The sequence below is a fragment of the Arabidopsis lyrata genome (genome assembly GCF_000004255.2).
Source record: "Arabidopsis lyrata subsp. lyrata unplaced genomic scaffold ARALYscaffold_5, whole genome shotgun sequence".
Lineage (NCBI taxonomy): Eukaryota > Viridiplantae > Streptophyta > Magnoliopsida > Brassicales > Brassicaceae > Arabidopsis > Arabidopsis lyrata.
Window position 1 is genome coordinate 2,470,925 of NW_003302551.1, and position 274,198 is coordinate 2,745,122.

General features: G+C 34.7%; 50 protein-coding genes, 5 long non-coding RNA genes and 1 pseudogene across 74 annotated transcripts in view; 30 read left to right on the forward strand and 26 right to left on the reverse strand.

Moving 5' to 3' along the window:
- Positions 1-5,093: 5,093 nt before the first annotated feature.
- On the forward strand, positions 5,094-7,785 carry LOC9311350 (annotated as a pseudogene).
- Positions 7,786-11,772: 3,987 nt separating this feature from the next.
- LOC9312999 (beta-myrcene/(E)-beta-ocimene synthase 2, chloroplastic) lies at positions 11,773-12,352 on the forward strand. Its single transcript, XM_002875237.2, has 2 exons — positions 11,773-11,910; positions 12,038-12,352. Exons 1-2 carry the CDS (start codon positions 11,773-11,775, stop codon positions 12,350-12,352), a joined length of 453 nt encoding a protein of 150 aa, XP_002875283.2.
- Positions 12,353-14,234: 1,882 nt separating this feature from the next.
- LOC110228076 lies at positions 14,235-14,632 on the reverse strand. Its single transcript, XR_002331680.1, has 2 exons — positions 14,481-14,632; positions 14,235-14,383 (listed from the first exon to the last, which is right to left on the reverse strand). It is a non-coding gene; the product is annotated as an uncharacterized LOC110228076 (long non-coding RNA).
- A 1,231-nt stretch (positions 14,633-15,863) lies between these two features.
- LOC9311352 lies at positions 15,864-17,891 on the reverse strand. Of its 2 annotated transcripts, none has more exons than XM_002876885.2 (5): positions 17,471-17,891; positions 16,850-16,943; positions 16,724-16,761; positions 16,498-16,633; positions 15,864-16,399 (listed from the first exon to the last, which is right to left on the reverse strand). In XM_002876885.2, the coding sequence occupies exons 1-5, from the start codon at positions 17,792-17,794 to the stop codon at positions 15,981-15,983; spliced, it is 1,011 nt and encodes a 336-aa protein (XP_002876931.1). In that variant the 5' UTR covers positions 17,795-17,891; the 3' UTR covers positions 15,864-15,980. The 2 variants fall into 2 exon arrangements, with proteins under 2 accessions (XP_002876931.1, XP_020882216.1); XM_021026557.1 differs by having other exon boundaries at positions 16,724-16,770; positions 17,471-17,834.
- A 3,328-nt stretch (positions 17,892-21,219) lies between these two features.
- On the forward strand, positions 21,220-25,621 carry LOC9313000 (1,8-cineole synthase 1, chloroplastic). 2 transcript variants are annotated; one of them, XM_002875238.2, is made up of 7 exons: positions 21,232-21,513; positions 21,623-21,899; positions 21,993-22,371; positions 22,476-22,694; positions 24,271-24,409; positions 24,483-24,734; positions 24,909-25,621. In XM_002875238.2, the coding sequence occupies exons 1-7, from the start codon at positions 21,307-21,309 to the stop codon at positions 25,215-25,217; spliced, it is 1,782 nt and encodes a 593-aa protein (XP_002875284.1). In that variant the 5' UTR covers positions 21,232-21,306; the 3' UTR covers positions 25,218-25,621. The 2 variants fall into 2 exon arrangements, with proteins under 2 accessions (XP_020879981.1, XP_002875284.1); XM_021024322.1 differs by lacking the exon at positions 24,909-25,621 and having other exon boundaries at positions 21,220-21,513; positions 24,490-24,610.
- Positions 25,622-26,086: 465 nt separating this feature from the next.
- On the reverse strand, positions 26,087-33,115 carry LOC9311354 (serine/threonine-protein kinase prpf4B). 10 transcript variants are annotated; one of them, XR_002331728.1, is made up of 18 exons: positions 32,638-32,731; positions 32,403-32,470; positions 32,159-32,278; positions 31,314-32,060; positions 31,032-31,219; positions 30,574-30,779; positions 30,356-30,424; positions 30,092-30,167; positions 29,838-29,994; positions 29,437-29,728; positions 29,248-29,362; positions 29,002-29,165; positions 28,743-28,817; positions 28,258-28,655; positions 27,965-28,029; positions 27,612-27,657; positions 27,479-27,507; positions 26,087-26,651 (listed from the first exon to the last, which is right to left on the reverse strand). XR_002331728.1 is itself a non-coding variant. In XM_021024320.1 (12 exons), exons 1-12 carry the CDS (start codon positions 32,989-32,991, stop codon positions 28,467-28,469), a joined length of 2,850 nt encoding a protein of 949 aa, XP_020879979.1. In that variant the 5' UTR covers positions 32,992-33,115; the 3' UTR covers positions 28,101-28,466. The 10 variants fall into 10 exon arrangements, 1 of the variants encoding a protein (XP_020879979.1); XR_002331729.1 differs by lacking the exon at positions 32,638-32,731 and having other exon boundaries at positions 32,173-32,278; positions 32,403-32,551; XR_002331727.1 differs by lacking the exon at positions 32,638-32,731 and having other exon boundaries at positions 32,403-32,551.
- Positions 33,116-38,291: 5,176 nt separating this feature from the next.
- LOC9313001 lies at positions 38,292-39,464 on the reverse strand. The gene is given in 4 exon segments (XM_021026771.1): positions 38,292-38,828; positions 38,831-38,886; positions 38,889-39,160; positions 39,162-39,464. Coding segments are annotated over 4 exon segments (786 nt in total). The 5' UTR covers positions 39,359-39,464; the 3' UTR covers positions 38,292-38,567.
- Positions 39,465-50,460: 10,996 nt separating this feature from the next.
- On the reverse strand, positions 50,461-51,854 carry LOC9311355. Of its 2 annotated transcripts, none has more exons than XM_021026055.1 (3): positions 51,801-51,854; positions 51,621-51,705; positions 50,461-51,011 (listed from the first exon to the last, which is right to left on the reverse strand). In XM_021026055.1, exons 1-3 carry the CDS (start codon positions 51,810-51,812, stop codon positions 50,767-50,769), a joined length of 342 nt encoding a protein of 113 aa, XP_020881714.1. In that variant the 5' UTR covers positions 51,813-51,854; the 3' UTR covers positions 50,461-50,766. The 2 variants fall into 2 exon arrangements, with proteins under 2 accessions (XP_020881714.1, XP_002876934.1); XM_002876888.2 differs by having other exon boundaries at positions 50,461-51,014.
- Positions 51,855-51,985: 131 nt separating this feature from the next.
- LOC9313003 (dihydrolipoyllysine-residue acetyltransferase component 4 of pyruvate dehydrogenase complex, chloroplastic) lies at positions 51,986-54,357 on the forward strand. The gene is made up of 6 exons (XM_002875241.2): positions 51,986-53,085; positions 53,176-53,367; positions 53,484-53,571; positions 53,662-53,732; positions 53,818-53,901; positions 54,048-54,357. The coding sequence occupies exons 1-6, from the start codon at positions 52,177-52,179 to the stop codon at positions 54,150-54,152; spliced, it is 1,449 nt and encodes a 482-aa protein (XP_002875287.1). The 5' UTR covers positions 51,986-52,176; the 3' UTR covers positions 54,153-54,357.
- A 278-nt stretch (positions 54,358-54,635) lies between these two features.
- Positions 54,636-55,582, reverse strand: LOC9311356. The gene has a single exon (XM_002876889.2). It carries the CDS (start codon positions 55,495-55,497, stop codon positions 54,976-54,978), a length of 522 nt encoding a protein of 173 aa, XP_002876935.1. The 5' UTR covers positions 55,498-55,582; the 3' UTR covers positions 54,636-54,975.
- A 13,022-nt stretch (positions 55,583-68,604) lies between these two features.
- On the reverse strand, positions 68,605-69,230 carry LOC9313004 (protein NIM1-INTERACTING 2). The gene has a single exon (XM_002876890.2). The coding sequence runs from the start codon at positions 69,088-69,090 to the stop codon at positions 68,737-68,739; it is 354 nt and encodes a 117-aa protein (XP_002876936.1). The 5' UTR covers positions 69,091-69,230; the 3' UTR covers positions 68,605-68,736.
- Positions 69,231-85,633: 16,403 nt separating this feature from the next.
- Positions 85,634-87,722, forward strand: LOC9311357 (ethylene-responsive transcription factor ERF119). Its single transcript, XM_002875243.2, has 2 exons — positions 85,634-86,008; positions 86,109-87,722. The coding sequence occupies exon 2, from the start codon at positions 86,261-86,263 to the stop codon at positions 87,278-87,280; it is 1,020 nt and encodes a 339-aa protein (XP_002875289.1). The 5' UTR covers positions 85,634-86,008; positions 86,109-86,260; the 3' UTR covers positions 87,281-87,722.
- A 6,012-nt stretch (positions 87,723-93,734) lies between these two features.
- Positions 93,735-95,108, reverse strand: LOC110228260 (the record flags this gene model as incomplete). Its single annotated transcript, XM_021025035.1, has 1 exon — positions 93,735-95,108. A coding segment is annotated over one exon (672 nt), but the record flags the coding sequence as incomplete, so codon positions are not given.
- A 3,987-nt stretch (positions 95,109-99,095) lies between these two features.
- LOC9313006 (homocysteine S-methyltransferase 1) lies at positions 99,096-101,439 on the forward strand. The gene is made up of 7 exons (XM_021026831.1): positions 99,096-99,423; positions 99,621-99,677; positions 99,893-100,098; positions 100,206-100,335; positions 100,420-100,623; positions 100,710-100,781; positions 101,060-101,439. The coding sequence occupies exons 1-7, from the start codon at positions 99,253-99,255 to the stop codon at positions 101,198-101,200; spliced, it is 981 nt and encodes a 326-aa protein (XP_020882490.1). The 5' UTR covers positions 99,096-99,252; the 3' UTR covers positions 101,201-101,439.
- Positions 101,440-105,010: 3,571 nt separating this feature from the next.
- LOC9311359 (CLAVATA3/ESR (CLE)-related protein 27) lies at positions 105,011-105,812 on the reverse strand. Its single transcript, XM_002876892.2, has one exon. It carries the CDS (start codon positions 105,508-105,510, stop codon positions 105,238-105,240), a length of 273 nt encoding a protein of 90 aa, XP_002876938.1. The 5' UTR covers positions 105,511-105,812; the 3' UTR covers positions 105,011-105,237.
- Positions 105,813-109,338: 3,526 nt separating this feature from the next.
- Positions 109,339-111,252, forward strand: LOC9313007. 2 transcript variants are annotated; one of them, XM_021024730.1, is made up of 3 exons: positions 109,339-109,487; positions 109,886-110,966; positions 110,997-111,252. In XM_021024730.1, exons 2-3 carry the CDS (start codon positions 109,950-109,952, stop codon positions 111,081-111,083), a joined length of 1,104 nt encoding a protein of 367 aa, XP_020880389.1. In that variant the 5' UTR covers positions 109,339-109,487; positions 109,886-109,949; the 3' UTR covers positions 111,084-111,252. The 2 variants fall into 2 exon arrangements, with proteins under 2 accessions (XP_020880389.1, XP_002875291.1); XM_002875245.2 differs by having other exon boundaries at positions 109,340-109,487; positions 109,886-111,252.
- On the reverse strand, positions 111,183-112,716 carry LOC9311360 (50S ribosomal protein L15, chloroplastic). Its single transcript, XM_021024731.1, has 4 exons — positions 112,577-112,716; positions 112,141-112,501; positions 111,684-111,835; positions 111,183-111,583 (listed from the first exon to the last, which is right to left on the reverse strand). The coding sequence occupies exons 1-4, from the start codon at positions 112,658-112,660 to the stop codon at positions 111,353-111,355; spliced, it is 828 nt and encodes a 275-aa protein (XP_020880390.1). The 5' UTR covers positions 112,661-112,716; the 3' UTR covers positions 111,183-111,352.
- A 380-nt stretch (positions 112,717-113,096) lies between these two features.
- Positions 113,097-114,390, reverse strand: LOC9313008. Its single transcript, XM_002876894.2, has 4 exons — positions 113,967-114,390; positions 113,777-113,868; positions 113,568-113,686; positions 113,097-113,458 (listed from the first exon to the last, which is right to left on the reverse strand). Exons 1-4 carry the CDS (start codon positions 114,163-114,165, stop codon positions 113,398-113,400), a joined length of 471 nt encoding a protein of 156 aa, XP_002876940.1. The 5' UTR covers positions 114,166-114,390; the 3' UTR covers positions 113,097-113,397.
- A 1,081-nt stretch (positions 114,391-115,471) lies between these two features.
- On the forward strand, positions 115,472-116,928 carry LOC9313009 (DNA-directed RNA polymerase I subunit RPA12). Its single transcript, XM_002875246.2, has 6 exons — positions 115,472-115,577; positions 115,866-115,991; positions 116,068-116,108; positions 116,370-116,438; positions 116,521-116,577; positions 116,667-116,928. Exons 2-6 carry the CDS (start codon positions 115,874-115,876, stop codon positions 116,739-116,741), a joined length of 360 nt encoding a protein of 119 aa, XP_002875292.1. The 5' UTR covers positions 115,472-115,577; positions 115,866-115,873; the 3' UTR covers positions 116,742-116,928.
- Positions 116,929-117,035: 107 nt separating this feature from the next.
- Positions 117,036-118,263, forward strand: LOC9311361 (TLC domain-containing protein At5g14285). Its single transcript, XM_002875247.2, has one exon. The coding sequence runs from the start codon at positions 117,217-117,219 to the stop codon at positions 117,967-117,969; it is 753 nt and encodes a 250-aa protein (XP_002875293.1). The 5' UTR covers positions 117,036-117,216; the 3' UTR covers positions 117,970-118,263.
- Positions 118,264-118,696: 433 nt separating this feature from the next.
- On the forward strand, positions 118,697-121,136 carry LOC110228687. Of its 2 annotated transcripts, XR_002332155.1 has the most exons (4): positions 118,697-118,988; positions 119,064-119,136; positions 119,228-119,278; positions 119,971-121,136. It is a non-coding gene; the product is annotated as an uncharacterized LOC110228687 (long non-coding RNA). The 2 variants fall into 2 exon arrangements; XR_002332154.1 differs by lacking the exon at positions 118,697-118,988 and having other exon boundaries at positions 119,022-119,136.
- Positions 121,137-121,687: 551 nt separating this feature from the next.
- Positions 121,688-124,131, forward strand: LOC110228685. The gene is made up of 3 exons (XR_002332152.1): positions 121,688-123,012; positions 123,432-123,496; positions 123,695-124,131. It is a non-coding gene; the product is annotated as an uncharacterized LOC110228685 (long non-coding RNA).
- A 1,275-nt stretch (positions 124,132-125,406) lies between these two features.
- LOC110228686 lies at positions 125,407-128,325 on the forward strand. Its single transcript, XR_002332153.1, has 2 exons — positions 125,407-125,594; positions 125,720-128,325. It is a non-coding gene; the product is annotated as an uncharacterized LOC110228686 (long non-coding RNA).
- Positions 128,326-132,478: 4,153 nt separating this feature from the next.
- LOC9311363 (putative pentatricopeptide repeat-containing protein At3g25970) lies at positions 132,479-134,908 on the reverse strand. Its single transcript, XM_021023965.1, has one exon. The coding sequence runs from the start codon at positions 134,865-134,867 to the stop codon at positions 132,747-132,749; it is 2,121 nt and encodes a 706-aa protein (XP_020879624.1). The 5' UTR covers positions 134,868-134,908; the 3' UTR covers positions 132,479-132,746.
- A 3,812-nt stretch (positions 134,909-138,720) lies between these two features.
- On the forward strand, positions 138,721-140,209 carry LOC9313010 (mitotic spindle checkpoint protein MAD2). The gene is made up of 7 exons (XM_002875249.2): positions 138,721-138,951; positions 139,041-139,056; positions 139,145-139,275; positions 139,364-139,484; positions 139,557-139,660; positions 139,750-139,871; positions 139,953-140,209. The coding sequence occupies exons 1-7, from the start codon at positions 138,876-138,878 to the stop codon at positions 140,010-140,012; spliced, it is 630 nt and encodes a 209-aa protein (XP_002875295.1). The 5' UTR covers positions 138,721-138,875; the 3' UTR covers positions 140,013-140,209.
- Positions 140,210-140,256: 47 nt separating this feature from the next.
- On the reverse strand, positions 140,257-142,430 carry LOC9311364 (trihelix transcription factor GT-4). 2 transcript variants are annotated; one of them, XM_021024408.1, is made up of 5 exons: positions 141,805-142,430; positions 141,488-141,526; positions 141,080-141,208; positions 140,740-140,964; positions 140,257-140,665 (listed from the first exon to the last, which is right to left on the reverse strand). In XM_021024408.1, exons 1-5 carry the CDS (start codon positions 142,412-142,414, stop codon positions 140,463-140,465), a joined length of 1,206 nt encoding a protein of 401 aa, XP_020880067.1. In that variant the 5' UTR covers positions 142,415-142,430; the 3' UTR covers positions 140,257-140,462. The 2 variants fall into 2 exon arrangements, with proteins under 2 accessions (XP_020880067.1, XP_020880066.1); XM_021024407.1 differs by having other exon boundaries at positions 140,740-140,967.
- A 74-nt stretch (positions 142,431-142,504) lies between these two features.
- On the reverse strand, positions 142,505-145,777 carry LOC9313011 (F-box protein SKIP14). Its single transcript, XM_021024406.1, has 3 exons — positions 144,104-145,777; positions 142,770-143,978; positions 142,505-142,690 (listed from the first exon to the last, which is right to left on the reverse strand). Exons 1-2 carry the CDS (start codon positions 144,977-144,979, stop codon positions 143,499-143,501), a joined length of 1,356 nt encoding a protein of 451 aa, XP_020880065.1. The 5' UTR covers positions 144,980-145,777; the 3' UTR covers positions 142,505-142,690; positions 142,770-143,498.
- A 2,282-nt stretch (positions 145,778-148,059) lies between these two features.
- On the forward strand, positions 148,060-149,463 carry LOC9313012 (F-box protein At3g26010). Its single transcript, XM_002875250.2, has one exon. It carries the CDS (start codon positions 148,063-148,065, stop codon positions 149,368-149,370), a length of 1,308 nt encoding a protein of 435 aa, XP_002875296.2. The 5' UTR covers positions 148,060-148,062; the 3' UTR covers positions 149,371-149,463.
- Positions 149,464-155,789: 6,326 nt separating this feature from the next.
- Positions 155,790-158,859, forward strand: LOC9313013 (serine/threonine protein phosphatase 2A 59 kDa regulatory subunit B' eta isoform). Its single transcript, XM_002875251.2, has 4 exons — positions 155,790-155,942; positions 156,111-156,251; positions 156,324-157,659; positions 158,218-158,859. Exons 3-4 carry the CDS (start codon positions 156,412-156,414, stop codon positions 158,521-158,523), a joined length of 1,554 nt encoding a protein of 517 aa, XP_002875297.1. The 5' UTR covers positions 155,790-155,942; positions 156,111-156,251; positions 156,324-156,411; the 3' UTR covers positions 158,524-158,859.
- A 99-nt stretch (positions 158,860-158,958) lies between these two features.
- LOC9311366 (serine/threonine protein phosphatase 2A 55 kDa regulatory subunit B' delta isoform) lies at positions 158,959-161,477 on the forward strand. The gene is made up of 2 exons (XM_021024187.1): positions 158,959-160,816; positions 160,902-161,477. The coding sequence occupies exons 1-2, from the start codon at positions 159,701-159,703 to the stop codon at positions 161,220-161,222; spliced, it is 1,437 nt and encodes a 478-aa protein (XP_020879846.1). The 5' UTR covers positions 158,959-159,700; the 3' UTR covers positions 161,223-161,477.
- Positions 161,478-161,570: 93 nt separating this feature from the next.
- On the forward strand, positions 161,571-163,224 carry LOC9311367 (vinorine synthase). The gene has a single exon (XM_002875253.2). The coding sequence runs from the start codon at positions 161,669-161,671 to the stop codon at positions 163,034-163,036; it is 1,368 nt and encodes a 455-aa protein (XP_002875299.2). The 5' UTR covers positions 161,571-161,668; the 3' UTR covers positions 163,037-163,224.
- Positions 163,225-163,659: 435 nt separating this feature from the next.
- LOC9311368 (protein WVD2-like 7) lies at positions 163,660-166,392 on the forward strand. The gene is made up of 8 exons (XM_021024628.1): positions 163,660-163,869; positions 163,996-164,388; positions 164,468-165,004; positions 165,079-165,140; positions 165,219-165,290; positions 165,441-165,543; positions 165,643-165,780; positions 165,870-166,392. The coding sequence occupies exons 1-8, from the start codon at positions 163,795-163,797 to the stop codon at positions 166,086-166,088; spliced, it is 1,599 nt and encodes a 532-aa protein (XP_020880287.1). The 5' UTR covers positions 163,660-163,794; the 3' UTR covers positions 166,089-166,392.
- An 81-nt stretch (positions 166,393-166,473) lies between these two features.
- Positions 166,474-168,124, forward strand: LOC9311369 (peroxiredoxin Q, chloroplastic). Of its 2 annotated transcripts, none has more exons than XM_021024632.1 (4): positions 166,474-166,855; positions 167,293-167,430; positions 167,520-167,609; positions 167,700-168,124. In XM_021024632.1, exons 1-4 carry the CDS (start codon positions 166,652-166,654, stop codon positions 167,916-167,918), a joined length of 651 nt encoding a protein of 216 aa, XP_020880291.1. In that variant the 5' UTR covers positions 166,474-166,651; the 3' UTR covers positions 167,919-168,124. The 2 variants fall into 2 exon arrangements, with proteins under 2 accessions (XP_020880291.1, XP_020880290.1); XM_021024631.1 differs by having other exon boundaries at positions 166,574-166,855; positions 167,290-167,430.
- A 581-nt stretch (positions 168,125-168,705) lies between these two features.
- On the forward strand, positions 168,706-170,411 carry LOC9311370 (probable plastid-lipid-associated protein 4, chloroplastic). Its single transcript, XM_021024629.1, has 6 exons — positions 168,706-169,221; positions 169,313-169,426; positions 169,520-169,615; positions 169,782-169,856; positions 169,963-170,030; positions 170,105-170,411. The coding sequence occupies exons 1-6, from the start codon at positions 168,919-168,921 to the stop codon at positions 170,175-170,177; spliced, it is 729 nt and encodes a 242-aa protein (XP_020880288.1). The 5' UTR covers positions 168,706-168,918; the 3' UTR covers positions 170,178-170,411.
- A 245-nt stretch (positions 170,412-170,656) lies between these two features.
- On the forward strand, positions 170,657-172,487 carry LOC9311371 (probable plastid-lipid-associated protein 5, chloroplastic). Its single transcript, XM_021024630.1, has 6 exons — positions 170,657-171,274; positions 171,390-171,503; positions 171,588-171,683; positions 171,979-172,053; positions 172,157-172,224; positions 172,314-172,487. The coding sequence occupies exons 1-6, from the start codon at positions 170,981-170,983 to the stop codon at positions 172,384-172,386; spliced, it is 720 nt and encodes a 239-aa protein (XP_020880289.1). The 5' UTR covers positions 170,657-170,980; the 3' UTR covers positions 172,387-172,487.
- A 364-nt stretch (positions 172,488-172,851) lies between these two features.
- LOC9311372 (leucine-rich repeat receptor protein kinase EMS1) lies at positions 172,852-174,598 on the forward strand. Its single transcript, XM_002875258.2, has one exon. It carries the CDS (start codon positions 173,180-173,182, stop codon positions 174,449-174,451), a length of 1,272 nt encoding a protein of 423 aa, XP_002875304.2. The 5' UTR covers positions 172,852-173,179; the 3' UTR covers positions 174,452-174,598.
- A 39-nt stretch (positions 174,599-174,637) lies between these two features.
- Positions 174,638-176,522, forward strand: LOC9311373. Its single transcript, XM_021024976.1, has 8 exons — positions 174,638-174,862; positions 174,953-175,002; positions 175,079-175,345; positions 175,419-175,479; positions 175,575-175,699; positions 175,779-175,841; positions 175,920-176,044; positions 176,197-176,522. Exons 1-8 carry the CDS (start codon positions 174,796-174,798, stop codon positions 176,336-176,338), a joined length of 900 nt encoding a protein of 299 aa, XP_020880635.1. The 5' UTR covers positions 174,638-174,795; the 3' UTR covers positions 176,339-176,522.
- A 134-nt stretch (positions 176,523-176,656) lies between these two features.
- Positions 176,657-179,727, forward strand: LOC9311374 (regulator of G-protein signaling 1). Its single transcript, XM_021024975.1, has 10 exons — positions 176,657-177,037; positions 177,477-177,597; positions 177,682-177,745; positions 177,843-177,927; positions 178,049-178,122; positions 178,214-178,494; positions 178,578-178,816; positions 178,894-179,018; positions 179,107-179,228; positions 179,327-179,727. The coding sequence occupies exons 1-10, from the start codon at positions 176,958-176,960 to the stop codon at positions 179,513-179,515; spliced, it is 1,380 nt and encodes a 459-aa protein (XP_020880634.1). The 5' UTR covers positions 176,657-176,957; the 3' UTR covers positions 179,516-179,727.
- A 4,107-nt stretch (positions 179,728-183,834) lies between these two features.
- LOC9311375 lies at positions 183,835-185,909 on the reverse strand. 2 transcript variants are annotated; one of them, XR_002332025.1, is made up of 4 exons: positions 185,822-185,909; positions 185,665-185,723; positions 185,084-185,547; positions 183,835-184,527 (listed from the first exon to the last, which is right to left on the reverse strand). It is a non-coding gene; the product is annotated as an uncharacterized LOC9311375 (long non-coding RNA). The 2 variants fall into 2 exon arrangements; XR_002332024.1 differs by having other exon boundaries at positions 185,665-185,909.
- Positions 185,910-187,293: 1,384 nt separating this feature from the next.
- LOC9313014 (ultraviolet-B receptor UVR8) lies at positions 187,294-190,772 on the forward strand. Of its 2 annotated transcripts, none has more exons than XM_021025318.1 (7): positions 187,294-187,655; positions 188,133-188,193; positions 188,280-188,518; positions 188,607-188,956; positions 189,038-189,439; positions 189,640-190,024; positions 190,281-190,772. In XM_021025318.1, exons 3-7 carry the CDS (start codon positions 188,297-188,299, stop codon positions 190,521-190,523), a joined length of 1,602 nt encoding a protein of 533 aa, XP_020880977.1. In that variant the 5' UTR covers positions 187,294-187,655; positions 188,133-188,193; positions 188,280-188,296; the 3' UTR covers positions 190,524-190,772. The 2 variants fall into 2 exon arrangements, with proteins under 2 accessions (XP_020880977.1, XP_020880978.1); XM_021025319.1 differs by having other exon boundaries at positions 188,142-188,193.
- Positions 190,773-191,138: 366 nt separating this feature from the next.
- On the forward strand, positions 191,139-191,763 carry LOC9311376 (anther-specific protein BCP1). Its single transcript, XM_021026773.1, has one exon. The coding sequence runs from the start codon at positions 191,221-191,223 to the stop codon at positions 191,605-191,607; it is 387 nt and encodes a 128-aa protein (XP_020882432.1). The 5' UTR covers positions 191,139-191,220; the 3' UTR covers positions 191,608-191,763.
- Positions 191,764-191,840: 77 nt separating this feature from the next.
- LOC9311377 (D-cysteine desulfhydrase 2, mitochondrial) lies at positions 191,841-194,146 on the forward strand. The gene is given in 8 exon segments (XM_021026772.1): positions 191,841-192,043; positions 192,203-192,508; positions 192,591-192,633; positions 192,704-192,923; positions 192,925-193,016; positions 193,129-193,258; positions 193,368-193,538; positions 193,668-194,146. Coding segments are annotated over 8 exon segments (1,263 nt in total). The 5' UTR covers positions 191,841-191,968; the 3' UTR covers positions 193,894-194,146.
- A 1,554-nt stretch (positions 194,147-195,700) lies between these two features.
- LOC9311378 (protein terminal ear1 homolog) lies at positions 195,701-199,246 on the forward strand. Its single transcript, XM_002875264.2, has 5 exons — positions 195,701-196,629; positions 196,859-197,399; positions 197,771-197,908; positions 197,996-198,137; positions 198,354-199,246. Exons 1-5 carry the CDS (start codon positions 195,939-195,941, stop codon positions 198,651-198,653), a joined length of 1,812 nt encoding a protein of 603 aa, XP_002875310.1. The 5' UTR covers positions 195,701-195,938; the 3' UTR covers positions 198,654-199,246.
- A 2,021-nt stretch (positions 199,247-201,267) lies between these two features.
- Positions 201,268-203,062, forward strand: LOC9313015 (cytochrome P450 86B1). The gene has a single exon (XM_002875265.2). It carries the CDS (start codon positions 201,426-201,428, stop codon positions 203,034-203,036), a length of 1,611 nt encoding a protein of 536 aa, XP_002875311.1. The 5' UTR covers positions 201,268-201,425; the 3' UTR covers positions 203,037-203,062.
- A 153-nt stretch (positions 203,063-203,215) lies between these two features.
- Positions 203,216-205,466, reverse strand: LOC9311380. Its single transcript, XM_021026335.1, has 4 exons — positions 204,923-205,466; positions 204,478-204,804; positions 203,794-204,232; positions 203,216-203,707 (listed from the first exon to the last, which is right to left on the reverse strand). The coding sequence occupies exons 1-4, from the start codon at positions 205,337-205,339 to the stop codon at positions 203,223-203,225; spliced, it is 1,668 nt and encodes a 555-aa protein (XP_020881994.1). The 5' UTR covers positions 205,340-205,466; the 3' UTR covers positions 203,216-203,222.
- A 71-nt stretch (positions 205,467-205,537) lies between these two features.
- On the reverse strand, positions 205,538-209,820 carry LOC9313016 (endoglucanase). Of its 2 annotated transcripts, none has more exons than XM_002876902.2 (4): positions 209,283-209,820; positions 208,479-208,726; positions 206,678-207,195; positions 205,538-206,082 (listed from the first exon to the last, which is right to left on the reverse strand). In XM_002876902.2, exons 1-4 carry the CDS (start codon positions 209,694-209,696, stop codon positions 205,655-205,657), a joined length of 1,608 nt encoding a protein of 535 aa, XP_002876948.2. In that variant the 5' UTR covers positions 209,697-209,820; the 3' UTR covers positions 205,538-205,654. The 2 variants fall into 2 exon arrangements, with proteins under 2 accessions (XP_002876948.2, XP_020881995.1); XM_021026336.1 differs by having other exon boundaries at positions 208,479-208,723; positions 209,283-209,818.
- A 1,366-nt stretch (positions 209,821-211,186) lies between these two features.
- LOC9313017 (cytochrome P450 71B16) lies at positions 211,187-213,042 on the reverse strand. The gene is made up of 2 exons (XM_002876903.2): positions 212,023-213,042; positions 211,187-211,946 (listed from the first exon to the last, which is right to left on the reverse strand). The coding sequence occupies exons 1-2, from the start codon at positions 212,917-212,919 to the stop codon at positions 211,335-211,337; spliced, it is 1,509 nt and encodes a 502-aa protein (XP_002876949.1). The 5' UTR covers positions 212,920-213,042; the 3' UTR covers positions 211,187-211,334.
- Positions 213,043-214,328: 1,286 nt separating this feature from the next.
- Positions 214,329-216,214, reverse strand: LOC9313018 (cytochrome P450 71B17). The gene is made up of 2 exons (XM_002876904.2): positions 215,216-216,214; positions 214,329-215,107 (listed from the first exon to the last, which is right to left on the reverse strand). Exons 1-2 carry the CDS (start codon positions 216,155-216,157, stop codon positions 214,496-214,498), a joined length of 1,554 nt encoding a protein of 517 aa, XP_002876950.2. The 5' UTR covers positions 216,158-216,214; the 3' UTR covers positions 214,329-214,495.
- A 4,408-nt stretch (positions 216,215-220,622) lies between these two features.
- On the reverse strand, positions 220,623-222,571 carry LOC9313019 (cytochrome P450 71B17). Its single transcript, XM_021025568.1, has 2 exons — positions 221,538-222,571; positions 220,623-221,394 (listed from the first exon to the last, which is right to left on the reverse strand). Exons 1-2 carry the CDS (start codon positions 222,435-222,437, stop codon positions 220,783-220,785), a joined length of 1,512 nt encoding a protein of 503 aa, XP_020881227.1. The 5' UTR covers positions 222,438-222,571; the 3' UTR covers positions 220,623-220,782.
- A 9,198-nt stretch (positions 222,572-231,769) lies between these two features.
- LOC9313020 (cytochrome P450 71B19) lies at positions 231,770-233,588 on the reverse strand. The gene is made up of 2 exons (XM_002876906.2): positions 232,584-233,588; positions 231,770-232,504 (listed from the first exon to the last, which is right to left on the reverse strand). The coding sequence occupies exons 1-2, from the start codon at positions 233,478-233,480 to the stop codon at positions 231,893-231,895; spliced, it is 1,509 nt and encodes a 502-aa protein (XP_002876952.1). The 5' UTR covers positions 233,481-233,588; the 3' UTR covers positions 231,770-231,892.
- A 16,283-nt stretch (positions 233,589-249,871) lies between these two features.
- On the reverse strand, positions 249,872-252,151 carry LOC9313021 (cytochrome P450 71B21). The gene is made up of 2 exons (XM_002876907.2): positions 250,896-252,151; positions 249,872-250,799 (listed from the first exon to the last, which is right to left on the reverse strand). Exons 1-2 carry the CDS (start codon positions 251,781-251,783, stop codon positions 250,188-250,190), a joined length of 1,500 nt encoding a protein of 499 aa, XP_002876953.1. The 5' UTR covers positions 251,784-252,151; the 3' UTR covers positions 249,872-250,187.
- Positions 252,152-257,536: 5,385 nt separating this feature from the next.
- LOC9313022 (cytochrome P450 71B22) lies at positions 257,537-259,409 on the forward strand. Its single transcript, XM_002875266.2, has 2 exons — positions 257,537-258,506; positions 258,634-259,409. The coding sequence occupies exons 1-2, from the start codon at positions 257,619-257,621 to the stop codon at positions 259,246-259,248; spliced, it is 1,503 nt and encodes a 500-aa protein (XP_002875312.1). The 5' UTR covers positions 257,537-257,618; the 3' UTR covers positions 259,249-259,409.
- A 5,184-nt stretch (positions 259,410-264,593) lies between these two features.
- Positions 264,594-266,801, reverse strand: LOC9311381 (cytochrome P450 71B23). The gene is made up of 2 exons (XM_002876908.2): positions 265,868-266,801; positions 264,594-265,415 (listed from the first exon to the last, which is right to left on the reverse strand). Exons 1-2 carry the CDS (start codon positions 266,759-266,761, stop codon positions 264,804-264,806), a joined length of 1,506 nt encoding a protein of 501 aa, XP_002876954.1. The 5' UTR covers positions 266,762-266,801; the 3' UTR covers positions 264,594-264,803.
- A 2,791-nt stretch (positions 266,802-269,592) lies between these two features.
- LOC9313023 (cytochrome P450 71B3) lies at positions 269,593-271,698 on the reverse strand. Its single transcript, XM_021024385.1, has 2 exons — positions 270,662-271,698; positions 269,593-270,421 (listed from the first exon to the last, which is right to left on the reverse strand). The coding sequence occupies exons 1-2, from the start codon at positions 271,670-271,672 to the stop codon at positions 269,813-269,815; spliced, it is 1,620 nt and encodes a 539-aa protein (XP_020880044.1). The 5' UTR covers positions 271,673-271,698; the 3' UTR covers positions 269,593-269,812.
- A 122-nt stretch (positions 271,699-271,820) lies between these two features.
- Positions 271,821-273,723, reverse strand: LOC110228133 (cytochrome P450 71B24). Its single transcript, XM_021024386.1, has 2 exons — positions 272,753-273,723; positions 271,821-272,627 (listed from the first exon to the last, which is right to left on the reverse strand). The coding sequence occupies exons 1-2, from the start codon at positions 273,638-273,640 to the stop codon at positions 272,019-272,021; spliced, it is 1,497 nt and encodes a 498-aa protein (XP_020880045.1). The 5' UTR covers positions 273,641-273,723; the 3' UTR covers positions 271,821-272,018.
- A 129-nt stretch (positions 273,724-273,852) lies between these two features.
- Positions 273,853-274,198, reverse strand: part of LOC9313024 (cytochrome P450 71B4) — a 1,909-nt gene continuing 1,563 nt past the window's right edge. The window contains exon 2 of the mRNA XM_002876910.2: positions 273,853-274,198. This exon is cut by the window's right edge and continues 422 nt beyond it. Coding sequence (XP_002876956.2) covers positions 274,012-274,198 — 187 coding nt within the window. The 3' untranslated portion in view covers positions 273,853-274,011.

Below are 274,198 nucleotides of genomic sequence, written 5' to 3' on the forward strand. Positions count from 1 at the left end.
GTTAGTTCATGTGGATTTAGGCACGAGACAAAATTTCATGGATGAATTAGCCAAAGCAACTTAGTTTGGGGAGGAATATGCCGTTTTCCCTATACTCGTATCTATCACTTTTTTTTTTTTTTTATCTTCGTGATGATTGTGAGTTAGATTATTTATTCTTAGACCTTGAATGGTTGGTAAGTATGGTGCGGACCGGATTAAAGTCGGACTAATCCGCACTAAATTTACTATTCAACAAATCGGACTAGTATGTAACATTCCGGACTAATAAACTCCATACTAGAATGCATTTCAAAGAAAACTCCATACCGTGGCAATTCTATTATTTTTTGGTTTACTCCTTACAAGCTCCATACCAATTCCATACCCAGGGCCGGCCCTCATGGGCTTTAAGCGCCAAATATTATAAAGATTTTAAGGGCATCATCAAGTTTAATAAAGTTTCTTTGGTGTAGTGGTTTTTTGTTTTTGCTTTTTAGTTTCATGTGATAGGTTCAAACCACAGTCACGTTTAGAGGAAATGCTTTTTTTTTTTCCTATTTTATTTAATCCAAGATATTCTGTTTTATCTGAATTTCTTTATATTATACTCCCTCCGTTCCTAAAAGTTTGATGTTCTAGTGTTTTAGGTTTGTTCTAGTGTTTTAGGTTTGTTCCACAAATATTGATTTTCTACATTTTTTCTTTATTTTTAATTAATTGATATTAATAAATCGTAGATTTCAAAACGTAATGATTAACTGTTTTAGATTACTATTGGTTCATAGTTTATTAAAAAATGTTTAATAAAAATAAATAATTAATCAATGATTGTTTCTTAAAATATGTGAAATCTCTAGAAAATCAATCTTCTAGGAACAGAGGGAGTATTAACTAATATAAAATTATATAATTAAAAAATATTGCAATTGAACTAATTAACAAAAACAAAACCCAATTTTCTTTGACGGTTCCTCTTCTTCGTTCTTCCAATTTTCGCCGGAAGACATAAAGAGAACACCATTGATCTCCCCTTCTGTCCTCTGCCGAAACACCATCAATCACCACCGGAGTCTCCCCAAGTATGTTTTTTTTTTCTTCTATTCTTCTATAGAGAACACCATTGATCTCCCCTTCTTTTGACAAGTTATGTATTGATGTTTCTGTACGATTTGTTTTAAAACAAATGAACTTTTTGATGATCTTTTGCATAGTTATAATTATATTTTTATTGGAAGAGAGTCTTAGTTGGGATTAAGGGGCACCATTTTTCTGGTGTGCTTTAGGCGTCGTACGTCTACGGGCCGGCCCTGTCCATACCAATAATAAAAATGAGACCAAAGTGTGTTTTTTTAACTAGTTGGATCCGAGTACTTTCTTCTCATTGGTTAAACTTGTGTTTCTTTGTACTTTTCAAAAACATTTATATTTAACAATTGTAAAAACTCACAAAAACAATCATTTATTCCAAAAAACAAAAAAAGAGAGAAGAGAGAACTCTCTTTAGATCTTCGAAAGTGACTCTTTTTTTTTGCTTTGAATCAACCATTTGTTTCATCTCAAATTCATAAGTAAATTCATTTCCTCATCTCAAACTTTTATTGTTTAGTTTATAGTAGATATTTGAGAATTATTGAAATATTTTTTGAAGTTGTGAATATTATGTGGTAGATTCGGGGTATCCTAATAAGCAAGGCTTCCTAGCTCCTTACAGGTCAACTCGGAATCGAGTTGTGAGATACCACTTATCACAGTTCAACAATGGTCCTCCGCCAACGAATAAAGAGGAGTTATTTAATAGGTCTCATGCATCTTTACGTTCCATTATAGAACGGAATTTTGGAGTATGGAAGAAGAAATGGAGGATTCTTTGAGATGATCCTAGATATGGTTTGTCGAGAGACAAGATAGACAATATATGGCAAATATTCGGGAAAGTATTGCCAATATTTTTGATTTATAATCTATATATACATTTTTGAATGACTTTTAGCAAATAAATCCTGGAGTTGGACCTTATTTACGGATGAATGCCATTGGCATTAATTATTTAAATTTGAAAAATATTACTTAAAGATATTACCAATACGATTTCGAGAATCATAAATTCATATCTTCCTTAATTTTCTGAGTCATTAATGTGATAATCTTTAGGAAATATTTCTCTGTAAAAAAAAAAATCCACATTAATGAAGGCATTAAAATCGACACTAACAATTAAATTATTTAGATGTTCAATTATTTTAAGATTCTTATATCTTACTCCCTCCGTATTTGAATAAATGTCGTTCTACCATTTTTTCTGTGTTTTTAATTAGTTGTCATTTTAACAACTTTTGCATAAAATTTCCTAAATTACCTCCAATTAATTGATCATAATTAATCAGTCTAAATTACCAAAACTACAGATACCAAAAATATAATTGTAAATAATCGTTTCTCATAAGGTTAGTTTTGTAATTCTGTGCCTTTTCTTAATTCACCCAAAAACAGTTGAAACGACATTTTTTCAAATACAGAGGGAGTATTTGATATATTTTTTTTAATATCTCATTCTTTAATTACTGCGTTTAGAATTTATTGGTTGTTACCTATTTTTTGGTGAAATTTATTGGTTGTTACTTAATAAGTAATTATGGTGCGTTTATTTTAGTTAATATCTAATTTAAAGGATTTGTTTTCTTTTATTATTAATAAATGAATAACATGTATAGAAATAAAAGATTTTTTTTGCGACTCCATAATAAAAATATTAAACTCTTATTTTCTACATTTCTTACACATAATATCCTCTTATTCAATAACAAAAAATATATATTACATATTTTTAAAAATATTTATAATATTTAAATTATATAAAAAATTTGTAATATTAATATTATTTCAACTCTATACAAATTTAATATATATGTATATATATCTTATGGGAACCATTTAAAAGAAATTTTTAAATTGACTTGAATTATATAGCTTTTAAATAAAAGTATTATTAAAAAGAAAAATAACTAAATAATGTTTAATTTCACGGGACGGGTAATATGATGGGACGGGTTTGGCTTGATATTTATAAAAGATCGTATACCACGGGTGAAATCCTAAAATTAACAATCAAAATAATCTATCAAACAAATTACATTTTGATTTTTTTAAGAAAATATAGCCCCGCGGTGTACCGCGGGTTAAAATCTAGTTTTAAAAAATATTTTGTAGTGTTTATTATAAAGACATGTTCTTAATTATTATTAAAAAATTGTTAAAATTTGTTTTGGTTTTTTGTAAACATTTTTGCATACTATGGTACACTTTTAATTTGAGGGAAAAGACTTGCTGGTGAAGGACCTATTCGAGAAGGATTCTTTGGAGTGGGATCAAGATAAAGTCAAGGCTATCTTTCCCAACTGTGCAAAGGAAATTTTTTCAATCAAGCCTAGTAGATTGGAGCTCCGGATAGACAAATCTTGCTGGCTTCGACTGATGGAAAGTACACTACCAAGTCTGGCTATGCCATTGCTAGGGAAACTAATTGTGAGTTGAAGAAGGCCAAGGAGCCTGGAGTCTGCAACTGGATTGATGAGGTTTGGGGAATTAAGGCCTCCCCAAAGGTTAAACTTTTCTTGTGGAAGACACTTGTTGGGGCTATCCCCACGGGTTTGCAACTGGTTTCAAGAGGAATGGAGTTGGACCCGCTGTGTTTGTGATGCAAAGAGCCGGAATCAATTTGTCATATGATTTTCAACTGCACATTTGCAAAACAAGTCTGGAATTTGGCTCCTCTGGTGAGTTTGGAGGATGTGCCAATTTTCACAGAAGTTCATAAAGGTTTAAGCTGGCTCAGGGAGAAAAAGACTTTGCCACCCACAAGTCTCACTAAAGGACCCCTTTATCCTTGGATTTTTTGGAATATTTGGCTGGCCAGGAACCAGAAAACTTTCAGCAATAGGAGTTTTTCTGCTGAAGAAACGTTACTCAAGGCCATTATCGATGCGAGAGAATGGTAGGAGGCTCAGGTTTCTATCGTCCCCAGCAAGAAATCAAGTCGATGTCCGGTTCAGGCATTTTGCTCTAACATTCCTTGCAGTGCATCAGTGACTTCAGATGCAGCTTGGAATCAGATCTCTAATATCGCAGGGTTAAGTTTGATTCGCAGAAACTGAGCCTTCCTCAAAGACACTCAGCAGTTTGTGAGTTTGTGTCTTCCCCTTTAATGGCGGAATGTTTAGCCATCCGCTCAGCTTTATCTTCTGCTTTGGACTTGGGGATTCAGTTCCTATCCCTTAAAACTGACTGTCAAGTCCTGGCTAAAGCTATCTCCTCCAAGAGAACTGTGGTTGAAGTGCATGGAGTTATCTCGGATATCTTCTTTTGTATTTCTCAACTTAAGGGTTTTACTTGTAGTTTTATCCTGCGGGCCGCCAATGTCGAAGTCGATACTCTGGCTAAGGCAGCGTTAGCTTCCTATCTTGTAATCTTTTAACTTTGAATGAATGAAATCATTGCGTTGATCAAAAAAATAAAAAAAAGATATATATATATATATATATATATATATGTATTAGCAGTAATTTTCTTTTCTTTTGTCAATCATTTTTTTTGTTCAACTATTTTTTTGTCATTCATCTTAGTTCTCTAAATTTCTACGATTGTATTATTAAAAATTTTACTTCATTTGAAAACAAACAATTATTGTACTACTGAATAAAAGACGCAAACGCTTACAATTTATAGAAGATCTTAATCTTCAAACATCATGATAAGGATATATACGTTTACAGTATACTACCTGCAATGATATGTTCTAGTGTCACCATTCATATTCAATTTTTTAATATTACATTTGTTGACAAAATATTCTTTAATTAGCTGTTTATCCTTTATGTATTTAAGTAGCAGTTTACAGAAAACAGCTAAATTTAATTTGTAGTTTAATTTCTATTAGAGGAAAGTTTCCGTTGCTATAACATAGAAGAAGAAGAAAATATTTTCCACAAAAACTCGAATTAAGTATGTCTGATTGGTAGTAACAACAGAAATTTAATAAAAGACAAAAAATAATTATTTTATTTTCTACGTAAAAACATAAAAATTTATTTTTCTTAATTCTCTCAACACGTGACGGAAAAAAGAGAAAAAAATTCTAATGCAAATAGTGCAAATACATTGTAAATAAACTTTTCTTCCAATTTTTATTTTTCTTTTCTTTCTATTTTCTTCTCTCTCTTTTTCCTCCTTTTTCTTCTATTTTCTTGCTTATATTTAGTAGAAGATTGAGCCACGAAGAAGCTCAATCTTCTACTAAATCTATGGCTATTTTTTACCAAAATACTCTTACCCAGTATTTTCATATTCGACGTCCTCACCGTTTCTTATGCAAGTCCATGACCAAAACGACGCCGGATGCTAGTTCTGCTGACCTCCGTCGACGCTCCAGCAACTATCAACCTTCACGGTAGGACCATTGTTATCTTCTCTCAATAGAGAATAAATATGCGGTAATATCTTTATCATTTTTATACAATATTGTTGCACCTAATTTTTCACTTTTATTTATGAGTTCTTTTATTAACAAGTTGTTACTACATGCATGTTTAACATATGTATATACAGAGTGAAAAAGAAGTAATAACTAGAGATGTGTTGAAGAAAAAAGTGAAGATGATGCTTGATGTTGTAAAGAAGAGCCGTCTCGAGCAATTAGAGCTCATGGATGATCTGCAAAAACTTTTTTCATATCATTTTGAGCTACAAATAAATGATGACATATTTTCATCTTAAAAATGGAAGAAATGTCAGGAAATGTGACAAGGAAGAAGATTTACATGCAACTGCACTCGAATTTTGACTTCTTACACAACATGGTTTTGATGTCTCAGAAAGTTAGTATGATATAATGAAAATTAAAAAAAAAATGTATATATATATATATATATATATTGTTGGTGTCGGATCCCGTAACGGATCCGGCCCGTAATGTTAATGGACCTAGGGAACAAAAATGGGCCGCCGAATTCATTAAGAGCCCGACCGATAGGCCCATTTTGTTTGAATTCCACTCAGCGTAACGGAGAAATCTCGCGAAGTAAAGAGGAAGCAGTCATTGCGGAACTCATTGATGAAGGAAGATTCGAAACGGACGCAGTAATGAGGACGTGATTTACGGCAAGATTTATGACTTCGAGCCTCGGTTATGTAACTAAAAAATCAATACATACACTTTCTACAAATTCTTTGTTGTTCTTGCTTTTGATATTCGAATTGTCGAGACTAGAGATCCGAGTATATATATATATATATATATATATATATATATATAATTTTGTTGTATGTCAATCTCATATATTAACTAAAACGACCGTTTATTTCAGATATATTTGACGTGAATACGTGATCATCGACCAAACAGAAAGTAATACGTTCAAGAGCAATGATATAAAAGGAATCATTTCTTTGTATGAAGCGTCGTTTCTCCCCATGAAATTGGATACTAAATTGCATAAAGTCGTCAGACTTTTTGCAACAGAACAAATAAGAAAATTTGTTGATGATGAAAGTAACAACATTGAGGAACGAGAGAAGGCGATTCACGCATTAGAAATGCCGTACCATTGGAGAATGAGAAGGCTAGAGAAGAGATGCTACATAGATGCATACGAGAAGAAACAAGACATGAATCTTGTCTTGATCGAGTTCGCCAAAATTGATTTCAATATCATACAAGCTGCTCATCAAGAAGATCTCATTGCATGTCCAATAACAATTTTAACTCTTTATTAACTCCCCAATATAAAATACTAAGGATAGTTTCTTTGTTGAATCCATGATGAGGGAAATCTCGAGTATATCCCTTAATTCTTCCCCATGCTTCATGAAAACTTTCATAGACTCCTTCCTTAAACCCCATTATGTCATTTCTCATTTGGACCCTTTTTTGCTTAGAGTAGAACTTGAGAAGGAAAATCTTTTTACAATCATCCCAAGTATTGACCAAATGAGATGGTAATGCTCTCTCCCATTGGCTTGCTTTTTTTCCAAGAGAAAATGGAAACAAAATGAGCTTGATACTATCTTCGGACACGCTTCTAATCCTAAACGTGCTAAACAACCTCTCAAACCAGTCCAAATGATCATAAGGATTCTCCATAGCTAGCCCCAAGAACTTAGAATTTTGAATCAATCTAATCAAACTTGCCAAGATTTCATAAGCATTGACTTCTATTAGAGGTGGGCGGATTCCATATCTTGATTCATAATGAAGAGCATCAAAGCTTCCTATTGTGGGTGTGTTCTCTCGAGCATGAGTCGTATTTGATATCAATTCTTGAGGTTGTGGAGCTTGAATAATGTTTGTATAATTGTCCACATCCATCACCTTATATGATCTTGTCTTCCCATTTTTCTTTTTTTGATTTGAGTACCTTTGAAAGCATAAGAGAATCAAGGAAGTCAAATTAGTAACAATAAACAAAAGAAAATTTATCATCTCAACTAGATGTGTGAATATAATCATATGCGCGGAAATTAAATGGCTTAGTCTCAAGCAAAAATGAAATCTTAATGGCTAATAGCTATTGCTCCCCGGCAACTACGCCAAATTGATGTAGTGTTTTTATCCAATTAAATATCGAACCTCAAGGAGCAATGAATCAACACACTAGGAATACACACATTCACTTAATCTAAGCTAATAAATATGGTTTTGGTTTTTCTAAATTTGACTAACAATGCAATTTAAACTAAACAATGCAAAACAAGACAAAATAAATCAATATGCAAAAGACTAATAAAATTCAAAAATCAAACAAGCGAGAAATAGGCAAAGCGGTTCAAGTTTATAAATAGAAAGTGAGTCTTCGGGTTTAGATTATTGATTCGGGTGATTAATTATCAATTCAAGATGCTCTATCAATCTAACAATGCTAATCCTTTAGTCTTAGAACACTAATGTAAACTAGTCCACTTCCATGGTACCAACTCTACACTAATCAAGCAATTAACTTCAATTTTCATTGGCAATCACAAGACTAATATGCATTAATTTCAAGTCTAACTAACCACCTAGCACCCTAAGCATCAATTTCCATTGGCTAGGAATGCTAAGCACTCACTAAGTTCTTTTGGGAATTTCATCGCGGGCATGAAACTTCCTATAATCTAGACTAGCTTAATCAAAACTAATCTACCACTAAGAACACCTAGAGAGTAAGGATCAATAAAGATTAAGTCCTAAACATCTTGAATCAATCAACAACCACCCTAATCTACTAAACCCAAAATCTCAAAAGAGACTACTCACTAATCCTTGTGAAAACACAAAGATCCATGTTGTTTCTTTGCATGATCTTAATGACAAAAGTAAATTAAGAAGAAATCTCAAAATAAACAAGACTAGATTGCATAAAAATATTTAAGATTCATACAAAATCTCAAAGGAGAAAAGAGAAATTCAAAACAAGCATGAGATTTTCTAAGACTAGGTTAATAGTATTTATAGAATAAGGATAAAGTGTACAAGCTGAATAAGGCACTTTACGGGCTTAGACAAGCACCACGGGCATGGAACACTAAGCTAAACAAAATACTTAAGGAGTTAAGCTTTGTAAAATGCTCAAAGGAACCTTCCTTGTACCAAAAACAAGAGAACGAGCATACTCTTGTTGTGGCTGTTTATGTTGACGATTTACTTGTCACAGGTTCTAGCTTAGATCAAATTGTTGAGTTCAAGAAAGGAATGGCCTCAAAATTTGAAATGAGTGATCTTGGTCTGTTAACCTACTATCTTGGCATTGAAGTGTTTCAACATGATAAGGGAATCATCATGAAACAGGGAAGATATGCAGGAAAAATACTTGAAGAAGCCAAGATGAGAGACTGTAATGCGGTTCACATACCAATGGATTCTGGGTTAAAACTTTCAAAAGCAGAGAACGATAAGAGTATCGATGAGAAGGAGTTTAGGAGGAACATTGGATGTCTCAGATATTTGCTCCACACGCGACCAGACCTCTCTTTTAGAGTTGGTGTATTGAGTAGGTACTTGCAAGATCCAAAGGAGTCTCACGGAGCAGCGTTAAAACAAATTCTGAGATACTTGCGTGGTACTCCTTCTTATGGTCTATCATTTACTCGGGGTGCTAAGAAAGTATTGATAGGATACAGTGACAGTAGCCACAACGTGGACAAAGACGATGGTAAAAGCACCACTGGTCACATTTTTTACCTTGGAGATTGTCCTATTACTTGGTGCACTAAGAAGCAAGACACGGTAGCTCTGTCCTCTTGTGAGGCAGAGTTTATGGCTACGACTGAGGCTGCTAAACAGGCTATTTGGCTTCAAGATCTTCTGGGAGAAGTTATCGGGGATCCAATAGAACGAGTGATGCTTCGGATCAATAACAAATCTGCAATTGCCCAATTGCCAAGAACCCGGTGTTCCATGGACGTAGCAAACACATACATAAGAGATATCATTTTATTCGGGAGTGCGTTGAGAATGAGCTAGTGGATGTAGAGCATGTCCCGGGAGAAGAACAAAAGGCCGATATTCTAACCAAGGCACTAGGAAGGATCACGTTCATGGAGATGAGAGAACTTGTTGGGATTCAAGATGTGTCAAAGTGTGATCTCAAACTTAAGGGGGTGAATGTTGGTTTAAGTTTGAGTACGATTAATATTCGGTTTAGTATGGTTTACAAAAGAGATAAAGTCTTATGTGTTTTAGGAGTTATCTAGAATACAATGCTAATCCAAGTGGGATTAGGTCTTAGAGATTTCTTATATAAGAGGTACCAAAGTTTGTGGTATACCCTTATGAGTTGAGAGATTTAGATTGTGAATGCTTAAGGTTTTGAGTTAGTTTCCTCAAGCAATAAAGAAGAGAGTTCTTTATAATTCATAATCTTGTTCTTATAATTTTGTGCTTTGATTCAATATAATAATAATAAAAAAAAGAAGAGAGTTCTTTATAATTCTTTATAATTCATACCTCCATACGCACGTAGCCACCTTTCCGCATATCGAAGAGTCCTCGTAGTGCGGCTTCCTCTTCAATCTCCACGGCACCCACAATCTTTAAAGAAGATAATAACAAAAGTTAGTGTTTGGTTAAGAAACCATTAATATAACTTAAAAAAGAAACAAGTTTCTATATTAACCTCACTAGTCTCAAACAAACAATCTTCCTTTTCTAGTAAGTAGTTGAACATTTGGGAAAATTCTTCACCATATGTTCTCTTAACCGCTGCTTTCATCTAAAACCAACTAAAAAAATCTCATTTTCAGTTTCAGAGAAATTTCAGGAAATGAAAAAAATATGAAACAGACCTCATGGTAACGTGGTACGCTGATAATGGATTCGAAATCTGCAAACGTAATAACGAGATAAATTATAAAGGAAGTTTCAATCCAAGAAATGCTGGTAGAGATGAATGAGATTTAATATCAATGCAAACGTACCAACTCTGTATGAACCGTCCATTTCGATAACAAATGCTGGTAGAGATGAAGAAGAAGAAGAAGAACTGGAACTCAATTTGCCAAGGCATTCTACAACTATCTCTTGTAGAAGAGGGTGACCATCTTCTGTCTTTACCTCTTTAGAAAAGGAACCAACTGACATTCGGCCTGACAAGAATACATTGTTTCAAATATTAAAACACTATGATCAATCAAGCACACCAGAAACAATGAAAACTTCAAATAATTTTGTTGATATTAAGATACTGTACAGAAATGAGTTAGGAAATTGGTTATCACCTGACTGGCCTTTCTCCACCTTCTCCTCCGCAGATTTTACATTTAACATTGCCCTCAAGACAGCGACACATTCTTCACCCTTGTTCTTTTTCACAATGTCCAGACATGCCTTAAAAGGAGAAACATGTAATTAGAAAATTTTCGTAATAGTTGAGTCAGTAAATAAATCTGGAAAACAATCTCAAAGAGAATTGTGAGTAACTAACCTTATGTCTAAGGCGGCTGATGAACTCCTCGAAATTAGGACGCCAAGTTATTAATTTGCTCGGATCAGAGGCATCCACATCAGGTTTACGCTGAAACAAATTTCAATTCAAAGAGGATCATCAAAGAAAAGAAAAAAGATATTCAGTGCTACATCATTGATGGGGAATGTATGAGAATACTGATACCTTCCTCTTAGCGATGTTGCTATCAGTATTTGCAAAAGCTGTAAGTGGAAACCTTATATCTTCAGCTGGAGCTGTCTGAAGAACTTTCTTCTTTAACACTATCAGATTATCAAAAAACTACACAATTCCAAGAGACTGTTTATTAATACTGAAAAGAATAAGCAATCAAACTGAGAGTCATGTCGATGCAATTGGAAGGTATGCGAAGTTGATAACCAATAATCTGATATATCCGATAATGAATAGAGCTGTTAGTTTACTGATAGATATACGGTAAAACAGAAAGGCCTTATCAATTACCAATGGATATGTAGCGCCTCTTCTCCTTGGAAGATCTCTGCCAAAACTAGGGTCAAGAGAAGGAGAGCGCTCAACAAAATGTGCAGCAACCAATTTCTTCAGGGATTCTTTGACAGAAAAATATACTGAATGCTAAAACTAGGGATAGTATCAGAATAGTATGAAACTTACAACTTTTGCTCGTTGAAGTTTTAACATTCGGTATATTTTTCTGTACAGCTTTTGCTCGTTGTACAAAATGCTTGGATTTCAATTTCTGCTCCAACAAAGTTAATATTATCCCTTGTCCTTTCCAATGTGGGATAATATTATCCCTAATAAAAATGCTTGGATTTCAATTTCTGCTCCAACAATGTTAATCCACTGTTACTGTGCTTTATCTGACCAAATCTCAGTTCAAATTTTGGAGTCTTTGGTCCAAAAACGACAAGACGTCGTCCGATGCTCTGCCACTGTGCTCCGTCTAGCTAATGACCTTGCAACTTCGCCGGTAAATGTTCTTTATTTTAACTCCTATTTATGTGTTTTAAATCGCGTATGAGTATTTATAAGAATGGTAATCTTAACTCACAAATGAAACAAACGTGAAGCAATTCATATATGACTTGACAATGTAGGATGAATTGGCGAGAGGAGACGCTCTCAAATCGGTCCAGTGTTACATGCATGAGACCGGAGTTTCGGAGGAAGAGGCACGCGCACATGTGCAGCAGATGATAAGTCTCACTTGGGACGAGATGAACTATGAAGCACGAACGGCGGCACGCAGTTCTTCCTTACTTTCTCGACGTTTTGTGGAAACTGCAATGAACTTGGCACGCATGTCGCAATGCATGTATCAACATGGCGATGGTCATGGCTGTCCTGACAAAGCCAAGATCGTTGATCGTGTCCAAACCTTGCTCGTTGATCCAATCCCATTAGGCCATTAGATTAAAATTACACTATAATAATTTTTAATAGTAACAAAACAAGTTGTTGTATTATATTGTGTGGGATGTTGGATTACGAAACTGATTTGAAATAAAAGTATCGATTTTCAAAATTAAGACTTTTGTAATGTTAACAATTAATTTTATAAACTTAATCATGCATGTAACATTGAACATGGTTACATTCTATTAAACCAATGAATTATCTATATATACATTTTTGAATACAATTATGAAATAAATCCTGGCTTTCACTACTATTTACAATGGAATGCCACTGGATTTAATTCTTAAGATTTGGAAAATTAAATAAAAGATATGAAAAAAAGATTTTGGCTCCAAAGATCTTGCTTAAATATGATGTTTCCTTTTTTTGTTAACGATTTTAAAGCAAGTTTTGTTATATTTCTGTTTGTTTTCTTAATTAGTTAATTTACACTAATTGTATTTGATTAATTTTTTTTTTGGTCGTAACTATGATTCATAATCAACACTAAACTTAGATTTTTAGTTGGTTTTGATTATAACTATAGTAAGCAACATCTATATATTATTACTTTATTATAATAAAAACATTACAACTATATGTTTTTTAAAGCAAACTTATAAATTGACTCGAATTGTATATGTTTTTAAATAAAAATATTATTAAAAAGAAATATAACAAAATGATGTTTAATTTCATGGGACGGGTTATATGGAGGGACGGGTTTGGGTCGATATTAATACGGGACGGTATACTACGGGTGAAATCCTAGGATTAACAATCAAATACAGTTATATAATCTTAAACACTAAATAAAATAAATAATATTAACAAAAAAATACAACTTAAAATTTAAAAATTATTGTTATAAAAAATCGACCCGAAGTATCGCGGGGTAATATATATAATATATACATATGTAAGTATATTTAACCAAACAAAACAATAGGTTATATCTATAGATAATTTTCAAACTTTTGTTTAAAGTATAGCCCCGCGGTGTACCGCGGGTTATAGTATCATTTATATTTACAAACTAGATTTTAACCCGCGGTACACCGCGGGTCGACTTTTTAACTAAAAAGTTTTAAATTTTAAGTTGTAATTATTTTGTTAATATTATTTGTTTTGTTTAGTGTTTAAGATTATATATTGAATTTTGATTATTATTTCTAGGATTTTAACCCGTGGTATATCTTCCGGTATTATTATCGATCTAAACCCGTCTCACCATATAACCCTGTCCCGTGAAATTAAACATCATTTTTTTTAATAACACATTTGTTTAGAAAACATATAATTCGAGTCAATTTAAAAGTTTGCTTTTAAGTGGTTCCATAGTATAAATATTTATAATTTTTATAGTGTTCAAATATTATTAATATTATAAACTTTTTATGGAATTAAATATTATAGATACTTTAAATATTATTAATTTATACTTCTTATAAGGTTAAAATATTTATAATATTTGAAACCTTATAAATAATAATAATCTAAAGCAATATATTATTCTTTAGACATAAATAATCTTTATATATTTGGTAATAATTTTTTGGGGGTTAATCTAATTTATAAATAAACATTATTTATTGCCAAAATGAGTTTGGTTTAAAATAAGTAATATAGCCAAATGAGTTTGTCAAATAACGAATAGTAACCATAATTTAACTAATCTACATTAAAATAAATATATTTAGAAAATGATTTACTCAAAAAATTGATAAATATAGATTAATCTATAAAGGTTATTTTATCACATGATTTTTTCATTTGATGGTAAACCACTAAATATTTTTTAGTAAACAAACCAAAGAAAATTTTCAAATCAATACTAAGAGCATCTCCAAATCAATATTAAGAAGCTATAATGGATTATGGTTAACCCTGCAAATATTTTCACACTCAAACATGAACCAATATACCAAAACAATAAAAATCAGAATCATTTCCTCATTTGTCCAAACACAAAAACATGTAGATTAAGGTAACGTAGAAGGACCAGTTTCCGAATACACTGGGAAGCTCCTCAATTCAACGTGAGGCTATCAAACATAAAGCCATAGAAAAATGAAAGTGAGTGATTTATCAAAAAAAAAAAAGAGATGTAAGTGATTCAAATCAAAGAAGAATAGGAAGAACCTTAGTCCAAGACATGTAGAAAATGAAGCAAATGATTTGCAGAGCTGAGGGACGGCGAGAGTGGAACCATGCACATTGATTTGATGACTAAATAACCTCACTTATATATAGAGAATAAGTAGTCCATTGATTTAGGTCTTGTTATGATACAATATTAACAAAACAAAAAAGATTTGATGAGTAATTGTTATCTTTAAGTTATATATTTACGTAATTATTTTCCTAAAAAGTCTACAACAGTTATTAGGTTCTGTAATTGTTTTAGGAAATTATTTATTTTGCAATACATTTGTCGTTAGAAAGTTTTTAAAATAAAAGGAAATTATTGTTTTTATTTATTATTGCAATTAATGATGGATCTTTAATTATGAGAAATCATACCAAATATATTTGAAGATTACAGTAAATCACGGAATAGTTATTATCGAGATTTTTAAAGTAATTAGTTGGAGGAGATTTGAGGAACGATCTTTAGAATAATATCTTTAATTAATTTTTTCAAATCTTAAGAATTAACTCCAATGGCATTGTTTGTAAATACATTCCAACTCCAGGATTTATTTGCTAAAAGTCATCCAAAAATGTATATATAGATTATAGCGGGCTTCTAATGAGTTTTAGCCCACAACATTAACTATACGCCTGTTCGGTCAAAGTATCTTGTATGGTTTATTTATCAAGGGTTTTAAAATATAAATACAAACCTAAAGCAAAAAACTTGACTACCAGATCTGGAAAAGAAATACGGAGCTTGAGCGACAAGTCTATTTCATGTTGGAAAGTCTCGAAGAGAGTAACGAGATTTGAAAATTTCGTGAATTCATAGAACTTAGAGAAGCTATAATAGGCATTTCCAAATTTTATCAAGAGAGCTGCTATAAGGATTTAGCGTGCAAAGCGGCCGAGAGATGTTCCAGATGAAGAGACGGCTTTAAAGCGTGCTAAAGAAATGGTCACTGATTGCAGTAATTATATGGGATGATTGTCCTCTTACTGGCGGCTCTCTGTAGATGCCTCAAGTTAAGTTACAAACACGATTGTTGATGTCTTGAAGGATCACAAAGAACGTGCAACTGATGTAGTGTTTTCTCATGTGGATGATGACTGTCTAGCAGTCTGCTTCTGATGATGGAACTGCAAAATTGTGGAAAAGTGATGGAACACTCTTACAAACTTTTGAAGGTGACTTGGATCGTCTTGCACGTGTTGTGTTCCATCTATCAGGGAAATATCTTAGAACAACAAGCTTTGGAAAACCATGGTGATTGTTTTTGCTATATTCATTTCTTGCCATTTACCAAACTAACGCGAATATATATAGTTGACAACAAATTTTATAGAGTTTTCTCATTATCCATTCGTGAAATATAAATTCAACCGTGGGAAAAACATTATTAATACAAATTATAGAATTTTCTAAAAATGACAATTAAAATTTCCATAATATAATTACATTTGATAAGAGTACAACGACAATATGTGTGTATACCAATTAACTAATTAAATTGATTCATTTTCGAGATTGATAAACAAAAGATATGCAAGTAAACCAAAAACAGGAACAAACCTAAGATACCTCACCAATTCAATCTTGGTCTTCTTCACATTTTGCAGGTTCTCTCCAATCAACCATGGCTGAAAGATTGTGTACAGACATATATCCCATATAAACGCGTAAGCCAGTCTCTCCGATCCCAAATAACCAACGAGATACTGCCATCTGTCCATGATTCCACCAAAATCTCCATCAGGTCGACCGTAGAGAGACCACAATATTGATATCAGACACACCGTAGCTCCGGTCAGACCAACTATTGGGGCACCTTTGGTCATCGATTCGCCAAGTTGAGACCTTTTGCTCGGTTTATCATCTGGGTCAGCATCATTGAGCCGTAAAGCCATGTATGGGATTAGAAACGCTGTTTGCAACATGAGATAAACAGAACCAATAATCTAGTTTAGAGGGTTGCTTTTTAGAGAAACTGAGCTTACTAAATAAAAATTAAGTTGTATATACTGTTTGTGAGGAACATCATGAGACCCCATAAGACGTCAAGAGAACTTTTGTATCGGTCTCTCTTCCGGTCTGTGTATAGCAACGGAGCAAACATGAGTGTCCAAGCTATCACAAAGTTGAATAATCCTTCAGCCATCTGTTTGCAAATTTGAAAACATTTGTCAGCAGGATTTGACAAATAATTTCACTAATGAACAAAAACCATATCAATCTTAATGGTACATACCGGGTGAAGAACAGGAGCTTGTAAGAACTGAATACCAGCTGTTCTGTCACAAAGTCCATGAGCAAGAAACTTTCATCAAAGATCATACAGGTAAACGAAATCGATATATCTTAAAGCTGAACATACCGGCGTTTGTAAGAGGCAAGACAAAGAAGAAATTCAAAGAAAGTCCCAAAAGAGAATTCACTGTCTCTGAACTAATTGCCCAAACTGGATCTCCCTGTTGATCAAAGAGACTATTTTCTAATTAATAAACCATACAAAATGTATAATCTAAGATAATGCTTGAAGATAACAACAAACTCATTCGATTCTCGAAACATTCAAGGAGAGAAACTGAAAAAGTTATCATTCCTAAAATCATCCAACATCCAAATTACTTTCAAGATTCACCAATTTGAATTCTACATAAACCTTCCAAAAACATTCACATAATCCGTTGGCAAGTAGCTCAAGATAAATTAGTAACCACATAGATCTCCGCATGCACCACCATATTTCCTGAAACCGGGGTGTTACACTATGACTATGATTTCAGACTATAAGCTAGATATAACAGCAAACTTATTCGATTCTCAAAACATTCAAGCAGAGAAATTGAAATGGCTCTCAATTCCTAAAATTATCCAAATCACTTTCAAGATTCATCATCAATGTGATGATTCTACATAAACCTTAGCAAAATTTACACATACAACTATGGCTAAATTTCAGGAACTATGAATCTGAAGGTAATCAATCACTCACAGGAGCGTAAGGGAGAAGAAAGAGCCATAGTATATACACAGCTTCACTACTCCATAGAAGATACCGAACGATTCTCCGTACAGAATCATCATCAACCTCAACCGTCGCCGTCTCCAGTTTCCGGCGAGCACAGCATAAGAAGGAACTGTCTCGTGTTCGTAATTTGAAACGAGCCATTGTTGTCTGCCATGGATTGCAGCAGCGATCGACGGTCGAGATTTCTCTACTCCGACGAAAATGGCGGCGAATTTGCGGCGATTTGGTTTGGAAATTGAGAAGACGGTTGTGGAGATATGTCACCGTCGGTGAGGTTATCAGAATCATCGTCGTCCCTTCGCTGACATTATCCACACAGTTAAATCGGAGAAATTTGATTTTTTTATATATAAGAGACTCGCCAAAACGGCAGCGTATGAGGTTTTCTAAGAACTTATAGCAACGACGTCGTTTAACCGACAGAAATTAAATTTTTATAGTGGGCTTTTTAACAGGCCTTTGGCCCACGATCCTGATTTTAGATTTTAAAAAATAAGGACAAAAACTAAAAAAGTAAAACTTTTTTTGATAACCTAGTGTCCAGACCACACTGTGATCCGACTAGCCCACTGGGCCTAAGCTCGCGTGCATGAGATTTTTAAGCCTCTACTTAAGAACCCCTGGAACTAGTGGTCTGGGACGCTGCGCCCCGCAGGTAAATTACACAGTGGCCGGGACTCGAAGCCGGGTGGTAAAGTAAAACTTGTTGTCACTCAACACCAAATTATTATTTTATACAAAAGGCCAGGTTTTACAACATATAATATTTCAAGATCCTCCAAATTTCTTTTAAAATTTATCAATGTGATTCAACATGATCCCAAAGTCCCTTACTATAGTGACTAGAAAAGATTCAACAAAATATAGCTCTATGAGACTATGGCTATGGCCACTGTTTGATAGTATTATAATGGGTTTTGTGCAAAAAAAAATCCTCAAAGTTACCATTTTTTGCAACTTAACCCTCTATCTCCGAAAAATGCAGAACAATTCTATGAAGTCTAAAATAATAGGCAATATAGCCCTTATGTATATATTTGAAACGTTTTCACGATCATATACACTTGATTTTTAAAATTATAAAGATAGAATTGCACTCGTCGTCTTGAGGGCTTCGATTTGATATATTATTAATCACAATTTTAAAAACTTGAAAATAACGAAAAAGGGTTAGATTGTCTATTATTTTGGACTTCATAGGATTATTCTGCATTTTTTAGAGGTGGAGGGTAAACTTGCAAAAATTGGAGACTTCGAGGGTTTTTTTGCACAAAACCCATGATTTAAACCCTAAGGATTTTAATAGAGAAACATGGCTATATTGTGATTTAAAAAAACATGGCAATATAACACTATTTTTCACTCATTTTTGTTTCATAAACAATTTTTGAATGATCATTGGCAGTCTGGCACCAATCAATGAAGAAATATGGTTCGAAACATGCAAAAATCTTGCAATATAAAATAATTTTTTTACTATAAAATTTTGCATGTTATTTGTCTCGAACCATTTGTTTCATATTGTTACATTTTTTATGTGTCAAAATATCCATATATCGAAGAATACATCACCAAGTGAAAGTTTTTAATAAAAAAAAAACTGAATATAATACTTCTCCAAGCTTCGAATAATTAACATTTATTTTGATACGACTAACTCTACCTAAAAGGGCCATGTTTGTTTGCCAACATAACAACGAGGATCACGAGATACACAAAACATTTAGAATTTGGAGAAGATAGATTTTGTTTAGATTTCACTTTTTATGTGAATGACTATTCTACCTGAAGGGGCCATTAATTGTTTTGTTGGCTAACATAATAACGTCACCAAATGTAACATGAGAATCACGAGGTGCACAAATCATTTTGGCTTTGGATAAAAATAAGTGTGTGTAATAGGAGGTGATCAAATAATTTCCACCTATTAATTGGAAAATAAGTTTTTCCAAGAGTTATTTGACATAAGTCAAAATATATGTGCAATGAATGAATCAATGAATAGCGATAGGTCTTTTTGGGTTTATCAACATCTTTTTAATGCGACCGAGTGACTCTTACCTAAAGGGGCCACGTTTTGTTCGCTAACGTAGTAACATGAGACCCAACATGACACAATAATTGACACGATATCTAAAGAGAAAATTTTAAAAATGTATTCATTTTATTTTGCTGGAAAAAAATCATAAGAAGATATAGTTTTCTTTTGTCATTCATCTAGGATTCATCTTATTTCTCCAAATTTCTACGATTGTATATTATTATTAGACAGTTTACATCAATTGAAAACAAACAATATAATGATTGTACTTTTTTTTGTTTGTTTGTAGAATATTGATTGTACTATTGAATAAAAGACGCAGACGCTTACAATTTATTTGATTGTTTTTTTTTTTTTTTTTTCGTATATGCACTTACAATTTATAGAAAATCTTAATCTTAAAACACTTAGGAGGGGTTATTGGTTCATAGATTTATATGGAATTAGAAATCTAAACAAAAATCATTTGTTATTCAATCATTGATTTTAAAATCCTAATTAAATTCATGTGTTATTGGTTCTATGATTTATAAATACTAGTTAAAATTTTATGTTATTCGTTTAGTCATTTGTTTTTGGATTTGAGAATCCAAATTATGTTTTAAATGGAATTGAATGGAATTGAAAGAGAAAAATAGAAGGATTCAAATCTATGGGTAAACACATGTTATTTCAAAATCCATATATCTTGATTTCATAATTAATAGAAATTTTCAAATTCTATATGGATTTACAAATTAACAAACTAATAACACCCCCTTAGAATATCGGGGATATGCCTTTAATCAAGTGGTTAAGTCTACTTGACTCCGCCTTCTCCACCGGAGTTCGACTCCAGTAAGTCGCGTTACCCCGCGTAGTAGGGATTGGCTATGGATCGGGCTTTGTCAATCCAAAGATGTAAAAAAAAAAAAAACACTTAAAATATCATGATAAGGATTCGTATACTACGGTGTGACGTGTGTGCTAGTGTCACCATTCATATTCAAATCTTGTATATTATATGTTGTTGACAAAATAGTTTAAGAGATATATACACAATAACAATAACATTGCATAATGTTGAAACTCCAATCACGGCGATTCCATGTTGGTTACTATAAATATCTTAAATTATACTACTTAAACCAAAACATTTATATTTTCAAAATTAGGTAGGCCTACGGCTTATGTCTTGTATGAGTTGTATCAAAATATATTATTTGTGTGACTCTAATCACTGCGCTTAATCATGTTGATAATGATCACTAAAAACATTTTAACTGATACTAAAACCAAAACATTTATATTATTATTTTGTGATTCAAATCTAAATTTATGTTTAGAAATAATTTAAATTTATACATTGTTATGTATACAATCCACGCTTTATAATAATTTGTCATGGTTTTTGAGTTTTAAATGTTTAGGTTTAACTAAAGATCATAATTTGTAGTCTACTGGTTTATAATAATTCTATTTGATGTGACATAACTTTGAATTCTAATCCAAATCCACAAACTGCATGTTTGTTGACCAAAAAGAAAATACAGTTTACAAAAACAGCTAAATTAATCGTGGTTTCTCTTAATGGAAAGTTTCCGTCATATAGGAAAAAAATACTTTTTGTCTTTTTGACAATTGATTATTTTCATAAATGATATAAAAGGAAAAAAAATCTAATACAAATATATGGTAAGAAAACTTTTCTCTTCTTGTCTATATAAACGTATCCGGTGCATAGATTCAGCCACGAAGAAGAGAATCATCTACTAAATCAATGGCTACTTTTCGTATAGGTTCAGCTCTTATTTACCAAAATATCACCCACCATATTCGTCTTCGACGTCCTCACCGTTTCGTATGCAAGTCCATGACCAAAACGACGCCGGATTCTACTTCTGCTGACCTCCGTCGACGCTCCGGCAACTATCAACCTTCACCATGGGACCATTGTTATCTCCTCTCCATCGAGAATAAATATGCGGTACTATCTTCATCATTTTTTATTGTTACACCTAATTTTCACTTTTATTTATAAGTTCTTTTATTAACAAGTTATTACTACATGCATGTTTAAACATATGAATGTACAGAGTGAAAAAGAAGTAATAACTAGAGATGTGTTGAAAAAAAAAGTGAGGATGATGCTTGATGTTGAGAAGAAGAGCCGTCTCGAGCAATTAGAGCTCATCGATGATTTGCAAAAACTTGGGGTTTCGTATCATTTTGAGCTACAAATAAATGATACTTTGACAGATTTTCATCTAAAAAATGGAAGAAATGTCTGGAAATGTGACAAGGAAGAAGATTTACATGCAACCGCACTCGAATTTCGACTTCTTAGACAACATGGTTTTGATGTCTCAGAAAGTTAGTAAAATATAATGAAATTACAGTTTCTTTATATCAAATTTTGATGTATATTCAATATCATATATTAACTAAAACGACCGTTTATTTCAGATATATTTGATGTGATCATAGACAAGATAGAAAGTAATACGTTCAAGAGCAACGGTATAAAAGGTATCATTTCTTTGTACGAAGCGTCATTTCTCTCCACGAAATCGGATACTAAATTGCACAAAGTCATCAGACCTTTTGCAACAGAGCAAATAAGAAAATTTGTTGATGATGAAACTAACAACATTGAGGAACGCGAAAAGGCGATTCATGCGTTAGAAATGCCGTACCATTGGAGAATGAGAAGGCTAGAGATGAGATGGTGCATAGATTCATACAAGAAGAAACAAGACATGAATCTTGTCTTGATCGAGTTCGCCAAAATTGATTTCAATATCGTACAAGCTGCTCATCAAGAAGATCTCAAATACGTTTCAAGGTAATACTATATAACGATAAAAGAAATATATATACTGGTTTTTCATTGTTATTTATCGCAAATATTTTCCATCTAATCCTCTCTCGTTAATGGTATATATGAAGCTGGTGGAAGGATACAAGTTTGGCTAACCAACTTCCCTTTGTAAGAGATAGAATAGTCGAGAACTATTTTTGGACCGTTGGATTAATATACGAACCACAATTTGGATATATCCGACGGATCATGACTATAGTTAATGCACTTGTTACAACCATTGACGACATCTACGATATCTATGGCACTATTGAAGAACTAGAACTCTTCACTTCCATGGTTGAAAAGTAAGAAATCTTCTACTTTTTTTTGGTCAATTAATTGGTTATATTGCAGCACTACCATGGTCTAGTGGTAGACCATTGGCGCATATATCTTCTACTTAAGGAAAAAAGATAGTCAGCTACACGAAGTATAACAGAATACATGGCTACACATGCCAAGTTTAAAAATGTACAACCAACTACACGAACTAAATGTATTGCATGCCCACATATACCAACTATATGAAGACATGTAGTCAACATCACAAACATTTTATTCCGGTACACTAATCATCAAAATCCGACATTGACCATCGTTGACCGGTATTGACCAACAAAAATATTCAAAAATATATATTTTTATTTATTTTAAATATTTTTAAATAGAATTATTCTATAGAATCGGTTATGGTGTTGTATAATAATTAAAAAAAAACACATTCTATATTTTTAAAATATATATATTTTGTATGATAATTATAATTAGTTAATTTTTTCAATTTCAAAACTAAACTAAAAGCGAAATAAATAAAATTCTATTACAATTGATTGAGTATATGACTCTTTAGTCTAAATTTTGCATGGTAAAAAAATATAAAGTTTTTTGCTAAAATCAAAATCATAATACATAAAAAAGATATATAGAAATTTTATATACTCTTTAGTCTAAATTTAATATATTTTTAAATTTTTGTAATTAAAATTATTAAAACGAATTCTCGTAATAACGCGTAAACAACAAAAAAATTCGCAAAATTTCTTTTTAATATAAAGAAAATAGAAAATCTAACGATATTGATTTTAGCGAAAGCATTTGTAAAATAAGAAGTTAATGTTTTTTATTGACAATGTACAAATAAGTAATTCGCTTAATTATTTTTATTTCACTTTTATTTTAGTTTTTAAATTGAAAAACTAATTAATTATAATAATCAATATATTAAATATATATACAAAATATCTTTATGTTTAATTTAATATGTATTAGTTTTGTTTTTTAAAATTAAGTAAATAAAAATAATTTTTTGCATATTTTTGCTGGTCAATGCCGATCAACGATGGTCAACGCCGGATTTCGACGATTGGTGTACCGGAATAAGATGTTCGTGATGTTGACTACATGTCGTCATATAGTTGGTATATGTGGGCATGCAATACATTTAGTTCGTGTAGTTGGTTATACATTTCTAAACTTGGCATGGGTAGCCATGTATTCCGTTATACTTCGTGTAGCTGAATATCTTTTTTCCTCTACTTAAACTTCTTAATTTTCTTGGTATATTATTTATAAAATAATAATTGAACATATCATCAAATAAAATTTTGCTTTTCATATTGTCGCGGTTGTTAATGTAAATATTCTTGAATTCCACCTTTCTATTATATCTTAAGTTTTTCTTATATTACAAATTATAGAAGCACTTATATTTTTTTTGCTAAAAATATAAATATTTTCTAAAAATGAAAAAAAGTTAGGATTACATGAAGTAAAAGCCCATGATGATAATAAATTATAAGAATTTTGATCACATATTTTCAAGATTCGTTTTAATGTATTAACAATAGTATTATCTAAAAAAATTTGTATATATATTTGCAGTTGGGATGTAAATCGTCTGGGTGAGCTTCCCGAGTATATGAGGTTGTGTTTTCTGATTTTATACAATGAAATCAATGGCATTGGGTGTCATGTCCTCAAATGTAAAAAGATTGACGTCATCCCTTTCCTCAAGAAATCGGTAAGTTTCTTTTTTCTTGAAATTATTTTAAATATATTATTGTTTAAATATTGTTTTTTGTTTTTCAAACTAGTGGGCAGATTTATGTAGAACATATCTAGTGGAAGCAAAGTGGTACAAAAGAGGATACAAACCAAGCTTGGAAGAATACATGCAAAATGCTTGGATTTCAATTTCTGCTCCAACAGTATTGATCCACTTTTACTGCGTTTTCTCTGACCAAATCTCGATTCAAAGCTTGGATACCTTGTCCCAACACCGACAAAAGATTGTCCGATGCTCCGCCACTGTCCTTCGTCTAGCTAACGACCTTGGAACTTCGCCGGTAAATAACTTCTCTTCAAACTTTTAGTTATGTGCTTTGAATCGCATGTGGATATAAGTTAGAAGATTAAAGGATATGCATGATAATTCATTAACGAAAACAATGTTATAAACAAAAATATTGATTCATGACAAAATATATGAGTAATTGAGTGAATGTTTTTTTTAAATGTAGGATGAATTGGCGAGAGGAGACGTTGTAAAATCGGTCCAATGTTACATGCATGAGACCGGAGCTTCAGAGGAAAAGGCACGTGAGCATGTGCAGCAGATGATTAGTGACACGTGGGACGACATGAACTTCGAAACAAAAACGGCATGCAATTCTTCGTTGCTTTCTAGAGGTTTTGTGGAAGCTGCAATGAACTTAGCACGAATGTCGCAATGCATGTATCAATATGGCGATGGTCATGGATTTCCCGACAAAGCCAAGACTGTTGGTCGTGTCCGATCCTTACTCGTTGATTCAATCCCATTAGATTGATTATATACTATATTTGATGTGATCATCAACAAAATAGAAAGTCATACATTCAAGAGTGAAGATATAAAAAGTATCATTTCTTTGTATGAAGCATCGTATCTCTCCAACAAATCGGATACTAAATTGCATAAAGTCATCAAACCTTTTCCAACAGAACAAATCAGAAAATTTGCTGGAGAGATACGATGGTTCATACATTAGAAATGCCGTACCACTGGGGAACGAGAAGGCTAGAGACGAGATGGTACGTAGATGCATATGAGAAGAACCATGACATGAATCTTGTCTTAATCTAACTCGCTAAAATTGAGATCAATACCGTACAAACTGCTCATTAAGAAGATCTCAAATATGTTTCAAGGTGATATAAAGTCATGTAAGCAATTTATAGAGCTGGTTTTGCATATATTACACTCTTTCTAACCCACTCCCTTTTAAAGATATGAAGCTGGTGGAAGGAAACATGTTTGGGTAATCAACTTTCCTTTGAAAGAGATAGAATAGTCGAAAATAATTTTGGAATGTTGGGATAATATATGAACCACAATTTGGATATGTCCGACGGATCATGACATCTACAATGTTTATGGCACTCTCGAAGAACTTGAGTTCTTCACTGCCATGGTTGAAAACTTGAAATGTAAGGACTCTACCACATGGTATATTACAAAAATATCGAATCAACAAATCGTATTGCAGTTGGGATGTAAATCGTCTTGATAAGCTTCTCGAGTACATGAGGTTGTGTTTCCTTATTTTGTAGAATGAAACCAATGGCATTGGTTGTGATGTCCTCAAATATAAAAATATTGACGTCATCCCTTTTCTCAAGAAATCAGTAAGTGCAATTTATTATCGATGTGTAGATAGATTATGGTTTTCATTTTCTTTATGTTATTTTTCAACTTAGTGGGAAGATTTATGTAGAACATATCTAGTAGAAGTAAGGTGGTACAAAAGAGGATACAAGCCAAACTTGAAGAATACATGCAAAATGCTTGGATTTCAATTTCTGCCCCGACAATGTTAATTCACATTCACTGTGCTTTCTCTGACGAAATCTCAATTCAAGTCTTGGGGGTCATTATCCCAACACCGGCAACAAGTAGTCCTGTCCGATGCTCTGCCACCATCCTCCATCTAGACCTTGGAACTTCGACGGTAAATAATCAATCTTCTAAGTTCTAGTTGTGAGTTATAAAATCGATTTGAATAATCAATCATGTAAGTTATATAGTTCTGTGAGTGTTTTGATTAGGATGAATTGGCGAGAGGAGATGTTCTCAAATCGGTCCAATGTTACATGCATGAGACCGGAGCATCCCAGGAAGAGGCACGTGAGTAGGTGCAGCAGATGATCAGTGCCACATGGGACGACATGCGGCATGCAATGCTTGGTTGCTTTCTAGAGGTTTTATGGAAGCTGCAACGAACCTGGCACGCATGTCGCAATGCATGTATCAACATGTTGATGGTCAAGGGTGTCCCAACAAAGCCATTTATAGTAACAACACAACCTCTATAATATTTTGTGATATACACATTTATAGTAACAACACAAGTTTATAATATTTTGTGATATGTTGGATTACCAAACTGGTTCGAACCAAAAAAGATCATTCAGAAAACAACTATCGATGTCCAAACTTAAGCAACCATTGACTTGCATCTTATAACTTTAGACTGCAATATAAATCTATACAATTTTTACTTCTATTTTAAGGATTCATCTAGGTTGACCTAATTTTAATATTCTCATGCAAGTGTTACTGCCAATACAATGAATCAACTACTGGCAGTGACCAAAGCTTTGAATCAAGTCGGCACATAGCAACAATAACAACAACAAACAAACAAAAATCCTGCAACGACTTTTTCCCCTACAATGAGATATACCTATCAACAGACACTAAATCCACACACAACAAAACTAATCAGAAGATATATGAAGCTACTTATATCACAAGTTACATCACAAAAGTTAGTTTTCTTCCAATATAAAATCATTAAACCTACAAAAGATACTTCCAAAGTCTAGTTTGACAGAACTTTTATGTTCCTAAAGGGAAAAAGTCAATAGTGAATATATGTGCAGTAAAATATGCTCGCAAATCCTTTGAGGGAAGTTATCTAAGGGACTATTTAGTCTAACCTTGGCACCCAAAAGAAAACTTAACGGAAACCTAATGACTTCTACCGCGCTATAAACAAAAAGGAACATCCACATCAACACAGATTGGCCATAAAGCTAAAGTACTTACCAAACTTGCAGGAGGAGAGAGGAAAGACCCTAAAATAGATAAAAATCATAATCAGTGAAACAAATTGGAAGGGGATAGATAAACATTAAAAAAAAAGGAGGCCTAACAAGGAGAAGTGATTTAATCTCAATACCTTAGCATGTTTTTTCTTGTGCATCTCTCTCCCCTCCAAGCAAAACCTCCGGAATCACAGTAATACCATTTATCAGATACTATAGAAACACAAAAACACTAGAAAAAGAAGTGGAAATTATAGAAGAAAATATGTGAATGAATGACTAAAAGGATAACTAACTAAGAAAAAAGTAACCATCACAAAAGAAACTGCATATGCCCTAACACAAATAAGAACCAAGGAAAACCTCTAAACCTACTAAAGCATCACAATTTCATCCGCTTTTAAAACAATAGACAAATACAGATGCAAAAGGTTCACTAAAATTCTCGTTTTGCTTTCACATAACTCCCAATAAACAACCATTGTACCTTCTCCTGTGTGCCTTTAAAGCATTGAAAGATGTTAGGAGTGTCTCTAAGCATTGGTAGATGTCCTGGAGAAAAACAACATCAGGCCCTTGAGAGACCAGAAGAGATAATAAAGCATCTTAATATCCACAAATGATATTCACAGAACTTCCATAGAATTGAAAAATGATTCAGAAGGGCCATCTCCTTATTAAGATGTAAAGTTTCCAAACATAGACTTCTACAAGGAGTAAAGTCGCAAATGATTACACAGCAGTATAAAGAAAGAAAGCGCCATTAGCGAGTTGTCTTACAATAGAGAACCAGTAAAGTCCCCTGAGAATCGTCGGTAATGAGAACTCCACCCATGTCGACATTTTAACCAAAGCTCTCTCAGGCAGCAGAAGGAAGGTAGAGAAAATTCAAAGATTAGATCCTTAAATTGTAATTAAGATGTGTAATGTACAGATATCTAGGACAACAGCATTTCCTGATATAACAGAGAGAAAATGGCAATGTGGTTTCACTTGCCAGTGATGAATGGGTGAGCTAATGCCTGTGACACAGTCAGTCTCCTCTCAGGATCAAGAATGAACATTTTGTCCAAGAGATCCCTGAAATGAGCTAACATCTTGGGATCCTCACCAGGGTAACCTTTAATGATTGAACCAAAATCTTTCGGCTTTACGTTTACGATCATTCTTTTTATCAGCTGAAAAGGAAAAGTAACTAACTTACTCACCCTCAATTGGTTTTCAAACTGCAAAGTGCCCGAGAAATATAAGGACTAGGTTTTTACCTTTCCACTAACGGTGTCTTCCTCTGTAGCATAAAAGTTCAAGTCATGATCAAAGTGCTGATCAATAAATGCTCCCTGTTAAACCAAATAAAACAATCATTAGAACGTGCCTTAAAATCTGCTTCTCTTAAACATACAACTAGATCTTCACCATACATATGGATTGTTATTTTTCCCTAACGAAAGTTATCATTTGGAAAGACATTTTGATACTGATCAAAACCAGGTATCACAACACCCAATCTACTTTAATGCTTACCTTGCGAAGCATCTTTTTAGGGAAGGGACCTTTCAGTTCCATATGAAGGCGTAACATATCATTGTTTGTGGCGCCAGGGAAAAGAACTTTTCCACTATAAAGCTCATACAGACAGCAGCCAACAGACCATATATCCAACGGATGGTCATAGGTGAGACCCAAAACTGCAATGGAAAGAATAGAGTTTCAGTCACATATTCTTCACCAATGAAAAGTCCTCTTCACAATCCAAAATATGATACTTACTAATTTCAGGGGATCTGTAAAAGCGACTAACAAGATACGGTGTAACTTCGTTTTTGCCAGCAAACATTGCATTACCGAAGTCACAAAGCTTTAACACATTTTTCCCTTCATTGACCTGGACAGTCAAAGACCAGCTGTTAGAAAGCTAGCGAATCAAGTAGGAGAAAACCAATGAAAAGTATGACTGACCAGCATGTTGTCAGGTTTTATATCGCAGTGAAGAACCCCACAATTCTTCAGATGTTTAAGGGCAATGAATAGCTGCTTTGAATAAGCCCTAACAGCAGAGAGTTGGAGACCAATGTTGCGACCAAACTTCTTCAAGACCTCACGAAGATTCAAATGGAGTGACTCAAACACCAAGCAAAGGTGATTACGGTACTTAAAGCTTGAAAGAAAACGAACACAGTGGCGCCTGTCCTCTCGGTCAGCACCAGCCAGCTTCTTCAATATTTGAACCTCAATCTTACCAGCTTTATGCCTAAACAAAATGTGATACAGTAATCAGCCACAAAGGCATAGAGATGATAAATTAGATATCGCATAAGAATTCGAAAAATTAGTTGGGGCCTAGAGAATGCACCACCTACATCGTCTCATTGTTACGGATAATTTTTATTGCCACCTCTTCAGGTTCAGCTGGTCCAGCTTTCAAGTCTTTCGCACGAACCACAGTAGAGAAGACACCTTTTCCATGAGTAGCAATGACTTCATATCTACCATCAAGTAACTCGCCAAACTGATAGCCTAAAAAGGAGAAGAGACTCTATCTTTAACACAAAAAAATAAAACGTAAAAATGCTTTCACCTTTCACGATTGAAAAGTAGAGAGAAACACACTTACTGTAATAACCCTCTGCATCATCCCAATTATCATGAAGCCCGCTCCTCACCATGGGAACACCATCACCTTTCCCTCCCTAAAAGAAGTAGGTTTAATACAATGAGAAAATAAAATATTAAAAATCCTCACACAGCAAACAAAGATTTTCCTCAAACACTAATGACAAAGGGTTTCATGATGATCAAAATAGTACATCAGAAGGTTAGTAAACAGTACAAATACGACACAATCAGACGATATGAAGTAGTTAAGTTAAATAAATACCACTTTCCGAATACCAGCTGGGGACTCTCCAAAGATATCATCATGAAACATGTCAGCTGATCTTTCACTCTGGACAAATAAAATTATATAAGAATATAAGATTATCATCACGTATATATATATATACCGATAGGATAAACATAAAACCAAGAATTACTCACAACCACACATGACCACCAATACCAAAGAAACAATCAAGGTTTCTTTTGCTAACGCACCTTCGGGCTACCTTCACCAAGCCCTGCTGGAGCTTGATTCTTCTCTGAGTCTGAAATTCCAAGCATAGTAGGTGGCCCACCGACTATTAATGATGCCTTGGCAGCGTCAGTATCAAAGTCCAAGTTAGTTTTGGCCTGACCAACATTAGCTGCTATGACAACTGCAGGAGAAGTCGACACTGGAGCACCAGTTTCTTGAACAACATCTGCCACAAAAAACAGAAGAATCACTGGGAATGCCTCGATGCTAAAAATCTCAAAACAAGTTTTGACAAGTGAAAGTATTGTATGGAGAAAGACATTGTCTGTGAGAAACCAGTGAAATTAAAAGAAAACAAGTGGCAGCTTTTTTGTTAAAAAGCCATTGACATATACCACGAGTAAAAAGGTGAAAACCTCATATTTGAAGAAATCAGAGTCGTGAAGTATGGTGATCGCAATAAAGACTGAACGAGTACCTTTCCCATTCTCCTGAGTTAAAAGTTCATTTTGCTGCTCGGGCTTCTTCTTATGTTTCTCCAGTATGGCTTCCATTCGCTTCCTGCTCTCCTCCTTGATTCTATTTAGTACTTCTTCTTCTTCTTCTTCAGGAGATTTCCATGTAAGTCCTTCGTCATTATCATCTTGGCCATCCTCATTTCGGGACCTGATAGCAAAATAGTTAAGAGCCAAACAAGATACCCAAAAGATTTCTGATAAACAGCAAAATATTCACAAGGATGAGGTTACTGAAAGATTACCTTTCATCATTGCCCCACTTTTCTTCTGACTTATCACCCTTAGAATTATGGGCCTTCAAAGAATTTGGCTTACTCATTTCTACGTCATCTACCGCATCATATCTTGAGTGTCTAGACTGTTTGTGCCTCATTTCACCGTAGTCCACATCACTACTTCTGTACTTCTCCCTATCATTCTGGGTTTCTCTTCCTCGCTCCCAATCTTTTTCACCCTCCCTTTCTTTTTCTCTCTTCCTCTCTCTGCTGTTATACCTGGTTCTATCTCTACTCCTACCTCTTTCATTGTCTCTATCGCGTAAATAATCTCCTTCCCTCTCCTTTCTCCTATCCCTATCAGTGCTGCGCCCTCGTTCCTTCTCTTTTCGTCTTTCACGGTCAACCTCTATCTCCCTTCTCTTCTCTCGTTCTCTTTCCCTCCTCCGATCACTATCTCTCTCTCTCCGCTTACTTCCTTCTGAATCCCTATCTCTTATGCTTCCCTCCCTGTCCATATCTCTCTCCTTACTTCTATCTCTTTCCAAGACATCTCGGCTATATTGCCTGTCATTTTCCTCATATCGCCCACGTCGATGATATCTTTCCTCAGTCCTACCTGAGTCAACTCTGTCATGATGATGATCCCTACTAGAATCACGATGTCTTCCTCTGTCCGAATACTCATCCTCCGCAACAATCCTTGATCTTGACATTTCTCTCTCCCGATCATGTGACTTAGATCTACTCCGAGCACGGACTTCATTAGACTGCCTGCTATTTGACGGAGACCGGTTACTAGTCTTACGCTTCTCTTCAGAGCTTTCCGAAGAAAACGAACTCTTGCCATTATCATAACTTATCTTACTAACCCTCTCTGAAGTACCTCTAGCATCTTTATCCCACCTCTTATCTTCCCTTTCAGATTCACGAGTTAGAACACCATTAGAACTCTCCTCTTCTCCTTGACGCCCTTTTTCCCCAAATGGAGGCTACAAGCATCGCAAAAAGATCTTCAGAACACTTATCAGAAGAGAAATATATGAGACTGAAAACGCAATAATATACATTAAAAGAAAAAAAGGAAAAGAACATCTACACAAAACCAGTTCTTACAAATCAAGGGAAAGCCATCAGTCTCCATTGAACGCCTAGTGCAAGTGCTTTCTTACATATCAGGTTATCTAAAGAAAACTCTCAAAGACCAAAGCTTTATCATTAATTCAGCTTCATAGAGAGGCATTCATGCTCTTTGGATATGAAAAATCAATCAAACCCAAATCCACCCCTCTGATCCCACAATCCAAACTGAATTTATAAGAAACGATGTAAGAGAAAGATTAGAACAGACCAGATTATTATCGGATTTGATTTCGCCAAACTCGCCGTCGGAATCTGCCGTCTTCATCAAAACATCGCCAATCGCATCTTCTTCTAAAATCTCCCCTTCCTCCACATCCTCCTCACAGCCGTTACTAACACCAATTGGAGCCGCCGGAGTAACATCAATCATCTCTGTCTCATCGCCGGCGGATGGAATTTCATCGTCGCGCTTCTTATCTCGGTGATGGCGATGCCTGTGGTGATGATGATGCTTGTGATGACGGTGCTTGTGCCGTTTCGATGATTTCTCGGTCTCGTCGGACGAGGAAGATGAACGGTGATGCTTGCGGTGATGAGATTCGATTTGCTTATCGTTCGCCATCAGAGAGGATCGTCGAAGTCGAAATCGAAATTAGGGTTAAGGGCTCAAGAAATTTTGGTTAGGAATCACGACTAGACTTGCTTCTAACATCTTTATAAATTTTTTTTATAAAAGGTATTTTATGTAAATAAGACACACGTGGCATATGTGTATTTTTTATTTAAGGCAACAAAATTGAATTATCCTAGAAAAAAAAATAGAGGTTGATCAAATTATTTCTTTCATATAAATACTGATTCTAACATAAGTAATTAAAAAAAAAATTACATATATAGATAAAATTTTTTTTTTTTTTTTTTCGTCAAAATAGAAATTATATTAACTGATTAATGTCATTACAAGTTTGATTTAAAAGCCACATCGGCTGGAAAACAGAATCAGCATAATAAGATGAAGAAATACATCCAAATTTGGCCAGAACATGAGCAGCTTGATTACCCTCTCTCCCCACATATTTAAATTGAACACAAGAGAATTTTGAAGCCCAATAACGTATATCATCTAGGAGATTGCTTAAAGAACTGTGTTTGATATTTCTGTTGATAATATTGATAAGTATTTCACAATCTCCTTCAAAAACGACGTTTGTAAAACCCCGACTCCATGTTTGTTGTAACGCAGCTAGAAGAGCCTTTGTTTCCGCTTCCAAAGGAGTGGCCGCATGATCCAGAAGTAAAGAACCCCAAACTTTTGGTAATCCTTGGTAATCTCTGATGATCCATCCACCTATTGCCTGTAGATTATGAATATGGAAACCTGCATCAAAATTGCATTTAACATAGTGTTGGATAGGTGCTGTCCACTTTTTCGTATCATGACTGGGTTGCCGTTGTGTTGTTGACAAAAATCTTTGTTGTCTAGTAGCCTCAACCCATTCTTTAGTTTCCGCCTGCGCTTGTAAAACTGTTTTTGAAACACTCTCTCGAAACTTGTTGAAAATTATATTGTTCCTCGATTTCCATATTCGCCAAAGTAGCCAGAAAGGTAGAAGTTTTTGAACATCTGTCAAGGAGTTGTTCTGTATGAGATTTAGAATATTGGAGATGTTTTCCTCCACATCTTCAGACACCCCGTGAAGCCTATAAAATTCTGTATTCGATAATCTCCACATCACCATCGAGGAGGGGCACGTAAAAAGAGCATGATTTATAGACTCATTGCTTCTCCAACACCGTGAACAGATAGGATCTATATTCATTCCTCTTGACGTTAAACGTTCTGTTGTAGCGAGAGCCCGAGAAAGTAATCTCCAAAGAAAATGCTTTATCTTAGGCATTATTGGAAGGTTCCATACTCTGTTTTTTAACTCAATCGACCCATGAGGCCGGCCAGGCTGCGTATTAATAACTTCACTTGGATCATGAGTTAGGAACCAATATCCCGAGCGAACGGTGTACTCACCAGAGGAATTATAGTTCCAAATGATTGTATCTGGTTTCTTAACTCTTGAGAGATACGAGTTATAAATGAGCGAGTAGTCGGTAGGATTCACCAATGCCATTATTTTTGTTTCATTCCAAGTTCGACTATTTCCATTGCAATGAATTAGGTTATCCAATGTCAGCTCCACATTTTCTGGTTCTGTGATTAGAGGTCTTGGTGGGTGAGCATCAACAAAATTATCTACTCCAATTTGGATGGTTTTACCGTCTCCTGGTATATACCGAGTTCCTTTTTTCAAAAGTGCAATGCCAACTAGAAGCGAAGACCAACCGTAAGACTGTTGTCTTCTAGCTTTGGCTTTCAAAATCGACTCCCCCTTAAAATAACGTGCCGTCATCAGTCGAGCAAAAAGCGAATGCGGGTGTTGAATGATTCTCCAAGCTTGTTTTGCAAGCAAAGCATCGTTAAACTTCGATAAATCTCGAAAACCAAGACCTCCTTCTTTCTTGGAATATTGTAATTTTTTCCAGGCTATCCAAGGTATCCCACGTTTATTTGAAGATTTTTCCCACCAGAAATTCATGAGGAGAGTTTCAATCTCCGAAATAATTCCTTGGGGTAATTTAAAGCAGGACATTGCGTATACCGGCATAGCTAAAGCAACAGATTTTATCATTATCTCCTTTCCAGCTGGTGATAAAAATTTTGCACTCCAATTGGATGTTCTTTTTTTGACACGTTCGATAATATATTTAAACATTTCCTTCTTCTTGCGACCAAATTGTTCCGGGAGTCCAAGATATTTTCCCCCTCCCCCTTGATTCGGGATACCTAACACTGTCTTAAGACGATGTTGTGTAGAACCAAACACCCGTGATCCAAATGTTATCATTGACTTTTGAGCATTGATTTTCTGACCGGAATAGTATTCGTAAACATCAAAAGCTTCTTTTAAAGCTTTACAATTTTTGACATTTGCTTGACAAAAAATAAACAATCGTCCGCAAACTGTAAATGGGTAATTGGAGGAGCTCCATTTCCCACACGAACTCCTCTTATTTCACCATCTGAAGCTTTTGATTTGATGAGATGACTTAATATATCTCCGCATAAGATAAAGAGATATGGGGACAAAGGGTCACCTTGTCGAATGCCTCGGGTGGGTTTGATATGTCCAAAGGGTGTACCGTTGATCAACACTGAAAACCGGACAGATTTAACCGCAGCCATTACCCAACCTATCCATGTATCACAAAAACCAAAAAGTCGCATTGTTGTTTCTAAAAACTCCCATTCGACTCGATCATAAGCTTTGCTGACATCAGTTTTCACAGCCATATACGTTTGTGATACCCTCTTTCTAACTTTAAGGGAATGCATAATCTCATGGGCTATCATAACGTTATCATTAATAATTCGTCCTGGGATGAATGCAGCCTGAGCCTCCGAGACAATAGAATCTAGGTGAGATTTTAATCGGCTAACCATACATTTAGAAATAACTTTGTATAACACATTACACAACGCTATTGGTCGATAATCCGAGAAAGTTGAAGGATTTTCAATCTTCGGAAGTAGACAAAGGTTTGTATGATTAATGTGCGGCTTCATAGTAGATGTTGTAAAAAAGTTTTTAACCTCTTTTATGACATCCTGTCCAACAATATGCCAACACTGTTTGTAGAACCGCGCCGTTAAGCCATCCGGCCCCGGAGCTTTATCGTCACCTATTTGGCAAATGGCGTCATAAATTTCATTGTCGCCGAACTCTCTTGTCAAATCTGTGTTAATAGTCGGAGTAACAGTTGGTCGAAAATCCGCAAAATCTATTGGAGAGACTTGGATGCCATTCGTTGTGTAAATATCGTTAAAGAAAGCTTGAGCGTGAACGCCAACATCATTATTTCCATAGTGTACTCTGCCTTTGTCATCAAGGATCGAAATGATTCTGTTTTGAGAGAATCTATTTTTTGCACAAGCATGGAAATAGCTTGTGTTACGATCTCCTTCCTTCATCCATTGATTTCTACTTTTCTGTTTCCAATACTTCTCCTCATCATCATACGCTCTAGCTAAAGCTTCTTGAATTTGTGGAATTTGTTGTCTCTCTGCTCTCACTGTACTCTCCATTGATCTGTTTAGCCGAGTTTGCAAAGTACGGATTCGCACTTCGGCGTTCAGATTTGATCTATGTTTCAAGCTAGCCATTGCTTTGCGACATGACCGAATACGTTCCGTAATAGCCACCGTTTGCAAATTAGTCCTAATGTTCCATCCTTCTTTTACCACTTGTTTGAACTCAGGAATGTCCACAAGCCTCTTATCAAAACGAAAAGGTCTATGACGATAAGCTGTCGAGTCATTGATGTGAACAACAATCGGTTTATGATCAGAACCTGTAAAGTCCAAGAACTCTGTTTCTGCATTTGGGAAGCTAGCAGCCATGGCCGAATTAATAAAGACTCTGTCCAAACAACACTTCACAGTGTGAGAATGCCTTTCTCCCACCCACGAGAATCTATCTCCTCTTGATCTCATATCCACTAAATCACAATTTGCAACCATATTCCGGAAATCTCGAAAAGTCCATTCATCTCTCAATGGGCCTCCAAGTTTTTCAGAATTTGATAGAATCTCATTGAAATCCCCGATTAGCATCCATTCTTCATCTCGATTTTCTGAAATTCTTTCAAGTTTTTCCCAAAGAATATAACGTTCGCTTTGAACCGGATGGCCATACACACAAGACAAGTGGAAGCTCTTATTATTATATGTTACATGAGCATCAATGAGTCTTTCATCCCGAGAAATCAAGGATAAAGAAACACTGTTTTTCCACATCAAAGCTAAGCCACCACTCCTTCCACAGGGGGGCTGAGTTATTACATTAGGATATCCTAAATCACACGCTAATTTATATAGTACATCACACGGGTTCAGAGTTTCAACTAGGAATAAAATATCAAACTTAAACAAACGACACAACTGAAATAGACGGGACTGCGTAATAGTGGCGCCGATGCCTTGGCAATTCCATGAAGCTGTCCTCATATTGGATCCCTTGGGGGTACCGGGCCCCCCGCGCCTCCGTCTATTCCATCATGTCGTGAGCATGAACCCGCAGATTCAGTTCTTCTCTCCTTCTTACAGAAATGACTCAGGACCGCCATTTCATCCGCAGCTTCGTCACGCTGGTACCTTGCCTCAAACTGAACCCGTTTCCTCTTCATAAACACAAACTGTTGTTGAGCATTGTCACTTGAAGCCTCCAGGAAATCCTTTTGCTCTGCGTGTAGCCCATCACTTCGGCTAAATTTGGCATGAAGATAGCGAAGTCTCTCAGCAGTGAGTTCCGTGTCTTCAAAAGCACTAGGGAGTGATGAAACATCATTGCTTACAGATTCGTTAAAACCAACCGAAGGGACAGAGGCTTGGAGTCCAGGAATGAGAGTAACAGGATCAACAGTTTGTAGAGTCTCCGTATCCGACATGTTTCTGTCACTTTCATCACCATGGTGATCATCATTGTTGTCATCCCCGTCGCTGTCTTCTATCGGGTCTTCATCTTCAAATGACAAAGTGCATTCTTTGGCATCATGCTTCAGCGATCCACACTTGGTACAGATAAAATTTTATATAGTTTTTATGAAACTTTTTTTAAATATTGGTATGAAAAAACAATTTTGAGATTAAAGTCCATATTACTAGAGCTACATTTGATATGCCATATTTAAAATCTTGAAACTCCTACATACAAATCAGGAATGACATATATATTTTTTGGTATGGTAGAAATCAGAAAGACATTGATATACTATTTTTTCAATAAAATAATTTTATTTTGTATTCTATAATAAATTTATTTCAAAATCTTTTAAAAAATTGAGTTTGGCCCCTTTTGTCATGTGTTAGCCTAATGGGATCATAGACCAAATTTAGCAAATAACAAATGACGAGTCATAGACAAGATTTAGACTTCAGAGTTCGTTTTGCCAAGAGTCATAATCTAAAATGAAAGTTTTAGCAAATAACAAAAATTATGAATCTTTATTCTATCGCCAAACATTATGTATAGAATGGATCATTGTTGGACACAAATACACAATCGTTGCACCACATTATCACTAACAGAATCCGCATCAAGCTTTAGAATGGATTTCTCATGACACGCCAATATTTATTTTACATTAGTTTTATTGTTCTTCGATTTCTTCTTCGGTATCACCTTCGATTTCTTCTTCGGAATCATCTTCGAGTTCTTCTTCGGTTTCATCTTCAAGCTCTTTTTCGGGTTCAGCTTCGAATTCTTTTCCATCCCACACGCCATCTTTCATCGCACATTTTAAATGAAAGGCAATACTTGGACAACGTGGGCATGTAAAAGCTCCATGGGAGCAACTAATCTTTTGGCGGCAGATTCCACATTTCCAATTTCCGGGACCAAGACGAGAAGTCGAGAAGTGCGAGAAATGCGATGATCATTGCGATTGATGCTTATAATTCGTGGTAGGTTATACAATCGTTGTGGAACATTAAATTACATTCAAGACATACGTAAGGATTACGCTTACCTTCTATACCACATGCATTACAAGTAAATGTGACCACTCTCGCCAAAAGAGTAAGCATATGCATATGGTTTTTTGGGTAATAAATACTTGATGGTGGTGGATCTTTAAGACATTTTAGATCCATATTGATGTTGTATATCAAACAATGAAAAAAATCATCAAGAAGATAATCTCTACAAAAATGACAATGGTCACCTCCATAGCCCAATGCCTCGTGTGTAGATCTTGAGAGAATGTTTGCAAGGAGATGGATGCAGAAGTGAGCGCTTGATGCATTCCTTATGACCCCAAAAGTAGCACTTGTGGCAGAAATAGCCGAAACCACCTTTCTTTTTGCACAAAATGCAACTAAACTTGTCCAATTTCTCATATGATAAAGGATGATCGTGAAAGGGAAACTTCTTTTCAGTCATGGTGAGTATGTGGGGATCGGGTGAATCTAAAAAACATAAACTTCGATCCAAAAAAAAAAAACTTGAATATTTCTCATGTGAGCTAGGCACCTCTTCGTAATGTTTTTTATAAGAGATATTTGGCATTTTAGTACGTTTTTCAAACTTTATTGGAGAACTGATACGTTCACTATTCACAATTATCAAAATCCTCACCTTTCACTGTGCTACACTATTTGGCAGACTTTCACACCCTCACCAACCCATATTATTTACGATCATGCCATTACAATTAGATATTATTTGTTTCCTTTTAAATTTATTTTCTTTACTTTCTTCGCCGATCCCACTTCGTCTCTTATCATCTCTTCCTCAAACCCTCCTTTTCAATGTTTGTTTGGATAACCAAAGATTTGCAATTCTGGGCTCATAAATTAATTTTTATCTCTCTCATACACACTTGTTTTTCATTATGATTCTTTTCTTGTATCAAAGCTTTAAAGAGCAAATCAAACAAAGGCTATGAAGATGTAAAAGACTCTCTCTTTTATTAGTATGGAAACTAACTCAAAACCATACATTCATAACCCTAAACACACAAAGCTCTCATATCTCCTAATGTCATAACTTGACTTCTATTTATAGGAGAATACAATTCCTAACCCTAATAGAAATTACAACATATTAGATATATTAGATAACTCCTAATACAATCTAATCTTTATCTCAAAATATCTAAAACTCTCCTTTTAAAACTAGAGACTTTTATCTCAAGTTATCTTCACAATCTTCAAGCTTATACAACAATCTCCCCTTTAAGCTTGAAGTTTATTTTCTTCACATCTTGAACTCCTATGAGATCTCTCATCTCTTTAAATCTGATTCTTCCGAGGGCTTTCGTGAGTATGTCTGCTTTCTGAATTTCTCCGGGAACATGCTCTACTTCAACCAAATCATTTTGAATGCACTCCCGAATGAAATGATACCTTTTGTGGATGTGTTTGCTACGGCCATGAAACACTGGGTTCCTAGTTAGAGCTATTGCTGACTTATTGTCAATAAGAATCAAAACCTTTTCATTATACTTCTCTGTAACTTCTTGTAAGAGTTCTTGGAGCCAAATAGCTTGTCTAGCAGCTTCAGTAGCAGCCATAAATTCAGCTTCACATGATGAAAGTGCAACAGTTTCTTGTTTTTGTGAACACCATGTAATGGGACAGTCATTAAGATAGAAAATGTGACCAGTAGTGCTTCTGCCATCATCTTCATCTACATTATGACTGCTGTCACTAAATCCTATTAGTTCTGTCTTGTTTCCTCTGTTAAAGCAAAGTCCATAAGATTGAGTTCCCTGTAAGTATCTGAGAACTTGTTTCAGAGCGGCTCCATGAGACTCTTTTGGCTCGTGCATGTACCTGCTTAAAACTCCAACGCAATAAGATAGGTCTGGTCTTGTATGGAGTAAATATCTAAGACATCCAATACTTCTTCTATATTCTTTCTCATCAATTCTCTTTTCTTCTGGAGCTTTACTTAACTTCAGATTTGCACACATTGGTACCTGTACTGCATTACATTCTCCAAAACCAGTTTCTTCAAGAATTTTCTTTGCATACCTTTCTTGATTCAGTAGAATACCATTCTCAGTTTGAGTAACTTCAATTCCAAGATAATAGGTGAGCTTTCCTAGATCACTCATTTCAAATTTTCCTGCCATTCCCTTCTTGAACTCTAGTATCATCTCTAAGTTGGATCCTGTGACAAGTAAGTCATCAACATAGACTGCTATAACAAGAAGCTCTTCTTGTTCCCTTTTCTGATAAATGGATGGCTCTTTTGAACATTTAACAAAACCCAATTCTATGAGAATTGTATTCAGTTTTGTGTTCCAGGCTCTAGGAGCTTGTTTAAGACCATATAGTGCTTTGTTCAATTTGTACACCTTGTTCTGACTTCCTTCTACTACAAAACCTTCTGGTTGTGTGACGTAGACTACCTCTTTCAATTCTCCATGAAGAAATGCCGTTTTCACATCAAGATGATGTACTTCCCAGCCGTAGGAAGCAGCTAGAGCAACAATGAAACGAATGGTTTCAAGACGTGCTACAGGTGCGAAGACTTCATCAAAGTCAATGCCATGTCTCTGTACATATCCCTTAGCTACTAGTCTTGCTTTATACTTATTTATGCTTCCATCAGCGTTTCTCTTGATCTTAAAAACCCATTTTAGGCCTATTGGCTTTGCATCTATAGGAAGATCTACTAGATCCCATGTTCTGTTTTTTTTTATAGAGGTGATCTCTTCTATACATGCATCTATCCATTCTTTAGATTCTTTTGCTTCACTGTAATCCCATGGCTCTTCATTAATAACCAGTAGCAGTCTTTCGCTTTCATACTCTGCTAATAAGACATAGTCTTCTAGATAGCCTGGTTTCTTTGTTTCTCTTCCTGACCTTCTGAGAGTTGGTCCTGGTTGTTGTTGTTCTCTTGCTTCATCATCTTCAGAGTTTCCAATAGTTGAGATATGTTCTTCTTCTGGTTCATTATTCTTATCAACTTCATCATTCTCTGTTTCTGTTTCAGTAGTATTTTCTCTTATGCCATTGTTCCCAAATTCTCCAAAGCTTATCTCAAAGTTTGTATCCTTCTCAACATTATTCCACTTCCAGCTTATTTCCTCATCGAATATAACATCTCTGCTTACTATTATCTTTTGCTTTGTTGGATCAAACAATCGATACGCTTTTGATCCTGGCTCAGTTCCTAAATGCACTAGCATTCTTGATCGATCATCAAGCTTCTTCAGATGAGCCGGTTCTGTTTTTGCATAGCCTATACAGCCAAAGACTCGTATATGTTCTATATTTGGTTTTTTTCCTTTGAATGCTTCGTAGGGAGTCTGGTGTATCAGTGTTCTTGTTGATACTCTGTTTATGATGTATGTTGCATGTCTGACTGCTTCCCCCCACAAGTAATTTGGGACATTCATGTGTTTTAGAATACTTCTGGTCATTCCCATTAATGTTCTGTTTCTTCTCTCGACGACCCCGTTTTGTTGGGGAGAATATGGTGCAGTTAGGTGTCTTTGTATACCAGAGTCATTACAAAATGCTTGAAATTCAGCCGAAAGAAATTCACCACCTCTGTCAGTTCGAAATGTTTTGATAGTGGTCTTGGTTTCTTGTTCAACAGATGCTTTAAAACTTTTGAATTTTCTGAAGGCTTCACCTTTTTCTCTCAGTAGAAGTGTCCACATGTATCGTGAGTAATCATCAATTAAAACAAAGATGTATCGATTCTTTGATGGTGTAGGAGGTGTGATAGGTCCACAGAGATCCCCATGAATGAGATCCAAAGCACTTTCTGCTCTGAAAGAAGTTGTTTTGGGAAAAGATTTTCTTGTTTGCTTTCCAAGTAGACAAGAGGAACATATTTCTTTCTCTACTTTGATTTGTGGGATCCCAAAGACAAGTTCTTTCTCCACCATTGTTTTTAAGGTCTCTGTTCCAATATGTCCTAGCCTGGCATGCCACTTGCATTTTGATATTCCAATTTGTAGGCTCTTATTGTCTTCAACTTCTAAACTTACCTTGTAGAGTCGATTTCTAGACCTTAGTGCTTTAACCAAAAGCTTGCCATCTTTGTCATAAAGAGTGAGATTATCGCCTTTCATTCTGACATCACAGCCTGACTCAGTGGCTTGGCCTAAACTCACAATGTTACTTCTTAAGTCTGGGATGTAATAGACATCATGTAGAATTCTTCTTTCTCCATTCTTTGCAACGAACATTATTGAGCCCTTTCCTTTGATATCGACTCGAGAATCATCACCAAATCTGACTTTGCCAGTAACTGATTCATCAAGTTTAGAAAAATAAGCTAGTATACCTGTCATATGGTTGCTGGCACCATTATCTAAGTACCAAATGTTCTCATTGTCTGAACTGGTTTCAAACTTATTTGGTACACAGTTTTTTTCATTCAAATACACAACCTCATGCATCATTAGAGCATCAGCTACTTGTGTGTCACCATTCTTTGAAGCATTGGCTTCTTGTGTTTCTTGAAGTTTAAGCAGTCTGTCAGGGCAATCTGATGCATAGTGACCTAGCTTATCACATCTGTAACATGTTATTTTGCTTATATCTCTGTTCTGTTGGTAACCATTGTTTTGAGGATAACCAGAACGACCTCTTCCTCTTCCTCGTCTGCCGCCTTGTCCTCTTCCTCTGTTTGTGTACCATGGTTGTGTCTCAGAACTGACATACATTAGTTTTCCTTGATCTTCTTGATTATCTTCTTCATCGCAGATTCTTTCCTCATACGCTTTTATCCTTCCAACTATATCTTCAAACGTAGTGTTGTTTAAATCAAGAACTTGTTCAAGTGCGGCTATTATATGTATGTACCTTTTCCTAGGTAATCCGTTTAGAAACTTCTTTACAAGCTTAGGTTCTTCGATGTTATGTCCAAGAGATTCAGATTTTGTAGATAGTTCTGAGATTCTACCAGCAAAGTCATCAATCTTCTCACTTTCTTTCATCTTTATTCTCTCAAACTCACCCATTAGGGTTTGTAATCTTGCATCTTTAACCCTATCAGCTCCTAGATTCCTAGATTTAATTGCATCCCATATCTTCTTTGCAGTGTTTAGTTTCCCGACTTGCAATGTTAATGCTTCAGGGATAGATTGCAGAAGAAGAGCGCTAGCCATGTTGTTCTTGTCAACATCCTCTGATCCAGGTTCTATAGCCTCCCAAACTTTATGAACTTTGAGTGCCATAGTCATGCGTATAGTCCAAAACGTATAGTTTGTAGGACTTAACATCGGACACTTAATAGAAGAGGAACCTCCTCCTTCTTTGGTAATCGCGGGAATCAAGTCTCCCATGTTTCTTTATGGATCACCTTCTCGTGATCGTTCTCTGTTATCAACTCTGTTTTCTCGTGATCGAGATCGCAGGCTCTGATACCAATTCTTGTATCAAAGCTTTAAAGAGCAAATCAAACAAAGGCTATGAAGATGTAAAAGACTCTCTCTTTTATTAGTATGGAAACTAACTCAAAACCATACATTCATAACCCTAAACACACAAAGCTCTCATATCTCCTAATGTCATAACTTGACTTCTATTTATAGGAGAATACAATTCCTAACCCTAATAGAAATTACAACATATTAGATATATTAGATAACTCCTAATACAATCTAATCTTTATCTCAAAATATCTAAAACTCTCCTTTTAAAACTAGAGACTTTTATCTCAAGTTATCTTCACAATCTTCAAGCTTATACAACATCTTTTACGCAATTTTCTTTGTTATCCAAAACTCACTTCGCCTTCTACATCGACGAAGCAAACAGCCACAAAGAAAGAAGAGGCTCCATGGGTCTGAATTCTAAGAACGGAGGTCAAAAATCAGATGATGGATTCGTGGAATTGAAACCTAAAGCGCTTTATCTCGAATCCCAAAAAAAACCATTTAGAAGGAGAAAAGAGAGATCGAGAAGAGCTTGTAAAAGAAAACCAGTTTCATTTAGTTTTAATCCCACTTTAAGCTATGGTGATGTTCAGAACCTTTTCTCTCTGATGAATATGTATCGGAAGATTTTCTGAGCGGATTTTGAATTTCCGCCGTGGTTTTCGCCTGAATCGAGGCGGTTGATTTCTAAACTCCCCGTCGTAGATCCAGATCGACGGATCTTGATTCCGGCGATTATGAGAACGACTTGGCTTCAGAAAAACTTCACTCCGCCGTTAGCTTTCAAAATCGACGAACCGATTTGTTCTCAGAGCAACAACAACAACGAAGAAGAAGACGACGTAGATTGGGAAAATCAAACAGAGCCGATTTCGCCAAAATTCTTCAACGCTTTCGAATTCATCTCCTCGATGTCTTCCGGATTCGATCTCTCGAGCTTGTTCGAGAGTAAGAGGAAAGTGAAATCGGTGTTCACGTCAAAATCGTTGGCGACGGAGGTAATGGAGAGGATCGAAACGGTTACGAAAGAGATGAACATGAAAGTGAAGAGAACGAAGGATTTTAAAGTGAAGATGGAAGGGAAAACGGAAGGGAGAAAAGGACGGCTGTCGATGACGGCGGAAGTGTTTGAAGTAGCGCCAGAGATACTTTGGAGTACTATAGGTTATACGAAGAAGAAGTCCGGCCGGCGTTAAACGACATCGTTTGGTCATGGCACGGTGATAATAATAATAATACGTCTTCCAAGGATTGTTGAATCAGGAGTGTTTGGTTCTGAGTTAACCGGTTTTCGGTTAACGTTATATAAGAACTGTTACATTGAACCTAACTTTTCTTTGGTTTAATAAAATTTTGGTTTTACCCCTAATTGAACCTAAATGTGTTGTTTTTAGGTAGAAATTAATTAAAAACTTGGGTTTAAATTAAATTAATCAACAATTAAGGGTAGGTTAAGTTGAAACCGAAAATAACTATGACCGGGGTTGTGGTTTAGAAGACCGCCACGTATAGTGTCTCAGAGACTTCGAAAAGATCCACCATTCCTGCTTGTTGTTACGAAATCAAATCATTGAGTTTTGAAGTTAAAAGAGTTCGTGGAGAGGACAAACTCGCAACAAATTAATTTATTTATCCGACGAATTTTCATTAATTTTCCTCTCCATGTCCAACATTGAATTGTATGTAGTTGGAGATAATCGTAAGATACGAATAAAGAAGTGATTGATGGGATGAAGATAATGCTAATCTGAATTTCTGCATAAATGAGTATGTTTATACATATTCAGTCTATCAAAATTACCCACTCATACCAAATGTTTCCTATCTTATTTTGTAATTTTGTTAGAAGCATAATATTGTAATAGCCTAAAGAAAATAATATCGACTACATCATTCTACAAAATTCGAAGAAACCCAACCGTGTAAGAATTAATGGCGTAGAAGTTATACTAAGTGAAAGAAAAATCCCCTAAAAAGTTAAAATGAATACAAACAAAAACAAGAATTAAAGGATAAGAAGAGAAATGAGGTTCACCAGTAAACTCAATCAACTGAATACTAATAAACTCCGATACATCGGAAGTTTATCAACAGAAAAAGAGAGAGAATGAAGAAGCTATAACAAACTTTATTCAACGTAAAACTCTGTTTACAAAAACTTGACTCACTAATCTCAACGTCATTCAACAGTGATCCCAATCGTGTCTGTGGTCCAACCAACTGTACAGTGGTCTATATCTATATCTATATATGTATCTGTACAGTGGTCTATATATGTATCTGTACAATGATCTATATCTGTATATGTACAGTGGTATTTTGTACAATGGTCTATATATGTACAGTGGTCTATATCTATACAGTGGTCTATATCTGTACAGTGGTTTATATCTATATCTGTACAGTGGTCTTCTGTACAGTGGTTTTCTGTACAGTGGTCTTCTGTACAGTGGTCTATATCTATCTGTACAGTGGTTTTCTGTACATTGGCTATATCTGTACAGTGGTCTATATCTATATCTATATTTGTATCTGTACAGTGGTCTATATCTGTATCTGTACAGTGGTCTTTTGTACAATGGTCTATATCTGTACAGTGGTCTTCTGTACAGTGGTCTATATCTGTACAGTGGTCTTCTGTACAGTAGTCTTCCGTACAGTGGTCTTCTGTACAGTGGTCTATATCTGTACAGTGGTGTCTATATCTATATCTGTACAGTGGTCTTCTGTACAGTGGTTTTCTGTACAGTGGTCTTCTGTACAGTGGTCTTCTGTACAGTGGTCTATATCTATCTGTACAGTGGTCTATATCTATATTTGTATATGTACAGTGGTCTATATTTGTATCTGTACAGTGGTCTTTTGTACAATGGTCTATATCTGTACAGTGGTCTTCTGTACATTGGTCTATATCTGTACAATGATTTATATATGTATATATATTATTTGTATAGTGGTGTGTAATATAAATTTTAAAAATTATTAAACAAAATGCATATCAAATGATAGAGAAAAAAACGTAGATTTTTATTTATATGATCAATTTTAGAAAAATTAAATTTACGAACGAGCATTTTAATAATCAAACTTTGAGGGAATGAAATGTAATAAAGAAAGAAAAAGAAATTTATAAAAAAACATGACCCACTAAAAAAATCCCTACACGTCTATCTCTCTCTCTCACCAAGTCCTTACTTGTAATTTTTATTCTTTGCCCTCTACCCCACTTTCTCTTCTATCTCACAAGTTTTCTATTTCACAAACAGTAAAAACTGACTATTTTACTAATTGTGAATAGTAACCGTACTACTTCTACAATTATGTTTCAGAAACGTACTACTTTCCCAACAAACCCTTTTTATAACTAGTCGTAGACTCGTAGGCATTTTTGTTGTTCATTTGTGTTGTTGAAGTCTTTCCCTCCATAAGAAAATGAGTATAATTGGGCTATTATTTTAGTTATGGTAACCAACTCAGTTTTAGAATTTCATAAAGCTAAGATTTCAGTAATGATTTATCATTCTAAAAGTTTTGATAAGAATATTCCGCTCTCCAAATGTTCTAAACAATAGTTTGGGCTTCGGTTTTCCTAATTATCAACCAAAATTTTAATGCATTGAATATATCAACTTTATCCTATACTATTATTTGGGGAGTACACTTTATTAGATACCCTTAACTAACCTTCTCTTTTGTAAGAATTTACTTAATAATGCCATTACAAAAATCTTCTTTTAGAACAAATTTCATTCAATTTATTAAGGATAAACAAGTAAAATAGTAATTTATGTCATTTAATTAATTTAATTAAATTATAAAACAAAAATCTGTTATTAATTTTTTTTAAATGACCAATCAAAATGAACATATAAGATTTGATATCTAACTTACCATATTAATTTGTTATTAATCATTAAACTTCACCTCTCATCTTAATATGATTATATTAATATGAAACAAATAAATAATCATATCATCTACATAATAAAAAAAGTAATTTTTTTTTCTGCATATGCCAAGTAATTTATAATAGGTAGCGGGTTAAATATAATATATTATACGATGAAATGAGTTTTGATCCTTATAACTATTTGAATAGTTATATTTAATTTCATATAATTTGTTTTTTGAAATTCATAATTTTATAAACTACAAAAAAAATTTAAAGATTTTAATTTGAAATATTTAAAAATAATGTAGAACATTTAAATATGGTTTGACACCTCTAAATATTTGAAAATTTGATTCCGCAAGCAATTTTAGAATTAACGAATAATAGATTATGCACACAATATTTTAAAATGAAATATTGAGATTCTAAAATAAAAATATAGACTCCACGCACGGGTTGATTTTGGTATTATTATATACTAAATATATGTTTATAACATATTCGATTATGCGAATAATTGGTAAATTCCGTAATTATAAATCTCAAACAAATTCTGTAATTAGATTAGCTCAAACAAATCTCTATTTCAACAACCAAAGAATTATAAATTGAAAAATAATTTTCTAAATTAATTCAAAATAATAGCTAATTTTCTTAATTAATTCAAAATAATCTATGTTTTATATGCGATTCATTTATGATATTTTAATTTTTGATCTAACTGAACATATGCAATCCTATTTTGTGGTTGTTAACATAAATTAACTCATTGTTCTAAAAATATTACTTTTTAAAAAATAAAATTATTTTCCGTTTTCATATCTTTAAAAAAAATTATCCATAATTGAGTATTATAGAAAAAATTCTATATTTATTCTAATATTGTATATAGGGACTGACAAAAAAATTAATATTTTTTCACTTACTATTATAATATATTAAAACTTAGTTTTAATATATATTTTATATAAATTTTGTAATAAATAAAATTTAACCCGTACTTTAGTACGGGTGATGATCTAGTATATATATATATATGTATATGTAAGGGCATATGCAAGGGTGCATCTTTGAAGATTGATCTTAAGGGAGAAAAAATATTAAAATATTATAAGAGCTTTAATTAAGATCTTTTGTAAAGTAATTGATTATTGGTAGAACATGTTTAGATCATATAAATTAATAATTTAATAATCAAAACATTTAAAGTATATTAAATTAAAAAATTAGTTTTAAAATTGAAAACATAAAAAAGTAAACTTATATTAACATTGATTTGAAAATAAAAAGAAACACAAAATACAATTCCAAATAATTATAAAAAAAAAAACATCTATACTAGTATAATCGCAGCACTTTTTCTGACGGGTGGGTAAAAAAACTTTCGGGTATATCGGATATCCGACCCATTTTAAAAATTCCTTCACAAAAAATTTGTTGGGTCGGGTTATATTTAACCCAACTCATACACCGGATATTCCATATTTAATAATTTAGATTTTTAGAAGATTTGATTAAGATTTATAATTATGATTCTCCTATCATCTTTGTTTGATTTGTTTTTAACTGTTTTGAATCATCATATAATACATAAAGTAAACAAAAAATCAATTTTTTTTCTGCATATACTGTGATTCGAAATTTTTAAAACGGACATATATTATCCAATTGACGAAAATGTGTGTTCAACGTTCTACATCGATTAAAATATTTAGACAATGATTCAGAATCATATCATAAATAAGAACATTAATAAAATAAATGAGTTTTTTGGCGGGATGGGTTTGGCGGGACGGGTTTTTGAATCAACAATAATAAAAAAATTAAAATATCATTAATCCGCCGCTTCAATACGGATTTAATCCTTTTTTTTTTAATACAAATCACAAGACGGGTTAAGAAATTACGGAACGGGTTATATTTCGGAAATGATTTATATGGCGGACGAATTTGAATCAATATTTATATACCGCTTTAATACGGGTTAAATCCTCAGTTTATTAATAATTATCTCGTGGACTCGTGGTATACCATTACTTAATAACAATTGTAAACTATAATATAAATAAATATGTTATAAGGAGATACAATTTACAAAATATTTTTATACTAAATTTAAAATTAAATCATCCCGCGGTGTACCGCGGGTTAAAATCTAGTTAAAGATATAAATGAAAAACAAAAAAAACAATCAAACATATTAATTAAAGGTTACAAACATTTTATTTAATTAATACAAAGTTTAAAAAACTTAAATATTTGAAAGATTTTCGTTATCACAAATCGCAACGAATCAGACCATGCCACGTCGCCACAAGATCAGCCCAAAAACAGTTCTAGCCCAAGAACATGAGAAGTGTTCTAAACCCACTTTTTACAAAGTTTATTATTATTAAACTCTAAGATCAGGCCTGAAGATGGGCCGTTAAACATGGTCTAAGGCGAACGTGTTGGTAGTAATATATACAATTTGTTTCTTTTAACTTTTTATGCAAATATTTATGCATTTGAGAATAAAAAGAAAGAACAAACGAATTAGAGATATCTAATCTAACACAACAATGGTGTGGTCATGTGATCAGATTGTTGAGAATATTCATATGGCTGTTCATATGGTGGCTCTGGCTCATACTCGTGTCCTTCTTCTCCTCCATGGCCATTGGCGAGATCTTCAACTTCGAGAATCTCAACCCTCCGTTTCATCTTCTTTTGCAGTTTTACTGCAACATCCGATGGTCTAAACCGTCCGCAAAGGATCACTTGACGTTCTTTTTTGTTGATCATGTGTGTGTCAACTTCTTCATAAATAGTACCCAAAACATATATTAGTATTAATTTTCAATAATTGCACTATATAATGTTTATGACATGTAAAAATAAACAAAAATGTATGTATTAACATTGAAAATTAAGGGATATGATTCTTTTACGATAAAATTGCGACAATATATCAACAAGTAATGTGATATATATATGCGCTTCTCTTTTTAGATTTATTGTTGGATATCTAAATTTCGCTGAAACCTTCAACTAATTTGTGGTGACAAGGTCACATTCGTAAATAATTTTCTATAAATCCACCACTAGTAAACCTACATAAAATGGTGCATATAGTAAAATCGATAAAATCATAACAAGAATACCAATTTAACCCTATATAGCCAAGAAAAATGTATCCATACGAAAAATTGAACTACTTACCAAAAAAACCGAAAAATGAACTTTCAAAAATTTACAGTCTTTATTTTTTTGTTAAATATTCTTAATTCAATTTAGCAAGAAGATAAAATTTTCAGGTTTTCCAATCCAATATATTCCCCTTGAACATTAAATCTTATTTTTCATAACATCCTTCTTGCTCATTTTATTCCACATATTATTCTATATAACCAAAATATACCAACCTTTCATATTGATGATAATCCTCCTTGCTTTTCTACAACAAGCATTGCAATCCAAGTTAATCCGCATCACAACACAATATTGCTTCTGCATTTCATCACCATATAACCCCAAAAAAAAAACCAAAATTTATCACAAATCCATATAAATTATTCTTCTAACAAAAGGAAAAAAAAACAAACCTTTTCCGACATGAGACGAAAGAACAATGTTTTATGATATGATTTTGGTTCTTGAGAAAATAATAATCACACTTATAAATTGAGATTTTGGAATCTGATTCTCAAACTTAGGTAGAGCAGAGAAGATATATAAGAAAACTGGTTTTGTTATGTTACCTATTATCCATTGAGAAGCATCTAATTTTCTTTGTTTCTAGATGGTTTAACCTAAACCGGAGATTCACATAAATGAACCCGGTTTAATTAAATATCCGGTTATTAAATTGGTAACTGATACAAATGTTGGTGAAGACGCTCAACGAACTTCGACCTCGTCTTCTCCGTCCACTTCACTCTCTCTAAAATCTCTCTCAGATCTCTCTCTGATTCATCAACAATGGCGGTTTCTTCATCTTCGTTTCTATCGACAACTTCACTCACCAATTCCAAATCCAACATTTCCTTCGCTTCCTCAATATCCCCTTCCCTCCGCAGCGTCGTTTTCCGTTCCTCGATTCCGGCGACTTCTCACCGTCGTTCAATGACGGTCCGATCAAAGATTCGTGAAATCTTCATGCCGGCGTTATCATCAACCATGACGGAGGGTAAAATCGTGTCCTGGATCAAAACGGAAGGCGAGAAACTCGCGAAGGGAGAGAGTGTTGTGGTTGTTGAATCTGATAAAGCAGATATGGATGTTGAAACGTTTTACGATGGTTATCTTGCTGCGATTGTCGTAGGAGAAGGTGAAACAGCTCCGGTTGGTACTGCGATTGGATTGTTAGCTGAGACTGAAGCTGAGATCGAAGAAGCTAAGACTAAAGCCGCTTCGAAATCTTCTTCTTCTGTGGTTGAAGCTGTTGTTCCATCTCCTCCTCCGGTTACTTCTTCTCCTGCTCCGGCGATCGCTCAACCGGCTCCGGTGACGGCGGTAGCAGATGGTCCGAGGAAGACCGTAGCGACGCCTTATGCTAAGAAGCTTGCTAAACAGCATAAGGTTGATATTGGATCCATTGCTGGAACTGGACCGTTTGGTAGGATTACGGCGTCTGACGTGGAGACGGCGGCTGGAATTGCTCCGTCTAAATCCTCCGTGGCACAACCGCCTCCTCCTCCTACTCCGGTGGCGGCTAAAGCTACTACCACCACCACTAATTTGCCTCCACTATTACCTGATTCAAGCATTGTTCCTTTCACAGCAATGCAATCTGCAGTATCTAAGAACATGATTGAGAGTCTCTCTGTTCCTACATTCCGTGTTGGTTATCCTGTGAACACTGATGCTCTTGATGCACTTTACGAGAAGGTGAAATTGAATTGAATGAAACATATACACACAGTTGTTCTGATGTTGTATTGTATGAAGCTAATGGTATATCTCTGCTTTTGTTTACAGGTGAAGCCAAAGGGTGTAACAATGACAGCTCTATTGGCTAAAGCTGCAGGGATGGCTTTGGCTCAGCATCCTGTGGTGAACGCTAGCTGCAAAGATGGGAAGAGTTTTAGTTACAATGCTAACATTAACATTGCAGTGGCGGTTGCTATTAATGGCGGCTTGATTACGCCTGTTCTACAAGATGCAGATAAGGTAAGCAAATGCAATGAAGTTGTACAAAGTAGCTAGCTTGTGGTTGAATTAACACACACTTAGTATTTGGCTGGGTTCTGTAACTGAATGTTTGAGTCATGCTGGTTGGTTTATAGTTGGATTTGTACTTGTTATCTCAAAAATGGAAAGAGCTGGTGGGGAAAGCTAGAAGCAAGCAACTTCAACCCCATGAATACAACTCTGGTACTCTCCTTTAATAAATTGTTTAGATGATGTCTGCTACACATGTTTCAGGATTGTTATTAAAGATTGTGATATATGTATGGAATGCAGGAACTTTCACTTTATCGAATCTCGGTATGTTTGGAGTGGATAGATTTGATGCTATTCTTCCGCCAGGACAGGTATATGAAAGGAACTTGAATTGCCTCTTCTATGATTAGTGATTACAAGCAATTTACTTGATCTTTGTTGTACTCAAATCTCTAGGGTGCTATTATGGCTGTTGGTGCGTCAAAGCCAACCGTAGTTGCTGATAAGGATGGATTCTTCAGTGTAAAAAACACAATGCTGGTAAGTTTGATTTTAACTTCACACACTTACGAAACTTCCTGATGGGTTTGGTGAATCACTTCGACTTAGAAAGTCGAAAATACGATTAGCTATAGCTTTTGGTTATGGCTAACAATAACATTGTGGCTTTGTTGTTATGTTGGCAGGTGAATGTGACTGCAGATCATCGCATTGTGTATGGAGCTGACTTGGCTGCTTTTCTTCAAACCTTTGCAAAGATCATTGAGAATCCAGATAGTTTGACCTTATAAGACAGCCAAGCGAACACGAAAAGACGAAAACGCCAAATTTCCTGAGCCGATTTTTCTCAAGTAAATTTTTTAATCTTCATTGTTCTTGGTTCTTGTTCTTTCTTCACTTGTGTTGTGTTTGTATTTTTGTTTTCAAGAATCATCATTTTGGGTTTTACACAAATAATTTCCTTACCACCGGCCTTAAGAAAAGAGAGTTACTAGACACGGCCCATTATCTGATGGCATATCTGTAATGGGCCTTTTGGTCTATTTAGTCCAAATGTTAAGAATTCATAAGTCAATGCCTTAAAGATGGTGCCCCGTCAATCTCTCAGAGTATAACGAACTTCATTTGGATTAAAGATTAGACATATAATCAATTAGGGCCAAAATCCAATTCTTGAAAAGAAGGTTCTTTTCCAAATATAAGTGAAAGTTTATTGTATATTTGGCAAAATAATAAATTAGCAATAATAACTTTTCATAAATAATGGATTGCAATAGTGAAAGTATAGAACTTTTTATTTTGTGAATAATGATTTCAGATTCTGTTTAATTATTCTGATCCATAATAATATTAGACTTTAACAATAACACAAAAGCTAACCAAAGGAAAAAGACGACTAAAGATCAACAGTTCCTGAAAAAAAAAAAATTCTTATAAACTAATCTAAGCCATTTACCCCTACTAAAAAACATTTGATTTTTCTAAACCCATAGTAACTTAACAAAATATATAGATCCTAAAAGGCTAAAACCTATTACAATAAAAGAAAAAAAAAATGAGGCAAAACGTCACCATTTCGTTCCCCGCTTTTTTAAAAATGCCCCGGCATATTGTTTACTCCGCCGGTAAAAACTCCGGCCGCCATGAAAACAAATCACCAGAATCTAAACACACATCGGAATATTCGAAAAGCCCATCATCACCCAGATCGCAAGATCCGAAATCCGTAACATGATCCTCAAACACACACAACTCTCCAACCTCTGATGAATCCGACGACGCTCGTACCAATTCCGTCACCGTCTCCTCCGTTTCCTCACAAGACGGAGGAATATTCAGCGGTAGAGGCGGCGGTGGAGGTAAACCAAGCTCGTCGTCAGAAGCTTCGAAAAGATACCCAAGATCCGGCTGAGTTTCACCGTCACCGGAGCCTTTCGCCGTCGTGTTCGATAACTCATCCTCGAAACTCTTCATCACCGAGTCAAGATCTTGAATCACTGGGTCAAACCCCGAGTCATCGAACAAATCGTCTCTCAACCGCTTCACGTCCGGCGAGTCGAAGCCTAACTCGTCTCTGACTCGTTTCTTACCGACCGAGTCAGTCCGAGTTAGCCTCTCCTCCAATAAATCCACCATAGCTTAACCAATACGGTTTATTTCTTTGGTTTTAGATGGTATGGTTTTGAGGAGTGGCAATATTGTAATTAAGTGTGAGATAAGGGTACATAATCGGAAGAAGGGAAACACGAGATTTTATAGTGGAGACACAACATATAAAAAAAGTCGGTAAAGAGAAAGAAAGCGCGTGAATTCAGACGCAGACATTGGCGCGTGGAATAACGAATCGTCTGGGCGTCACGGATCTCTCACCTTTTTTATTTTTCTGATTGTTATTTTTATTTCTTAAACCTTTTGGTTTAGATGACAAAAAAAAAAAAAAACCTTTTGGTTTAATATTTTGAAAACGTCGTTTTCTAATCTCTGAACGTTATTAATTGGTTTAAAGTCCGGTACGTACGTTGCAAGACACATGCTCGGTCAGTTAGTTTTTTTTTTGTGTTCATCAAAAGTTACATAATTTCTGAATATATTCTTTTTTTTTAGATATTTATTAATTTAACAATACAAAATGGTTTTAACCAAAAAAATTCCCAAATGGTTTAGATATCAACAACAGATCGTTGGATTACAGAAACGGAAATAACCATTCTGACTAAGGATGAACTGAAAAATGATTCCAGAAATTAGACGGGTTAGAGATATTAAACCAGAAGTTTTTTATAATATATTAACAAACGAGCATCACGGATGAAATTTTAATTTTTAAATATTTATTTAAAGTTGGATTATTGTTTGTTTTATAGTACAATTTTAATAATTATTTACATAATACATTGACATATAATATTTTTTAAATATAATTTTATTTTGTTATATGAGAAAATATTAGGGGTGGGCATACGGTTTTTCGGTTTGGTACCGGTTTTTTTGTTTTGTAAAAATTAAAATCATATAAAAACCATATGTAATTCGATTTAGTTATGTTTTTTGGTTAAAAATAAAACGTATGTATTTGATATATGCTAGTAGTAAGTGAAAAAAATTGCGTATATAATAAACATATTTTGGTATATAATAATATAAGATCTAACCCGTGCGTAGAGTTTATATTTTTATTTTAGAATCCCAATGAAAAAAATTATGTGTACAATCCATCATTCATTATTTTCATATATGCTTATAAAATCAAATTTTAAAATATTTAGATGTGTCAAACCTTTATTTAACTCATCTCATCATATAATCCTAACATGCTTTCGGTTATAAAGATCATAACTTTTTTTTTATCATATAATACATTACATTTAACCCGCTGCTTGCTATAAATATTTTAAATATTTATGCTTTGAAAAATCGAATTAGAGTATTTATAACTTTTATCTTTTGATTTATTAAATATTTATGATATTCTTTAAAATATTAAATTAAACTATTTTAAAATATATCCAAATTAAAATATTTTTAAAATTTTATTGTAGAATATAAAATTATGAATTTCAAATAAAGAATTGTATGAACTTAAATATAAATATTCAAATAGTTATAAGGATCATAACTCATTCCATCATATAATACATTATATTTAACCCGCCGTCTATTATAAATATTTTTTAAATATATATGTTTTAATAAAACCAAATTAGAGTATTTATAATTTTTAATATTTGGATTTATTAAGTATTGATTATATTTGTTTTTAAATATCAAGTAATATTATTTTTAAAATATGGGAAATTGTTAAAAATGCCCTTTTTGGTGTACCCCTTTTCAAAAATGCCCCTTTTAGATGTCCATTTTCAAAAATGTCCTTTTTAAATCTGAAATTTTTATAAAGTTTTATTAGGTTTATAAGGTACTTATGGATTGTAACTACTACTTGAAGACTCGATCCAAGTATTTATAAGGTTTTATAAGGTGTTTTTAAAGGTTTTACAAGTTATTTTAAAGGATTTTTAAGGTTTTTTAAAGGTTTTACAAGATATTTTAAAGGTTTTTAAAGGTATTTAAAATGCATTTATAAGGTATTTATAAAGTATTTATAAGATTTTAGATACATAGAAATGTAGTTTGTGTATGTTTTAATAATATTACATACATATTTGGGTAAATCTTATATTTTAAGAGCATTTTTTTATAAGGTTTTAAAAAAGGGGTATTTTTGAAAAGTGGCAATGAAAAAGTGGTATTTTTGCAAAAGCCGCGTTTTTTAAATTTTTTTATTATTATATGGATAATATGATTATTTATTTGTTTCACAATAATTGAATCATATAAAGATGAGAGGTGAAATATAATGATTAATAACAAATTAATAAGAGTTAGATATCAAATCTTATATATTCATTTTGATTGGTCATTTTAAAAATAATATTACTAATGTATTTTCGTTTTTATAATTAAAGTAAATTAATTAAATTGCATAAATTTAGTATTTGACTTGTTTATTCTTAACGAGATGAATTAATTTACACTTTGAAATTTTATGTCTAATGGCATTCTTATGTAATATCTTATAAAAAATAAAGTTATTATTTTTAATTTAGTTCCCAAATAATAGTATAGGATTACACCATTAAAATCATTTCATCAAGCACCTCTTTGTTTTATTTTAAACCAAACCATACCAAAAAATGTCAAAAAAAAGAAAGAAAGTACAAGACGTTATATTGTTAACATATTATAAAGTATAAAAGAAATAATAAATAAAATATATCAAAGAAAATATCAATTTTCAAATTTGGGACGAAAGAAACATACTTTCGAAATATCATCTACATCTTATATTTTAGTTCGACTTTTGATAAAATGATAAAGTTTCGTTGACCAGGCTATTTCAGATAATTGTTAAGTTTCAGTTAACGAGACAATCACATGATTAACTTTTTGTTAGAAGTTTCCGTTGAATCAAAATGACGTCGTTTTGGAATCGTTTCATAAGAAAATAAGATAAACTCATTAAGTTGGTGACTTCTACGAAGATGGCTGAGTGTTGTGTGATGCGATGGGTAATGGGAGAAGAGTTAGTATTTCAAAAGCTCGGACATATGATCATCAGACCGCTTCTAGGGCATTTTCTAGAACCATAGGTCCGCTGCTTGTATTTGTTGGACTCTTCGGACTCAAGACCTCTGTCTCTTACTCGTGGGACTCCTACAAAGATGATTTGGCAGCTGCGGAATTGAATGTCAAGCTTCTTATGAGAAGAAGACTTCCTAGTTTTTTCTTTGATTGTTTTTGTTTGTACTTTGGACTTTTAGATATTATTGGAGATCAATTTTGTTTTTTTTTCTAAAAGAAAAAAAAAAACTTAACTACTTTATCAAAAAGTGAAACTAAATTTTAGAATTTAAATGATATTTCGAAAATTTATTATTTTTGTTTTAAATTTGAAAATTAACATTTTTTCTATTTTTTCATTTAAATAATAAAAAACGTTAAATGATATTTCGAAATTTTATTATTTTGTTCTAAATTTGAAAATTAACATTTTTAATATTTTTCAATGAAAAATATAAAAAAAATGTTACCATATTATAAATCTTGAGAATGAGTGAACACAAAAAAGCGTGTACAAATTTTGAGAATGAGTGAAATTGTGAAAACAAAGAACATGTAGAATTTGTACAACACATCACGTGAGTACATAAAGCAAAATCAAGTACACAAACTTCCCACCATAAATTACGCCGGCCCACCATTCTTAAGTATCATTGCCATTTGCCAAATCTATTCGATTAGAGAACAAATGTTATTTCGCTTAAAGACATAGTATTTAATAATTCGACAGCGATAAAGGTTTTTAATTAGTAAGAGCATCATGTTAATTTTACATTTTAAACACACAACTTAAACTTATCACCCGATCCTCTCCATAGATAATATCATATGTTAATTTACATGTCATACGATAATATCAAACTGTTTTATGTGAGAACCATGGATGGAGAAGCTATGTACATGTAAGTATGTAACAATCAACAAAACAAATCTCACGAAGATTATTAATGAGATTGGGACCATGTGTGAAGCACCATGGATATAAGCTTTGTAGTTTATACAATTCTGACTTTATTTAAATCTTACCGTAATTTCTGTATATATCTATCAATTTGTGGATTGCACGAAAATATGTAATTAAAAGATAAATTTGTGTGATTTCTTTTTAATGTTTACAATATAAAATGAAGATCTAAAATTGAAAAAAAAAAAGAGATTGTTGAAAAAAGGCTTAAAGGCATGTAATTGAAGTATCAGAAGTTCGAATAATAATGGGTATTGAATGGAGATTTTTACAGAAATGGGAAAACAAACAAAATAACAAAAAATAGTGGTATTATTCTGATGGACCGAATTTTATAATGTTTCTAATTAAAGAATTGATAGGCGATTCTGGTGCGCATCGCTTTCACGTCTTCTCGTCTTCAATTAGCACCACGACGCTTAAAGTTGTAGGTAAATCCCATTTAAAACTAAAACATTATTCTAAAAATTTAGTTTAAACTTTAAATTATTTACTGTAGATTTGTATAACATAATTTTAACGATACAATCAAAAACTCTAGAGAGTAATCTCATTAAAATTCTTTAACTAAATGATTTAGCTTAACTTAACCAATATTTTCCAAACAAATAGCAATTTTGTTCGTTCTTTTTTTTTGTTCTTTTTGCTTCATTTTCGAACTCGTTTTCTCTTCTTTGATTGTTAAATATTTTTACATATCCTGGTTCGAAAGATATTATTATTTTTTAACAAAAAAATGAGAGATTATTATTTTCATATTTTCGATAATGAAATCCCAGCCGACAGCGTGAGGGTTTGCTGTGGAGATTGTACATGGACATGTGTAGAGAACATGACACGTGTGAACACTTTTCATCATCACATCTCAGCCGTCGATTATGTTTCGCCAATTGAAGTCTTCGTCGCAGTAGTCGTTCGATCAAAATAACGAATGGGTTAATTAATAATAGTGGTTCTGTGGTTGCTACATAAACTCAGATTATTAATATGGGACTTCGACAGAAATGAGTATTACATAATATCAGAACACCTTAATAATAATGACGGTCAAAGTTAATCATCTCAAATTATAATCCCTTTTAAAAGCTACTCAATTCAGTTATTAGATTCTGAAAGGCATACGTCGGTAGGTCGATGAAGAAATTAAAATGATAAATGGTTATAGGAATTGGTCATAAAACAAAAAGATCAACAAATTGTTTGTAGTGGATCAATCATGTAACCAAAAAGACACTGAAAACATATAGATTCTCTAAATAAATATAAAGATTTGTAAGGTTATATATATATATATATTCGGAAAACCGATTATGGATCTGTTATACATTATGGCGATGTTAGGGAAACGAATAAGATCATAGTATCATACACATTTAGTAACTCGGGTTTTCTTTAGCTTGTGAGCTCTATGTCGGTACTTAATAACTCTTGCATGTTTGTTGTGTACATGACTTTGATTTGATTATTAGGATCCAAACAAATATTTTTACTTATATAAAAAAATCTAAACGATCATTATTTAGTACTTTGTTTTACAAAAAAATATCATCATAGAGTTTTATTTTTTTCATAAAGAATGTTATTCTATATTTTCAATGTAATTTTTACACTAAACTTTCTTATTTACCCTTAACCCAAATATATTTTTATTAAATTTAAATTATTAATCACTTATTAAATAGAGATATAAATATATAATACAAGATTTTATTAATTTTTTTGAAATATGCTGAAATGATATTATTTGTAAAACGGAAAGATTAAATAAAAATTTCTATTTTGATCAACAAAACGCTCATTATTGAATCTATTTATTTACTATTTAATGGCTATATATCATCAATTGGCAATCAAAGTTTAAACGTCCGTACACGTCACGTGAATCCGACATTACTAGATCATCGGTGGTTCGGTTTATAGTCGCTTTGTGAATTGTGGGTGCAACTAACATAATTTTACTTTTCTTTTTATCTTAATCTCAAACTTTCAGAAAGAAAACCTAACCGGAAATAGAACCGTACAATTTTATATATCAAGGAATTAACTTAGACTAGATTTTAACCCGCGGTACACCGCGAGGCTATATTTTCTTAAAAAAATCAAAATGTAATTTGTTTGATAGATTATTTTGATTGTTAATTTTAGGATTTCACCCGTGGCATACTATCTTTTATAAATATCAACCCAAATCCGTCCCATCATATTACCCGTCCCGTGAAATTAAACATCATTTAGTTATTTTTCTTTTTAATAATACTTTTATTTAAAAGCTATATAATTCAAGTCAATTTAAAAATTTCTTTTAAATGGTTCCCATAAGATATATATACATATATATTAAATTTGTATAGAGTTGAAATAATATTAATATTACAAACTTTTTATATAATTTAAATATTATAAATATTTTTAAAAATATGCAATATATATTTTTTGTTATTGAATAAGAGGATATTATGTGTAAGAAATGTAGAAAATAAGAGTTTAATATTTTTATTATGGAGTCGCAAGAAAAATCTTTTATTTCTATACATGTTATTCGTTTATTAATAATAAAAGAAAACAAATCCTTTAAATTAGATATTAACTAAAATAAACGCACCATAATTACTTATTAAGTAACAACCAATAAATTTCACCAAAAAATAGGTAACAACCAATAAATTCTAAACGCAGTAATTAAAGAATGAGATATTAAAAAAAATATCAAATAAGATATAAGAATCTTAAAATAATTGAATATCTAAATAATTTAATTGTTAGTGTCGATTTTAATGCCTTCATTAATGTGGATTTTTTTTTTTACAGAGAAATATTTCCTAAAGATTATCACATTAATGACTCAGAAAGTTAAGGAAGATATGAATTTATGATTCTCGAAATCGTGTTGGTAATATCTTTAATTAATATTTTTCAAATTTAAATAATTAATGCCAATGGCATTCATCCGTAAATACATTCCAACTCCAGGATTTATTTGCTAAAAGTCATCCAAAAATGTATATATAGATTGTTAGCATGCTCGACTTTGTTTTGCGTCGTTTTCACATCTCTTATTATTTCAACATATTTCCAATTTTTTTTTTTTTTGATTAAAATATTTCCAAATTAATTTAACAGAAAAAAACATATTTGCAATTTTGCAAATGATTAGTCGATAATACTTTCAAAACATAATTTGTTTCTGTCGTATGTTATTATTACATCATTATTAAATATTTTAAATTTTATTATATTGCTTATTATTATAGATAAATACTAGAAATATACGATCATGATGATTAAATTTATAAACGATTTTATGAATGACAATTCTCTCTGCAACCGATCTCAATCTGGAAGAAAATATTAAACGGACAAGATTTAGATATCGCAATCTTAAAAGTTAAAAATGTGTCAAGCTCAGATGGCTATAAGAAAGAAATTTCTTAATTACTAAATTTTATAAAAATTGCCCAAGTGTAGTTGATTGATTAGGATCTAAAGTCTAAACTTGTACCAAAAACGACTTTAGCACCCAGCAAAGAAAAAAGGTTGAATAATTCATTAATATATTTAAATTCTATTTGTTTTTATATTTAAATTCATCAGCCAAAGATAAAAATAATTAATTGTTATCAGGAAGGAATTATTTTTTCGAATTTGTATGCTCATGTATAACACGTCATTTAGGTGGCCAATATGGACGGTCCATGTGTAATCCAGACAAAAATTGTTCGGGTTGTAATTCTTTGTTTTGGTATATCGTTTTGTTAGGAAGCAACCGAAACAATCGTTTTCGAGCAAAATAATTTGCAAAACTATGAAAGACTTTCGAAAAGAGAAAACATGATGATATAAGTAAATATATAATCAACTATTTTATTGATTCTGATACCGATTACTTAATTTTGAACAGTAATTACTTTCTTACAGAAATGATATTACTACTTGGAAACTTTCATATAGTTGTCGACTGTTGATATCAAAACATAAATAGGAAAAGACTATAAAGATATGTTTCAAATATTAAAACTGATTTTTAAAAAAACATGGTGTCAAATCTCACTAACCCATTTAATCCAACATCAAAAGTACAAAGAAAAAGAACTATAGATTTTCTATCAATGTGAATAATTTGGATTTTAAAAAAAAAAAAAAAAAACTGAAAATTAGATATGTGATCTTAAGTGAAGATACATCATTATTTTAAAAGACATAGAATAATGTCAATTTTACTCTATTTACCAACACAAATTAAAATTAAAATAACATTCAATAGTGTCTTTTAAATAAAAATTCATTTTACAGCATAATTAAGTATAACAAAATAGCATTTTTTTCATATTCCTTCAACATAACACATATTATATTAAAATTTTCGTACTATGGGCCTATGGCATATGCGAAAAAAAATAGATGTTCTAAATTAAGCAGTTTTTTCAACAAGAAAAAAACTTTACCCTGCGTAAGATTTTTCATGTATTTTGTGATAATTAAGAAACGGACGTATTTTCCGCGAGATGCTCTGCTTCCAAAGTAGAAAAACAAATTGTATCAAATTTGGAAAAGCGAAGAACAAATGCGTAAGAGAATAGAGATGGTGGCCCATTTCTATCTTTCTCCATCAGAAAATCCTAAAAGATAACATATTAATTCATTTTTTCTCTCATTTTACATATATACATATCTCGATTAAGATTAGGTTTCCTCTTTATGTCATGTTTGGTTCATTCCAAACACATTAAACGCTTTAAAAGATTAACTCTTATAGTGTATGTATTAGTTTGAGTAATAAACCCGAATTCTTACAATTGAAAACATGTGATTCTACGTCTTGCTTGACTAGCAAAATAAGTCTTCAACTACTAACTATTGTGAATGATTAGACTTTCAACTTTTTTCATTGTTTGTGTTAGAAAGATATAGAAGATTTGAGAATATATGTATATAAAACAAAAGGAAAAAATGTTAATTTGCTTTAATCATATCATATCGTGTTAGTAATTCTATATCTTATCATCCACTTTTGACTTATTCAATTAACTTTTAAGTTTCATAGCAAAGATAGGAAGGAAAACGAGATAGCAAGTCATATTAAAATGGTTGGTTGTGATTCACACTTGCACAATAACTCATTTCCCTCTTGTGCCAAATTTCTGTCTAATTTCGTCTGCCAGTCTGCCTACAAGGTCCACAACTTTAATATAATTACGCATTATTAGTATTTTTTGAATGTCAAAGAAGATCTACGCAGTAAGTACTAAGTAGGCGATCTTCTAGAGGACTAGAATAAATAGTGGGAATTTAGACGATTTATAGCGCTTTAAGCAGTTTTGAAATAAAATAATATATATTTTATATATTAATATAACATAATAAAATAATATAATAGAAATCATCAAATTTTTAAAAATAAATTTAAAGTTTGTATTTAAAAATATATCAAAAATTCAAAATACAGAAGCAAGAAATATGAATATTGAAAACACGATTTAAAAAAGAAAAGTTTAAAACGTTAGACACATGTGATGTGAATCCATCTACCTCGCCCAAATCACCGATTAGTTTGCTCCAAATCTTTTAAATTAAACTAATTTTAGTAATATCTAAGCGATTTAGGGGTGTCTAACGTCTAGACAGCCGTCCAAACCGCTTTTTAACACTAGTATTTTTGTAATTATTTACATATATATATATATATATCAGTAAAGACGTTATTGGAGAATATTATGATGACTCAACTTGAAATCAGCAAATATGGATGGTGTGTGTGATGTATAAGCAATTTGGTTTTGATAGCGTTTTTGAAGAATATAATGCTCAAAAAAATGCTCAAACATGTTGATATCAACGAACTAAAATGGAGTAATTTTAATAACTCATTATATGAAAGAGAAACACGGAAAAAACTCTTAAATGAATTTTCAGTTTTATGACTGAAATTTGGAGGTCACTGATAATTTATACATAATATGAAATAATATAAAAGATTAATATTATAGGTCGTAATAAATTAAATAGATTTAATTACTTGAAAAGAGTTTTCAATAATGTGATTTGTTTTTTCGACGTAAAGGGTATAAATGTTTTATTTTCTTATAACATATGACAATAATTAGTATTAAAATATACTTCATCTGTTTCAAAATATTAAAATAATTTGTTTAAGGTAAATGCACACATATTAAAATAATTTATTTTTATTTTAAAAACATCATTTATAATTTAGTTAAAACAAATTCAACCAATCATAAAAAGTCTGCAACAATTAAATAGTCACAAGTTGTCAAATACATTTAATTAAATTTACCTTGAAACTTGTAAAACATCTTGTAATATGAAACAAAATCTATATTATTAATTGGGAAGGATTATATAAAAAATAACCTTACAATGTGTACAAAATTACAAGAGAATGCCATTACAATTTTCTGATTCTACTACTTAAAATAAAAGATCTGCGAGGGGTATAATGGGACAAACATAATCAAACAGAGACGCGGATCTTGGATCATGAAGTCGGATCTCGGGTCTTTATCACCTTTTTGGAAGGAGGAATAGCAGCCCGATTTGTTTGATGAATGATCCTATTGGGCTTACGAAGAATAGGCCCGATCGGGTATACAATATTTATAGAAAATAATAATCAGATTCAATACATTTATTAAAAATAACCATAACAAGCAAATCTATTATGAGGATTACAATCTCTCTACTCCTATATTTCTATAACAACCTATATGACAAAATCCGTTTATTGAAATAGCCATTTTAGATTAAATAGCTTCAAAAAACATTTCATAACAACTAAAACTATAAATGCGAATTATAATGAAAAAAATCACGGAATAATATATGCAAACTCAATCCCGCATATTCACCTAATCAACTGATAACTAATCGTTCGAGATTATATCTCCTTGATTTAGTTTATATTTAAAGTGATAAAATCTTTTCAAATCCACATTAATCAATAAATTCAACTCAAAAAATCATTATCGTATTACAAAAAATCGAATAAAATCAATCATATACCTTAAATATTCTAATAGATTTAATCCTCTTCCCCCGTAATTTTCTGAACCCTAGAAAAATTATAGACGACTTTCATAACTATAAATATAGGGTTTAGAATTCAGAAAAACTCACCTTTCCATTGTTTAAACTGTTCTCTTCATAAAGTAGAAAATACATAATTTTTTATTTAATATATATCTTTTACATATAACACCATTAAGTAAAATGAATTCAACTAATTAGAAAATACATTTTAAATATCATTAGTCAAAAAAAATTAAATACATTTAATTTTTGCATAGAAAGTTGAAAACATCACTTAAAATGACACAAAAAATTTCTCTAAAACATACGAAAAGAATATATATTACTCCCTCTGTTTCAAAATATAGGATGTTTGCGATTTTTTATTTTGTTTCAAAATATATGATGTTTTGCAACTTTCTATGCAATTTTAATATATTTGATATTTTATGACTGTTTGTATTCTGCAGTCTATTTTCTAATTGGTTAAATTTTTTAAATCAACTCTTAAATGATAGTTTTGAAATAGAAAATAAATTTTCTTAAAATATGTGTTTTTAACCCAAATAGCCATAGGGGGGTGTATTGGACTTGGTATTTTAGAGGATTTTAGGTGAATTTTAAAATCACTTGTTATTCAACTGGTGATTTTTAAAAAATTTCTCAAATCCTTTGTTATTGAACTTGGAATTTATGTAAAATCACTTAAAATAGTTCATAATCTCTTGTTATTCAATCAACAATTTGTAAAACTCATATCAAATCTACTGTTATTGAAAAAATCACATCTTTTTTAGAATAGGCTACTGAAAGTGATTTTAGAGAGTTTTTTTTACCTTTTTAGTTGAAAAATATGACTGGAAAAATCACACCCTTAGAGGTGGAACTTTGAATGATTTTAAAAAAAAATGTGTCGAGAAACAATTGCAGAGATATTGTAATTACCTCCATCTCTGCAAGTTACCTCAATTAACAAAGATATTGCAACATCACTTCACCAAAGATCTACAGATTCACAATTTTACTTCCTCCATTGAATTTTTTTGCGTTGCGTCACTCCCTAACATCCTCTCCAATTGCTATATGCCAAAATCCTTCGTTTCGTTTGATTTCTCTTGAAATCTCAGTCAATTTCGAAATCCCCAATCCTTCTGGAGTTCGGATGCCGCTGAAATCTTCGTCATTGGTCCATGATATATTTTGTCGATGATGTTGCCCTTCTCCTCTAGCCCAAATTGTTTCATTCCGAAATTTGCCTCTTCGTGATGTGGATCAACATCCACCCTTCTTTTTACGTTTCGTATTATGTCCATAATCAATATTTTGTGACTGCAACTAGCTATATATGTCATTAGCAAAACAATCATCACCAACCCACGTAGATAGTGAACCCCACAACTCAAAATCCATAGAAAAAATTTCAAAATCACAACCTCAAATTAAAGAAAAAAAGATGACACTTGTTGAATCTGTATCATGGAGCCTTGTAGTACTCTTCTATGCTTGTTGAACTCGTCGTTGTGAGAATGGGAGCTGTGAAATCCAAATTTTCTTCTTTTTTTGGTTAAAAGTATCCTAAAATCACAAGTTTTTAATGATGAAATCTCACCAAATCACCAATCATTTTTTCTTTATTTCTATATAAAAACTCTTAATAAATAACCAAATCTCCTAAAAATTCACTCAAAGCTCTCAAAATTCTAAAATAATCAAATTCTACCAAATCTCCTAAAATATCAAATCGAATACACCCCCCCTATATTTTGAAAAAGAGGGAGTAGTAGTTAGTCAATTTCTCTATATATATTATAACCTTAGTAGTGATTATTTGTTTAAGTGTTAATGAGTGCTTCTCCACTAGGCCCAACATCTCATTAGGCTATTTTTCTTAAGGCCCACTAGCTCAGCAAAAAATGAAAAAAATCTCTTGAAAGCATTTTTGAGACCAAATTACCAAACATCTTGAAGATAATAAAAAAAATAATTTTATATACACATAATTGATTATTATTACTTCTTTTTTTTTATTTAATATAATTCCTTTTTGTGTTAAGTGTTAACCCATAAATATTTGTATTAATTTCAAATAATTGAGACTGGATTCATCGTTATATGACTAATCATTTTACACGACGTAATTCATTGTACCTATAAAATTGTAGAATTTGAAATTGGATTACATTATAATACTTTTCTTTTACTCCATTTTAAAATTTTATTTTAGTTAAAAAAAAATAGATTATTGTAAGAAGGAGAAAAACTTGAAAGGACTACAACGACAAACTAACGCAGTCTGGTTCCGGTTTACAATTCAGATCCAAACCCAAACCCTGTAACCCGACCCGATTAATCCCATCGAGTTCTCCGTCTCGAACGCCGTTACTATCCAACGAATTTCTCAACCCAAGATTCTGAGTCCGTTTCCTCTTCTTTGACGGTAACTCTCGTTCAACAACACCGCCGTTAACTTTCGCTACCGTTCTTGTCGCCACGTGTACTCTCCGTAATATCTTGAAAAACTCATCCACCTCTTCCTCCGTTACCGTCCGAACAACTTCCGTCGACGGTTTCTCTATGTTTCCGTTATCTTCTTCCCGGCGTTCCTCTCTCTTCACCGAACTCATGTTAGCCAAAAGAAAATTTAACGGCGTCGTTTAGCGTGGACAAGAAAATTAATATTTGCGGAATTATTTTGCTACCTTATAATGAAACTCTTATAGCCGTCGGTGTGGATTTTGGACGGTCGATATTGTCAACCACTAAATGAATGGACGGTGGAGATTGATGATGATGACATCATCATGGGATGTTTTAAAGCGTAAGTGTCATGACGTCACTCTTTAATTGACTTTTGGAATAAAAGGAAGTCATGTGGAAAAAATTGGTATCGGCTATATTTTTATATAGAGAGATCTATATACTTTATTATTTAACAAAGACCAAGAACTTAGGCCAAAAACAAATAAATTAGGAAGACTAAGACATTTTGAGACAACATAAAAATTAGGAAGACTAACGTGGGGAAGATTTTTCTTGCGATTTTTATTTCCTAGTTTATTTATTTATTTATATCCACTATCATTTTAAAATAATACGTGGATTTGTCATGATTTTTCGAATAATATAAGCATTAAGCACTAATTGATATTGGTGTTTTTAACTAAAATAAAACATAGACCTCACATAAGTCTACATATGGGCCTAAAGGCCTTTTTAGTTAACCATACATTATAATTGGGCCTTTATATGTTAACAACGTCGAATCAATTGTAGGGTCGATCGTAAGGCGGCTAAGCTGTTTCCAACTTTCCAACTTCCGACAACAGCTTCCACTTGTGGATCCTTCGCTCTCTAGACTTCTGTTTTTTTTTCAACTCTCTGTTTTGTCTGACGTGTCCACTTACTAATAATTTTTGAAATGACTCTGCATATTTAGGCTATGATTGGTAACCAATTTTAAAGCTGTACAGGTTTGTACAGCTTTGACAGTTACCAATCACAAAAACTTTATGAAAAGCGGTACACTATAAAAAAAAAAAACTGATTTTTGGACAAAAACAAAAGTAAATTAAAACGGTTACGGTTAAATACGGTTACGATTACGATTAAATACGGTTATAACGGTTACGGTTAAATACGGTTATAACGGTTACGGTTAAATACGGTTACGGTTATAACGGTTACGGATAATTACGGTTATAGTTATTTGATGACTACAATACGGTTAATATCGGAGGCGAAATCTTACGAGTTACCTAACTTATTATAATACTTTTCATAAAATCAAAAAGTATGTTACGAACCAAATTTTCTTCATTTCGAGCAAAATAACAGTATAACATATTTGTTTGAGAAAAGACCATTTTTTTTAACGTAGATTTTTTCATATGCGGTATCATTTACTTTTTTGAAAATCTTAATCTGAATATTCGATAATTTTTTTTGCATTATGTGGAGTTACAATTATATTTTTAAAGTTTTAACTATGCGGTTAACCATATGGTTAAATAACGGTTTTCATATGTTTACCGTTAATTAACGGTTACGGTTAATATATTTTTTAACTGTAACTAATTATTTTTTACGGTTACGGTTTTTAACCGTTTTATACGGTTACGGTTGAGAAACGGTCCGGTTACGGTACAACATATGGTTACGGTTAGCTTTTGGTCATACCTAGTAAGCATGACCAAAAGCTAACCATAACCGTATTTTGGATCGTAACTGGACCGTTTTTCAACCGAAAAACTAGATTAGTTACGGTTAAAAAAAATATACTAACCGTAACCGTTAATATACCGGAAACATATCAAAACCGTTATTTAAAAGAACGATTAGCCGCACGGTTAACCGTATTATTAACCGCATAATTAAACTTTATAAAATATAATTGTAACTATGTATAATGCAAAAAAAAAAAGTCTCGAATGTTCTGATAAAGATTTCCGAAAAAGTAAATAATACAGCCTATGAAAAAATCTCATTAGAAATAATGGTTTTTTCTCAAACAATTATTTTGGAATGTTATATTGCTCAAAATAAAGAAAATTTATTTATTATAGGACTAGTAAATTTATATTATTATTCTAACAATAAAATATTGTTCATTCTATATAATCTTATTTTTCATATGTAATTATATACTAAAGTACATTTCTATATAATTTTTTCTTTCTTTCTAAATTCTTAATATTATTTATTATGTGTACCGTTATGATGTTTCCAATCAGAATAAATTTTTAAAATTTGTTCTGCGTTATTTTTTTGTACAGCTTTCGTGTTTTATTCTTTTGTACAGCTTTGTACTATTCCCTAACAACTAACAGCTTCAGCTAACCGCTCCAGCTAATAGCTTGTTACCAATCAAACCCTTAAATTAGTATAGAAATTGCTTGATGGTTGTCTTCGATGGCTGAATTATTTATGAATGTATTAGTCCACATGGTGAAATGTCTACGTTTTAAACACCACGTGACACTGATAATCCGACACCTGTATCTGTGGATGCGATGATCCTTTTACTTTTCTTCCCACTGAATTAGAGATTTTTATATAAGAAATGTAACAAAATATTGCGAATTTGATCTAATAGTGTTTCTATACTACAAATTTCTTATTTAAAAAGTTTATTTAATATATTGTTAATTTGTCTAATTTTTGTCACGACCGTTTTTTCTTTACGAATAGTCTTTGACGTATACACTCTTCTAAATTTGTTGACATTTTGTTGTTTCTATACTTTAGAAAAGTATACATACAGTGTCTTTACTTTATTACTAGATTATGACCCGCACGTATGTGCAGGATTTTATATTTTAAAAAAATTTCTAACAAATTTTAATTTAATATAAATTATTTTGTTGTTTCTATGATATATATTTTAGTGTATTAAGTCTGGTTCTACACATACGTGCAGAGATATTATTATAAAAATTGTTATATAGATTTTAAGAATATAAAATATTTTGTTGTGTTAGTGAACTTCATAATAGTATAAATATTATAAAGTTAGAGTAATGAACGAAATTCAGTTGCGTTAGTACGTAGTTATATTTTAAGATCCGGACCTACACGTACATGCGAAATTATATTTAAGATCAAATTAAGTTATAATTTAGTTGCAAAAGTTAAATGATGTTACGTTTTTATTTTCTAACTAATCAAAATATTTCTAAAATTTTGATTACATGCGTTAAATAGGATATAGATTCAGTTTTAGTTTGGTTATTTCATGTATATTAGCTAGGTGTAACTATTTTGGAACAGGGAACCTATCTCGTCCTGTATTTGTCATAAATTCTTTGTCCCATAACCCGTCTCATATACGTGAAATAAAAATATAACGGTCCCGTATCCGTCATAAATAGAATATGTGTAACTGAAAATGTACGTACAAGGTTGTGTGTAAACAAATTTATTTTATATAGTGCTCATAACCCGAACTCATACCAGTGGGGTATTTAATTTGATTTTTAATTTATGTTCCCCTCCCATCTCGTCTCGTAATTCATATTCTCATTTTGTTCCATTAAAATCATGTTCCAAATTCTTGTTTGCTTACCGTTAAACACCATACAATACATATTGTGAGTTTTGCTGATTAATATGTATGTTGTTAAAGTTACAAATATATTTTAACAAATTTATTAGTTTTTCTTTCCCTAGCTAAATTGATTTGATTTTGGACTAAAAATAAAAATTTGAGATACATCTCAAAAAGGGATATGCTATTGCTGCATAATTTTATTTGAATGAAAAATATATAATTAGTTTACATTATTTCCAAAACTGTATGCAATATATTAGGGATTTATTTAAGGAATATATGGTTGAGAAAGAAAAAATAAAACGCAAATATTTCGAAATTAATATGTATAATCAATTGTTTAGATATTTCTGAAACTTGTTCTAAACGAAGGCCATAATTATAATTACTTTAAATTTATTATTATTTGAGTTTATTTCATAGTAAATATAAATATTTGTTAATATCTAATATCGTTTTTAGAAATTGTGAAATAAAATTTCGTTTTATATTTCAAAATTTGTGAAAATATTATCACAAAACTGAATCTTAAAATATTTGTATTTAATTTTCTTACGAAATTTCAAATTCAATCTTAAAATCCTCCATTGATAAATTTTTTAAAAGATAGTGTTTTTAATTTTGAATTAAAATGATATTATTTTTATTTTTGATATAGAATAATCTATTATTGTTGGTTTAGATAAAATCTTAGTTGGATATCAAATCTTAGTTTTTCAATTATCATTGGTAAACAATTTTTTAAAAATTAATTTCAAATTTTCGTCCATAATTAATAAGAGAGAGAAAGTTAGTTTATTTTTTTGGAAATTAATAATTATTTAAAAGAATTTTATTTTTTATTTAAATATATTAATTTTGTGATTATTATTGTACTTTTAATGAATTTATTTGAAAACACTAAAAATCAATGGCATCTTATGTAATATTTTACCATTCATAAGGTTGTTTAATATCTAGTGATTCCCAATTAATAGTATAGATTGCTTAAAAACTTTTTTGTCTACTGTCGTCGAAAAATGTCATCAAATTAATTTGTTGCCTTCATTACATATAAAACTTTTTAAAACAAGAAATATCTACATTATTAGCAAGAGAGAAGTGCTATATATGTCATCAATAGTGTTTTTATAAATGATGTTTTATGTCCCTGTTATAGTAGACCCCCTTACATAGGATAACGTTTTTTTGTATGTTATGGTAGAGTATTCTACCATAGCATTAGTTAATTAAACGCTTTGATATGGGCAGTGCCGGCTCAGATGGGTGGGCGGGCGGTGCGACGGCCAGGGTTTCAATCCCGTAGTCCAATAATTAAGGGACCCATTTTTTAAAATATTTTTCTAAAAATATTAAAAAATTAGATTATAACATAAAAATAAAATTTAGAAAGGTCTATAAAATTTTTTATTTATTGTTTTTAGTATTAGTAATTAATATTTTTAACAAAAATAGCACAGAAAATTTTTTTACAGCAAAAAAACATTAAAAAAAAATTTCTAAAAGTCCAAATTTTTTTTTTGCCCTAGGACCCATAAAAATGTTGAGCCGGCAATGGATATGGGTCATTGTATATGTATAGTGTTTAATTTGGTGGAGAAAATGCTTTTCTTACTTCTGTAAATGCAATCACATGCATTCACGCGTGCGTTTACTGTTTTCTTTTTTCTTCTCGCTTTTTTTTTTCCTACTAAATTGTTGCAGGAAAAAAGTTTAGTTATCCAACATTCCAACTCTTTGAGAATGGCAATCTTGAAAATAAACAGGGGAGTAGGTCTGGACCAATGTGGCAATCGCTAGCGATAAGCAACAAAGGCTGTGGAATAAACAAAATTTGGAAATCACGAGTTCTTAACATTTTATGGAATTGAAAGAAAAATACACTTTCAATATATTTTTGGTATTCCAGTAAAAAAAATGCTTTAAATTTTTAATGGAATCAATCGTAATGAACCTTAACCTAACAAAAAAAATCATAAAATTTGAAGTTGATATATAAATTTCAATTTAGAGATCTTAACTTTTAGGATTAATTCGGAAGCGACCTGTATTAATTTGTTTTAAACCTATTAAGACCGAAACCAAATAGAATCGAGTAAAACACGTTAGATCTTTTTTTTTTGTATTCTTAAGGTTAACCACATATACATCCGTGGTAGGCCTGGGCAAAATACCCGGAACCGAATACCCGAACCAAAAAACCCGAAAAAATATCCGAACCAATTTTTAAAAATACCCGAATGGATTCTAGATCCCTACCCGAAAAAAACCCGAACCGAACCCGAACCGAATCCAATACCCATGGGTACCCAAATACAAATATATACCTAAAAATATTAATTATATTTATACTTATAATATCCGAAATACCTAAAACTAAAATCATAAATCCGAATATACTAGGTATTTTTGAGTAATTCGGATACATTTGGATATATTTGGTTAAAAAATAACTAATGATGTAGTTTTTTTTTTGGTAATTTTAGTATTTGTAGATATTTTTGGTTATATTTGGGCAAAGAGTAATCAATGTAGTTTTGAGAAATCGGGTATTTCGGTTAGATTTGGGTATATACGAGTAAAAAAACCCGAACCCGACCCGAACCCAAAAATATTTCGGGTATTTTTGGTTAATTTCAGGTATTTTACTTTTTTATTAAAATACCCGAACCGAACCGAACCCGAACCGAATTTTTAGAATACCCGAATGGGTCTCGACCTCCTACCCGAATAGACCCGATACCCGAAAAAAAAGAACCGAACCCGAACGGGTACCCGAATGCCCAGGCCTAATATTCTGTGGTGTAACTAGATCTCAAATAATGGATGAGCTCAACTTCTAAAATACAAGCTTAAATGGATCGGTTCAAATCAGATAGAACTTAAAACAATTTGCAAGTTATTAGAGTGATCTAGTTCATGTTATATCACTGAATTTTGTAACCCCTATAAAAGATGAGTAACCTAACTTAACCCCTGATCTAGTTGACCCAAAAAAAGGACCATTGACTTAATGAAATGTTTGAGTGTTGAAGAAAAAAATCGAGTTATTCAAAAGAGTTTTGTGTTGTGAATTATTCTCATTGTATTTATTTATATCCACTAAAGATGGGAAGAAGACTTGTGAATTATGATGAAAAGTCCCTCGGTTGGTAGCAACTAGCAAATGTGGGCATGTAACAATCCTCCACGTTCGAAATTGTTCTTCTTTAGCACAATCAAGACACTGAAAAGTAAACTACCTCTAATTTAATTAATTAACCTCCCAAATTCTCATGTTAATTAGTGGAACTGAATTATACCCCTCGATATTTTTGTAAGATATTTTTGTTGAATGCAAAAAATATAAAAATCTATAATTGATTTTAAAAATTCTTTTGAATTTTTTCTTAAGAGTCAATTTGGGAAAATGAGTTAGATAATACAAGTACACATCACATCAAATAATATGAATAATAAATAATTCACTAAAACATCTTATCGCAAAAAACAATGAGGGAGTAAGTTAATTATTATTTTTTTGTCGGCCAAATTATCCACTAGATAAAACCATAGTACATAACTGTTTTGACAAAGATTTTGAGACAAGATACAGTATAATGCAATTTTTGAATTCGGGCGTTCTTGGCAAGTGCATCCGCTGTGAAATTCAGTTGGCGCCCTATATATCTGAAGTGGTACGATTCCTTTGCCATAGCAAGTATACTAGATTATGTATCCGCGCGTTGCACAGGATTTTGATTTTTTTTTATCAATGCGAATCTTTAAATTATTTGAATTTTAAAAGATTTTACTTTACTTATTTTCATAATCTTTCCATAGTAATAAATATTTTTCACACTTTTCACTACAATTTTTCTAGTTATCTTCTATGATTGACTCGTCGTCTCCTGACATCTACACTCTTTTCACCTTATATTGACTCACATATAATATATTTGACTATGAATTAGTTTTCAAGATATATCGTAAATATTTTTTCATTCATATCTTTCAACATTAAATTTTTTTTATAAGTTGCATGATTTTTTTATTAAAGTGAATATTAAAAAATCTCGGGAGATATTTATCATAAAGTGTCTTTCACCATGTTTGGTGCATGTAAAATTGATTTATAGACAAAAAAATCTTATATATAGACTAATTCCTATTCACAAACATCGTATTTCAACATCAAATTTCGCACTTTATCTTGACCGTTTGAAAAAATAAAATAAAAAATTCATACATATATAATTTGACGTATATTATGATTCTATATAGTATTCTTAATGTTCATTTTCGTAAAATTTGTAACTTACAAACTCATATAAATCATTCTAATTTTAAAATACAATTTTTTAATCCTTAATTTTTACTTCTAATTAAAAACTCTTCAATATACCATTACTATTCTAATTTCCAAATAGCATTCGCAAATATTATTATTACACAGTTTTTTATTAGATTGGATTATTTTATTTTTATTTGTGATGCTTAGGATAGTTTTTGTTTTATTTCAAATCACCTTAACTTTTTTTATCTATGTTAAAATTTCATAAACACTGATTAATACGTAGTTTTTCTTTTTTTTAGGTATTCATTTGATTTTTTAAAAAACCCACCACTTTTTAATTTAGAAAACACTGATAATATTGAATTTTTTTAAAATGTAACTATTTATATTATATTATAATTATAAATAATAATATGTACTCAATTCTTCTTATTTTTAATCAATATTATGAATTGATACTTTAACATTAAAAATATATTTTTAATTTTAAATGTGTATTTTTCAGAAATGAATTACTTTTTATTTTCAGTAAAAACCTTTAAATTTAGTATATTTTTAATTCTTATTTTTCTTTATTCTACTAAATAATTGTAACTCTTAAAAATAATTGTTTTATCATTTAAATATAGAAAAATTGTTAAAAATACTCATTTTTCAATACCCCTTTTCAAAAATGCCCCTATTGAGAGTTCATTTTTAGGTCTGCCCTCTTTTAATTTTTAATGACCATTTTACCTTTATTTGAAACAAAATTAGATCCACAAAATACAAAATCTTTTTTGGCGGGAAAAGTGATCCCGCAATTTTCCCGCCAAAACACTTGTAAAAACCTTTAAAATACCTTGTAAAATTTTCTCGTAAAAATTTTTCCCGCCAAAAACTTTTTTTTGCGAAAAAAGTGATTCCTCAATTTTTTTGGCGGGAAAAATTTACAAGGTATTTTAAAGGTTTTACGGAGTATTTACAAGTGTTTTGTAAGGTTTTACAATGTATTTTAAAAGGTTTTACAAGGTACTTATAAGGTTTTATAAGGTATTTATAACTTGTAAAACCTTATAAAAAAACTTGTAAAACCTTATAACTTGTAAAACCTTATAAAATAGCTTGTAAAATCTTATAATATCTTATAAATACTTGAAAAAAATTTACGGGAAAATTTTACAAGGTATTTTAAAGGTTTTTACAAGTGTTTTGGCGGGAAAAATTGCGGGATCACTTTTCCCGCCAAAAAATATTTTGTATTTTGTGGACCTAATTTTGTTATATTTCCTTATATATTTGTGATATCTTTTATTAAAAAAAGAGTAATTTAGTCATTTTGTACATAAAAATAGGTATTTTTAAAAATGGACAGCCAAAGGGGGCATTTTTGAAAAGGGGTATTGAAAAATGAGCATTTTTGTGAGTCTCCCTTAAATATATATTTTCTTTTGATGGGGAGTCTCCCTTAAATATATGATAAGTTCTTTTTTCATATCTCTAGTCATTTAGGAATATTTACTAATTATATGTTAAGATACAATTATCTAATTTTATATTTATCCAATCTCTATTCAAAATTTTCATATTTATGTTATAACATCTTATCCCAAAAATCATTGAGGGAGTAGCTAATAGTCACTCTCTTTGTTCTTTATAAAATTAAAAAATGAATAGATATTTTTGTCCAAAAAAAAAATGAATTGATATGTTATCGTAGTTTAATAATATTTTTAATTCACAGAGCCAAAATACCCACAGTGAATATATTTAATAAAAATAGGGTTTATGATTCCTCACCGTCCGCTTTTGGTCGCTTTCTCAATCTTCTCATTCTCTCTCTCCCATGGCAGCTTTTAAAGACTCACAAGGCCTATCCTACGGTTCTTCTAAGCCCTATCCAAGCCCATTTACCTTTTTATGCGTGGGCCTGGACTCGGTTTCGGAAAATTGAACCGAATTTAACCTGCTCCTCGGTTGGGAAGTACGTATAAAAATCCTGATTTCTCATCGAAGAATAAAAAAGTGTGGTACGTATAAAAAAGTGTGGCCAAGGGAAAATTGTTGTTACAGTATCGCGATTTCTCATCCGCTGCTAACAAGGGTTTGTCCCAAAATCGAAGCTTCTCCTCCGGTAGTAACGGCAAGGGTAAATCATTTTCGTCGATTCTAATTTTTTTTTTAGCTTCTCTGGTTTTTTTTTGGTTTCTTCGAATCGGAACAGAATATATTGTTATCTGATATGATATCTTAGGAAATGTGAACCGTATTGTAGATATTTATGGGATTCATTTTTGGCAAGTTGCGGTATATTCATTCGATTGTTGATATTTATGGGAATTTCTTGCTGTATATTCTTGCTGATGTTTATGGTAATTTATTTTTGGATATTCGATTGCTGATTATTGTTGATATTTATGGGAATCTATTTTGGATATTCGATTGGTGAGATTTATGGGAATTTATTTTTGGATATTCTATTGCTGATGTTATTGTTTTTTTTTATTTATTGATTCTAGGTCACAATGCCAATGTCGGGGTAAGAAAATTCATTGAAATTGGTTTTGAATAACATTTCCTATTGTGTTTTGAATGAAATCAATGAAATTCATCTCTAAATATTTTGGGATTCTGCCAATGAGGCCACAGACAACCAATTATACGCGTATTTCATCGAGGCATCTGCTTTCCGGATTGAGCGTCGTCTGAAGAACTGGAACCCTTCCTCTAAGAAGGTGGAGAAGCTCATCAAGTTAGTGTCTGCTACAAAGAGGGCCGAGTGCCGTGTGATGCGTTGGGCAATGGGAGAAGAGTCAGTCTTCTTAAAAGCCCGGGACTATGATCAGCAGTCCGCCTCTAGGGCGTTTTCAAGAACCATAGGTCTGCTGCTCGTTTTTCTTGGATTCTGGGAACTAAAGAGGACTGCCTCTTACGCGTGGGACTCCTACAAGGAGGATTTCGCTGTTGTGGAGTTGAATGCAAAGCTTCTGATTATTAGCAAAGAGTCAGCTGCAAAGATGAAAGACTCAGTCAAAAGCCAAGGAGTTTACAGATGAAATCAAGACGACTCTTGAAGACTTGAACAAGAAGATTCTTCTCATCGCTGAGAAGAATGAGAAGAATGAAAAGAAGACTCCCTAGTTTTTTCTTTGATTGTTTTTTGTTGTTTTTTGGACCTTTGGATATTATTTGGAACTATTTTTGCTCATTCCCATTATCTTTGACCATCGAAAAGGTCAAAAGGAAAAGAAAAAAAAAATCAATACGTTGAAAGTTACCAAACGACGTCGTGTTTTAATCGCTACGTAGCGCGAGTTTTTAACTTTGTGAGATAAAATAGTTCGGACAATTAGCTTAATTCAATAGGCCTGGAAGCCCATTAGTATAGAAGAATTGATCCGTCAATATTCAGATAAATTGATTGAAACTTTGACTGCAAAAGTAAATATAGAAACCCTAGTTCACAAATTCGGAAAACGAAGATCCAATTCGACCAAGAAGATGATTCGGAATGCTGTTGCCAAGGGAAAGTTGTTGTTACAGTATCGTGATTTCTCATCCGCTACTAACAAGGGTTTGTCCCAAAATCGAAGCTTCTCCTCCGGTAGTAACGGCAAGGGTAAATCATTTTCGTCGATTCTGATTTTTTTTTAGCTTCTCTGGTTTTTTTTTTTGTTTCTTTGAATCGGAACGAAATATACTGTTATATGATATGATATCTTAGGAAATGTGAACCGTATTGTAGATACTAGATTTTGTACCTGCGCGTTTGATTTAAAAATCCCTTCTATTAATATAAAATTTTCAGTATAAAATATAGTATTTCGTAAAATTTAAAAGATAAATATTTGAGCATAAATATAATAAGTGATATACAACATATATAATGTCGACGATATTGTTTTCTTGACAAATTAATAGTTTGATATATATCATATTGTAACAAAGATCACTTAAAAAATTCGCGAAAAGAATAAAAGGTATCGACCACAATCTAATGACCCATTTATCTTATCTCTAAAAGAGTTTATTTCTTCTTCATATTCCATGAAGACATTTTTTTAAAAAAGTTTTGAAGTTAATTATCGATTGTTGACCTAATTGTAGATATTATTTATGATTAAATGTTGATACGAACATAACATCATTCCCTATAAAATGCGAATATACCGAGTTTCATGAACATTATTTAGTGTAAATGTACATATATAGTACCATGTTGGTAGAACAGCTTTAGCGAACTTGTTTTACCCATTGAAGCAAGTTGAGCGCGCCATAAGATAATTATCGCCTAAGTCATCAATTGTGTCTATCTTATCTCACTTTGCATGATTACATGACTAAACGGTTAAGCCCAAGTTTGAATCTAATAATCTGTTTAATAATTTATGTCATTTATTTCTCTAAAAACTCATTCATTTCACACAATTAATGATCTCAAACATTTTACCTTAGTCATGTGTATTATCTTTCTAAGTCTTAGAAATTTATTTTCAAATACTTTTAACTACAAATTATCTCGTCATCTTCTATGATAAACTCATTGCCTGTTGACATCTAATTTCTTTTCACATTCTATTGACTCACATATAATATATATTGGACAGTGAATTAATTTTCAAGACATATCATAACTATTTTCTTCTTAATTCCTATCTTTCAATACTCAATTTTTTTGGGTTAAAAGCATTTCATTTAATTGATGAAATACCAAACTTGTTTTTCTTTTTTATCATGTTATAAAGTTATAGTTCAACTTGCGAATATGCTACACAAATTACATATCATATTTTTTCTAACAGCTTAATTACATATCATTTTTTGTATATTTTGTTGTAAAACTCATGAATAATATGATCATTGATTATTTATTTTTTAAAGATGGATGATAATGTTTTAAAATTTTCAAGATTTGTTTTTATAATTTCACAAGATAAAATGTGATTTTTGCAATATCTTCGGCTTAAATTATCAATTTTACGTTGAATTTAATAATTTTTATTTTTCTTTATGTAATAAATAAAAATATATAGAATATTGTTCTTAGAAACTAATGTTACTTTAAATTTAATGTTCTTGTTTAAAATCTTACATATGGAATTGCATATATTTAGTTTTATACTTCTTTTCACTATGCATTTAAATTACTTTCATTCTAAAACTCATTATCACATTCAAAAATTTGAAGTATGATTATTTTTAAGTTTTATCTAATAAAAGTTAAATTATATTATTACTACTAATAAAATTTGAATATTATTATATTTATTATATTAACATTTCATTTATTTTACATAATTCTTTTTTTATTTATTTACTTTTTTTTATTAATTATAAGTCAAATAAATATGTAGTAAATGAATGTTTTAAATTTATTTTAATGCTATAATAAATTATGTTGTTTAGGTGGATGCTTAGGTGGATATGATAGATGGAGAGAAGACTCTCCTATTATATATATAGATTTATGGGATTCATTTTTGGCAAGTTGCGGTATATTCATTCGATTGTTGATATTTATGGGAATTTCTTACTGGATATTCTTGCTGATATTTATGGTAATTTATTTTTGGATATTTGATTGCTGATTATTGTTGATATTTATGGGAATATATTTTTTGATGTTCGATTGGTGAGATTTATGGGAATTTATTTTTGGATATTCTATTTCTGATGTTATTGTTTTTTTATTTATTGATTCCAGGTCACAATGTCAATGTCGAGGTAAGGAAATTCATTGAAATTGGTTTTGAATAACATTTCCTATTGTGTTTTGAATGAATTCAATGAAATTCATCTCTAAATATTTCAGGATGCTGCCAATGAGGCCACAGACAACCAATTGTACGCGTATATCATCGAGGCATCTGTTTTTCGGATTGAGCGTCGTCTGAAGAAGTGGAACCCTTCCTCTAAAAAGGTGGAGAAGCTCATCAAGTTGGTGGCGGCTACAAAGAGGGCCGATTGCTATGTGATGCGATGGGCAATGGGAGAAGAGTCAGTGTTTTCAAAAGCCCGGGCCAATGATCAGCAGACCGCCTCTAGGGCATTTTCCAGAACCTTAGGTCCCTTGCTCGTTTTTGTTGGATTCTGGGGACTCAAGAGGACTGCCTCTTACGCGTGGGACTCAACATTAGTCTCAGTTTCAATATGATTCGACACATTATCATCTACCCATTGCCTTATCAAACCACACACTTGGCGATGTAGCAACTTCCACTGATCATCTGTCTTATCTTCAAGTTTCCTCTCCTCAAAGACAGGAACATGAAATTCCTTCACAAAAAGCAAATCTTCCATCTTGCATTTCCATAGATGATAATTAGACCCATTCAAGCTTATCATTCTGCGCATATTTTCTATCGCTCACAAAAGCAACCAATAACCCAAAGTTATTAAACCAGTGCTCTGATACCACTTTGTTGGGGAAACGACGCACAATAGCGCAACGGAATAAAGTTTCACCCGCACTTATGTATGTGAAGAAAATATAATAAACTTGCAGCAAAACTTAAAAACGTAAAGTAAATGAGACACCAAATTATACGTGGAAAACCCCCTCAATGTGAGGAGTAAAAAACCACGGGACCGTAGTCCACTCAAAATTCCACTATCACCAATGTATTTGAGTACAACCACGTCCACCAGAGAATAAAGCTACAGAGAGCAATCTCCAACAATAAGAAAGAGAACACAAAAGCCTAGAAATATGCAGTCTCAAACAACCCTATATTTCAGCTCAAACCGAGAAGAACTCACCGTTGGATCTCCACCTCTAACCTCTAAAATGGATCGGTTCAAATCATATTGAACTTAAAACAATTTGCAAGCTATTAGAGTGATCTAGTTAATGTTATATTACTGAATATGTAACCCCTGTAAAAGATGAGTAACCTAACTTAACCCCTGACTTAGTTGACCCAAAAAAATAGGACAATTGACTTAATGAAATGTTTGAGTGTTGAAAAAAAAAATCGAGTTATTCAAAAGAGTTTTGTGTTGTGAATTATTCTCATTGTATTTATTTATATCCACTAAAGATGGGAAGAAGACTTGTGAATTATGATGAAAAGTCCCTCGGTTGGTAGCAACTAGCAAATGTGGGGATGTAACAATCCTCCACGGCTCCACGTTCGAAATTGTTCTTCTTTAGCACAATCAAGACACTGAAAAAAGTAAACTACCTCTAATTTAATTAATTAACCTCTCCAATTCTCATGTTAATTAGTGGAGTTGACTTATACCCCTCGATCTTTTTGTAAGATATTTTGGTTGAATGCAAAAAATATAAAAATCTATAATTGATTTTAAAAGATCTTTTTGTAAGATATTATTGTTGAATGCAAAAAATATAAAAATCTATAATTGATTTAAAAAATTGTTTTGAATTTTTTCTTAAGAGTCAATTTGGGAAAATGAGTTAAATGGTACTACAAGTATACATCACATCAAATAATATGAATAATAAATAATTCACTAAAACATCTTATCGCAAAAACAATGAGGGAGTAGTTAGGGCCTGACTGGTTTAAACGCAGTGGACGCGGTTGCGTCTGCGGGAGTTTGCGGAAGCGGGCAGTTGCGGTTTCAAGCGTTATGATGCATTTTGAACGACTGGTTAAGCGGTTGAAAATTGGTGCGTTTGCGGGAGTTTTATGACTGGTTAACCAGCGGATGCGACAACGGTTAAATCGAAAATGATCAAAAGAAATATAATAGATAATTATATAATAAAGTATAAAAACACCAAATATTTATATTATTATGATAAAATACAAAAAAATTTATATACAATTAATAATAATAAAATATATAAAATTACTACATAATTATTCAAAATAATATATTTCATAGTTAAGTGCTTATTACTTCATGCATTTGGTTCATAAAAAAACAGCATCAAGTAATATAACAAATTACAAAAAAAAAAAATATGACAAACTAAAAAAATAGATGTTTTGAATTCTTAGATCCTCTAGATTAATAATTTTATTACAATACTTAGTTTGTATTTTGTCATTCTTGAATTTTTGTAAATAGAAAAAATTAGGGTTTTGAGAATTAACGTTAATATATATAGGGTTTGATAATTTTTTTTTTTTTAATTTATTTGTTATTTATGTATTTTTTAATATATGTATAGGATTTGAATAATAAAAAAAATAATAATTTGCCAACCGCTACCGCCCGCAACCGCAAACGCTTGCGGGAAGGAGCTTTTGAATTCGGCGGTTCGGAGCGGTCTAGAGCGGTTCAGAGCGGTATAAAACGTTTTTTATGATTGGTTTTAAACGCTAGTAACCGCAACCGCCCGCAAACGCTGCGTTTGCGGGTGGTAGCGGGAGAACCAATCAAGCCCTTAATAGTCACTCTCTTTGTTCTTTTTCAAATTAAAAAACGAATAGATATGTTATTTTTATTTCATAGAGCCAAATACCCACAGTGGCACAGTGCAATAGCAGTAACAAGTAATTGTCATGTATTATAATTAAAAAAAAAAATTGGACACAAAGTACATTATTCTTTTCTCAAACTAAATATATTTACCATATGTCCATCATATAATTCCAAATTTGGAGTAGTATGTTTTGTTACCATATTGTAAAAACAGTTACACCAATCCGAACCCATATGAATTAAAACTGTCCAGCAAAAAAAAAACAAAAAGATAAAAACTAATAAAACAAAGAATTTAATTTCCCATATACGTTTTTTCTTATTTTAATGCTTTTATTAAATTTTTATTGAGATCTGTGTTTGAACAATCATTTTTTTTAGATTTTTAACATCTTTTTAAATTCCTCGGTCTCTTAAATTTCTCATTTACCAGTTACATAACTTTTTATTTTTCCGACATAAATTAAAGTTTTGTCTTTGGTATAGAGAGCCAGAAAAAATCTTGGCCATAGATTTGTCATCTGTTTTCGATTCGTTTTGATTCTTACTTTATCTTCTTCTTCTTCTTCTTTTTGAATCTTTTATCTTCTCACTCTTCTTTTTCACTTTTGGGAAGCTCGAAGAGCTGAGGAGTGAGAGAGAGAAGGATCTTTGAAGTCGCCGGGATTGTTGAACCGGAGCTCCGACTATTCTCTCTCTTCTACTTTTCTTCCTTCTTCGTCTTCGTCTTCTTCTTAATCGCTTTATGCTCTGTTTCTCTGGTTCATCAAGCTTCATCTACTGGCTCTCTCACATATTGATTTCTCACAATTTCATCTATTTCCATGCGTTTAAGGCCTAAAAGGTAACTGGGTCTGATAAAGTTTGTTCCTTTTTAAGATTTTCATAGTTTCTCTGTTCGAATCTGAAGTGGGTTGGTGTGTTTTTGCTGGTTATTGAAACAGGACTTGTTCTAGTGTCAACAATTTTGGAGGACTTTTCTTGTTCTTGAGAGAGTTCATTTGTTGATTTGAAGCTTTTTCTGGGAATTTTGAGAGAAGTTCTTTAGGGTTTTAGGGGGTTTGGTTTGAATTTCGCACATCAAGTGTTCGATAAAATGGCTGAACGAAAGAAGCGCTCTTCTATTCAAACCAATAAACCCCACAAAAAACCCATGAAGAAGAAAACTTTTCAGCTAAATCACCTCCCAGGTTTATCTGAAGATTTGAAGACTATGAGAAAACTCCGTTTCGTTGTGAATGATCCTTACGCTACTGACTATTCATCAAGCGAAGAAGATGAAAGGGTTCAGAGAAGGAAACGTTATGTCTGTGAGATTGATCTTCCTTTCGCTCAAGGCGCTACTCAAGCAGAATCTGAAAGCTCAGTTTGTCAGGAGAGTAGTAATAATGGTGGAAGCAAATCCAAAATCTCAGCTTGTAGCAAAAAGGTTTTTAGCAGCAAAGTGTCGCCGGTCGTTGGACGTTCTTCTAGTGTCTCGAAGCCTGTTGGTGTTAGGCAGAGGAAATGGGGTAAATGGGCTGCTGAGATTAGACATCCAATCACTAAAACTAGAACTTGGTTGGGTACTTACGAGACGCTTGAACAAGCAGCTAATGCTTATGCTGCTAAGAAGCTTGAGTTTGATGCTTTGGCTGCAGCCACTTCTGCTGCTTCCTCTGTTTTGTCAGATTCAAATGAGTCTGGTTCTATGATCTCAGCTTCAGGGTCTAATGTTGAAGCTGTGTCAAGCATTGATCTTGACAAGATGCTAGTTGATTCGACCCTTGATCCGCAAGCTGGTGAATCGAAGAAAGCGACTTTTGATTTCGACTTTGCAGATCTACAGATTCCTGACTTGGGTTGCTTCATTGATGAGTCATTAATCCCAAATGCGTGTGAGCTTGATTTTCTCTTAACAGAAGAGAACAACAACCAAATGTTGGATGATTACTGCGGCATAGATGATCTGGACATCATTGGTCTTGAATGTGACGGTCCAAGCGAACTTCCAGACTATGATTTCTCAGACGTGGAGATCGATCTTGGTCTCATTGGAACCACCATTGAAAAGTACGCTTTCGTTGATCATATCGCAACAGCCGCTACCACTCCTCTTAATATCGCGTGCCCATAAGTTTTGCAGCTAGGTGTTATTATTAGCTATAGGAGCAACGTAAAAAAGCTCTTTCGGTTTTGTCTAAAGTTATTACAGTACAGCAGAGGCAGTTAATCTCAGGGGAAGCAATAACCCTAAAGATAGAAGCAGATGCAGTTTTGTGTGTTGGTGTTACTAAAGAAAGTTTTGTTGACATAATGGTTTTGATGTTGTGGAGAAGATAGAGAGGTGAGATCGAAATTGTAAACCTCAGGTGGGGTTTTCTGAAGGCAATTGTTTCTCATTTAGGTGTTTATTCTAAATGAGGATTGTCTTTGAAAAGCCCTTTAGATGTTTTCGATTTCGTAAGCTTTCTCTCAATCTTTGTAAGTTTTGCCTGTTGAGTTATTGATATATATGTGAGACCTAGTTTATTTGTTTTGTGCTACAAACATAATGGTTTCTTCTTCTGCTCTTTTAAGTACCAATGTTTGATTTCGGTTTCATTCGGTTTGATTCCAAGTTGAAATCCGATATAGTTTGGCTCAAAAAATAGAGGACAGGTATGATGATCAAGGTATCGATGTTCAATGTAGATTTTAGTTGGGAAAATGTTTATCAGCTACACGAACGAGACGTCATCACATCGTCACACATGCAGACTTTAAAAATGTTTCGTTAGCTACACGAATTATTGTTATCACATACGGACATCCCCGAACTAACATAAGTCATGTTGCAAACACCATAACCATCTAATTCCAGTGTACCGGTTACCGGAATCCGGCGTTGACCACATTGACCGACATTGACCAAAAATATTTTTTAAAATATTTTTTTTTTCTTTTTATTTATTTTTGATAAAAAAAAATAAATTTAAAAAAAATAAATTATTAAGTAATTTTAAGTAATAACAAAATATAGCAAAAATAAATATACCATTAAAAAATTATACAACAAAATTTTTCTATATATTTTTGTAATATAACTAAATATACCGAAAAAATAGACCATAATTTTTTTCTTGTGCTATATTTTGTAATATAATTTGTGTAATATGAATTTATAAATTTTTTGTAATATAACTAAATATACAAAAAAATAGACCATAATTTTTTTCTTGTGCTATATTTTTTTCATGTGCTATATTTTGTTACAAAATATACCTTTTCCTTTTGGCAATCATTTTCTTATAAATTCAAATGTTGGTTTTATTTTTAAAAACAAAATATATCTTTTTCTTTTGAAAAAATATATGACCTTTGATATATATATATAAACACCACAAATCAAAGCATATATTATGGTGTTTATATATTAAAGAGAAATAATAGAAAAAATGAATTTATATACTTTTATTTTGTTAATATAGCAAAATATACATTTTCCTTTTGGCAATCATTTTTTTACCACAAAAAAATATTTTTTTCTTCTCGGTTGTTTGAATATTATTTTGTGGTAAAAAAAGAAAAAAAAATATTTTTTGGTCAATGCCGGTCAACGTGGTCAACGCCAGATTCCGGCAACCAGTACACTGGAATTAGATGGTTATGGTGTTTGCAACATGACTTATGTTAGTTCGGGGATGTCCTTATGTGCAAGCAAAAGGTTGGATTGCTATCTGAGACAAGTTTAAAGTCGGCATGTGTGAACGATGTGATGAAGTCTCGTTCGTGTAGCTGATAAATATTTTTCCATTTTAGTTGGCCTGTTACTCGGCTAGATTTTTCGGTTTGGATCGTAAAGAGCTCTGTTTGTTTGTATTGAACACCTCAAGATCGGGCCATGGATATATTAAAGCAAAGTAAATATTGTGAAAATTTATTTGGGAATGCACTGGTTTTTGATCAAATTATCATTGACATTTCAACCTCAAAAAAGGAGGATTTAAAATGAAGTGGTCTAAGAGAAAGTGAAACCTTGTGTTAGGGTTTAGGCTTATCCTCTTTTGAATTATATCAGTAAAGTTTTCTTAAAAAGTTCTACATGTTTTATGGTCCAAAATGTGAACAAAAATAATGCAAGATAGAGAGGTTAATGGGTTTGGTTGATGATAAGTTGATAACAGTAGCACCAATTATTGCCGCTCTAATTGCGTTGGTTCTTAAACCATTTATCTATTGATCTACTTTTCTTAAAGCAACCTTTGCGTATATTACAAGTCTTGCCAAAATTTTCAACTATCTTTAATATAAAAAGTATATAGTTGAACTTTTGTTTTTTTTTTTTTAAATATAAAGAGTATAAATAAAAATTAGGTTTATTTACATCAAGCAATCAATTACATAGTTAGTCTAGACTGTAGCTGCATTTGGATTTTATTAGTTCGTTTTATTGAATAGAATAATGGATATACATTGAACGTGCGTATTCCAAATTTTTATTTTCTTTCGACAAATTAAAATGAATTCCTAAGATGTTTTTTTGGTGTTTTTTTGTTAATTTAGTTCTTAAGATGTTGACAGAATATAAAATGAATTCTTAAGATTAATTGTGAGAAAGTCGAGCGAATAAAAGACACTTCTACTTTTCTTTGGAGATTTGAGATTTGACATGCATGAAGTCGATGTATAATTTGGTTTTATTAAGTGGCTATTTTCAATTGTCATTATCATTCGATGGAAAATTTTATCAAAACGTGGAAGTTAGTGATTTCGAATGATTTGAAATAAAAATTAGGTTTATTTACATCAAGCAATCAATTACATAGTTATTCTAGATTAGCTCATTTGGTAGTATATAACATCTTATCAATATTGAGAGATGGTCTGGTCAATATATCAATAAAATCAATTGCACCTTAAAAAAAAATATGATCCAAGATGTTGAAAGAAAAAATTGATTCTGAGATAATAGGAATAACAACAGGCTTTGTATGTTACTAAAAGCCCAAAGCACGTAACACGGAAAGCCCAAATTACAAATTAATTTTTTTTGTTGGGCTAGTGAGACCATTACGCTAACATAACATTGTTTAGGACAATAATTTTTTTTCTACACTATTTTGCCAAAGTCATCATGGTCAAGGCCAACAAATCTACGGCCTAAATTGTAAGAATCAAAGCTTACAATTGGAGTCATATCATCGATTACAAGACTGTTGTTATTGAGTAGTTAAAACATGGTGGATATAGGTTAGTGAGAAAATATTGATTGCTTGACATATGAAAGTGAAAATTATCAAAATGATACTATGGCCTTGAATGTTTACTAGTTTTTAAGTGGATTTTGGTTTTTGGTTTTTTGCTATAAATATAAAAATTAAAAAATCAAAAATGAAACATAATCACGTTGAAAAAAGAAGTTTTCCACAAAACCCTCAAAATTATGGTTTTAAGTTTCTCTTTGAAATTTAGAGAAACCAATCAAAAACTATTTTTCCTAAATTTTAGGGAATCTAATTTTTAAAATTCTTGAATGGTAAAAAATTAGATTTTTCCATAAACAAAAACCAAAAACCACTTAAAAACTAGTAACCATTCAAGGCCTATATATATCTAAGTTTTAAAATATGTCGAAACTCATTTTATTATAGTTAGATTCTTTTAAAAAAGTATGAACCATAAGTATGAGATCTAGTTAATAACAAATTTATATGACAAAAAAGATTATATTGTAAGAAAGTAATTATTCATTCAGTAATTTCTGGTTAAAAATGTGGAGAAGGATCGGATGAGTTTTTAGTTTGTGAGTTCAGTAACACTTTGAGCTAATTAATACTATTAGTTAATTTCAGATTAGTTCAGGGATTGCTTATGTTTTAACCTCAACAACCACAACGAACGAGAACGACCAAGCCCTTCTTCCGCTGTTTAGGAAACGATGATTGTTGGTATACGTTTGGAGTCGCCAACAGGGGAAATTCTTGAGCAATCATTCCGACTAGCATTTCCAGCTTCCAATAACGAAGCAGAATATGAAGCATTGATCGCTGGTTTACGCCTCACTCACGGGATCGGCGTCAAAAAAATCCAAGCTTATTGTGACTCGCAACTTGTTGCCAATCAATTCAGTGGCGACTATGAAGCTAAAAATGACCGGATGGACGCCTACCTCAAAGTCGTCCGAGAGATGTCCCGCAACTTTGAACTCTTTGAACTCAATAAGATTCCACGAAGTGACAATGCGCCCGCCGATGCGCTAGCTGTACTTGCATCCACGTCTGATCCCGACCTTCATCGCATCATCCCTGTCGAACGCATCGATCAGCCTAGCATCGATCTACCTATTGCAGCATCCGTACCGCCCGCACCAGCCATCGGTCCTAACGTGCATCCAATCGTCTACTTGCTCAACAAACCGACAGCTTCAACTCGTTCCGCCAGCACTCAACTTGTCCTACCAAACAATGTATCTGCAATCACTCCACAAGCCGACCCGGTTGACTCCGATTGGCAAACAGAAATCCGCAACTATATTGCCGATGGTATCGTGCCAGCTGACAAATGGGCAGCTCGACGTCTACGAGCGCGCAGCGCACAATACACACTCCTTGACGGTAATCTTTGTCGTTGGACCGCTGCTGGAGTGCTCCTCTCCTGCATCTCCGGTGATGAGACCCTCCAAGTCATGCGTGAGATCCATGAAGGCGCCGGCGGTAATCATTCCGGCGGTCGAGCATTAGCACTTCGAATCCGTAAACATGGCCACTATTGGCCTACCATGATTTCGGACTGCGAGAGGTTTGTTGCTCGTTGCGAAAGATGCCAGCGTCACGCCCCCATTATTCATGCACCAACAGAACTCTTACGAACTGCTACACCGCCATATCCGTTCATGCGCTGGGCAATGGACATCGTCGGACCCCTTCCTGCATCCCGCCAAAAGAAATATCTCCTGATCATGACGGATTATTTCACTAAATGGGTTGAGGCAGAATCATATGCTCGTATTCAGTCAAAGGAAGTTCAAAATTTCGTTTGGAAGCATATCATTTGCCGCCACGGACTACCATATGAGATCGTTACCGACAACGGTACTCTGTTCACCTCATTACAGTTCGAAGGTTTTTGCGCAAAATGGCGTATCCGTATAAGTAAGTCCACACCCCGTTATCCCCAAGGAAATGGCCAGGCTGAGGCAACAAACAAGACCATCATTGATGGACTCAAGAAGCGTCTCGAGGAGAAAAAAGGTGTTTGGGCCGACGAACTTGATGGTGTGTTGTGGTCCCACCGTACCTCTCCACGCCGAGGAACCGGCCAGACACCTTTTTCGCTTGCTTATGGGCTGGAGGCCATGGCGCCATCTGAAGTCGGCCTTTCTACAATCAGACGATCCATGCTCGTCCGGAATCCTTCACTCAACGACAAGATGCTCCTCGATAACCTCGACACCTTCGAAGAACAGCGCGACCAAGCTCTCCTTCGCATCCAGAACTACCAGCAGGCCGCAGCGAAATTTTACAACAAAAAGGTGAAATCTCGATACTTTGCCGAAGGCGATCTCGTACTCCGCAAGGTTTTCGAAAACACGGTCGAAGTAAATGCTGGAAAGTTAGGCGCTCATTGGGAAGGTCCATACTTCGTCTCCAAAGTCGTCAGACCCGGCGTCTACGAACTCTTAACGATGGACGGCACCCCGATCCCTCGCTCTTGGAATTCCGCGAACCTCAAGCGCTACTACTACTAGCGCCTCCCTCGCGCTAAAAAAAAAAAAAAAAAAAAAAACGAACTACGGTTGGCTTGATCCCTTCAAACGGGTACGTAGGCAGCCCTTCCTGAGCACAGCTAAAAAAAAAAAAAAAAAAAAAAAAAAAACGAACTACGGTTGGCTTGATCCCTTCAAACGGATACGTAGGCAGCCCTTCCTGGGCACAGCTATAACAAAAAAAAAAAAACCGTTTCGACGATTGACCAGCTCCCACATCGTCAAATTACATGTATAAATCAACGACAACATACTTACCACGAACGAGCTCTTTCGAACGAGTCCGCCTCGACGATTGACCAGCTCCCACATCGTCTCCCTGGCCAGGAGTTCGATTTAAACGCGTTCCACATGGATGCAGTGGCGAAATAATCCACATCCTTACTTCGGTAAGGACTAAAAGCCGAGCCAGTCTCGCATTAGCTAGCAGGCGGCCGAATCATATTAAGCCAAGCTCCGGCTTGCACGTTCTTGCCGACCTCATAGCACCCACATGATAAGCCGGACACCAGAACCGCACCTATATGGTACGACTAGTCCGCCTAGTCTACTTTCTACTAAGCTCATCGTTCCGGCTCAAACGTATACAGGATAAGTCAAGAGACGTCTTGCCCCACAATACGTTTCGAAACTAAGCTTAAAACGCCAAGGATACCTCGCACAAAAATCAGCCGAGAATAACCTTGCATCAAAAATGACAAAGGCACAAAAAGCTTCTCTCAGCACGTAAAAGTCAAGCGACTAGACGGGATAAGCCGAGCTGCAGATCGCACCTAGTCCACAATTACAATGAGTACAACATAAATAACAAGCAAAGCCAAGAATAAATTGAAAACGTCATCAATAAAAAGAAGCTGCCGCAACCGCGAAACAACCATAGTACATTTAAAAATCCGCAATACAACAAAACCCAACACGGGGCCAACCGTACATAATGCCGATCCGAAAAGCTACAACAAGCTAAAAAGCCGGACAAAATCTACGAATACTGAAAGAAGAAATAGCGAATATCAAATCCTCATACTCAAAGAGATCACCAAGGCACCAGCAACCTAAGCACCATCTCCCTCCACTCCAGCCTCGGTCACCTCCACCGGTGCATCATCCGCCAACTCCGGAAAAGGAGCAAGATCATCATCGCAAAGATCGGTAATCGTTAGCGATTCAACCATCGCACGCCATTTATGCTTATCAGCTTTAAGTGCCGCCATCTTCTCATCCGGAACTGCCAAGCCGTCGGCGATAAATTTCTTTAGGCACTTCCGAGTACCCGTAGCTTGGCACTGCATGAACAGAGGATCTTGCGCGGCTCGACAATCAAGGATGTGCTTCCTTAACCTCTCAATTCGGGCAGTGTACTTGGTAATCTTTTCCTTAGCCCGGTTTCGTTCATAACGAACAGCAGAAGTACGCGAGTCCCTTAGCCTAGTCTCCTCGGCAGTAGCCTTCTTAAGCTGTGCCGTAAGCCTTTCGACCTGCTCCTCGAGATTTCCGACCTTTCCTTTTTCCGAGTTCAACGCACGCAACCGATTTTGCGCAGAAAAACCTAAGGTCTTGTTCTCCGCTTTAAGGGCGACCGTTTCCTGTTCAAGATCCTTCGCTCGGCGATCGTAAAAATCGACAAGAGCGTTTCCGGCACTGATCGACTGAGAACAACAAAAAAATCATTCGAAGAACTCAAAAAATAGAAAGAAGAGAAATGATAAAGACCTGTCCAAATGGAAATCCAACGAACCTGAATCTGCTTGCAAGCCCAAGTCTGATAAAGATTCATCCCCAGGAGAGAATCAACGGGAGGAAACTCGTGAGGAGATCCGTACACCTTGCTTGCGAAGTCACCACAAGAACTCCTGCTAACCGGAAATGGTTCGTTTTTCTTCTCATAGTTGAACGAGAAGGAATAGTCAACTCCCCGGACCTCTTGAGCAGAACTCCCCCGTTCTCGTACGATACCAGAAGACTCCCGCGAATGGCCTCCATGAGAAACCTTCCTACGTAAGGAAACATCAACATCGGGGGGAACACGAAAGGTGGCCTCGTTAGTCGAACCTGACACCTTCTTCTTCCCGGAACGAGCAGCAGAGACCCTAGCCGCCCTGTCCTCGCTAACAGCTCGACGGCCAGGAACGACCGCAGTTCTCCCCGAAACATCAGGACCTACGTCTTGCTGCGGCTCAGCCACCAGCTGCGGCTGCACAACTCCTTGCTCCGACTCTTCATCGATCTGGATAGTCTCGGTCTCGCTCGGCACTATACCACTCACCCCGAATGAGTCAGAATAATTCGGAAATCGACAGCTCGCTTTCCCCATCTCCAAACGTGACGGTGAACCTGCAAAACACTTTCGTATAAGAGAACGAATGCGAAATAATCAAACAAACGAACTAGCAAAGGAACGTACGAATACAAGACGACTTGATAACTCCTGGCCAAAACAAGGATCCTCTCGTCCAAATCGCACGTAGACCCACAGATATATCGTTGCGAGCTTTACGTGGTCGAGGATCGTGCGCTGCAAACAGAAAACAAAATACGATCAAAAACCATGCAAGCATTCACTTCATGTAGTCGTATCCAAATAAAGTCTACCGGGAAACAAGTTCCACTCGGTAGCAAGAGAAGAGCTAGATGCCGGAGCCGAAATCTCAGACACTTGCACGTAGAAATAATATCACCGCCAGTCGACAACCTTACTTTTCACCCCATGAACTATCTTGTGACTCGACCTGGCGTTCACTTGACAAAGACCCGGGTTATCTGCCATAACAGAGAAAGTAGTAGCTTCTTCGAAAAGATCGGTATCGACTTCTACACCACAGTCGTTCCCTAACATCATCAAGCCAACTGCATTGCGAACCGAACCAAGAGAAAGCTGAGAAAAAGCGATCCCCCGTCGAAAACAATATTGCACGAGAAAATCTGGGAGAGGAAAGCGAAGTTGGCCGTCAGTGAAGTAATCCTCGTATACGCATATATATCCTTTGGGAGGATTCCAAGGACGCCGATGCGGTTTCGGCACCATAATCGCCAAATCCTCGGGAAAAATTCCCTGCTCGAATAAATCGGTTAACCTCTCTACAGTGCATAACGATTTCCCGCCATCACGCGCAACAGGAACCGACGTCGATCCGATGCCAAGCGTAGCTTATTTTGGACAACAAAGCCCCAAAACAACCGACCTCTTCCAAACATCTCCAATAGGGTTCGCGGTAACTTTGCATTCCATAACTTCGTCGCCTCCGTATTCACCGCTCTTTCTCGACTTATCGAATCTACGATGCTCTTCAAGTTGGCTCAGAGTTTTTCCGATGCCACAGTTGGTAACCACGGGAACCATTCCCAATAAAGTGTCAATCTCTCCCAAGTCTCCGTCATCAACTTCACCGGAATACTCCGCCAAATCGCGACCACCAAAGTCCTCAATTGACAAGCCAAACTCATCATTCCCCCCATAGTGAACTCCTTGGTTCGCTACGTCACCGTTCATACCTAACCATTCGCGATTCATCGTCAAACCAAAACAAGTCGCGGGTTACAACGAACGATCCACACAATTTCCCTCCTCTTCAAACCGGTTCACGCTAAAACCACCGCCGTAATGACCAAACCCAAGCTTGTTCTCCGAACGGACCGCCTCTTGGTCTCCTTTACTTGCACAAACAAACCACCGTTCTCCACGTCGCAAGCCGCCGAACCAAGTTTCTTGCCGAACCAACCTTCCCGCCGAACCAAGCTCCTCACCGGTTCAACTTCGCGCCGAACCAAACTCTTCGCCGAACCAAACCTTCCCGCCGAACCAAGCTCCTCACCGGTTCAACTTCGCGCCGAACCAAACCTTTCACCACATCTCCTTCTCCACCGAACCACAACCACACAAAAAAAAGAGAGAAAGCAAAAGAGATAAGGAAGAAAGAGAAAGAAAGTTTACCTTTTGGAAAAGTGAAGAGATGAAAGTGGTAAAAGAGTAAAAGGAGGGGACATATATATAGAGAAAAGTGTCAGTACCACGCGCGTTTACCGAAGTAAAAAATCCACAGTACAAATCACCGGAACGAGCTTCGCGCTCCTCGAAAAACGTGCCCACAGCACAAATCACCGAAACGAGCTCCGCGCTCCTCGAAAAACGTGCCCACGGCACAAATCGTCGGAACGAGCTCCGCGCTCCTCGAAAAACGTTCCCACGGCACAAATCACCGGAAAAAGCCATGCGCCCCTGTTTAAGCCAAATCAACATATATCCAATTCAGAAGACACGTTCACCAGATTCAAGAAAACTCTCGTCTGCTGGACTAGGGGGGGGGCTTATTGTTGGATATGGGCTTCACCCACAAAATGCCATTTGGCCCAAACAGAGACCCAACTATTTATCGGGCCTGTTGTCTCTCCAATTCAGCCCATCAAGTTTGGAGGGTAAAATGGTAATTTACTGAGGGAACAGAAGAGACCTTAGGTCACAATGATTAACCTATAAATAATACACTATTGGTAACAAGAAGACCCAGTGGTTAATATCCAGAGGATTAGAGAATTATTCACAGCGTATACTTTCGTTCGTAGTTCTCTTCGTAAACTTTCGTTCGTTAGTCATAGTTCTTTGCGTATACGTTCATTGGTTGTTCGTAGCTCATCGTCTGTATGTTCGTCATTTCTCCCTGTAACTAACCGATCTCGTTCGTCGTTAATAAAGAAGTTACTTCGTTCTCTCCGAAAATCCTATAGTTATTCGTTGTTACAACCTCGGTACAAACAATGATGTTAACTTGTAGTAAATATTTTACGAATGGTTGAACAAACCTAAGCTACTTGGATTCAATGTGTCAATTTTTTACTGCAAAATTCAAAAATGTGTCAGGGTTCGTCAAATATGTAAATGATATAAAAAGATTAAAGAGAAAAATATGGTTGATATTTTAAAAATTTCTGTTCACTCAACTTTTCTCTTTAAGCAAACCGTTGCACAAGTTGTAAAACCGTTTATTTTTTCTTTTGAATATAATTTAACATTAGATTCAAAAAAAAAAAAAATATGGTTGATATTAAAATGTTGCAATAACGGTGAAGCCATGCCACATATGCTTTGCTTCAAAGTCAAGGCACAAGAAATGTGCATCGTTGACCCACCAAACAATACCATGCCGGAGACTTGTAGTTTTTCAACATTCAAAGATCCAATAGAGAAATTGCTCCCAATATTTAAACAAAAAGAAGACAAAGATCCCAAATAAAATTAATTGAGAAATATAAACGACTCACAATTCTTGTAAAAAACAATATTGTAAGCGTTCAAAAAAGGAGAATGTGAAAGACTCTATTTCGATAATTAGTATATTATAAACTGTATAAACAAAATAATATGTTTCTCTTACAAATACTTTAAGAATGAACATTGATACTTTGGCAATGACTTTAAGATATACCTTTCACATGACTGATCGTATATAGTAGCTTTGAAAACAACTAAGAACAACTTTTTTGCACATGTTAATGTTATCTGTTTCTATTAAATTCTATAATAAATAAAATTGTTTTCTTCATGCCTGCATTTACGGCTACATCTTTGCCACACCTGTTAACAATTCTTGGTCGATAAAAATAATATTTAGAGATCCTTTTCATATTTTGTAACCAACGTATAAACATATGTAATCGAACATAAGAAAATCCCATTTCTTCATATAAATTCCCATATACTATATCAAATTACTAATCTATGTTAAACTCGTTTATCGAGTTGATCTTAATTTAGCTAATAGACAAAACAAAACCGTAGGAATTTACGTTAGTGAATTACAAGTAAACGTATTGTGACAAATAGAAACTCTCAAAAAGCAACAAACAATAAAAGTGTGAGCAGTTTGTAATTCTTATGTATATAATTTGATATTTTAATTTAGTACTTAAATTTGGTAGGTAAATTGATCAAAATTAAGTTGATGTACGCATGTATAATGTGTTTAATTTCTATGAACATTTTTAAGAAAATTCCATTTCATATGTTTGACGGTGGAAAATATATGAAAAACGGGAAATAATTTATTTATTTTCGTCGGCAAAGTTGAAATTAGGAATAATATTATTTTTACAGATTAGAGAAACGCGTCAACACAAAAGATTATATTCCGAAGAAAATAAATAATTTAATTTAATACCTGTAGTGGGCCTAAGCCAAGCCCATTATCCAAACATATAAGTGTAGAGGGAAACATGAAGCATCCGTTGTGGTTTCGATAGGGAAGAAAAAAAAAACACAAAAGCGGCGTTGATTTTTTTCGATTTTCCGACAAGAAAAAAAAATTCAAAATTTCTCGTGAGAAGATTTGGTCTGAATCTATCTTTCGAGAGGTTTTGAGTTAATTTTCAAAATGGGTTTGGAGAAAAAATCTGCATTGTTGGAAGATTTGATAAAGAAATGCGGCGGTTGTGCGGTGGTCGACGGTGGTTTCGCTACCCAGCTTGAGAATCACGGCGCCGCCATTAATGATCCTTTGTGGAGTGCTGTTTCTCTCATCAAAAATCCTGAACTCATCAAAAGGGTTTGTGAAATTTTTGATTTTTTCCTCATTTCTGGTTTTTGATTTTATCCCTAAATTTGAAAATTACCATCTTTAGGGTTTGTTATGATTATCTTAAGCTATGAATTTGGAGATTGATATATTGGTGAAATCACAGATCTCTGGGTTTTTATTTTTGTATAATAATGGATAGAGTTTGATGAAATATATTTGTTTAGGTTCACATGGAATATTTGGAAGCTGGTGCAGACATTGTGGTTACTTCATCTTATCAGGTAAATTCTGAAGCAACCCAATATTTTATTTGATTTGTTCATTCTCTTTCGTGTTTAACAATCTATCTAAGTTCAAGGTTTTGTAATTTCTGGTGATTAAAAGATTAAGACGACAGAAAGATTTGTAGGGTCAGAACTTAGAAAGATACTTTACGTCAAGATTGAAGAAGTCTTTTTTGGTTATTGTAAAGATTACAAAGCTTGTTTTTTTTCAGGCTACTATCCCGGGGTTTCTTTCGAGAGGTTTAGCGATAGAAGAGAGCGAGTCTTTGCTACAAAAGAGTGTACAATTAGCTGTTGAAGCTCGTGATAGATTCTGGGACAAAGTGAGCAAAGTTTCAGGACATAGCTATAACAGAGCTCTTGTAGCTGCATCTATTGGAAGCTATGGAGCTTATCTTGCTGATGGCTCTGAATACAGGTGCCTTTTTAAGAATTAATCGATTCACATTACATTTATTTTGGTTTTGAATAGATTCAAGATTCTCTCGATGAGGAACTTATAGTTGTTCGATGTTCTTCTTGCAGTGGAAACTATGGTGAGAACGTAAGTTTGGATAAACTAAAAGACTTTCATAGGAGAAGACTTCAAGTCTTAGTGGAAGCTGGTCCTGATCTTCTTGCTTTTGAAACCATACCAAATAAACTCGAGGCTCAGGTTCGCTTTTGCCCGCCTATTATTGCTTCTTACAAAAATGTTGTTATCAGTCTTTTTTAATTTTGTAAGTCTTCAAATTTTCAGGCGTGCGTTGAGCTTTTGGAAGAAGAGAAAGTGCAGATCCCAGCATGGATCTGTTTTACATCGGTAGATGGTGAGAAAGCTCCATCAGGAGAGAGCTTTGAGGAATGCCTCGAAGCTCTTAACAAAAGCAACAATATATATGCGGTTGGTATAAACTGCGCTCCTCCTCAATTCATCGAAAATCTGATTTGCAAATTCGCTAAGGTAAGTAGTAGTTTAAACTTCTTTTAGATTGTATCACAAACCTACATCAAAAGTCTTACTTTCTGTGTCACTTTCTTTCTTTTCAGCTGACCAAGAAGGCAATCGTTGTTTACCCAAATAGCGGAGAGGTTTGGGATGGAAAGGCGAAACAATGGCTGGTATGTTGTTTTCTCGCTTATTTTTATCTAATTTCGGAAATAAATGTATCCGTAGAAGAAAAATGATCGCACCAGTCTCATAAGTCAATCATAGTAGCTATGGAACTGCATCAGTGACGATTTGCAGTCAAACCTGGACCGAGCAATTCAATATTCAGAATCTAGAATGAATGAATATAAAAGTTACAGTCTTGTTGAATTATGATCTATAAGTCTGATTTTACTGCATTAAGGTTGAAGAAATGAATCTCTTCTGATTTTTGGGTGATATTTGGCAGCCATCACAATGCTTTGGTGATGATGAATTTGAGATGTTTGCAACGAAATGGCGTGACCTTGGAGCTAAACTCATAGGAGGATGTTGCAGGACTACACCTTCCACCATTAAAGCTATCTCCAAAGATTTGAAAAGAAGATGATTTTTCTTCTGGGAGAAGAAGATTGAATCTTCTTTCAACTTGTTAACTAGCTTTACCATTGTTAGGGCTACATTTATCTGTGTTCTGTTGTTTTCTTGTTGTTCACGTTTCCTTTGTTGTCTGATATGTATCCGCAAACTAGGCCTTGGGCTTTTTCAATGTAATGGCCCAGAAAGTGTTTTCTTTATAAAAAATTACCCGATTTAAATCTTTAATACCCAGCAGAATAATTTATTGAATATAGTTTCAAAACATTTAAATTGTTTACTGTTGGTTTAAATTTTGTATATAGGTACAGTTGATAGGAAATGTGTTCTAGTGTCCCATTTATGTTGTAAATATTTTTGTTTCACATAATTAGAGTTACTATTAGAAAAAAAATCAGAAACATAATTCCTTTTCTTTTTTGTCGAAAAATTCCTTAAATATTGTATGTAGATAGTTTCTTTGATGAAGTTCATCATATTTATTGTTCTCTAAGGGTTTTATGGCTTATAAACAATAAACATTGTATCTATTCTTTTATTTATTATTACCAAAAAGAAAGAAAAAAGATCTTCTGATCCACCAAAATTCTAGACTTTCATAAAATAAATTATGTGGGTACCAAACGATTCATGTTTGTTGTACATCAAGATTTAAAAGCAAAAAAACAAACAGACAAACAAATTATTAACCGTACATCATGTGAAAACAAAAGATCTTAACGTTTTAGGTAAGACAAATACAATACTTACATAAAATGTCGAGATATCGACCGACTTTATACCCTTTGTTAGTAGTTCAAGGAAATAATATTGTAGTCGTACATTAGCCAATGTGTTAATAAACAAGTAATTAAACCATATATTTTGTCTCGTATATGTATAAGGTTACACGTTACAGTGTCATCTTATTATTATTTTTAAGGTCAATTAATTTAAACGGATATATAAAAAATTAAACCTAAAAAACTTAGATCATCATACAAAATATTGTGGCTGACACCATATTATGAATACCAAAAAACATAAGTTAATAGCTAGTATTATCTTTATTGTCAAAACGTAATTTTTGCACATTTGGATAATACATTGTTTTGCAAATCTGTTTATTAATTATTTTTTCTTGATCATTCATAGCACATATAAAAATAATTAAAAAATAATTTTTTTTTAAATATATGTGAAGAAACTCTAAACACCAAAATTATTAGGAACCGAGAAAATAATATTTACTAATTTAATTCAAAAAGAAAACATCTACTAATCTAGTGAAAATAATAAAAAAGAGATATTCAAAGAGATTCTAAAATCCAAACAGAAAGGAACAAAGAGAAGACACGAAAACCCCTTCGGCGCATATTACGTGGCGCTTCACACATTGGTTACTACTCTGTCTCTCATAAAACACCCAAATTCGAGACCTCTTTTTCCTAAACTCTTATTCTACAAACTTTTTTTTTATTTAGCTTCAAATTTTTTATATATAAATGCTTGACTTCGTAATTGATTACTAGAATACAATCAAGTGGCAATAAGATGGAAGAATTTCGAAAACTGCAAGTCCTAGATAACAAAATGAATCCATAGAACTTGTTTTGACCCATGTTTTAAGGAAACGGTAGGAACTTATTACTAGAAAATTATGTATTTTTAATTTCTAAAACCATTATAAACACTTTCACTAAAAAATTGTACATTAGAAAGGACCATAAGAATACTAGTATTTGTTTTTGGAATGCATCATATATCAGTTCTAAAACGTTAAAAACAAAAAATCTTTCATTATTCTTTGACTGTTTCTACATTTTTTTATTACTCTTGGATTTCAATTTAAACATATTTACAATACTCTTTCTATTTCAAATTAAATGTTGTTTTGTATCCTAAATTTTAATTTAAAATACGTATCGTTCCATATTTTCTAATCCAGATTCTGATAAAATTACATTTTATTCTTATTAAATGTTACTAGTAATAAAGGTTAACACAAATATTTAGTTTTTTTTAATATATATGTCAAAACTTTAAACGACACTTATATATAAACAGAAAAATAAATTTTATGTATATAAATAATATTCTTTCGACTTGGTTCTTCGGACCTTAATTTCATCTAACTACAAAGTTATTGATAAAAAAAAGTATTACTCCCTCCGTTTCATAAAGAGAGTCGTTTTAAAGTTTTATTTTTGTTTCACAAAGAGAGTCGTTTTAGGTTTTCAATACAAAATTTAATGATTTTTATGTTTTATGACTATTAGTATTCTGCATATTGTCTTACTATTGGGCAGATTATGTTTAGGTATATAGTTAATGATGTTTTTGTTTAAAAAACAAAAAATTTAATGTTTTCTTAATCTGTGTGCAAAACTCTAAAATGACACACTTTGTAAAACAGAGTATTATTTTCAATCAAATTTCGTACTAAGCTTTTAGTAGGTCACGTTGATTTCAGTTTTACTTATTCCCATGCATGAAGCTTTTAATTTGGTCATTGCAATCGATTACAAGTTGTCTCCGTTTGATTTTATTAAAGAATTGGTACAATGGAGTTAGTATTATATTTTAAGTATACAAGAATAATTCCAAAACGCTACCGTCCATAACATTTCTTTTATTTAATCATTTCGTGATTGTTTAAAAAAAATCTCAGATGTCTCGTGTTCACTAAACTTTTCACTAGTCCGCAAATCCCAATGGTTATTAAACCTTCTTTAATAGTATTTGCCATAATATACCTAAGCTAATCAAACCCTTTCACAAAAGAAATATCCTAAGTTAATCATCAATTTATCGATCGAAGCTTATCTGTGAACTGTGATCGCTAGAGAAATGTATGCAATGAAATTGATTTTGATCTTTACGAATAGAAGATTCAATGCCATGATGATTAATTTAACACGTAAAGCTTTGTATTTCTCTTTATCCGGTTTACAAAGTATCATCATATATATACAAATATGCTCATGTTTATTACACCAAATTATATATTTGGTCGAGAAGTAAACTAAAATTTTGGTTTCAAAATTTACACTGGAATTATCGAACAGCATTTTAACAAAACAGAAAAAACTCTAAAACCTAAAACATTTGTATTCGTTTAGAAAGTTTATAAACCGGTCTCCTTATTAATTAGACAAATTTGACTCTAGAGCCTTAGGTTGTGGAAATAGGAAAAGCTTTTGGATTTGTCAGTGGCAAAAGCAAACACACTTTTATGACTCATATAGTCATATAAATACTTACGGTCAACACTCAACACCACTATTCCTACTAGAAAGTCAAATAATCCGACGGTGGTTAAAAACTCCCACCATGCACAATTTTTCATTTTGCTCTTCAAATTTTATAGCCGTGGTTTTAGTTTTGATTGTTGTTACAAATAATTGCATCAGTAACCTATTTTTTTGAAGTTAAATTCCCTGGGCCATGCAATAGAATATTTAACTTGAGTATATGATCTATGAATATTAAATATATATAATCTCCCGGTTTGGTGAAAATAAAAGAATGTACAAAAACATATTAAATCACACAAACATTCTATTGACCAAAAGTAAAACCATCTCTCTATATATCCATGTATATATTTCTATGAACATTAATCTATGAGTGTATAATTTGGAACATAGTTTCAATCAATGATATTTATATACTTTTAATTTGATTCGCTGCTAATGAATGTGTTATATCATCAGAAATGACAAGTTACCAAGAAGAAATGATCAGGATTTTTATTTTAAAACCAGGACTCTGTCGTCTAATAAACAACAATTATTAGGGGTGATACTCGTCATCTTATGCAGATATCAAAATGCAGAAAAGCAATTATAAAATTATATAAACTATAACATTTCCTAGGAAAAGGATTATATATGAAAAGGTTATAGATCAGTGATTAAAATATCCAAAATACCCTCGTTTTTCCCTTATATTATCGAGAAAAACGTAGGTATTTTGGGTAAAATACACTAGTTGATTGATCATTAACATAAACAAGAGAAGAAAATATAAATAAAAATGAAAAATAAAAACATCAAGAAACTGCTTCTACTAGTTGTGCAGGGGATCTGGACAACTTGGTACTATTCTCTTACTCTCACTGATCCCTTTTCCGACAAAAGAATCCACCGGTGGAAATTTCCCGGCGCCGAAGTACTTCTTCACTAGATCTTCTTGTCTCTTAACCGGAGCCGGAGTTACTGGAAATACCCGAATTGCCCCTACCCGTGAATATACACAGAAGAGTTGGAGTAGAGGAGAAAGCAAGATCACCATTAGAAGAGTAGTAGTCAAAGAGCTTCTCCATTCTCGAGCATGAGTCATATCCCAAACCTAAACCCTAACCATAAAGTCGTCTTCTTGATTAAACCCTAATCATCGATTCTGTATGTCTTCTCTTCTCTGGGTTAGATCTACCTCCTATGACTATTTCTGAAGTTGAGAGAGAGAGGTAAAGAGAGAGAGAGAGATTGAAGTTTTGTTTTGTGAGAAGAAGAGTGGCTTTCATGCAAATTTTGAATGGCCCACGTGAATGGTTATATATAAATACAAGACAAGATCTGAGAATTGATTAATTTCGATTTTTTTTTGTTCGTTTCATTACTAGTACATTATTTCACATATCTAATTATGATAAATAGTGGTATAGTACTATTATTGGTCCATAGTTTTGGTGTTCAATTGTGTACATACAGTATTATTTAAGCTGTACTAGCATTATTTAAAATAGTTTTGTCTCTTATTATGGAATTGTCAAGAATTACATATATTGATTTATAATTTATATATAGATTTTTTAGATCTACGGAAAACATAACTTTTAAGAAATCAATAAATGCATCACCCACCAACGTACTCACCCATATTTGGTATGAATTTCAATTTGTTGTCGTTTTTGAGTTGCTTTATACATAGATGTAGAATAGGTTTACTTTAGAACATTGATGTAATAATTAAGTGCATAACTTATATATATATATATATCACACGAAACTGTGAATTTAATGGGTTTCAATGTGGATCACTGGATCTTATGTTAAAGAAAAAACGTCACCATTCCTTCTTTGAAAAAAATAAAATAGTGTCATGCATCATTCTTGACATACATGACTTAAACAGTTAAGGCCGGTAAGTGGCTATGGATAGAGAATATATTTTAAAATTGATAAACATTTGTGTGAATGGAATTTTTACATGAGATTTCTGCTATTCAACTACATACATACTAGGTGTTACAAAGATTAAAATATCCAACAAAGAAAACTATAGTATTTTATAATGTAAGCGTCTTGTATATATCTTGAGAAAATGTGAAGATAGTAGTGTGACGTGAGCAAATAGTGATTACGTTTGGTTTTGTCCCAATACAACACAAAAATGGTTCGTTTGGATGTTTGAGATGAGTTTGGAAAAAGGGTGTCGTTTCATTAACTGCACTTTGCCGTTTTGTGTTTGTTTGTTCTCTTTAATTTCGTCTCTTCTTCTTGCTTTCTTTCGCATCTTCCTCTTCGTGTCAGAATTATGCAAGATCCCATCATCATTATTATTATGTGACTCCAAAATCTCTTTTTTTTTTGTAATCCTTCAGATATAAGGAATTATATAATTATGGATATCATAAGAAATCTGTGATTAAAGACATATATGTTTGACAATGATTATTAATAATCTATGCGAATGAAGAAAAAACAGAATGAAATAATTCCTATTATATATGTTGGATTAGTCGATAATTTGGCAAATTGGTTGTCCGAAGATAAAAAATGATACTTACTTTCAAAAAAGAATATTATTTCAAAACAACACTTAATTTAAAATAAGATAGAATATTATTTTTATTCACTGTTAATATGCTAGCTATTACTTTTTTCCATGTTAATATTCTCTTCAGATTAAGTCTTTTCGTCTATAAATTTGTGTATATATATATATATATATAAATAAATCCTCAGTTTCATTTTTATTATACTAGTGAAAGAAACTCTCTTTTTATTTTATAGGGATGTGTCGTGTGTGTATAAATATATTTGGTTTAATTAATTGATAAATAATAAATAAATTGGTACAAAATCTCAAAAAGTCCCACATCGGAAAACGTGAAGCAAAACAAGTTATTTATATATGGAGAGAGAGGTAACAATGTTCGCTGAGCTCAGTAACGAGAGCTTGTGACTCAAGTGAGGGCAAATATGTAGTTGGGACTTTGGTTCGGTACAAGGGGTCGGGTTCAGGCTGGGTTTTCACTGACTCGCCCAATCCAAGCCAGGAGCTGTGCTACGTGGTTTGAGCGAAGGTTCGGATCTCGTGGCTCTTAAAGTGGAGGGTATTGCGTGAGGCTGGTTTCACAGAGCAGCGAATACCTCCCGCTTCCGGCAGTGTATGGTTAACGAGTCGGATCCGCTTGGGCCCAATATGATTTCATGGGCCGATCTCAATTGGACCAATTATTTTTAAAATTTTCATTTTATATTAAAAACCAATTTTTTCCTTTACGATCCTCCAAATTTCCAATAACAATTGTAGGTGAAACTCAACAAATCAAAAGACTCAACAATTGCTTCACTAATAAAAACTTCATAATTCAATTCCAAACATAAAGAAGTCTTAATTTTATATGTAGAACTGGTGGATTGTGGAACAAACTAACCAAGAGGATATGAAGTAGATAATGGATCAAGATCGGTCAATGATTCATTCGAGAGAAGGAAAAAGAAAGATCCAACTCTATAACAAGTAGCAACATCAAAGTTCTTAAATGTAATACTTAGTTTTGAATATTGGATCTTGAATAGTTTTTCCCTGCCATGAAGAAATGAAAAAGCTTGAAACCTCATCGCATTCACTCATGGATTACATATAAACAGTGTTCAAGAAAGCGCTAGGCGCTAAGCGAGCGGTGACCCAGTGCCTAGCGCCTAGAACGCCTAATCGGGGCCTAGACGATTTTTTATGCGGTTTAGACGTTTATAACATAAAACATTATCAATATGATATTATATATAAAAGTTATATAAAATATCTATATAAAACTAAAAATTATGACATTATAAATAAAAATTAGATAAAATATTTATTTATATTTATATTAAACAATATATGAATATTTATAACTATATATATAAATAAAACTCTAATTGAAATTGAAAAAATACATTAAACAAGATCTATGTAATTTTAGGCGGTCAAGGCGGTTATCTAGGCGTCGGATGAGAGCCTAGCGCCTAGTCGACCGCCTAGACCGCTTTTTAGAACACTGCATATAAATTGATTTATATTAGGACTATGAAATAAGCATAACAAGTTTCAAGATAAATCCAAGAATATCAAATTACCATTTCTCAATAAATCCCTTCGCTTCCCCCATTTTTTCGATTGAGAGAGATGAGCAGAGAAATGAGTGAGACAGAGAGACTCTGCCTTTTACTTGGATTGTAGGCTTCCACCTAAAAACCAAACCAAAACATAACAAACCAAAACCACAATTATCAAATTTGAATTCGAACCGAATTTTGATATACCAAAAAAACCAAATTATTTTAAGTGACTTTGAATATTCTACAATCAAAGGGAATCAACCAAATTTGAAATAAATTAATATTTTTTTTAAAAAAAAGATATAGAAAAATATATTTTTAATTACTAAACAATAATATTTTCTATTTACTTAATAAATATTTAAAACTATTTTGGTAAGATTTCTATTTTAAATGCTACTTCTCAAATTTCTATAAATATTTAATGTATTTTTTTCAAAATTCTCCAAATAGTATTTGTATACATCATTTTTCTTTCAGCAACATTGTGACAATTATTTAATCTACTAAAAAGTTTTAATTTAAATAATTTGTATGAATTATGAACTAATATCACTACTTTTTTCAAAATAAATAATACAAGCCTAATAAATTCAAGATTCATAAAAAAATAGTCAAAATTTAACTTTAAAATCAGAAGAAAATAAAAACACAAGACGTAATTCATTATTAGAAAGAAACATGTAGATAAAATGTCGACACGAAACTTTGTAACGTTATATAATAATATCTCTAGCTGTTTCATTGTCTTTTCTTCAAATCCTTTTCTAATTTCATTTTTTCCTTAACAAAATTAATTATTGATTTCCTAAATTATTTATATATCTTGCAAAAAAAAAATTAGTAAAGTAAAGTAGCCGCCTCATCCTCGTCGTCTCTCTCACCTCGTTAGCTCTCTCGATGAGGAGCCCGATTTAGGGTTTCCTCCATTGATTATATCAGTTCACCATCAACCATCGCCACCAAAGCTCTCTCAAGAATCTTTCGGTGATCACATCTTCTTTTTCTTACTCTCTCTTCATTTCGAGTTTTAGGGTTTTCTCCAACATTGGCGTTTATGATTCTCACTTCTTTCGGTTGTATGAATCTGTATTGATCTGGGTTTTTCTTTAATCGAACTATTAGATGATTCGATTTGATAAAGTTTTAAACTTTCGTTTGCTTAGGATCTCTTGACTAGACTTTTCGTGCTTCTATTCTCAACCCGATTATGCTATGAACTCCGTTTTTTTGTGCGATTGCGGATTTGTATATATGACTATGAAACTGTGTATATAGATCTATAAAGTTCTTCCTTCAGGCATGTCAAATCTCTGGATTGTTGTTATTAGCAAATGCAAATTTCAGTTTGATGTTGCTTATGAGAAGGTTACTTATTATTGCAGGTTTAGGTCACTTTGTTTGGATTATAACAAGGGAAGTTAGATAGATTGTTGTTAGATCTAGAACATGCCGAAAGAGAGGAAAGACCGGTCGGTATCTCTTGATAAGTATAGACGATCGCCACTGTGTTGTGAGTCTAGCTGTGGTTTGAAGCCGAGTGAGAAACAAGTTAAGGAATGGGAAGAGGCTCGTTGTCCTGTTTGTATGGAACATCCTCACAATGGGATTCTTCTCATTTGTTCTTCTTATGAAAACGGTTGTCGACCTTACATGTGCGATACTAGCCATCGGCATTCTAACTGTTTTGATCAGTTCCGCAAAGCTTCTAAAGAGAAACCGTCTTTGTCTTTACTTCATGAGGAAGAGGAAAGTAATGAACCAACTGAGATGGAAGATGTAGCTTCTGACTCAACTGCTGTAAATCTAAGAGGAGAAGCTGCATCTGAGTCAACAGATGTGAGTTTAAGAGAAGGTGAGAGAGGAGAAGAAGAAGAAGAAGGTGAGAGAGGAGAAGAAGAAGTAGTAGAAGAAGAAGGAATTGTAGCAACAGAGGAAGACCAAGAAAAAAACAAACCGCCGAAGCTTACTTGCCCGTTATGCCGTGGACATATAAAAGAATGGGTAGTTGTTGAAGCAGCTCGATATTTCATGAACTCAAAACATAGAAGCTGTTCGTCCGAGACTTGTGATTTCAGCGGAACCTATTCCGATTTGAGAAAGCACGCAAGGCTTCTGCATCCAGGAGTTAGGCCATCAGAAGCAGATCCAGAGAGACAGAGAAGCTGGAGGAGGCTAGAAAGGCAGAGAGATTTAGGGGATTTAATTAGCACACTCAATTCTTCTTTTGGAGGAGAAGAAAGAAGTAACGACGATGGGATTCTATTTGATGGTAGCTTGCTTACAGTGATCTTTCTCATCCGCGTGTTTAGACCAGAGTCGAGTGGCTCAAGGAGTAGTAGTAGTAGCTGGTCTGGTGCATCTAGAGCTAGGTCACAGATAGGTGGGAGAAGAAGGCCACATAGACCTCCAGGGCTTTGGGGAGAGAGCTATGAAGGTAATACAGGAACATCATCTAGAGATGAGGAGAATAATAATCAATCTTCTGATGAACAAGAGTCTGGAACTCGGAGACGACGTCGTTCTAGGAGAAGAGCTATCATTGATGATGACGATGATGATGATGAAGAAGAAGAACAGTGATCCTACAATTTGGTCTTTGGAGTTTATGTAAAGAATATGGGGGAAACTTAGTAGTAATAACCCCACTTCTGAAACCCTATTCTGTAAAATTGGAGATTGAAAAAAAAAGTTTCTACTATTGAGAGACAAAATGTTCAATTATTCATACCGTTTTACAATTTTTTTTTAATAACGACTCTTTTAAATAAGAAAATGTATAATCATCTCTCGACCATACAAAAAGGAGTAAACGGAATTTGAAATTAAAAAGAGCTAGAAAGTAAAGTAATTTAAGCAGAAGCTGCTGGCTCTGAAGTTGCTTCTGCTGCTGCAGCTCTCTTCTTGGCAAAGTATTCATCTGCTCGTGCTTGGTTCTTTGCAACCGATGGCTTCACCCATTTCTTTCTTCCGGGCAACACAGTGAGTGTACATCCTGAAGCTTCAAGCTTCTCTTTTGCTTGTGTTGAGAAGGCGCGAGCTTTGAAGGTGAGCTTCATGCTTAGTTCTCCGGTACCCAGAATCTGAAATCCAAGACCAATCAAAGCGTTTAAATAGAGAAAAAGATGAATACATGATTGAAAAAAGTAGGATCGAAAGAAGCAATACAGTTTGGAAACTAACCTTTAAAGGGAGTTTCCTTTCCCTCCCTGAAGGATTGATCAAACCCTTTTGCTTCAATGTCTCCAATGACACTTCATCGCCCTCCTGAAACCCAGCTGTTTCGATGTCTTTGAGATTAACCGGTAAGTATTTGGGTAATCCTGAACGCATACCTGTTTAAAGAACACAGCAACGCAATGAATGCATCAGAAAAGTAAAGAGGGTATGGATCCATGAAATATCTCTATTCACTAACTACAATCTTGATCCTTAATTCTCAATTCTTGCCTTGAAGCACTAAGACTCTCTTAACATTGCCACATAAAGAATCTATGGAACAAATCTGCCCTAACTAAATAAACTGAAAGAAGCATCACCAAATTTAAACAGAGCATTTTGGATGAGACATTTCATCGAACACTTAGCCTACACAAAACTTCGATGATTCAGATTATATCAAACAAAAGAAACTTTTTACCTCCGGCGATTCCTCTAAGTTTGGGAAGACGACGATAAAGAGCAGTTTGACCTCCTTCAAAGCCTCTCATAATCCCAGGACCCGATCTTGATTTCTGACCTCTCATACCAAAACCACAACTTGCTCCTTGTCCTGCAGATATACCTCTACCTTTTCTCTTCTGCCTCTTTCTAGAACCTGGTTGTGGTCCAAGATTATCCAAACGGAATCTCTCCGGAGCTACAACTTCCGACGTCGCCGCTGCTTGACTAACCACAACAAGTGGTCTCGCAGATTGTTGTTGCTTTCTCGTTTTAAGCTTTTGGTTGAGTTTTAGAGACAGAATCTGACTTGGGTTTGCTCCCAAAACGCTTACATTTCCCTGTAGACATTTCAAATTCAGATTTAGTAGCGAGTGTGTGTTTAAATTGACATTCGTAGAAGAATGAGAGATTACCTTGAATGAAGTAGAAGGAAAGTGGAGACGGTAACAACGGTGGGAGGTGAGAGGATTTGATGAGATTGAGAGTGGAGTAGCCATGGTCACAGGGAACAACAGATGAAAAAAGCTTCAAGGATAAGGATAGAGAGAGAGAACTTTTCTTGAGAAACTTAAGAGCTAAACGACACCGTTTTAAAAGCATAAACACTCAATTGTTTATTGGGCCTTTTCGTTTAGGCCCTTTAGTCTTGTGGAGAATTTCAATTTGAATTACTTGGTCCGAGTTTTGGATATTAAAAAAGAGTCGTTTTACTCGTTCGTATATTTGCTTTTTTTATGTTTAAACATAAGAGATTACAAACAACATATGGTATTGGGATGGTTGAGGATCCGAATCTTAAGACGTAAATTTGCAGATGTTTTTAGTTCGATTTTACTTTAGACAAAGTCGTTATACATGTAGCCACTTGAACTCTGCAAGTCATGCGGACGTTAGCGGAGATCGTGGAGATCGAAAATTGTCTTTTCTAAATCGTTTTATAAAGTTCTCTCTGTTTTCAAATCGGGATTTCGCGGTCCTACATAAATTAGTCGGGGTGATCCGGACACCGATGCCAATAAAAGAAAAGATAAGAAATTATTACTTACACTAACTTTATATATACATAAACATGAAAGTTTTATTTACACATAACACATAATTATAAGTTCAACTACAACCCCAAATCATAATAATCATTACACAATCTCAACCACAGAGAAAACTATATATATATATATTAGCATTTTGTTACTTCCTCTTTAATCTTATATATTAGCATTTTGTTACTTCCTCTTTAATCTTTGCTTAGTGTTTTCGTCACGACAAGAAGAGAACAATCTGTATTACGTGTACACCTGCATTTTATTAAAAGATGTTCATTATCACAACTTTTTCGTACACTCATTAATTGAATAAAAAATAATTTGAAATATTCATATGATTTGAACTCATGATTTTTCTTACTTTTTGAGATTTTGAGTTTGTTGATCGTTCGTAACTATTAAATGGATATTTTGATCTTGAATTATCTTGCGGATTAGATCTTTAGGATCTCCAACATCTGTAAACGTCTCTGCTTTAATCTGTTTTCGACATGATTATGAGACTAAATATTAAAACAAATAGTTGTTATGAAAATAACTTATTATTAAATGATTTAGTCAAGAGATTACCCCATGATTTAAACATATCTCCTTGGCTTTCTCTAATATACCCAAAGCAATTTTCATATTCTTTTCTTGAGCCAATCTTATGAGTTCTGAATCTGCAAAACACACAAGAACATAAATAAAACCTAATGAATTTTCAACAATATAGATTTTTTTTGAAATTTTTTAAGAATTAATCGAGAAAACGACTTACTAGGTGAAAATGGATAGAAAATTTGAGCAAAACCGACTGATGAAGAAAGTACGGTAGGAGGAGTGAAGGAATTTTGTGGCTGTGTTGCAAAGAGAAAAACTTTGGAGCTCTCAATGGTATCTTTCTGGTTTTCAAGGGCCCAAATGAGTAAATCATAACTTGAATTACTCTCGTCAATAATCACCATAACATTCTTCATCTTCTCTATTGTTTCTTCTTCTACGTTATTCTTCAAGCTTGTGCTAAAACCTCTTGTCAATGTCCAACTTTATAGTATATTTGGAAATGGATTAACATGTCAAAGAAAGAGATATAAAAATAAAAATCGTAGGTGATTGGGTAATTGAAAGGCATGGTTTAACGACTTCCTTCTTCATTCTCCTCATTTACATACTAAAATATAATTATACATACAAATAACAGAAATACCCTAAAATAAATACCACACTATTAAATTTTATTCCAAAAATATCATTAGTAGTTTATTTTTCCAATAATACAACACTACATATAATATAATATTAAGGGGATATTGTTGGTATGTGATTTAAAAAGAGTTTTAGTGACTTAAAATGATATGTAGAATATGTTGTTATTCAATCAAAATTTTTAAAACATTTGTTAAAATTTGGTGTTATTAGTTTAAGGTTTGTAAAAAAGTAATCTAAAATCTTCATAAATCTGGATATTGGATTCATACTTTAATAAAGTCAATAAAAGATTTGTATTATTCAATTAAAACAAAATAATCTATGATTGTTAATGAATTAAATTATTATGTTATTAGTTTAATTATGACTTTCTACACTTTTCTTCATAAAATAAAGTCGTGAAAAATATCATCAAAATAAAGAGATTGTTGGGAAATTTTTACAAGATTATGAATAACTAATCAACAAGATTATAGAAAACTCTCTAACAATAGTTTAGAATCTTTCATTTGTTTACTTCATATGATTTTATTAAAGTCATCAAAATTTCTTGTAAATTAAGAACCAATAACACTTTCTAAACTTGGGTGTAGTGTGTGCCACAATAGTATTGGAAACTCGTTATAGCCTCAAATTCAATCCCACAATTTGCAAATTCTATGAATGTGTCAGTTCGGTTTTGGTTCAGATGCTTAACTCGTGATGAATTTGTAGAAAACTTGTTACGGAAAAATTCAAAAGACTAATCAGAGGCTTATTCAAATCCGGATAGAGACAATGCTAAGTCTAAAAAATTAGCATTATATTAAAAAATAAAAAAACAATCGAATAATATGATTTCATTCTACAACAGATCACCAATTCTCAATTGAAATATTCCATTAAAATGGTCTTAGTGGACGGTGTTTGGTAATTGCCGGATACACGCCATTGATGACATAAAACATTATTCTCTTTGTCGGAGATTTTTAATCAAATCAAATATTATTAGAGAGTTGGTAAAAGAAAAAGACACAATTAGCTTAACGGGCTAAAAAAAGTTTAGTTAATGGGCCTAAAGGACACTTATCAAGCCCATTATAACCTCTGCATCTTCTTCTACCTCTGAATCCAAAACCCTAGCGACTTTTTGTTTCTCTCTCGAGACGCTCTGCTAAAGCTTCTTCGATTGTGATCTAAGGTACTCGATTATTCTCTTTTTTCCATTGTAGTTCTCATATAGAGCCGTATGAGTTTTGGGTTTAAACGGATTTAATAAAGTCTCGAACTTTCGATTCTGAGTTTGATTTTGAAGTTATAGTATGACTCTTAAAGTTTTAGATGAAAATAATGGAGAAATTGAGTTTAAAGATGGTTACTTTAACTCATCTGATGAGCAAGTATTAGTTTGTTGTTGTATGATGCATTAAAGTCTCTTAATCTTCTTTTACCAATTGAGACATTATTGTAAAGAAGAGTTATGTTATAGGTTTTATAATGGAGAAATCTCGAGAAAGTGGTTTCTTGTTCTGTAACTGGTGTGGGACGATGCTTGTCTTGAAATCAACTAAGTATGCAGAGTGTCCATTATGTAAAACAACGCGAAATGCAAAAGGTATCAGAATCTAAACAGTTTTGTTTCTTGGTTGGTTCAATCTTATTGTTGTGCTTTTATCGTCATTGTTTTACAGAGATTATCAACAAGGACATAGCTTACACAGTTACTGCTGAGGTATGTTTTTGCTGCATCATACATATAATCAATCGTATTTGGTTTCGGTTTCATGGATAAGCGAAAGATCTCTCTGCTCTTGATTTGTGTTTGTCCATTGTTGTTAGTCTTATGAACACAGTGTAAAAATACCAGATCCTTGCTATGTAATTAGTTTCAGACCTGAAAATGGAGACTGTTTTTGTTATTCTTGCAAGAATATTTCATCATGATCAATTCCGAGTTAGTATATATAACTCATGATCATTGCTTTTTTTGTAGGATATCAGAAGAGAACTAGGAATATCATTGTTTGGTGAAAAAACGCAGGAAGAGGCTGAGCTACCAAAGGTTAGTAATAACAAAACAGATTTTTACGCGTTTTTCCTCAGTCCATGACCTGTGATTTTGATGATACTTGTTGTCTTTGCAGATCAAAAAGGCGTGCGAGAAATGCCAGCACCCGGAGCTTGTATACACGACCAGACAGGTATAATTCTCAACCTTTATGATTGTGTGGTTTCAAGTTCTTGGCTTCTTGTTTCAATTTCAAAGTATTATGTTTCATTGGATTTGCAGACGAGATCAGCTGACGAAGGACAGACAACATATTACACTTGCCCCAATTGTGCTCATAGATTCACAGAAGGTTGATGTTATAATGATCTCCAGCATGTGATTCGGATTCACCAAGCATACCAGTTTTGTTCTTACATTCGATGTTGCAAATTCAATGATTCAGTGCCATCATTAGAACCTTATGTATATGTCACCAACTCAAAATTTTCAATGTCATCATCAGAAATAGCTGCAACTGTAATACAAGTTTTCTTTAATTTTACTTATTTTAAGTAGTGAAATAGATATAATAAAATATTAAAATCCTTTATATACGAAAAGAATATCCAAAGAAGCACCAGAGGTCCAGAGCATAACTTGTATAAGCACGCTCACTAAATTTACACAGACACGTCAAAAACTAATCTTAATCCAACGGCTACAAAGCCTACGATGATTTGTTGACCATCTTAAATGCACCGTACATTACATACACCTAACCACACCAAATCATTTCCACCGCTCAGTTTAAAAACAGAACCTGTTTAGGAGCAAGTTTCGAAACAGAACCATGGAAACGGCGTTGAGTCCTTCTTCTTCTCCGGCGACTCTTCCGTCGTTCCTCCTCCTCTTCCTCTTCGTATACATCGTCGGATATTTCCTTATCTTCCGTTCATGGAAATCATCATCACACTTAGGCGCTAGCTGCTTAATGTCACTCTTCCACGGCACTCCCGCCGTTATAATGGCTTCTCACGCGCTACTCACAACTACACGCGCCTCCGTACCCTCATTCGCTTCTCCCAACACTGCCGTGGAATCAACCGTACTCGATTTCAGCATGGCTTATTTCACCGTTGATCTCCTCCATTACCTAATCTTCCTCCCTAACGACTTCATCTTCATCCTCCACCACATTGCGACGCTATACGTTTTCGCTACGTGTCGATTCTCTGTCGGTCACGGAGCTCACGCGCTTCTCATTCTCTTGATCCTCGCGGAGGCGACGAGCGCGTGTCAGAACGTGTGGACGATCGCCGGGTATAGAAAACACGACGTCGTTTTAGCGAAGAGAGTGAGAGAGGTTTTGTCTCCGCCGTTTTACTTGTTTTACACTGTGGTTCGTGGTTTGGCTGGTCCGGTGGCTTTGTATGATATGGCGGCGTTTTACGGTAGTGGTGCGGCGGAGGGAGTTATTCCACGGTGGGCTTGGTTATCGTGGCTTGTTGTGATTGGTTTTGCTATTTTTGTTAGTGTTTTGTGGGTTTTACGTAATTGGGTTGATTGGTTTAGAGAGAAAAACTTTAGCAAGAAATATAAGTGAACTGATTAATATTTTTCCTTTTCGAACAAAAGGAGAAAATTGTTTGATTGATATAAATGTAGATTTTTAGCAAAGTTCATATAAATTTATTTGATTGTATTTGTATAATGTACTATTAACAATATTGTACTTTTATGTGAATCTAAATCTTATTGTTATTCACTTCTTTGTATCGTTTTTTTTTTTTTACCAAACTGTATATGTGAATCTTATGTAAACATAAATGAAATTACTTTTTCTTTTAGAGAAGGAGAAAATTATTTGATTTATAGAAGTATAGAATTAAATATAATTTATATAAAAAGTATATAAATAAATAGGAGTGTTCATAAAATTTATGGATCTAAATCTTGTATTGTTATTTGTATTGTAAAGTTTTTTTTTAATCAATTTGCATATGTGTATCTATAAATAAATAACAATATTTGAGAAGTGTTTTTGCTGACGTGTCGGACTCTCGGCTCTTGTTGAACCCTTGATTTTGCGTAATTAATTATTCCACTGGAAATTATGTAACTTTACCATAATATTTATTCGTAGATTATAAAAATAAAGTAGATATAAGGTTATTTACTTTTTTCTTAATGGCGATAATACCATATATCACCGTTGACCATATCTCTTTAAGAATATTTACATATAGATTTAGAGAACAAAGGAAATATTACAATTAAATCATTATGATAATGGCGAATCTATTTAGAATATACAATTTATCATATTGATAATGCCGACTTGGTCTATTTAGAATAGAAATTTCCTTTTTCTGGATTTCTAGATATTTTTAAATCTTTAAAATTGTTAAAAGCCCTATATTCTCCACTGCCTCTCAGCTCCTATAAATACCTTGATAGGGGTTTTCGTCCCAACTCATATTAATCTATAGCGTTTTAAACTGTTACAATAGTTTTATATGAGTTTTAATGGTTTTTATTTATGATCGTAGGTGGATGCATGTAAGCTACGTTATGAACCGATCGATGCATGAAAATTTGGATCCTATTTCGACAGATATATTGGTGATCTTATAGATTTATATATAATGATTTTTTTTTTGTTATAGGAATTTTAATAGTTTTTATTTATGATCGTAGGTGGATGCATGGAAGCTACGTTGTGAACCGATCGATGCATGAAAATTTGGATCCTATTTCGGCCGATAAATTGGTGATCTTATAGATTTATATATACTGATTTATTTATTTTTGTTATATCAATCTATAATTTATGTTATGGTTTCACTGTTTTCGCCACACAGATTTAATTGGCGACGTGAAACGATGCATAATAATTTGGAATATGTCAACAAGTGAGTTTCTATCTTTTATTTACCATTTTCTTTTTGCTATGAATATGTGATTTACGTTAGGATTTCAATGTTTTCCTCTAATTACTGAGGATATGTAATCAATTCGATCGAGTACATCTTTCTAAACAGGTAAAGCATACATCGATTATTATTTTTTAATAGTTTTGGGGTATTATTTTGTGTTATTTGTTTAATATAATAGTGTCGTAAATTTGTTTTTTTGTATTTAGGTTTCTCTTAATTAATCAAGAGATGAATTCATCAGAGAATTATGGATATTTGTATCTCAGATATTTACTTTTTTTAATACAAAAAAGGTTAAACGATTTTTGGCTTTTTTAATAGATTTTTTTTTTGTATGAATAATAGTTTATTTTTCTTTAATCTTATTTAGTATGTCGTATAAGAAAGAGAAATATTACAAATAATTATTCTTTTTATTTGATTAGATAACAACAATGTAAATTTAACTAAAAGGATATTTGCTTCCTTTTTTTCTAGATATTTTCGTAAGAAATGATTTGTCACCTAATTTTAATCTATATCTCTCTTTTTTTTCTTCTTATTTTAGTTGTTTAATACGTTTTAATTTTGTTTTGGATATCAATGTTTTATTTATTATTCATATCGATTTCTTACTTTCAAATTTATCATGATTGTTTCATACATATTAATGGTGTTTTCCCTTGCAGGTTGGATGTGTGGAACAACTACGTGACTTGACGCATGCAAATTTGGATCCAATTTAAACTGATCGAGAATTAATTAGTTTCTATCTTTTATGTCCCGATTTTCTGTTTTTGTTATGAATCCACCTTTTCGTCCCCAATTAGGTGTGGAATTTGAAAGTTTGCTTCGGACGGAAGCATTTTTGCTATCCATTGGGGAAAAGGGTTGGGTTTAGTTCTGTTCTACCTATAATCTATTAGTTTGATCAATTTATGCTTTTTTGTATGCTGCACCAATCTTTTAGTATCAAAATATTAAACAAGCTAGGGTTTATCTCTACACCTTTCATCTAATTCTAATCTTTGACAATTTTGTGCTTTTTTTGTTTGCTGCACCAATCTTTTAGTTTCAAAATATTAAACAAGCTAGGGTTTATCTCTACCCCTTTCACTAATTCTAATCTATTTTTCATTTTTTAATCTTTCGTTTTCAGAATCGGGGGATCTAAATTTTTTTTTATATATATATTTTACCACCATGAGTTCCTTGATCCAAATCATTGATGAAAAGGAAGGGGACGTTTATCTTTTTTAGATGAGGGCAAACGGTAGAAGAAGAGTGGTAGTTTAGAAAAGAGAAAAGAAAGCTTATAGGTTATCCACTATATAACAATGATTTATTATTATGTTAATAATTTTTTATTGGGGTTTATATCTTAATTTTAGTAACTCTCTTTCTCTTGAAACTCTTTATTGACATTAGATTTTCTGCTCATTCACTCATTAGTAGATGTAGAATTCTTCTCATAATACGATGAAGAAAGCATATACAAAATGGATGGAAGTAATTGGTGAAGGAAGCTAAAGGATTCGTATGCTCAGTCTATTACACGCACCAGATATATAGAGATGTGTTGCATGAGCTGGCTATGGCTAAGTAGATGTAGTTTTGAATCCCATTCAATGAAAAAAAAAAGCTAGGGTTAATTATTTTTTTTATTTTTTTTTGTCATCAGCTAGGGTTAATTATATCATATGATTCATGAACGTGTGATCTCTTTTAACCTTAATGTATTTGTTTTATGATTTAGTGGGGTTTTTTTTTTGTTGGTTATTTTATGTGATTAACATGTAATCTCCACGTAAATAATTCATTATTATTCATGTGATCAATCCTGCGGGCACAACAACTTTTTTACCTAAATATAGATGTAATTTAAATTACAAAAAAATCAGCGTTTATCATTTTTTTTTTTTTTTGATAACCCAGTATCCAGACCACACAGTGATCTGACTAGCCCACTGGGCCTAAGCCCACGTCACAGAGATTTTTAAGCCTCCACTTAAGGGCCCCCTGATAAACTGGTGGTCTGGGGCGCCTGAGCAAGTCCGCATGTAAATTCCCAGGTGGCCACAGGAGTGAGAGAGCGAAACTGCGTCTGGGGAGGATCGATCCCTGGCCTAGACCAACAGGGCGTTTATCATTTCTTTCTTTTCGAGAACAATGATCCGCCAGTAATTAACTCGGAGATAATCTCGACGTTTTGAACTTTTGGGTTCTCTTTTCTTGGAAAAGGCTAGGTTCGAATCATCAAAAAATCGTGGCAGTAATGATTTTTTTTCTTTTGTTTGTTTGTTTGTCTTCGTAGAGAGGGAACGATTCTTGGTGTGATCTCTTGCGTACGTACTTATAACACCATGCTATAATTTTTTAAAAATATGATTACATTGATGGTGATGGTGATTCGATGGCTGGTAAAGTGTATTCAAAGTTTAATCTTTTGCCGGGTAGGATTGCCAAGATGATCTGTCCAAATTTGATTATCTCCTCACTTCAAGTTTTTTCTTTTCCTCCAACGTAAGTTAGAAATAATAGTAAATTGTGATGTTATGGTTTTATGAAGTACGGTCGAAAATTTAAATAACATATAGAATGTCGATCAAAATTTTTATTGATATTATGCCTACATATGTGTTCACAATTTCATGTCAAGTTGTATGAACCAAATTAAGAGGGGTTTTGATTACAAATCCAACATGCAATGATTCTGTGGTAAATCTTGCGAGCACTAAAGATATTTTTTTGCGGGCACTAAAGATATTGTTTGCGGGCTCTATAGATATTTTTTTACCCACAAATAGATGTAATTGTGTTCGTTGGTTGAATATTAAAATTTTATTTTGAGATTTGTTTTAATACAAGGATAAAGATTATATGATTTGGATGATTTTAAATTTTAATGTATTTTTGTTATGTTTTTAGTTACAATGGAAATTGATGTGGTATTTTATATTTGAAGTCATTTTTCAAATGTACTTCCTAAATATAATATTTAGGACAAACCCGTCACATGTTTTCACCCGCCTTCCATATTAACAAATTTGAATACATTATATGGGAATTATAGAGAATGACGTTGACAGTTCTGATAAGCGTTTATGCATCTATATAAATATTTAATTATAAATTCGGATTAAAAATTAAACATGTCCTTAGTAAACACAACAAATATGTATTGAAATAAAGTTATATATTTTGCAAAAAAAATATTTGGATTGGATAAAGGGTATGGTAAGTACGTTGCTATTTGTTATTCTTTTTTAAAGCTTTAAAATCGTTTAGTCTTTGGAATGAAGAAGACTAAATATAGAGAAGAGAGTACTCATCAGAAGTAATTAAAGAGTAAATAATAGAGGTTAAAAATTGAAATCTTCATTGTTAAGAGAGTAGAGTGGAAATATAAATCGAGTAAAAGACAGAAGAGAGATCCAAGTTCATGGAATGCGTAGTTAGGGTTTGAATCTATTGAGTGGGGGTTTGACCTAATGAGGGGAGTATTCTATCCAGGATTGAATTTGTTTCAGTTTAATATACCTTCTCTAGGTTTCACTTTCAAATCATAACTAACTCCATTTTTTTTGCTTTCTATTTTTTTTTTTTTGCATTTTATTTTATTTGGCTTTACACATATTAATTCATGGTGTTTATGTATGGTTATAGGTTACGGATGCAACGTCGTTAAACAATTACAGGACAATTAAATTGCTGATTCAATCGAACATATGGTGAGTTATTCACTTTAGTACTTTCATGTTTAATATTTAAATTATGCTTGGATGTATTGAGAAATCTATAAGCTTTCCCATAATATTTTGCGAGCAGCTTAGATTTCATATTCTTCACTAAAAAAAAAAGAAGCTTTGATTTTGTATTTACCATATTCTTCACTAAAAAAAAAAGAAGCTTTGATTTTGTATTTACATAATTTGATATCAGTTTGATTATTGGTTCCATCATGATGCAAATTACGGCCTCTCAACAACCCTAATAGACTATAATCGTTGGGAAGTCTTCTTTTTTCTCTTGCTTCTCTCTGATTATCTTTCACCAGGAGTCTCAGTTATTATTATTTCTTTGTATTGATGCGACCAGAAGTTTTATCTCTTTTTTTAAATACTGATCTCTTTATGGATTTTTCATTTAGGTATGAACATGGTTCGTTTCACGGGGTGTTTCGGTGTCTTGCCTTGAATCAAGGCGTGTAAAAACGTAAAGCTTGTTTTTATCTATCTTTTTTTTTTTATTGTCACGTCTTTATCCATCTATGTAATGTTTAATCATCAATTATTATATTAAACTTCAATAAAGGCAACAACATCCTGGTTGGTTTGTTTTATCTGATTAGTGTACCAAATTCAATTAGAACTATATCAGATCTAAGAAATTATTGATTATTTATACATGCAGGTTATGTGTGATCCTTATACACCAGCTGGTGTTCCAATTCCAACCAATAAGAGGCACAACGCTGCTAAAATTTTCAGACACCCATCGTTGCCTCCGAGGGGCCTTGGTATGCTCATCTTCTTCTTTTTTAGCTATACATATTATTTTCGTTACTATAAATTCTAATAGTGTTATTTTTTTTAAACGATTGTATGTTTTGGATGAATGAAAGCAACCACGATGCATGAAGAAGATTTAGGTGATGTTTCAATTAATCTTTTATCTTTAATTTATCGATTTTCTAATTTTACAAAAATGTTCTCACCGAGTAGAATATACTTTTGAGTTTTGAGTTAAATCTTTCACAGTCTGTTGTGGATTAGCAACGTTTCAAGCCATATTAACTATTGTGTTGTGGCAGTTCGAAAGATTCATATAAATTGGACTATTGCTACAAAGAAAACAGAATCACAGGTTCAATTCTATCAAAAGAGATAAAGCCTCTTATCTCTACTGTCTTTGAGGGTAAAGATGCTAATGTCATCGCCCACAGAGCACGAAATTGCGGAAAAACACATCCCATACATGTATTGAAAGCAATCCCATTAAGGTATTGATTATCAGACATGATACTATAGATGAAAAATGCTAATTATTGTATCGCATGGTTTGTAGGGAAATGATAGGGAGCTTGGTTTAACCGTTCTTACAATGTCTGAGATGATATCCATGGCTGAGGAAAGAGGAGACTCAGTTTCTGTATCAGTTTACGAGGTTTCTCAAGAAACCGTGTATGACCTTTTAGACCAAGAGAAGCGAGTGGTTGCTGTACTGGAAGGTGCACAAGGGAAAATTCAACTAAAGGGACTTCCTCAGGCAAGTCATTTAGTGTTCTTGATCATTAATATTTCAATGTTTCTGCTTTCAGGTACCTGTGAAGTCACTCTCATAATTCCATAAAGGTGTGATGATACATGTTACCACTGGCAACGCCAATCCAGGCTCCCTTGGGAGGATGAACTTTCTTGATATGGCAGGTTGAGTATTTTAATATCACATTTTAATTGTCTTTTCTTTGTGATGATCTTATGTCAGCATGTGATTGGTGTTGTCTTTCTCTGATATGATATGAGGATTCTGATAGAAGCAGTTAAAAGACTAATTACTATTTACTAAGGTTTCAATTTAACCAAGGTTTATTATGAGGGTAAACCATAGTTGGTTTAGCTTTTCTTGTTTGGTCTATGTCTATATATAATGTCTGAGAGAGTTGTGAGTGTCTTTTATCGAGTAATTGGAGAAATCTTAGGGGGAGTGGGAGGAGCTCCATTGTCAAATTCCTCGAGTCCTTGTAATTCTCGTCTTGATATTCTATGAAATACCCTTTTCTATAAACTACTCCTATCAGATTCCAGGAAACAAAACAGTGCTCTAGCTCCTCTAGAGATTGCCAGAGTTAATAAGTTGATATATGCTTTACAGAATGTCATGTATGCTCTCAACGGAAATGAATCCCATGTGCCATATCGGGAGAGCAAACTCACTCGAATGCTGAAAGATTGTTTAAAAGGATACAACAGACGTTGCTGATCACATGATTGGTATACTTTTCTTGCTGTTGAGTTCGTTTTAAGTTTATGATTCACTGAATGTAACTGCAGGCGATGCTAACCCTTTTGTTTTTTTTTAGCCTCGGGAATATAGCCAAAACTCCTTTTACATGTTAAACCGAGCCATGACTAATCCTACTAAGAAGAAGATCTACGGTCTTGAAAGATCTATTTCATTATGCTCTGCCGCTCAAAGGAGACAGACACCTTTGACTGTGTCTGCTACTTCTAGAAAACAGACAGTGCTAAGGGGAAATGTGACAGAGAGAAAAGACTAAAATCAACACTGCTGCTTCTGCAATTAAAGCAAGGTAAATCTTTCAGAAACAACTTTGTATCAACTCTAAGCCTCAATATCCATGATATACCTGCATCTGCTCCGTTGTTCAGTTTTAGAACATCAAATAATGATGATTTTTTTTCTCAATGTTTGAAGGAAACTGTTCCGGGAAGCAAACGATTCGGTGAAATGTAAAAATAGCATGTTGGAAAATTTAATTAATACGTCATGAAGTAGAACAATCTAGATTCTTCCTTTACAAAGAGGTAAAACAGAGGGTATAGAAACAGAGACTTAGAGACCAAGAGTCTTAATTAAGGAGAATTAATAAAAAGCATGTTCGAGAATTTAATTAAGACATGTCATGATACGGAAGAAGCCATGTTCCTTCTTCCTTTAAGATGTAAAGGCTTTTGGTTTAAGCTTAGCCTTAAAAGAGAGGAAAAACAGAGTATATGGAAACGGAGACTAAACCAAAATTGAAACTTTGTTCCTTGGTTTCGAAATAAAAGCTAATTATATGAAAATATAAGCATACCCGTCTTTGAATTAGGAAGGTGCAATAACGAAATCGATTTGATATTTCTGATTGATGAGAGAAAGGATAAAAATTGGAAAGTATTTATTTGAAAAAACTTTTTTTTCTGTGGCATGGTGTTTAAGGAGAAAATAAGGAAACAGAGATTTCATGAAGAAATAAAATAGAGCAAGTAACGAACAAGAAGGGACGAGGAAAATTAAAGCGACGACATTAGTGAGTTCAAACTATAAACAATTATATTACTTAAAATTTATATATACAATTAAACTAATTTATGTATATTATAATAATATATTTTGAGAGACTTTGAGAGAACCTCTCACTGCACATGCTCTCAATACTGCTTTCTATAGGCACGAGCTGTCGTTCAAGAGGTTCACTTTCTTCCATTCAATCATACTGATAAGAGAAAATCTCTAACTAAGAGCATGATTATCCATAGTGTCTTAGAAATAAATCTTAGGAATATTTAAGTAATATATTTGTAAAATATGGTTCTTAACTATTTTTTTGTTGCTTACCTAAGAAACCCTCTTAGCAATAATGGTTTAGTTGGGATTTAATTTTAATCATTTATTGCTAAGATCCAACTTAAGAAAACTTTAAGAACCTGCCTTTAATCATGGTCTAAGATGCATAGTGCACATGAGCAAGTAAATTGTTGATTGCCATTTAACTTCTATTTCTAAAAATATTGGTGTAGATTCATATCAGCTAATATTGCCGATGATTCAAATCCAAAATCTTGAACACAATAAAGCAAAGATTAAGTGGAGAGTTAATACTGTGATAGACAATTTTGCTGAATTATTATATATCTTAGTTTTTTTAGGTTTTCATTGGTAGCCTTAATGAAAACTCGGGCAATTATTTTGAGACGGTCCTAATAAAAAAAGTCTAATTGTTCCATTAAAGGAGAATGATTTTTTTATTTGAGTCATTAACAGTATTTACTTTGTGTAATAGTTGTGAGATATGATTTAGTCGGTTTACCCGGTACAATCAGACTTTCGACATAGCAAACGAAACCTCTTAACAATAGTTGTTGAGTTAGCTGCAAATTCATCAAAATATTTCATAGAGAACCAACATTTGGACTTGATATACGAGCTGCTACACTAGAAGAGCAATGGTTTGAACAATTTGCGAGATAATGAATGTTGTTCTTTAGGATAAAGTGTGTGTCTTTTTTTGTAAAGGGATTTGGAGGTACTTGAAAATAATTTTTTTGGTTCTCTGGTCAATTTTGTACGCCACTCTTTGATCTAGAGGTATATATGATAGTCCTTAGCATTGCATCTAGCTGTATTGCTTCATTGTTGTTGTTGTTACTCGGGGACTAACAGTACATTCGAGGTTTGGTATACCACTTAACCCTAATCAATCCACTACTTACTTGATAAAGACATATTCTCATCATGTATATTTGATTAGATTAGCTAGGCTCGTAATATGGGACAAAACCCCGAAGATGAGCAAGAAATGCTTTGAAAGATTTTATCGTAGCATGCGTGTCATATCTGCACCCTTCGGTGCTCCCTTGTAAAATCAGAGTATATGAGTATAGATACTTAATAGGTTTAAGTGTTCTTCGATCTTGGACGATACATTCCAACTTATACTGGTCGATACAGAGGTTATACAAATTTTTGGTTTTTCTAATAAAATAAATTGTTTGGTGAAAGATTGCTATACCTTTAACAATTTTATTTTGTTTGTTTGGGTCACGACATACATACTATAATTGATAAAGAGTATTATCGTCGCCGTGGATTCAGGTTTTTCCAAGGACGATGGATACATGGCCGGCCCTATAGACATCAACAAGAAACTTTTGCTGTAGCCCAAATTTTGTTTCTGAAATTCTTCAACAAAAATTATTTACGAAACGGCCCTAATTTTATTTATTTTACGATAATTGGCCCTAAATTTTAAAACCTTTCAAAATAACCAAAAACTTTTTTTTGAGTATTTGGCCCTTCAAATCTCAGGGCAGGCCCTGGATGGATAACACTTAGAGATTTTGATTCATGTTATCGGTTCGCTTAGTCCTACTTTTTATGATTTTAAAATTCATTGGAATTTATCAATCTTTGTTTCACATATACCTTCCTTGGGTGCGAATGATTACTGCGCATTCGCATCTTTTAGGAAAATTGATACTTAGTTTTGAGTATGTTTATTTCCCTGGTCCCATAATATCTTTTGTTTGGATATTTTATTGTTTGCATTGTTATGGTTTGATCTATTAATTTAAATAATTATATTTAATTGGTTGGGTCGTGAGTGTTAGCAATATTGAAGACGGAAAACCAATAATAAAGTGTGGGATCAAGTTTATGTGGAATTAGAAGATGAATTGTAAGTTATTAATTTAATCAAAATTAGATTTGTTATAGTTTAATTTGGGTAGTATGCTAAAAACTTAATTTTATAATAAATTTACGTCTATAATGTCGACTATGGTGGATACTGTTGTAAATTTTTGAGAGAATGGAGTAAACAATGCGATAATATCACCATATTTATCATGAGATTCACTAGAATAGAAGTCACTCGAGGTATTCGAATATTGTTATTTTTCATGTATATATAATTTCTGAATATTTATTAGTCGATCACGTTTCTATGATATTGTTTCTGATGGTTTTGGCTACTATTGTTTGCAATGGCAACCGAATGATGCTAAACAATATGTGTGCTGAAAGTTGCAGGAATGCGGAGTTGTTTTGTGTTAAGGATCACAGAAATTTTTATTAGTTACTAAGCTTAAAAAAAAAAAAAAAAAAGCTTATCTATTTTTTTTGTTTCCATTTTTCCGAATTGTTTTTTTTTTCCTAAACATGTAAATATGATCTAAAATGAAGTTTGAGGCTTTACAAAAGATAAATAATTACACAAAAGCAACCTTGGCAAAAAAAAAGATAAAAACAAGAGTACAATAGAGTAAAGAAAGATTTGGAAATAGATAAAGAATCCAAATAAGCATAAGCTTTGTTCTTCTCGAAGTGATGATGTTTCGTAGCTCCACTCCACCATCTTGAAAATGATTTGAGCAGCAAGCCGCAAGGAGTTATGGAGAATGTTATTACGCTGTCGCCAGAACTTATAGACCACCACTTGAGATGCTACTTTTCTAAGCAAAGAAGGCACATGACTGGAAGAGCGTCAGGTCCAAGAAAATAGCTCAATCCAAGAGCAAAACAACCTTTGTTGCGGAAAAAGCCTAGAGAAAACTAAATTCCACACCTGGAAAGAGCTCACAGAGGAGCAGAAGGTGATCATGAGACTCCGTTAGGCAATTATTTAAGTGACTCTGGAGAGGAAGAGCGTTAGGACAAAGAAAGTAACTCAGCCTAAGAGCAAAACAACTTTTGTCGAGAACAAAGCCTAGAGAAAACTAAATTCCACACCTGGGAAGAGCTCGCAGAGGAGCATGAGGTGATACCGAGACTCTGTTGCAAAAGTGTAAAGACAACACTCATCAAATTGAATTTGTTCCCAAGAAGCCAGTCTTTGATGAGTGGGCAATTCTTAAAAAGTGTAAGGAGAAGAAGAGCGTTGGGTCCAATAAAGTAGCTCAGCCCAAGAGTATAACAACCTTTGTTGAGGATAAGGCCTAGAGAAAATCAAATTTCCCATCTCAGAAAAGCTTACAGAGGAGCAGGATGTGATCCTGAGACTCCGTAGCAAAAGTGCATAGACAACACTCATCGGATTGAATTTTTCCCTAAGAAACCAGTCTTTAGCGACTGGAGAGGACGATTGGAGATTTATTTAAGTGTCTCAACAGAAGAAGAGCGTTAGGTGCCAGAAAGTAGCTCAACCCAAGAGCAAAACCACCTTTGTGGAGGATAAATCCTAGAGAAAACCAAATTCCACACCTTGAAAAAGCTCAGAGAGGAACACGAGGTGATCCCCAGACTCCGTTGCAAAAGTGCAAATACAACACTTGCCCCCAAGAAGCCAGTCTTTGATGAGTGGGCAATTATTTAAGTGACTCTCGACGGTTCAAGAAAGTAGCTCAGGCTAAGAGCAAAACAACCTTTGTCGAGGACAAAGCCTAGAGAAAACTAAATTACACACCTGTGAAGAGCTCACAGAGAAGCAGGAGGTGATCTCGAGACTCTGTTGCAAAAGAACAAAGACAACACTCATTAGATTGAATTTAGCTCCAAGAAGCCAGTCTTTTACGAGTCGACAATTGCTTAAAAGTGTAAGGAGAGGAAGAGCGTTGGGTCCAATAAAGTAGCTCAGCCCAAGAGTAAAACAACCTTTGTTAAGGATATGGCCTAGAGAAAATCAAATTTCCCACCTCGGAAGAGCTCACAGAGGAGCATGAGGTGATCCTGAGACTCCGTTGCAAAAGTGCGTAGACAACACTCCTCGAATTGAATTTGTCCCCAGGAAACCAGTCTTTAACGACTGGAGAGGACGATTGAAGCAAGATTTATTTAAGTGTCTCAACAGAAAAAGAGCGTCAAGTGCCAAAAAGTAGCTCAACCCAAGAGCAAAACAACCTTTGTGGAGGATAAATCCTAGAGAAAACCAAATTCCACACCTTGAAAAAGCTCACAGAGGAACACGAGGTGATCCCGAGAGTCCGTTGTAAAAGTGAAAATACAGCACTTGGCCCCAAGAAGCCAGTCTTTGATGAGTGGGCAATTATTTAAGTGACTCTCGACGGTCCAAGAAAGTAGCTCAGGCCAAGAGCAAAACAACCTTTGTCGAGGAAAAAACCTATAGAAAACTAAATTTCACACCTGGGAAGAGCTCACAGAGGAGCAGGAAGTGATCTCGGGGCTCCGTTACAAAAGTACAAAGACAACACTCATCGGATTGAATTTGTCCCCAAGAAGTCAGTCTTTTACGAGTCGGCAATTATTTAAGTGACTCTAGAGAGAAAGAGTGCCGGGTCCAAGAAAGTAGCTTAGTCCAGGAGCACAACAACCTTTGTCGAGGATAAAGCCTAGAGAAAACCCTAGAGCTGGCTACAATATTTTACGAATTTGTTGTTTACCAAATTTTTATAGGATATACGATAAAATTGATTTTTTGGATGTTTAGATGTTTATTGTGTTGTTGTGAAAGCTGGAAACATCACGACACCCATTTATGTTGCTGAAAGAGATGAAGCTCCTAATCATTGTCACATTATTAAATTCGAAATCAAGAACTATTGGTACCTTCGAAATTTCTGTTGTTTGTAGTTGTGAGCGTCTCCGGTATCGACTATCGTGGTTTTATGTCAATAAATTTCTCACTGAGTGGAGGCAATGTATTGATGACATTACCATATGTATATTCAGATTTGCAAGAACTGAAATGAGTGAAAGTATTTTGTTTTGGTTTTGTTATTTAACATGTAATGTTGGGGTTTGAGACATTGAAACTATATTCCTTTGATAATTAAAGTACACGAAGAGGTACTGCTTCATACAAGTGTTCGCAGATTCTATTCAATCATTCTTGTCATGATGCGAGATATCTTTTCCAACAAGAAGAAAGGACAAATGTCACACATCCAATTTTGATCTTTTGATTATCTTTGGTTGTTGATGAGCAAACCAAGACTACTAAATTTATACTTTCTGGTTCTAATGATTTTAGTTTTCCGTTTTGCATTTTATTATATTCAGAGGATAATAATCACTATTTTCTCGCAATAATATATATCAAACGTTATGGCGTTTTACCATAATTCTATATTAATGTCGTTATAAAAATTATACTCTTGACAAAATTTAATCAATAATTGTCTAAAACTTATAATCCTAAATGACTAATTCGGGTTTTAATCAACATACAACCCCGCGCCGGGCGCGGGGACCTCCCCTAGTCTTATGTAAAATTGTTCTTGTCAACAATACTTGAATGTTTTAACTTTTAAACCTCCCTTTTTTTCAGCCCTTGAAATTTTTTTGAGCCACTAATATTTTTTATATAAGAAAAGTCAACATCCTTTAATTTATGATTTGTCAAAAAAGTTGCCTAACTTAACTCATGGTATAAGTAAACACTTTTAGAAATGTTCACGCCACATTTGGTCCTCATGGGATAGCTTGGATGACTCACACACTTGTTTATCTCCAACAAATTATATTAAATGTTTAATTAAAATGAATTTTTATTTTTTTTCCAAACCAAGTCTTATCTCTAATGAAGGAAGGGACTTCCATTTTCGATTACACCGTGAGATAAACTGATTCGTCAAAAAATTATAATTCAAATACAGATTGATAACAAAACTAAACTTATATAATAGTCAACTCTGACCTTTTAGTTGCGCAAAAACCAACTAGCAGTGACTTAAACCAAGAACTGAAGCTTGATCAAACCAATTATCACAATCAAACCACTTTATTTCCTGAGTCTGACCCAAATCCTTCAATCATCAAATAGATCTCTTCACAAAGTTTTACAACATTAGTCTTTCAAAACCACAAGTAAAAATAGATCAAACACAAAGTTTCAAGCAATAAGTTAAACAAAATAGATCGAACATAAAGCTTTGACACAAAGAAGAAAATCATTATATCTCTCCATCACTAAGGGCCTTCTTCTCCAGTCTCTCGATCTCTCTATTACTATTATTGGTTTTAAATGAAAGAAACTGTAAGTGATTTAAACCAAGAATTATCGTCAAAAAACAAAATTTACACCAATAAGTGAAGCTTGATCAAACCCATTATCAGAATCAAGCCACTGCATTTCCTGAGTCAAGTCTTCAATCATCAAATAAATCTCTTTCGAAAGAGAATGAGATCGGTCTTCAGCATTAAAGGCATTAACTTGATTTCTAATCTCAATCCAGCTCCAACCTGGAACTTTCTTTACACCTCTCTCTTTCATCATCTTCTTCACATTTGCTTTCTCTTCCCATTTCTTTAGATCACTATACATATGAGACAACGAAACATAGGCAAAATGATCTTCTGGTTCGATCTCTAGCAAATGGTTAGCCACTTGAGTAGCCATCTCTATCTCTCCACAAGCCCTGCAAACTCCAAGGAAAGTTTTCAACACCATTGGATCAGGATTCAATGGCATTGATTCGATTAACTCTTTCACTTTGTTCACAAGCCCTGCTCTGCCTAAGAGATCAACTGCAGCTGCATAATGTTCCATTCGAGGTTGGATTTTGTAAACCGGTTCCATCGAGTTAAGTAACTCAAGCCCCTCTTGTATCAAACCCGTGTGGCTACAAGCTGTTAGAATTGCAGTGAAGGTTACGTGGTCTAGTTTCACGTTTTGGTTACACATTTGAGAGAAGAGATCAAGAGAGACTTGGCCTGAACCGTGTTGAGCGTAGCCTAGAATCATCGCGTTCCAGGCTATTGTATTGTGTTTGGAAGAAATCTGCTCGAAGCATTTTCGCGCGTTCTCAATTACTCCACATTTTGAGTACATCAAGATCAGAGAACTGGTTACAAACTCGTTTGATTCGAAGCTTGATTTAGTGGCAAGAGCGTGAGTCTGCTGACCTAACTGGAGTGTTGCTAGGTCCGAGCATGATCTGAGAACTGCAGAGAAGGCGTAATCGTCGACTTCTATGTTTGAAGATCTTAAGTAGCGAAAGAACTTTACTGCATCCTCGCTGAGACCATTTTGGGAGAACCCTGTCATAATCGAATTCCAAGAGACAAGATCCTTAGGTTTTAAGGATTCAAATAGAGACAGAGCATCTTTCATGACGCCTGTAGGAAACTGAATATACATAGAGATCAATGCATTTGAAACAGAAGTAACTTGCTCCAATCCCTTCTTTATCACCAAACCATGCAAAGACTTTCCAAAACTCTGATGTTCTTCGCCAGAGCAAGCACTTACGATGCCGGTGTAAGTATAAATGTCAGTTTCGATCCAATTCCTATGCATTTCAGTAAATAGTTCAAAAGCAGATTCCTTTTGCTCGTGTTTAGATAAACCTGCGATCATCGAATTCCACGAAATCAAGTCTTTTGAGCCACCCAAGCCATCAAAAACTCTCTTCGCATCGGATACTAAACCACAATTTGCGTAAGAGCTGATCATCGCATTGCATATAGTAATCTCATGTTCAAGCCCGAGTTTCAAAACCTTAGCATGAACTTGCTTCAACAAGTTACAAAACATCGGATCATCAAGCAAAGTAAGAAGTGGAGCAAAAGTGCCATCGTCCATAGTCACAGCAGCTTTCATCTCCATCAAACCCAACAACCAAAAAGCAGTCTTGGTATCTCGCACTTGCACAAATCCAGCAATCAAAGCATTCCATGAAACAGAGTTAGGCTCTAAAATCTCCATAAAAGCCCCAAAAGCATCTTCAACTCTTTCACATTTCGCGTACATATCAACAAGCGAACTTCCAACATACACATTACACTCATAACCTCCCTTTACAACCAAACCATGTACTTGCTCCCCAAGATCGAACCTTTTCGCAGAAGCAATCCCTTTCAATAACCTACTAAAACTATACCCATCAACATAACATCCACATCTCTTCATATCTGTAAACAAACACCATGAATTCTCCAATTTCCCACAGCTTGTGTATCCAGAAATCATCGTGTTCCAAGACACGGAATCTCTCTGAGGCATTTCATCGAACAACTTATGTGCATAACCCAAGAAGCCAAATTTTATATAAGAATCCAAAATTCGATTGGATACGTAAGTATCGGAGACGGAACCATATTTGATGGCGTAACAGTGAGTGACGGAAAGCTTTTGGAAAGTGTTTAAAGAGCTCTCTAGTAGAGAGGTTAACAAAGCTTTCATTCATCTGTTTCTCTGTGTTCATGTAAAGTCAACGAACAAGTCAAAAAGAACCTCTCTCTTTTCTCAACATCAAAGATATTTTATTACTATTTTTATGTAAATAAAATATTCTAAATATGTATTTTTGTCAAATAATCAGTTTATTTTAAATTTATATATTTCCGAATTTACATAGTAATGGATAATCAAGTGGCTAGTTTGTGGTAATTTTATGTGTTAATAACCTTAAGTGGATTAATTATAGGTTTATTCAGTAAATAGAAATACATTTTGAAGCTTGAGTTATTTGTAAAATGGTATTTGTTTCCTCTTTTTTTTTTTTTGGTTTTAGTGTTAAGATTTCATTCCATGGAGAAAATTACAAGCTAAGCTACATAGTACAAAATTAACCCATTATCACAAGAACAAAAGACAGAATAGAGAAATTACAACGGATAAAAAATGAGAAAATTAGAAATAAATGATATCTACTTAAAAATTTGTCTATATATCTTTTTTTTTGTAGATTGGTCAAATAGGTTTTTTAAAAATAAAAACCCAACTTTACCCTCATTTTCTCTCAAAATTAATAAAAAATTGATTTCAAAAATAAAACTTCCTGATTTATTTACAAAAGTTAAATAAAAATCTAAAGAATCAAACCTTCCACTTGAGAAAGAGTCTCTCAATGACCTATACCTAATTAACTATTTTTTTTTTTCTGTCGTAGATGAACATGTCGGGATAAAAAAAAAAACCCTACCCCACCGCCGTATCTCTGCCGACTGCGTGTTATCCGGCATCGTTGGTCCTCCGGTGTTCATCTGGGCGACGATTGAAGATTGAATCAATAGGTTCGTTGCTCTACTCTTTTTTTGTGATTGAATTATGTCTTTTTCTTATCTCAAGTCACAATTTTCTGTTACTCGTTTAGAGATTTGCGTTCATATAAACACAAATTGAATTTGAGACTTGTAAATCGATGTGAATCTTTTTGTTTTCTCGATTTAGTTGCAAGTCACAATTTCAATTTGCATGTAGAGTTGTTAATATCTTTGAATTCGTGTAACTCGATTAGAGGTTTCAATTTTGTGAGTTTTAAAATTCCAAATTTCAATTGTGTAGATTGAATAAGTCTTTCGCTCTTTGATTCATGTGAATGTATATGTGTTTGGGTTCGAATTCATTGATTTAGACAGAGTTTTATGACTGAAATCATGTCATCTTCTTATAAAACTAGAAGTGAATATTTTTGTTCTCTTATTGATCTGTTTAGTTCGCTATTTGTATGTGTGTGTGTCATGAGTAGCTCAAGTACGTGTCTTGTTTATTTTTTTAGTTATAGGTATTGTCTCTTGTAAATCTTCTTCAGCTAAGTCAATTGTAAATCTTTTTCAGCTAAAGAAATCCACATATCGTCAATGAAAATATCTTTTATCTCTTAATTCATGTTTAAATCTTTATTCAAGTTTGTTTCTGCATGTTGAAAACAATCTAGGAAGCACGAGTAATTAGTTACTTTAATTTAACATACAATTTTTTTGTTTGCTAACTGCAACTATGCACTATAATTAGTCATAACTCTGAATGGTTTTATTTAGATATGTTTGCTTTTTATGTGCAGTCACTGCTAAGGAGTTTCACAAGCGCCTTTTCGTACATGGTAAAGATCCTATCTTAATTGAGCGAATGAAGAACTATCAACCTACATCAATCGTCGGATATCCTTGAAATTGATTGAGATTAATTAGCATTATGGTTTTTTTTTTTATCATCAAAACAGATTACGTACTAACTAGTCTTGTGACATGTAGTTTGTATGACCTTTGTTTTTTTTTTCTTATTATTTAGGCGTTTTATGAATTTAACTTCGTAACGACGTTGCAGAAATAACTCCATTAAACAATATAAATCTACACTAGATCAAAGATGATCAAATACTGAAAAATATATATAAAAAAAATAAGGTACTAAGATGCCGGCAATCCACACAGTGCCGGCGTTTGGGGTGTGCAAGTGGAGCAATTGTACCGGGTCCAATTTTTTTGGGTAAATTTAAGGGCCCAATTTTTTTTTTTTCGTATAGAAAAAAATGTAATTTTTAAAACTTTAAGATATATTTATTATAAAAAGCTTAAATATTTTATTTAGTATGAAAGTGGTTAATTTTTAAGTTTTTTTTTAACATGAAAAAGGCCCAATTTTTTTTTTTTTGTATGAAAATAGGCCAAATTTTAAGATTTGTACCGGGACTCAAAATTAATTGAGCCGGCCCTGAATCCACAGTTACACTTCTTCAGAACTACAGAAGATCTACTCACATTTGAAGTACCCGTGACCAAATCCATCTACGCAAAATCAATAAATCCTGATTGAGACATTTTATCGAACAACTTATGTGCGTCCGTTGAATCGTCTTTTAAAACCAAAATAAACACACAAATATTTACAATTACATGCATTTAATAGATCTATTTTTGGAATAATAAGGGATCAAACTTTGATTAAACCTGATGCAACCTCCCCAATTTGCTTGAATCGTCACAAGTAATCACTGTTTTCAAACCGTTGTGCCAAACGAGTCTTTACTTTTCTCTATTAGTACTTGTCTTCCTTATTTTTAGAATCTCCGGCTTATGTTAGTATTTGTTTGTTAGTAAGTTTCTTGGTTCATGTATAATTTGATGCGTAGACAACGACTTCTACATCTTGTAGATTGTAATCTAAATAATAAATATTCATTTAAAACGTAATCTCGAAAATATATATTGTTTCCTTTTTTGAAGATTTACTTTCTATGTTTAGAGTATTATAAAAATTTCAGAAAACGAAATCTACAATATCGTAGAATTTACATTCTAAACGAAGATTACAATTTCTAACGATGGCAGAAGATGTAGAAATTAGTAGAACGGCTATTCTAAAATATTTAGAACATAGAGCAAAGCGTAGAATGCATATTCTAAATATTTTAGATATAAGATTTTCGGACTTCTAAAATTTTCAGAACAGAAATCTAGTCTAAAATATGTAGAACATGTACAAAAATGCAGAATACACACTCTGAGTTACGTAGAATTCTAGAAAACGTGTTCTAACAAAATTAGACGAAACTTCATCTATCAAAAATTCAACTTTTTTTTAGCCAAATCTAAAAATTTTCACTTCAAATCACCCCTACTCTTGTATATCTACCTGTTTTTCTAATAATATTTTTTTTTTAAATATTTAAAATAGGGTGTAGGGGTAGTTTCGTCCAAAATGACAATTTCACCAAAAAGGTATATATGGACAAATTTTTAAGTAGATATCCTTTATTTCCAATTTTCCCAAAAAAAATACTAAAATAAAGAAATTACAACAGATTTCATTTCTTTTTGCATCGGTGTTATTTCTTGCCTCGGTTTGTAGCTCCCAATCATGCGTATCACGACCTGATTGCAGTCATTTGAAAAATTCTTGTTTGAGTCAAACTAGATTTCGTTGATTATCTTTCTCTCAAAATTCTTTAGTTTCCTACTTAGACCTGACTGAATTTTCTGAGTTTCGTTTTCGTTTCCCGTGACTTTCACCAAAAATCCCTAAAAAGGCTAAAGAGTTCACAATACATACAAAAAAAAACAATCAAAGATTCAAATGAATGAAAACTGAACTTAAAACAACTCTAAAATACGATATAAAAAAAAATCATTAGCTGTCTATATACATTTTAGATAGAAATTGAAATCCAAAATTGGTCATTGCCGAAATAAAAATATAAATTTTCTTAGCCATTTTCAAATTTCTTTCCATTTTTTTTTAATACATTTATAATTTGAGTGGGATTTGATTAACATATCACAAACTAGCCGTTGTAAGCGCATTTCCGAGGAAGACTAGCCGTTACGCTCTCATTCCCCTTTTCTTTTTTATTCTTCTCTCAATTTTATTTTTTTCCTTTACAAAATCATCAAAACCCTAAGCGTCGAATTCAATTTGCTTCCACAGAACAATAGATTTTCAAAATCACAGATCCAAATCGCTTCTTCAATGGCGTCCAAAACAGTGGCTGCTAAAGATATCATCACTTTACACGGATCTGCTGCCATCGTCAGCGAATTCTTCTGTGCGTATTTTCAATCTCTCACACTCAAATTTCGTGTAATTTCACATTCATTCTCTTCGATTTGATGCTTTTTCTTCTTCTTCTTCCAGGTTACGCAGCGAACAGGTTAGAATTGAATCGGTATTTCAAATTCAGTTTCTGGAAATCTCCGATTAGATTGGATATTGACTCGTTTTGTTGTTTTGAAATATAGTATCTTGTATAATCGAGCAGTTTATCCAGAGGAAAGTTTTGTGAAAGTGAAGAAATATGGACTTCCGATGTTGCTTATTGAAGATGAATCCGTCAAATCTTTCATGTCTAATCTCACTTCTCAGATCTCCGGTAATGTATTTTTTTTTTAAAGAACAGAACAATAGAGATAGGTTTGAGATATGATTCTTTTGTGACTGATTTTGTTTTTGGTCTAAAGAATGGCTTGAAGCTGGGAAGTTGCAGAGAGTAGTGTTAGTGATAATGAGCAAAGCTACTGGTGAAGTTTTGGAGAGGTGGAATTTTCGGATTGAGACTGATAATGAAGTTGTTGACAAAGGGTCAGTCTTTTTTTTTTTTGAAAATTGTTGAATGTGATGTTCTTGTTTTCATCATCTTTATGGAACTTTCAGTGTGTCGAGGGAGAAAAGTGATAAGGAGATCATGAGGGAGATTCAAGCTATTATGAGACAGGTTGCTTCAAGCGTTACTTACTTGCCTTGTCTTGATGAAACATGTAAGTACCAAATCATAGCAACTTTGAGTTACCATTTCAACACTAGTTTGGGTTTATTTGGATTTTCATTTTTTATTGTGTTTGTTTAGGTGTGTTTGATGTATTGGCGTATACGGACACGGATGTGGCTGTTCCATTCACCTGGATCGAAAGCGACCCCAAGTTGATTGCTAATCCACAGATGGTTAAGTTACACGGGTTTGATACCAAGGTAAGGAGGAGGAAGAAACTTGAAACCTCTATTCCGATCACTTTGAAATGTCTTAAGTGTATTGGTTTTCATTCTCTGCAGATTCACAAAGTCGACACGCTCGTCTCATACAAGAACGACGAGTGGGATGAAGAAGAGTAACAGAAGTCGGGACACGTATGCAATGCTCTTTGTTCAGCTTTCGTTTATGTCTTTGGGAGTTCTTAATGTTCTAAAGGCACGTGAATCCTTTATTCACCCCTATGCTTTTTTCTGTTTTGTTCTTTCTGAATTGTATGAGAATTCTGTACCTGTGTTGTGTTGTGTTTCGTTCAAAAGTTATCAGCTTTTCCAATGTCCCTGTCCCTTGCATTGAACAATCTTGGGTGAAAAAGAGATTTCTAAAAAGCCAATCAAATTTCTCTGATTCACAATGGAATGTCAAAAGAGGTGCATATTTACAGTGACCGATGAAAATAAAGGTTTTTGGATAAAAAAAAAGATCTCTAAAAAGCCAAACAAAAATCTCTCTGATTCACAAAGATGGAATGTGTATTTACAGTGACTGATGAAAAATAAAGGTTTCTTCTAGCCTTTTGTAGACCCATTTTCTCATCTCATTCCTCGGTATAAGACACCGGATTGAAGATCGTCCATATTGTCTATGTTCCGAAACGCGTCAATCTCTCTCAGACATGTCCATCCTCGTCGAGCCAAGAAATCTCGGTAATCTTCTTCGGTGTAGAATATCTTCTCCTCTTGATGGACCGGTAACGGATCAGATTCATCATAGTGGCACACTCTAACGGCTATCCCTGAATTCAATTGGATATTGAGAAACCTCTAACCAGAGAGTATTCAATGAATAGCAGAGAAAGAGTGAATTTACCTTCATCAACACGGAGTGTATAGTTCCCTAAAGGCATGTCTCGGTCAAGAGAGCGAATAACCTGTTCTTCATCTTCTAGCCAAAAAGCTCGTCTTGTTCTTAATCTAAACGCGGATCTGATAGCTTCCTTGATTGCTTCAGCAGTACCATCAATCCCAAATCTTCTTGTATAATCTCCAAATTTCACTGTTATGATCCTCCCAACAAATGGCTGACCATCACCCCCTGCTTCAAACATGAAACCGAGAATTAGTTGTCATATAAGTTCAAAAGCTTGATGAAAAACAAAAACGCTTGCAATCGAAGAGGCTAAGTTATATAAGCTTTTCTGGTTACTTACCATTTCCAGCGGTGTCTCTCCAACTCCAAGGAGGAACTCCATTTGCCGTGACGGGATCAGCAGCAATGGGGAGGGGAAGACCATCATGATCAAGCTGCGTTTCAAGATTTAGCGTTGGCCTGCCATTAGCTGCACACAGATACAACTCATATAAAGACTACACAACTTCCACAAATCAAACAAAATGTCCAAGACAAAATCGGCTTCACATTATCACTAACATTCTATAATTTGGTATTGAGTTCACTTTTATTTCACTGAATAATAAAGCAATCATAAGTGCACAATTGTTTACCCAAAGCTAGGACCGATACAACCATTTCTCTCAAAGTAATTCCCCAACTAAAAAGGAATTCAACACCACCATTTATATATACACACAAGATTCAAGAAATGTGAGATCAATACCTTCAACAGATGTAAATGGAATACCAGTATCTTCAAAACCTACAAGAAGATAAAAAAATAAAGATCAATTTTAGAAGAAAACCCAAATTTACTATAAAAAGTCAATATAGTTTAACAACCAAATCAACAACTTTATAATTAGCCATTAATGGTCAAAATCCTCTTAACTAGGTTTAGCACTAAAAGAGGAACAACACTAAAGATCAGTCTTTTTCTTCACAATCCAAATCCAAATCTAAACCAACACCCATTAACAAATATTATCAAAACCTGCAAAAAATCCATCAGAAACCCCAAAATCAAGCAAAAGACTCTACCTTTATCAGTAAATTGCATAAAGGAATCAACTTTAGCAGAAGATGGTGGAGTAGTAGTAGAAGGACTCTTATACAAGGCCACTTTCTTGTTTCTTTCTGTAAAAATGTCTTCAATCTCTTTGTAATAAGACATCTTCGTTGATCCTCCACTTGTTGCTTTATCATCATCTTGATACTTAGCTTTCTTAAACTCTTTCAATATGTTCCTCCACTTGTCCGTACACATAGTTGGTGATCGATCAAACCCTTTCTCTCTCATTTTGCTCGAAATCTGTTCCCAAAGATGTTTGTTAGATTTAGATGTGTTGAAAAGATTGTCCATTTCTCTCCGTAACGAGATTAAGCATCGAGTCTCGTCTTGTGCCCATGTCTCTGCTCGTTTCTTTGGTGCTTTGATGATCTCATGATCCTCTCCTCCACTGCTATCTCCGAGGATGATCTGATGATGTTGTTGTTGTTGTATCGGTAGATCTCCGTTTGATGATGTAACATCGATCATCATGTTCATGTCCCGTGAAGGATTGTTATCGGAAACAAACATGTTTTCTCCGAGGAACAAGGAGAGATAGAAGAAGATGTCAAAGAAAACAACACTTTTTTCTTTTACCATATACGCGTGGAATCAACGCGCTGCTATAAGAGCGCGTCCCTTTGATATTTAGTCAAAGCTTATTATCTTAAATTGTTTGAATATAATAAGACAGACAACATGGATCAAGAACAATCCAAGGTTACAAACTTTAAATCCAAAGAGTAATCTTCATGATAATTATAACAATAACAATGTGTCCAACAAAGATGGAAATGGAGCAAGTTTTTATTATTTTTAAAAAGTTTCTAGAGATAGTTGAAGATCATCTCCATTGAGCAAAGGTATATCACCAACCTGAAAAACCAGTCCTGGATTCAGTATTTAAGAAACGTCTAACCAAAGATTAATGATCTATGAATAGAGGCAAATTTACCTTCACCGAAATGGAGTTTATGATCTCGAGTAAGAAACTAGACAACCAAATGATTATCTAGTTTCTTGTCCTAAATGATGGTATCCTTTAGTGGCTTCACAAGTGTATACCATCATCAAATACAAACACTTCTTGTGTAGTCTCCGAATCCAAATTCCATTTACCACACTCAATAAACAGACCTATCCTTCATCATCCTTCATTGACATTGAGTTTATGATCTCGGTCAAGAAAGGAGGCCAACAAATTTCTTCATCTTTTCGATCAAATGATCATCTGCTTCTCAACCTATATGCAACCCTGATGGCTTCAGCAGTGTACCACCAATGCCCAAACTCTTCTTACTATACGTAGTCTCTGAATCCAAACTCAAACCACTAAAACAGCCGACAAATCCCATCACTTGCTGTCAAACATACTACTCAGCCTCTTTCTTGGGTTTTCCTTTTGCACAATTCACAACATCATCTGTTTCTCAAACAGCTTCAACAGTACCATTACTAGTCCTCCCCCACCAAACTACCCTGCTTCTTTCTTGGATATTTCTATTCCTTATTCTTCTTTTTTTTTTTTTGTCTTTTCTTTGTCAAACCAAATAAGTAATACTAATATGTATACATATGACAACTACACCCACGGGAAGATATAGTTCCCACAAACTAAAGCCTAACCATGGAGACTGAACCATTCAATCATATAGAAAAGAAAGGCTCAGATGGAATTTTATACCTAGAGAGTTAACTTAGGGGCCGGCTTCGAACAAACAGCACACAAAAACTCTAGACAAAACGTTTCTTCGTATTCGCTGTCATTGATGCACCGACCACAGTGATAACACCTCTGTATGCAAAGAGAACAAGCACGGCATTCCTCAGAACCTTTCTTTTTCCCTTTACAATCTTCTGCTGGACAGTCATACACAAGCCTAGAATTTTGACACTTTGGGCACATCTCAATATCTAGCGCCCGGTCATCATCACAGGACACACATGCATCTCCTCTATGGTAAAAACGCGGCTTCTGAATAGTCTGCTCGACTTTATTGTCTATGTTCAACAAGTCAAACAATTCATCGTAATGATCTTTAGTAACTCCAAAGAGGCCACCAATTTCTAAATGCTTCACTTGAAGCTTTCCCGCATACTTCAGATCCCTCAAGATGCTCAAAATACCATCAATAGTGATCCTTGTGCATCCAGGCACACCAAGCTGCCAACCACAGAACAACATTAGATTTAAATAAAATCCCACAAATCAATTCAACCACGAAGCACATCTATAACAGCTTATTAGTAATCCAGATAAACTTGAGTAAATAAAGGAAAAAAGCTCACCTTGACTACTTGTGGGTTGCGCTCCAACACCCGCTTAAGACAATCATCAGTAATTCTACAGCAATCTACGAGCCTCAAACACTGCATAGTACCCTGAGCCCTCTCAGTTAAATGCAGCAGAGCCTCTTCCGTAATCTTCTCATTCAACGGTTGACAAATGTGGATATGCTTCCACAATAACGAGTCATTACAAACAGTAGTATGCAGAGACTTGCAAACCATACTAACTGAAAGAAGATCCTTCACTCCCAAGTGATAAAGACAAAAACCAAACGCTGGATGAATATTTGAATCCTCTCCTCCATTACTGCAGCGATCACTACTTCCTACAACTCCACCATTCCTCGCATCCTCGAGGCTCAATACCTCATCAACACTACTAGCAGATATGAAAGCACCGTGACAAGATCCATCACCATCAAATGCTCCTCCAAACACATTATTGTCCTCACTACTCTCCGGGAATTTACATGCGGAAAACAAAGACCCATCAAATGCCCCACCAAACCCATACAACGACTCCGATCCATTACTGTACCCACTACTCTGAAACTGCATTGCATTGTTCCAAATGAAACTCAATCCAGCAAAGAGCTGCTGATGGTTTCCATCACCAATCCAAATGTCATCACTTCTTCTTCCATATTGGTTATTATAATCCAAATCCTCAAGCCATCCAGTAATGGCCGTGAAAGTATTGTTGATATCCATACCAAACGGATCAGATGGCAAAACATCAAGTATGTCAACAGAAGAAGAATCTCCATTACTCTTCCTTCCATTATCAAAACTTGAACACCAATTCCCATTGGCTATCTTCATTGGTTCCTCAGATAGATGAGAAGCAAAGGGTCTATGTGAAAAATTTAAAGCCATTTCTATTAAATCTCTATATACACTTTAAACCTAAAAAAAATCCCTCTTTTGTACACAATCCCTGAAAAAAAACTCAAAACCCCCCTAAGAAGATAGATCAGATCCGAAAAAAACTAAAGGTTATTTTTTTTGGGTTATCGAAAGGCGATAGATCTATGGACAGAAAAAAAGGAAACTCTTGATTTCAGATGGCAACAAAAAAATACTAGGCACCAGAAATTTTCAGAGCTTCCTTGGAACCCTAAAAAACCTAGAGAAAAGAAATTCGAAATTGAGACGTATTAACAACCAAATTGGGTAACACAAAAAGAATGAATTGAATAAAACTGATTTTTTCCCTTTTTTTTTTGTTTTCTGTTTACTCTTCTTCTTCCTCAAAACAAAACTAGGGTTTTCAGAAATTTCGAAACCTAATCCTAAACATTATCAAGAAGAAGAAAGAAAGATATGAATTTTGAATCTGTGGGATTGAATTGAAGAAATTGAATCAAAGACACCTCTGTTATTTCCTCACCCACGAAGAAGAACAACAACGCGATCAACGGGAAAACCAAACCGAACCCTCGCCGTGAAACTAAACAAGATCTCCTTTTTTGAGGGAAATCTTCAGACTTTCGAATTGGGAATCAAACAATTCTCACTTGGGATTCAAAGAAGAGAGAAAGATGGAGAAAGAGAGAGAGAGAGAACAGGTTGGTGAATTTCGTCGACCGAGTCAAGAGAGAAAATGATGGAAAGGACGAGAAAATTGTGCGAAAAATCTCAACTTTTTTTTTATTTTTATTTTAGGGGTTGAGATTTTACGTGGGAGAGAAATAAATATAAAACTGGAGACAAAATAAATTTAAAAACTTAAATACAATAAAATGGAATGAGATAAGATTAGGGTAACGGTGAAATTGTCAAAGTCTTTGGAATAATGGACACGTGTCATTTGTTTAGTTCTTTGTCATTCTTTCCATATGCCAACAAACTAGGGATATCTTATTTTCTTGTTCGTTTTTTTAAATCTATTATCCAATAAGAGATATTTGAGTTTTTTTTTTTTTTTTGTCGGCCATTTAGATTCATTGATATAGCCCAAATGGGCAAATTACAGAAAGTCCAGTATACAGAAGATTACAGCGAAAATAAAGCTTAGGTCCTAACTAAATCTTAATTAAAGAAAATAAAATATTGAAGCACAAAAGATTTAGAAATTGACACGTGTGGGATATGTGATCTTCTCGAAGCTACGCGTCAAGCCGTGGAGTAGCATCGTCAACGTCGCCGGACATCGCTGGATCGCCGATTAGTCACCGCCGATCAGCTCTGAAGCGATGAGAATCCTCTTGCTTTCTGCCGATCTCAATTCCTAGCCAAACGTCAAGAAATCTCCGGATCGAATGAGAAAAAATAGCTTCAAATTCATTCGAGCATCACTATCTTCGGGGAAGCTCCATCACTAGCCACACCCAACTTGATGTGGTCAGATCTTTGCTCTTTCTTCTTTGAGCAAAAGGAATTGATGAAGATATTACTCCTCGAAAAGATTGGAAGGATCGGAGAGAATTTTGAAGAAAAGCGGAGATAATAACGGGCTTAGAGAAAAGATATCAAATCTCGCTAGTGCGAGAAGCAAAACCCGGACAGAGCCGGTACTGAGAATTCCGACAAAAGCCGGAAATTATTTAGTTCGTTCAAAAAACGAAAATATGTACAATTCCGGTGAAGTCCGAAATCAAAACCGAAAGAAGACTTCTCCACTCTGAAAGATTTAAGATGGATAAGAGAAGAGAAGCTTTTTAGAATTTCCGGTTAATAATTCCGGTACACCGGAAATCGCCTTCTCTCTGAGAGAGAAAGCTCCCATTCTTTTTATTTTATTCTCTCTATTTGAGTTAATTATATTAGGATGATATTCAACTACTTATATATAAAATACAACCAATTACGATAAACAATGTATACAAATAATAATTTTACGCTGCAATTTTTTTTATAATATTCGGATTTCCAACGGACAGTTTTACATATACGATATTTTCAAGATAGTTTTAAGCTAAAATAAAATATTTTCTAACTATAGTTAAATCTTTTATTGTTAATAAAATGAATATTTTAATACTCTTTTAGTTTGTTGATTTAAAATAGAATTTATTTTGATGTATGTTTATGTAAAAAATCATTATTAAAAAAAAAAAACAGAAAATAGTAATCTAGTGGCAAATCAATGGTTTTATTTTAGGTTTATTATTTTGACCAAATTTTCTTTTAAATATTGCCATGACTTTGGGACATATTAATTTGGTAGATTTGTATACCTAGAAAGTGGAACAAGTAATGTTTTGATTTTAAAACCACGAAGATTCACAATAAAAGAATATAAATAGATGTGTTATAGCAATAAAGATAGATATATCTTGTAGATAGATGAGCTTTATTAAAAAAAAAAAAATCTTGTAGATAGATATCTTAAATAATAAATATGATCCATTAAACCAACCAATGAAGGCTATTTAAAATGTTGCATCTAATCAAAGCACAAATCAGGTAAGAAATGTGTTCTTAGTTAATGGCAACCAATTACATAAAATTATGTTTAATAGTGAAAAAAGAAAAGAAAAGGAATGTGTTAACTAGTTAAGTTTTTTTTTTTGATAAACCCTATCGGCTATCCGGTCGGCCCCGGTAGAAACGCACCAAGGTACTACATAGTGGACTAGTTAACTAGTTAAGTTCTTAACGTAAAGTTTGATATATATCGTTTTTTAGTAAGGATACTTCGTAGAAGAAGATAAACTTCGAACATAATAAAAAGATGAACTTCCAAGATTCTTCTCCTCTTTGTGACATATTCCAGAAATAAAAATAATAATTAATCAAGGAACACAACAGAAACGATTAATTTTTTATAAGATATTTATTGGGTCAATAGTTTATAGAATAATAGAAGTCGTATTACAAAGTGTTTAAATAATACAAGAATCATACATACGTCACATGAGAAAATGTGAAACAATTGTTTTGTTTTCGAAAAAGTTAGAAAAATTGTCATATTGGGCCTGTAAAGCCCATAAGGTCTTGAAAAGAGAAGTGGGACAATGACTGTCGTCGTCGTCTTTCTCATCGTTCTCCAGAAACTAGAAACCCTAATTTCAAATTCGAAAATGGCGACACAAAATCAAACCATACATCTCACAGAGGCGATATGGACGGAGATTATAGCGAGGTTACCATTGAGAATCATCGCTAGATTCAAACTGGTAAGCAAAACATGGAAATCAACAATCGAATCAGTCTACTTCCGCCGTCTCTTTGTGTCTGTGCACCGAAAATCCTCAACCTCGTGGTCGCTAATGTGGTACGGATTAAAAGATCTCATAGGTTTCCATGGATGCGAGACATGGGGTCTTCCAAAGTCTCTATCTTTTTATATCCCATCGTCTCTTTACATTGTTGCGGCGTCTTCCCATGGATTGGTTATGATTTCAGAGTATGATCATGCTTGCTGCTTTGTGGGCAATCCAGTTTTACAACAATGGATCCAAATCCCTCCAGCTCCAGGTTATTCTTCTGTGTTAGGTTTGGTGACTCGCGTGGACGACTATGGCTTTGTTTTGGGCTTCAAAGTGGTTAGGTTAGCTGAAATGCGACCGACGAATAATGATGTCTCCGGTACTTTGAGTGTGTTTTTGTATTCCTCTGAGACTGGGATTTGGACTTCTAAGATAATTCACTGCCCTTGTCGAATCACCAACACTGCTTCTTTGACTTTGGATGGTTCAATTTACTTTAACCATCTTAGTGAACCTGGAGTACTCGTAGCTTATGATTTCTATTCTGAATCCTCCGATCAATTTCGGGTTATACCTCTCCCAGATCATCCGAATCACGGCTTCAATCACAACTTCAAAGGTGCTTTGACTACGTCCCACGGAATTTTCATGTATATCAGAACATTAGCTCAATCCTCGTCTAATGTTTTCAAGGCTTGGAGGTTGAACAATGATTTATCCTGGCAACTTTTGTGGAATATCGCCCTCCCGCTACTTATCGGTGATTATCTACCTATGGCAATGCATCCATTTGATAGTGACACAGTCTATCTATGGAGTCAAGATAATCGTCATGTGGTATCATGTAACTTGCGGACTCAGAAGAATAGAATCCTCGGAGCTGAAGATAATGATGATGATCATCTAGATTGTTTCTTCAACCAGCCTATTTGTGAGGAGTGTATGGATGAGATATGCAGGTATAAAGTTTCTGTCAGGTTATTACAATTGGTGCTCCCACGGTGGATGGAATCGGCGCTTTGTCCTCCCCAAGTTGAGATGATAGATACATCTTCATTACATTCTTACGTTAAGTCAATGCAAGAGACAAGAAGAAGGAATTGGAACCAATGATTTCATTTTGGTTTTCTGGTTTTCTTTCTCATCTCTTACGTTAAGTCAATGCAAGAGACAAGAAGAAGTAATTGGAATCAATGATTTTTTTTTTTTTTTGCTAATCAAACACCATATATTAATTCACGGAATAAGACTCTCTTCTAGAGAGAGCCAATCAGGTACCGTCGAACTTACATGGGAAAAACAGAACCCGCGATTTCTTGCACATTTCGCAAGATAATCGGCGGAGGTATTACCACTACGAGGGATATGCTTAAGACTGAAAGTAGTAAAACGATCCCTGTAATAAGCAAAGTCTGTTAACTCTGTAAAAAATGTAGGCCACTCTTCAGGAGCACAAGTCATAGCCAATAGGTCAGAACAATCCGTCTGAATGATGATACTTGTCATTGGGATCGCCAATAAACACTTCATCGTCCATAAAAGAGTACCCAGTTCAGCATGTAGGGGAGAAAGACTTCTACGCGAGCCTTTCAAGCCCAAGTGTAGCAGTCGTCCTCCCTGATAGACAAGCCACCCGTGCCCACTCCTAGTCTCCGTCCCGATCCAAGATCCATCAATGGAGCATACCGGTCTATCCTCTGGAGATGGTGACTCATGCGTACTAAGAATCAACTCGGCCCGAGGGTCTTCTCGCTGATTTGCTCGTCTCCACGCGCCTTCCTCTTGTGTTGCAAGATCTAGCGTTTCCTGAGGTGGTACGCTCAAATTATCAAAAATCTTTCGATTGCGCGCCTTCCAAATATACCACATAATCCATGGGAATACTCTTAGACTCTCTTCATCCGCACCCGCCTCTTTACCCCGCCAATACAGATAATCTAAGTTATTGTAGAGTGACGTCGAGGGAAACAGTGCTGGGGGAGATGGGATATTGGAGAGAGCCCAGACTTGTCTAGCAGGAGGACATTCAAATATCAGATGATTGATTGATTCTTCTTCTGCACCACATCTTGAACATCCTTTATCTCTACCAATATGGCGATAAAATAGGCGTTGGCTCAAAGCCAAACAACCAGTCACACATTGCCACACGAAATGCTTTAATTTTCGCGTAGTTTTTAATTTCCAAGCTTGCGCCTTTAGTGTCGTAACACTAGGTCTCTGAGAAGGGTGGTCGCAAACAGGGCGAGAAAGATTTCTCGCGACCTCGTATCCAGATTTGACGGTGTAATTACCAGACTTTGTCATTGTCCAACAATAACCATCATTCCAGACAATACGGCTCGGTTTAATCCCTAATATTAGGGTAATTTCCTCCGGGGGAAACAATTCCCGGAGACGATCCATCTTCCACTGTTTAGACCCAAAGTCAATCAAGGTATTAACGAAAACCAAAGGGTCTCTCTCCACCGATAATCCCTTAGGTGGGCGTGCCGGAGTATCTAGTATCCAGGGGTCTGTCCAAATGCAGGTACCGAAGCCCGAGCCAATGGTCTTGCGGATTCCATATTTAAGAACGTCCTTGGCGGCCAACATGCTTCTCCATCCATACGACGGTCGATTGGAAACAGTGATCTCTAGCGGACTAGAATACCGAAAGTAACGTCCTTTAAGAACCCTACTAAGGAGAGAATCTGGAAATCGTAATAATCTCCACAATTGCTTCGCCAAGAGTGCGAGATTAAAATCTTCCAAGGACCTAAATCCTAGCCCTCCTTCAGATAGTTGGGTACAGATTTGGTCCCAAGCTATCCAGTGTATTCCTCGACTATCTACTTTATTACTCCACCAAAAGTTGGCAATTGCACTGGTAAGTTTGGAACATATTGCTTTTGGCAGTAGGAAGCACGACATTACATATGTCGGAAGAGCTTGTGCTTGTGATTTAATTAGGACTTCTTTTCCGCCTTTAGATAGGAATTTTGACGACCACGAGTTGACTCTAGTTTGTAATCTGTCTCGCACAAACGCGAAGACCTGAGCTTTTGATCCATGTATTTTTTCAGGAAGGCCTAAATATGTTCCCATCCCGCCTTCTCGTGAAATCCCAAGAATCGATTTGATTTCTTGCCGTACGGGGGGTGGGACCTCGTTACCAAACATAATGGAGGATTTATTCAGATTAACCTCTTGTCCAGATGCCGCGCCATAAGAGCGGATAATGTCAATAACTTCTTTACTCTGGTCGGCATTGGCCTGATAGAAAAATAAGCTATCGTCAGCAAACAGAAGATGTGAGACACGAGGGCTCGCATGAGAGATTCGAAGCCCCTGTATTTTGCCTTCCCTTTCCGCCTTCCGAATCTGAGCGATAAGAGCTTCCGTACACAAGATAAATAGGTACGGAGAAATTGGGTCTCCTTGACGAATTCCTCGCGATGGTCGAATCCGACCTTTTGGGTCGCCATTAATCAAAATCCGATATGAAACTGAGGTAATGCATTGCATTATCCAGTCTATCCACTGAATGTTGAATCCCATCTTTTCCATCAAAGCTCGGAGAAACCCCCATTCCACCCTATCATAGGCCTTACTCATATCCGTTTTTAGGGCCATAAACTTCTTCCGATTTACCGGATTGGAACGAAGAGCATGGAAGTTTTCTTGCGCGATCAAGATATTATCTGTGATTAATCTCCCTGCAACGAATGCAGATTGCGTCTCGGATATTAAATCCGGAAGAAATCTCTTTAGTCGTAGGCTTAGGATTTTCGAAATGACCTTATAACTTACATTACATAAGCTAATAGGACGAAAACCTGACATTTCTCGCGGTCTTTCCCCTTTAGGGATAAAACAAATATTGGTCTCATTCAGCTTCCCGTCAAAAATTCCGGAGCTAAAGAAATTCTTCACCATAATGGTGAGATCGCCTTTTATGATTTCCCAAAACCGCTGGAAAAAAAGAGCAGTCATCCCATCCGGACCTGGGGCTTTAGTCGGCTTCAAAGAGAATAAAGCTCTCTTGACTTCTTCTTCAGTGACTTCTTTGACTAAGAACTCATTCATAGCTGGGGTGACCGATGGTGAGATGTCTCTAAGAGCGGATACTGGGTCCACCGGGTTCGATGAAGTAAATAGGTTTTCAAAATAATCTACCGCGACTCTTTCAATGCCATCTTCATTATCCACCCACGTCCCATTATCATCTAGAATGCCTAAAATCTTGTTCTTCGCCCTTCATTGTTTTGTCAAAGCGTGAAAATATTTTGTGTTTTTATCACCAAGCGCTAGCCAGTTTTGGCGACTCTTTTGGTACCAAAATATTTCCTCCTCTGTATAAGCATCGCCCAATTGCTTTTTGAGCTCCCGAAGTTCATCCAAAGATGCGTTATCATCCGCATAATTTTCCTCAATTTTATCATGGAGTTCCTTGATAAGTATCTCAGAATTAGTTTGTGTTGATTTCTTCCAGATGGAGATAACCCGTTTACAGTTCTGGATTTTTTTCATTATGGGTCGGTCTACCCGACCACCAGCTCCGTTCCACCCTTCCAACACTGCTTCGTTGAGCCCGGGTTTTCCAATCCATCTTTTGTCAAACAAGAATTTTCTCGAGATTTTTCTCGGACTTGATTGTATAAATGCAAGGAGTGGTCTATGATCCGACCCCCACATCTTTAAGTACTCCACATTAGTGTGGGAAAAAATATTATGCCATTCTTCATTTCCCATGGCTCTGTCTAACCGACATCTAATCTTACCATTTGACCGTTGTCCAATCCAGGAGAATTGATTTCCCTGAAAAGGAAAATCAATAAGTCCACACATATGGATCATAGCCCGGAATGGTAGGAAGGAGGCTTCAGAACGTTTTTTTCCTCCTCTTTTCTCATGGTTTCCTGTTATCTCATTAAAATCTCCAATAATAAACCATGCCTCGGATCTAGATATACCAATTCGAGTCAATCTCTCCCACACGTACTCGCGATTTGGGACAACAGGATCACCATAGATAAAAGTCATAAAAACTCGATTACCGTTAATGATAGTTTCGATGTCAATCAATCGATCATCTAACAACAAAAACTTAACCGGATATTCCTTAGAATAAAATAAAGCTAAGCCTCCACTAGTACCATCAGGTTCAACAGTTTGGAGATTGTCAAATCCTAGATCAACTTGCAAAGTTTGCAGATACATTTTGTCATTCTTGGTCTCTGATAAGAACATGAAATCTGGAGAATACATACGACACAACTCTACCAGTCGACGAGAAGTCTCTTTCGCTTTCGCCCCTTGACAATTCCACGCTAAGGTCCTCATATATTAGTTCCGGAGGGAGAATGAAACCCCACCGTACTAATGTTGAATCGAACGATCTTGAGTGTGAAGAATAGATACTCCTCGTTACAAGAAAGGAAAACTGAATTTCGAAAGATTTTCATATTTGGCGAAATCCAATTGTTGTTTTGACATTTATGTGTCAATGATCGCTCATAATAAGAGGATATTGATGTGCACCATAGCTCCAACAAAATTATGCATAACACACAAGATAATTGTATGAGTAAACATTCCCTAAAGGAAGATTGTTGAAATAAACTCTCTTTAAAAGAGGAAGGTAGTCCAATTAGACTCATGAAGTTGGGTTTTGAAAACAAGAAATGGTTTCCATAATCCCACGAAACATATCTTGCAACATAGGCCCACCAAGAAGATTCTGCAACAGAGGCCAATGAAGCAGATTCATCATCAGAGGCCCAACAAGCTTCCAATCTGAGTGGTGGTGATGGAGCTTGAAGTCGTCGGATGTTTGGTTTGGTAGATATGCCGGCGAAGACATTGGAGAAGATGAGCAAAGCCCATGAATGGATTAGGGTTAAACAGATTGGGGCACAATACGGGCATATTGGGACGACGGCGATAAGGACATCGGGGAACGTCTCTGCGCCGGCAAAGCTTATCCCGGCAGCAGGAAAAGAGCAATTCAGGCGAGTCACTAGAAGCCTAGTAGAGGTGGAGGAAAATCTGGTAATCTCTAGGTCAAAGGTGATGGAGGTACGGACATAAACATAGATAGTGGTGAAGATTGATGAGCAAAATATCTCCAAAACGGAGTAGTTCATCATCGAGTTCAGATCTGGTAATAGCGAAAGGGGATGGAGGCGCTTTAGCTGCTCCGACCTAACGGGGACTTCTGAGAGAGTAATTGATATCATTGGAGACTTTAATCGCCTAGATTTCTTCACATATGTGAGAATGGATAACTGAACAATTCGCCGGAAACAACAAGGCCATCGGTGATGACTTTGCTTTGTCGAGGTTGGGGACATCCGGAGAAACCCAAAAGAATGGAGAAAGAACGAGAATGTTTCAGATCTGGATTTTAAAAGAGAGAAGCCACCTGAGGATGAAAATGAGAGCCAAGGAAAACACACATGAGCACCTCCAAGCTCATATTCGCCTAACATACTTAGCAAGAAGCTAGATCCGGTTCGTTTCCATGTCTGAAAAAAGGTACAGTGGTAGGACGGTGATGTGGCGGTGGTGAGAACGGCAAAGGGATATTGTGAGCTGTGTAGAAGCATCAGATCTGGAAGAACAGTGGTGACCCACTTCGTTTCTCAAGTGAGAACGTCTACGAAAATGAAGAACACTTAGCATAGAGCTAGAATCTTAATTGGAATCAATGATTTCATTTTGGTTTTTCTGTTTTTTTCTTTTCTTGTCTTTTGGTACTATCTATATAATGGAAGACAACCATATCCATATCAACCAATATTTGCTTCTTCTTATTTATCTTTCAGTTCAATGACATGTTACCATTTCATCTTTCTAACTTGTTACACAAATTGTCACTTCCTTTGAACAAAAGTTCTTTCAATTGATGTTTCATTCCAGCCGCGCGTAGCTTCTTAAAGATAGGTTCTTCGATAGCTTCACTTCTGAGAACATAACCTTGAGGAGTAAATCGAAGCGTTATCTGTTTGTTCGATGTGATTCAACAAATGAAACACTTAATAAAAGGAGACTTGATGGAACATGAATCAAGAGCTTGTAATGGAGCTGCACTTAAACCTTGAAGTTGAAGCAAGTAGAAGAAAGAAAAACCAAAAGGGATTTTGAAACCAATCTAACGGGTTGGTTTCCCGCATGTTAGTCTTAGTTTCAAGTACCATATAGCAGCAACTAGATATAGCTTAATTGATGTTATAACTGGTTGTAGACCAAATCTAGTTTATGTCATTAGCATTTAGCTTAAGCAAGCTAAACGACGTCGTACGTTGCGTATTCCCATTATTGAAATGTGTTAGTTAGTGCCCGCTTCAAAAATTCGTAATCACAAACACAAGTAAGACTTGGTAGCCTCTTACACAAAATTAATAGTACTATTTTAAAACAAAGAAATCAATAAAAAATATAAAAGCAAAAAAGTTTGATCGATGAAACGAATACCGTTGGATCAAACCATCGAATTATAAAAACTAGATCACGAGAATAATAAAAAGAAAAAAAGAAAAAAGCAGAAAATTCATAAAAGAAAGAAAAATTCATACTTCCAAAGGAAAGGAAAAAATCTCAAGTCAACAAACAACAACGAAGGTCTGAAGAACTTTGAATGTTGTTATCATAATCATCATAATAATCATAATCATCATCATCATCGTTGTTTTCGTGTCTGGGTAATTTCTCCTGTTGACCTTCTAATTCTGTCATCTCCGATTATTGATTTTCTTTTGTACCGAAGCCCTTTTGTCTCTTGTCTGAAATCAATCTGAAAAAAAGGTTCTGTTTTTTGGGAAATGTGAAGCTTTTTGTTCTCTGATTGTTTCATTTTCCGATTGTTTCAGAAGAACTGGAATCGCCGAAAGTTGGGATTTTTTTGGTTAGATTGTATAAAAAGGGCGTGATTAAGGAAGAAGCAGAAGATAAAAAGGGGATTTTTTGGTTGTTGTAATCTGGGAAAGTTTGGGACTTTCTATCGATCTCAGGTTTGTGATTTGATTATGTTTTTAGATATATTAGGCTGATCTAGGATTTGATGGATTTTGCTTTTTTCTCAGATGGTGAAAAGACCAAGTCTCAGTTTGAAAACTTGATGGATTTTGTTCTTCTAGGAACTTGAATTCTGGTGTTGAGAATAAGAAAACTATGTGGAAACAGATTCTAAGTAAGCTTCCCAACAAAAAGTCTTCTAAGCACGAACATCGTGGACGTGAACACGGTGGTCATTCTTCTTCATCTTCTCATACTTCTGGTGCCTCTACTTCGAAAAACAGTGATAATGGTACCGGGAAATCAGGGAATTCGCATGCTAAGAACGCTTCAGCAGGTGGAAAATCCGCTGCTTCTGACTCGGGTTATAAAGATGGGAATCTAAAGAGTAGTGGGAGCAACAGCAACAACAGCAACAACAGCAACAACAACGGAGTCTTTACTCCTTATGAAGCATTGCCGAGTTTTAAAGATGTTCCAAACACGGAAAAGCAAAACTTGTTCATAAAAAAGTTGAACTTGTGCCGTGTAGTGTTTGATTTCACAGATCCTACGAAGAATATCAAGGAAAAAGAGATTAAGAGGCAGACATTACTGGAGCTTGTGGACTATGTGAATTCTCCTAATGGAAAGTTTAGCGAAGTGGGTATCCAAGAAGTCATTCGAATGGTCTCTGCTAACATATTTAGAACGCTAAATCCTCAACCACGGGAAAATAAAGTTATTGATGCCTTAGACCTGGAGGAGGAAGAACCTTCCATGGATCTTGCATGGCCTCACTTGCAGCTTGTGTATGAGCTTTTCTTGAGGTTTGTTGCTTCGCCTGAAACTGACACCAAGTTGGCGAAGAGATATATAGATCAATCTTTTGTCTTGCGGTTACTCGATTTATTTGATTCCGAGGATCCTAGAGAAAGAGATTGTCTGAAAACCATTCTCCATCGGATCTATGGTAAATTTATGGTACACCGACCTTTCATCAGGAAATCCATAAACAACATCTTCTATAGGTTTGTTTTCGAAACAGAGAAACATAACGGGATTGCTGAGTTTCTTGAAATCTTGGGTAGTATCATCAATGGATTTGCTCTTCCCTTGAAAGACGAGCACAAAGTGTTTCTTGTCCGAGTTTTGATACCTCTCCACAAACCAAAATGTTTGCAAATGTATCAGCAACAATTGTCTTATTGTATCACACAGTTTGTGGAAAAGGATTGCAAACTTGCTGATACAGTTATAAGAGGATTGTTGAAATATTGGCCAGTGACAAATAGTTCCAAAGAAGTCATGTTTCTGAATGAGTTGGAGGAAGTACTCGAAGCAACTCAGCCACCAGAATTCCAACGGTGCATGGTACCACTGTTTCGCCAAATAGCCCGATGTTTGAACAGTCTGCATTTTCAGGTACCTGTCATTCTCCATTCTTTCTGAAATAATAGCACCTCACATTTGTTTCTAAACTGGCAAATGTCCCGGTGCTTTGATGTTTTCTGAAAACTGCTCTGTTACTGTTAGTGTTGGGTTTGACATTATCTAGGCCATATCGTGTTGACATACTTTAACTGTATTAGTGTTTCGCCTGTGTATATATGTTACATTACCAGCTTATGAGAAGTCGTTATAGCCTACCAGTTATATCAAATGAGCAAATTGAAGAGTTGATTTTTGCGGTATGCAGGGTATCAATGTTTAGGACTGTTGTATTCAGCTCTAGATGATACTTAAGGCAATTTCTAAGCAACATTGATATATTAAGGATATTGTTCAGTAGAAAGTTACAAAAAAGGAAAAAAGTATCGCATTGAAAGGTATCTGTTTTGGCTAAACAGTGACTGCATATGATCTTTTAGAGGGAAACGTTTGTTCATGTCATATAACTCTAGTAGGTTCAGGATCTAGTGCATTGTGACTAAAGCTTAAATCTTTGATTCAGTCTATTAAACGTATCTGTTGGGTTATCAGGTTGCAGAGAGAGCTTTATTCTTATGGAATAACAATCACATTGAGAATCTGATAATGCAGAACCGTAAAGTCATTCTTCCAATTATATTCCCTGCATTGGAGAGAAATGCACAGAAACATTGGAACCAAGCTGTTCATAGCTTGACACTAAACGTGCGAAAGATATTTCATGACCTTGACCCTGAGTTGTTCAAAGAATGCCTTGCTAAGTTCAAGGAAGATGAATCAAATGCAGCTGAAACCGAAGCAAAACGTGAAGCCACTTGGAAACGATTGGAAGAACTCGGTGTGCGAAAGGCTTCATAAAGTTAGAGCTATAGACAAGAGGGAAAGAGAGCTTCTGTGTCTTCTATCGGAATTGGCATGTTCTTCAGATACATACTTGAGAAGAGAAAAGTTTCATATTGGTCTCTTCGTTTGTACGAAAGGAAACTCAAAGATGTAAGATTGTTCCCGTTTTGATTTCCATTATTTTTATTTCTTGTTAATGGGTTATTTTTGCTACATTGTATGATGATCTCTTGTTCCACTTTCTTGAGACTTGTCTGATTCATTTCATCTTCTGCTTTGATGATACCTGCAAAAATTGCAGCTATATGATTTGCCTCTCTAAAGAATCAGTTTGTTGGTTGTTTGTATTAAATGTGCTTCCTTTTGGATTTTCATTTGTATAATTTCTTCCAAATCAGGAAAAAAATCGAATCTTTATTAAGAAAAAAACCACTTTTTTGTTACGAACTCAAGAGAGAAATCTTAGACCAAACCAAATTGTTGGTTTCAGTTTTTTGAGTTTGTGGGTTCGGTTACGAACTCCACAAGTCTAGGAGGAACTCTCAAAAGATCTTCATTGAGAGATTGGTTTAGTGGTTGGATTTGAAATTTTTTTTTGTTGATCCATTGGTTATGACTTGAACTGAAAACACTGTCGAGATGTTTTCTCTTGTCCTGGTCAGTGAAAATTTTCTCTGGTCTTAGGGTCTTCTCTCAGTCACCATCCTCTCTTTCTCTCTCTTTACTCTCTAATCTTTATCCATTCTCTCTCTTCTCTCTAATCTGTATTGCCAACGAAGCAATAGCTATGAAAAGCTAAACCCTTTCTTCTTCTTCTTCTTCTTCTTCTTCTTCAATTGTTTAGATCACTTGGGTCAAACCCAAGTCTTCTTCTTTCTATGATTCATCAATCTAGATCTTCCTATCTGGGTCCAGAAACGATTCACGCGCTTCGTTCATGATATAAAGTTACTACCTTTTTCTTGCTTCTGGGTCATGGTTCTGTCTGCTTTTCGTCTTTTGCTTTTGTCTGGATGATTCATTAATCTCTGAGATCTAGTATGTTCACAAGAGTTGTTCTTATGCGTGGTGAGATGATCTTAGGAGTAGTTCAGCATCTTTCTTCAATTCGGATTTTGAGTTTCTGAGATCTGTTTTTTTTGCTTAAAGAATCCGATCTGAGTTTGAGGAAGTTGACCAATATAGATCGAAGATGTTTAAGCAGATACTTGGGAAGCTTCCTAAGAAAACTTCTGCTAAGTTTTGGGATAATGGTGAATCCCAAACTCCAGATAACAACAATCAAGGAGGTGATGAAGTTTTAAGCCAGAGATCATCGTCAAATGGAGATACTTTGGATTGTGTTTCTTTTGATGTATTGCCAAGGTTGAGAGATGTTTCCATCTCTGAGAAGCAAGAACTGTTTCTTAAGAAGCTTAGACTATGTTGTGTTGTGTTTGATTTCGTCGCCGAGCCTCAACAGAACTTCAAGGAGAAAGAGATCAAAAGGCAGACGCTTCTTGAAGTTGTGGATTATGTTATCTCTTCAGGGAATGGGAAGTTCCCTGAATCAGTTATTCAAGAAGCTACGAAGATGATTTCGGCGAATCTCTTTAGTGATCCTCATCGACAATGGAAGAACAAAACTTCAGAAGCATTGGATTTGGAAGAAGAAGAAGGATCTTTGAATCCTTCTTGGCCTCACTTGCAGATTGTTTATGAGTTCCTTCTAAGAATCGTTGCGTCTCCCAACACTGACCCCAAGATATCCAAGAAATACATCGATCATACATTCGTTCTCAAGCTATTGGATTTGTTTGATTCTGAAGATCCGAGGGAAAGAGAGTATCTGAAAACGATACTTCACCGGATCTACGGGAGGTTTATGGTTCATCGCCCGTTCATCAGGAAAACTATGAACAACATCTTGTATGATTTTATATTCGAGACCGGGAAACACTCAGGAATCGCCGAGTTTCTTGAAGTGTTAGGATCCATCATCAATGGATTTGCTTTACCACTCAAGGAAGAACACAAGCTCTTCCTTACTCGTGTCTTGATTCCTCTACACAAACTGAAATGCTTACCAAATTACCATCAGCAGCTTTCTTATTGCGTTATACAGTTCGTTGAGAAAGATTGTAAGCTTGCGGATACCGTAATTAGAGGGATGTTGAAGTACTGGCCTGTTACTAATAGCTCTAAAGAAATAATGTTCTTGAATGAACTGGAGGAGATATTAGAAGCAACTCAATTAACAGAGTTTGAACGGTGTATGATTCCGCTCTCTCGCCAAATTGCTCAGTGCTTAAGCAGTTCTCACTTTCAGGTAAAGTTAAGAGTTTATTTGGTACACTTACCTGATTGTTAGATTCTTGAATTGTTCATAAAAAATCAACTGCTTGTGTGATTAGGTAGCAGAACGGGCATTATACTTATGGAACAACGATCATGTCACTAATTTGGTGAGACAGAACAGTAGAATCATTTTACCGATAGTGTTTCCCGCTTTGGAGAAAAATGGTAGCAGCCATTGGAATCAGGCTGTGAAGAATTTGACCGAGAATGTTCTCAAGGTTTTGTCGGATACAAATCCAGATTTATTCGAAGAATGTTTGCGCAAGTTCCAAGAAGATCAGCAAAAAGCAGAAGATACTAAAAAGAAGAATGGAGAAACCTGGAAACAGCTAGAGGAGATTGTTGCTTCAAAGGGACACACATCAATGGCGAAGTAAGAGTTTTTCTGCACTTTACGCGATGCAACAAGAATCGGTTTATTGTTTTGTTTTCTTTACGCCTGAAAGGTATATACATTTACTTTGCTTTGATTGCTTCAAGTCTCTGGTTTCGACTTCAAGACTAGTTTAATTCAGTTAAACAGTGTGAGATTTTAGCCAAATGTTGTTGTCCTCTTTCAGTTCTTGATTTGTCTGTATACTTCGTTCATGTAAACATCTTGTTATGAAAACACAAATTTTCTATTGTTTGAAGTCACTTAGTTTATAGGTGAAAGAGATGGCTCTAATATTAAAATTTGATTCTGGAATAATGGTTTTGTCATTTAGTATACAGAGGATCTATTGGCATTTTCCTGCAAGAATATTTGGGTTTTGTCTGTTAAAAGGTTCTGTTACTCCAGGTATATTCTTCTAACCAAGAAACCGAAGAAAAGCTCTCTGCGATGACTCTTGGTCGGTTTTTTGTCAGGAGGTTTCATCAGATGAGAGTTGATGTTATCTCCAGAGATATCATCAAACCGTCATCTCCAACTCCAAACCACTTAAAGAAGTTTCAACTCTCTCTTTTAGAACAGCTCGGTCCAACGATCTTTGGTCCTATGGTTTTCTTCTATTCAGGTAACAACAGAATCAAACCAGCTGAGCAATTGCAGAAGCTGAAGAAGTCGTTATCTGAAACTTTAACCCATTTCTACCCTCTCGCTGGACGGCTCAAAGGCAACATAAGTATCGATTGTAATGACTCCGGCGCTGATTTCCTCGAAGCAGAAGTCAATTCCCCGCTTTCGAGTCTCCTACAAGAGCCTTCTTCGGACAGCTTGCAACAACTGATTCCTACATCAGTTGATTCCATAGAGACAAGAACCAGACTGTTTCTTGCTCAAGCTAGTTTCTTTGAATGTGGAAGCATGGCTATAGGAGTTTGTATCTCTCATAAACTCGCTGACGCAACTTCTATCGGTTTATTCATGAAGAGCTGGGCTGCAATCTCGTCCCAAGGATCAATCAAAACCGTTGGGTTTCCAGTGTTTGACACGGCCAAGATCTTCCCACCTGGAAACTTCTCTGAGACTTCCCCTGCACCAGTGGTTGAGCCAGAGATCATGATGAATCAGACTCTTTCGAAGAGATTTGTATTCGATTCTTCGAGCATTCAAGCCCTGCAAGCAAAAGCTTCAAGCTTTGAAGTGAATCAACCTACAAGAGTCGAAGCTGTTTCAGCTCTTATATGGAAAACTGCAATGAAAGCTACAAGAACAGTTTCAGGAACATCGAAACCGTCGATTCTGGCTAACTCCGCGAGTCTACGCTCACGCGTCTCTCCACCATTCACAAAGAACTCAATCGGGAATCTAGTGAGCTACTTTGCAGCAAAAGCAGAGGAAGGAACAAACCAAACAAAGCTTCAAACTTTGGTTTCGAAAATACGAAAAGCGAAACAGTGGTTTCGCGATAACCATATACCAAAGCTTGTAGGAAACCCAAATGCTACAGAGATCATTTGTAGCTACCAGAAAGAAGCAGGAGATATGATTGCAAGTGGAGATTTCGATTTCTACATCTTCTCGAGTGCTTGTCGGTTCGGTTTATACGATACCGATTTCGGTTGGGGAAAACCGGTTTGGGTCGGGATTCCTACGGTTAGACAGAAGAACATCGTGACGCTTCTCGACACGAAAGAAGCTGGTGGAATCGAAGCTTGGGTGAATCTATATGAACAAGAGATGAATCTTTTTGAACAAGATAGAGAATTGCTCCAATTTGCTTCTCTGAATCCTAGTGTGATCCAACCTTTTCTCCATGTTCTTTGATTCTAAGTCCGGTTTAATGAGCTAAACCGGATATATTTGTTGAAATTGGTTCGATTTTGACTAGCCGTTAGGAGGCCACTAAAAACGTTAAAATTCAAATAACGGGCAAAATTTGGTGATGTAATAAATAGTCCTGAAGAATCACTTTTTTTATGATATATAATAATAAATTCAGAAGTCATTTTAAAGCAATTTCATGTTAAAATTAAAAACAAGTTTTTGTCATATTTTTTTCATAAAGACACTTTCAAAACTTTTATTACTTTCTACAATTATTAATTTAGCACTAAAAATAAAGTTAAACTTGAACCACACTCTCAGAACTTAATACTAAAAGTTAAATATTAGTGTTTATTATTAAGTAATAGACAACAAGAATTACCAAAATGATAATTGATAGCTAATAAAAATCATCCACATGAAAAGGCTAAATATAGTTCAAAATAAAATAAAATAAACATTCTATAAAATGTGAAACATAATATATTTTCATTATTTTATTTCTTGTTTAGCACTTGTAAACACTAGTGTATATAATAATTATATTATTCCAAATTTAGATAAAACGTTTTCTATAAATGACGTAATAAAATAAGGAAGTGGCCGTTGGGGAAATTTAAATCATATGCTTAGAGTTCGGACCTACTTTCAGATTTGCAGCCGAAGAAGCTTTAAGATTTTTTAGTTTTCAGTTTCTCAGCGAAACCACCAGATTTGGGGATAAAATTAGGGTTTTTGGATCTCCAGAACAAAAAAGAATGGGAGAATCAATTTGCTTTGTGAGATCTTTCTCGCAAGCTGCAGAGTTTTCATCGCATCAAATCAACAACGAGGTTAGTGCTTCAGATTTGTGAATCTACTTCGATTTCGTGGATTCAAGATACAATCTTGGATTTAGGGTTTTGATTCTAGAAATTGATTTCGTGTAGAGTGTTGAGATTTGAGATTTGGTTTTGCAGGTGGTTCCTAATCGTGTGCTTACGGAATCGGTATCGTTTGGTAGATTTGCGAATGAAACACTAGCGTGGGAGAGATGGTCAGCTTTTACTCAGAATCGTTACTTGGAAGAGGTTGAGAGGTTTACTAAACCTGGTTCTGTGGCTCAGAAGAAAGCTTTCTTTGAAGCTCATTTCAAGAACAGAGCTTCCGGGAGAGTAACGGAGCCGAAAAAGATCGAAGAAGTTGAAACCGGTGATGAGATTGTATGTGAGATACCAAAGGATATTCTCGTTGATTCAGAAGTAACACTAGTGGTGTCTAACGGTGAGGTGGATGAAACAACTGATGTGAAAACTGGTGAAGTGGAGAACTTGAAGTCAGTGGTTGTTCTTGAAGACAATGGTCTTGATGAGGTAATGCATCAAATTCATTTTTTGTTAGATTGGAATTTGATGTTTTGTTCTATTCTCTCAACGTCCATGGTGTTTTCAGGAGAATTCTACTTCTTTGAGCAAAGAAAGACCTCCTAGTTCTTCTGAATCGAAGGTCTCAAGTTCAAAACTGGAACCTTCCGTTGTTATAGAACTGGATCATTCACTTAACAACACTAGAAAAGAGTCATCCTTGAGTAGTACAAGGTCACTTAGTGTATCGAAGAACCGAAGTAGATCACCTCCTGAATCCGTTCAAATGTCAATCAGCTGTGCTCCTTCTGGTAGTACCGACAAAAAAATTGTCAGGATGCCCCAAAACGGTGCTAAGAGTGCAGTGAAAGCAGACAAGAAGAAGAGATCATGTCCAAGTTCAGTTCACATGTCACTCAATTTTGCTTCTTCTGCTCGTCATACGACCAAAGCAGCCTCGAAAACCTTGGTAAGAAACTCCACTACACAGGAAACAACTTCATCAAATGCTAGAAACAAAGTTTTCCCAAAGACAAACGAACCAACGGGAGCTTCAAAAAGCCGCAAGAGACCATTGTCTCAAACATCCAAAGAAGGTTCTAAAGCTGCAAAATGTTCAACCAGTGTAATTCTCTTCTCAAGTTTCTCTCATTGCGTATATCGCATATTTGCTGAGACTGACTCTTACATATATTGCAGGCCTCTGCTGTCACGATACCCGAACTTCCTCCTCTCAGTAAGCAGCTATCAGAAAACAAAAGGTTACTGATCCAACCATCTTCAATACAATTTATCGCTTTAGGCTATTACTTACTAACTTGGCTTCTTCTTATATACAGGAAAAACATAACTGTAGGGAGATTAATTTCATGCAGAATACCCAACAATGTGCAAAAACAACCCCCTGTCGGGTAAGCGGTTTAAGTAACAACCTCTTAGAGAAACACTTACTATCTTATGTTACTTACTGCAATGGCCTGAGTCGGTTAATTGAAAGTGTTTGTGTTAGTTCCCTGATTTATGCCGAATTAACGAGATTTTTTTGTCTAATGCATTTGCAGCTGTGAAAATCTTTCAACTCATAGCAGAAGCAAAGCAAAGTCTTTGACTGTATCTTCTCCCTTCATCTTCAGAAGTGATGAAAGAGCAGAGAAGAGGAAAGAGGTAGAACTAAAGAATACCCCCTTAATTTATCTTTCAGATCAGAGGACTTATAGAGCCATAGTTAATGAAGTGTTGTGGCTGTGTCTTCTTGTCTGTTAGTTCTTCAAGAAGGTAGAAGAAAAGAACAAGAAAGAGGAAACTGGAAAAGATAAATTTTCTTGCGGCTTCAAGGCAAATCAAAACACTCACTTAGCATCTGAAGAACACAAGAAGAACCCACAAGTTGGTGGTTTTCAGGTATAGTAAAGATCTAACTATCAGACTGTAACTTCTCACAAATTTGGGTATTGAATCTTGATGTATGATGACATCATAATCATGTGCAGGTACCACCGATAACCATGACTTCACCAAGATTCCGCAGGAACCAAACTCCAGGAAAAAAGAACATAAAAACTCCCCATAAAGCTTCCTCAATGAAGATCATAAACACCAAAAAAGTAGTCATGGAGAAACAAAAAAGCAGCAAGATTCATCCCTCCTCCAAACCACAGACACCAAAAAAAACTCAAGAAAATATGTCTCCTAATATTCTACAGAACTAAGGTACATACATCAGAGACAAACCCGATCAATCATTCCTCTTCTTCAAACCTCTAGTTCATCGTAAAGATTCGGCTTTTCGCGTTGAAGCTTCCGAAAGTTTTGTCCTTTCAGCTCGTAATCTCATCTCAAGCTTATGGTATAGGTAACTAGCCCTTAATTGAACCACAAGCTTTTAAGGAGCTGTGTAGAATAGATAGAACTCTCAAGTCTTCATACAACTATGTACTCAATAGTTCTGTTGTCTCAATCTTGTATCATTTGTCTACATAGAGATATGAAATAAAGAACACATTTCAAGGTCTAGTTTTCAATTCTAATGGTGCTTTTTCATTGTTTTCTTTCTTGATTTAGTATATAGACAGAGGAAGAAATACAAGAAACATTTGTTTTAAAACGACATCGTAATGTGTGATGTTGTGTTGTTGTGGTGTGGGCCTCTCATTTCAGAGGTGAGAGAAAAAATCTTATCTCTGTGGACTGTGATTGTGTGATGTTGTTTCCCTATCTTCATCTTCTTCTACTCCATGCTCTAACCACGTCCTTGTAGAGGAAAAGAAAAAAAATGGCTGCTTCATCTTCCTCTTTCACTCTCTGTAATCACACCACACTTCACACTCTCCCTCAGAGAAAGACCCTTGTCACCAAAACCCATTTTTCTGTTCCCACAAAATCATCAGAATCTAATTTCTTTGGCTCCAGACTCACTCACTCGTCGTATCTCTCCCCAGTCTCTTCCTCTTCTCTCAAAAGCTTAATCTTTGCCAAGGTACATTTCACGAATCTTGCATTGATAGATTGTTTGCTACAATTGGGTAACAACTAGTTCTGGGAATTAGCTTCTTTGTTAGACCAATGTTGTTTGGACAATTTTAGTTGTGTTCCTAGACAACTTCTGTAGTAATCTCTGCCAACTTTTTCTTATATGTTTTTGCCTTCGATCCCAAGATATACATGGAAAAATTGAGTATTTTGGGTCTGAATTTGAATGTTATGATGATAGATTCATGAATGTGTTAGTGCAGAACCAAAGACAAAATCAAAGAAAATTGCAATCAGTGTTTGTTTTAGAGACCATAAACTTTCACATACCTCAAAGAAAATGCTAGAATGCTCTTGAAATATTCAATCCTCTATTAGATTATCTCTGAACTCTCTTTAACCTTCTTTGAATTGTTCTTTTTTGTGATGCTTTGTGGGCAGCAGGTTAACAAGGGTCAGGCTGCACCAGACTTCACACTCAAGGATCAGAACGGAAAGCCGGTGAGCCTCAAGAAGTATAAAGGGAAGCCTGTTGTTCTCTACTTCTACCCTGCAGATGAAAGCCCTGGCTGCACCAAACAGGTCTTTCATTTTTACTCTCTTCTCTTTTCTGCATTCATCGCGCGTATTTAGTGTTGTTAAACGTAAATGGTTTTATTTTTATACGACAGGCTTGTGCTTTCAGAGACTCTTATGAGAAATTCAAGAAAGCCGGTGCAGAGGTCATTGGGATTAGTGGTGATGACTCTGCTTCTCACAAGGTACACACATCATAAGCTGATTTCTGAATAAAAAACCGATGTTGTTTTACGGGTTTTAAAGAGGGTTTGGGACTTCAAACATTGTTGCAGGCGTTTGCAAGCAAATACAAGCTGCCGTATACATTGTTAAGCGACGAAGGGAATAAGGTGAGAAAAGATTGGGGAGTACCAGGAGACTTGTTTGGGGCATTGCCAGGGAGACAAACTTACGTCCTTGACAAAAACGGTGTTGTTCAGCTCATCTACAACAACCAGTTCCAGCCTGAGAAACACATTGACGAGACCTTGAAGTTTCTTAAAGCTGCTTGATCATTCTCTCTTTCTCTTTCTTCGTCCTTAATGCATGTCTCATGTCTGGCTCCATGACCTTCCCATACTGTTTCTGTTGATTATGAATTTTCAATAATACCATGCTATACTAATGAGAAGTGAGTTGGCTTTGGTCTGGTAAAAAGATCACAACGGGATAAGTATTGAAGAGTGGTTAAAATGTTGGTCAGAGTTGGATTGGCAAAGAATGTTGTTTCATTTATATGGCTTGAATGTTTGCTCACTTCAAAATCTTGCTCACCATTGACGTTGAAGAAAGAAGCTTTTGAAAGAAAAAATGAAGACAAGAAAGAGGCAAAAGCTTTGAAGACAACTAATTCGGTAAACAAAGAATCTCAACCTTGTGAATGTTGAGATCATCTTTTTTACGGAACATCATTAACAGTTTATCTTCTTGAACCTCTATATCATCGTAAAGATTGGGCTTTTCACGTTGAAGATTTCGAAAGTTTTGCTCTCTCAGCTTGTTATCTCATCAAGCTTATGATATAGGTAACTCGAGCCCTTGATTAGAATTGTAAAACACAAAGCTTTCTTGATTTTAACTATAGAGATTGGAACTCACGTCTCAACCTTGTATCATTTGTATATACATTGGAACTATGTAAAACATCAAAACAATTCGGCCTCTAATATTTGAAATTTAAAACGGTTATTTCTTCTCATTGTGTTTCTTTCTTGATTTGAGTATAGACAGGAATAAAGGTAGATCCTTTGGATTATATGAAGAATATGGCAAACCTCTGATTTTTTCACATTTGTATCAAACGACGACGTAATGAGTCAGAAACACCGAGGGCCTCTCGTTTCATGAGAGAGAGAAAAAAAATCTTATCTTTGTGACAGCGGTGGTGGTGTGTGATGTTGTCAGCCATGGCAAAGACAGAGCAACAACGATCTCTCTCTTTTCCCTTCTTCTGTGTCTGTCTTTAAATAGAGTCTCTTTGAAACGAAGCAGCTTTGTCCTGTTTTGATATCCATGGCTTTACCTTCGTGCTTAAAGACTGGAGTTTTAATGTCTCCGGCCACTGGAATTAATTTTTCCGGCAGTCTTATGAAGTTGGACAGTGGCTTTGCCGTTCCGACAAAGTTACAGAGTAATCGAAAAGGTGATCGAGAAAGATTGAGAATCCAAGCTGTCTTCAGTTTCCCTCCTGCGTTTCTGACAAGAAACGGTCGAGCTGAGAAGCAGAAACAGCTCAAACAAGAACTTCTTGAAGCCATTGAGCCTCTTGAACGCGGTGCTATGGCCTCGCCTGATGACCAGCTTCGGATTGATCAGGTTCTTGATTTCTCTTCCTTTAGGAACCATTAGGGTCTAGAGAATGTGATTGAGAGACAAGTCTGAGTGACTTTTGTTTGTATGGAGACAGTTAGCGCGTAAGGTGGAAGCAGTTAATCCCACCAAGGAGCCTTTGAAATCTGATTTGATCAATGGGAAATGGGAGCTTATTTATACAACCTCTGCTTCGATTTTGCAGGCAAAGGTTAGGGCTTGTGTTGTTATTGTTGTGTCTAAGTTTGCTTTTTTTTCTTGGCTTGTTGTGTCATTCTCTTTTATCTCTTAAACAATGCAACAGAAACCAAGGTTCTTAAGATCAATTACCAACTACCAATCTATCAATGTGGATACATTGAAGGTGCAAAACATGGAGACTTGGCCTTTCTATAACTCGGTAATGTTTCATTGTGGCTTGACTTGGCTCTTAACAAAGGATAAAGACCAAACTTTTTATCATCAATATAGCTCTTTGGCGAGTCTTTCCTATGTATAAGTAATATTCCTTTAGCTGAGTTTGTAAAAGGAGTCTCATATATTAGCAAACTACAATCTTTTCATAGGTAACTGGAGACATAAAACCCCTCAATTCGAAGAAGGTTGCTGTGAAACTCCAAGTGTTTAAAATTCTCGGCTTTGTAAGTACACTAAAACTCTTACTGCTATACGTGTGTGTGTCGATAAGAGAACCTTACTGATTCAGACACCATATGCTTCATTTACTGATTGGTGTGTGCTGTGCAGATTCCTGTAAAAGCACCTGATAGTGCACGCGGTGAACTAGAGATTACCTATGTGGATGAGGAACTACGGTCAGTAGTGAATGCACGTTTTCATTTCTATCGAACAAACCTTAAAACCTTAAAACAATGTTTATGTTTTGCAGGTTATCAAGGGGTGACAAAGGCAACTTGTTTATATTGAAGATGTTCGATCCCACTTATCGAATCCCTCTCTGATCTGTCGAACGAAAATGGTCCGAGCCATCCATCATACATGCCTGATACCCGCTTGTTCTGTCTCTCTTCATCATGTATGTAATCTAACATAAAAATAATTAATAAGAGGGAATAAAAAGAGACGAGCTTTTTTCATTGTTTCAACTTGTTCAAATCAAAGATTCTGAATCTTGATTTGGTTGAATTGTGCTTACTTGATCAGTTGGCTCCAATCCTAAACTATATGATACTGAATCAGTACAATCACCTTGAAGTTCCTCAAAGCTGCTTATATAGTTATATCATTCTCTCTTTCATGCATGTCTCATGTCTGTCTCCATGACCTTCCTATATTGTTTCTGTTGATTATGAATTTTCAATAACACTAAGTTAAACCAATTAGATGTGAATTGGTTATGGTCTGGTACAAAGATCTCAACCGGATAAGGATTGAAAATTGGTTAAAGTGATGGTCAGAGTTGGTTGGTTCTGTTGAACCAGGAAGAAAGGTAGAGCCTTTGGACAATTTGAAGAATCTGGCAAAGCTCTGCTTTTCCACATTCGTTTCAAACGCCGCCGCCGCCGTTATGAGTCAGAAACAACGAGGGCCTCTCGTTTAGAAGAAGAGAGAGAAAAACATCTTATCTTTGTGACTTTCGGTGGTGTGTGTGATGTTGTTGTCAGCCATGGCGAAGAAAGATCAACGATCTCTCTCTTTTTCCTTCTTATGTGTCTATCTTCGGACTTCGAACAGAGTCTCTCTGAAACGAAGCAGCGACTCTTGAAACTCCATTGGAAAAACTTTTTGTCCTGTTTTGATATTCATGGCTTTACCTTGGTACTTAAAGACTGGAGTTTTAATGTCTCCTCCGGCCGCCGGATTTAGTCTTCCAGGCAGTCTTATGAAGTTGGACAGTGGCTTTGCCGTTCCGAAAAAGTTACAGAATATTCGTAAAGGTGATCGGGAAAGATTGAGAATCCAAGCTGTTTTCAGCTTTCCTCCAAGAAACGGTCAAGCCGAGAAGCGGAAACAGCTCAAACAGGAACTTCTTGAAGCCATTGAGCCTCTTGAACGTGGTGCCACTGCCACGCCTGATGATCAGCTTCGGATTGATCAGGTTCTTGATTTCTCTTCCTGTGGGAACCATTCTTGAGAACAGTTTTGGAAAACTAGGGTCTAGAGAATGTGACTGAGAGACTAATCTTAGTGATTGTTGTTTTGAGTCGTGACAGTTAGCACGTAAAGTGGAAGCAGTAAACCCAACCAATGAGCCTCTCAAGTCTGATTTAATCAATGGGAAATGGGAGCTCATTTATACAACATCTGCTGCGATTTTGCAAGCAAAGGTTAGAACTTGTGTTGTTGTTGTGTATATCTTTTTTCTTTTGCCTTGTTGTGTCATTTTCTCTGTCTCTTTGACAATGTAACAGAAACCAAGGTTCTTAAGATCAATAACAAACTACCAATGTATCAATATGGATACACTAAAGGTGCAAAGAATGGAGACTTGGCCTTTCTATAACTCGGTAATGTTTCAAACCGCTGAATCCTCTTTTTGTACCATTTTCACAAGTAGGTTTGCATTGTGTTAGACCATATACAAAGCTCATTTTTCTGTGATGTGGAAACCTATTGATTGCTATAAAATGTTCAAAATGTACAAAAGTTTGTGACTTTGTCACATATATGTATGATCACGTTCCATTGTGGCAGACTAGGCAAGAACAAAGGACTATATGTATAATACCAAAAGTAATATTCCTTTGGCAGAGTTTGTAAAATGAGACTCATATATTATAGCAAACTACAATGTTTTCCTAGGTAACTGGAGATTTGACACCCCTCAATTCGAAGAAGGTTGCTGTGAAACTCCAAGTGTTTAAAATTCTCGGTTTTGTAAGTATACCAAAAGTCTTGCTGCTATAAGAGAACCTCTACAGTAGAAGCTCTACTTATACACCTTATATGCTTCTTTTGCTGATTAGTGTTTGTTGTGTAGATTCCTGTAAAAGCACCTGATAGCGCCCGCGGTGAACTAGAGATTACTTATGTGGACGAGGAACTACGGTCAGTAGTGATTTGAATGATAGTTTTCACTCCTATGGAAGTGACAACCAAAAACGTTTGAATCTTAAAACAATGTTCTTTTTTTACAGGATATCAAGGGGCAAAGGCAACTTGTTGTTTATATTGAAGATGTTCGATCCCACTTATCGAATCCCTCTCTGATCGAAAAAATGGCTCCGAGCCATCGTACATACCTTATACTCTTCATATGTAATCTAACATAAAATCTAATAAGAGAGAATAAAAAGACAAGCTTTTATAAACGTTTCAACTTGTTCTGATCGACATTGCACAATATCAGATAAAATGCTCAAAAATTGAGGAAGCTCAAGGCGATACTCCAGTAGTCCAGTTTCAAAGGGACTCCATTGATGTTGTTTGTTGCTTGCTGCTTCTTGAGATAATAATACAGACAATTTAGATCATCCTTTTCAAAGTTTTGTGACACTAGCATTTGCATCTAACTGGTTTGGTTTTAACTCACCAACCTTGCTCGCTATTAATAACTTTTTTTTTATGTTAATAACCAAGACTTTAATTTTGATTTTGACAACTTTTGGTATTATGTCACCTAATTAGAATTCACTAGTTGTTCTGCTTTAGAATCTTAACAGAATCTAAAACTCTTGAATAAGACTTGAATACAAATGTGCAAGTTAAGTAATTCACCTTTGGAATCTTAACAAAATCTAAAACTCAAGCATACCTCTGAGTTATGGTAGATGGTGACATGGTGTGTAGGGTCAACCACACCTCACTGTACTGATGATGTCTGATGGACCCTCTCTCACACACACATGCACATAATTTTACATAATCTTAATACATACAATCTCTGTATATAATAATAAATTCTTCTGTCTTCAAAGTTTCAGAACAAGGTTCCTATCTCTCATTCAACGGTCATTAACTCATTATTCACTCCAACCCCGCTCCTCTTCTTCTTCTTCCAAACATGTCTCAGAAGCCAAAGCATATGTCTTTAGTTATGGCTTCACTTGTAACTCTTTATCTTTTGGCCACTTTATTATCTTCAGCAGAGTCCAAGACTTACTGGGGTGATGTGACAGCTCTCAAAGAGTTGAAAAACTCAGTAGATGCCAAATCGATGCGTCCAGGCTCTTGTCTGAGTACCTGGGACTTCTCCGTCGATCCCTGCGACAGTGTCTTCAGCGACACATTCACTTGCGGGCTCCGCTGCGTATCGGGTCGGGTCACGGAGCTTAGTTTTGACCAGGCCGGTTACTCCGGCTCCCTCTCCTCCTTCTCCTTCAACCTCCCTTATCTCCACACCCTCGATCTCTCCGGCAACTACTTCTCCGGTCCACTCCCCGACTCGCTCTCCAATCTCACTCATCTCACCCGCCTCGCCCTCTCCGCAAACTCCTTCTCAGGATCCATACCCGATTCTCTCGGGTCGTTGTCGCTTCTCGAGGAGCTCCTCCTCGACGGAAACCGTCTCGACGGCTCTGTTCCGGTGAGTTTCAACGGTCTTTCCAACCTAAAACGGCTAGAGATCCAGGTCAACAACATCTCCGGCGAGTTCCCCGATCTGAACTCACTCAAAAACCTGTATTTCCTCGACGCTAGCGATAACCGCATCTCGGGTCGGATCCCGTCATCGTTACCGGAATCTCTAGTCCAAATCTCCATGCGAAACAACCTCATCCATGGAACCATCCCTCAAAGCTTCAAACTTTTCAACTCTCTCCAAGTGATTGATCTTACCCACAACAAACTCAGCGGCTCAATCCCATCCTTCATCTTCACTCATCAGTCTCTACAGCAGCTAACACTGTCCTTCAATGGCTTCACCTCTTTAGATTCACCGTACTATTCCCCCTTGAGTCTCCCCAGCGAGCTCATATCCATCGATCTCAGCAACAACCGGATCCAAGGCGTGTTACCTCTGTTCTTGGGTTTATTACCAAAGCTCTCAGCTTTGTCCTTGGAGAACAACAACTTCTTTGGTATGATTCCGACCCAATATGTTTGGAAAACCGTATCGTCCGGATCCGAGTTCGCCGGGTTTCAGAGACTCTTACTAGGCGGGAATTTCTTATTCGGTGTCGTACCGGGTCCTTTGATGGCCCTCAAGCCTGGCTCAACGAACTTGCAGCTCGCCGGAAACTGCTTCTCGTGGTGTCCGGCGACTTTGTTCTTCTGCCAAGGGCAAGAGCAGAGATCTCCTACGGAATGCAGAAAGTTTAGCCGTCTTATTCCATGATCTTCTCGTTTCTTGTTTTATTACATTCTCTTTATCTTTTTTTGTTTCCGCTTTCCATTATGGTTGATCCACATCGATATATGGGGCAGAGAAATCAAGAACAAAATCTAATGAGAGGGAAAAAGATAAGAGATGAGCTTTTGTTAATATTTCAACTTGTTCTGATCTGATCGACAGTGAAAGCTCAGAACTTTGAATTGGCAAGAGAAATCAGAAAAGGACTCACCATGTCCCTCTGTTTATTCTAGATCACAATAAAAAAATTTGTTTTTTTTTCCATCTTTCTTGGTGTGTGTTCAAACGACGCCGTCCGAAGCTGGTGCGACACAGACCTCTCGTTTCGGATGGGTTTCATCGCTCTGCAATCTTGGAGCAGAGGAGCTTCAACTTCTCTTCACCTCCTTCGTCCAGGTAGGTAAGTTCGGTTCCTAAGTCCGTATAATCATATTATGTGTATTCGATAATAACTCTTTTTTGGTTGAATTGTGCTTACTTGATCAGTTGGCTCCAATCCTAAGCTATATGATGCTCCACTAGTACAAGCAGTTACTGTAAGATTCTGCCTCTTCTTGGTCCGAATAAAATCTACTAACAGATATGATCTAATTGTCTGATTATTATATTCAGGGTTTTAAGTTTGATGTAAGAGCCTCTTCGAGTCGTAAATCACTTAAGAAACTCAGAAGAGAGTCTCAACAAGGTAAAGACATAACCACAAGAAATGTTACAGAAGAAGAAGTTTCTTCTCCAAGATTTGAAGAAGCTCAAGTTGATACTCTAACTTCAAAGGATTCTACTGGTGCTGTTGTTGTTGCTGCTCCTCGAGACAAAGTGCTTCAGGCGTGTACTGTAACTTCTGGTTTAATGGCTGCACTAGGTCTGATCATCAGAAAGGTGAATCCTTTTGAAAGTTTTGGTTTTGTTTATTCTATCATTTGCATCTTACTGATTTGGTTTCTACTCGCAGGCGTCTCATGTTGCTTCGACTGAAGGATTACCAGTTCCTGACTGCTCGATAGTTGTACCATGTAACATCTCTAAAAATCTGATTATGTGGTGTACTAATCGTTTGAGAGAATCATTAAACAAAACTGGATTTTGTATTGTCTGATCTTTCTTGCAGTTGGGTTTGAAACTTGGCATCTCGGTTTAATTGCTGGAATCGTTGTGTTTATATCATCAAGTAGGTTCTTGCTACTGAAATCTTGGCCAGATTTTGCTGATTCTAGTGAAGCAGCAAACCGACAGGTCAAAACATTACACATTACATAGATTTATACGATTCTCTAAACTCCACTTATCAGCCTTTGGTGTTCACTACTTGCAGATTCTTACTTCTCTCGAACCTCTAGATTACCTTGTTGTTGCTATGTTACCTGGAATAAGTGAGGTAACAATTAACAATCACAATAAACACACAGAAAGTGTTTCCTTTAAAAATTTTGGTTCACTGGTTTGTATCACACAGGAAATGCTCTTTAGAGGTGCATTAATGCCTTTGCTCGGAACCAATTGGAACGGTATTGTAGCGGTTGGACTCATTTTCGGTTTACTTCATCTTGGGAGTGGAAGAAAGTATTCTTTTGCAGTTTGGTAAGCCATTTTTACTGAACATTATGGTACCTCAATGATGATGAGAATCACCATGATCATTTCTCTCATTGCATTCACATGTTCTTGCATTTCTTTATCGCATTTCCGGGATTTACCTATTAAGTTCTGTTGCTGTTTCTTGAAATTTTCAGGGCGTCGATTGTCGGTATAATCTACGGTTATGCAGCTGTTTTGTCGTCAAGTCTTCTTGTTCCGATGGCCTCGCACGCGCTCAACAATTTGGTGGGAGGTCTGTTGTGGCGACATAGTTCCAAGATCAAGTCAATGGAGTGAAACAAACAAAATTTACAAAGGGGCTGAATTGAAAAGTATACAATTTAAATGGGTGATTTTGTCAAATATCTATAGTAGAGGGTGGTTATTGTAATTTTTAAGGTTAATCTACCAACGTCTGACACAAAGGACAAAGTGAAAATTGGATCTCTCACAATTAATGAAGTGAAAAGTGAAAAACAAATCATAAAATTTCTTGTTTTATTTCTTAAATGAAAGTACTGTTCCATGAAAATTATCAATTATAATTGGTTTAATTAAGTTTTTTTTAATTACTGTTAATGTTATGTATTACTAAACATTTTTAATGAATTAATTGAAGAATAATGTTACTGGAAAAAGAAGTGTTTTTTTTTTTTTCTGGTCAAAAAAGTCAGACGAGAACAGAGAAACGTGAACAATGGAGAGACAGAGACGTCTCTTCTCTTCTGCGAAGTGTGAATTTTTTAAAGTTTCTATTTTTCTAAATTCCAAAATCGATAAATCAAGTTTCTTTCTTTTATTGAAATTTGCACACTTTACCTTGACATTAAAGCAACAAGCTTTGGAACAAACAAAAAATCTCAAAAACCCAGAAATCGAGTGGGAGAAGAGAGAGAGCTGATATGCTACAATAGAAATGGCGAGTGGATGTGCTATACATGGTGGTTGTCCCAGCGATTACGTCGCCGTCGCAATTTCAGTAATCTGCTTCTTCGTGTATGTGTTCCTTCTTCTTCTATTTGAGCTCGTTTCATCACTTAAAAATCCCATTTTTTCTCTAAGTTGTGAAGATCTGGATTTTTCATTTACTGGGTTTGCTTGTTGACTCTTGACTTGAGTCGTCCTCGACGAAAAAATCTCGAATTTTGGGGTTTTGAATGTTCGTACGATGTCTCTCTTTGCTGTTTAATTCTTTGTCTTGTAGGTGTTTGATGTTATGCCACAAAGGATCTGTCTTTTGTTTCGTTTCAGTTTCTTTTGCTGAGAATTTAGATGTTTTCATATTCTTGATAGCAAGATTCATATACTTATGTCCAAAATCAATCAATGAACTTAGATTTGAAATTCAAAAGCTTGATTTGAGTGAATTAACTTCCAAGTAGCTCAATTTCTCTACTAGTTGATTCTATCTGATGGATTTCACTTTGTTTATTAGGCTTTTATCGCGCTCGGTCTTACCTTGTTTGATTCACAAGGCTCCTCGTACTAACAGTAGCAGTTTCTGGATCCCTGTTATTCAAGTTATCGCCAGCTTCAACCTTCTGTTCTCAATTATGGTTAAGACTACTTCCATTGCTCTTAAGAATCACTTCATTTGTTGAGTTTCTACACTAATATTTCCTTAATGTTTAATTTTTCAGATGTCAGTTAATTTACTTCGATTCAGGACGAAACATTGGTGGCGATATTGCTATCTTTGGGCAGGTTTGTTTGGAAACCATGATTACTCATCTTCGTAAACAAATCGATAGTTAGATCAATAAGTCTTGTATAATTTAATCAATGTAATGTTTGGTTTCAGTGTGGATTGAAGGACCACTTGGATTTGGTTTGCTGATGGGCTGCCGTATAACTCAGGCATTTCAACTATACTTCATATTTGTCAAGTAAGGTTCAATTTTGATCAAAATGTTTTCAATTATCGGGGATATTGGATTCCCAATTCTGTCTCTATTGATATAATTGTGTTTCATGCTGTTTGGTTGCTATATATTCTTTGCAATGTAGGAAACGTCTACCACCCATAAAATCATACATTTTCCTCCCCCTTGTTTTGTTGCCATGGATCTTCGGAGCTGCAAGTAAGAATTGTTCTGAACTTTGTATGTACGGAGCAGTTCTTGGTTTCTCTTGTTTTGGATAATAACTCAAAGCTTTTGAATTTGCATTCAGTTATCCACGCAACAAAGCCTCTCAATGATAAATGCCACATGCGTCTTCAATGGACTTTCCCAGTTGCAGGCCTTCATGCTCTCTATGTCCTTGCTTTAATTGCATTCACAAGAGCAGTTCGACATGTAGAGTTTCGTTTTGATGAGCTTAGAGATCTCTGGAAAGGAATTCTCGTCTCAGCCACTTCAATCATTATATGGGTAACAGCGTTTGTGTTGAATGAGATTCATGAAGAGATCTCCTGGCTTCAGGTTGCTTCAAGATTTGTGCTTCTAGTCACGGTATGAAGCTAATACCAGGACTGTTCTTTATATTTGTAGTTGGAAAACCTTTTAACAGACTACTGAGTTGATTCTTCTTTCAGGGTGGGATTCTCGTCGTTGTCTTCTTTTCCATCTCGAGTAATCAACCTCTTCTTTCACAAATCAGCTTGAAGAAAAGAGAACACTTTGAGTTTCAAAGAATGGGTCAAGCTCTAGGCATTCCCGATAGCGGCTTATTATTCCGAAAGGAGGAATATCGACCTGTTGATCCAAACGAACCACTCGATAAGCTTCTTCTCAATAAAAGATTTCGCCAATCGTTTATGGAATTTGCTGATAGGTACTCTATTTGACGACTGACCTCATTTTTATCCCGGTTTCGCCATTTATTTAAAGTGAATCGTTATATGATGTTAGCTGCTATGCTGGAGAAACATTGCATTTTTTTGAAGAAGTGTATGAACATGGAAAAATCCCGGTAGATGATTCGATAAGAAGAATCTACATGGCTCGACATATCATGGAGAAGTTCATTGTCTCAGGTTTATTATTTACCCATCTTCTTTCTTCGTCGTAAACCCGTCTCAGGTGTTCTCTCTATAAATCTAACTAGTAATTCCTTAAATGCAGGAGCGGAAATGGAAGTAAACTTATCTCATAAAACCCGACAAGAGATCTTAACCACTCAAGATCTAACTCACTCTGATCTATTCAAGAACGCATTAAACGAAGTGATGCAATTGATCAAGATGGTAAAATAACATGTCTCTTTCACTCTCTTACGCCTTCAAGAAGCTTAATTCTCTTGATTCTCATTTTCTATGCGCTCATTTTTGTAATGAATTTGAAGAACTTGGTGAGAGATTACTGGACATCAATATACTTCATCAAGTTCAAAGAAGAAGAAAGCTGCGACGAGGCAATGCAAAAGGAAGGATGGAGTTTTTCGTCTCCAAGACTGAGTTCAGTTCAAGGCTCTGATGATCCTTTCTATCAAGAACATATGTCAAAGAGTTCCAGATGCAGTAGTCCCGGTTAAGGAGTCTAAACCGGTACTAGACCAGAACGAAAAACCAATGTTCATAGCAATCCAATCCATATAATCTTCTTCACATTTCTTGTACATGTCCTCTTCTTACTCTTTTTATTATACCAAACTGTAAGAGAAAGTGTATGGTTCGGATTTGTATACAGGAAGATAAAAACTATGGAACCATACTAATTAATTTCTGGGAAATTTTTTTACGTACATTACAACCTCTATAAATTAATACGCGATAAACTAATTTTTTATAAATTAATAAAAAATTTAGGTCTCGAATTGGGATCATTGTAAAAAATAACATAAATCGATAAAATAATAAAATAATAACTTTTTTGAAAATCATACGTAAACATGATCTCAATTCTCATCAATAACATAAATTAATAATTTTATAAACTTATAAATATATATGTATATATATATATATATTATATGTAAAAGTATTTAGTGAAATATGACTCTAGTGTTGTTTATTTTTCTTGAATTTGTATTAATTCTTGGTTAAGTTCATTTCTAATATTTTTACTACATAGATATAAGTTTGTGTTGTTTTCTAAACTTAATACTCCCTCCGTTTCAGTTTAGTTGTCGTTTTAAGATTTAAATTTTGTTTCATAATAGTTGTCGTTTTAGGTTTTCAATGCAAATGTTTGGTGAAAATCCAGTTTTATCCCTACAGTTTTAATGTTTTGGCCAATGAAATTTTTTATAAAATATATTAATAAAGTGTAAAACAGAAAATTTAATGCTTTCTTAATTTGTGTGAAAAAACCTTAAACGACAACTAAAACGAAACGGAGGGAGTACTCCTTTTGTTTCACTAAGAGTGTCATTGTAAAATTTTATTTTTGTTTCACAAAGAGTGTCATTCTACAATTTCAATGTTATTTTTACACTAAATTTTCTAATTTACCCCTTGAGTCAAAGCTACTTTCCACTGACTTTAAATCATTAGTTACTTATTAAATAAAGGCATATATGTATAATACAATGTTTTTTTAATTTGTGTGAAATGTGTCAAAATGACACTCTTTGGTGAAAAGGAGAGAGTAATTAATTTTCTATTTTATAATGAAAAAAACTACTTTTGAGATTAAAAAAAAATGTCAATCTCGTGAGCAAGTGAAGTTGGCGCATAAGTTGTACCTGGGACCGACGGTCCATAATTGGTACGATCGATCGGTCCACCTTCAAATGAGATTTTAAAGTTTTAAGAACGACGCATAATATGATCCATGTTTAATTATCTGATTTATGCTTTCATGAATCCTTGAGATTTTCATGTGTCCAATGTTTTTTTTATCTCCTTATTGCTTTTTTTTTTCTTTTACTTAATTTATTGAAAACAATAAAACTTTCATTTTGTATTAGCACTTTTACAAAATTTGTAATGTTTTTTTTTTGGTTTTTGTGGATTCGATCCTAATTAAAGTGTTACACTATATTACCCCTAAAGTTTTTAATGATGCGTTAATCACTATATTTTATAATAATTAGTAGAATATTTTAAAATATCACCAAAATAAACTATATATTAAATATTAGTGTACTTTTTAGAGTAAATATAATAAATGTCTTAATATATCTTTAAAAATTAATTTGAAGTATTTTATGTGATAAGAATATTAAATTTTGTTTTTAATTTTTGTAAAATAGTTATTTTAATACTTTTAGCTATTTTTGTTGGTTTTGTATATCTACGGATATTATCTAAATATTTCAACATTTCGGATAATTTGATCCGGTGGAGATAAAATAGAACCATTTTCTACTACACAATGGAAAGTTGAAAGAAAAAGAAAACAAATTATATGTGTAGGTAAAGAGTCTTGTCAGAGAATGAAAAAAAAAGGTTTAAATTAATGTTTCATTATTAATTTATTATGGTGAATCTGTCCCAAATATTAGTGGTTCTCATCTCACAATATATAAAGATTAATTCCCAAAGAAGATTTTTAACATTAAAACCCTTGTTTAAAAAATGGCTAGACGTTAGTCGGGCGTTCGGTATGGATCTAGCGATTAATTGAAAAATCAGATTGAAATTGGGGATTAATTGAGGATTAGTTTTAGGGTTATTTTAATATTTTTAAAACATATTAATCTAATGTTTTTTTTCATAATTGCAGAAAACACATAAAATTGTCTTTTTGAGATAAATTTTATGATTTTTATTAAAGTTTGAACATAAGTTATTATAAAACATCACAAACTCTCAATTTAAATGATTGAATAACAAAAATAAAAAGGTTTTTTATACTTGGAATCTAAAAATAATCCGGATATATAAAATTAGGCGGAGAGTTATCGGATTAGGCGGAAAGTAATCGGATTAGGCGGAGAATAATCGGAAAACTGATTTCTTTAGGGGATTAGTCATTAATCGAGACAGATAGAATAGACCTAGTGATTAAGCGGAGAGTAATTGGACTAAACGGAGATTTTTAGAACAGGGATTAAAACCAAAATAAATAAATAAATTTTGCTGAAAGGTTTGGTCAAATATATATGGCAATTATTGGGTGTTGTCGCTTGCAACTCCTGATGATGTTGTTCCCAAGATAGTTTATAAAATTGAAGAGAAACTTTATCATTTTATCTTTCACCTAATTATATAATTTCAATATATTTTTTTTTTGGTTTTTATCATGTGGGAAATTCTCTAAATAAAAATTACATATGTTTTATGTTCCAAAACTATCATACATTTAAATTTTCGAAAATGCTACAAACTTCTATAAAAAAAAAAAGAGGTTTCCACCCAAAATTTTTCTTAGATCATGTGATTTATCTGGAAGGTCCGTAACTCAAAGGTTTTTGAGAACAAGGACACCCATCCTGCCGACACGTTTTAGCTTGCCTCGAATGAAGCAGAATCTTTTCGAGTAGCACGAGCACGCGAAACGATCGCAATCCCCAAGTATCCCATCGTTCCACAAAGCCAGTCCCAGCCGACTCTCGAGTTCGCCAGGTAGATGGGTCTTGGGTGGATATTTTCACTCTAAGTGGTATTGGTTGGATTGTTAGAGCAGATCAAAATATGATTCATTTGGGTTTAAAGAGCTTTCGTAAATATTTATCCCCGCTTCTCGCAGAGTTTGAGTCTCTCCTTTGAGCAATGAGATCTCTTATTTCACTTTCTATATTTGACGTTGCTTTTGAGACATATTGCATAGAGTTAACTCAGGGTTTAGACACTCCCGATGAGTGGCCTGCTTTTTCGTCAGAGTTAGAAGATTTTAGTTCTTTGAAATTATTTTTTCCCTTTTAGTTTATCTTTTATTCCACGTTGTAACAATACCGTACTGACTGCCTTGCAAAGAATGCACGAACACGTAGTGCTATCTTTTCCCATATAAGCTCTGTAACTCCATATTGATTTTCTTCAGAAGAAAACCGTTCAATTTTAACTTGAATGAATGAACTATTGTTGCTGTAAACAAAAATTAAAAAAAAAGGTTTTAGAGAGTTCGCAAATAGCCCTTAAAATGTTTATTTCCTTTAATTTTCTGTTTTGATTATTATTTCTACTTGAGAAAATACCAAAATGTCATTAGCAAAACTATATATATATATATATGTATATATATATATATATATGTATATACTATAGATATATACCACAATGCACGTTTAATATTCTTGTAGATAAAGCCACCACTTCCACTTTATATTAGCCAGGTTGGTATTGCTTCTAAGCATAAAGAATAAGTTTATAAGGTTACCGTAGAATGAGCTGGACAGTTTATTTTTCACCCTCATACCAAAAGATAACTTTAACACAAAACTAACATCTTCCACTCTCATGTTTCGATTAGTTGCGGTGATTAAGGCGGACAAATCTGTTTGCGGTTTAAACCACTTTTTTATTATCATTCATAAACTATAATATGGAATAGTATAAATTATAAAAATTATACCAAATCAACAACAAACGTATGATGGACCGTTTTACGTAGAAATAAACATAATCTGCGACGATTTATTGTCCGTTTTGAAAAATATTACTTCCTTTGTCCCAATATATAAGATATTTTAGACTTTTTTATTTGTTCCATTATATAAGATTGTCTCTAACTTCAATGCATAATTTATATTAGTTTAATAGTTTTTAATTATTTTAATTATGCAATATCTTCTTCTATAGGTTGAATTTTCATAAATGAAAAAACATTTATTATTTCTTAATTTCTGTGTTTTTACTCCAAACATCTAATCTACTTAACATTTTTGAAGTACAAATTTGCTCAAAGCCAATCGGGTCGGGTTTTTTAAAAGATTTTGACCCGATTAGATTTTTGGATCCGACTCACTGGCCAATCAAAACTCTCGGATTCTTTTAAATGCGACTTTCCAAAAAAAAAATCAACTAATTCGACTAAATATCCTCTTAATTACATTCCTAATCTAACAAATCCTAACAATGGAATCTCTTCCACAAATTTTGACTATTATTATGTATAATCTATTTTGGTAAGATTTTTTCTACAATAATTACAACATTAATTATACGATTATAACAACTAAACATGGAATCCTAACAATATACTTTAATTTCTGACGATTTGTTTATCTCATTGTATCCCATTTATATGCTAAATATATTCTACAAATCTATTCAGTTTCCTAATAAAATTGAACAATATAATGTCTACATTCAATATACACAACATCAATTGGAAATGTCTAATAAATCAAACTATTTGTTCTTAATTTTGACGAATTATCTATAAAGCATATTCTATATATTATTGAATCAAAGATTTGTAAAGATATTCTATACTTTCTCAACACGAATTTCTTAAATTCTCTAACCTAAACGCCAAGAGACTATGACATCTATAAATATGTTTTCGCTAACAGAGAATTACACATCAGCACAAAGTTTACCTTTTAACACGATAAGATAAGCATTTCCAGAAATCAATGGTTGCTTCATTTTCCAATCTCAGAGATTTGACATTTGAGACCTTACAAAGCCGCATGGTGCGTCCAAGTTTAAGAACCTGCATTCATGGACAATATACTGTCAAAAAAAGGGAGACACTTGATATGGTCTAGACTGATGAGAAAGTAAGTTTCCATGTACTAAGATTTGATTCTAAACCTTTTTCTTATCAACTAACTTGATATGTTGCATGTCTTAGGAAGCAAAGTATTTTCTGGTCGAATCTAAGAATATAGAGGTAAGAGTTCGTATATCCTACTCTTTCAAACATTCTAAATGGTTCTTAATAAGTAGGAAATCTTAACTTGATGACCAGCTTTAATGCTGGTAGAAAAATATTTTTATCTACCACGTTTAATAGTTTCCACTTTCCAGTGGATGAAAATCTTTACATTCCAGAGGTGGAAGAATTCAAAACAATGTAAGCATCTGCACTAGAGGTTTGACTTATTTGTATCTCCAATTAAACTAATTTAGTTTGTCTCTTGATTCTAATTTGCAGGCTCCAAAGCAAAAAACTATCAAGAAGACTGATTGAAAAAAAAGAAATCAAAGAGAGAAGATCAAAAACGGTAGTAAAACCGTAGATAAAACGAAAAAATCGATAAAGAAACCTTTTAGGAATGATTGATGATGATACGAGAAGCCATTTTTGTGCAATCGGAGCTGCTTTAGCCAATCCCAATTCGCAACTGCAAATGAAAACAAAAATGGTAGGAATTTCGTTAGGGTTTTTCTCCTTCCTTTTCCTTAGATTTCTTCTTGTCGAAGAGTGGACTGTTTTGTTTGTAACATTGTTGATATGGCTTGCATTGAACCCAAGTTAGGTCACTTCCCGTGTCAGCGATGGCAAGGACTTTCGACGGAGGAGTACCGATTGAGATACTCATCAAGTATTCGCCGCCATTTGAAATCAACCCGGATTGGAGGTCGGTTTTGGTATTGAAACGGCGAGAGCGTGAGATTGAGCGGAGGAAAGTAGCGTTGAGACCGTCGGAGACGGTGTGGTGAGGGTTGTAAAGTGGAGAATGAGGAGAGTCACGGTGGATTAGCTCAACGGTTAGGTTTTCCCTGTTAGCTGAAGAAGTTGAAGCGAAGAAGATGGTTTTTGATTATGGAATTGTCGAATTATCCTCAATTCAATTTTGAAACAGTAAATCTGTGGATGTAAGATATAATCCGATCTAGAACTCACCAATCGTTGAAGAAAAACAGAAAATCGCAGTGTACAAGTGAAGGATCACTTCGAAGAAGCTGGGATTCAATGATGAACACGACCGAGAGAAAGAGTCAAAGAGACGAAGATAATTTGTTTGATTGATTATGTTTTTAGAATTGACAAAATGCCTTACATGTACCAGATTGTGTCGTCTCAACATATTGTACCAACACCATTTTATACTGCCGGTTAAATCGCCTCCAACGAACTCTCCGCCACCGTCAAAGATAGCGTCTTCCTCCATCTCTCTCTCGGAAATAACCATTAAAAAACAAGGGTCATGACGATTGCCAAACGCATCGTTTAGTATTTGTTGGGCTACGCTTTGTGATTTACATGGGCCACTTCCCACTTTCCCATTTCTATTGTAAATACTAAATACAAGATTTGCATATTAAAAATCCTATATATTCATTTCTATGGTAAATGCAAATCGAAAAACCCTATATATTCACTTCAACTGACATTCCAACTTCAATAAGGTTTTTTATTTATTTTTAATTATTTAAAAATTATAATTAAAATGTGGCATAATATTATTATTTAAATATTTATATATATAGTTATAATTTTATAATATGTTTTAATATCGGTGGTATATTAATTTTACGGGTTGGTCCAAAAATACATACTAATTTAAATATATATATATATATATATATATATATATATATATATATATATATATATATATATATATATATATATATTATGGAAACCATTTGAAAGCAAACTTTTAAATTGAGTCGAATTATATGTCTTTTAAATAAAAATATTATTAAAAAAATAACAAAATGATGTTTAATTTCACAGGACGGGATTATATGGTGAGACGGGTTTGGGTCGATATTAATAGGAGACAATATACCACGGGTGAAATCTTAGAAATAATAAATCAAAATACAATTATACAATCTTAAACACAAAACAAAACAAGTACAATTTAAAATTTTTATTTTTTAGTTACAGCATATGTAATCCGCGGTGTACAATAAAAAATATTCTATATAACAAATTTATCAGTTTATAAATAGATAAAAAAATCATATAATTAACCTGCGGTGTACCGCGGGTCATATCCTAGTAAAATGGGATAGAAAGAGTATGTTTTAGTCCGCTTTACCCACATCATTCATTCAAACTTTCAAAGCTACACTATATCAAAAAAAACTTCAACATAAAATGAGCTAATATTTTCAATCTTATATATTTTAATCTTAATAAGCTCATTCTCTCTGGTTTTAATTCTACTTACGGTCACGGATTTTCGCTATAACGTAACCTTACCATCTAGACATGAATACTCAAACTGGAATGAATTTAACAAATTTTACTCCTATTTTCAGAGAAAATAATAATAAACATGAAAAAGTATGGGGATGTCATCATAGTGGATAACTATGTCAGGACTCATGAGTAATAATCAATTTTTTTTTCTCAACTTAATAAACTATAAAAGATCCGTTGGATGGATAGATAACTTGTTCTACCACTCAAACCAAGTTTTGGATGCACACGTCTACATACACATGCATACATGCTTGAATCATCATGATATTATACTCCATTACAATCAAAACATATATGTGACATATCACATATACATACACATCCACATCCACAAACTATCAGAATTTAAGTCCGCATAAAGAGACACCGCAACTTTCTTTCTTCTTCATTCACTTCTCTCAACGCCAAATTTGCAGACTTTCCCAGGACGAAAACTAAAAAAGATCCTTTTTTTTTCTTAACAGTCAATTCTCTAACAAAACATTCTCCCATCATTCTTTCCATCTTCTATGCTCTGATCAGAAAACAGAACACAAGACAAAGAAACTCACTTTAGCTTTGTCTTTAAATTCTGATGTTCGAATTATTGTTGTTGATGATGAATCTGATGATGAATTGATGATGATGATTGTTTGATGCAGATGGGTTTTAAGAATTTTCAACCTTTTTCTTAAAAAGTAATCATTTTTATCCATTTTTCAAGTTTCTGTTGAATTCTGTGATTTTGTCTCTGATTGTGAATCTGGGTAATGATCAAACTGTGATATTAGTTAACATTTTCCCAAAATTGATTGATCTCTCTGATGGGTTTGTTTGGTCAATCTGAATTGATTTCTGGGTTTCTTGTTCTGATCATGGTTTGGTCAAAACTTTGAGTTTCCGTGTGCAGAGGAGAAGGAGAAGTCCTTTGCGTGTGACAAACAGTTTTCTTATTATCTTCCGTATCAGATCCAATCTTTCTTTAAGATTCCTTTTTTCACCTTTGTGTCCTTTATAGAATAATCATTGTTGATTCCTACTCTTCTCTTCCAAGTTTTCTTCTTTCATTCTTGGTTGATTTGATTTGATTGATTCACAGATTCTTTCTTTGTTCTTGATTTGTTAAAAAGGTTTCAACTTTTCTGGTTATTGATTATGATTTGGATCCTTACTAGTTTCTGTAGATCAAAAAGCTTAAAACTTGTTCAGAAATACTAGAGACAACAGAATTTGCAGGTAACTTTATGGGGATCTTGTTCTGTGTGTTTTCTCATCTTTCAGGCAAATCAGAGTGTGACTTTGTCTTAATTTGTGATTTGTAGATAATCTTGTGTTTATAATGGATGCTACAACTAGTGGAACTCCGGGATTACAGTATCTTAACTTACCGGAGCAACCGGTTCCGACTGCTTCTCCTCCTGTGTCACCATTTCAGAGGCCAAAACGACATTGCTTTGGTGACTCAACTCCTGGAGAGTTTCCTTTAGCAGCTAATCCGTCCATTGTCCTTCATGTTCTCACTGAATGTAGATTGGATCCTCGTGACCTCGCTAATCTCGAGGTTTTGTTTCGAAAAATGTCGGAAATGTGTACTGATATTTCGAGGATTGATTGTTCTGCTGATTTGATTGTTGTTGTTGTTGTTGTAGGCAACATGCTCGTTCTTTAGCCAGCCAGCAAACTTTGCCCCGGACATTAATCTATCACTATCGGAGCTCGCTGCTCTCGACATGTGTAATAAAAGGGTGATTTTCAAGCCGATGAATGAAGAAGAACGTCAAGAGATGAAACGTAGATGCGGTGGATCGTGGAAATTGGTCCTTCGGTTTTTGCTGGCTGGTGAAGCGTGTTGTCGAAGAGAGAAATCTCAAGCAGTTGCTGGTCCTGGTCATAGTATCGCAGTCACATCAAAAGGCGAAGTTTATACTTTCGGATATAATAACTCTGGACAGCTAGGACATGGTCATACTGAGGAACAAGCTCGAATTCAACCTGTTAGGTCATTTTCATCATCATCAAGATCTGAACAGAGAAGAAAATATATGCTCTTGGGTTGATGGAGTGTTATCGTGCTGTGCAGATCATTGCAGGGAATTCGAATCATCCAAGCAGCTGCTGGTGCTGCTCGGACAATGCTAATAAGCGATGACGGAAAAGTTTATGCGTGCGGAAAAGAATCATTTGGGGAAGCTGAATACGGAGGGCAAGGGACTCAACCAGTTACAACTCCTCAGCTTGTAACATCTTTAAAGAACATATTTGTTGTGCAAGCGGCTATCGGAAATTACTTTACCGCTGTGCTCTCCCGAGAAGGAAAGGTTTATACATTCTCGTGGGGCAACGACGGTAGACTAGGACACCAAACCGAGGCTGCGGATGTTGAGCCCCGTCCTTTGTTAGGCCCACTCGAGAATGTACCCGTTGTGCAGATTGCTGCTGGTTATTGCTACCTTCTTGCCTTAGCTTGTCAACCAAATGGAATGTGAGTTCCTTTTTAACACTTTCGACGGGTTCAACAATATTATAGGTTACAACAAATGTAGTCATATTTGTATGGTTAAATTCTTTTGACAAAAATAATTTGGATCCTAAATTTTTTGCTATGTTTCTATGGGTCATGTGCAATAGCACATTATGTAAATGCCCAACACCGGCACTGATGCGGTAGCATGCTTATTTTAGGTCTGTTTACTCGGTTGGTTGCGGTTTGGGAGGCAAACTTGGTCATGGGTCAAGAACGGATGAGAAGTATCCTCGGGTTATCGAGCAGTTTAAGATATTGAATCTTCAACCTAGGGTAGTTGCAGCGGGTGCTTGGCATGCTGCGGTGGTAGGTCAGGACGGAAGAGTGTGCACTTGGGGTTGGGGAAGATACGGATGTTTAGGGCACGGTAACGAGGAGTGTGAATCAGTCCCTAAGGTTGTAGAAGGGCTAAACCATGTCAAGGCGGTTCATGTCGCAACAGGCGATTACACTACTTTTGTGGTCTCAGACGATGGTGATGTTTATTCGTTTGGTTGCGGCGAATCCGCTAGCCTCGGTCACCATCCCTCCTTTGATGAACAGGTTAGCGATTGACTATGGCCTCTATTGTTTCTTTTGCTTACGTTATATGTTATAAACTTATAATGTGTTTTTTTTTGTCAAATATCCACAGATTTTAGCGTTTTAATCATACATTTGATATAAAAACAAAAAATGTTGTGTTTAAAAGAATGTGAGAAACGTATTTTAGCTTATAAATACAAACGCAAATGAAAACTCGAATCCTTTATGTCATTTGAGTCGTATGTTTGGTTTGATTTTGGTCCTTTTTTTGCAGGGTAATCGACATGCAAACGTGCTAAGTCCAGCGGTAGTAACATCGCTGAAACAAGCGAACGAGCGGGTGGTTCAGATTAGTCTAACGAACTCTATATATTGGAACGCTCATACGTTTGCGCTCACGGAATCGGGGAAGCTATATGCGTTTGGTGCAGGCGATCAGGGTCAGCTTGGAGCAGAGCTTGATAGGAACCGAAAAGAAAGGTGTGTACCGGAAAAAGTGGATATCGATCTCAGCTAGTGAACTTAGTGGTCTAGTTGGCAAGAACTGCGATTGACATCAAGCAAAAAAAACGCAAGAAAAATTGCGTTTGCTATTTATGTTCATAAGACTTGGAAGCTTGTACATAAAGTTAAGGAACTTGTCTTTAACATTTCATTGTATAGGTTTTAGATTATTCTAATTGTTCATTGTTCAAGTTTTAGGTTATGTTGTTAATAATTGTCAAATAATTTCATTAAATCAATTAATTGTCAGATTCAATTTCTATTTCATTTGTATAAGAAGCCTAAAAGGCTAAAACCCCAAAAAAATCCCAAAATATCTTTTTTTTTTTTCTTCTGATTTGGTTTGAGATCACTAAAAGTACCTTCTTTTTTTTTTCCATTATTGTTTGGTTTACATTAGAGTACTAAATTTTGATTTCAGAAAAATCTAAAGAATCCTATGTATCAAATTGTTTTTGCTATATTTGATAGGATTACAAGAAGCTTAATTAGGAGTAGAAGATATATGTAACTTGCATATTTCCTCAGCCGTTAATATTTTTGGCAAAACCTCAAATTGCGTTACGTTATCTTTGGACTTTGATCAAACAACTATATAAGCAAAGAGTCTCATTACACAATTCAAGAAAATAATAAATAAAGGAAAATACCCATAAAACATTTTTAAAAAAAAGTTTTTTGGGCATTACTAATAAAATAAATTTAAAATAATGGCGCGTCTTCACGTAGCTCTCCTCCTCCTCTTCATCGCTATCTCCGCCGTGATTGTATCACCTGCTGATAATGATAAACCACCGTCAACCACCACCGCCTCAGCTCCCACCGCTACAACTCCGACCGATGGCATTGGAGGTGATGTAGTAGAAGGTCCAGCTGATGACAATGCTATTGGAACAACTGACAACGACGATGCAGCTGTTACTCCAGATGATGCTGCCGGAGATGATGAAGTGGCAGTCGCCGGACCTATTGGAAGCGATTCTTCGTACGCTAACTATCCGCCACCTCAACAAGAAGCTTCCGGAAGCGGTGCCACCGTAGCTTTTGGCTTTGTCTCTGTTGTTGGTGCAATGGCTGGATCGCTCTTCTTTTTCTAGAGCTGTGATCGGCGCGTAAAAATAATATTTTGTAATGAATGTTTGAAATATTTTCTTGTAGATGTATAAAGTATTTTGACTATCCCTTCTTCGATGTAACATCGATTAAATTGGGATGATACATCTTTTACATGATTACAAGATGATTTTTTTTTTTTTGTGCATCTATAAATTTACAAAATAGCACCCTCAAATAGCCCACAAGAGATGGGCCGTACTTTTTCACAGGCCTAGCCCACCAACGTGTGAGTTAGCGCGTGTCATTCACGAGCATAAAACCTGCGAACCAGACGCGCGTGGATGCATTTCTCCATATCTTCTCGTTCGTTAGCCGATAGAAGAATTTTGCGGAGAAGCGTCAATGAAAGTCCAACGGTCAACTTTTTTCGCGGTGACCGGAAAATCGAATCTTCATCACTTTCACTCTTCTTCTCAGGTTCTCTATACTCTTCTCTGCGTCGTCAAAATAAATTAAAAATCGTTCCTTTTGTCACTTCTACGAATAACCCATTTGCAATTTCAGAAAAAAAATCTGAACTTTTTTTCTGATTTCATTGCGTTTTCACTTGATTCATTGTGTCTTAATCGATTTCAGGGAATCACCATTTCCGAGCTTGATTCACGACAGTTTTTGTCTAAATTACTTGAGAGAAAATGGGGATTACAAAGTCCTGCAACTCCAATTCAGCAGATTAGTGTTTCTTCTGTCAAAGGAATCGATAAATTCTCTTTCTTGAACAACACTCGTCCACATCTCGGAGATGAAATGTCGAAGTCAAAGCAAGATTCGTCTTTTTATATTCTTAGAGATGATCTTTTACATCCTCTTGTGAATGGTAACAAAGCTAGAAAGCTTGATGCTTTGTTACCACTTCTTGAAGATCATAAAGTGACTGATTTGGTGAGAATGTGATCACTTGCAATATTTGTCAATTGGGTTCTTTGGAAAAGGCTTAAAGATTAGAACTTTTTCTTGTGTATAGGTTACATGTGGAGGTTGTCAAAGTGCACATACAGCTGCAGTTGGTAAAAGTTTGAATCTTTAGAGAATTATAGGTTTTGATTGCAGTGTGAATCAGTTATTTGTATCTTGCAGCTGTTTCGTGTGCCGAGAGAGGTCTAAGATCACATTTGCTACTGCGTGGAGAACAGCCTGATGTTTTGACTGGTTATAACCTTGTTTCAACTATGTATGGAAATGTTCAGTATATTCCAAGATCAAGGTATGCGAATAGAGAGGAAATGTTGAGATCTCATGCTGCTATGGTGGCTGGGGAAGATGGTTCTGTCTTATGGGCTAAAGACATTGTTGAGGGGCTTGAGGCTGGATCATTTTTCGAGTTTGACAACTTCTCGTAGAAAGGTTTTGATCCTTAATGAAGGCGCTGGAGACGCTCTTGCATTACTCGGTAAAGATTGATTTTTGGATATAGTTTAGGTAGTGGACCAAATCAATGTGGAAGAACTGACCAAGATTATCGTTTATGCATAATAGTTAACAAGGGCTTTGTCATTACGCAGGTATGTTTCGGTTAGTGCAGTATTTTTCACAGGATCATTTACTCGGGAAGAAGAGGCCGGTTAAATTTGTAGTGGATGCTGGTACTGGAACAACTGCTGTGGGCTTAGGAGTTGCAGCTATGTCTTTAGGGTTAGGCTTTATTCATAAGATTTATTGAATACGCTCTGTGTCTGTTTCTTTTCCTGCTTGTCGAAGCTTTTAGCATCTTGATTAGCAGCTCACTTAAAATTCTTCTCAGGCTTCCATGGGAGATCAATGCAGTGATACTAGCTGATACATTTGAAAATTACAAAAGACATGAAGATCGCTTGATAGCAGAATTTGCGAGGCAGTTTCTTGACTCCGTCTCCTGCAGCAGCTTGGATATGAATCAAATGATCAAATGGATAGATCGCCAACACCCGAGAAAGTATGTGCATATGCAAGTTCTTCTTTTCACAATTGAAGATACACTGAAACTGATATTTTTTTTCACTCCAAGTTTGAATCTTTAGAGTGGTTTGATCTATCAATTATCTTTTTCCTTTTGTTCTTGCAGATTTGGGAAGGTCTTGGAAGGAGAAGTGGAAATGTGTCGGAAAATTGCGCAGGAGACAGGAGTTTTAGTGGATCCAATGTATACTTTAGCTGCTTGGGAGACAGCAACAGAGCTAGTGCTCGACGAGAAATCGAGCATTGTAGTGATGCTTCACACTGGAGGCACTCTAGGGATGTTTGGTCTTGCTCAAAGATACAAATCTTGCTTCACTAACTTGAAAGATTAGGATACAATTTCCAAGACTTAGAGTCAGAAATATAAAGATGGTTAGTTTTATCTTGTAACTTCAATTATTTGTTTTGGATTCGGTTTTAGCAAACCTAGAATTGAACTCTAACCAAAATAATTTCGGTTCGGTTATATTGAAATTTTGTTCGCTCAGTGTTTGGTTTGGTTTGGTTTTGTATGTACGGTTCCCGAAAAGAATCATACTTGTAGAACAAATAAGAAAATTTAAATACGTTTTTAGTTGTAGAAAATGCGAGAAACGGAAGCAAACGTGGTAAGCAAGAAGAAGTGGTAATAAGTAAATTATTATTTTTACCTGAAACAAAAAAAATAGCTAACGAAAACCAAGATTATGGTTTTTGGTCGTTGGTATTTGGGGAGTCTTCTTCTCGAACCGAGATGTTCATGTGCACGTGCGTTTGGTCACTACTTCGTGTTTAACAAAACACTTTCCTTCACTATACTAATATCCACATTAAACAATAGTATTGCTTTTTAAAGATCTTTGATTCTTATATCATTAAACCTTTTTGTATGAATTTTATTTAATGGTCTTGTGAATGTGTAATGTACCCTCCTCCTTGGACTCGCGAAAATAATGTATCCTTAAGTCTTTTTTTTTTTAATTTTTTTTTTTTTTTTGGTGCAACCAAAGAGTTACGTCTCTAGCTAACTTTTAACCAAAAATAGTAAGTCTCGAACTAGCTATTGCCAGACCTTAAATGTTTTGGAGATTAGACACACTAGATATATTGATTTTGGAGATACAAAAGGGAGAAAAAAAAAACAAAGCAGAAAAGCTCAATTGAGAGAAAGTCTCATGAGGACAAAAAAACATTATTGAGTACAAAGTTTATGAGTACTAGCAGCAGCCAAACCCTAAGCTACCTTTTGTGGTGAGCTATATACCCAAGTGTTTACGTGAATTTGGTTTTGCTCTTATGTTTTGATCCTTGACCTCAATTCAAGAAGTTTTATGCCCCCACTAGGCCACTACTCTACCGATCTTTTACATTATCAAATAAGATTTAGACCCCAAACTTAAGCTTTGCTTGCTTAGCTCCAAGGCCAGCTTTGGTTACTATTTTCTTTTTTTATGTCTACAGAATTAGTAGCTGGTATCCATACCGTTTGATTGATAATTTATAGTCGATGCGGTTGAAGTTCAGCTGTTTCAAAGATTACTAATCAATGGAATAATTTTTACGATAAATAGAGCAAGTTTATTGAAACAATGCCTACATGCGGTAAAAATATTTTTATAGGCGGTGAAGGTTACTCATTGTTTAAAAAATTGCTTAAATAATGTTTGTCAATCGAAAAACATTTGTTTTTTTTAAAAATCGCATCTCTTATTCTATAACCGCTTAAGTATTCTTCATATGATTACGACATTGTATTAACATATTATAAATAATAAGAAGACAAAAAGAAAAACTAACAGACAATGAAGAAGTGAGATTCGGAGTACGAATACGATATTATATATAATATATATAACATATTGCAAATCAAGAGTAAGACAAAAGAAAATTTAACAAAACAATCAAAAAGTAAAATTGTCCGATAAGGTCCATAACAAATTTTTCCTTGTCAATTTCTCAGTCTCACTAATCACATTCAATTACTAGCTTTTTTTTACACAGTTTCAAATACGGAGTATATACTAAAAAATAAAATCTGCAGAAACGAAAAATAAATTTTCCACGTACTCAGTATTCGTGTCGCGTAGGGACTTTTATTTATTACGCCTCGTAAAACCAAGAACCCAAAGCCTACAACAAAAAGGGAATAGGGGTATTAACGTAACTTCCCACAAACGGATACTAATAATAAATCCGATTTAACGTAAAAACAGTCATTTTCGAGAAACTTAAATGCTTACAACACAAAAATAATAAAATAAAAATAAACATTTGTTCTCTTCCACTGTCTTGTCTGTAATAAGAGCAAAGACAGAGAGAGACGACGTTACAGTATCTCTCTCTCTCACACGATCAAGAAAACTTCATCATTCGTCGGAAAATATCATCTCCGGTATTAATGGAAGATTCTAGACTTTTTCCGTTCGCCGGAAACTTAGACCCTCGTGCTCAAGAGTTTATACCACTTAACCCTACCTCCTCCGGTTTTTACTTCCCGTTCACTCCTCCTTCACCGCTTCCTCCGCCGTTACATCCGTCGTCGGAGCCAAGAGTTTTCACATTCTTCAACATCCCACCACATCCGGTGATGTTTTCTCCTCCTCCTTCTCAACCACCACCATCACCACCACCGCGTCCGTGTTTTAACGGCGTTTCGGCAGCTCAACGACTTCCTCCGCCGTCAAATTCTCCGACGCGATCTCTCTCATTGATCTCCGTACCGCGTGACGTCACCGAGTCTACAGTGAGACGTGACTTGGAGGTTTACGGCGACGTTCGTGGCGTGCAAATGGAGAGAATCTCTGAAGGAATCGTGACCGTCCATTTCTACGATATCCGTGACGCTAAAAGAGCGGTTCGAGAAGTTTGTGGTAGACACATGCAGCAACAAGCCAGAGGTGGAAGCGTTTGGAGCTCACCTTCTACTTCATCGGCGCGTGGGTTTGTTTCCGGTAGACCTGTGTGGGCTCAGTTCGTAGTTCCGGCCACTAGCGCCGTTCCCGGAGGTTGTAACCAGGGAACGTTAGTTATATTTAACTTAGACCCTGAAGTCTCTTCCATTACTCTCAGACAGTTTTTCCAAGTTTACGGTACGGTTTTTTTTTTTGTCTTGATTTAGTTTAGTATGTTTCCTCGATTTGTGGATATGTCAGGAATTAAAACATTTTTCAAAGACTTAAAAATGTTAAGCTATGATATAAATTACATTATTATTTACATGAATAATGGGTTAATTGTTTGCATGCTATATTGAACATCATTAGCTTTTGAATATAGATAAGATTGGACAGTTTGTTTATGTGCGAGTCTTTATTTCAGGTCCGATCAAAGAGTTGAGAGAGACACCGTACAAGAAACATCAAAGGTTCATTGAGTTTTATGATGTAAGAGATGCGGCGAGAGCGTTTGATCGAATGAATGGTGAAGAGATCGGTGGGAAGCAAGTTGTGATCGAATTTAGTCGACCTGGTGGAATTAAGAACAAGTTCAGGTCATCTAGGCAACCGCAGCTACCGTTTCAACCGCTTCAACAGCCACCAATTCTATTTCCTCCTTTGAGGCGGCCAGTAACTCTCATGAAAGATAAAAACAAGAATGTGAGCCCTAAAAATGGAATTATTGCTGTTGGTGCTTCTATGCGTTCGTTATGTATCATTGGTGATGACGATAATAAGACCCGAGGAACGGAATCCGAATGTGCGGAGACAAAGAGCAAGAATGTGGCTAAGTGGGGGAAGAAAAGACAGATGAAGAACATGGAACTAAGTCAGTTTCTTATCAGTGAAGAAACCATGGAAGATCCGAGTTGCAGAGATCCACGTACTACTTTGATGATCAAGAACATACCAAACAAGTACAGGTTGGGCTTTATAATCTAATTTATTTAGTATTATATAATTTGGAAGTTTTTCAATGATTCTCTAGGAAACTAAAGACTAAATCTTTCAATAAAATATTTATTTGGATTTAAAGTTTGAAGCTTTTTCACACTCTAGGATGACTAAAGATTTAGATCTTTCATTAAAATATTCACATGGATTCGTGTGCTATATTCAAAGGTTTATATTCTAGATAAAATTCTCCAATGTTATGTTCCATCGAACTTTTAATTATATTCTTGTTTGATCATACCTTAATTGACTAACATTTTTCCTTGAGATTCTTGTAGGTTTTTTATTTATGAGATTCCATGTGATTTTTTCTAAGGTTTCGTGTTTTTGTTCTATATAGTCAAAAGCTACTCTTGGATATGCTAGACAATCATTGCATTCACATCAACAAAGCAATCACCGAGGAGCACGATGAACATGAGTCTCATCATCAGCCGTATTCTTCTTATGATTTCGTGTATCTCCCCATGGATTTCAAGTAATCAAACATCGATATTCATTTGACATATAGAATCGGTTATATTTATGGTTAAAATCATAACTCTTTTCTTTGTTGTGATATCAGCAATAAGTGCAATGTTGGTTATGGGTTTGTGAACATGACATCTCCGGAAGCAGCTTGGAGGTTTTACAAGGCGTTTCATCATCAACGTTGGGAGGTTTTTAATTCGCGTAAGATTTGCCAGATCACATATGCAAGAGTTCAGGTATAATATACACATTAGTGTTTTGAAATCACAAAATTACATAAACTTTACATGCTCTAGTTAACCCTCAAATTAATATGCAAACGCATGGAAGTTGCACTATCTCCATATATATCAAATTTTAAGCTATACGTCAAACCAAAGTCTTGATTTTACGATAGCTTTGATTATTTGGTCACAATGTGTTTATTTTGTTACATTTGATCGTCAACAAAGGGTTTGGAGGATCTAAAGGAACACTTCAAGAGCTCTAAGTTTCCGTACGAGGCTGAGCTATACCTGCCAGTGGTCTTCTCGCCTCCACGAGACGGGAAGAGGTTAACAGAACCTGTCTCCATCAACATCAACGGCTGCACCAGACTTAATCATCTTGAGCGAATGGACGGTCAAGATCACTCTCTGAGTAGATCATATTGTGATAGTGACCATGATAATAGTCACGAAGATGGATTTTCCGGCAGTAGTAGCATAGACTGTGGCCGGTGTATCACATTGGAAGGAGAAACATCTTTCTAGGTGTTATTTGTAATGTGTATCATCATAAGATATAAAAAGTGTAAGTAGACATATCATAATCTTGGTTAGAAATTGTACCTTTTTTTTTTTTTTCTTTGGTGTGTAGAAATTGTACCTTTTTGTTTGTCTGTTTGATTCTAAAGTTCTATTTGGTTATCAACATGAATTAAATCACTCAAGCAAAGTTCTTTTTGGTTATCATCAACATGAATTAATGACTCCTGCACAGTTCTAAAAGGTCACATCTATATAACTCTTTTCTTTTCTTTTCTTTTCTTTTCTTTGGTATAAAGAAAGTAGTAATATTTGGATTTATGTTGATATTTTAAAATAGGGATATAGAATTGATAGGAGACTAAAATTGGGTTGACCTAGGGTAAGAGTTCTTTTTCAGGCAATACTATCTTTGTTCTAGAGTTAGCTGTCTTATTCAGTGACCTGTGAAAGGGACAATAGAAGACTCTGTGCTAGTGATGATCACATTCTGTATCTCCCTCTGATTCATGGGGCACTGACACGTGGTTTGATATCCACCTTACTTGGTGCATGGCAGAGTTGATAGTGATCGTTGACTACAACTTTAATCTTTTCGTGTTAGACCATCAGCAGTGGCAAATGTGTTTGTGTGGGTGTAAGTATTTTTTTAGTATTATAATTTAAAGCAAAAGAGAAAAGAGAAAGAAAAAGAAAGAGAGAGATAGAAAGAAAAAATGTTACACCCGAGTGTAAACTTACACCCAGGTGTGAAGAGAGAGACAATTTTTTCGTTTTTTTAATACCTACACCCCAAGACTCACACCCACCTGCTTACCCACTGCCCAAGCTCTTAGAGATATCTTTAGTTTTAAAATTTTGGTTCTTCATTGAAGGGTTCTTGTTATGAAATATTAAAGTTCGATTTAACCTTGAAAATCATTCCTAGGGTATTAATTGAAAGATTTAGGATGTGACTGCAAAAGGGATTTTAAAACTTTAATAAAAGGTTTTACAACATTACTGAATCATTCTTTTACCGGTCATATATTTGTAAGAGTTGTAGATAAGATCCACTAAAAGTTTAAAGTCTCTATCAGAATAAAAAAAGATTTGGTACGTATCAATTGAATTCTGTAGCAATTGTTGTAACAACAACCTCAAGCAAATAACTTATATTTATTCGTTATTACTAAAATCCAATGAGTGCAAGGAGTTTTTTTTTTTTTTTTGGGCCAAACAAAAGTAAAAATCATCTTGAAGAAGATAGATTTCGTATTAATTGACCCCAAAAAAAGACTAATTTCGTATTTAATAAATGAATTTTGTTTTCTGTAAATGCATTTTCAATATTGGTGCTCGTCTTCCTTTAACAAAACTGGAAAAAAGTGGCCCAAACTCCATACTTATCAAAGAGATCCAAATTTTAACCAAATGTTGATAATGATGTTTCATAACATTATGGGCCTAAAAAAAGCCCATTAACGACATTTCCCTAATTTTGACCTCTCTCTCTATAAAAGCAAGTCCCTCTAAACCCTAGTTCTTTAAAATCCCAGTCAAATCTCCGTAGCCGTCACCATTACCCCTAACATCTTCCTCTCCATAGTTTACGATTGATTTCAATTCTTGTTTTTTTTGTTAAGTCTTTGACAAATGTTTCTTTAGATCGCTTTCGAAAGGCGTTGCGCTCTTCGTCATAGGGTTTTTGTAACCCTGAAGGGCGTGTCACCGAAAGCGTATAATCAAAAATCTTCAATACGATTCGTTTAGGATTTTGCGAATTCGGATTCGTTCGAATTAACAAATTACCTAAAGATCCGATGGCTTCTTTTGTATCCATCGATTCATCGTATTGGGAAATTTCGAATCTAAAGTTTAGATCTGTAATGTTTTTTGAAATTGTGAAAATTGCTTCATAATGGTGAACTCTCTTAGATTATACAAAGTGAGAGATGTTCAAGTTTCCGGAGCAAATATTAACCTGGCCAGAATTTAACAGCTCTGTGTTTAAATTTTACTATTTTCACAGTGTTACCTGTCTTCTGGTATATTTCACTAATCTCATTTTTGAGATTCGAAATTGAACAAATAAACATATGGGCTTTGGATTGATTCTTAGGCCCGATTTTTTGGTAAACGGCTTATTGAAATAGTGTTATAAAGGTTAAAAACCATACCAAAATTTGGCTAATCAGCAAAACTAAATTCTAATCCCGCCATGCACCGAAAAAATTCTAGACTGAAATAATACAGTCTGTGGTTTTCCGGTGCCTTGTGAGATTAGAGTTTTATCTTGTGAATTTGCTTAAGGAGTTATTTTTTTACTATTTCAATTATAATTTTGTGAATTATCCAAAGTGAAAATTGAAAATTGATAAATTAAACTAAAATGAATAAAATCTGAGTCTAAATTATGCAAGGATAATTTTTGTTATAAACTGATCCAGGACAACAAATGACTCCATATCAAAGAGACTTAAGATTTGGCAAATTTTGCATTTGTAGCTTTGTTCTACGAGTTCTTTACGACACTAACCTAACAACACATACCATTTGCATTTTCAACCTCAAATATAACGTTACGTGTACGTCAAGAAAAAACGTTTGTTCTTGAAATAGACCAATACCCTAAAACTGAGTCCATAAGCAAAAAAGCACCGAACGCATGATGAATCCTCTCTTTGAATCTTCGATTTACATATCTTTACGAAACATAAACATTAAACTTTGAAATCCAATCTTCAATGTTTATAGACTTACTACAAAATAGAGTCACTGAGCAACAAATTACAAAAAATGTCTGACTTGTCATTGATAGATCGCATTTCTACTCATCTTTGTCTTCAAGATGTATCTATTGCGTTGTTAGGTTTATTCCTTTTTGGTTGCTTGCAAGCCAAGCTAACCAACAAAGGTGGACCAGTGCAATGGCCTGTGTTTGGGATCACTCCCGAGTTCTTTCTTCATGTTCACGATGTGTTCGGATGGGTTACACGGTGTTTGACGAAAAGTCGAGGAACGTTTCCTTACCAAGGAATCTGGTTTAGTGGATCTTATGGAGCTATGACTAGTGTTCCTGCAAACATTGAATACATGCTCAAAACCAATTTCAAGAACTTCCCTAAAGGAGAGTTTTACAAAGAGAGATTCCGCGATTTACTCGAAGATGGTATTTTCAATGCGGATGATGAATCTTGGAAAGAGCAGAGGCGGATTATCATAACTGAGATGCATTCGACTCGCTTCGTCGATCATTCTTTTCAAACGACGAGAGATTTGATACAGAGGAAGCTCTTGAAAGTGATGGAGAGTTTTTCCAAGTCACAAGAAGCTTTTGATCTTCAAGAGATTCTTTTAAGGTTAACGTTTGATAATATCTGCATCGCGGGTCTTGGAGATGATCCGGGGACTTTGGATGATGATCTTCCCCACGTTCCATTCGCTAAAGCGTTTGAAGAAGCAACAGAATCTACTCTGTTTCGGTTCATGATTCCGCCATTTGTGTGGAAACCGATGAAGTTTTTTGATATAGGGTATGAGAAAGGGCTGAGGGAAGCGGTTGAGACGGTTCACAAGTTTATCGACAAGATGGTTGTCGAGCGAATCGCGATGCTTAAGGATGAAGGAACATTAGCGAATAGCAAATCCGATGTCCTCTCGAGACTAATCCAGATCGAAAGTCATAAAAGAGGAGATGAAAATGATAGATTCACCATTAAGTTTTTCAGACAGTTCTGTACAAGCTTTATCTTAGCGGGACGAGACACGAGTTCAGTCGCGCTTACTTGGTTCTTCTGGTTGATAACAAAACACCCTGAAGTCGAAACCAAGATCCTCCACGAAATCAGAGAAATCTTGAGCCAAAGAGGACATAACAACAATAATCTTGAAACTGGAGAAACAGAGAGGGGTTGTCACTTCACAGTCAAAGAACTAAACGATATGGTTTATCTACAAGCAGCATTGTCAGAATCTCTTAGACTCTATCCACCAATTCCAATGGAAATGAAACAAGCGACCGAGGAAGATGTGTTTCCTGATGGAACTTTCTTGAGAAAAGGCTCACGGGTTTACTTCTCAGTCTATGCAATGGGAAGGATGGAATCAATTTGGGGAAAAGACTGTGAAATGTTCAAACCAGAGAGATGGATACGAGGAGGGCAATACGTTAGTGATGATCAGTTTAAATACGTCGTGTTCAATGCCGGTCCAAGACTTTGTTTAGGGAAAACATTTGCTTACTTGCAGATGAAAATGGTGGCTGCTTCAATCTTGTTGAATTACTCAATCATGGTTGATCAAGATCACGTTATTGTTCCCCGAGTAACAACTACTTTGTATATGAAACATGGTCTTAAGGTCAGGATTATACCGAGATCTCTAGAGGAGAAGAAGCAAGATTCATAAATAATATAGAAGATAAAACAGCTAAACTCTGAAGTTGTTACTAAAATATCTGTTTATATATGGCTATTGTAAGATCTTCACCCTTCTAAAATTAGATTAGGCACATAATTAATCTTTGTTAGTAAAATGTACAGTGTGTATTATGTGTAATGCGGATCAAATGTTATACAAAGCAAATAATTGCAATCAAAAGGTACTTGTCTTGGAGTATGGACTAATTTGAAGAAAAGGTTTTGGTTTCGACCGCCTTCTCGTGCTAGTAACAAGCTTAAACCACTGGCTTCTCGGATCGCAACTCGAGTTTCCTAGTAAACATTTGCAGCTGTTCGTCACAATGTTGTTATTGTTCGAATCCACATCCAAACAAATAGATACTCCATTCTTTGTTATCGAAGAGAGTTGCATCTTCGAGTCAGACAAAAGCTTCCATTTCGAACAGTAAGAATCTGAGAAAAACAGACGTAGCTTCACAGACTTTCCGTCCTCATAAGCTTTTAAACAGAGGATTTTTTCTTCTGTTAGTGATAAAACTCGATGAGAAGAAAGTTTCCAGCTTTCTGATCTATTGCAAGAACCAAGCTTTAGTTGAAACAATGATTTTCTTACAATGCAAAGTCCAGTTGAAGGATGGAACATTATTTTCTTTGGTTGTGTTTCCATCAGACCTGGTCCTGAATATTGCAAAGTTGTTTAAATTTTGTCACTAATCAAGAAATCAAATAAAACAAATTTTAAGTTTGAAAAACAATTTGTGTACCTTGAAAAGGAGACTGTATTGCAGAAATCATCTGCAAAATGGTTGAGTTCCTTATGCTTGACCAATTCCAATCCAAAACTCCATAAGTTTCATCTGTTCCAATAGTTTTCTCCCTTATATAATAACTTCCTGCAAGAGTCCATAGTGACCAATCTAGATCAAGATCAGCTGCTAAAGCCATAAAACAACTTAGAAACTTATTGTCATTTGCATTATTCCCTCTTTGATCAATCCCAAACTCGCTCACAAACAACGGAACCCCTTTCTCGAGCAAAAACCCCGACATTTTCATCATCTTTTCGGTTTCTTTCCCGCAAATCTTGTTCAAGTTATCTCCTTCCAAAGAATTCCAAAACCCATACCAATGTATCTCAAACACCAGTTTCCTCCTAAAGCTAACTTCAAAAGGTCTGTCTCGGAGAAACGATAAGTCAGTAGCGTCCACACATGTCCAACCCGATCCGACCCAAAGATGGTCCAATCATCGACAAGGCCCAAATTGATGCCGTCGATCTAAGCCCGAACATTCCGAGATTAATGGCCAAAGAGCCATCATCTCGAGGGGGCGTATTAGGACATAATGTCCTACATCGGAAGTTGGAAGGGATCCTAAGTAATATATAAGGGATATGGGCCACTCCACTCATAGCCAATTGGTTTTGAGTTGGAAGCCCATATTCTAATATAATTTAAACCCGAGACAATAACAAGAACATCCGGATTCATTGAGTGGACCGCTTCAGCGCCCTTTCTCATATACGTATACCAATCTTTAATGTTCTGTTTAGGACCTCTAAGTTCATTCCTTAGACACATACCAACCACATTTGATGAAACATTAGCAAACATTGATGCCATTTTCTTTAACCCTTTGATCCAAACTTGAGGGTTTAAATGTTTATCGCCGAAAAACCCATTTCCATCATTGTCACTACAACACCAACCAGGTTGGCTTATGTGATTGTCTAATATCACCATTACTCTATGCTTTCCAAGACAAGACACTACTTCCTGTTTAAGAGAAATAACAACAAAGTTCTCATCTTTCTTAATCCCAAGAAGAAGATAGAAAAGTCAAAATCTTTGGGGGAAAATTCTGAAGAAAGGTAAAAACTTTGACTTTTGTTACCTGGAAAGCTTTGATTAGAGGAAGATCAAGAATCGTTGGATTATGAGTTTGAAAACCAGAAACAGCTTCAAGAAGACGAAACTTGCGAAGAGATTGTCTCACAGTCATAATATCAGAGAAAGATTCATCAGTGGCTAAGTAGAGAGGCCAAGTCAATCTAACACAATTGAAACCCATTGAGACGATCTTCTCGGCGATCGAGTCCAATGACTGCTTGCTTAACCCTTCCGCCACCGCGGTTTCTAGATGCGACGGCCAGTTGACGCACGTGAGCTTCACGCGACGACCTTTGTTGCCGTCGTCGACGATCCAGCGTGAGTCGGTGGAGAGAGGGAAAGCGAAAGTGGTGATGACGTAAGGAAGAAGAAAGACAGAGATGAAGAAGAATTTTTCCATTTGGTTGTCTCTCTGTTTCATCCAACCTCTTTCTTTAATAATGTCCGTATCATAAAAACATTTAATTTTCACCAAATTAGTTTTAATAAATTAACTAATACAAAATATCACTTTTTCAAATGTCCAATCTGTATATTTTGCAGCATAATTATTTTTTTCATCATATATTAAAATTTTATTTGGGTTTGTCACATCGCATAAACAAGGTTTAACATATAATAGCGTAATAGCATCATATATTAGATTTAACATATAATAACAAGGTTTACAACTTTTATAAGTTACTTAATCGCGTTATTTATATATGAGATGAATAATATATATATTTAAACCTCATTATTTACGAACTTTAACAATCTTAAACCACTGACTTATCGGATCACACGAGCTGTCTTCGCCCTTCACACACTTGCAGTTACTAGCGATGAGGTTATTGGATTCATCCACGTCAAGACAAAGCGAGTTATTAGTTGATTTCGCTGCTAAGAGCATATTAGAGGCTGAAATAGTCTCCCATTTTGACAAATTAGGGCTTGAGCAACTCGCTTCACTGAGCTTAACCGGCGCGTTGGGCCCAGTGGTTTCTAAGCATAGAGACTTGTCTTTGAGTGTCAGCAGGGTGTTCTCAGGAGTGTAGCTCCATGGTTGAGATTCATTACATAGACCGAGAGTGACCTTGGTTGGATCTAAGATACTTTGTAGCATGCAAAGTCCGGTTAACGGGTGGAAAACAAGATTGTAGACTTTGGATTGAGAGCCCGGTCCTGGTAAACCAAGTCAGGAATAGTGAGATGTTAATTAATTATAGCAGCTAACATCCACCTTAAATGAATAAAGTTACAAAATCTAGAAAATCCTTGTACTTAATAATTACGCAAAGTTAATTAAACATGACCCTATATATTTTTAAATCTGATAGTATACACTTGTATTGTGTATTTGAATTGTAGGTGACAAAAAAATCTAATGGTCGGTAAACTAGCCACCAAATTTTGATTTTATACTTGGTGACGATTGTGAAGTCTAAAATAAGGCCCGGCTCAATATTTTATTGGATCATGTGCTACAAACGAAAAATGGCTCTCTTTAAATCTTTAAATCTAAAAAAAATAACCTCCATAACATGTGTTTACTATATTCTTCTTTTAAACCTATTATTTTGCTCGCCGTTTTCTCTAGTTTTTTTCTAAACAAAAAAAAAATCTACAAATTAGAACACTAAAAATTAAAAAAAAATATGAGGACCCTGTGCCTTGGCACCCATGGACACTACGGCACTACCCTAGAGCCGGGCCTGTATTAGTCTAATGATTTCAAGTGATAAAATAAATTTGTGTATCAAAAACATATAAAATATACCTTGAAGCGGGGATTGAATCAGAGACAATCTTTGCAAGAAATTTTGGCTTCGAACACGAACCCAATCCGAATCTAAGATACCGTAATACTCGCTCATTCCGACCACACCTTCTCTGAGATAATAACTTCCTTGAAGTGTCCAAATCGACCAATCTACGTCATTTTCCGCTGCCCAACCTAATATACATCCGATATACCGATTATCGTTAACATTTTTGCCTCTCAAGTCAATTCCAAACTCACTAAGAAACACCGGGAAGTCACGGAGGTTGAAACCGCCCCCGTTCTCTATGCTTTGCAGAATCTCGCCGCATGCCTCGTTAGGGTTTTTGGAACTCCATGTTTTTGTGTTGGTGAAAGAGTATCGATGGAGCTCGAACACGAGTTTTCTACTGAAAGTTAGGTTTACAGGTCGTGATCGGACAAATGAGAGGTCGGTATCGTAGCTGAGGCCAGACAGGATTACAAGTACATTAGGGTTTGCTTCGTGAACTGCCTCGGCCCCTTGTTGCATGTACCTACATGAATATACGCATGAGAAAAAAAGAAAAAAAAAAAAACACATGAGACAAATAAATATACATCTTAATCTTACTTAGTTCTTAACCAAATATATATATGTGTATATATTTATATGTTTAGAAAACAACATATTTAAAATAAATTATCACTAGTAACATATTAATATATGCAGTGGCGGAGGTAGCATAGAAACATGGGGGTCAACTGACCCCGGTGAATTTTCAAAATCAAACTAATATTATGGCATATTTAAACAAATACATAGATATTTGATTAAATTCCTATAAATTGACCCCAGTGCCCAATATGAAAACTACTCTTTTGACCCCTTAAACCATAACTTTTTTAATATTACAAAATGATATAGACTATAACCACTAATTGTTATATATAAGTTTCTTTGTTTTTAATTTTATTATCATGTTTTAGACAAACCAAATGTTTTTATAAATATCAGAATTTCATTTTTGTAAATGTAATAAAAAAAACATAAGCTATATGCAATATAATTTGAAGAAAAAAAACAACCACACTTTATTAAAATATTTTTTATATTTTGACCCCGGTAAATTTAAATTCTAGCTCCGCCACTGAATATATGCCCACTAAATCACTGATAATTTTTTATTACGACGTAGCTAGACAAATATATTCTAAAATTATAAACTATAACACACACGATACTTCCATTTTTGTTTTGGTCAGACGAAGTAATTAGTAATCATTGGGGGGCTGTTGTAGACTGTTGCTATAAAATTGACTAGAGGTACTTTGATTTTTGTATACTATAGTCATAGCATAAAACTTATGTGCCACTTGTTATTGGCTTTAGGAAAAACAAAAAAAAAAAGGAAAAATTATGAAATTTCTAATTTGATTGATAAATTTTGTTTTCTGTAAAACTGTAATGTAATTAAAGTCTTTAACCCCCAAAAGTCACTTAAAGTGACATACTTTAACTAGTGTCCATTTCCTTCTTCTTATAGTTGTACTTTTTTCATTAAAAAAAGAAACTTTTAATGTAACGTATGCCACTGCACTGAAGGTTAAAAAACTGATTTTAATATTACAGAATAGCGATCTCTTACACACACACACATGCAACGAATTGGGCAAACATGAAAAAGGCACTTAAAAGTAATACGTGCAAGAGATGGCCGCTAGTTGTGTGTTGTTTTTTCTTTCTATGTAACCGTTAAGTAATTAATGCAATTTAAGTTAAACCAATTATATAGAAATTAAAAAGTCAAGTGCGAATAGGTTATACAAATGTACGTACTTGAACCAATCGTCGACGTTTTGTTTTGGTCCTCTAAGTTCATTTCTGAGGCTCATGCCAACGACATTGGAGGCACCTTTAAAAGTCGTGGCTATCTTGATCAGACCGGAGATCCACGTGGCAGGGTCAAAGAAAGTGTCGCCAAAGAAACCGTTTCCGTCGTTGTAGCCACAGCACCATCCTGGCTTGGTCACGTGGTTGTCTAATATCACCATCACATTTTTGTTTCCCAACTTAGCTACTACCTTCTGCAAAAATGAAAAAAAAAAAGAAAACGAAGATTTTTGTTTTCATCCGAAATGAGTGATTTTTAGGGTTGAAAGCTATAGTCAAAGGAAATCCACATCTTTTTCTCTTTCTTTTTAAATACATCTTTGTATATTATTTTGTTTGTGTATGTTATGATCAAAATCTTTTCTAATTTTACTTTTTATTTTCATAACGGGTCTCCGAACCATTAGATTACCTGATTACCACTCTGGGATTTATATATGCAAACACTAATCAAAACCACACAATTTTTTTTTTCTGGACTAAATCAATTAGCTAGTAATTTCATGAAAAGAACAATAAAAAGGAAAAATTACAAAAATTGTAGTGATTGTTATTTAAACATTATTTTGGCAGCTATTTAAAACGTTATTTAATAGTATTTGTTTTTTTACATCTAAATCAAACTGATATTTGTTAATATCTAAATTTACAAAGATACGAGTTTTTTAAATATAATTTATAACTTGAAACCATAATAGTAAGCATAAATTAGATTTATTACCATACACAATAAATTGGACACTAGCATACCTTGTAAGCTTCAATGAGCGGAAGATCAATCATGGACGGGTTCTTTGTTTCGAAACCAGAAATGTCATCATTAAGACCAAGACTTTGAAAAGATTGTCTCACAGTAACATTATTAGCCAACGTCTCATTTGTAGCTAGATCAAGTGGCCAAGTTAACCTTACACAGTTGAAACCCATTGCCACTATCTTCTTGGCCAAGTCATCTACTCCCTGCTTGCTCAGCCCTTCCGCCACCACAGGCTGCAAATGCGATGGCCAATTCACACACGCCAGCTTCACTCTTTGTCCTTTTTCGTCGATGATCCAACGAGAGTTTGTAGAGAGAGGATATGCCATGTTCTTTGTGGTGAAGGAGAAAAATGAGAAGAAGATGATGAAGCAAAACATGCGTCTTAGCTCTTTTGTTGTCTTCATGTTAAATGTATTTAGAAAACTTTTGGGTGTTTGTTTTTTTTGTTTGGTGTTGGTGAATCATTTCGAAGAGACGTATATATATATAGAAATGATTTAGAAGTAAAGTCGAAATCATTTGTTGTATTTAGGCTAATAAGCTCTTTCGTGATTTGGAAGGAAAACAAGCTTGGAATCATGAAATAAAGTTTTTAACTTTAAGGGTTCAAACACAACATATAAACCGTAGGATTGATCGCTTATGTTAATGACCTAACAATGACGTCAACGCTATATATAATAACTTTTGTAGTTAAATTTAGCTCAGTAATTATATTGGATCCAAGTCATTGACTGACATTTGGAGATTAATAGACTATTCACAACCAAACTGAAAATCAGATTGATTTAATTTACCGTGCAAAAGCAAGCTAAGAGGATGATTACTAGTAAGGTCGATAACTTTCTTTTTTCCTTTTCTATAAGACAGGAATAGTATGACTTAAAATCTCTTTTATTGGTACGTCTGGAAGATCATGTGGATCCAATCAATGGAAATTTGACTTTGGAAACTTCACCTGTCTATTGAATTTTGAGAAATTGGGTGAAAAAATCTTAGAATAGTGCATTAATTAGTCAAATAACACATATTGGGACAAAATGATATATTGTGATGTGTTAGGACAAAAACACCACTTGTGAGACTTTGAGATATGTCTCCCTTACGTGGCTTTCTCCCCCTTTTGCATTCCCTTTTTTTCTTCATCTTTTTTACCCCAATTTAATCTCCTTTTTTTTTAATAGTTTTTCGTCCTCATTTTTAATGATTGAATATCTCATCATATATTAAAAAAAAACATATTTTCGTATATGTTATGATTGAAAATTTGAAAGATGTACAGAAGTTAATTTGAATTGAGTAATTGAATATTGTCAAAAAAAGTTTTTATAGAATACCTTGTTATAACTGGTTCACGTATGAAAAATTAATACATTTTAATTGTAATACGATAGTTCATATTTTTGATAAGATTTTTCCACTTCAAAAATTTATTGGCTAGAAATTTATAATTTTGTTCTAGCAATTTATATTAAGAAATTTGAGCAGAATAACTAATTATTTATGTAAGTTAATACGACAAAAATTTTCATTTTTATTTCGAAATGAAGGATTAAATTAATAGTTTTTAAAATAACGAAGGTTTATTTTGCAATATCTTTTATATCAAGGGTTGATCTTGCAATTCCTCTCTAATTTGTTGTTTTGGACCTTTTGGTGACATCTCTCTTTTTTGATCTTTGTTTTGTTGTTTCATCTTTCACAATTTCCACAAGGCTTACATTTACACTCTCCCAAAGTATGTTGTGTTCTCTGTGGTAAAGCCTAATCGAATCGTTCTATGGAATTACCTAAACCGTTTTGAAAATATGATAAACCCTTTGTTGCTTCTCTTACCCATGCAATTTACTCTGTCCAAACTTGAATATTAAAGAGGCATATCAAAGAGCCATCATGAGATGCAACTTTTCTATTCATAGCAAAGCAGGATCATGTTCTTTCTAACATCATCTTACATACAGTTATACTCGCATACGTTTCGATATGTACAGAGAAAGTTTATTCGAAACTTGTACAAAGTCTGGAACTGGAGTTTGGTGCAATCACTGGACTTGAACTGGGACAAGCTTGAGAGGTACTTTCTTGACGACTGTAAGAGTACCAACTTCTTCTGTATCGATGTCTTTATGTGTCATCCCATCTGGTGCTCTCCAATCGAAGAAGTAAAGTAAGTTCAAGAGTCCCAATTCCACTATAGTGATCCCCAACCCCATCCCGGGACATATCCTTCGACCGGACCCGAACGGTAAGAGCTCGAAATGTTGTCCTCTATAATCCACAGGGTTGTTGATAAACCTCTCGGGGTTAAACTCTTCCGGGTTTTTCCAGAGTTTCGGATCTCTTCCTATTGCCCAAGTGTTTACTAAGATCCGTCTCTTTGGAGGAATATCATAGCCTTGAACCTTGATGTGAGCCATTGTTTCTCTTGGGAGTAGAAGAGGAGCTACTGGATGTAATCTGAATGTTTCCTTGATCACCAAGTTCAAGAAAGGAACTTTATTGAGATCTTCTTTTGTGATTCTCTCTTTATCGTTGCCAAGGCGGTCTCGGATCTCGCCTTGAACTTTCTTCATTAGTTCCGGGTTTCTTGCGAGCTCCGTCATTGCCCATATCATAGTAAGAGCTCCTGTGTCTATCCCTGCGATAATTATATTCTACCAAACACCGGGACACTATGTTAAATATCAGTACAAATGTTTTGAAACAAGTTTTGTTTTCTTTTTTTTTTACCGTGAGAAGTCCCTTAATATGATCTGTTGTGAGCCTCAAAGAATCATCTTTGCCTTGTTTATGCACCACATCCAACATTACATCGACGATATCTTTGTGGTCTTTCGATCTTCTAGGATTTGAATGATCATCGATCACAAGTTGAAACAAAGCATCGAGCTTGAAGAAGACATTGTTGAGCCACTTGTGTTTCCCGGAAATCCAGTCAACAAGCCATCCAAGTCCGGCCATAGGGAAGAAATCAGAGTAAGTGAAACTAGCCTGAGCTGTCTCGGTTTCAAATATAAGTTCATCGATCTTGTCTTTATCGTTAAACTCGTTGTCGTGGAAACTCTGTCCAAAAGCAATTCTAAACAGGATACTCGCAGCTAGCCAGAAAAGGGTTTTGCTCAAATCAACCGGAGCCCGACCTACTGCTGATTCCGACAGTTTCTTGACCAGAAAGTTACATTCTTCTTCTATGAACTCTCGAAAAGACTGAACCTTTTTAAAACAGAAAAGCTCTCGCACCAAGAACTTACGCCGCTCCCTCCACTCTTCACCGTATGGAGTAAAACTGATATCTTTAAAACCCCGAGAGATTAGCCTCGTCCCGACAAGCTTAGGCCTGCTGCAACACTTTAGGTCATGAGTTCTAAGCACTTCTTCAGCTGCTTCCCTCGATGAGATAACAGTTACAGGGACAAACCCAAAGTGAAGAAGCATAACATGTCCGGTTCTTTCGGCTAGACGTTGAAATGACCTATGAGGCAATTCTCCAACTTGGTGTAAGTTTCCGATGACCGGAAACGTAGGAGGACTTGGAGGAAGATTCCATTTAAAGCGTTTGATCTTCTTGAAGACAAAGATTAACGAAACGAAGGTGATGAGAAAAAGACAGAGTAAAGAGATTGCCATTTTTTTTTTCTCTTGGTTTAAATTGATAATGCTCTGTTTTGGTATATTAATAGTTCAAAGCGGCAAATCCAATGCTCAGTGAAGATAAAAAGAGATAACTCACACCGCTTACATTTTAATCATGGTTAAATAAAATTTTTAATAGTGTTACACATTCGGTAGATTTTAGATTTTACTGATGATTGTTCATAATATAACAAGTGTTAGAACACTAATTGTTTTACAACTAAAGTCGTTTAGGTTTACTGGTGCACCTAATTAAAATCGTGTTAAAAGTATTTGTGGTTATAAGATGGAAGATTTAGCTTGTGTAGTGACGAGACCAAGACAAAATATGACTTCGTGTCCACTACATTTGTTAGTTTTTGTTCCACCATAGATTATAGAGTAAAATAGAAGGCAAATGCTTCTAAAACTCTCTTTTCATGGTCCATAAGAGATTAATACTGTACAAGCTCTTCAACTTTTTCTATATCGACAAAATCACATTGGATACTTGAAACGACAAGGATAAGTTTGATCAAATAACCCTGATGAGAATCGGGTTTATGAGAGTCCGACCCATTGAGTGGTGTCGACATTTGTGATCAACTAAATTTTTCATTTTTATTTTAGAAAATGTAAGATACTATATTTGTTGCATTTTAAACTTTAGAACTATTATCCAAGGACATGAAAATATTTAATGTTTTCTATAACCGCGATATTTGCCTCTAAATCCTAGTTATCGTAGATATGAAGTCAGCTTCTAATCTATTTTCGTTGGGAATGCCTCTTCTTCCAAAACAAATTGAACTAGGGGCACAATGGAACCAACTCCAAATGGTCGCCATTAACCTTATTTTGGATTGATAATCAAGATAACTCAAATATCACCCCGGACGGAAACTCATATTCGCTAAACAACAGTAACCTCGAACTCCCGGTCTCCTTTTTTATTCTCTCATACTTAGGGTTTAGGTTCACATAAGCTCTACTTTTTGAAAACTTAATGTATGGTCGGAATTGTTTCTTATATATTTGTGATTGTCATATCTTTTGATCTAACCAATCCTTTTAGGTTTGTAAGCATTATTTCAGCGGGTCAAGAATATAGCTAGGGTCTAGGGATAATATGTTAAACACACATCGCAATATTTACCGTTCTCTTTAATGTGTAATCGTGTAAACGGTGTTCCAACATCCAAAAAACCGACGAAAAAGAAATCCTGTTGAAGTTACTTAGACGCAGAGCCGTCCATGCGGCTAAGCGAGGAATCCTTCTGCTTAAGACCTTCTTTTGATTATATATAAAATCAGCCGCCCTTTTTACAGAATTGTTTAAGTAGTCTAGTGGTAAAAGGCATGTTACATCAAGGGTAGGTGTACAAATCGAGTCTCCTACCTCTAGCTTAGACGAATCAGATCCGAGCATGTAAGGTTCTCGAGCTTTATATTCCTTAAACAGAAGTCCAGAACAAACAAATCACATATGAAATGTAGTATTTATTGAAAATATACTTATACATAAGAGAAGCTTACATGATTTGCATAATATTTTTATTCAAACATCTTCAAAGTTTGGAGTATGGTCTGATCACTGAACTCGAACTGGAACAAGCTTTAGAGGTATTTTCTTAACGACTGTAAGAGTACCAGCTTCTTCAGTATCGATATCTTTATGTGTCATCCCATCAGGCAACTTCCAATCGAAGAAGTAAAGTAAGTTCAAGAGTCCCAATTCCAGAGTAGCCATCCCCATCTCCATCCCGGGACATATCCTTCGTCCAGACCCAAACGGTAAAAGCTCGAAATGTTGCCCTCTAAAATCCACGGGGCTATCGATAAACCTCTCGGGGTTAAACTCTTCCGGGTTTTTCCAGAGTTTCGGATCTCTTCCTATCGCCCAAACATTGACCAAGATCCGCCTCTTGGGAGGAATATCATAGCCTTGAACCTTGACGTGAGCCATTGTTTCCCTTGGTAGCAGAAGAGGAGCTACTGGGTATAATCTGAATGATTCCTTGATCACCAAGTTCAAGAAAGGAACTTTATCAAGATCTTCTTTGGTGATTCTCTCCTTATTGTTGCCAAAGTGGTCTCGGATTTCGCATTGAACTTTCTTCATTACTTCCGGATTTCTAGCGAGCTCCGTCATTGTCCATATCATGGTAAGAGCTCCTGTGTCTATCCCTGCGATTATTATATTCTACCAAACACCCAGAAACTATTAGGTTAAGCTTTTTTTGTATTATTCTTTAATGAAATTCAAATGCATATACAAAAAAATGTATTGAAACAAGTTTTGTTTTATTACCGTGAGAAGCGCCTTAATATGATCTATTGTGAGCCTCAAAGAATCATCTTTGCCTTGTTTATGCATCATATCCAACATTACATCGACGATATCTTTGTGATCTTTCGATCTTCCAGGATCTGAATGATCATCGATCACATGCTGAAGCAGAGCATCGAGCTTTAGGAAAGCATCATTGAGCCTCTTGTGTTGCCCGGAAATCCAGTCAACAAGCCATCCAAGTCCGGCGATAGGGAAGAAATCAGAGTAAGTGAAACTAGCCTGAGCTGTCTCTATTTCAAATACAAGTTCATCGATCTTGTCTTTATTGATAAACTCAATCTCGTGGAAACTCTGTCCAAAAGAAACTCTAAACAGGATCCTCGCAGCTAGCTCGAAAAGGGTTTTGCTCAAATCGACCGGAGACTGATCCACTGCCGATTCTGACAATTTCTTGACCAGAAAGTTACATTCTTCTTCTTTGATATATCCAAAAGACTCAACCTTTTTAGAACAGAAAAGCTCACGCACCAAGAACTTACGTCGCTCCTTCCACTCTTTACCGTATGGAGTAAAATTGATATCTTTAAAACCCCGAGAGATTAGCCTCGACCCGAGAAGGTTAGGCCTGCTGCAACAGTCTAGGTCATGAGTTCTAAGCACTTCTTCAGCTGCTTCTTTCGATGAGATCACAGTTACAGGGACAAACCCTAAGTGAAGAAGCATCACATGTCCGGTTCTTGCGGCGAGACGTTGAAGTGATCTGTGAGGCAATTCTCCAAGTTGATGTAAGTTTCCTATGACCGGAAACTTAGGAGGGCTTGGTGGAAGATTCCATTTGCAGCGTTTGGTCTTCTTGCCGAAAAAAATTAACGAAACTAAAGTGATGAGAAAAACACAGAGCAAAGAGATACCCATTTTGTTCTTCTTTTGGTTATTGAGACAAAATGGGATTATTAGCATTGCTCTGTTTCAGTATGTTAATAGTTGTTTTTTTTCTTCATTTTCTTATAGTATGGTAATAGTTTAAAGCGGCAATACAAATTGATGTAATTATTTATTTATTTTATATTTTAGATGGATCCAATGATCATTGAAGAAAAAGGATATAAGGATAGATAGTCAAAAACTGCTTCACACTCATTCTAAAATTTTATAATAATAATTAAAAAAAAAACATTTTATTTGGATTAATATGAGCTTTTTTCAATCTCATTCTAAATAGTTTTATGAAGATGAGTTCTTTTAATGGGAACAATATATGCAATTTTACAAAAGTGTACTGAATTTTGCCTACGGATAACTATGTTAAAACAATTTTACCATTTCCCCATTCGAGAAAAATTATGTAAGTGATCAATATTATGTCTAGAAGATATAAATGAAATTTTTTGCTTGAGGACCAAATTTAATACTGATTTTTTTTTTTAGTTTTTGATATTCATTGGAAATTGGAAAAAAAAAGAAGAAACTTCACAACTATCTGCTCGGTAGATTTTGGATCTTCCGGATGGGTTGCTCAGTTTGTACGAAACAGTTGGAGTCTTCGACCACCACAATTAAATCGTGTATTTATGGTTTTAAGATAAAAAGATTTATAGTTGATGCTTTGTGTGGTTGTAGTAGTACAGTCTCTTTGCTAGTTTTTCTTCCACACATATTTTAAGAGGAAAATAGAAGGCAAATATGCTTCTTAAATTCCCCTCTATGAGATCCACACAAGTACTGAGCTATTTCGATATTGAGCTATTTGGCAGCAAGTGGTGATATCTGATCACTTGGTTTCAAGGATATTTTTTGGGAGGGAGGTTGAGTACTTGTTTTCAGGTTTAGCTTAGAGGAAATTGTACCTTTTGGAAAGACACGGAGTACGGTCAAAACTGCTAGTTATTATGAACTAGTTTTTGTTGTATTTTTGGACCTAATCGATATTTGAGGCTTATAAACATTCTTTTAGCGGATCGGAAAAATAGTTTAACAATACTGTGTTACATACACGACTCAAAAGTTAACAGTTGTTTTGAATGTGTAGACGGTGTTTTGACGATCTTAAAAGACCGATGAAAAATAAATCTTACCAACATTTCTTAGACGAATCAGATCCGAACCCATAAGAATTTCCAACCCAAAAGAGGTGGACATAAGTACGTGGGTTAAAGCACATAATCAACTTTTTTGTGCAAAAGCACATAATCAACTAAAAAGGTGTTGTGAACTGTGTCTTTCATTAATAGGATAGGGGATATATATACAAGGATAATAGCAGGATACAGAGAATAAGGTAAAACCCTAATGGGCCATGGACCGGTTATGGAGTCCATCTATATGGTTTATAACACTCCCCCTTGGAAGACATAACTGTGCCCGATACTAAACCGGGATCTCTATAATGCGCTGGGGAATGTTGCCTCATTAAAACCTTACCAGGAAAACCCAGTGGGACAAAACCATGGTGAAGGAAAAAGAGTACAACACACATTACTCCCCCTGATTTGAGCATCACTGTAAATCCTTAAGTCCGCGCATCCCGATCTGATGAATGAGCTTCCGGAACGTTGAAGTCGGCAATGATTTGGTGAATAGGTCGGCTGAATTCTCACTTGACCGGATCTGTTGAACTTTGACCTGACCGTCCTTCTGTAATTCATGAGTGAATAAGAGCTTTGGCAAAATGTGCTTCGTCCGGTCTCTCTTAGTGTAGCCGTCCTTGAGTTGAGCAATACAGGCTGCGTTGTCTTCAAATATGATGGTCTTTGATGTAGTAGTAGCTGCGCCTTAAGGAAGGCTGCCTACGTACCCTTGGAAGGGATCAAGCCACACGTAGTTCCTATTCATTGACCATGCCATAATCTGATCTTATGAATAACCTACATCAGCAAATCAAACTAAACCAAAGCAAACTGGACCTTCTTTGGTTAGATCAGTATAGAATAAATCCAAGTAAACAACGCAGGAAGAATAAATTTTAAAATTTAACCAAACCTTCCTTTAAACTTTTCCAGTGCCTTTGGGTTGATCATGAACTAAATTTAGACAGGAGACTCACGGCAAAACAAATGTTTGGTCTAGTGTGTCTAGCCAAATTCATTAGAACTCCTATGGCACTGAGGTATGGCATTTCCGGACTGAATGGATCACTATCCAATTTGAGGCTTCTCACCACCATTGGGCCTGGTCAATGGGCGGGCCTGGTCCTTATTAAATTTCCTTGAGTACTCTTTCAGTGTATGCCATTTGATGCACAAGGATTCCATTATTCACGTACTCAGGTTGTAATCCCAAACAGAACTTAATTATTGCCTAGGTCTTTCATTTGAGATTCTTTCTTTAGATATACTCAACTGTTTGGGCGATTATCCAGAGGTTTAAATCATTCATATACACTGCTATGATTACAAATCCTTTGTTTGCAAACTTTTTGATAAAAATACATGGACTGATCGGATCGTTTTTATAGCCTTCTCTGATGAGATATTCGCTTAACCGGTTATACCACATACGTCCGCTTTGTTTCAGTCCATATAAGGATTTGTCCAGCCTTATGCAGTGCTGTTCTCGAAAATCTTTCTTATCTTTGAGCTCAATACCCTCTGGTAATCTCATATATTATCCAGTGGACTTATATAAATATGCAGGCATTACATCCATTAGCCGCAAATCTTTCTCTTTTATATAGCCAGACTTAGCAAAAATTTAAATGTCTTAGCATCCACCACAGGGGAGTATATCTCCTCTATATCTGGTCTTTGTGTGAATCCTTGTGCGACAAGCCGTGTCTGATATATCACGCTTTCACTATGTTTATTTCACATAATCACAAAGACTCATTTGTCCTACTGGCTTTACATTGAATGGTGTCCTTCATATTGAACCAAACACATTCTTCTTCTTAATGATTCTTAGCTCCACGTTTTATGGTCTTGTGCCATTTTAATCAATCAGGTCTTTGAGTGCACTCTAGTATAGACGTGGGCTCCTGATCCTCATTCATTTCAGTTGCTACCTTGTGCGCAAATATATTATCATTTATGTCGACATTTTTTCGGTTCCATTGTATTCTAGACATGATATAGTTTATAGAGATCTCTTTACACCTTCAGGACCTTGAGGTTTGGCGTCCCAAACCTCATTGATTGGTACCTTAGGGTTATGTCTATTAGCTGGCCATGTCTATGGTTTCTTGAACCTTCTCGGTTTCCCTTGCACCTTTCTTTGATTTCCGAAGGTTCTTGTCTTTGGAACCTTTTGGGTCTACCACGTTTCTTACGTGTTGTAGCCTCTGTAGCAACTTGATTGTGTTCCTTGTGAACATCAATACGTACTGGTGCATTACAAGCTGGTATGTACGATTTTGTTACTCTCTTTGGGTCATTATAGGAATCTTGGCAACTATTTTAGCTAGCTTTTGCAGATATATAGTCTTTTGGATCTCTGATGGAGTCCGAGGATCTTGCCATGTGAAGGATGTTTGATTCCATATAAGTTCTTTGACCAGCTTGTTAGTCTCTCCACCCAGTGTTGGGAAAACGGATTCATTGAGATGACAATCCTTGTATCTGGCCTTTGGCTCGAGATACTTAATGATGGTGGGAGAATCATTTTTAACGTATATTCCCATCCCCTTTTGAGGTCCCATCATTTGCTCTCTGTGGTGGTGCTATGGGTAAATAGGTGACACACCCAAATGTCTTTAGATGGGAAACGTCTGGCTCATGATCCGTTAGCAATTGGGATGGGGAATATCTATGCTCACTAGATGGCCGAATGCGTATTAGTTCAACAGCGTGTAAAACTACAGCCAGAATTGATAATAGATAATCTGTGCAAAATTCGTGCAGAAATACAGACAAAATTGATAACATATAATCCGTGCAAAATTCGTGCAAAACTACAGACAGAATAGATAACAGATCATCTGTGCAAAGTTCGTGCAGAAATACAGACAGGATTGATAACAGATAATCCGTGCAAAATTCGTGCAGAAACAAATATGAACAGAAAACTTATCTCGATAGAGTTTAAAATTTTGTTTGCAGAGACAGCTAGGGTTTTGGTTTTGGTTTTTGTGAGAGAGATTTAGGGTTTCAGGATTTTTTTTTTAATTTTTAGGGTAAGAGGCTATCGTGCTGATAACGTGTTGTGAACTGTGTCTTTCATTAATAGGATAGGGGATATATATACAAGGATAATAGCAGGATACAGAGAATAAGGTAAAACCCTAATGGGCCATGGACCGGTTATGGAGTCCATCTATATGGTTTATAACAAAAGGCTCATTTTTGAAGAAAAACCATAAAACAGGGACCAAAACTAATTTTATAAGAAAACATTTCATCCTTTGTAGTTTAAATTAGGATCCAACAAAATAATGTTTCAAATAATATAGTAAGTCACAAAGCAAAAAAAAAATGCACTAATGCCTTTAAAATTGTTAGGCCGAGGCTGTCCAAGCCAACAAATCGCATCAAAATTTTAACAAAAAGTCTTACAGAAAATTATTCGTCATACATTATTTAGTTATCAGATAAGCTTACAGGATTTGCATAATATTTTTATTCAAACATCTTCAAAGTTTGGAGTTGGTCTGATCACTGAACTCGAACTGGAACAAGCTTTAGAGGAACTTTCTTGACGATTGTAAGAGTACCAGCTTCTTCAGTATCGATATCTTTATGTGTCATCCCATCAGGCAACTTCCAATCGAAGAAGTAAAGTAAGTTCAAGAGTCCCAATTCCACAGTAGCCATCCCCATCGCCATCCCGGGACATACCCTTCGACCAGAGCCGAACGGTAATAGCTCAAAATGTTGTCCACTGTAATCCAAAGGGCTATTGATAAACCTCTCGGGGTTAAACTCTTCCGGGTTTGTCCAAACTTTAGGATCTCTTCCTATCGCCCAAGCGTTGACCAAGATCCGTGTCTTCGGAGGAATATTATAGCCTTGAACCTTGATGTGAGCCATTGTTTCCCTTGGGAGAAGAAGAGGAACTGGATGGTGTAATCTGAATGTTTCCTTGATCACTAGGTTCAAGTAAGGAACTTTATTGATATCTTCTTCGGTGATTCTCTCCTTATTTCTGCCAAGGCGGTCTCGAATCTCGCCTTGAACTTTCTTCATCACTTCCGGGTTTCTAGTGAGCTCCGTCATTGCCCATATCATGGTAAGAGCTCCTGTGTCTATCCCTCCGAGAAATAGATTCTAGCAAACACGCGGAAACTAAGTTAAATATCCAGATTCTGTTTCTATGCAAATGTGTTGGGCCTAGAAAGCCTTAAGGATAACCTGAGTTATCAAAAAAAAAAAAAAAAAAATGTGTTGAAACAAGTTTTGCTATTATTTACCGTTAGAATTCCCTTGATGTTATTGATTGTGAGCTTCAAGGAAATATCTTTGCCTTGTTTATGCATCACATCCAACATTATATCGACAATATCTCTGTGATCTTCAGATCTTCTGCCCGGATGTAAATGATCATCGATCACACCTTGAAACAGAGCATCCAGCTTGAAGAAAACATCTTTGAGCCTCTTGTGTTGCCCGGAAATACAGTCAACGATCCATCCAAGTCCGGCAATGGGGAAGAAATCAGAGCAAGTGAAACTAGCCTGAGCTGTCTCGGCTTCAAACACAAGCTCATCGACCTTGTCTTTATCGATAAACTTACTCTCGTGGAAACTCTGTCCAGAAGCAACTCTAAACAGGATACTGGCGGTTAGCCAGAAAAGGGTTTTGCTCATATCGACTGGAGTTCGATCCACTGCTGATTCCGACAGTTTCTTGACAAGAAAGTTACATTCTTCCTCTCTGATATACCCGAAAGACTGAACCTTCTTCAAACAGAAAAACTCACGCACCAAGAACTTGCGCCGCTCCTTCCACTCTTCACCGTATGGGGTAAAACCGACATCTTTAAAACCCCGAGAAATTAGCCTCGTCCCAACAAGCTTAGGCCTGCTGCAACAGTCTAGGTCATGAGTTCTAAGCACTTCTTCAGCTGCTTCTTTCGATGAGATAACAGTTACAGGGACAAACCCTAAGTGAAGAAGCATAACATGTCCGGTTCTTTCGGCTAGACGTTGAAGTGACCTGTGAGGCAATTCTCCAAGTTGATGTAAGTTTCCGATGACTGGAAACTTTGGAGGGCTTGGAGGAAGATTCCATTTAGAGCGTTTGATCTTCTTACCAAGAAGGATTAACGACGCAAAGGCGATGAGAAGAAGACAGAACAAAGAGATTGCCATATATATATATATATTTTTTTTGAAATGGATAAATGCTCGCTCTGTTTCGGTATACTCAAACCGCTTACATTTTAATCATGATGAAAAAGTCTACTAGTTAAATAATTTTTTTTTATAGTGATACATATTTGATAAATTTGAGATTTTACGGATGATTGCTCAAATATTGTGGAGTTGAAGGTTCCACATCTAGAAATAAATTTTGATATGTGCAAATATGAATGATCAAGAACGTCTGCGATACTTATGCCTAAAAACATCCTAGAATGATAGACATAAAAAAAGATATTTAAAACCAGTAAAAACACAACACCTATAAAAAATTTAAAACTCTGACATAAATTCGATGATACGTTGTTAAAACACTTTATTTTTAACAAAAATCGTTTAGGTTTACTGGTGCACCTAATTAAAATCGTGTTAATTTTTTTTTTTTTTGTGGTTGTTAGATGGAAGATTTTAGTTTGTGTAGTTTATCTTTGCTAGTTTTTGTTCCACATATATTTTTAAGGCGAAAATATATAGAAGGCAAATGCTTCTAAAACTCCTCTTCAACATTTCTCAATATTGACAAAATACATTGGATACGGAGAGCCCGATCCATTGAGTGGTCTCCACATTTCTTGTCAAATAAGGTGTTTAATATTATAAGAGAAATTGTTAAAAATGTCCATTTTTCAATATCCCTTTTCAAAAATGCCCCCTTTGAGAGTCCATTTTTAAGTTTGCCCTCTTTTAATTTTTAATGACCATTTTACTCTTATTTGAAACAAAATTAGGTCCACAAAATACAAAATATTTTTTGGCGGGAAAAGTGATCCCGCAATTTTCCCGCCAAAACAATTGTAAAAACCTTTAAAAAACCTTGTAAAATTTTCCCGTATAAATTTTTCCCGCCAAAAAATTTTCCCGCCAAAAATTTTTTTTTGCGGGAAAAGTGATTCCGCAATTTTTTTGCGAAATTTTTTGGCGGGAAAAATTTACAAGGTATTTTAAAGGTTTTACAGAGTATTTACAAGTGTTTTGTAAGGTTTTACAATGTATTTTAAAAGGTTTTACAAAGTACTTATAAGGTTTTATAAGGTATTTATAACTTGTAAAAGCTTATAAAAAACTTGTAAAACCTTATAACTTGTAAAAACCTTATAAAATAGCTTTCAAAATCTTATAATATCTTATAAATGGACAGCCAAAGGGGGCATTTTTGAAAAAGGGTATTAAAAAATGGGCATTTTTGTGAGTCTCCCTTATTATAATTCTTTTTTATCGAAATAAAAAGAAGAAAACTATTAAATGTTTGGTAGTAAACAAAGAGATGATCCTTAAGAGCGCCAGAAGGAGCTTTTCACCGTTCCATGCGGAAGTCGACTCCCTGTTATAGGCGATGGAATACATGATCTCGATTGGTGACTTCTCTGGTGCCTTCGCCTCCGATTGCTCTGATTTGGTCTTCCTCATTGATAACCAAGATGAGTGGCTTATTTTTGCAGCAGAGATGGCCTCGTTTCGATTTCTAATTTGTTTTTCCCCTCTTTTAGCATTAGATATATTCCTCGTAAGTTTAATTGTCGGGCTGATTGTTTAGCCAAAAAAGCTCAGGCTCGTAATAGCCTTTTCTCCCATGTAAGCACATCGGTTCATGATTGGCTTTTCCTAACGGAAAATCTCTTTCCGATAACTTAATATAAATGACGTTTGATGAAAAATAAAAAACAAAGAGATGATCTAAATTTTTTTCGACTGATGATTAAGATAAACCCAAAAATTCTTACTATTCACGTTAAAAAATAATTCACGCGTTGCTTGGATTTAGTATAATATATTATTTTTCTTATAAAGATCAAATATTTATAATCATAACAGTGGAAAATAAATCTAAATATTGAAAATTTGACTAATATCTATGTTTTATTTCATTTGAAAATGTATAATTGATATTTTATATTAAAAAAATACTTGGATTGAACCCTTATAGTCACCCTCTTTATTTCAGCCAATCAGAATCTGCCACCTAATAATAATAAAAAAATTCATTTAATTAGAAAATCTAATTTGCCACTAAAACAAAATTATGTATCGGTTTGAGTTTATTAGAAAGGGTTAGAGTTTAGATTTTATGATTAAACGAGGTTAAATATCGGTTTGGGTTTAGAAAGTACGACTGGAGTTTAGATTTTATGATTAAATTAAACGAGGTTAAATATCGGTTTGGGTTTATAAACGGATTAAAATTTTACAATTAAACGAGGTTAAATATCGGTTTGGGTTTAGAAAGTACGATTAGGGTTTAGATTTTATGATTAAATGAGGTTAAATATCTGTTTGGGTTTATAAATGAATTTAGATTTCACAATTAAACGAGGTTAAATGTCTGTTTGGGTTTAGAAAGTACGATTATGATTTAGATTTCTTACGATTAAACGAGTCTAAAAGGCGGTTTGGGTTTACAAAGGAGAATTAGGGTTTAGATTTTATAATTAAGATTATATCGGTTTTGGTTTATAAAAGAGTGGTTAGGGATTAGATTTAATAATTAAATGAATTTAGTTTTTTTTTTATGTGGTGAATTCTGATTGGTTAAAATAAAAGGGGGTGAATAACCCCTAGGAATGAACCCAAGTATTGCTTTTTTATATTTGCACAATCTAATATTTAAATGCACTTAAAAATAGCTATGAAAAATATATTTTTGTTTTTCAAAACGAATACATATCCAACACTTAAATAATGTTACCACATCTTCATCTATAATACTATCATTGTGTTTTCAGACCACTCTTTAGCCTACCGCTTTTTTTTTTATTTCAAACGACTATTTGGCTTACTGTTTTCTGTTATTTTGAGATGTTAATCTTGTGATGCAACCTTAAACATCGTCTTGTTAGATAAAAACATAATATATATATTAAATATGTTGTTTCCACCAATTGGTTGGGTTAAAAACATTTGATTTAAATGATAAATTCTCAAACGTATGTTTCTATTTGATTATGTTATATAGTTGTAGTTCCATTTAAGATATATGTAACATAATTTTACATATCACTATTTTTTGTTTACAACTTACATATGTTTATGTATATTTTGTTATACAACTCATGAATAATATAATCATTGTTATTTTTAATTTTTTAAAAGAAAGATTATAATGTTTTTGAAGTTTTAAGATTTGTTTCTAATTTTCTATAGGTTTACAAAAAACTGTAGCTCTTTCAATGTCTTTGACTTCAATTAAAATTCTTAAGTTGGGTTTAATTAGTAAATTTTCTTAAGTGTACACTTAATAATAAAGAAAAACTCTTAATAGTATATTGCTCTTACAAATTAATGTTTCACTTTAAATTTTATTTTTTCTTTACTGTTTTACAAACACAGTTACATAAATCTTTTTCTACACAACCATGCATTTAAATTTCACTTTCATACTAAAACTCATTAGCACATTCAAAAATTAGAAGTATGATCATTTTTAATTTTTTTTTAATGTTTTTGAATGTCTGGATATATTAATTTTCTTTTAACATAATATTTCATAGTATTATTTTGACTATTTTACAATTTCATTTATTTTATTAAATTTGTTTGTATTTAATTAAAATTTCTGTTAATTATAATTAACATCAATATAAATAATATATGGATTAAAATGAACATTAAAATTAGACTTTAATGTAAAAATAAAAAATATTGACTAATGACATGATTTTGTTTAATTGGATGTTTAACATGATGATGTGAACATCTTGATAGGAGAGTTTTCTCTCTTATTATATAAAAGTTGAATTATATTATGTTTACTAATAAAAAATTTATAGTAATACTTTTACGATTATAAATTTTCATTTATTTTATTTATTTCGTTTTTATTTAATTAAAATTTTTATTAATCATAATTAACATTAATATAAATAAATATGAATTAAATGAACATTGTAATTAGACATTAATATAAAAATAAATATTTTTGATTAATGACATGGCTTTGTTCAATTGAATGATTAACATGATGATATGGACATCTTACTAGAAGAGAAAACTCTTCCATTATATATATAGATTCTAGGTTCACAAAACTATTCTCTTGAAAGACTCGACGTATGGTCGGAATTGCTCCTTAAAAAGTTTGTGGTTGTTTTAATTCAAAACAGAAAAAAAGTTTGCGGTTGTTGTATCTTTCGATCTAAAGTATCTTATTAAGGATATGATTGATATCCTTGATTGTCTATGATTGCGTATGTCAAGGGTTCGTATATGTAAGGTTGTATATACTCTCATTCATTACACTTGTGTACCCTAGGTCTCCCTCTCCTGTATATATATTGTAGTTCTGAGAATGTAATAAGATCATCACTTCTACAAACATCTATATGGTATCAGAGCAGAACGCTCTTTAAAACCTAAATTTTTTTTTTTTTTTTTTTTTCAGCCGTCATCTTCTTCCTTTCTGTTCAAACACAATGTCAAACACCAACAATGAAGTCAATCTAATCGCTATTGCTTCCAACTCTGTTCTGCATGTTAACATGTCCAACGTGACCAAACTCACTGGCACGAACTACATGATGTGGAACCAACAGGTCCATGCGCTCCTTGATGGCTATGGCCTCGCCGGTCACCTTGACGGATCCGTTGCTGTTCCGCCCGCCACAATCACTGTCGCCAATGAAGTCACTCAGAATCCAGCCTTCATCCGCTACCATCGCCAAGATAAGTTGATTTACAGTGGTTTGATTGGTGCTATCTCTGTTACTGTGCAACCTGTTGTCTCTCGGGCCATCACGGCTTCACAGATCTGGGAAAAGCTGGCCGGCACGTACGCCAAACCAAGCCGTGGCCACATCAAGCAGTTGAAAACGCAAATCAAAAACTACAACAAAGGATCAAAGACGATTGATGAATATATGCAGGGACTCATCACGAGGTTTGATCAACTTGCTGTTCTTGGTAAACCATTTGATCATGAAGATCAAGTGGAGCTCATTCTCGCTGGTCTTAGCGATGACTACAAACCAGTTATCGACCAAATTGAGAGCAAAGACAACCCTCCCAGCCTCACCGAAGTCCATGAAAGGCTGCTGAACCAAGAGGCGAAGCTACTTGCTACGACTGACAAGCTCTCCCTTGCCTTGCCTGCTTCTGCCAACGTCGCTCAGCAACGTCATCAATCCAACCACAACAAAGGCAACTACAACAGCAACAATAAGAGACAGTACCAAGGTTCGTATGGCTCATCGTCAAGCCAGCAGCCTCAGCAACAATTCAACAATGCTCAAGAGAATCGGCCTTTCAAGCCATACTTGGGTAAATGCCAAATCTGCAACACTCAAGGTCATAGTGCGCGCCGGTGTCCACAGTTTCAGTCTCGTGGAGCACCGCAGCAGATGTCGTCTCCATTCACTCCTTGGCAGCCCCGCGCAAATCTTGCCGTCGCCTCTCCTTACGCTGCCAACAACTGGCTCCTCGACAGCGGTGCTACACACCACATCACGTCGGACCTCAACAATTTAGCTCTCCATCAACCTTACACCGGTGGTGATGATGTGATGATTGCCGATGGGTCTACTATCCCGATCACACATACTGGTTCTACTTCTCTACTTACAAAATCTCATACATTAGATCTTAACAAAGTTCTATATGTCCCTAATATACACAAAAACTTAATTTCTGCGTATCGATTATGTAACGCTAATCGTGTCTCTGTGGAATTCTTTCCCGCATCATTTCAGGTGAAGGATCTCAACACGGGGGTCCCATTACTCCAAGGCAAAACTAAAGATGAGTTGTATGAGTGGCCCATTGCATCGTCTCAAGCGGTTTCGCTGTTTGCGTCTCCATGCTCGAAAGCTACTCACTCGTCATGGCACTCACGTTTGGGCCATCCGTCCTCTGCAATTTTAAATTCAATTATTTCCAATTTTTCACTTTCAGTTTTAAACCCTTCAAACAAACTATCATCTTGCTCCGATTGTTTGATCAATAAAAGTCATAAAGTACCTTTTTCTAATTCCACTATTTTCTCTACCCGACCACTTGAGTATGTCTTCTCTGATGTTTGGAGCTCACCTATCATTTCTCTTGACAATTTCCGTTACTATGTCATTTTTGTTGACCACTACACCCGATATACTTGGCTCTACCCATTAAAACAGAAATCTCAAGTCAAAAACACTTTCATAACCTTCAAAAATCTTGTGGAAAACCGGTTTCAAACACGGATTGGTACATTCTACTCCGACAATGGGGGAGAGTTCATTGCGTTACGAGAATACTTCTCTCAAAATGGTATCTCTCATCTCACTTCACCGCCTCATACACCGGAACACAATGGCGTGTCCGAACGGAAGCATCGCCACATTGTTGAGACAGGCCTCACTCTCATGTCTCATGCCTCCATACCAAAGACGTATTGGCCATATGCCTTTGCAGTGGCTGTTTACCTTATCAATCGCCTACCAACGCCTCTACTTCAACTTCAATCACCGTTCCAAAAGTTATTTGGGATGCCTCCGAATTATGACAAACTCAGAATATTTGGATGTGCTTGTTATCCCTGGCTCCGACCGTACAATCAACACAAGTTAGAAGACAAGTCTCGCCAATGTGTATTTTTGGGTTACTCTCTTAGCCAAAGTGCGTATCTCTGTCTTCATATCTCGACTGGCAGAATATACACGTCTCGACATGTACAGTTTGATGAGCAACATTTTCCATTCTCTGCTCTTCACTCTGGTGTGACGTCAGCCCGTGAAGAAATTCAAGAATCATCACCGCAATGGCCATCTCATACAACTCTCTCAGTCCCGATTTCGGTTTTACCGGCACCCCCGTGTTCGAGTCCCCACCGTGATAACTCCCCCGCTCCGCCGTCACCGCCAGTCCAGTCACGCAACTCTCAGGTATTTTCTCCGACTCAATCTTCTTCTCCCTCCTCCACGTCTTCTCCTTCTTCCCCTGAGCCCACTGCTCCAAGTCAAAATGGGCCGCAACCCACGGCCCAGCAACACCAAACACAAACACATACAAATCCAACCCAACAAATAAATCATCAAATAAGCCCAGAACAAAACAGCCCAGAACAAATAAGCCCAAATCAAAACAGCCCACATCAAACCAACTCAAATCAAAATAGCCCAAATCAAACAAGCCCAATAAACTCAACCCAAACACAATCCACGTCTTCTACCCCTACCACTCACGACTCAACAATCTCATCTTCTCCATCTCTGGTTTCACCATCACCTGAACCCATCGCTCCACCACCTTCAAATATCCATCCGATGGCTACCCGGGCAAAAGCCGGAATCGTAAAACCTAACACAAAATATCTTTTGGCTACATCTCTTGCAGCTGACTCGGAACCACGTACAACTATCCAAGCGCTTAAAGATGAACGCTGGAGAAAAGCTATGGGGTCTGAAATCAATGCTCAGCTCGGTAATCATACGTGGGATCTCGTACCACCTCCACCACCATCTGTAACGATTGTTGGTTGCCGCTGGATATTCACTAAGAAATTCAATTCAGATGGGTCAATCAATCGCTACAAGGCTCGTCTCGTTGCCAAGGGTTACAATCAACGTCCTGGTCTTGACTATGCTGAGACGTTTAGTCCAGTCATCAAATCCACCTCGATTCGTATCGTCTTGGGGTTAGCAGTTGATCGCTCATGGCCAATCCGCCAATTAGATGTCAACAATGCATTTCTCCAAGGAACGTTGACTGATGAAGTGTATATGTCGCAGCCCCCGGGATTCGTGGACAAAGATCGTCCCAACTATGTTTACAGACTTCGCAAGGCGCTCTATGGCCTTAAACAAGCACCACGGGCCTGGTATGTTGAATTGCGGAACTATCTTCTAACAGTTGGTTTTGTGAATTCAGTCTCCGACACATCACTTTTTATTCTTCAACACGGTAAATCGATTATCTATATGCTCGTCTATGTTGACGACATCTTGATCACTGGAAATGACACGGCTTTACTCCAACATACCCTCGATGCTCTGGCTCAACGTTTCTCTGTCAAGGAACATGAGGAGTTACATTATTTCCTTGGAATTGAAGCAAAACGAGTGCCACAAGGTCTTCATCTAAGTCAACAAAGATACATTCTTGACTTGCTAGCTCAAACCAATATGCTCACGACCAAACCAGTGACAACACCGATGGCGTCATCACCAAAATTGTCACTTTATTCCGGTACCAAACTACCTGATCCGACCGAGTATCGAAGAATAGTGGGAAGTCTCCAATATCTTGCATTTACTCGTCCCGATCTCTCATATTCGGTCAACCGCCTCTCCCAATTTATGCATATACCAACCACGGAGCATTGGCAAGCATTGAAGCGAGTTCTTCGCTATTTAGCAGGGACTCCAGACCATGGTATATTTCTTAAGAAAGGCAACACATTATCATTACACGCATATTCGGATGCGGACTGGGCAGGTGATACAGATGATTATGTTTCAACAAATGGTTACATAGTCTATCTCGGTAATCATCCAATCTCATGGTCTTCTAAGAAGCAGAAAGGTGTTGTACGCTCCTCCACAGAAGCCGAGTACAGGTCAGTCGCCAACACTTCAGCTGAACTGCAATGGGTTAGCTCTTTATTAGTTGAACTTGGCATCCGTTTACCACAGCAGCCCGTCATTTACTGCGACAACGTTGGTGCAACCTACCTATGTGCAAATCCGGTTTTCCACTCGAGGATGAAGCATATCGCATTGGATTATCACTTCGTCAGAAACCAAGTACAATCGGGCGCTCTACGTGTTGTTCATGTTTCTACACATGACCAATTGGCAGACACACTTACTAAACCATTGTCGAGGACAGCGTTTCAAAACTTCTCAAGCAAGATTGGAGTCACTCGAGTGCCTCCATCTTGAGGGGGCGTATTAAGGATATGATTGATATCCTTGATTGTCTATGATTGCGTATGTCAAGGGTTCGTATATGTAAGGTTGTATATACTCTCATTCATTACACTTGTGTACCCTAGGTCTCCCTCTCCTGTATATATATTGTAGTTCTGAGAATGTAATAAGATCATCACTTCTACAAACATCTATATATCTAACCAATCCTCGAGGCGGGTAAGCATTATATTAGCTATTCAAACAAATAGGATAATATGTTAAACACACGCCCCAATATTTTACTGTTCTCTTAAATGTGTAGTCGTGTAAACGGTGTTCCAGAGATCTAAAAATCCGACGAAGAAGAATCCCGTTTATGTTGCTTATACGAATCAGATCCGAACATGTAAGGTTCGTGAGCGTTAGTGAAGCGAATCTAACAGATATTTTGCCCAACCTTATAAATCGCATACGAAATTTCAACTTAGTATTTTATTGAAAAATATTCTCCATATATCATCACAGAAGCTTACATGATTTGCATGATATATTTATTCAAAACATATTAAAGGTTTGGAGTATGGTCCATCACTGAACTCGAACTGGAACAATCTTTAGAGGAACTTTCTTGACGATTGTAAGAGTACCAGCTTCTTCAGTATCGATATCTTTATGTGTCATCCCATCAGGCAACTTCCAATCGAAGAAGTAAAGTAAGTTCAAGAGTCCTAATTCGACGGTAGCAATTCCCATTGGCATCCCGGGACACATCCTTCGACCGGACCCAAATGGCAAGAGCTCGTAATGTTGTCCTCTGTAATCCACAGAGCTATCTATAAACCTCTCAGGGTTAAACTCTTCCGGGTTTGTCCAGAGTTTGGGATCTCTTCCTATTGCCAAAACGTTGACCAAGATCCGCCTCTTGGGAGGAATATCATAGCCTTGAACTTTGATGTGAGCCATTGTTTCCCTTGGGAGTATAAGAGGAGCTGCTGGGTGTAACCTGAATGTTTCTTTGATTACCATCTTCAAGTAAGGAACTTTATCGATATCTTCTTCGGTGATTCTCTCCTTATTGCTGCCAAGTTGTTCTCGGATCTCACCTTGAACTTTCTTTATCAGTTTCGGGTTTTTAACGAGCTCCGTTATTGCCCATATCATGGTGATGGCCCCTGTGTCTATCCCTGCAAGAAATATATTCTACCAAAAAACAAGAAAAGTAAGTTAGAAATTTAGAAACAATTTCAATTTTTATGTGTTTAAAGAACTCTTGATTTACCGCGAGAAACCCCTTGATATGATCTATTGTGAGCTCTAAGGAACTATCTTTTCCTTCTTTATGAATCACATCCAACATTGAATCAATGATGTCTTCGTGATCTTTGGATCTTCCAGGTTTCAAATGATCATCGATCACATGTTGAAACAGAGCATCGAGCTTGAAATAAACATCGTTGAGCCTTTTGTGTTGTCCGGAAAACCAGTCAACGAGCCATCCAAGTCCGGCAACAGGGAAGAAATCAGAGCAAGTGAAACTAGCTAGAGCAGTCTCGGCTTCGAACACGAGCTCTTCGATACTGTCTTTATCTATAAACTTGCTCTCATGAAAATTCTGTCCTAAGGCAACTCTAAAAAGGATACTAGCGGTTAGCCAGAAAAGAGATTTGCTCAAATCGACCGGAGAGCGATCCACCGCGGATTCCGACAGTTTCTTGACCAGAAAGTTACATTCTTCCTCTCTAATATGCCTAAAAGACCGAACCTTATTCAAGCAGAAAAGCTCACGCAGCGCAAACTTACGCCGCTCCTTCCACTCTTTACCGTATGGCGTAAAACCGATATCTTTAAAATCCCGCGAGAGTAACCTCGTCCCGACAAGCTTAGGCCTGCTGCAACAGTCTAGGTCATGAGTTCTGAGCACTTCTTCAGCTGCTTCTCTCGATGAGACCACAGTTATAGGGACAAACCCAAAGTGAAGAAGCATCACAGGTCCGTATCTTTCGGCTAGACGTTGAAGTGACCAGTGAGGCAATTCTCCAATCTGGTGTAAGTTTCCGATGACCGGAAACTTGGGAGGGCTTGGAGGAAGATTCCATTTAGATCGTTTGATCTTCTTGGCGAAAAAGATTAACGAAACGAGGGTAACGAGGCAAAAACAGAGGAAAGATATCGCCATTTTTTTTTTTTTCTTTTGGTTATCGATAAAGTGAAAATGATTGTGCTCTTGTTTTTTCTTCCATTAATAGTTCAACACGGCAACTCAAGATCTAGAAGTATCCATACTATTTTCGGTATAAGTCCTTCAACTATTAGAAAGGCTAAGACGGACCACAAGGAAATTGCAATTACTTTTACATATTACTTTGGGGAAATTTGAAAAAATATCTTCTCGATTAAAGTATGAAGTATCCATCTATACTTTTGTTAATCAGATTTGGTATACAATAGTTTATATTAATCAAAAAACTTATTATATCCTTAAGTTTAAAATTGAGAGTAATGACAAAATCTCTAACTCCTACAGAGGCATTGGGCTAGGGAGGTACACCAACTTAATCAAATTTTGTTTTTTTTTTTCTAAATTTCTAAAAACCACGAAGGTTTTTATGTTTTCTAAAATAAAAAAATGACGGTTTTTCATCTCCTCTTATTCCTTTTCATCAAACCTGCAGACAGATTATCTTCCTCCTTTTCATCGATGCAATTCGTTGTTCTATCCATCATCTAATTTTTGTTGGTTATTGTTCCTTTTCTACAAAACCAAAAAAAATTGATTCACTTTTCAACTTCTTTGTTAAATTCGTCGACAAGTTCATTTTCATTTTTTTTACATTTTTAATTACTTCTAAATTATTTATCATACGTAATCTAAATTTCGTAGAAAATAATCAAAACTATATATTTTCTCAAATACGATTTTTCTAATTTTTGTAGAGTTGGTTTCTTTATTTTTCTGTTCGATTTTATTTTTATGGAATTTAAAATATCATCAAATGTATTTTCTAGTTTTTTAAAAAAAATATTAAGCTTAGAAAAACTATTCTACAAATCGTAGAACATAGAGTAATCCGTAAAATACATATTCAATATTTTTTTTTGTAGAAATAGAGTAAAGTGTAAAATATGTATTCTAAATTTCGTAGAATATATCAAATTCAGAATTTTCAATATTTTAGAATATATGTCAATTCTAAAATGTGTCGGCGATGTATAATGTATAGAATACATGATTTAACTTTTTTTAGAATTTACACAAAAGTCAGAAAACGTATTCTAAACTTTTCAAAACGAATTTCAACTGTCTCAAAAATTACCAATTTTCTACCAAATCACAAAATTTCTTCTTTTAACTCTTCTTCATCATTACTTGTCAACATGTTTTTCTGTTTTTTTTTTCTTAAAACTGCTTTAAATTTGGTTATCCATATTTAAGGATAATTTCGTCCTAAGTGACAATTTTGTGAAAAATGTGTAGTAGGACAAATCCAATTTTAAAGATATTTTATTTCCAATTTTCTCAAATTTTTTATATGCTGTTTCATTTTCACTTTCAAGATGAAAAATTGAATAATGTTTGTTGAATAGAAAAGTACTCTTAAAATAGCACTAAACCAACTTTTATGAACAATTATAGCACATTCCACAAATTTCCATAATCAGCATTAGTAAGTTTACACAATAACTATTTTACCATTATCTAATCACGTAAAATAATAAATTTAATTATAATTTGAAATCATAATTATGATACCATCGTGTGAAGCGTCAATCAAATGTTCATACTAGTCTTTTTAATATTAAATTTGTGTTATTAAAACTTTGGAGATTGTGCGTAAATTTGGTAGCAAAACTTATTTTTACTATTTGTGAGATTTTTTTATATATTTGAAGGAATAGTATTCACATCTTTATATTTTGAAAGTGATTTTTTTTTTAAAAATGATCCTTAAAATTTTAACAAGTTTTTGTTTTATAGTCAACAAATTTTTAATATTTATTCTGTCCAATTATTTTTAAAAGGAAGTTACTATCTGGCTCTAGGGTTTCTGAGAAAACCCAGAGAAACCCTATTATTTGATCTGATCTACGATTTATTATGCCCTAAGGCTGAAGATTTTATAAAACAAAGAGAATTTATATAGCTATATAAAATGATCCTTACAATTATCACAAGTTTCAAAGATAAGAATTATCTCGGAGAACCGATTGAAGTTGAAAAGGAAGCTCCATCTTCGATGTTGAAATAAAAATGATGAAAATACTCAATTCCAAAAAATTTTTGGCTCGATGTAGCAAAATCAGATTAAAAATAACTCATTTTTAACTTCAAAATGCATTAATTGATCAATTTATCGGAGAATTATATGTCTACAGCTGCATTACAAATATATATATATATATATATATATATATATATATATTTTTTTTCTATAGATGTTATGTAATGTGGTTTTAGTTATATTATAATTTTTAATTTAGATAAAGGGTTTGTTAAATTGTTTCTTACTACAAAATAAATTGGTAAGATGATAAATTTAGAAAATTAAAGATATAATAAAATAAAATTATAATATGCTTATAGTATTCTTTCTGAAGTGATCATTGAACGAAACCCTTGAAAAAAATCTTGCTTTTTTTTTTTTTTTTTTTTTTTCTTAACTTCAATTTTGAAGTTAACCATTGAAAATGTTCTAACCTGATCAGAAAAAAATCATTACTGCATGTTAAATCATTACTACAAGTTAGTCACTCACTGCATGTTAATAATTACATTCATGTCATACAAGTTTTTTTTTTTTTACGTTTTTTTTTAGTTCTTACTTCTTTACGGAACTGATTAAATAATAAATACATTATTTGCATTAGTTAATCAATAAAGTGAATCTTTTCTTAAGCATTTCGTACTAGTAGATCTGCTACTAATTACTATTGTCTCGAAATTAGTGAAATATATATAATTTTGAAAAAATATTCACAAAGTACCGTTACATATAGTCCTAATTTAATATCAGATAATCTAAAAAAACTTATTTAAAAGTTTTTATTTGTCATTGTTAATTTAATATTAGAAAATTTCCATTAAATAGTCAAATTTTACATTTTTATTTGAAAAACAGATAACTGTAAATAATTTAGTTAATTTACTGCATGTGTTTAACATGAATTTCATACAATTTATAAATATCAAATTATTCTTTATTAAATATCATATAAAATAACGTACTATATCATGCTATTTATATTAGTCACACACATGTTTATTTTGGGAAAAGTGATAAGCTAAATTGTCACGTTTTTGACTTGGAGCGGATCAAAATAATAATTTATAAAGACAAGCAAATTAAGCTTTAATGATTACAAGATACTGTATTTGGAAAATTTGGGGGGGGTGGGGGGGGGGGGGAACTGTGACATCCATTCACATTTAGATCAGTCTGTAGACTCTTATCTTAATGATATCTACAATTTGGACGTTTATGAAACTTTTCTAGAAGAAAAGTTATACACGGAATAATATATGACCAGACATCATTAGTCTATATTTTAAGTTGGTCCACATGTTTCATTAAATCGATGAAAAGTTTCTGTCCAAAAAGAACCAAATTTGGGCTTGGAAACTTAATATGGAATACGTAACTGGCTTTAATGTGTTATCTTAAGAGAGAACAAATTAATGATTTCCTTTGTCGTCAGCTCTGTATATAAGGTTAGAGAATTGACTTAATATGCGTAAATCATGACAGCTAAAACAAAAACCCTTTAAAAGAAAAGAAATATATATCATCCTTGAAAATTTAAAACATAAAATACAATTTATTTTCTAATAGTTGGTTTTGAAATTACACTTGAAACTTTTTATTGAATATTAACATGTGATCGGAAAATCCAAACTTGAATAAGACGTGTTAGCTAGAAGAAAAAATAGCCAAAATTAAGACTACAAATCAATGTCCAAAATGAAACGCCATTGAATCAGGCCGGTCATTTCCAAATTTTCAGCCCAACAAAGTTAGACGAGATAAGTACATGTACAGTAATGTCAATTTAGAATTACATCAACTTAAGATAAATATGGTGAATACGACATTACAATAATTTTGTTCTCTCTCTTCTCACGTTAAAAAAAAAATACATAAGCAAATAAGCAATTGTTTACTGTTGTGGTCTCAGCCACATATTTTTATCTCTCATGTAAGAGTTAAAACTAAGAGGTCATTAAACCATATATAAAATAAACTCAATGATAAATATTGTGATATCTTCTATCAAGGACATGATTCTTATCACGTTAATTAATTTTTTTTTTTTTTTGGTAAGAATCACGTTAATTAAGATTATATAACCATCTCAGCTAACACAAACTGTTCATTATGTGGCCCTATATAGTTAAAATGTTAACGTAACCTAAAGCACATGTTTCAGCTGTCTTACCTAATATAGTGTTAAGTTGACTAAGTCAAAGATTTGCATGGTATTAAAACAATTTAATACTCCCTCTATTTTAAAAAAAAAAAAATATATATATATATATATAATGTTTTGGTTAAAAACACATATTTTAAGAAATTTGTTTTTTATTTTAAAAACTATCATTTAATATTTAATTTAAAAATTTCAATCAATTAAAATAAAGACTGTAGAATATAAATAGTCATTAAAATTAAATGTATTTAAAATTTGTCTAAAAATTTATAAAATATCCTATATAATAAAACAAAATAAAAATTCTAAAACATCCTATAAATTAAAACAGAAAGAATAATAAATTGTAAATTGACAATTAACTATATGGTCCATTAATACGCATGTCGTCTACGACAAAAAATTTAGAATCGCCGATGCCTGGCGGCCACAATCTTCTCGATCGGATTGCAACCTAAAAACATACCTTAACCGGCTTAAAGAACCGGTTTAGTTGTTTAACTAAATGCGTTTATGTTAATTTACCTTAATCTTCTTTTTAATTTTCACTTTATTTACCAACACTTACACTAACTAAATTCCGATGGTTTTTTTTTTTTTTTTTTTTTTTTTTTTTTTTTTTTTTTAAATCTAATGTTAAATTATAGGGTGAATTAAATCAATAACCATATATGATAATTTAATAAAAAAATATAGTATTATAACATGTAATATTAATAAAGTAGCATGTGGTTTCTTTACAATGATGTTTCTATCCCTTGCTTCTCTGAATGCACAGTGAAAGGAAAGATGATGACGTGTGTGAGATACGGTGGAAGGATTTTAGGGACACCTAGACTACATTTTAAGATTTTCTTATAAGTGGATTTGTAGACTTAACCCAATATGAGAGGTTAGAATGTAGCTTCTTTAAGTGTAAGTAGGCAAGCTTGCATGATAAACTCCAAGGATTTAGTGAAATGCAAAATGATAGAAGAAAACTAAACCCTAAGGGGATAGTATAAAAGGAACCCAAAGAGTAAATGAAACACAAGCAAATAAATAAGAAATAGAAACATGTCCTCAATTTTGTTGAATGGAATAGTATACTTTTACAATGGAAACCTAAAGCTGATAGAACGCGACTCATTCTTAGCTAAAACTAAGAATTTCCGAGACTCATTCTTAGCTAAAACTAAAATGGTTGTTTGGTTTTTGGGTTATCAAGCAAAACAATAAAATAAACAACGAAATAATGATTGGTTTAAACGATAAAATTAAAGCGCTGGGTCTTAGGAAATTTCTCAGGGATTGAGGAACTAAACGAAATCAATAAATCGAGAGGAACTAATTAAGAACCGTTCTAGAACATGGATCACGAAAATAGACTAATCCTTTCTCAAGGAAACAATCCCTAAACACGAAATCAACAATTACTAAACTCTCATTTGTAATCATGAAATCACATTAGCATTAAACTCAAGTCCAATAACTTCACAACACTTTCTAACATCAACTTTCGTTGGCTAGAAGAATGTTGCTCATCTCAAATTGATTCAGGCATTTCATCAAACACTTTTGGTGCGTAAAACAACCTAGGTTCTTAAATCAGGTGATCAATCTAATTCAAGCATTAAACGCATTCAAGATGAAGAAACCTACGTATATTACCCAATATCTAATCATTCAATTTAACAATCCATCAATCCCCTTTATGAAATCCCTAAAATCCAACTAGGTGACTACTCACTCATAGCAAAAGAAATAACACAAAGAGATAAAGAAGATATAATTGAATTGCAATGAATATAAAAGATAAGGGATTAGAAATCTTTTCCAAAGTGTCAAAGAGGATAAATCTCCAATCCCAATAGTAGCTTATAGAAGAAAAGTCTCAAAAAGTTGTAGAGAAAGAAGCCTGAATGAGAAAATTATGTCTCTGGGGTTTTTATACCCAATTACATGCTGCTGACTCCAGTTTTCAATTCCCGCGAGTGTTTCTGGTCCAAATGAGCCCGATAATGCCCGAAAACATCCGCGTCCCGCTCAAACACCTAAAACCTGCAAAAGACTCAAGACACAACCGAAAAGACGCAAAAAACGGACTACGACACTACAAATGACTCAAAACACGAACTAAATCAAGACTTGAAACCGTCAAAAACGCAACACATCAACCGGTTACGCGCATTTTACTTTTTATAGTATTATTGTACTCCGAGAAAGACCACCAAATTCACCCAATATATTATTGTATCATAAATATATAGAAAGTTGTCAATACTTGTCATAGATCACCTTTTTTTTTTGTCATAGATCACCTTATAGATAACTATAGACATAAAACACGCGATTAGCTAGGTTCAACATTAGCACTACACCATTCAAATAATACTGTCTGTAGAAATCCAAATTAGTAGACTTAATAAAACAAAATTACCCTCAAAACTCTTATCATTATTGTAAGATTCGAGTGGCTAAACATTCATATTCATAATTTTTAGGTTTTAAGAAGTTACAAAAAAAATAAAAAAAATAGTTCGTATCTATATAGTAAACTCTCATAAAAGGTATCAGTGTTCCACTTCCAACCACAAAATATCACTAACTACCAGAAAAAATACAAACAAGGGAATTATATTTTGCTTTATAATGTATATTTAACTAAAAGACATTGTTAGGTCGATTATTAAGAATTGTAACTATAAAACTACTTCTCCTGAATTATATCATAGCCTATTTTTGTTTATTTTACATGTAATTGTGTCCATATCGTTTTTGTAGTTGTAGATATTGCGGAAACTCTCAACATTGTCCACGATCCATAGATAATTAGATATAACAATAGTAATTTAGAAAGAAAAAAAAACAATAATTATAGGGAAATAGTGAGTCAATAATTACATGCAGACAGAAGATGTAGATTGATAATATTTCAATCGTTGAATATAATAAAACGATAAGTGAGAAAATATTGAATCAGTTTTATTTTTTTTCTCTAGAATACTTGAAATCTAAGATTAAGCAATTTATGACTTTCTAATTACATGAAGAAAAATGTTTAAAACAATATAGAAAAGTATTTTAGAATTTAATAGTAAAATATTTCATTATGTTATCAAAATATTTTAGCATAACTAAAACAATATTATAAATTGAACACTGTTATAAAATCAAAAAGAAGCCTATCAATTACATCTATAAACAGTAGCTCAAATATTTATCTACTACAACACATATGAATTGGTTAAAAGGATTTTAGGTACTAAAGTGAACGTCTTAAACAATATTTTTACTAACGAAAAAGGGTTCACATAAAATGATATTGTTTACTATCAAAAAGTATTTACATGAGTTAATATTGGAAACAATTCACAAAACTACGAAGATCACATGGAATGACTTACACCTGATTAATCTAATATATATGCTAAAAAATGCAAATGATAACTTACGTTTTTTTTATATAATGATAACCTAATTAGTTGGTACCAACTGAAATAACTAGAAGTGTAACTTTGATGCTACGAGATGAATTAAACTTGAATGCATGGGGCTGATTTGGGGGATATATATGCAATAAACTTGGACATGTGGGAACATTCTGAAGAGTTTGGAGGAGATTGCAAAATCATTGATATATAGTCTGAATATAAAAGCTTAAACTTAGTATTGAGAAATTTGATGATTGATATGAAATCGTCGAACCATTAATTTAGTTTACAATACATGTAGTTATTGAAGACATATGGATGTCGGGCTACAGGAAGATCTTGTGGAGCACAGGAGAGAGCTGTATGCGGGAAACTGTGAGACATTAAATGAAGATGACGTGGCGAGCAGTGATTGGTGATTGGAAGTTCCAGAACGTGATGCTCAAGTTATTCGGTGTATTGAAGATACGATCAAATCAAGGAAAGAAGATTTGGTGTGATCTGAAGATTAGGAAAGTTGTCTATGACGCTTTCTTTATATTCGCAGTCTAGACTTTGGGTTTAGGTGGGCGTTTAGACTATCTCTGTGAATCTCAAGTACTAGGCTAGAAGCTGTTAGGGTTCTTGGTGAGTGAACAGAGTGTATGCATAGCTGTTGCTGTGTTGTGAGTTTGGGTAGATTAAGAATTGGTCAGTGACGAGTTGTGTCAACGTCGTGTAAATCTGATTAAACATATCTTGTAGATTATTTAAGTGATTCTTAATAAAGGAAAAGAAGTTCTTTTCAATTGCCTCAACATCTATCTTTCTACAGTTGGTATCAGAGCAGGTGACCGACCTGAGTATTAACTCAATACAGGTTAAGATCCTGCAGATTTAAGATGTCGAAGGAAGAACTCTACAGACCTGTGAGGCTGGATCACAGAGGATATGGCCACTGGAAAACTCGGATGATGCAGTTAATCAGGGGACAGGGAGAGGACGCCTGGACTGCAGTTGAAGATGGCTGGGAGCCTCCGTTCAGCACAACAGAAGAAGGTTTGAAAGTGAAGAAACCAAAAGCTAACTGGACTGATGCAGAAAAGCAATTATCCAAGTTCAACGCAAGAGCCATGAATGCTATCTACTCATGCCTTGATGATGATGAATTCAAACTGGTTCAAGGAAGTGAGAATGCAAAACAGATGTGGGATATTCTGCAGAAAACTCACGAGGGCAACACTGGTGTAAAACGCACCAGGCTGGATTAGTTGGCTACAAACTTTGAAAATCTGAAGATGGATCCTTCAGAAACAATTGTTCAGTTCAGTTCCAAGCTGAGTGGGATTGCAAACGAAGCAAAATCATTAGGGAAATTTTACAAGGAGAAAAAACTGGTAAAGAAGATGCTTCGTTGTCTACCACCAAAGTACGCTGCACACAAGGTTGTCATGAGAGTTACAGGAAACACAGATAACCTGAAATATGAAGATCTGGTTGGGATTCTAAAGTCTGAAGAGATGGAAGTTGCTGAAGATCAACGAAACCAGAACAAAGGAATAGCGTTCAAAGCTGATGAAGAAAAGGGTCCAGATCCGCTGCAAGAAATCAGAGACAATCTGTCTCTCATGGCCAAAAATTTTGGAAAAGCTTTCAAACGGTTTGAAAAACGTAAGGACAGAGACAGCAGGGATACAAGAGAGATCAGTCGCTGGAACATAAGTGATGCTGAAAAGTCAGGCAGCAGGCCTGTAAGGAGCGAATCATCAGGAAGGAAACGTGATCTGAAGTGTCATGAGTGCGGAGGTATGGGACACACTCGACCTGAATGTCCTGTGACAAAACGCAAAGAGCTGAAATGTTACGAGTGCAATGGCTTTGGACATGTGAAGTCAGAATGTCCAAGTACTCAAAAGAGCAAAGAGAAATCTTTGTTGAGCTTCAGTGAGACTGAATCAAATAGTGATAATGAAGCTGAACCTATGCTAAATTTTGTGGCATTCAGTGCAAAAGATCAGAATGACTCCAGTGAGGATTCTGATTCAGACAATGATGATGGAAAGGAGATCACCAGTGATAATTACAAGACTCTGTATGACAGCTGGATCTCTCTGAGCAATGATAAACTGCAGCTTACTAAGGAGAATCTAATGCTTGTGGCAAAGGTTAATATGTTAGAAGAGGAAGCCAAAGAAGAAAATATTGGAGAGAGGCTGCCTTTGCCTGAAAAGCAAATACTTGAGAAGAAGATAAATTGCTTACGTGAAGGATATGAGAAAGAAATAGAAATATCTCTTTTGCTGGAAAGAGAATTGAGCGAGAATCACAAGAAAATCAGAATGCTGAATAATGGTGGTAAAAATCTGGATCAGATTCTATCTATGGGAATAATTGGATCAGGTCACAGAGGTTTGGGATACCAGCCATGTGTTCCCAAAGCATCTCTGGATGTCTCAAATACTGTTCAGTTTGTGAAGAGTACAACCTATCATGATGAAGAAGCTCAAGGAGTGAAAACTGTTTCAGAAAAACAGCAACCCAGAAAGGTGAGTCAACGTCCTGCACAGAATACAGCTGTTCAGTACAGGAAAGTTACACCCAGGAAGAAGTGGACCAGGTCCAACAGAGGTCGAAGATCGTTTGACTGTTTTTACTGTGGAAAATCAGGTCATATCAGAAGGACATGCTATAAGTTTCAAGACAAGATCAAGCAGTTGTGGCAAGCACGTAAATGCTTTATTGAACCATCCAAGTTCGGTAAAGTCTGGGTTAAAAAACTAGATCTGTACAACAAAGATTCAGAGCATGATGAAGAACAGTATAACAGGGCAGTCACAGAATCTGAAGAAATCAATCTGACCTGCAATGTGACTATTGTGCAGTTGGATGAGTCAAACGAAGATAAGGATTTCACAGCAAAGGTGGCGTATACATCTACAGATGGAACTTCAAGTAATCCCTGGTATTTTGACAGTGGGTGTTCAAGACACATGACAGGTGATTCAGATGTTCTGTCAACCTTCACAGAAGATGCCAGTGGAAAGGTTACATTTGGAGATGGTGGTAAAGGACGAATAAGAGGAAAAGGGAACATTGAACGTGATGATCAACCATCACTAATAAATGTTTACTATGTTGAAGGATTGAAAGCAAATCTGATCAGTATAAGTCAGTTGTGTGATGATGGTCTAAAAGTAATCTTCACAAGAACTGATTGTAAGGCAGTTGATGAAAATGGAAACACTGTACTGTGTGGTGTGCGCTCAGGTAATAACTGCTACATGTGGAAGTCATCTGATATCTGTTTGTATGTGTCTGTTAATGATCTGGAGCTGTGGCACAAGAGACTTGGACACATGAACGTTCAGACTCTGATTAAGATCGTGAACGCTGGAGTGGTTCAAGGTGTACCAAAACTATCTGACAAACTGGATGTTGTATGCAGTGCGTGCAACAAGGGAAAGCAGATCAAGGTCAACCACAAGAAGATACCTGAAATTGGGTCTAAGAAGATACTTGAACTTATTCATATGGATCTTATGGGGCCTGTTCAAGTTGAAAGTATCAATGGTAAGAAGTATATCTTTGTGTTGGTTGATGATTTTTCAAGGTATACATGGATTCGTTTCCTCAGAGAAAAGTCTGAAGCTGTGGAGAGCTTCAAGATACTTGCATTGCAACTGCAAAATGAGAAGGGAAATATCATTCAGATAAGAAGTGATCATGGTGGTGAATTTCAGAATGAAGTCTTTGAGAAGTTCTGTCAATCACAGGGAATCAGACACCAGTATTCAGCTCCAAGAACTCCTCAGCAGAATGGAGTTGTTGAAAGAAAGAACAGAACACTGCAGGAGATGGCACGAGCTATGATACATGGAAACAACATATCTGAAGGTTTCTGGGCAGAAGCTGTTAGTACTGCGTGTTACATCATCAACAGGGTGTATGTGAAACATGGCACAAAGACAACACCGTATGAGATCTGGAAAGGCAAAAGTCCGAATCTAAGCCATTTTCGTGTCTTTGGGTGCATATGCTACATTCTTAATGACAAAGAGCAGTTGGGAAAATTCGCTTCAAGAAGTGATGAAGGAATCTTTTTGGGATACTCAACACATAGTTCAGCTTACAGGGTGTACAACAAGAGAACCAAGATAATTGGTGATGCTGTTAATGTGGTTTTTGATGACAAGTCAAGATTTTTGTTACCTCCTGTACAAGATGATGAGTCTGAAACAGAACAAGTAGAACCTGCGGCAAAAGTTACTGAAGAACCTGCAACCAAGAACGCTGAAGCATCAGAAATAGATGAACCTACAGTAGTTGCTGAAGACGAAACTGATGGTGCTGAGAAAGACAGTGAATCACGGTCATCTCCTGTAACGCATCCACCTAAAAAGCTAACAGTCCACAAAAATCACACAGCTGCTGATGTGATAGGAGAGCTGAATGAAAGAACGACCAGAGGTGTTCAGCTGGATTTTCATGAAATGCTGCAATACTCTTGTTTTGTGTCTGAAATTGAGCCTAAGACCATTGTAGAAGCTCTTGATGATGAATTATGGTATGGTGCATGCACAGAAGAACTAAATCAGTTCACCATAAATGATGTGTGGGACTTAGTACCTAGACCTGCACATGTGAATGTTGTAGGGACAAAATGGATTTTCAAGAATAAGATTGATGAATCTGGCAATGTTGTTCGCAACAAAGCTCGTCTGGTGGCTCAAGGGTACTCTCAAGTAGAAGGAGTTGATTTCGATGAGACATTTGCACCGGTAGCACGTCTTGAATCCATTAGGCTGCTGTTAGGCATTGCCTGTGTGCTGAAAATCAAACTACATCAGATGGATGTAAAGAGTGCCTTTCTGAATGGACTGCTCAAAGAAGAAGTCTATGTAGCTCAGCCGAAAGGATTTGAGGATCCTCACTTTCCTGCACACGTGTTCAAGCTGAAGAAAGCACTGTACAAACTGAAACAGGCTCCACGTGCATGGTACGAACGACTTGCACAGTTTCTGCTGGACAATGGATTTCAGAGAGGTAGTGTAGACAAGACTCTGTTCATCTTCAGATCAGACTCTGATCTACTGATTGTCCAAGTATATGTAGATGATATAGTGTTTGGCAGCACCAAAACAGAGCTGGTGAACAAGTTTGTTAAAACTATGACAACTGAGTTTGAAATGAGCATGGTGGGAGAGCTGAATTACTTCCTAGGTCATCAGATCACACAATCAGCCGAAGGAATCTTCATCTCTCAGAGCACGTATGCGAAGAATCTTATCAAGAGATTCGACATGCAAACCAGCAAGACGGCACGCACTCCCATGAGCACTGCCTCGAAATTGACAAAAGATGAAGCAGGACAGGCAGTTGATCAGAAACTCTACAGAGCCATAATCGGGAGTTTACTGTATCTGACAGCAAGCAGACCAGATCTGTGCTACAGTGTTGGTCTGTGTGCCCGTTACCAAGCCTGTCCACATGTTTCTCATCTAAATGCTGTGAAACGTATTATCAAATACGTCAAAGGTACAGTTGAATATGGTTTGTTCTATACCAAGCACACTAACCATAATCTTGCAGGTTTCTGTGACGCAGATTAGTCAGGATGTCTTGATGGCAGACAAAGCACATCTAGAGGATGTTTCTTTCTGGGAAACAACCTGATAGCTTGGCATAGCAAGAAGCAGAACTGCGTTTCCATTTCATCCACTCAGGCTGAGTATATTGCCATGGGTAGCTGTTGTACTCAACTACTATGGATGAAACAAATGCTTGCAGATTATGGTATGACTTCTGAAATTCTGTTGATACACTGTGATAATACAGGTGCTATTGATATTACAAAGAACCCTGTTCATCACACTCGCACTAAGCACATTGATATCAGGCACCATTTCATCAGAGAGCTAGTTGAAGGGAAACTTATTGAGATCCTTTATATCGATACTAAAAAACAATTGGCTGATATTTTTACTAAACCACTTGATTTAAGCACTTTCACAAATTTGCAAAAGTCACTTGGTATTTGTGAAAACTGACCTGTTTTTGTCACTAAGGGATTGTTGGAACAGGATCACTGCACAGGAGTACAGCAGCTTTTAAATCCCTTGGTTACTGTAGTAATGACTACAGCAAGAAAAACCTCCTATTGGCAACTTCTCTCAGAAAAAGAGCTGCTCTGCATACTTGGCTTCGACGATGTTCAACAGAAATGGCTTTCCTGTGTACTCAGCATATCAAGCTTGGTCATTGAAAAACAAGAGAAAAGAAAAAAAAAACAAAGGAATGAAAAGATGAAATGATTTTCTTTTGAGTAAAGAGGTAGGAAAATTTCCTATGACCTCATTATTTTACTTCGAAGGGATGATCACACAAAGATGGAAGCGAGGTTAGGAAAATTTCCCGTGATACCACTATTCGCCTACATTTTTGATGAAGAAAAAATAATAAAAAAAGGAGCTGAAAGCTGTTTTGAGAATGTTTTCTGGCTGAGTATGCAGATGTGTAGACTAGTCTGAGTGAAGCAGTGTGTGTGAAAGCTCCTCAACAGAGAAATAGCTACCTCACTGAGCTGGTGGGTTGAATCCGGTTTTACAGTTCGATGTGCTTGCTCCTGTGCATATCATGTTACTTCAGGAACTCTGTGTTCACAGGTATGAAGTGATACATTTACTGAGTGACTCCAAAATGATCTTAATTTTCAAATAAAGTGTTTCATGAAAAACAATTTTGGATCTCTGACATGGTCACTTCCTACCTCTGGTTGTTTAGTGGTTGCTTGTGATATTCTTGTGCTCAACAGTGTCAATCTGTACAGTACAGAGTGCATGTTAAAACGAATTTCAAAGCAAGGGTGAATTGGTTATCTCACTGGTCAAAACCGGTTTATGTATCTTATTGGAATTTCGAGTTTTTGATGCAATTACAGGTCTGCTTGGTTGTGAAGGAGTTTTTATGCCAATCTTGCTGAGTTGTAAACTTGTGCTGACAGTCTTACATTTGTGTACTGGATTCTTGGCACAAATCGGACTACTCTGCGGCATGATCGTCTTCTGCTGATAGATATGGTGTTGTCCTCCCAGAGAGCTGTTCTGGCTCTGCCAACTGATACATTATCTCGTTCTCTTGGAGTATTCAGGGTTGAGACTGTTGAAGCTTAGAATGCTGCACCTCCATTTCAGACATCAAGGACCTTGCTTCATGATGATCTTGCAGATCTCTTGTCTGTAGCTATCTTGGATGAAGCGTCGCCTGGATGGTAAGTGTTTGTTCTCCTTCATCTGATTTTCCTGCATAACTTGATGGTTTTTGGTTTTTACATGAATGTGCACTCAAGCAGGGGGAGAATATGGTAATTTTTATGGTAATTTTGATGGAGATCCTGCTGGGGATCCTAGTGATGAGGAGACTAGTGGCTGATTAGTTTAGACTAGGCCTAGTAATAAGGGGGAGCAAATGTGTATTGTGTCTTTGATAGATTTTGCACTACTGTTCTGTATTTGCTTCTGTTGGGTGTTGAAACTTGAATCCCCAACAGTTTTGGTTTTGCTAATGAATGTTATTTCAGAATTCTTTTGAGTTTGAAATATACATTGGTGCTTCTTGGTGTGTATCTTGGCAAACTAACCCGTACAGGTAGCTGTGGAGCTTGAGGTGTCACATTCAGGTAAAAAGGGGGAGATTGAAGACATATGGATGTCGGGCTACAGGAAGATCCTGTGGAGCACAGGAGAGAGCTGTATGCGGGAAACTGTGAGACATTAAATGAAGATGACGTGGCGAGCAGTGATTGGTGATTGGAAGTTTCCAGAACGTGATGCTCAAGTTATTCGGTGTATTGAAGATACGATCAAATCAAGGAAAGAAGATTTGGTGTGATCTGAAGATTAGGAAAGTTGTCTATGACGCTTCCTTTATATTCGCAGTCTATACTTTAGGTTTAGGTGGGCGTTTAGACTACCTCTGTGAATCTCAAGTACTAGGCTAGAAGCTGTTAGGGTTCTTGGTGAGTGAACAGAGTGTATGCATAGCTGTTGCTGTGTTGTGAGTTTGGGTAGATTAAGAATTGGTCAGTGACGAGTTGTGTCAACGTCGTGTAAATCTGATTAAACATATCTTGTAGATTGTTTAAGTGATTCTTAATAAAGGAAAAGAAGTTCTTTTCAATTGCCTCAACATCTATCTTTCTACAGTTATGTGATGGATCATATGTTGTATATATTGCACGCAAAAATTAATTTCATTAGTAAATGTTCACAAACGATAATGAGAGATATATATATATATATATTAAACAAAAAAAAAAAAAAAAAAAAAAAAAACCGATAATGAGATAACCCAAAGGCCAAAGCACACTTTATGTGACGGTTTTAAAGTTCAATGGCACGTTGGTGTTTTATAATCTTGAATTAATCACGACTTTGTTTGAACTTTTTTTTTTACTAAAACTTATTAAAAATATAGTTTTGGTCAACAATCTTAGTCGATCTGTAATTTAACTCAGAAATATTATTTGATGTATATCTGACTTATAATAATTTTATTTTATTTGTTCTTACGTCAAAACAAAAGAGTCAATATGTCACGTATGTGTGTAAGAAATTCAGTTCGACAACCAACGTGGGTTGGGCTAGTGGTACTTGAAGGGGTAATTCCAATATGGTGCCCGCATTTCGATTCCCGTTGGCCACCGATGTTTTCACCTGGCCCCTTCGGACCTTCAGGAAACACATTAAACATTGGGTTCGGACGGCTCGAAAGAGAACCGGCCTCAAGCCTTGGTGCTAGTCGGGCTTCGGCCCGGATACCTGGATTATTGAAAAAAAAAAAAATCCAGTTCGACAAGTCGGATAAAATTAAACCATATATAAAGGAGTTATATTTATTTGATAAAATAATAAAGATAAATCTAAACAAGACTTACAAATTTTAATAAACAAACAAATGACACAATAATGGGAACATATACAAAAGAAGTAACAGATAAACGAATCGTAGAACTACAAAATAGCTACATAAACACATATGACGACCGTATAGTGTTCTCAAGGCATCAGCGATCAGTAATGAAGAGCTGGCACGAGCTCAAGTGGGACTTTCTTGGCAATGACGAAAGCTCCAGCTTCTTCCATGTTAATGTCTGCAATATTCATTCCATCGGGTAAACTCCAATCGAAGAAATAAAGAACGTTAAGGAGGCCAAGTTCCACGATGGTCATCCCTGTGGCCATCCCGGGACAGATCCTACGGCCTCCACCGAATGGCAACAATTCAAAATGCTGACCCTTGTAGTCGATAGGGCTATCAACAAACCTCTCAGGGATAAACTCGTTAGGGTTTGTCCAGCAATTGGGATCACGTCCTATTGCGTAAGTGTTGATCTCGATCATTGTGTTTTTGGGAATGTCGTAACCTAGAATCTTGACATCAGACATTGTCTCTCTTGGGAGCAAGAGAGGAGCGGGTGGGTGTAGTCGGAATGTTTCTTGGATCACAAGCTTCAGGTAGTGAACTTTTTCGAGATCTTGCTCCGTGATTTTTTCTTTGTTGTCTCCGAGTATTTCTCGAATCTCTTGTTGAAGTTTCTTCATCACTCTCGGATGTCTTGTTAACTCGGTCATCGCCCATATCATTGTGATCGCTCCTGCGTTCACTCCGGCCAAAAATACATCCTGATCATATAACAAACAAATGTTAATTAGTTACATTATCTAAATGAAAGTTTATGAACCGTCACATAAAGTTTCTTAAAAAAAAGTTGAACTCACCGACATGACTCCTTTTAGATGATCATAGGTGACTTTAAAGGAGCCGACTTTGCTCTCTTTATTGATCATATCCAACATGACACCAATGATGTCTGAATGATCTTGAGATTGCCCAGGCTTCAAATGATCATCGATCACATGTTGAAAGAAATTACTTAGTCTAGCAAAGGCTTTGTGCAACCTCGAATGTTGACCGGATATCCGATCAATAGCCCACCCAAGACCGGCAGGGAAGAAGTCAATGAATGCGAATGAGCCAAGATTGGTCTCAGACTCAAGCACAAGCTCTTCAACTTTATCCATATCGACAAAATCGCACTCATGGAAGTTCTGTCCAAAAGCGAGTCTACATACGATACTAGCGGTATAAGAGAAAAGAGCCTTTCTCAAATCCACCAAAGTTTGTGTTTGAGCAGAGTCCGAGACTTTCTTGACTAGCAATTCACTCTCTTCTTCTCTAATATACCTGAAAGCCTTTAACTTTTTTGAGCTAAAGAGCTCGAGCATCGCAAGCTTTCTCATCTCTCTCCAGTCTTCACCGTACTGTGCAAAGCCAATATCTTTGTAGTTGTAAGAAAACAACCCGGTCGCAGATAGCTTTGGTCGGGTACAAGTCTCGAGATCATGAGTCTTTAAAACTTCTTCGGCAGCTTCTTTTGTAGAGAACACTACCACAGGGACCACACCGAAACGAAGAAACATCACGGGTCCATACACTTGGGAGAGTTTATGAAAAGATCTGTGAAGAGATTTTCCAAGTTGGTGCAAGTTTCCGATGATCGGAAGACCTATAGGTCCCGGAGGAAGCTTCCCTTTTGACGGTGAAAGCCTCTTGTAGAAAACAAGAAAGAGAGGTAAGAGCAGGAGGAAACAGAGAAAGATCGACATTTGATGTTTTGTTGTTGTTGTTGTGTGTTATTGTGAAGTTGTTTTGCGTTTTCGATGAAGAATATTGAGTCGCAAGAGGAGCTATATATAGATACGTGATATGGGCTTCACGTTGACTAAAGTCAAAGATTTTCATTGTATTATTTTTTTTTTTTAATAGGTCAGAAGTTGTATAAGGTTTAATAAGAAAGGTATCAGACAAAATGTGCGTGGTCCATTAATACATACGCATGTGACAATAAATCTCCGATGTCCGGTGGCTAAAACATCTAGAATTGGATAGCCGCCGCAAATTTACATTAAACCGGCTTAAAAACCCAGTTTGTCGCTCAACTAAAATCATGTATTATAATTTTACTTTAAGCCGGCCTAGGCATACAGGAGTTTCAAGTTTCAACTTATCATTGAAGGTTAATCTCTTTATTTTTACACATTCTTATTAGTTTTTTTTTTTTTTAAATTTAATGTTAAAATTCAAAAGAAAAAATCACTGTTTATTACATTAAAATGCAACTTTTCATAAGAATCAACTAAAATATTGTCCTATTCTCTTAGTAGTTTATTAGTTTCTTTTAATATGAATGGGAAAGTATGAGAGGCATATTCTCTGTATTAATTAATCCAGGAAACTGATAATATACTAGAAAAAAAAAACTAAAGAACAAGTGAACATTTATTTGGAAAAATTTGTTTGGGAAGTCTGTCAGTTGGGGTTTGGACCAATTGATTTACATAGTAGTCAGAAATGCAGGCGGTCTGACTATCTCCTATCATTAGTCGGAAAGCATTCCAAACTCGGGACAGACATTGTGGTGGCCTTTCTGGGAGAAGTTCACTCTAAAACACTTCGGTGCGTTTCTACCGGAACTAACCGGATCAATCGATAGGATTTATAAAAAAAAAGGACAAGTGAAATTAACTAATAATATATTTGCTTGAAAGCCATCAAGGTAAATGGGCGGATTACGCGCATATTTCTTTTATAATATTTTTGCACTCCGCAGAAGACTAAATTCACGCAATCTTTTTATTTTATGTACTAAGCACAATAGCATATAGAAAGTAACCGTAGATACCTTAGAAAAATATAGACTACACGTGATTAAGTTCAACATTAGCATTCCATCATTCAAATAATACTGTTAGTAAAACAAAACTGCCCGTCAAAACTACGTACTGTTATTACAAGTTCCATCGATTTTCGACGGATTTTTTTTTCTCTCCGTTTGTAGATTATATAGGGATAGACGACAAACGGACATCAATATATCATACACATTTGTAATATTTGTGAACCAATATATTCGTTTGTATATCTGATATGCTCGGTAAGAGTACAAATATATAAAAGTTAAAAAGTGGTAACTAAAATGCAAAGATAAAATAACTATATATAAGTTATATTTCTTTCTTAATTTGTTAAATTCTAACACATTTTTCAGTTACGTTGTTGAATTTAAAATTTTAATATGAATACAAAGATAAAATAACCATATAATACAATAATCTATATGTATATAGCAGAGCATGCAGAATGGAGCGCATATACATGTATAGTTAAATATTAGTATTGGTAATTTGTTTCGTGTTTTAACGAATATTTAGTATTTACTTTGCGGTATAAAATTTTGGTTATCTAAATTATCGATCTTAAACACAACAGATCAAAATGGATACTTTTCCCTGGGGCTTCCTAGTAAAACCTAACTCCATCAACTGTTTGCACTTCCAAGAAACGAAGAGATTCACGGTTCAATTAATATGATCACTGCAAGTTTTCTTATGCATATAATATCCTTACATTGCTCCAAGTAATAAAAATCATTATCAACATGCCACCACTCTCAAGCATTCTATATATAGAATTCTCACGGATTGATTATCAAATAAAATAAATAAAGCCAAAGGTATTTGAGTTTTTCAATAAGAAGCTTTGTTAGGCTTAAAAAAAAAAAAAAACTTTGTTAGGCTTACTACTTCGATAAAAACAATGTTTTGCAACGTTTATTTTTAAATTTATATCGGTTATAATTGATATAAAACTTTCTTACGTTAAATATTAGAAATGCTGATGTAAATATTTGCATTGGTTTAAATAATTTTTTGAATCAGTTATAATAATCATTGTTTATATACATCATTCAATTAAAATAATGTTAGTTTTCACATCCATTTATTAAATTGGCATTAATATTTGCAACGGTTATAGTAAGTAATGTTAAGTATTTAGGGGGTGTTATTGGTTCCTAATTTACATGGAATTTTGATGACTTTAATAAAATCATAGAAAATAAGCAAATGAAAGATTATAAACTATTGTTGGAGAGTTTTTGAGAGTTTTCTATAATCTTGTTGATTAGTATTTCATAATCTTGTAAAGTTTCCCAAACAATCTCTATATTTTGATGATATTTTTCATGACTTTGTTTTGTGAAAAAAAGTGTAGAAAGTCATAAACCAATATTATAATAATTTAATTCATTAACAATCATAGATTCTTTTGTTGTAATCGGATAACACAAAACTTTTAATGACTTTATAAAAGTATGAATTCAATAACTCCAGATTTATAAAGATTTTAGATTGCTTTTTACAAATCTTAAACTAATAACACCAAACTTTAACAAACTTTTAAAAAATCTTGATTGAATAACAACAGATTCTACATAATATTTAAAGTCACTAAAACTCTATTTAAATCACAAACCAATAACACCCTCTTAATATCAGTTGTTTACAATTGATGTTAAAATTAATATAAGAGTATTTAATTAATTTTTAAGAATTTTTTTTTTTATTTTCAGTAATTAATATAAAAACAAAACGATTATTTTTAAAAAATTAATAATTGTTTATTAAGTTTTCACTTTTTTGATTCTATAAAAAACGCAAAGTCGTTATATATAAGTAATTTAAATTAATATTATTTAATTTTTTATAAAAAATAGTCAATACAATTGACTTTTTTGTAGTGTAAAATCTACAAATTAATACACTCACAAACAAATGGCAAGACGAAGATCGAAAATCCCAACACTTTTCCACTAAAAACTTTTCGAGAGATAATATTACATATATAAAGAAAAAACACTTCTCGAAAGATTAAATTTTTTGTTTCCAACCTCGAGAGATTAAATTGACGGTCAAATGTTTGAACTATATATATCTTATTCATCCGTATTTATATAATTAAACAGCACAAGTATATATGAAAATGTGAAGTACACGAGTATACCCGGCATTAAGCCTTTTCAACAAAAAAAAAAGACGTAAAAGTATCAAGATAATTTTCAGGAGTACTAATAATAATAAGTAAGTAATACATTCAAATACAAATATAAGGTATAAACTTCTCTCGCACATGATCAAGATCAATTATATATCATTTAAATAATTGGGAAAAGTAACGTAGCTTACGTAAATTAAGAACGCCGCGACAACATTTGTGACTTTTTTCATAAAGAAAATAATTGTTTCACCGTTTAAAGTCAAGATATACGCAACTGTTGAATGGAAAAAATACAGTAAAATTCAAATTTCGTAGTAATGAAGTACGTGAATAGATAACATAGTCCTACGTAAACGTAATCAACCAAAATAAAAGAAAACACAACACTACGTCACATATAATTTGGTTTTTTGTAAACCTTAAAACCAGAAAAAGAAATTTTGCTTTTCATTTTGAAGTTTGTTTGACCAACGACTCATATACAAATAACAAAATGTTATAAAACCTCGTATAGTTGTGCGGGAGATGGAGAAGCTAGGTCACGTCTCGACCGAGATAAATCTCATAAGTCATACCAATCAACGCTTGACTTTTATTAATTTTGTTATTAGAACTGAGGAGGTATATATAATCTATACCGATTGAATGAAATACAATAAAATTTCTATAACTCAATAATATCGAAACTATTATATTTTACTATTTTATAAAATTATAAAATTTACCAAAATCGAAAGAATGTATCAATTTATTAAAATATTAATTTATAGAGATTTAACTGTAACAATATTATATTTACGGTCTATTTTTTCAGATCAAAGTATATGTATTATGAACATTTGACCAACAAAATAATAATGATTGATTTTGGTTTTAATATTAGTATTAGTATAACTGACTGCAAATACAATGTCTAAAACCATTTCCATCATAATTAACCTTATGAGATTATAGTATTTTCCGTTGACAAAAAAATAAAAAAGATTATAGTCTTCTTCGGTTTTTAGAGATGGTCTTACTAGCTCCAAAACCCAAACACTAATTGGAAGACCAAAATATGTGGAGATTGTTCAAAAAAACATTAGGCGTACGTTAAAGTGAACAATAAATGTATCACACGTTTAATTGGAGTCTACACAATTTTAGGTTAAGCATGTTTTTGTTTACAAGATAATGGCATGTAGTATATATAATAGTATCTTAAGAAAATTTGTTTATGGTTTGATTTGTGTAATGTTTTGTTTATATGAAGGTCTGAGAAATGTTATATAAAAGTAAACACAATGATTTTTCCCAAAATGATCTCCAAAGGAGAACAGCAAATTTGGTAGGATAATGGTGAAAAAGATCCTACGAATTTTCTACGAAATTTCCTACGCGATTTCCTACGAACATGTTTCGTAGGAAATTTCTATCGAATTTCCTACCAAATTCTATTTCATACGGGCTATTCCCTACAAATATTTTTCGTAGGATATTGGTAGGAAACGTCTATTTCCTACCAATCTCCTACAATTTTGGCCGTAGGAAAACGCTGCATTTCATGTAGTGAAAAAAGAAAGAAGAATATTTTCTTTCTCTTTTATTTCCTAGGCAAAGGAATTTTTGGTTTTTGGTTATTTTGAATGTGATTTGTCTCCGTTGTCCATACAACTCAAATAACTTAATAGAGAATAACATAAATAATCTGTTAATTAGACTACAAACCACAATCTTGGATCTTATTTTTTTTACCTAATATAAAAAACATGGTAATTCCATCGATTAATCATATATGATCAGTACCAAAAAAACTAATTATATATGCAGATTTGCTTGAAATTTTTGAAGATAATATTTATTTTACTATTGAGTAACTTTGATTATTTAGACTCATATGCTTTCAATGCTTTTAGGTTTCATAAATATATATAATCTTTTATGAAATGGAAATATCAAACACTAACTATATATGTAGATTTTTGTAAACATAAAAAAAAATCCAAACATTTTTTTTTTGAATTTAATGTTAAATTAAATTTAAAACAAAAATATACGTTTTTACAAGTGGTGCAACGTTTTGTTAAAAAAAAAAGCAGAACATCAATAGCAAAAATCCAAACATTTAATATTCAAGTTAATATTATTACAACATTTTAGTCTCTCTATTTATAATCATTCCATGCATCTAGATATAAGAGTTATAAGATGTGTTCTAGAAATCGGTATATCGTTTCCGGGTCCATTCAAGCCAATTGGTTCAACGGAGACATGACGGTGATTTTCTAGTTTCTACGATAATATTTGATTGATTGAGCCATCGGAAGAATTTTGAAGTTTTTTTTTTTCAGTGAAGTTCCCAATAAAAAAATGTATTATTATTCATTATTGCCAAAGCGAGAAACAACAAAAAAAAAAAGGACGCATTTGTGTTTGTGCCTTCAACCACGTGTCTCAGTGTAAGTTGCCATAAACTTTTCCAATCCAATAAATACAAAACTATCATTTAGTCAAAACTTTACCACTACATTAATGTCTATAAATAACGTACCATCCACAACTCATTGCTCTTCACTCCAAAACATAAACAATAACTTAGAAAAAAAAAAAAACAGATCAAATCAAGAATGTCGATCTTTCTCTATCTCCTTTTGCTCTTGCCTCTCTTTTTTATCTTCTTCAAAAGGCTCTCAACTTCTAAAGGGAAGCTTCCTCCTGGACCTCTTGGTCTTCCGATTATCGGAAACTTGCACCAACTTGGAAAATCTCTCCATAGATCTTTTCATAAACTCTCTCAAAACTATGGACCCGTGATGTTTCTACATTTCGGTGTGGTCCCTGTGGTTGTGGTCTCCACAAGAGAAGCAGCTGAAGAAGTTCTCAAGACTCATGATCTCGAGACTTGTACCCGACCAAAGCTAACCGCGACCAAGTTGTTTTCTTACAACTACAAAGACATTGGCTTCGCTCAATACGGTGATGACTGGAGAGAGATGAGGAAGCTTGCGATGCTCGAGCTCTTTAGCTCGAAAAAGGTCAAGGCTTTCAGGTATATAAGAGAAGAAGAGAGTGAATTCCTTGTCAAGAAACTCTCGAAATCTGCTGAGACACAAACTATGGTGGATTTGAGAAAAGCGCTTTTCTCTTATACTGCTAGCATCATATGTAGACTCGCTTTTGGACAGAACTTCCATGAGTGCGATTTTGTCGATATGGACAAAGTTGAAGAGCTTGTGCTCGAGTCTGAGACCAATCTTGGCTCATTCGCGTTCACTGACTTCTTCCCCGCCGGTCTTGGGTGGGTTATAGACCGGATCTCTGGCCAACATTCGGAGTTGCACAAAGCCTTTGCCAGACTTAGTAATTTCTTCCAACATGTGATCGATGATCACTTGAAGCCCGGGCAATCTCAAGATCATTCAGACATCATTGGTGTCATGTTAGATATGATCAATAAAGAGAGCAAAGTCGGTTCCTTTGAAGTCACCTATGATCATCTTAAAGGAGTCATGTCGGTGAGTATTGCAATAAAGAGAGCAAAGTCGTCGGTTCCTTTAAAGGAATCACAAACTTTTTTTTTCCTTGATTAAAAAAAGAGAGTCAAATATGTAATTAATATTTGTGTGTTTTCTATATGATCAGGATGTGTTTTTAGCCGGAGTTAACGCAGGAGCGATCACAATGATATGGGCGATGACAGAGCTAGCTAGACATCCGAGAGTGATGAAGAAACTTCAACAAGAGATTCGAGCAACTCTTGGAGACAACAAAGAAAAAATCACGGAACAAGATCTCGAAAAGGTTCATTACCTGAAACTTGTGATCGAAGAAACATTCAGATTACATCCACCAGCTCCTCTCTTGCTTCCAAGAGAGACAATGTCCGACTTAAAGATTCAAGGCTACAATATCCCCAAGAACACGATGATCGAGATCAACACTTATTCAATAGGACGCGATCCTAATTGCTGGGAAAACCCTAACGATTTCAAGCCCGAGAGATTTATCGATAGTCCTGTCGAATATAAGGGTCAACATTACGAGTTGTTGCCTTTTGGTGCTGGTCGCAGGATTTGTCCTGGAATGGCTACGGGTATAACTATCGTCGAGCTCGGTTTACTTAACGTTCTCTACTTCTTTGATTGGAGTTTGCCTGATGGAATGAAAATTGAAGACATAGACATGGAAGAAGCTGGAGCTTTCGTCATTGCCAAGAAAGTCCCTCTTGAGCTGGTCCCAACAACACATCAGTGGTGAAGTATTGAAGATGTGTAAATAGTATAATAAGATCAAGATTTCTCTGCGAGACTCTCTTGCAATCGGTTTGATTTTTATTTTGTTGTTGTTTTCAAGTTCATGTGTTGTTCTTATGCGACTGTGACGTTAGTTATCAATATATACTCTTCTTTTCTAGTATCGTTAACCGACTTTTTGAATTAAAAGTTAAAACCAGTTTGAAATTGATCATATGACTACTGTGCTTTGGTTTCATATCAAAGAAAATAATACACATTGAAAAACAAAAAGTCTTCAGTATTTTGGCGAAATTTGGCGTGTAACGAAATAGATTTTGGCAGCTTTAACTTTGACATATAACTAAATTTTTTTTTTTTTTTTTTGTGAAATTTAAAATTGTGTGGTTAGTGGAAAAACTAAAAATATCTAACGTTTTCTAAAATGTATATTGAAAAGGAAAAGTCTTTAAATATCTTATGTAAAAGAAAAAAAATATATCTTAATAATTTATTAACGAGCATAAAATATATTTTAAAAAAAAATTAATTACGCAAAACTTAATATTATTTCTATAAGATCAATGATATAGCTTGATTAAAATTAGAATTTAACTAAATTTAAAACCAATACATCTTTAAGAAAATTAATTTTGGGCCAAGGTAATTAGATACACCACATTTAATAAGCAGGCCAGGGCCTCATGACAAAAACACCAAACTACGCATAATTTCGTTTACCGTAGAAGGTTTCATGATCATCGCGTCATTTTCTTAAGGTAGTGAAAAACCTTTCTATCATTAGCTAGTGTTTTTGCTACAAAACAGCGAAATTCTCTGTTTGCTTATATTGTTGTGTTTATCAATCTTTATGCCCTTTTACACACATTAAAACCGAAGGTTTTCAAGAACTTATGCAAGCGTTTTATGAGTTTTAAATTCAAACTGTATAGCACAAAAGCAACAAGATATCATCAATACAACAATTAATATTATGGTTAAAGAAATAATTGCATCTGTAGTTGTTAAACATATTCTTAAATGGCCTCGTTCTTATATTGAAAGATTTGACGATTCAACAAATTGGACTATTCTGTATAGTCCACTTGCATATGTGATTGTTAAATAATTGGCGGACATGTTGGTACCTACAATGATGATGCTTGCATTAAAATCGACCATAGCCACAAAACAAAATAGCCATAAATGCGAGGATGACATTTTCCTAGTCTATCTGAAAATTTTAAGCCGCCGTTCACTGTTCAATACAAGAAATTATTATTTTTAAGGAATAAGGCGTATTGTATGAAAATTTTCTAGAAATACTAGGAGTGAAAACTTTGAAATCGGTGGTTCGTTTTAAAGAATAAGGCGTATTGTATGAAATTTTTCTAGAAATACTAGGTTCAGTGAAAACTTTGAAATCAGTGGTTCGTAACCAGAATAAATGTTAAAACCCATATATGCAAGACCGGTCCAAAACTTCATCATGCTTAAAACCCAACAAAATTTAATATACATTTACAACAAATAAAAATAGAAAATGTTAAAATCTACGGTTGCAAAGGATTGAACCCACCACCGTCTACCTTTAAAGGTACCAAATACAACTAGATTACAAGGCGTTTTTGAAATTTTTATGCCCTTTAAAATAAATACTCCCTCCGTTTCAATTTAGTTGTCGTTTTAGGATTTAAATTTTGTTTCATAATAGTTGTCGTTTTAGGTTTTCAATGCAAATGTTTTGTGAAAATTCCAGTTTTACCCCTACTGTTTTAATGTTCTGGCCAATGAAATTTTTTATAAAATATACTAATAAAGGGTAAAACATAAAATTTAATGTTTTTTTTAATTTGTGTGAAAAAACCTTAAACGAAATGGAGGTAGTATAAGATTTAACTTTAGCTCTGGGCCGGCGCATATACGAAAAAGGGTTTGCCAACATTTTTTATCTGTTTTTTTTGTAAACTGCATGAGTTTTAGAATTTTGACTCATATTTTGGTATCCAGAACCGGTTTCCAGTCTATTCCAATTTTTTTTGAACAAAATACTCGGTTTCATTAACTTAGGGTTGGTTACAAAACGAAGCAAGTGCTTCCTTAGCAATAGCATCAGCAAGCCGATTTTGATCTCTAACGACGAAATTGAAAGAGCAAGCAATAAACACAGACGATAACGATAGGATATCATGGAGAATCCCGTGAAGATCCTTTGATTGGGTCTTCGAATTGAGAGCTTTGACAAGCACCTGCGAGTCGGAAGCGAATGAGAGATGAGTGAAGCCCGATTCAATTGCAACTCCAACAGCTGTGAGAGTTGCCAGAGCTTCGGCCATTAAAAGAGATCGGACATGGGCAGCCGTTGCAGATCCCTGTAGAGCGGTTCGATGATGGTTGTCTTTGAAGATCCAGCCAAACCCCGTCTTTGAATTGTCTAGCCACGCGGCATCGGTGAAACAGGAGATGGTCTGAGGCGCCAGCTCTTGTAAGCTTGTCGGTAATCGGGGCGAGTTGAGTCGCGGAGCAGGAGACTGGGCGCTTTGCCATTCCTTCGATCTCAGGATGGCAATAATTAGAGTTTCCTCTGATGTGATCCGCTTCTTGCTAAAAATTAATTGGTTTCTGCTAGACCAAATAGACCAGAAGATCCAAGGGGCCAAGGGGCCATTGCCGATTCCCGAAGGTGGGAGGCAGGTGAGTTTGTTGGTGATCTCAATGCCTTCACGGACTGAGCGGATGTTAGCAGGATTCAGGTTTTCTTTGAAGGGAGCTAGCCTCCAGATAAGTGAGGCAAATTGGAACTTAAAAAACAGGTGGACTTCAGATTCCTCTTCCCCACAGTGTGGGCATTTCACTGAGTCACTAATGTGTCTCTGCTGCAGGTTGGTTCCAACAGGTAAGGCCATTTGAGAAGCTTTCGAGAGGAGAAGCTTAATCTTTGGTGAACACTTGGTAGCCCAGATGTTTGATTTCCAGTTAAAGGATTCAGGAGGCTGCAGATTTGGGCTAGGATCCTTAGCTTCATCACCATTGAGGGATTCGAAGTACCCGGATTTTGTAGAGTATATACCATCAGCTGTTGGGAGCCAAGCCCATGAGTCTGGGGCTCCTAGCTTACTGGGTCTCAAGCTCAGAATTCTTTTTCATACAAGGGAAGCACTTGTTGGATGGTGGATCTGTTCCAAGCAAGGGAGTCTCCTACTCTAAGATCAGCAACTGTCAAGTGCTGGGAAGCTTCAGTAGGTGGTCCCATTGGTGATAGAGGGGTGGTCACGGAGAGCCATGGGCATCTCCAGATAGGTGTGGAGAGTCCCGAGCCTAAAATCTTGCCCAAATGAGGCTTTAGTAGGTCCCTGCCCACACAAATGCTACGCCAGCCATGTGAGGCGGAATTAGGGACTGTACACTCAAGAAAGGAAGTATACCTGCAGTATCTACCCATGAGAACCTTTGAAAGGAGGCAGGAAGGGTTCTGTAGGAGTCTCCAGCTGATCTTGGCTAACAATGCTTTATTAAAAGTTTTGATATCTCGGAAACCAAGGCCACCAGTCTTGAAGGATTTTGTCAATTTTCAAATTAAAAATGTCTTTCCTGTACCAAAGAGCAATTGAATCCGAAACACAAAGGAACCAAACCCATTGTACTATCACTAGGCCACCACATTCATCAATTTTATTTTTAAAAAAATAGTTAACTAATAGTTATTTTTTTCAAACTTCATAAGAAGTCAGTTCTATTTTCGTAAGTATTATATTGGGAGAACCGGAGATCGATCGAGATCGACGATCGAGATGATCGCCCAAGATTATGGAAATCATGAAGATCGAGAAGGATCTAGAAGATTATCATAACTTAGTTTAGGAATACTTACATTTATCTTTAAAGTATTATTTATATTTATATTTATCTTAAATTATGAAACTTAGATTAATCTTATCTCTATATAAGAGAATGTATATAGTAATTAAGCCCACGACAAGAGAATGTAATTAAGCACAAAACATATTATTACTAGTAAACCAGTCATGATCAACTGTCCCTTTCAATGATACAATGATTTCTAGTCTACAACGTTATTTTTCATATGCATTCTTGAATTCAACTTTGAACACACCGTCTAAAACGGAGTTATCAATTAAAATCAACGTTAAAATGACATGAATCTATATTCCTCTCACAATAGTCTTATGGATAGCATCTTCTTACATGTCTCTTGTCGTCTCTTTTTTTCTTTGCTAAAAGGTTATCTTGTCGTCTGTCTATCTCTTGATTTGTTTGTTGTGGCCGGCGTTTGCCAGTCCACTATTGATTATCCGCCACACAAAAACATCCGTACAAGATAAAAACTTTGAATTGAAAATGTTATTGGATAATTTCAAATATCAAAAATCCATACTTCTACAAAAAAAAAACTATATAGATTATATACATAATCTTCTAATAAGAAGCTAATGTGATAAGATAGGATATTCTGGGAGTTGAACAAATCTCCAAAATCTAAGGCCATTGATAGCTTAAGAGAAAGCCCAATAACTAAGATAGCATTGGAGAAGCTACATCAGGGGGGAGGGCAAATTTTGGCCAACTTCAATTATAGCCCATTTTGGCAGTTGTGTACGTCCTAGGCCTAGGCAAATAAACAGTACCAAATGTATCGAACCGAAACCGAAGCAAGAAAAACCGAACTGAACCAAAAATTTGAAAATAACCGAATGGATATTAAATTCTTGAACCGAAAAAATCGTAACCGAATCGGTACCGAACCGAAATATTTTGGGTAACGGAAAGTAACCAAAATACAATTATATTTTAAAAAATATTAGTTATTTATTGACCAAATGATCAAAAATACTTGAAAATATATAAAATTAGTAGAAGTACTTGAAAAATAACCGAAAATAACCGAAATATCCAAAAAATCTACAGCAAACTAACCGAATAGATACTAAATTTTAAAACAGAAATAGTCGGAACTGAAGCAAAACCGAACCGAAATTTCAAAATACCCGAATGAATAGTAAATTTTAGAACCTTAACCGAATGAAACCGAACCGATAACCGATCGGATAACTGAACGCCCACGACTAGTACGTCCTATACAAACTTGTTTGTTTACAAACATTTTAATTAGTATAATAAATGAGTAGTTTGATTTAGAAAGCTATGTTGCGATTATTATAAATGATATTACACCTGTTTATGTTAGTAAGAAGGCTATAAATCTATTTGTAGACAAATCACAACTGAGCTCGAAATCAGAAATGGATTGTCGAATTCGCGTATAAAGACCGAAGCTTGTGAAAACAAATGTACTAGCATAAGTACATTCTCTTCAAATCCTTTCAACCAATCTAAGTTTTACATCAAAAATGTATTAGTATCATAACTAAACTTGCCGGTTACCTATCATTTCCCACAACAATCTTCAATATTACACGCATTTATTAATATATGATATGCTCATTATGTAAAATATATAACAACCGTTCCACAAAGCAAATTAACACTACTTCATTATACAATGAAGCTTGAGAAAAAAGAAAGCATTCTCTCTTATTTTAAGATGATTATATTTTTGTTTCATTGACGTCGAGTAGGCACAAGTTCAAGAGAAACTTTCTTGCCAATAATAATCGCACCTTCTTCTTCCAAATCGATATCTTTCACCGTCCTTCCTTCAGGCAATTTCCAATCAAAGAAGTAAAGCAAATTCAACAATCCTAATTCGACTGTCGCGATTCCCATAGTCATACCGGGACAAATCCTTCGACCAGAACCAAATGGTAAAAGCTCGAAGTTAAGTCCTCTGTAATCAACAGAACTATCAACAAATCTTTCCGGTTTAAACTCTTCTGGATTCTCCCAAAGGTTAGGATCGCGTCCTATCGCGTAAACATTGACCATGATCTGAGTTTTTTGTGGAATGTCATAGCCTTGGATCTTGATTTTAGCCATTGCCTCTCTTGGTAATAAAAGTGGAGCTGCTGGGTGTAATCTGAATGTCTCTTTGATCACTAGCTTGAAGTAGTTAAGTTGGTTAAGATCTTGTTCTGTGATTCTCTCTCTTTTTTCACCAAGTACTGTCCTAACCTCATCTTGCACTTTCTTCATCACTCTTGGGTTTCTTATTAACTCTGTCATTGCCCAAAGAATGGTCGTTGCACTTGTGTTTACTCCGGCAAGAAATATATCCTAAATCCAATCACAAAAGGAATAAGTCTCACATGAAACCTTAATGCCACATACTAGTTCAAGACCATTACATATCATAAGAAAAAAAAAAAAGAATAACGTTTAATAAATAGTTAAGGAATATTTATTGAAAAAGAATTGAGTGTTTATAAATTTATTACGAGTAAAAATTATGAAAATATCAGATTCCAATTTCAATGTTTTTAAATTTTAACTCACCACCGATTTGTTATTACGATATTCTGCAATTTCACCTTGTATCACGTTTACAAAAATTTCAATGATTAGTTCCGTATCTAAATTTGTTCGATATTATAATAACTTATTTTTTCTTACATTTATTTATGCATACTAATCTATTCATTCCACCTAAATCACAAGTTGTTCTAAAATCAAAATTGAAGATTATCACGAGGTTCACTACGGATTAAAGATTAATAAGGAATGCTTACAGAGATGATTCCTTTGATATGATCAGTAGTGAGCTTAAAAGAACCATCTTGGCTTTGTTTATTCATCATATCAATCATCACATCCACAACATCTGGAATCTCTAATACTCTTCTTCCTGGCTTTAGATGATCATCGAGCACTTGGTTAAAGAATCCGTCGAGATCTGCGAAAATTTCGTTAAGACTCTTGCTTTGACCGGTGATTTTATCAAGAATCCAACCTCCGGGGAAGAAATTAGAGAAAGCGAATTTCGCCTGAATCTTCTCCGACCTAGACGCTAAATCCTCCATACTATCTTCATCGATAAACTCGGATTCGTGAAGATTTTGACCGAACGCGAGTCTACACACGATACTAGCAACTAAAGTGAAAAGGGCTTTCTTTAAATTCACAGGAGATTGTTTATGTGAAGCTTCAGAGAGTTTCTTGACCAACAAGTCATTCTCTTCTTCTCTTATATACCTAAAAGAGTTGAATTTTTTCAAGCTGAATAGCTCGATCACAGCGAGCTTCCTCAACGCTCTCCATTCTTCACCGTATGGAGCGAATCCGATGTCTTTGAAGTTGTAAGAGATTGTCTTTGACGCTATGGTTTCTGGTCGGCTGCAACAATCTAGGTCATTGGTTTTGAGAACTTCTTCTGCTGCTTGGTTTGAAGAGATTACGACCAAAGGGACGAATCCTAACTTGAGCTGCATCACTGGTCCGTGGGTTTTCGAGAGGTTTTGGAGACATTTGTGAGGTAATCCGTTAAGGTAGTGTAAGTTTCCGATGATCGGAAGTTTCGGTGGACCTGGAGGAAGTTTCAGTTTTGAGGATTGAGATTTTTTTGTCAAGATTATTGTTACTAAAAGAAGTAACAAAAGCCAGAGGAAACAGAGGAAGATTGACATTTTTTTTTGTTCTTGCTCTGTTTTTTTTTTTCTTTATTTACTAAGTGGAGAAGAATATAAATTTAAAGAGAAATGAAATTAGACTTTTTCAAAAATAAAATTTTTTGGATCAAGTAGACTTTTCAATTTTGGGGTCAAGAAAAAATTTAAGAGTTTAGTAGACTTCAGAGGATGATTTTTGCACGGCAACTCTGTACTCACGGGTCGGTTTCCATAATTGTCCAAAGTCAATGATGAATTTGCGATAAATAATTCGAGGTTTTATTTATAAATAATTGGGAGATGTGTGATAGGGAATGATGTATCTAGAAGCTATTCATCCCAAGAATCTATAAATCTATATATAATACCAATCTCAATAAATGCCTTTTGTATTTTTGAACGGTTGCGTCTTTTTATCGCAACCTTTCGTTTAAATATTTACGGTTATTTTTCTACGGTTGTGTCTTTTTATCGCAAGTTTCCGTTAAAATATTGACGGTTATTTTTTACGGTTTTGTCTTTTTATTGCAATTTTTCATTAAAATATTGACGGTTATTTTTTCGGTTGTGTCTTTTTATTGTAACTCTTCGTTAAAATATTGGCGGTTACTTTTGTCGTTGACGGTTATTTTTTTGGTTGTGTCTTTTTCATCGCAACTTTCCGTTCAAATATTGATGGTTACTTTTTTCACTTTTGTCTTTTTATCGCAACTTTTCGTTAAAAGATTGACGGTTATTTTTTCTCGTTGTGTATTTTTATCGCACATTTCTGTTAAAATATTGACAGTTATTTTTTCACAGTTGTGTATTTTTATCACAACTCTTCATTAAATTATTGACGGTTACTTTTTTCGTTGACAATTACTTTTTCGGTTATTTCTTTTTATCATAACTTTCCGTTAAAATATTGACGGTTATTTTTTTGTTTGTCTTTTTATCGCAATTTTCTGTTAAAATATCGACGGTTATTTTTTCTCGGTTGTGTCTTTCTATCGCAACTTCTCTTTAAAATATTGACGGTTATTTTTTCTCATTGTGTATTTTTTTCGTTAAAATATTGACGGTTAATTTTTCGTTGACGGTTATTTTTTCGGTTGTGTCTTTTATCAAAATTTTCTGATTTAATATTGATGGTTACTTTTTTCGTTTTTGTCCTTTTTATCGTAATTTTTCGTTAAAATATTGACAGTTATTTTTTCTCAGTTGTGTTTTTTTATCGCAACTCTTCGTTAAAATATTTACGGTTATATTTTTCGTTGACGGTTATTTTTTCGGTTGGCCTTTTTATCGTAACTTTTCTTTAAGATATAGTCGCATTTTTTAGTTTACGCTTGTGTCTTTATAGTTGCATCTATTCATTTAAAATTACGTCTCTTTACTATATTTCATTGCATTTTTTCTTCACAAATTTTTGTATAAATAGTTGTCTATTTAGATGTTTGTGACTTTTGAACTCTATATATTTGTCATTTTTCCTAAGTAGTTCCCAAAATTTTGTTCTTTAATATAGATTATTTATTTCATGATGAATCCAAAAAAATTAATCTGTAAAATGGCTCCAAATTCTTTATTCTCTAAACTATTTCTAAACATACATCATTTTAATATTAAAGAAATGATTCTCATTCTTTATCTAACCAAAGTTTTTTGGAATGATTATAAAAATGGAAAAGTTTTAATCAATTTTTAAATATAAAATTCTAATGAAGATACCAATAATTTTTTCCTTAGAATTGGACGGATTATACTGTGAATTTTGTTATTTAAATATTTTATATGGTAACAATGAGGGTTTTTTTTTATCTTAAGATAATATATAATGAAATATTGATGATGCGTTGACACTATTACAATGTCCGAATATGAAAAAATATTCTCATGTGACGCTTTTGATTGGACGCTTTAAATGTGGTAAGCGTCAAATGAACCGTTTCAGATGGTATAATAATCTAGAAATCATCTCCATTATTAGGAAAAATTAATCATTCCAATTCGTCACATAAATATTAAAGAAAAAGTTTTTTTACTCAGTTAATTTATCAATATAAATATAAATTTATGAGATCTTGTAAATGTTTACTTGTTTATTATAGATGTAATTTGCGTCATCAAATATTATATTTTTTCGAATATATAAAATAAAATAAATATTAATTATATATTTAAAGAGCAGTCTACAAACAAAAAATACCAATTCTCGGGCGAAGTTCTTAGTCACCCACAAGTCGTGCTGAGTACTGCTTTCATCCGAATTTTTCGGTTTTGACCCGCTAGAATTTCTCATCTCTATATTATAACTCTTCGTTATGTATTTTGCCACTTAATTATAAATAATTTTACATTCAGAAAAAATGTTTCACAAGTGTTTTTAATCATAATTCTTGTTTTTTACATTTTATTCATAATTTTTTTTAACATATTTGGAAAATATTTACGATATAACTCTAAATCATCGTTAATTTTATGTAATAATTTAAATATTTGAATATATTATCATAATAATTTAATACAAAATATAATAAAATATATTTGTTGAAAATGAGTTTCCCGCGATATCGCGGGGATTATGACCTAGTATCTAAAATAGTAGAGATGTGCATTTTGATACTAAAAGTAATAAGTAATGATCAACTTATCAAATTTATCTATATGTAATTATGATGAACTACTCCACGAACAATTTTATTGCTTTTTCTTGTGGTGGAAATCCGACAAATGGATTGGCCTATCTACATTATGCTTACTCACCGTGTATATGAATCCGGTTAAAATAACATCCAAAGAACAACACCCATAATGTCTGTTAAAAGACATTCAAAAAAAAAAATTTGACATATAGAACGAGAGACAATATAAACCTCTCACTAAGATTATTTCAGTAACAATTTGGGTTATAGACTACAGTTTTCTTTTTGACTATAGACTAACGTTCACAAGCATTCCAGGCAATCAGGCATTACATATGCTCTCTGGTCTTGTGATAAAAATGTATGCTACATGTCAATTTTCTCCTTCGACAAGCAAATATGTAACTTCATTTTTATTTTATTCGTAAAGTTGGGACATCATTCAATGATGAATAATTGGGACAAGCTCAAGAGGAACTTTCTTAACAATGGTGGCATCACCAGCCTCTTCCATGTCAATATCTTTATCCTCCTCAGGCAATCTCCAATCAAAGAAGTAAAGAAGGTTCAATAGTCCCAATTCAACGGTCGCTATCCCAAAAGCTATCCCTGGACATATCTTCCGACCAGAACCAAATGGTAACATCTCAAAGTTATTTCCTTTGTAATCCACAGGACAATCGATAAATCTCTCCGGGTTAAACTCTTCGGGGTTTTTCCAGAGTTCAGGGTTTCGTCCTATCGACCATGTATTAACTAAAAGAATGGTTTTCCTAGGAATGTCGTAGCCTTGAATCTTGATATCAGCCATTGTCTCTCTTGGAAGTAAAAGAGGAGCTGGTGGGTGTAGTCTTAAGGTTTCTTTGATCACAAGCTTTAAGTACTGAAGCTTATCGACATCTTCTTCCTCGATTCTCTCCTTCTGTTTGATTCCAATGCATGTTCGGATCTCGTCTTGAGTTTTCTTCATCACCCGCGGGTTTCTAACAAGTTCCGCCATTGCCCAAATCATAGTGATGGCACTTGTGTCTACGCCAGCAAGATATATATTCTAGGTCAACAACGACATAAGATGGTTAAGGACATATTTAACTTAAGATTTGATAAATCTAAATATATAATCCAATATATACATTATATGAACCATTCCATTCAATTATTATTCAACTTATGACGCGCGAAGGCCTAATTCTAATAACAATATACAAATTACCTACTACAAAAGATAAGATACTTTTGAGATAGAAGCCCATGAGTTTTGACAGAATTGTGACCTAGATTTTATGCTTACTTGGATAATTCCTTTGAGATGATCAATGGTGAGTTTGAAAGATCCATCTTGTTCTTGTTTATACATAGTATCTAAGATCGAGTCGATGATATCGGGGCGATCTTGATTTGTTTTTTCTTCAGGATTCTTCAAGTGACCATCAATTACATGATTTAGCAAAGTATCAACCTCGACGAAAACTTTGTGAAGTGTCTTATGTCGTCCTGACACAAAGTCCATAAACCATCCCACACCAGCAGGGAAAAGATCAGAGCTGCTTAGAGATCCAACTTTCTGGACCTCAAACATGAGTTCTTCAATCTTTTCTTTATTGACATGCTTGTTCTCGTCTAACCGTTGCCCAAAGGTAGCCCTGAATATGATACTCCCCACTAGATAGAAAAGTGTTTGGCTCAAATCCACTGTATTCTTCGTCTGAGCTGATTCCTTTAGTTTCTTGACTATCAAATCATTCTCTTCCTCTCTGATGTACCTAAAAGATCGGACCTTTTGCGTACTGAAAAACTTGAGAAAGGAAAGCTTACGCAATTCCCTAAAAACTTCCCCGTATGGCGCAAAGGCGATGTCTTTACCGTCACGCGAGAATTTTGATGAGGCGTTGGTCTTAGGTCTGGTACAACACTCAAGATCATGTACTTTAAGAATTTCTTCAGCTGCTTCTTTCGATGAGATCACAACCATATCAACAAAACCTAGACGGAGAAGTAACACCGGGCCGTGTTTCTTGGAGAGATCGTGAAGACATCTATGAAACAATCCTCGAAGCTGGTGTAGGTTTCCGATAATCGGTAGCTTCGGTGGGCTCGGAGGAAGATTGCGTCTCGAGTATTTGATTCTCTTCATGAATATTAACGATAAAAGAGCGGAGAGAAGCGGAAACAAGAAGAAATAGAGAAGAACCGACATTGTTTTTATTTTCCTCTGTTTTATGTTCTGTTTTTGGTGATATAGAAACAGAGTATTCAGACTATAAAAAACAGAGTTAAAGACGTCTTTACTTTGGCAACACATAAATTTACATGTCAATTATTGTTCGTGAGGATAAGCTTCGAGAGGTCAAGAACAATACGAACTAAACTTTCGAAACCTACTCAAACACTGCTCCCAATTCTATGTTCGCATTCAAACCGGTGCAAAAAATAGCTTAAACAATCATCTATGATACACAAGTAACAACATAAATAAGATAATGATTAAACAGAAGTATACAACAATATATAGAGCAAAACAGATAGAAGATATACATTATGATACAAACATTATTTTCTCTTGACTGTAGAAAATATAATTTCATTCATAAGTTTTTTTTTATTCTTATATAGGCCTTTATATAATGATGATCATTTCTTTTTCCTTTTTAGTGATGAAGAATTGGGACAAGCTTAAGAGGAACTTTCTTAATAATAGTGATATCACCAGCCTCTTCCATGTCCATATCTTTATCCTCTTCAGGCAATCTCCAATCGAAGAAGTAAAGCAAGTTCAATAATCCCAATTCAACGGTCGCAATCGCAAAAGCTATCCCTGGACATATCCTTCGACCAGAACCAAATGGTAACATCTCAAAGCTATTTCCTTTGTAGTCCATAGGACAGTCGATAAACCTTTCCGGGTTAAACTCCTCAGGGTTTTTCCAGTGTTTAGGATCCCGTCCTATCGACCATGCGTTAACCAAAATAAATGTTTTCTGAGGAATGTTGTAGCCTTGAATCTTGATATCAGCCATTGTTTCTCTTGGAAGTAAAAGAGGTGCTGCTGGGTGTAGTCTTAATGTTTCTTTGATCACAAGCTTCAAGTAATGAAGCTTTTCGATATCTTCTTCCTCGATTTTTTCATTTTGTTTGATTCCAATGCATGTTCGGATCTCATCTTGAACTTTCTTCATCACCCGCGGGTTTTTAACAAGCTCTGCCATTGCCCAAATCATGGTGATGGAACTTGTGTCTACTCCAGCAAGATATATATCCTAGGTCAACAAATACACAAAATAGTTAATGACATATTTAGACTCAACATTTTAAGAATTCCATATCAAAGAGTATAGAAGATCTACTTTTTATCTATAGATCCAATGAATTTTAACATGCTTACTTGGAGAATTCCTTTGAGATGATCAATGGTGAGTTTGAAAGATGCATCTTGTTCTTGTTTATGTATCATATCTAAGAGCGAGTCGATGATATCAGGACGATCATGAGTTGTTTCTTCTATAGGGTTTTTCAAGTGATCATCAACAATATGATTCAGCATAGTATCAACCTCGACGAAGGCTTTGTCAAGTTTCTTATTTCGTCTTGACACAAAGTCTACACACCATCCCAAACCACCAGGGAAAAGATCAGAATTACTTAGTGACCCAAGTTTCTGGACCTCAACCATGAGGTCTTTGATCTTTTCCGCATCTACATGATTGCTCTTGTCGAAACGCTGTCCAAAGGCAGATCTGAGTATGATACTCCCAACTAGACAGAAAAGTGTGTTGCTCAAATCTACAGAAGATTTCTTCAGAGCCGATTCCTTCAGTTTCTTGACCATCAAATCATTCTCTTCCTCTCTGATGTACCTATAAGATCTAACCTTCTTCGTGCTGAAAAAATTAAGAACAGAAAGCTTTCGTAACTCTCTCAAAGACTCACCATATGGGGCAAATCCGATGTCTTTACCGTTACGCCAAAGCTTTGATCCTACGTTAGTCTTAGGTCTGGTACAACACTCAAGGTCATGTACTTTGAGAGCTTCTTCAGCAGCTTCGCTCGATGAGATCACAACCACGTCTAGAAAACCTAGACGGAGAAGCAGCACGGGTCCGTGCTTCTTGGAGAGATCGTGAAGACATCTGTGAAACAATCCTCGAAGCTGGTATAGGTTTCCGATGATTGGAAGCTTCAGTGGGCTCGGAGGAAGATTTCGTTTCGAGTCTTTGATTTTCTTCATGAATATTAGCGATAAAAAGGCGATGAAATACAGAAGAATCGACATTTTTTATTATTTTTCTTCTGTTTTGTGTTCTGTTTTTGGTGATAGAGAAAGAGAGTGAGTATTCAGACTATAAAACAAACAGAGTTAAAGCATAAGTTAGTGTCAATAGACAAAGTCACATGTCATTTAGTGTTTGTGAGGATAAGCTTTGAAAATTGTCTTCCAAATATGTGATCACTTTTTTTATAAAAAAAAAATGTTTATCGAAAGAAAATGTGAACACCAATCAAACACTTTTTTTACTCAAACACCAATCCTAAATGGGCCTCATGATGTTCCCATCAAAATTACATTCATTTCCAAACAAGATAACACTATTTATTTCAATAACAACAACATTACACAGTTCAAGTTCTCTCATTCCTCAAGATTCAATGGCGAGGAATAGGAAGAAGCTCAAGAGGAACCTTCTTAACAACAGTGACATCACCAGCTTCTTCCATGTCCATATCTTTCTTCTCCTCAGGCATTTTCCAGTCAAAGAAGTAAAGCAAATTCAAGAGTCCCAATTCAATGGTTGCGATCGCCATAGCTATTCCTGGACAAATCCTCCGACCA

Bases quoted from the DNA above. Each gene is read 5' to 3' on its own strand.
- LOC9312999 (XM_002875237.2), top strand. From the start codon at position 11,773: ATGTTAATCCACTGTTACTGTGCTTTATCTGACCAAATCTCAGTTCAA. The intron at 11,911-12,037 runs GTAAATGTTCTT...TTGACAATGTAG, and splicing joins ATGACCTTGCAACTTCGCCG to GATGAATTGGCGAGAGGAGA.
- LOC9311352 (XM_021026557.1), bottom strand. From the start codon at position 17,794: ATGATTCTGATAACCTCACCGACGGTGACATATCTCCACAACCGTCTT. The intron at 16,944-17,470 runs GTGAGTGATTGA...TTTGATCAACAG, and splicing joins TTCTTCTCCCTTACGCTCCT to GGAGATCCAGTTTGGGCAAT. The intron at 16,400-16,497 runs GTATATACAACT...TGTTGCAAACAG, and splicing joins CATGATGTTCCTCACAAACA to CGTTTCTAATCCCATACATG.
- LOC9313000 (XM_002875238.2), top strand. From the start codon at position 21,307: ATGGCTACTTTTCGTATAGGTTCAGCTCTTATTTACCAAAATATCACC. The intron at 22,695-24,270 runs GTAAGAAATCTT...ATATATTTGCAG, and splicing joins TTCACTTCCATGGTTGAAAA to TTGGGATGTAAATCGTCTGG. The intron at 24,410-24,482 runs GTAAGTTTCTTT...TTTTCAAACTAG, and splicing joins TCCCTTTCCTCAAGAAATCG to TGGGCAGATTTATGTAGAAC.
- LOC9311354 (XM_021024320.1), bottom strand. From the start codon at position 32,991: ATGGCGAACGATAAGCAAATCGAATCTCATCACCGCAAGCATCACCGT. The intron at 32,279-32,637 runs GTCTGTTCTAAT...CGATGCTTGTAG, and splicing joins TCAAATCCGATAATAATCTG to CCTCCATTTGGGGAAAAAGG. The intron at 31,220-31,313 runs GTAATCTTTCAG...TTTTGCTATCAG, and splicing joins AAGTGGGGCAATGATGAAAG to GTCCCGAAATGAGGATGGCC.
- LOC9311355 (XM_002876888.2), bottom strand. The intron at 51,015-51,620 runs GTTGGTATATTT...CTATTTATGAAG, and splicing joins GATTATCATCAATATGAAAG to AAGTTGACACACACATGATC.
- LOC9313003 (XM_002875241.2), top strand. From the start codon at position 52,177: ATGGCGGTTTCTTCATCTTCGTTTCTATCGACAACTTCACTCACCAAT. The intron at 53,572-53,661 runs GTACTCTCCTTT...TATGGAATGCAG, and splicing joins ACCCCATGAATACAACTCTG to GAACTTTCACTTTATCGAAT. The intron at 53,902-54,047 runs GTAAGTTTGATT...TTATGTTGGCAG, and splicing joins GTGTAAAAAACACAATGCTG to GTGAATGTGACTGCAGATCA.
- LOC9311356 (XM_002876889.2), bottom strand. From the start codon at position 55,497: ATGGTGGATTTATTGGAGGAGAGGCTAACTCGGACTGACTCGGTCGGT.
- LOC9313004 (XM_002876890.2), bottom strand. From the start codon at position 69,090: ATGAGTTCGGTGAAGAGAGAGGAACGCCGGGAAGAAGATAACGGAAAC.
- LOC9311357 (XM_002875243.2), top strand. From the start codon at position 86,261: ATGGCTGAACGAAAGAAGCGCTCTTCTATTCAAACCAATAAACCCCAC.
- LOC9313006 (XM_021026831.1), top strand. From the start codon at position 99,253: ATGGGTTTGGAGAAAAAATCTGCATTGTTGGAAGATTTGATAAAGAAA. The intron at 100,624-100,709 runs GTAAGTAGTAGT...CTTTCTTTTCAG, and splicing joins TGATTTGCAAATTCGCTAAG to CTGACCAAGAAGGCAATCGT. The intron at 100,782-101,059 runs GTATGTTGTTTT...GATATTTGGCAG, and splicing joins GAAAGGCGAAACAATGGCTG to CCATCACAATGCTTTGGTGA.
- LOC9311359 (XM_002876892.2), bottom strand. From the start codon at position 105,510: ATGACTCATGCTCGAGAATGGAGAAGCTCTTTGACTACTACTCTTCTA.
- LOC9313007 (XM_002875245.2), top strand. From the start codon at position 109,950: ATGCCGAAAGAGAGGAAAGACCGGTCGGTATCTCTTGATAAGTATAGA.
- LOC9311360 (XM_021024731.1), bottom strand. From the start codon at position 112,660: ATGGCTACTCCACTCTCAATCTCATCAAATCCTCTCACCTCCCACCGT. The intron at 112,502-112,576 runs GTAATCTCTCAT...AAATGTCTACAG, and splicing joins TTCCTTCTACTTCATTCAAG to GGAAATGTAAGCGTTTTGGG. The intron at 111,584-111,683 runs GTTAGTTTCCAA...CTTGGATTTCAG, and splicing joins AAAGGAAACTCCCTTTAAAG to ATTCTGGGTACCGGAGAACT.
- LOC9313008 (XM_002876894.2), bottom strand. From the start codon at position 114,165: ATGAAGAATGTTATGGTGATTATTGACGAGAGTAATTCAAGTTATGAT. The intron at 113,869-113,966 runs GTAAGTCGTTTT...TGTGTTTTGCAG, and splicing joins TTTCTATCCATTTTCACCTA to ATTCAGAACTCATAAGATTG. The intron at 113,459-113,567 runs GTAAGAAAAATC...AATAAAATGCAG, and splicing joins CAAACTCAAAATCTCAAAAA to GTGTACACGTAATACAGATT.
- LOC9313009 (XM_002875246.2), top strand. From the start codon at position 115,874: ATGGAGAAATCTCGAGAAAGTGGTTTCTTGTTCTGTAACTGGTGTGGG. The intron at 116,109-116,369 runs GTATGTTTTTGC...CTTTTTTTGTAG, and splicing joins CTTACACAGTTACTGCTGAG to GATATCAGAAGAGAACTAGG. The intron at 116,439-116,520 runs GTTAGTAATAAC...TTGTCTTTGCAG, and splicing joins AAGAGGCTGAGCTACCAAAG to ATCAAAAAGGCGTGCGAGAA.
- LOC9311361 (XM_002875247.2), top strand. From the start codon at position 117,217: ATGGAAACGGCGTTGAGTCCTTCTTCTTCTCCGGCGACTCTTCCGTCG.
- LOC9311363 (XM_021023965.1), bottom strand. From the start codon at position 134,867: ATGAAAGCTTTGTTAACCTCTCTACTAGAGAGCTCTTTAAACACTTTC.
- LOC9313010 (XM_002875249.2), top strand. From the start codon at position 138,876: ATGGCGTCCAAAACAGTGGCTGCTAAAGATATCATCACTTTACACGGA. The intron at 139,276-139,363 runs GTAATGTATTTT...TTTGGTCTAAAG, and splicing joins TCTCACTTCTCAGATCTCCG to AATGGCTTGAAGCTGGGAAG. The intron at 139,485-139,556 runs GTCAGTCTTTTT...TGGAACTTTCAG, and splicing joins AATGAAGTTGTTGACAAAGG to TGTGTCGAGGGAGAAAAGTG.
- LOC9311364 (XM_021024407.1), bottom strand. From the start codon at position 142,414: ATGGTAAAAGAAAAAAGTGTTGTTTTCTTTGACATCTTCTTCTATCTC. The intron at 141,209-141,487 runs GTATTGATCTCA...ATCTGTGTGCAG, and splicing joins TCCATTTACATCTGTTGAAG to CTAATGGCAGGCCAACGCTA. The intron at 140,968-141,079 runs GTAAGTAACCAG...TCATGTTTGAAG, and splicing joins GAGAGACACCGCTGGAAATG to CAGGGGGTGATGGTCAGCCA.
- LOC9313011 (XM_021024406.1), bottom strand. From the start codon at position 144,979: ATGGCTTTAAATTTTTCACATAGACCCTTTGCTTCTCATCTATCTGAG. The intron at 143,979-144,103 runs GTGAGCTTTTTT...TGTGGTTGGCAG, and splicing joins GCAACCCACAAGTAGTCAAG to CTTGGTGTGCCTGGATGCAC.
- LOC9313012 (XM_002875250.2), top strand. From the start codon at position 148,063: ATGACTGTCGTCGTCGTCTTTCTCATCGTTCTCCAGAAACTAGAAACC.
- LOC9313013 (XM_002875251.2), top strand. From the start codon at position 156,412: ATGTGGAAACAGATTCTAAGTAAGCTTCCCAACAAAAAGTCTTCTAAG. The intron at 157,660-158,217 runs GTACCTGTCATT...TTGGGTTATCAG, and splicing joins TGAACAGTCTGCATTTTCAG to GTTGCAGAGAGAGCTTTATT.
- LOC9311366 (XM_021024187.1), top strand. From the start codon at position 159,701: ATGTTTAAGCAGATACTTGGGAAGCTTCCTAAGAAAACTTCTGCTAAG. The intron at 160,817-160,901 runs GTAAAGTTAAGA...TTGTGTGATTAG, and splicing joins TAAGCAGTTCTCACTTTCAG to GTAGCAGAACGGGCATTATA.
- LOC9311367 (XM_002875253.2), top strand. From the start codon at position 161,669: ATGACTCTTGGTCGGTTTTTTGTCAGGAGGTTTCATCAGATGAGAGTT.
- LOC9311368 (XM_021024628.1), top strand. From the start codon at position 163,795: ATGGGAGAATCAATTTGCTTTGTGAGATCTTTCTCGCAAGCTGCAGAG. The intron at 163,870-163,995 runs GTTAGTGCTTCA...TTGGTTTTGCAG, and splicing joins CGCATCAAATCAACAACGAG to GTGGTTCCTAATCGTGTGCT. The intron at 165,291-165,440 runs GTAAGCGGTTTA...ATGCATTTGCAG, and splicing joins CAAAAACAACCCCCTGTCGG to CTGTGAAAATCTTTCAACTC.
- LOC9311369 (XM_021024631.1), top strand. From the start codon at position 166,652: ATGGCTGCTTCATCTTCCTCTTTCACTCTCTGTAATCACACCACACTT. The intron at 167,431-167,519 runs GTCTTTCATTTT...TTTATACGACAG, and splicing joins GCCCTGGCTGCACCAAACAG to GCTTGTGCTTTCAGAGACTC. The intron at 167,610-167,699 runs GTACACACATCA...ACATTGTTGCAG, and splicing joins ATGACTCTGCTTCTCACAAG to GCGTTTGCAAGCAAATACAA.
- LOC9311370 (XM_021024629.1), top strand. From the start codon at position 168,919: ATGGCTTTACCTTCGTGCTTAAAGACTGGAGTTTTAATGTCTCCGGCC. The intron at 169,616-169,781 runs GTAATGTTTCAT...ATCTTTTCATAG, and splicing joins CTTGGCCTTTCTATAACTCG to GTAACTGGAGACATAAAACC. The intron at 170,031-170,104 runs GTCAGTAGTGAA...TATGTTTTGCAG, and splicing joins TATGTGGATGAGGAACTACG to GTTATCAAGGGGTGACAAAG.
- LOC9311371 (XM_021024630.1), top strand. From the start codon at position 170,981: ATGGCTTTACCTTGGTACTTAAAGACTGGAGTTTTAATGTCTCCTCCG. The intron at 171,504-171,587 runs GTTAGAACTTGT...ACAATGTAACAG, and splicing joins CTGCGATTTTGCAAGCAAAG to AAACCAAGGTTCTTAAGATC. The intron at 171,684-171,978 runs GTAATGTTTCAA...ATGTTTTCCTAG, and splicing joins CTTGGCCTTTCTATAACTCG to GTAACTGGAGATTTGACACC.
- LOC9311372 (XM_002875258.2), top strand. From the start codon at position 173,180: ATGTCTCAGAAGCCAAAGCATATGTCTTTAGTTATGGCTTCACTTGTA.
- LOC9311373 (XM_021024976.1), top strand. From the start codon at position 174,796: ATGGGTTTCATCGCTCTGCAATCTTGGAGCAGAGGAGCTTCAACTTCT. The intron at 175,480-175,574 runs GTAACATCTCTA...TCTTTCTTGCAG, and splicing joins CTGCTCGATAGTTGTACCAT to TTGGGTTTGAAACTTGGCAT. The intron at 175,700-175,778 runs GTCAAAACATTA...CACTACTTGCAG, and splicing joins GTGAAGCAGCAAACCGACAG to ATTCTTACTTCTCTCGAACC.
- LOC9311374 (XM_021024975.1), top strand. From the start codon at position 176,958: ATGGCGAGTGGATGTGCTATACATGGTGGTTGTCCCAGCGATTACGTC. The intron at 177,928-178,048 runs GTAAGGTTCAAT...TTTGCAATGTAG, and splicing joins CTATACTTCATATTTGTCAA to GAAACGTCTACCACCCATAA. The intron at 178,817-178,893 runs GTACTCTATTTG...ATATGATGTTAG, and splicing joins TTTATGGAATTTGCTGATAG to CTGCTATGCTGGAGAAACAT.
- LOC9313014 (XM_021025318.1), top strand. From the start codon at position 188,297: ATGGATGCTACAACTAGTGGAACTCCGGGATTACAGTATCTTAACTTA. The intron at 189,440-189,639 runs GTGAGTTCCTTT...TGCTTATTTTAG, and splicing joins GCTTGTCAACCAAATGGAAT to GTCTGTTTACTCGGTTGGTT. The intron at 190,025-190,280 runs GTTAGCGATTGA...CTTTTTTTGCAG, and splicing joins ATCCCTCCTTTGATGAACAG to GGTAATCGACATGCAAACGT.
- LOC9311376 (XM_021026773.1), top strand. From the start codon at position 191,221: ATGGCGCGTCTTCACGTAGCTCTCCTCCTCCTCTTCATCGCTATCTCC.
- LOC9311378 (XM_002875264.2), top strand. From the start codon at position 195,939: ATGGAAGATTCTAGACTTTTTCCGTTCGCCGGAAACTTAGACCCTCGT. The intron at 196,630-196,858 runs GTACGGTTTTTT...TCTTTATTTCAG, and splicing joins ACAGTTTTTCCAAGTTTACG to GTCCGATCAAAGAGTTGAGA. The intron at 197,909-197,995 runs GTAATCAAACAT...TTGTGATATCAG, and splicing joins TATCTCCCCATGGATTTCAA to CAATAAGTGCAATGTTGGTT.
- LOC9313015 (XM_002875265.2), top strand. From the start codon at position 201,426: ATGTCTGACTTGTCATTGATAGATCGCATTTCTACTCATCTTTGTCTT.
- LOC9311380 (XM_021026335.1), bottom strand. From the start codon at position 205,339: ATGAAACAGAGAGACAACCAAATGGAAAAATTCTTCTTCATCTCTGTC. The intron at 204,233-204,477 runs ATTAGAATATGG...ACATGTGTGGAC, and splicing joins TTGTCTCGGGTTTAAATTAT to GCTACTGACTTATCGTTTCT. The intron at 203,708-203,793 runs GTACACAAATTG...TGCAATATTCAG, and splicing joins AATACAGTCTCCTTTTCAAG to GACCAGGTCTGATGGAAACA.
- LOC9313016 (XM_002876902.2), bottom strand. From the start codon at position 209,696: ATGAAGACAACAAAAGAGCTAAGACGCATGTTTTGCTTCATCATCTTC. The intron at 208,727-209,282 runs GTATGCTAGTGT...TCATTTTTGCAG, and splicing joins CGCTCATTGAAGCTTACAAG to AAGGTAGTAGCTAAGTTGGG. The intron at 207,196-208,478 runs GTACGTACATTT...ATATTCATGTAG, and splicing joins AACGTCGACGATTGGTTCAA to GTACATGCAACAAGGGGCCG.
- LOC9313017 (XM_002876903.2), bottom strand. From the start codon at position 212,919: ATGGCAATCTCTTTACTCTGTCTTTTTCTCATCACCTTCGTTTCGTTA. The intron at 211,947-212,022 runs GTAAAAAAAAAA...GGTGTTTGGTAG, and splicing joins ATATTAAGGGACTTCTCACG to AATATAATTATCGCAGGGAT.
- LOC9313018 (XM_002876904.2), bottom strand. From the start codon at position 216,157: ATGCTAATAATCCCATTTTGTCTCAATAACCAAAAGAAGAACAAAATG. The intron at 215,108-215,215 runs GTAATAAAACAA...GGTGTTTGGTAG, and splicing joins ATATTAAGGCGCTTCTCACG to AATATAATAATCGCAGGGAT.
- LOC9313019 (XM_021025568.1), bottom strand. From the start codon at position 222,437: ATGGCAATCTCTTTGTTCTGTCTTCTTCTCATCGCCTTTGCGTCGTTA. The intron at 221,395-221,537 runs GTAAATAATAGC...CGTGTTTGCTAG, and splicing joins ACATCAAGGGAATTCTAACG to AATCTATTTCTCGGAGGGAT.
- LOC9313020 (XM_002876906.2), bottom strand. From the start codon at position 233,480: ATGGCGATATCTTTCCTCTGTTTTTGCCTCGTTACCCTCGTTTCGTTA. The intron at 232,505-232,583 runs GTAAATCAAGAG...GTTTTTTGGTAG, and splicing joins ATATCAAGGGGTTTCTCGCG to AATATATTTCTTGCAGGGAT.
- LOC9313021 (XM_002876907.2), bottom strand. From the start codon at position 251,783: ATGTCGATCTTTCTCTGTTTCCTCCTGCTCTTACCTCTCTTTCTTGTT. The intron at 250,800-250,895 runs GTGAGTTCAACT...TTATATGATCAG, and splicing joins ATCTAAAAGGAGTCATGTCG to GATGTATTTTTGGCCGGAGT.
- LOC9313022 (XM_002875266.2), top strand. From the start codon at position 257,619: ATGTCGATCTTTCTCTATCTCCTTTTGCTCTTGCCTCTCTTTTTTATC. The intron at 258,507-258,633 runs GTGAGTATTGCA...CTATATGATCAG, and splicing joins ATCTTAAAGGAGTCATGTCG to GATGTGTTTTTAGCCGGAGT.
- LOC9311381 (XM_002876908.2), bottom strand. From the start codon at position 266,761: ATGTCAATCTTCCTCTGTTTCCTCTGGCTTTTGTTACTTCTTTTAGTA. The intron at 265,416-265,867 runs GTAAGCATTCCT...GATTGGATTTAG, and splicing joins ATATCAAAGGAATCATCTCT to GATATATTTCTTGCCGGAGT.
- LOC9313023 (XM_021024385.1), bottom strand. From the start codon at position 271,672: ATGTGTTGCCAAAGTAAAGACGTCTTTAACTCTGTTTTTTATAGTCTG. The intron at 270,422-270,661 runs GTAAGCATAAAA...TTGTTGACCTAG, and splicing joins ATCTCAAAGGAATTATCCAA to AATATATATCTTGCTGGCGT.
- LOC110228133 (XM_021024386.1), bottom strand. From the start codon at position 273,640: ATGTCGATTCTTCTGTATTTCATCGCCTTTTTATCGCTAATATTCATG. The intron at 272,628-272,752 runs GTAAGCATGTTA...TTGTTGACCTAG, and splicing joins ATCTCAAAGGAATTCTCCAA to GATATATATCTTGCTGGAGT.